Below are 238,324 nucleotides of genomic sequence, written 5' to 3' on the forward strand. Positions count from 1 at the left end.
ATTTTCTGCAGGAATTCCAATAATAAAGATTTTATTAAAGCTATAAGTGTAGAGTCATAAAACATAGACTTCAGAGAACAATTCAGGGTTTGATTACATGGAGCATTTGCTCAGGAGTAATGGCTTTTCTTTTCCTTATCACCAAGAGCTCTATCACTAGCAGAAAGCTTCTTACACATGCTTATCAATTTGTAGCACTTTTATCACCCACTGTTAGGCTTAACAAAGTTTAAAGGCATCCCAACCAAATCGGTATGTTCTTTAAAAAAAAATACAGGTGATAGTGGCTCCTGATTTTGATGGCATTAATACCAACTACTCTTTATAATGTTTCCTAATTACAATAGATTTCCTAATTGATCAAAGACCTTATATCCAGTTTAAATGACTCAGACATGATTGTGAGAGAAATGTTCATACTGAATAAGAATAAACCATTAGCTGAGAGCTGGGAATCCTAGTCATGCAGACATTTTTAACTGACTCTTACAAAGTATCCTATAATATGCTGTAATATTTAATTACCCCACAACATTAAAAGGTATAACTTTTAATTATAAGTGAAACTAGTTAGGGAGAAGAGAGTGAAATAAATTGAATTATAGTACAATTTCTCAATATTTAATTATTTTAAGGAAATGTATTCTATTAAAATGAGAAAGAATTTCTCTAATCACCCATCAGTATCTGTAGAGTCTTGGTTAACTTACCTTCTCTTGACCTCACCTGTCAAATTGAGCAAGATAACTTATGGTTTAAAGAGACAGAAATCGCTCCTAAGTAAAAAAAAAAATTTTTCTCTGTTCTGGGAAAAGATTAGTAAAGATGAAGAAATGAGGGATGCCTGAGATACCTGTGCCTTACCTTAAGAGTGCCTTGATGATGTGGCAAGCCTCAGATAGGAGAGCCATGATGAGTGGCTCAGCAACTCCAACTCTAACAAAGATTTCTGTTTCTCTAGCATAGAGCAGAAGCACCAGAGCCTTCAAACCTGAAGTGAGTTTGCAATCTAGAATAACGTGTGTCTCAGCAGCCTATGCGGATGGTCCTGCCTCCTATCCCCAAGAGCCCAGGGCTACCACATGGATGTTAAATTCATGGCCAGCCCATTTGTCAGGCTAGCAAGATCCCTTTGCCTTGATGCTCTCCCATCTCTGCTTGGGTCATCTTGGATTATCTAGGTGAACAACACCTGCCCTTCCTTTAGCAGCTTTTCCACTAGTTTCAAGAATTTGGAAGAGAGTTGTAAGGCAGTCAATTAAATACCTGCAAAAGCCTGTTCTAAACGGGCCAGAGCTACATATCCTATACTGAAACATCCCTCGACCTCTGTACTAGCCTTCAGTCTCATAGGCAGAACACATTTTTGCAAGGTGTTAAACGCATGTTACACAGTGCCCCTCCAAAATTTGTACATTGAAAGAGGAGATTTGATTCTTAATCACGTTATATAGAGAAAATAAGCCTCTGAGGAGAGTGTTTCTGAGAGAACCACTGGGAGTTTAGAGAAGTGTGAACACGCTCCTCTTTTTTGTTTTGTTTATGGAGAATCTGGGCATTTCCTGATACACTGCGCCTGTGAAGTAACTCCACAGCTAGTGATGCTGAAGTTAAGGCCTCCTAGTCGGAGAATCACATGGATAGGAAGCACATTTCTATTGCAAGAATGCAGATTGGCTAGTTATAGTAGAGATAATAGATGCTATTGATGCCCTGTTCAGATTCCTGGGCTAGTACATCCAACCCCCAGGCTGCTATGGGCGTTGGATGCTAAAGATTCATAGTCACACCCTTGTCAGAGGATACCTCAGAGCTAAAACCGCTTTCCTCTCACACCAACTCACCCACACATTACAACTTTCAGTCAGTGGAGACAAGAGCCTGGCTCCTTTGTCTCAAGATGAATCAGTTCTGTGGCGCCCTTCACATCCCAGAGCTGCCCTGGGCTCAGGTTGAGGCTACACTTCAGCTGAAATATAACTATGCCCTGTTTCTTCCCCTGTGCTATCCTGCTCCCCTCACCTCCATACAGGTTTCATACACTCCCTAAATAAACCACCATCAGAGGAATCCCCAGGTCATGCTCTGCTTCTAGGGAACCCCACTTGTGACATAAGGCTATTAATTTATGTTTCATCTCTACAGCTGTCTGTGTTCTCCGCTTTCCCTTTCTCAGTCCAGCCAATTCTTACTTCTTTGCCTCAGAGAAAGTGTGGCAGGACTTGCCAAGTTTTATTTCCCCAGAACATCAAATCCATTGTGAAGAACAAAGTTCAATTAGTGAGGGATTTCCCTCACACTAAAAAGAAATCCACTTTCCCACTGGAGGGAAAAAAAGAAGAGATCTCTGAGTCTCTTGAGCAGATAAGACCACTACCCTGCTCCCTGACAGCCCCCCCCCCAAAAAAAAGAGTAGGAATTCAAGGTTGCTGTCTATATGATGCACCTAGAAGGCTGAATCCTACCTACCCAGGGCTCCCAGCCTCACCGAATTCCTATGCCATCTATGCCAAGCATGGTACAAAAGCTGCCAAACTGGTCCTTCTGGAAACTGGGATGATGGGCATCACAGCTATAACTAGCATGGAATGACATCACCTCATAAGTCTATGTAGATTTCCTCTACATACAGTTATTTTCTAGAAAGTTGAGCCATCTAATATTTCTTTCCCATCTTAAAGGCCAGCAAAGGGAGATTATTACGTTACTATGAAACAATTTGTTAAAAAACTGTTTATGAAGCATTTTCATCAACTAATAAAAGGCATACTCTGCAATGTAACCTGAAAAAAAAAATTCTAGGATATCATATACAGTATAATTGCAGTGATGTTAAACGCACACACATCCACATTCTTACACAGATAGAAAGACAAGAAATAATTATTGGTGGCTTATTTTTATTTTCTTCCTTACAGTTTTCTGTATTTTCTAAACTTTTTGTAGGCAGGATTAATGTCTTTTGAATCAGCTGGTCTTTTCTTGTTCTGCTCTCCACCACACGTTAATTGGTATATGTAGTACCAGTAGCCAGCCCCGACCACCAGGCCTGCTGCCATCAAGCCCAAATTCTGAGCACGGCCCATGCCGCAGCTGGAGCGAATATCTCAAGGGTCTCTCTCTCTCTCTCTCTCTTTCTCTCTCTCTCTGGCTGTGAGAGCCAGTTGGACTCTGGAGTCTGAAACTGCAGTCAAGCTGGATCTGGGGTGGGAGGGAGGGAAGAGGGAAATGAGGTGCTGAGCTTCTTTTTCTTTTGCATTGCCATCCCAGCACTGATAGATGGACAAGCAGATAGGGACAGACCAAAACCAGAACCAGACAGGAACAAACAGGAGACAATGGGGACTCAGTGCTTTGGTGAATGCAGTGAATGCACCAAACCCCCGCCTTTCCCTGTCGGTCCAGGTGGTCAGCCCTGTCTATCACCTCACAGTACCCCCTCATCGCTCTGCTCCCCGATAGCCGCTTCCTCCCCTTTCCTCTGCCTGCTCATGTCACTGACGCCAAGCCTTTCAGCTACCGTTTACAAGGCACCGCATGAAAAAGAGGCTGGGTTCGGGTGTCTCCGTGGCGAAACAGAAACGTGCCTCCAAACTCGAAAATCGTGCTGCTACCCTCCACCCTTGCTCCAGGACTCTCCAATCAACACCCACCCACACCGAGACCCACAGGAATCAGGACAGGTTTCCTCCTCGTCCTCCTCCTTCCTTACCCACAGTCACGCCACCTCCAAAGAAATCGGGGGCTGGTTACCTGAGCAAGAACCGCTATCTGGACCAAGACTTCAGCATCCTGGTCACGTGAAGCTACGTCACTGGTGAGTTCGGGTCCCAAATTTGCCCTCGTATTATTAGGAAAGCAAACGGTAACCCGCACCCTCCAGCCCCACCACACAGGAAACTGTCGCTCTTTTTAGTCTTTGCGCACCCAACAAACATATTGTTGATTACTGGAAGAAGCAGCACTTTCTCCCGGCTGCTGGTCAATTCTACCGCTTCTCTGGGGAATGGTTCTGTCCTTTTCCCTGCTCCCTTCACCTTTTTCCCTGGGAATCACTAATGTTCTCATCTCTGCAGTCCAGAAAATACCTGGAAATGAGGATTGGGGGAAGGGGTGTCAGGGAAGTAAGCAGAGATTAAGAATGGATTTTGTTATTTTCTTGTTAGCACTATTCTCTTTCCTTTTTTTTTTTTTTAACTCAAATATGCATTATTTTGTTATTGGAGAATATAATTGAACTATTTTCTTTCAAGAGAAAAATATTATTTTTAAAAAAGGCATGTATCATTAACAATCATTCCCACTGCATAATGAGCTTTACACATGCCACTCAAAGCAATCTTAATGTCTTCCACATCTTGTCACAGGACAAGATCCTGATTTAATTAATCATTTATGTGAGAGTTTACAAATCTGCTAATATGGCATAACCAACTAGGCTTTATTTCTAGAGTGAGAGAATTGTTACAAGAGGCATGTTAGAAAGCTATTCCTTTATTTATTCATTTATTGAACATTTACTGAGCACCTACTACATACTGTGCATTGTTCTCAATGCTGTGATTACAGGGGTGAATAAAACAGACTCAATTTTACATTTAGTGAGAGAGATAAACAAGGTAAATAAACAAAATATATAGTATATTTTCAGTGATACATACTGAAAAGAAAAAAATTAAAAGCAGGAAAAGAAGATATGTAAAGTTGAGAGGGGTTAAACTTTCACACAGGGTGGCCAAAGAAGGCATCACTAAAAAGGTGATCTTTGAGTAAAGATCTAAACTTAGTGAGGGCTCTATGTATGGTGATATCTGGGGGAAGAATACCCCAGGCAAGAGGACAAGCAAATGCAAAGTTCTGTGAAGGCAACAAGCCCAGTATGTTCTAGGAACATCAAGGAGGCCAGGATCTCTCATCTAGAGAGAGTAGTAGAAGATGAGGCAGGGAGGTAATAAGGTTGAAGAGAATAGGGCCCTATCAGTTGTAGGAAGGACATTAGCATTTACCCTAAACAAGGGAGGTGAGTGGGGAGTTTGAACTTGGGAGACTTAGAGTCACAGGGAGACTGGTCTATCCACATCATTCATTACAACGGCAAACTGAAGGAGAAAAGAAATCTTACACTCCAAGCATTTGATAAACTGAGTCAGCTAGTCCTAAATTAAAAAAAAAAATAGTAAAATAGGAATAAGTGGAAATTTTGCTTATGCAGTAAAGAATTAAAAATTTATAATTTAATGAATTATTCTTGGTTACATTAAAATAAGTATGAAAGAAAATATCCTTAACCTGATGAAGACTATAACAGAGACTCTTCTGACCTAGCAGATTCCTCACTCCTTGTGGGCTACCAAGACCACAGAACTTATGACTTACCTCTACTTACTGACTTTCTTTTTTGATGGGGGAGAAGGAAGGATTTATTATTCATAGCAAGTAAGGAGAACACCAGGGACCTTTCCCAAAGCAATGTCTCTTGACATTATTTCTTTGCACTGCTTTTTGTGTGATACTGATAAATGTAAGTAAAAGTAACCTTGAAAAAATAATTAAAATCTATTAGAAATAGTAAAAGTTGCACTAAATGATGAAACATAAGAGGTATTCTCATTTTCTTCAAGAACAAGATCAGGAGGCATCACCATTAATCAACATAATCCTGGAGGTTCTGTTCAATATAACACATGCAGAAAAGGAAAACAAAAATGTTATAAATATTGGAAAGGAAGAAATGTAAAAATCATCATTTGGAGATGATTATGTATACATACCTGGAAGAACTAAAGTTATCACTTTGGAAAACTATTGGGATTAATGAGACAGATCACAAAAGTTGGCAGATCCAAAATAAATATGTAATAGTTTAACATTTTCCTTAAGAAAATCACCTATCAGAAATTGTAATTGGAGAAAGGAATAGCATTTCAGCAACACAGACTACTAAATACCTAGGAAAAACCTAACAAGTAATAGGGATTACTTAGCTGAAGAAATTCACAAAATTTGATGAATAAGCATAAAACTAGATCTGAGCAAAATGGAGACATGTCATATTCCTGGAGAGGAAGTCTCAGTTTAAAATGTTAATATTCCTCAAATTAATCTGCAGGTTTACTACAATGACAATACAAATTCTAAATGCTTGTTATTTGTTTATTGTTGCTCAATTCAGAACTTGATTAATAAGCACAAATGCACTTACTAATATGCACATAAAAAGAAAGCTGGAAATCATTAGCAACGACTTCAATTGAAAAGATACCACAGAGCCCTTTCCCTGTATACTTTACATATTTCTTTATTGTTTTGAATATTTTAAACCATATATATATATATATATATAACTTTTATTATCAGAAAAAAAAAGATATTCCTAATCTGAACTATTTTATATAACACAAACTCTCTAGGCTATTGTATTGGTTCTTAATATCTAGGGCAGGAATCTCAGACCCCTTGAGAAACTGATGAGATAAATGACCTCTATTCGCCACTGCCCCCAAATGCAATTAATTACACAAACACTCACAAACAAAACCTTGCGTGCAATTTCACGTAGAACACAGAGGTGGCCAGCTGAGACCGCCTTCTCTAGGTTAATCACATGGTCAGTGGGGAGACTCCCTCGGGCCCAGGCATACAGTTGGCTAGGGGGACACCAAGGTGGATGTGGGCTGTGGGCAGTAACCCTTAAGCAAGGCTAGTTTCTCCCTGGGTGCCCTGAGGTGAGGAGACCAGAGGTGAGAGGCCAGCAGGCTGTACCTCTCAGGCCAGGTGGTAGCAGCAGACAGTGTCAGGAACAAGGTGAACTCAGCCACCGTGAATAAGGGCAGGGCAAGCAGGCCTGGGAGTTTCCCCCAGCAATTTTGTGGAAACCCCGCAGCTGCAAGGGTAAGTGGGAACAGCAATCCCTTCTCTGGACCCCCAAGTTACCTCTGTGGGAGTCGGAGGGAGGGAGGGAGGGAAGGAAGAGGGGTAGAAGCCAAAGGCATTTACTCAGGTTGATCACTTGAGTGAAGGTGGCATTTACCACCTTGGTCACCCATCCATGTATACTTTTGGGGTGAGCAACAGTGTCTGGTGCCCAAATGCAGGGGATGAGAGGTTCTGGAATATAGAAGAGGTGGGAGGGCAGCACCTTCTTCACTCCCCTCTTGACAGGCCTGGAAGGATTTGACCATCTCTGCAACCCTCACATCTGTCATTTCCTTGGCCCGACAGCTCTTCCTTTTGCCCAGAGCTGAATCACAAAACTGGAACCTAATCCAGGGACAGGTGTTCAAAACTGTCATGGTTACAGCCATCAAATTACAAGAGGTTCACACAGCAGTCAGCAATGGTTTGGGAACATTAAATAAATATGTTTCTCTAACAGAACAAGACAGGATCATTTATTTATCCAACTTAAAAGCTGTCCCAGAAGGAGAAAAAGTTGGATATTATTTGTCCATAATAAATAAGATCAGACAACTGAACATCTCTCCATGGATCAATTTACAGATCATATGGAAACACACTTATCTTGTTGAGAAAAAATTCCATTTTAAAATATTCAAATACCTTAGCATGTTTTGAAAACTATTTCTTATGTGGCTAATAGAATTCATTTTCTATGTGTTAAAAATTAACCAAATTAGTGGTGCTTTCCACTATTAATGGGAAATCTTTTTTCTAAAACATGCCTACTCTTTTGTTGTTGTTGTTGCTGCTTCCCACACTGAGCTCTTGTTTTGTTATATTTTCTTACCATAATAATAAAGGGTGGTGATAGCTTTAAAAACAAAGCAGAGAAGTATTACAAAAGACCCCACTACCACTCCTTGTCTCCTTTCTGACATCCTGCCCCTTATCTATACTGGAACAGGGTCCCAACTGCAAGGTAAATGGTGGGCGCTAGGAGATGGGAGATTAGAGGAGAAAGACGGAAGAGTGTCCAGTTGCCCAGGAAACAATGAGATAATTCCCCCAGCAAAAAGGTACAAATTGTCAATACCCTCCAAGAAGATGCATCCCCTCCCCTGTAACCAGAGAAAGGCAAATTCTTACACAGAGAAAAGGTGTTACTTTTGGCCTCTGGGACTACAAAGACAAAAAACTGATTGACAGAACCTGATGTGATGGGGTGAGGTGGGAGTGAGGGTAAAGGAGGGGGCTCGTGCTGTTGGTGGGAGTGGAAATTGGGGACCCAAGCTTACTGGCGATGCAGCCCTCACGTGACCAGGAGCTGACGTGGGCAAAGGTACTTAAAGCCCTGACCGCCGTCCTCCGTCCTCCTCTGGGTACCAACTCTATTGCGCTGCGTACTGCCGTGCATTTAACCCAGGCGAGGAGGCGGAGGAGAAAATTCCCCCAGATCCGGGCAGGTGGGTGTGAGGGTGGGCATGGCCTGGCACCCCTGTTTAGGAGTAGCCCAGAGATGCGGGAGTCTGAGGCCGCGGGTGCCTCCTCCTTGCCAGCCCTTGGCCGGCTCTCCAGACCCCCGCGCTCAGTCGCAGCTCATTTTGGTGGGCGGCGGGAGAGGGGGAGGGGGGAACGTAAAGACGCTGATATACTTGCGGAGAATCCGCTTACTTCCTCTCCCAGCCAATGTTTTTCTGGCTCTGTTTTTGACACTCAGGCCCCGCACCCCACATCCCGTCTGGTTTGAGAGGAGGAGGGAAGAGAAATAAACGTGGCAGCGCATATAAGGCCAGTGGGGAGGTTGGGAAAGGGTGATTGGAGGGGCACGCAATTAGGAAACAATCTGGCCTGTTCACTCCCACTCTCACTTCGCAGATATCTCCCCCGACCATCGCCCCCGCATCCTCCCCTCCCCCCCGGGGGCCCCCAGTCCTTTGGGGGTGCTGGGAAATGGGTGTGCCAGCCTTTGTAGGGGAGGTGGCGGGTCTGGCTCTGTGTGGGCTTCACAGGAGGGGAGATCCTGAGAGAATCTGGTATTAAACCGCGTGCTAAGCCCCAGGCTGCTTTCCAGACACTTCCGGCTCACACAGTGCTTCGCTCCTGTTTTTTCAGCCCTGAAAAAGGAGTTCGGGTACGCAGGCGGGAGAAATGGCGGTTAACAGGGGATTGGGATGGGGGGTGGGAGGCGGAGTCCAAGAGCGGAGGAACAGTGGAAAAACACGACAATCAAACCGAAAGGGCAAACATTGGGGCCCCTGTTCTGCAGGCTGATGCTAGGCCTGAGGCCTGGGGACTGAAGGACGGGTGGTCATAGTAGGGAGACGCTAGATGGTTCGGCTGTAATCCTCAGCCCCGCGTCCCATCCAGCTTTCGCTGCACCCTCGCCCCGCCCCCTCCCGCTTCGGTGCAGGAGAAGGGGTGTGGCCGAGTGTCCCCGAGAAATGGCGGACAGGGAGGCGGGGCAAAGGGAAGGAGGGGTTGAGTGCCTGGGGAGTCTGCGCAGGGGCGGGGGTTGGGGTGGGAGGGGAGGAGGGAGAAGAGTGGAGGGAATTGAGAGGTGGAACCGTTTGTCTTTCTCGTATGTGAATGCTAAAAAGCAATTGGGGACTCTCGTCTTGGGTCCGTGCCATCCACCAGGCTCTGTCTCCAACGTCTACTGTCTGTATTTCTGCCCTTCAGTCTGCCCTTAGGATGAAGCTCTAACTGAACTGAAGGAAGGAGAAACAGCCCTAATCCTTGGAGGTCAGTGCGGGGAGTGGGAATGCTTTGAGAACCCCTGGTATAGGTGTGGCAGAAACCAGAGCAGAAATTGGGACCAGAGGCTCCCCTTCCTCCATCTTCTCCCTCTTAACAAGACACCCTTGCCCTGGGCTTGTCCTTTTTGGTTCTGGGAACGGGGTGTGGAATTTGCCTTCTTAAATGAGAGTTTGAGGAGGAAATGATATGAAGGGAGAGAGGAGCCCTAAGAGGGAGAAACTTGCCCACAGGGGTTCAAATCAGGAAAAGAAGAGAATCCATCTACCAAAGGCCCCCAAAACGCCCTTTCTGGGATCTCTTAACAGGTGTGTCCGCCACTGGGGCCTGCACAGCTACAAACTTTGTGAAGAAGAGCAAATTGTTCCTGCTCCAGCAGGTTGGTATGTGTATGAGCGTCATCTGGGGACCTTTGAGGTGGGGTTGAGGGAATCGAGCAGAACCTTGGATGCTTTCTGGCTCTCCAGCAGCTTTCCTGAAGTCTTTACTGTCTCTCATCTCCCATTTAGGTGCTGGGAAATTAGGTGTGTTGACTCCGGGCAGGGTGTGCTAGGGATGAATGATGTAGAAAATATTAGACAACCAGGGTCCTGAATCAGCAAACACAAGCCTTAACACCTGTAGCCCACTCACCAAGCATTATGTCCCCAAACTCTCCTCTAAGTAGACCTGGTTAGGCATGAAGTGAGCCAGAGCCCTAAGGCTCATATTTACCCTTTACCCCAGGTCCTGCTTGGCTTTCAGCCTCGGCAGAACTTGCAAGCCTGAGCTGAAGTGCCTTGCCTGTACGTGCACGCACCTGACTTGGGCACACCAGCTCCACATCCTGGATCAGAGAATTACTCCAGCTGCACCATGAGCCGTGTTCGGGATGCTGGCTGTGTAGCCGCCGGGATAGTGATCGGGGCCAGTGCCTGGTACTGTGTCTACAAATATGCCAGGGGTAAAAACCAGATGAAGAAGAGACTGGCCAAGCCCAAGACCAGGGCTGTGGCAGGGACTGGAGCCAGGGCTAGAGCTGGACTAAAGGCTGGATTCACAATTGACCTTGGGCCAGGATTTGGTCCTCCAACCCCAGCCCGTACTGGGGCAGAGAATAGGGCCGAGGATGAAGCCTCTGCTCTGGACACGGCTGGAGCTGAAGCAGTGGCCCCAATTGCAAACAGTGCTGAGGTTCAGAGTGGAGCAGGAAGTCAAGCCCAGGAGGCAGAAGGGACCGGGGTTGGGCCTAAAGCTGAATCAGAATCCACAGCGGATTCTGCAGTGGCACCACCTCCCCGGGGGGCAGAGGCTCCCACAGCTGCAAAGGCCCCTGCAATGGCAGGGGCTCCTAAATTGGCAGAAGCCCCTCTCACAGCAGAGGCTCCCAGGGTGCCAGTGGTACCTTCTGGTGTGCCAGCTCCTACTGAGGTGGCAGCACCTACCGAGGTGGTGGAGGCTTCCATACCGGCAGTGCTTACTGGGGTAGCAGCACCTTCTGGGGCGGTAGTGCCTTCTAGGGCTGCAGCGCCTTCTGGGGCAGCAGTGCCTACTGGGGCAGCAGCGCCTTCTGGGCCAGCAGCTCCTTCTGGACCAGCAGCCCCTACTGGGGCTGTAGCGCCTACTGGGGTTGCAGAGGCTCCTGGGACTTCAGGGTTCCCTAGAACGGCAGCTGCCACCAAGAAAGCAACCCCTGGAGCTCATACTGGGGCTATACCTAAGGCTGGGTCAGCTACTGGAGCTGTACCCAAAGGTGGAGCTAAGGGTGGAACCAGATCGCGAACTGGCGGCAAGGGTAAGGGCAAAAAAAATAAGGTTGAAGTAGATGAATTGGGGCTGGGCTTCCGCCCTGGAGATGGTGCTGCAGCTGCTGCTGCAGCCTCCGCTAATGGAGGACAGGCTTTCCTGGCAGAGGTTCCTGATTCTGAGGAAGGAGAATCTGGGTGGACAGACACAGAGTCAGAATCAGACTCTGAGCCTGAGACCCAGCAGAGAGGAAGAGGGAGGAGACCCGCTCCCATGCAGAAGCGCCCCTTTCCTTATGAAATTGATGAGATTCTGGGTGTCCGAGATCTCAGAAAAGTCCTTGCTTTGCTTCAGAAATCAGATGATCCTTTCATCCAGCAAGTGGCTTTGCTTACTCTGAGCAACAATGCCAATTATTCATGTAACCAAGACACAATTCGCAAATTGGGAGGCCTCCCGATTATTGCAAACATGATCAACAAAACAGATCCCCACATTAAGGAGAAGGCCTTAATGGCCATGAATAACCTGAGTGAGAATTATGAAAATCAGGGCCGGCTTCAGATATACATGAATAAAGTGATGGATGACATCATGGCCTCTAACCTGAACTCAGCAGTACAGGTAGTTGGACTAAAATTTTTAACAAACATGACTATTACTAATGACTACCAGCACCTGCTTGTCAATTCCATTGCAAACTTTTTCCGTTTGTTATCTCAGGGAGGTGGAAAAATCAAGGTTGAAATTTTGAAAATACTTTCAAATTTTGCTGAAAATCCAGATATGTTAAAAAAACTGCTCAGTACCCAAGTGCCATCATCATTTAGTTCCCTCTATAATTCTTATGTGGAATCAGAAATTCTTATTAATGCCCTGACTTTATTTGAGATCATCTATGACAATCTCAGAGCAGAAGTATTCAACTACAGAGAATTCAATAAAGGTTCCCTTTTTTACTTATGCACCACATCTGGAGTGTGCGTTAAGAAAATTCGAGCCTTAGCAGATCACCATGACCTCTTGGTGAAAGTGAAAGTTATAAAACTGGTGGACAAATTCTGATTGGCTATGTGCTCTCAAAGATGTAGAAGAAATGTCTGATTTTGCAATCTGGAAGCAATGAAAATTGAAAGTTACTGCTTTTCCACTTGCTTATATAGTAAAGGGATCCTTTCAGCTGCCACTTTTGAATAATGTATCATCCAGAGTGATGTTATCTGTGACAGTCTCCAGCTTTAAGCTGAACCATTTTATGAATACCAAATAAATAGTCCTCTTGTACTGAAAACACATTTGTGACTTTAATCATGCTGCTTGAATGGAAATATTTGTACTGGTTCTTCTATGTGAATTGACAGTGAACCTGTCCATCATGAATAGCCTACACTTCTGTCATTTGTTTTGACTTGAATTTATCCACCAAAGACTTCATTTCTGTGTCATTAATAAAGTTGTATGTTTCAATGGACCAAAAAAAATGTTCTCTTGCTTGAATTTGAAATCTAGCTGGAAAGATAAGGTACAAAAATACAAAAGGATTATTAACAGTACCTGGGCATATGCTCATTGTCAAATATATGCTATCTACTTAAATGAAGCAGAAGTTGCTAGAAAGCTTCAAGGAGAGAAGGCACACTTAAGCTGAGCCCTGAAGGACAGCATGAAAAAACAAGGGCATTCCAGGAGGGGAAATGGCTTAAAGAAAGATGCGGAGGTAGGAAATCTGTTCTAGTGGCAGGAAGGTTCCATTGCCTAGAATGGAAGCTGTGGGAAGACAAGTGATGAGAGATAGAGGTGGAGATGTAGGGTGAGGAAGTTTAGGGAAGATCCTGAACCCCAAGCTGAGATATTGAAATACCATCCTGTCATTTTCTGGAAGTTACTTAACTTTTTTGGCAAAAGGAAAAATAATCTGATGGGCATGTACAAAATGGATTGAAGCTGGGATGATTAGGTGTGGAAACATTTATTAGGAAGTTGTGATAAACCAACCGTGAGATAAAGAGTGAAATAGAGGGGTGACTATAGGAAATGTTAGGGAATGATGGTAGTAACAGATGCTTATGGGAAAAAAAAGTACCAAGATCTGCTGCCTTGGCTGTAAGTCGACAGAGAGGAAAGGTTGTATGATCTGGTGCAGTTTCTGACAGAGAAAGCGATCTTTCTTGGGCAATTCTGGCAACCAAGTAATGCCACAGTTACCATTTCTAATGATGAGAAAAAGCAATGTGACACAAAGAATGACTCTTGGTGCAAAGAGTGATTTTTTTCCCCTCAAGTTAGAGATCTAGGTCTGCCTTTTTTTAGAAGAAGGGCAGTGGTGAGGCCTTTATGGGAACCCTTCCCTCACCCCTAAGTTCACATAAGAGCAGGAAGATAGTCCTTCATCTCTTCCCTGGCCCACTGAAGCACTGAAAGAAGAAAACGAGAGAAGTCCCAGAGATTTTCCAAAGCCTGCCTGCTTCCTGACACCTCTCATGAAATCTGCATTTTGGTGCAAGTATATGGTAGGCTGTGGCAGAGATAGAGATAGGGATTCCTGGGGGGTGGCGGGGGGCACATGGAGAAGGGACAGGTTGGCATAATACATTGGTACAACTTATCCAGGAGCAATTTGGTAACCTGAATAAGAAGCTTTAATAATGTCAAGGATTCCACTTGTAGAACTTTTTCCCTAAGGAATAATCAAATAATTGTACATACAGGATTATACAAGGATGTTCAATTGAGCAGTGTTTCTAAGAGAAAAAGCAGAAGTAACTTAAATGTCTAACATTACAGACTTGGCTAAACAATAGGTGATATGACCACACAGTAAAATATGATTAACTATTAAAAACTGTGATGTACTTTCACATTGGCATGAAAAGGCATTGACTGTATGTAAGAGTCTGTGGTATCAGTCAAAAAAGGCTCCTGCAAGGCAAGAATATACAACAGTGAAAAGCCTCTTCAGCCAGTGGTGTTGGGAAAGCTGGACAGTCACATGTAAATCAATGAAGTTAGAATACTCCCTCACACCATACACAAAAATAAACTCAAAATGCCTTCAAGTCTTAAATATAAGAAAAGACACTATAAACTTTCTAGGAGAAAACAGGCAAAACATTCTCTGACATAAATCTTAGCAATGTTCTCCTAGGGGAGTCTACCAAGACAATAGAAATAAAAGCAAAAATAAACAAATGGGACCTAATTAAACTTATAAGCTTTTGCACAGCAAAGGAAACTATAAAGAAAATGATAAGACAAAGTACATTATGGGGAAAAATATTTGCAAATGATGCAACTAAGGGCTTAATTTCCAGAATATAAAAATAGCTCAAACAACTCAATAACAAAAAACAAATGAACAACCCAATCAAAAAATGGACAGAAGACCTAAACAAACATTTCTCCAATGAAGACATACAAATGACCAATAGGCACGTGAAAAAATGCTCAATATCACTAATTATCAGAGAAATGCAAATCAAAACTACAATGAGTGTCACTTCACACCAATCACAATGGCCATCATTAAAAAGTCCACAAACAATAAATGCTGGGGAGGGTGTGGAGAAAAGGGAACCCTCCTACACTGTTGAAGGGAATGTAGTTTGGTGCAGCCATTATGGAAAAGAGTATGGAGATTCCTCGAAAAACTAAAAATAGAGTTACCATATGACACAGCAATCCTACTCCTGGGCATATATCTGGAGAGAACTCTAATTTGAAAATACACATGCACTCTAATGTTCATAGCAGCACTATTTACAATATCCAAGACATGGAAGCAACCTAAATGTCCATCAACAGATGACTGGTTAAAGAAGCTATAGTGTATGTATATAATGGAATACTACTCAGCCACAAAAACGAATAAAATAATGTCATTCGCAGCAACATGGATGGACCCGGAGATTGTTATACTAAGTGAAGTAAGCCAGAAAGAGAAAGAAAAATACACTATGATATCACTCATATGTGGGATCTTTAAAAAATGACACAAATGAACTTATTTACAAAACATAAACAGACTCACAAACATAGAAAATAAACTTATGGTTACCAGGGGGGAAGGGCTGGGGTGGAGGGATAAATTGGGAGATCGAGATTTACAGATACTAACCACCATACATAAACTAGATAAACAACATGGTCTTACTGTATAGCACAGGCGACTATATTCAGTAACTGTAATAGCCTATAATGAAAAAGAATATGAAAAGAAATATGTATATATGTATAACTGAATCACTATGCTGTACACCAGAAACTAACACAACATTGTAAACCAACTTTACATTGATTTAAATAAATAAATTACAACACACACACACATACACAAAGACTCCTGCAAGTGAAAGTCAGTGAAAATTCTTTCAGATGTTTATTATGTCATTTCAGTGTATTTTTACACAGAGTTGGAATCATATTGTACACCAGTGGTTCCCAACATGTAGTCCACAGACCACTAAAAGTCCCTGAAACTGTAAGGTCAAAATTATTTCAAAACCATACTAACATATTATTTGCTATTTTTAGTAGGTTGATGTTTGCACTAATGGTGCACAAGCAATGGTGGATAAAACTGCTGGGGCCTCAGCATAAATCAAGGCAGTGTCCCCAAACTGTACTAGTAGTGACTGATTTCTTTACAGCCATATACTCAACAAAAATTTTTTAATAATTTCATTTTAAAATGTCCTTAATGCAATCCTTACTTATAATAAAATTATAGTTTGTATTAAGTCTCAATGCTTGAGTGTATATCATCTTTTTTAAATTCTGTGTAATAAAATAGGAAGTGTGTACAAAGTACTTCTGCACAGCTTAATACAATGGCTGCCTCAAAGAAAAACATTTGCACAATCATTTGAGTTGTGCCCTGAATTAGCTGCTTTTTTTCATGGAAAAGCATTTTTACTTTAAAGAATGACTGGCAGAAAAACTATGGTTTTTCAGACTTAAGTATTGGGTAAACATTTTCTTGAAAATGAATGAGATAAGCCTTCAAGGAAAACAACTGATAGTATTTGTCACCAACAATAAAATTTGAGCTTTCAGAAAAATTGAATTTTGAAAAGCTTGTATCCACAGCCATAGGCTTGGTGGCTTGTAATACTTAAGGATTTTTCTGAAGAGATCAGTGGTGGTAATAATGAAGGTGAAAGCCTTTTTTCTTTTTCTCCTTTTAGAAGAGAAGTGATGGCAGAGGCTGGGGCCTAATGTTGATCTTACTCAGTTGTACTGTGACCATTGTTACCCATATGACATCAAACCCGTGGTCATTTAAAAAAGAATATCATTGCTGTGATAACAAGGTGACCCTGGGTGAAGCTAGACCCAAGATTGTTTGAACCCTTAGTAAGGAGAATCTGAAAAGATGTCAATCTTAGAACAATAATGTTTTCTTCTGTGTGAAGTAGAGGTGGTATCTAAGCTCAAATACTGAAGATGGATGCATTAATGTCTCTTGGCTTGATCTCTGATATCAGGATAATCCAACCAGCTTCCTTTGCTCTGATTAGCAGTGAAAAACATCTATCCCCTTCAGATGAAACTTATCCCCATGTAGAGACATGTAGTCTGGTCTTATGAAAGAGCTAAGAATCACACAATAGGGAAATATTTCACTTTAAGGTCTAAACTTTTGTGTCTTAAGTCACATCACATGTGAAAAATCAACAGTCCAAGTGGTGCTGAGATTTAAAAAGGTAGTTCTATGGAAAGATTTAACTTAATAAAATTATAAGAATAGGCACCAGGAACACAAACTATATAGTGTTCTGTTATTCCTAAAGTGTGATTATTGAAACATTCCTTAGACATTCTGAACTGTAGTTTTTACCTTTTACATTGTGTGTCCAGGGCATGGGTGAGGTTCAGGCAGTTCTCACAACCATGTTTGCACTGAATGGTCCTGCCTGCCTTGCTTTAATTTATTGGTATGGGTAAACAATTGGATCAATAAGTGATTGTGGTCTTTTAAAATTATTTTTAAAGACTATGAACTGATTAATGTAAGTATTGAGAATACATGGCTTTCATTTTTGTGATAGAGCACAAGGATGAAGTGGTACAAACTCGTGCTTTTAACATCCCTGAGATACACTTGTTTTCATCCTTTATCAGGCTAGCTATTCAACTTTTCCATTACTTGTAAGATATATCACAACATCTTTCCTTAAATTCCCTTTTTGTGCTTAAGCAAAAGTCTACAGAATAAGAGTAAGACCAGAAATGGGGTAGTAAGCAATAGGGTCTCAAGAAAACATGAAATATTTGGGTTGAAGTGGGCAAAATGCAAATAAGGATTCCTTCCAGAATCTGGGGTTGAAAACTAATAGCCTACAATTAACTGAGACTCCTTTCCTTCTGACAATAGGTTCTAGGTGATAAGTTTGTTACCCCCAGAGAACAGTTTCATGGAGAATAGTATTTGGGTGGGATCAGATATTTGTTTCCAAAGACACTTAGCTAATTCCAGTGAAAACAGTGAGTAGACTAAATTACAGAATACTTGATTCCGTGTAAAAGATAAAATAGAGCAATTATTAAATTCTACTGCAAGAATCTCTTCCCATTTAAAGCTGTCAGACAGAGACAACTTGAAGAATGAGTTTAGAAATTGGTCTTTTCTATCCCTAAATTGTAGTATCAGTTAAATGCACCACTTTACCAGATTTCTTTAGTGAAATGGGAACACTGGTAACTTAAATTAGTGATCGGGGAAACCCTTTCTGGGCCTTTTGAAAATGTTTCCCATTGTGTCCTGCTTATAAGGAAAATAAATAGCAATATCCTCACGCCTTCACTAAGACTCATACTTTGAAATACGAAAACACCTTAGGTCTGAAGGTGATATTGCATTATCAGAACAAAAAAGAAAACTTATAGATTTTGAGTGTGCCTAAAAACATAAGTTTATACCAGTCCAAATTAATCACAGTTGAGACTCTCACTTAATCTTAATATAATTGATTAGCTCTAGACTTAAGCTAGATATGAATGATAAAATTGCAAGAGTGACCACTAAAATAATAGAGAATGTATGAAGTCCAATGCATTAAAGGGAAAAATGCACTAAGAAGAATAATTTAATCCAAAAGAAGGTGATGAGAAAAGTGAGGCCTCAAAAAAAAAGCAAGACAGAGAAAGCACATAGTTCATATGTATGAGTAATCATAATACGTGAAAATAGGCTAAACTTAATAGCTAAAAGATTTTGTCAGATTTTTAAAAATACAGCTACATGATAAAAAATAAGCATGCAGAAACTTTGAAAGTAAACGTTAGAAAAATATACCATGTATACACTAACCAAAAGGAAGTGACATAGCCAAATTAATATGAGACAAAATAGGTTTTAAGACATAAGGCATTATTAAAGATAAAAAATAGGTAAATGGTTAAACAAACCATGGTACATCATCCATACCATGGAATACTACTTGGCTATCAAAAGAAATGAACTATTGATACATACAACTTGAATGGAGCTCAAGGGCATTGTACTAAGAGGGGAAAAAAGCCAGTCTTAAAAAAATCATACATACCTTGTGATTAAATGTGTATAACATTTTTGAAATGAAAAAAAAAAAACAGAGACAGAGAAGAGATCAGTGACTGCCAGGAGTTAAGGATGATGAGGTGGAGAGTGTATGTGACTAGAAAGAGGTAACACAAAGGAGATCTTTGTAGCGATGGAATAGTTCCGAATCTTGGTTGCAATGGTGAGGTAAAATGGCATATAACACATTGTACCAATGTCAATCTCCTAATTTTGATATGTAAGATGTAACCATTGGGGGGAACTGTGTGACAGGTACAGAAGAATTCTCTGTATTATCCTCATAACTTCCTGTAAATCTATAATTATTTCAAAAATAATATTTTAATGATATGTTCAATTCACCAAAATAAATGACAATTCTAAATATATGGGCTTTTAATAAATTAACCTCAAAATATATAAAGAAAAAATAGAAATAAATCAACAATCACATGGGAGAATCCAGCATATTTTTCTAAAGTATTTAAAGGACATGGAGAACAAAATATAGTAAAGTTATAGAATAGTGAATAATGCAATCAACAAGCTGACATAATGAAAATATACAGAATCCTGCAACCAATAATAGGAGAATACAGTTTCTTCTCAAGCATACATAGGACATTTAAAATAATTGATCATGTACTTGGCCATAAAGTAAGTCTCAACAAATTTCTAAGAATCTGTATCATAAAGTTCACCTTCTCGGATCAAAATGCAATTAGAATAGAAATCAATAATAACAAGATAACATTTTAAAAAACCATGTGTTTGGAAATTTTAAAACATGTTTCTAAATAATCAATGAGTTAAAAAGGAAGCATAATGGAATTTTTTAAATACTAAGAAGTTAATAATAATAAAATGCCAAAGATCAGAATGTGTGGGATTCAGTAAAAACAATATTTCAAGGGAAATTTATGGCCTTAAATTTTTATGTTATATAATATGTCCAGAATAGATAAATCTATAAGGACAAAAAGTAGAATCATGGTTGATGAGGGCTGGAGAGACAGTGGAGGAGAGATAGAGTGACAGCTAAAGGGAACAGGGTTTCTTTTAGGTGTGATAAAAATGCTTTAAAATCGATTGTGGTGATGGTTGCAGAACCCTGTGAATATACTAAAAAATATTGAACTGTACACTTTAAATAAGTGAATTTACTATCTCTCAATAAAGTTGTTATTTTTTTAATCTTATGTTATACTAGAAAAATAAAGCTAAACATTTCATGAGCTAAGCACCCAAATTAAGAAGTTAGAAAAAGAATAACAGAATAAACCTAAAGGCAGAAGAATGAAAAAGAGCAGAAACAGATGAAATAGAAAGAGAAATACATTAGACAGTGTTAACGAAGCCAAAAGCTGGTCCTGTGAATAGCAAAATAAAAAAGCAAACCTTTGGTGAGACTAATCAAGGGGAGAAAAGTGTAAATAAACAACATTAGCAATGAACAAGAGGACATAATAATGAGTAAGCAAAGATTTTAAAAGATAAGAGAATACTATAATTAACTTTATGATAATGAATTTGAAAATGTGGATCAAATGGATGAATATCTTGAAAAAACAGAACTTAACCAAAACTGACTCAAAAACCCTATGGGGTTTTTGTATAGCCACTGAGGAATTTAAATCAGTAGTTTAAAAGTCCCTCTGTAACCCAAAATAGGCCCAGATGGAATAGATCATTCCAATCTTATACAGACTACCCCAGAGAACAGAAAGAAGTAATACTATCCAATGCATTTTGTGAGACTAGTACTAACCTTTATTCCAAAGTCGGTATGGAAAGGGAAAATTATAGATGTCTCACCTACAAACATAGATGTGAAAATTTTAAACAAATACCATCAAGTGGAATCCAGAAACATATAAAAATATTTTTCATAATGAATGTTGGAATGCAATACTGGTTTAACATGAAAAAAATCTTTCAAAGTGTGACTGACACATTCTAACATTTATATGAAGCATTAAGACTCAAAAAGAACTATGTCAATTTTGAAAAATAAGGATAAAGAGAGAAGACCTATTCTACCAGATAGTAAGACATGCTACAAAATGATATATATTAGTCAGGATAACAATAGGCTATGCTGCAGTAACAGATGAGCTCCAAAATCTCAGTGAAATAAACAAAACTTTATTTCTTGTTTATAGATAATTTAATGCAGATTGGGCAGCTCTCAGTCTTCCATGAAGTTACTCTTGCATCTGTTGCCTCTTTGATCTTATGGCTCCTCCATCTCAAACGTGGTCTTTCATACAGGATTTTAAACTACTTTGGACCAGAAGTCATTCACATTACTTTTGCTTGTAGTACCTCATCCAGATCAAGTCACATGGCCCCAATATAAATGCAAGGTGGCAGAAAAGTAGGGGAGGACAAAGATCATTTGATGAGTACTAGCCATCCCTGCCATATTATAGTAATATAAGAAATATGTTAAAAAAATGTAAGAGATAATTAGATAAATGTAAAAGCTCAGAGACAGACTTAAGTAAATATAGAAACTTAACATACTATAAAATTGGCATAACAAATCAATGAAAAAAGTATGGACTGTTCAGTTTCTGGTATTGGAAAGACTGGTTCACCATTTGGAGAAAAAATAAAACTGGACCCTGCCTAACACCACATATAAATCTGGACTCCGGAGGATAAAAGACCTAAATATGAAAGTTACAATTATGAAGTTAATAGAAGACATTATAGGAGAGTATCTTCGTGGTGTAGAATTGGATAACAATTTCTTAAACAAAACCTAGAAGTAGTTATCATAAGTCAAAAAGATGAATAGATTTGATTACATAAAATAAGAATTTCTGTTCAATGAAGGACATCATGAACAAAGTTAATAGATGACAGAAAAAAGATATTTGCAATATGTTAAACTAACAAAGGATTAATATCTAGCATATGCAAAGTACTCTTGCAAATCCAAAAGAAAAGGACAGGAACACATCGTGCTAAATTGGCAAAATATATGGAAAGTATACCTGGAGAGGAGGAAAACCAAAATGTTTAAAAATACATGAAGAGAAGTTAAAACTCATTATTAATCAGATAATTGCTAATTAAAATATAATTATAAATACAGGCTTCCCCCGTTATCCAAAAGTAGAGTGTTCCTACAAAAACTTTCATAAACAGAAATGGCCTAAAGTGAAGAAATTTACCTTAGGACACATCTTGCTAACAGATGCACAAAATAAACTGAGATAAAGCACAGATGCTCACAGACATAGTTCAAATCTACAGTGGCTTGATGCTGAGTATAGTTCCAGGAAAAGGAGCTTGGCAGTGCCACTCTTGCTGCTCAGGGTGCAAGGTGTCTCTATAATGGCTTGCTGCAAAACAAATCCTGAACTGCTATTTTCATTTTCTCCATTTTTTGTAAAAGAAAAAAAGTCCTCTTCAGATCTCTTTCTGTTAGCAAAAACAGGTACTAATATAAATCTTTCATAAAAGTGAAGTGGCATAAAGTGAACTTTTGAAAAGCAGGGGATACCTGTACATTTACACCTATTTGGCCAGGAATTCGAAAGCCAATTGTTATTGAGGATACAGGGATCTAGGAACTCTAACACATACAAACAGCTAATTAGATTTTAGATAGGAGGTGCTATTCCAAAAAGCAATCTGACAATATTTAATCAGATTAATTATACATACATCCTATGGCCCAACAATTCCATTTATATGTTCTAAAACACTTCTCACATAGTTCCGTAAAGGGACATATATAAGGATATTCATCATGGTGTTTGAGGTAGTAGGGAGTTGGAAGCAGTCTAGATTCTATTTTTAGGAAAATGAAGTAAATTAGAGTGGATGAACACTTTGGTACATCATGCATCAGTTAGAAACTACAGACTAGATGTACCAAGGTAACATGTAACTTTTTTTAAAGTACTATTGCATGAGAAAAAACAGAATGAGAACCACAGCACCACCACTATCTAAATTAAAAATCCATGCATACAAAATAATGTAGGTTCTAAGAGAACTCAAACAAGAATATACACATCAACTATGTTAGAACAGTTGCCTGTTGGGAGGAAGATGGAAGGGAGGAACAGAGATGGAAGGAAACAAAGTAGTAAATGAATGAATTTTTTTAAAAAAAGGAAAAGGCTTTTATTAGACCAATGCAGATAGTATATGAAGGAAGGAGTATGGATAGCATAATCCTCATCATCTGAGGTCCAAAAAAAGAAAGGAAAGAAGTCCATCAATGTTGTAATAGCATAAAGGCTAAAATTGTTGTAGCAAAAGACTTTAAAATAATATGACTTTAAAAACAAAAATTAATTAATCAATTCTCACTCACAGGATGGGTGTTCTGTTGCACATCCATTCAGCCGGTAGATGGGAAAAGAGAGAGCCCAGATCAAGCATGGAGATGTTTTATGAGGGAAAATCTAGAAGTGACTTACATCACTTTTACCACAATCCATTGGCCCAGAATCAGTCTTATGGCTGCACTCAGTCAAAAAGGACACTTATCACTGTCATCTAGCTTGATACCCAGGAGAAAGCAGACAACATGAATATTAGGGAGCACTAACAGCCTCTGCCACATTAGGCAAGAGCTTTGTGGAAGGAATTATAAAATGTTATTAAAAGACATTAATCATCCAGAATGCTGGTCTCAGTGGCTGCTTTTCCTGACTCTGGGTAACAGTTCTCAAATGTTTTCAGTCCCATTGATATCTTTCACAGGACTAGCCTGATCCTCAGGCCCCCTCCCTCCAGCTTCAATCCCCCAGGCAGTAATGTCTTCATTTCCCCTGCAACCATATCCATCCACCAAAATGCTGGGCATGCAAGGGTGGAGATTGGGGTTAGAGAGTGAGCAGGAGGTCAGTAATAGAGGCAGAGAGTAAACATGAGATTTGTACTTACTTCCTCATATTTTCCAGTACTTTTGCAGCCTTTAAAAATAAGCATCAACATGCAATAATTTTTACCATCAGAATAGAAAAAGGCAATGGAATTATTTTCACTGAAAAGTTAACAAGGAATCAATTCAGGAAAAAATCTACCATAAGAAAAATATTTCCAACTCAAGAGGGAGGCCTCATTTCACGCAAGTGCCTTAGTCCAATGAATTTTTATAATTGTACTGTTTTTCTACATTAGAAATATTATAAGCATGCTTAAGGTATTTGATAAGCTTTTAGACTAAATCCTTCTAAACAATGACATTCAACTCTGGGCAAAGGCAAGAGCTTCAAGGCCAAGGCAGCTGAGAGTGCGTGGGTTACAAAGATGGTCTGATTCCCCCTGTCCTGTCAAGATGAGTATAAGGCACTATCTCCCAACCCCTTCTCATATTCCATGACCTCTCCTTATTTGCATCTGACTCTGTTGCTCACTTCAGAGTTATACATGAACAGGTGACCAAGGTGGTAACCTAAGTAAATGCCTTTGAACCCTTCCATCCTTCTTTCAAATTCCCAGAGATATCTCAGTCCCAGCATAGATAGGAGCACTGTTCCCACCAATAGAAACTAGAATGAGATCCCTCTCTCGTAGACCCCTGCAGTTGAGCATTTCCATGTAGCCTGGAGAAATTATTGCTGGGGGGAGAGCCCCCCAGATACTCCTGTTCTCTGCCTGTGTAGAAGCCTCCCTGGACCATATCTACTACCTCCCACCGAGCCTGAGAAGTGTAGTCTGGCAAGCCTCTTACCCCCAAACTCCAGGGAACCCGGGAGGAACCTAGCCTTGCTGGAAGGTTGCTGCCTGCCAGTCCACCTCCTCCCTGGTGGCCCCTCAGCCAGGCTTAGGCCAGTATCCAAGGAATGCTCACCCACTAACCATACTGATAAACCTAAACCAGATGTTCTCTGGCCAAGTCTATAAATACCTAAAGTATATGTAAAATTATGTGTTAGGAGTAAAGGGAGGGTGTATGTGGATTCTTCAGGAAAGAGAGGCTATAATTACCAACACATTCTTAACAGGAAGTGTGACCTTCAAAGAATCACTGGCCCAGAAGATTTATGTTTATGTTTGTTCTAATTGGATAATTTTTGTTTTCTTTTAATAATGAAATTAATACAAGCATTGTAAAAATATTCAACCAATGCAAAAATTATTCATTTATCCATTTAATAAGTCTTTGTTGAGAGCCTATGCAAGGTACTGAGCATACAATGGTGAGAAAAACAGGCTAAGTCTTTGCATTCATGAAGCTCACAGACTAGTGGGGGATATACATTAATCAAATAATCTCACAAGTGTATGTATAATTACAACTCCATATAAGTACAAAGAAAGAATGGGATACATGTATATAAGAATATATAGCAGAAGATCAAGACACTTTGAGGGAGTAGAAAGGGGACAGGAAAAAATTTTCCCAAGGAAGTGAAATTTAAGCTAAAATAAAGAAAAATGTAGTTAACTAGGCAAAGAAGATAATATAAGTGTCTTGTAATCTTACTGCTACAGAATGTCATGGCTAATACACTGTGGTATATCCTTCCAGCTGGTTTACTATCCATATACAAATAAGTATATGTGTATATATATGTATGCACTTACATGTAATGTGAATAAATCTCAGTCCACAAACTCAAATGTATAAGACATCCAACTTTTATTTTCCATAGCAATACTCATAATTTCCATTTTGTCTTCTCATTCCATGGTGGTGACTGAAATAGTATCAGTTCAAGATCTACTGTTTTCTCCATGGTCATGTCTAAGTTCAAGAATGCTTATAGAGTGCCTTAGAGTTGTTGGAAGAAAGGAGTTTATGTTAGAATAATATTGTCCTACATAATTTACCACTTTTATTTCCTCCTTGTGGCCTCTCCAAACATGATGGCTCTCTATTTGCTTCTGTGTCTTTTTTGAATGATCAAGACCTTCTCTGTTGCTTCCCTGCCATTGCCATGCTGGGATACAGAAAGCTTGGTAAGACCCTATACTATCTGGCTGGAAAAAATATAAAACAGCCTTCCCCCCAGATGTCTCTTAAGAGGGATCACACAAGTCACCTACACAATCCAATCCAACAAAACTATCTGAGGAACTTCCAGTCAATAGCAGACTGAACTGATTCACAACTGACCCCTTCTTCCACTTAAAACTCACGGAAATGATAGAATATGTGCCCCCCTCTAAAAGTAATACAGTCAAGCTCATAATCATGAAATGGAAATCCCCAAGAAACAAAGAAGGAATTAACAACAGTTAGCAGGAGATAAAGACAAATAGATGGATACTGGTTTTAAGGGCTGGAGAACAGGGTTTTAATCCCACATGGCAACAGGAGGCAATGCCTCTAGGTAGTGGAAGATGGGAAGCAGGTACTGAACTCCAGTCTAAATCCAGATCCCACAGAAGTACAATCAGTGCATGAAATGATGACTAGAAAATTTTTTCTCACAGCAAAGATATACAACAAGAAAGCTTGTCTTTTGTGTGAGGTTATGGGTGGACAAAGAGACCCCTGGGAGCAATCAGAACCGAGGCCAGCTCCACCCATAGGTGTGGGATTGAATTCACAGTTCCTACATGTTAGAGAACCCAAAGGACATAAACTAACAGAAAAATTAATTTGGAACTAGTTAAACTTGTATGGCCCTAGCAGAGGTACACTCAAAAGCAAGGAAATAATTCGGACATTCAAATGTAGATCTCAAAAAAATCACCCAGAATGCAGCACAAAAAGACAAGGTGGTGCAAAATATGAATGAGAAGTTAGGAGACATGGCAGAAAGGATGAAAAGTATCAAAATATGATTGGAAGAAATTCCATAAAGAAAGACTAGAGAGAATAGGCAAAAGACAATATTTGAAAACAGTGTGGCATAGAATTTTTAACAACTGAAGCAAGACATGAATCCTCATATTGAACACACTGACTCTTGAGCAGGTTGAATACAAATAAAACCATAACTAGACACACCTTAGTGTAGAGCATCAACTATGCTTAGCATGATACTTTCATGTATTTGGGCTTTGGGAAATTGCAAATTCCTGAAGAAAGGAATGGGGAAAATAAAAAAGTAAGAAATATTCCAGGAAAGAAAAACAGTAATACAAGTTTATATCTAAAACATAGTATTCTATCATATATGCATACATGTAAATATGTATCTATTTATCATCTTCAGTACAATATTAAATCTCTATTTTAAGAATAAATAAACAATCTTCAAGGAAAGGTAAAAATGGCACTCTTTCCAGGATTCCAATGAAAGGGTACATGGAAATGTTAAATAGTTTTTGGTGACTGTCACCTATCCCTTAGTAAATCACTGTATTTTTTTTCTTTCTGACTGTTCAGAAGTTTCCTTCGGAGACATAAGCAGGATGACCCCACTGGGAAATGGTATCAGCTGTTGGTCAAGCATAGTCTCTACACTGTTTATTTGCTTGCACCCTGTTTTCTCTTTGACACTAAATTCTGGGAACCACTCTTTTAAGCTACAACTAAGGTAATTAACATACGATACAATATGATATAATAACGGTAGCTAGACTACTGTGTTAACAAGATACATTACAAATCTGGAAGAGGTGGGGGAAACAGAGTGAGAAAACAAATGAATTATGGGTAAGAGTCTAAAGATACTTTCTTTAAAACTTTACCACTTAGGTAGGCATTACTAGGTATGTCTAAGAAACAACGTTTGAAGAAAATGCACATATAGTGAAGAATAAATGCAGAATCATACAATTTATTTCAATCAAATCCCACTCCTGCCTACAAGGTACATCTCCGAGAAGACCTTCCTTGGAGTTTTCTAGTCTCCAAATTTCTCCAGTCCCTCTTATTACTTCCACAGATGACTATTCATATTCATTGTCTGTGCACTTCAAAACATATTATCTTCCACTGAAACAGAACTACTTAAGGAGTCATATATAATCTTTAGCAAAATGAGTAATAATAGCACTGAAAGGCAAACAATTAAAGCAGAAAAATACTTTTGGGGATTGAAAAACATGATTTTCAAACATTAAAACTCAGATTAAATGAAAGAGGAAATACATTCCAAAAAGGAGAGAATTTATAGGCACATCCTCTTATCTTAATAAAATAAAATAAGAAATCAATAATAAAAGAACATTATTAAATGTAACTGCCTGATAATATAGCACTGCTCTCCAGAATAACCCCTGGGTCAAAGAGGAGATTAAAAATAAAACTGCAAGCTATAAGGTAAGGAAAGAAAAGGAGAATGCATCATATCAAAGCTTATGGGGCATGGCTAAAGCTGTACTCACAGAAAAACAGTCTCAATTACCTTTATTATTCAAGAATACCATAAATAAAAAAATAAGCACTCTTCTTGAAGAATTAGAAAATTACAACAGAACAAATCCAAAGATAGAAGAAATTAGTAAAGTTAAAAATAATAACCAGAAAAAAAATTGCAGAAATGATAAATAAAAGGCTGGTTCTTTGAAACGACCAATAAATTAAACATACCCTCCATGAGTAGAACTAAGTAATAACAGAAGAAAAGCAAAAGTATATAAATTATAAATAATAAAGGGTTTAACTACATAAAAAGCTGTGATTAAAAGAGTTATAATTTTACATATGAATCTATGACATCAAATTTAAAAATCTAAAGGTAATGGATGATTTCCCTGTAGAACAGAAGTTATCAGCATTAACCGAAGAAAGAGAAAATTCAAGTACACAAATTCTAGAGATAAGATTGGAAATGTGATTGTAGATCTACCACTAAAAAAGAAACCAGAGCAAAATGGCTCTGCAATTCAGTTCTATCTAACCATTTTTTTAAATGACATTATTTCAATATTACTGAGCCCCATTCTTAAAGGTATATATGTTTAAGAAAAAAGTAAATTGATCTATCTAACCTTCAAAACAGAGATAATACCGATATTATTTAAACTCTACTAGAAAAGAGGAAAAAAACTGAAAATTAACTAATGAATTTTATAAAGCTAGCAAACCTAAGACCAAAACCTGTTAAAGACAGTACATCAGAGATAACTATAAACAGATATTAATAATAAATATAAAAATCAAAATGAAATATTAGCAAACTACAAAACTTAAATATAACCCAGAATTTTGGCAAGAAAAAGTTATACTATGTAGGGATTAATCTACAAAGGCAAAAATGGTCAAAATCAGGAATTCTATCAATATAATTCATTTAAACTAAAGGGGAAATATTAAAGGAGGAAAATTAAGTTTCTGTCAATAGATATTGAAAAGCCATTAGAAAAACATCAGCAGCTACTCCTAATGGATACCAACAAGAATAGAAGAGAATAACTTAAATACTGAAAATGCTTTTTACCAGTACTCAACAGCAATCTTCATTATAACCATGAAATGTCAAAGTCATTTCCACTAAAACCGGATCATTCATAATCTCCATTTTTATTCAATAATATTTTTGGTGATTAAAGTTATTGCAATAAGAAAGTGTAAAATTGGGGAAAGTTAAAACTAATTTCTATTTACAATCAATATGACTGTATTTGTCTAAAACACAAAGGACTATTTAAAAGTCACAAAGTCAATAGGCAAAATAGAAGAGGTGGTGAGGCATAAGATAAACACAAAAAAAATCAATAGCATTCCTCTATTCTAGGACATTTTTAGAAAGTAGTGCACTGTAGAGACCATGTGCTAACATTATCTTATTTATTTTGCTTAAAAGGATATGTATTACTAGTGAAAGGAGTATCCTCTATCAAACTCATCCATAGAATGTTTTCATCAATTGCTACTTCAATCAACTGCCTCAGTGTCAATGTATCACTGATGTTTGTTTCAGGTTTTTTTTAAATTATATTATTTTCTCTTTTTGTATCCAAGTGTCTTTTATAAATTTAAATCTGTATATTTTCCAGTTTTTTGATAAGAATATTACTTTATCTTGTAATTGTCCACCAAAATGTCTTAACTCATAGTGCTCAATTCCTCTAGATCTGACAGTTCATTCCATGTTTCAAAAAGATCAGTTTCTTATCTTTGGTTCCAAGGCACATGTGACAATGTATAATAACTCTCCTGCTTGGAAGACTAGGTTAGCTGGCAGATTTTCAAACTCTCAAGTACACTGATTAGCTAGATCATTGTCATGTGTTCCAGAACAACATTAAGATTGCTTTGAGTGAAGTGTTGTCACACTCATGTAAGTCACCTGCTAAACTACCTTTTATAAATTGTGGCATTTTCATAGCCCAAAGTGCACTTTATTTATCCTTTTGATGTTTTAAATTTCTTCATAATAGATCCATAAACAATGAGGTACTAGTATCACAACCCAATGCTATTCGTCCCATCTTTAATAAAAAAGTTCTGTGATATAGGACTTCACCAACAGTCCTCAAAGATACCTTACCAACATACCTCAGAGATAGCAAAAAGAGCAATACTGTTTCCATTTTATACAGAAGAATAACATTTTTTAAATAACCTATGAATAATAATGTATAAAAAGTTCTGCCAAAAAGTGGAGAAAAGGATGGTATATCCAATGTCTGGGGCTGGGAAAAAGAAGTAAAATTACATCTCTACTTCACACCACACAAAACATTGTATACCAGAAGGATTAAGCGCAAGCGCGCGCGCGCGCGCACACACACACACACACACACACACACACACTAGAATAGCTACTTTTAAAAGCTTGAAGAAATATTTTAAAATTTTTAAAACCTTGCAGGGGAAGGAAGAGCTTGCCTCAGCATGATCTCAAACCTAGAAGCCTTAAAGGGAAAGGCTGAACGATATGACTACTTAAATATGTACATCATCCACAGAAAACAACATCATGAACAAAGCTAAATGAGATAAGATATGCATGGAAATATGCATGTGATGTATTTTCAGTGAAATACAAGTTGCAGAACAGAACAATGTGTGGACTGTGAGCTCATTTTCTGATAAAAACATGAAGGTATATTTCATTTATGTTTATATATGCATAGAACACATTAATAGTAGGTAACTGTAAACATAGATGAGAAGACGGAAATTTTATATTTTAATTTATGTTACATCTGTTTCGGTTTTTAATAGGCATGAAGAACTTCCAAGGTTTAAGAAAACACAATAAAGGAGATTAAAATAGAGTCATTATGAAAAATAACCTCTCAGAGTGCTGTTAACTCCAAAATCTGTCTCAGAGTGGTAGTCAAATACCCAGCTGGATGCATAATCCAGTCCAATATTGCAGAGGCTGTAATATGGCCTTCTTCCCCAGATACTAATTTGTCCCCTTTCTAAGTTAAAACAAAAATATCTAGGACTTCTATTGCTAGTTTAAAAACAGCCAAAAAGCAATTCCAGGGTATTACTAATATCTTTTCTGATATCAAAAAGGGAATCCACTTAATTCATTTTAAATGATATAAGAAGGTAAAAATTAGAAGTTTTCTTTTATTTATCCATTTAATTATGTCAGGGTTTTCATTACAGCTTATTAAAAGAAAGCCACACAAATTGGCAAAATTGTAGTTAAATCACATTTTAGTGAACAGAAGACTGAAATGGAAATGGAAAAAAAAATAAAGAGGTGATAAATTGTTTCACTTGGGTCACAAAAAATTAATAACAAGTTATTATTACTTATCAAAAAATCAAGAAAAGAGATATAGTAATCAACATGTAGGAAAGAATGCATTGAGAATAGTACAGTTTGTTCCTGCTGTAAAACTATACATATCTCAAACTCTATGAAAGCCAACTGATAATAGATCTTAACAGTCATAAAACTACCATCAACTGATGATCCACCTCTGGCAAAGGGGCATCTAGGCAAAATTTATAACTGTGTCCAAGGAGAAGTATGCTCTAGCTTTTGAATACAAGTATTTGATTTCAGCCACAGATCAATCCCCATACCAGACATGGATGCACCAGTTTCTCCTACTCTGACAGCACTGACATCTAGCTAAGTCAGCTTACCCTGATTGCCTGCCCACTAAATAAACAACCTTCTGATGATAATTTGGTTTCTGATGTACACTGCTTTTAGGGACAGAATGTTCTGAGCAGCCAACACTATGAATCTGGTCTACTGGGTAATTATATTTCTTATAGTAACATAGATTGTCATTCTGTTTTTTGTTTTCAGAAAGAAATTCTACCCCATTTTATAACATGTTATGTCCATGTGCAAACTTAGAAATGCTCAATAAACAGAAGGCTCTGTGCCCAAACAAAGATGCTTGTATTATATACTTCCTTCACTTCTTAAAATGTAAATGGTCAACAAGGGCCAGAAAGTTACACTTAGACCACTGTCTGGTGGATTGAATTACATTTGCATGAACCTGGCAGGATAAAGTTTCCCCTCCAATAACACTTCTTTCCCATTCCCTCCGCTTTCTGTCCCCTCAGGCCTGTCCCCAAACCAACATTGCCCAAGCCCTTAACACAAGGCCTGAGAGGGACCCAGTGGAGAGGGTCAAGCATAGAGGTATACATCCCGGAAAGGAAATAGGTGTTACCCTGCTCGATACTACACCTCAGGGCAGGGCTGACCAGGAGCCATTATCCTAGTCTTCTGCACCCCAGGATGGCAGCACCATAGCTCTGGTGTAAAAGCAAGGAAAAGCCACAGTTTAAACAGAGAAACCAGGAAAAAAAAAAAAACTTCAGCTTGGGATGTGATGTACAACAAATGTAAAAAGATAGCATTGAAAACAGTCACAATCATTCTTAGAAAAGCCATTCTCAAGGGAATTTACCAGAGAAATTAACCAAACAGAGGCATAAACACAAAATTTGCCTCAACCACATCAATTTGCTAAACCTACACTTAGAAGCTCTTTTGAAACAAGGCAAGTAAAATATGAATTTAAAAATAGAAAACCAGTTTTTTGAGCCTTGGAATATTATGCTTTGGGTGACAACTTATAAGAGAACTATATTCCATCTTTGTAAAATCACCTTTGAACACATTTGACTTGGATAGACCTACTCAAATTCCTAAAACCGTTAGATGACAGCAAACCCAAATTAGCAGGATATCTTCTGAGTTTCTAATTTCCTTGGCTTCCCAGATACTGCCATCCTCTCTAAAGAGAGGACATTGCCTCCTCCCTGCCCCCATGAGCTGCCACAATCACAGAACTGTGCCCTTCCCAAAATGACTGAGAGTGGCAACCTCTGATGTGAAAACATCTGGACATCCGCATGTGGCTGGGCCAGTCCAGTGGCCTCCCCGGACCAGGCAGTCACACATTGTCTCACACAGCACTTCCCAAAGTCCGGGTGATTCTGTTCCAAATAATACCAGGTGTGAGACGTCAAAATTTCATGCAGTGCACATCAGGCTGTGCCACGCTAAGACTAGTGCCTACTCAGTCTCTGTTCAACAGAGGTCCAAAAAGTCTTGGCATCCAACCACACCTAGGGTCACCGTATTACCACCATGACAATTATTATTCTGTATTCAGTGCCCATGGGTGCATGACCCAGTGTCATGGGAATTAAATGGTCACCCCCAAAAGACACAGAGGCACAAAGAGAATACTGCCAATGGTCTCCCAGAAGGAGGAAATAAGGGGAGAAGTGCAAGGGAGGGAAAGGGAAGAAGGATGGGAAGGAAGGAGGGGATGAGAAGAGACCTGCAGGAGTAGATGGACACTGGTCAGGTCTGTGCCCCTGCCACACGGTGGCTTTGTATTACCCAAGTTAACCTCATTTTCATCCCATGTAGAAAAGTCACTCAGCAACTTAAGTTCAACATGGCTTGATCCAAATACAGTTTTAGATATTCAAGCTACAGACCTGGGTTAGGGGACGAATTTGTTCTCATTGTCTACTTTCTCAAGTATCTCCAATGAATAATTTTTAGGAGAAAAATTGAAAAAAATTGAAATCAGGCTCTGAAAATTTATCTACAGTATAATCCAATTGATGTATAGAATATATAGATGTAGGGATAGTAAAAGTGTCTGGAAGGGTATACAGTTTCAATTCTATGCTTCTCTCTCGAGCTGCCACAATCCCTTAGCCAGTTCTTTCTGCAGCCCTCCACTCACACTCTGCACATTCTCTCTCGAGTTTACATCTACTCCCATGTCCTCAATTAGCATTCATCTTCTGGTGGCCCCCAAATCTGTATCTACAGCCTAGCCTTCTCCTCTGAGCACAAGATCAACACATTCAGATAATAATACGTGACATCTCCCTCTGGATGTCACGCAGACACCTCAAACTCAATTTATTTTAAATGGATTAGCGGTCCCCTCTGAAATCATTTTCTCCTATCTAATAATAGAGTAAGAAAAATGTTAGTTCTCTTTACCCTTATCCCACCCTTAAAACTAATGTCAACTAAGTCCCCACATATGCATGATTCAATAGGGTCACCATACCCAACAACTTTAAGCCAACCAATCCTTGGTCCTTTTGTCTACTATAGGTAACATTAGAGTAAGTAAATGGAAGCCTGGGGCTGAAAATAGATCATAACTGAACAGAGATTTTACCTTTTCCTGGCCTCATATATAAAGCAGGATAACATCCACAAACTGATTAGGAGCTGTGAGGGCTGGTGAGATCATGTCTGATGAAACACTTTGACTTCTTAGAAATAAGAAGACCCTATTTCTTTGAGAAATTATTGTTAACAGTTGCCTTGCAAGAATGACAGAATTCTACACAGTAGTCACTTAATAAATGCTAACCTTTATTGTTGTTATTATTTATTAAAAGACACTAACACATGGCAGAATGCCCCCAGTAAAACAAAGATCAACCAAAGAAACTATCAACCCTGAATTCTAAGTAATTAAACGTGCTCAGTTTTCTTAATTAACTGCTATATGCCAGAACATTCTGAATATTTTGCATGTGTTACTTCATTTAATCCTCACAAGCCCCACTGTCACCACTCATCTATTATTTCAGAGAGAAAGCTTCAACCCATCTCATTTTTAATCTAAATATTTTTGCACCCAATACATGCTCCAATCACTTGCTTCATTCCCAACACTTTTTCAAAAAGTTTTGAAAGATCAATATTTGTTTTAGATAAATAAGAACACAGAGATGAATAAAAAGTGAAAAAGTAAAGATCACTCTATCCTTCCACCCAAATATAACCACTGTTACTATTTGGGTGTCTGTAATTCTAGAGTTTTTAATGTCTACTTAAACATATTTTATATTCTCAAAGAAAGTGGAATCACACTATTACTACTGCTATCTAACCTACCTTTCTCACCTAACAATGCATGATGAATATCTTTTCCTGGCAATATGGATTCCAATCAACATATTTATCTTATACCATGTGAACATTCCTTAATTTATTCAACCAATCCAGTGTGCAAGACATTTAAATTGTTTCCATTTTTCCTATATTAGACAGTGCTGGGATGAACAGTCTTATATATACAATCTTTAACTAATGATTCAATTATTTCCTTAGGACAAAAGGTTTATATATTTTAAGGCTTGTGATGTATATTACCAAATGGTTGTCCACAAACCTTGTGCCAGCATAAGCTTATTCCTACCACCAGGGTTTGAATGGGTCCATTTTGCCACACCCTCGCGGACAATGCACAGTAAGTTAGAGAGGGAGTTTTATACAAATTCTAATTATTCTTTCTTGTCAAAATTATTTAGTGGCTCTCAGTGTTCAGTGGGATAATATTCAAACAGCTCTCCACAAACTAGCTTCAGTCAGCTTTCCAAATTTATTTACTTTCACTCCTCACACTCTCCCCTCTAAGCAGACTAGTCTCCTCACTGTCATAGGAAGACAGTTCCTACCTCCATGCCTTTCTCACACTGGTCCACCCTCACTCCCATCACATGGAATGCCCTAACTACCTGCCCCATTCAGGACTCATTTTAAATGGACACTTCCTCCATAAATCTGTAGCTGACTACTGTATCCCACAAAAGTCTTTGCTTCTTCTGCACTGAGTGCACATATTTCACAATAAGTATATGCTCAAGATATTCTGTTATCTTTTTGTTCGTATGTTTCTTATCTAACTAGATCATAAACCAAAAGACAAGGATAGTTTCTTTCTTCCTTCTTTCTTTTTTTTCCAGCATTAACACACAATTTTATTGATGATACACAAATGAAGTCAATGCAAATGACAGGAGGGAGCTTATTTATGACGAATTGGTTCACTGTCACTTACGCAGAAGAAATAGTAAAAATATTTCAATCTAGGCAGCGAGATAAAAAGCAACAAACATATTTTCAAAACAGATAGTGATATTCATTCATCCAGCTTATACCTGAAGACCAACTCAGATAAATATCAGCGTTGATGATACAATATGATATTCATTACTCAAAACTGGCAGCTGAAAGGATTCCTTTACCATAAAAACAAGGTGGATAAAAGGAATAGTTTACAATGTGTGTTGCTTCTAAGCTACAAAATCAAGAGGTTATTCCTGGCTCTTCGGGAACATACGCTCAGCCAGTTTGGCTATGAATTTTCCAATTTTTACTTTCACCAGAAAATCATGATGACTTTCTATCCCCAGAATCTTATCAGCACACACTTGAAATTCTTTTAAAAAGAAAAAAAGTGAACCTTCACCGAATTGATTCTGAATAGATTCATTTTCTTCCCATTTAAAATTGTCATTTATGTTCTCAAATATGACCAGAAGTTTAAGAATCACCTCTTTGTTCTCCTTCTTATTAAAGAGGGAACCCAGTGAAGATGGTACTTGGGCCCTGAGCAGTTCTCTAGCCATGGCTGGATTTTCAGCCAAATTCAAAAGGAGTTTCAAAACCTGAAATTTGGTTTCTTCATTTCCTGCTGAAAATAAACGAAAAAAGTCTGAAATGGAATTAGCAAGCATGTGCTGATACTCATTAGTAACAGTCATGTTCGTAAGCAATCTTAGTCCCGCCAGCTGCACAGATGAATTCAAGCGAGAAGTGACTGTGTCATCACACACTTGATTCATGTATATCTTAAGCCTGCGCTGGTTTTCAGCATTCACACTCAAGTTATTTAGGACAATTAAAGCCTTTTCCTTGACTATGGGATCCCGAGTATTGAGAATCTTTGCAACAATTGGGAGACCACCCAGATCACGAATAATATCTCTGTTAAATGCATAGGCAGCATTGTTACCCAGAGCGATTAAAGCTGCTTCAAGAATATAAGGCTTTTCAGACATCTCAACCAAGCAAAGAACTTTTTGCAGCTCTTGAGGGGACAAAATAGTATCATCTGAATTGGGGGAAGCCCGTTTCTGGACAGCTCGACGAGCCCGGGTAGCTCTGGCCCTTGCCCTGGCCCTAGCTCTGGTCCCAGCCTCAGTCCCAATCCGGGCCCAAGGTGGGTACCATACTATACCTTTGTTCTCACTGTTATCATCATCATCGTCAGACCAGTCATTGTACCTGGCCCCAGGACAGTCCCGAACATCATCCACGTCCCCAGACCCTCCCTCAGCCATTTTCTCCTTGTTCTGTTTTCTTCCCCTGGTCAGTTTATAAATGCAATAGCAGGCTCCAGCCCCAATCACCAGTCCCGCAGTCACCCAGCCTACTTTCCTGGCGTAGCCCATGCAATCGTCCCTGACAGTATCAGGGACCAAGGAACAGAGTGGTCACTCAGGCTGGGGGAGGAGGGCTATGGGCCCGGTCTGGGTGCAGGCCGGTGAAGGGTGATTGTCTTCAGCCACTTCAAGGCCACAATAGCTGATACTGGAGGTGGACCTAGGGTGGAGGAAGGAAACGAGGTTTGAGTTTCTCTTCTCTTTGCGTTGTCCATGCAGGGAGTTGCACAGGGACAAGTAAATGAGTACTTGGTGGGAAATGTAGATTGTTAACAAACTCTATTCCCCTTATTTCACCTCCCCCTGCCCTCCCCAGCCCACCACCTCGCCAAGTCTAGATAAAGGCAATGGAGCCAATAGTCTCTGCTGGGGCCTCAGCACCCCAACCTTGGTGTTCCCAGGGAGTGGCACCCTTGCACTAACCTCCTCCAGACAGGCAGCTTGCCCCTTCTTCCCTCCCCTGGAGATGTGCCACGCCCAACAAACCTTGCAATCTGCAGAGAGACCAGAGCCAGGGAGAACTGAAGGCTTGATAGATTGACTGTTCATTCGTTGCTTTCCTGATTCACCATCAGGTTGTCAGATTTTTTTAACCTCTCTATAACATCCAAAACATGCATATGCCTGCCCCTTCCCTAGCCTGAAATGGAAGGGATACTAGGGAAATAAGGTAGGATTAGGTGAGGCTGTCCAACTGCGGGCGATTTCCAAGCCCCTCCCCCATTCCAAGCAGCCCCCACGCCCACACCGACCTCTGCTGATCCGAGGAAACTTCCTCCCTTGCTTCAAGTGGTGCCACCTGCTACAGCCGACCTGCAGGATGACAGATCGAAAACAGGGGGACTAAGTGCTGTTGAGAGAAGAGGATTATGAACAAACTCTCTGATAGGTTTCCCTTCTGTCACTCTCCCCCACCCCACCCCCCGCGACACGCGCGCGCGCGCGCACGCACACACATACATACATACACACACACACACACACACACACACCGCACGCCATTTCGCCACAGTCCTGAGAGTGCAAGAAACACACTCAGACTCAGACATAACCTAGATTTTTGCCATCTCTGGTTTCTCCCCACCCCCACCACCGCCCCGCTTAGGGTCCCCAGATGGTCTTACCCTTAAATCGACCTTCGCGGATCAGGGTTAATTTCCTTCCTCTTCTCTAGCCTGGCGTAGTGCCGCAACCTACGGAAAGACTGGCAACCCGGGAGAGGCTCGGACCCACAAGACACAGAGCCATGGTCAGGAAGACACAGTCCCAGTCAGAAAGACGGGAAACAGCCGCTACCGAGTGCTTAGTGGACGGACCAGTCCCCAGAGCAGAAAACTCTTTCCTAATTCGGAGGCCTGGTTGTCAAAGGTTTCCCACCCCTGTTACCCCTCTCGGGGTTCTACTGACACATCACGTTGCACTCCCCCTCCCCATGTCCAGCCCTGCCCCGCTGGCACTGTCCTGGAGGACTAGGGGACAATACCCAGGCCACAGCTCCCTATCAAGATTATGGCCTCGGTTCCCACCAGATTCCCACCTCCCGATCTCTGGGCTCCTTTCCAAACACTCCCTCTGCTCACCATTTCGCAGCATCGAAATGGGCTGCGGGCGGGACAGATGTCTTGGAAAGCCAGCGGCGAGTTGGAGAAACGACGGAGGCGCCCCAGGACCTGCGACGGTCTCCGCCCTGCGCCCTCGGCCAACCCCCACCTTCTGGAATCTCCCAGGCACTGACCTGCAGGAATCCCGGACAGTTTTCTTCTCCTCCTCCTTCCCTCTGCCGCAGGCCCGCTCGCCCTCAGGGCAATGGGGAGCTGGTACTCAGACGGGAACAACGACCAGAGCAAGAAGGACTTCTGCACACGTCAGCTCTTTGTCACGTGAGAGCTACGTCATCCACCAACTCGGGTCCCCAATTTCCCCTCCCACCAGCAGTGCGGCAGAGGAGGGCCCGCCCCCCTCCATTCCCTCCCCCATACCAGGCCTTCTTACTCTTTCTTCTTTGCTAATCCCATCTCCCTGTAGTTGTGTTTGCCTTCCTCCGATTACCGGAAAGGGACAGCATCTTCCCTTGGGGTTAGTGGCCACTTGTACTTTTTGAAAAATTGCTTCTTCCTTCCCTAGGCTCCTGGGACAGCAACTCTCCTTCCACCTCCTGGCCTCCCAGCTATTAATGTCTACCATTTCCTCTGAAATCTAATCCCAGATCTAAAATGAAAAAGTCATCAGAAAAGGAGTGAGAGAGTGTTTTTTTCTTTCTTAATGCAGAAAGAATTCTTTCTGTTCTGCCCTCTCCCACCCCCAGCCTGCATTCTTTTTTGAGGAAAAAAAATTGCTGTAAAGCTATTTTCATTTGAGCAAAAAATAGAGTGGGAGTTGGAAAGCGTTGGGTGATGGCCTCCAAAAGCCCCACACTTTCTCACTTGTAGGGAGTGTTACACATTTCACGCAAAACAATCTTAGTGTCTTCTGGGGCCTAGCACAAAACACAGTCCTGGATGAGCTAATCAGTGTGTCTGAGAATACATAGATCTTCTGACTAGGCCAGTCTTCTAAACTGGAGAGCTATAGACTTTCACTTGCATCCGACAGCAAGGAAGAGGCACAGAGCCCTCAGAAGCCAATGACACAGAAAAGGTTGAACAGAAATCACAAGTACATAGTGGATATCTGTCAGACACTGACGAAATGAGTGTCATAGAAAGAACATTACAAAATATACTTATGGACAGATAGAGAATATCCTCCTTAAATGAAATAGAGGAGGAACACTGAGACCAAGACAAAATTGGCTAAACTCGGCATCTAGCAACTAGTGTGAAACCTCTTCACTGACTGGTTTGATGAACTCAAAGATTCACCTGTCAGCAATCATCGAACTTTTTTAGAGTGGGAAAATAATAAAATAATGTCAGAATATGGGGTTTACAGTGGGATATTCCTTGTTTGGATATGAGGCCATTATCTGAATATAAATTTTACAATCCACAAACCATATGGGAGTGAATCAAGAGACTGGGAAGCTTGGGAACAGGCAAAACTCCAGGGAAACTCATACCGATGTAACTACTGAAGGACAGTACTGCAATATGACTGAAATTTTTTTTCTTCCAATTTTATTGAGATATAATTGATATACAGGACTGTGTAAGTTTAAGGTGTACAGGGTACAACTGAAATTTAGTAAACAGAAACCAAATCAACTATATGATTCTGTTTTCAGAGAAAGATCATGTGCAGCAAAGGGGCTTATTCAAGCATAGGAATATATGAAAAGGAGAGTCAGAGGGAAGTGCTGGTAGTTCCCACCCAAGCACTGTCTGGAGGAGAAAGAGGCTTGGCTAAGATGAATGGAAAAATTAACTTTCTTTGGCAGAGCAATCCCCATGCTGTGTACTTTAAGTTTCTTAGCTGAAAGCCACTTCTTAAAGTGCACCAGTGCCCTTGCTCTGATTGCAGGCTCAGCAAGCAACCTTCTGAAGATTGTGGCTTCCCAAGTAGTAGCTTGCCTACAAGGAGCGAATGGGCTGGTAAAACTGACAGAAACCTCTAGTACAGTTGTATTTCTCAGGGTATACTTTTCAGATTCAGTTGTCACTCCCTTGTGAGACTTAGCTACCCGTGTGGCCTACTTACAGAGAGAGAATGCAGAGATCCATGGGTTTGGGAATTCAGATCAAGATTTATATATGTCTCTATGAATGGGGGTCTTCCTTTGACAGAGGCATCTGCTCTCAGCATACAGACAAAATCAGGTATTGATCATGAAGCAATGGAGACAAGGCTCTGAGCTGTAGATGCAACCTTGTGGAATCCTGTCAGGGAAGCCAGGTAGCTTTGGCTTAGAAGACAGCCTTCTGCATCACCATGTCAGAACTGGACCTGTCTAATGTTCAGTTAATACGAAAATTACAACTAAGGTATGCTGTGGCAAATAGATCCCCAGTGCCTCAGCCAGAACTGGACAAAGGATTCATATCCAAAGTAGTTAAAGGGTTCTTGCAAATCAACAATAGCATCTGAAACAGTTTGCATTTCTCTCTGGGAAAATAAAGGAAGTGCATTTCACATTTTACATATTCTGTCATTTTCCCCAGCAAAGGGGTGGGCATTGTGCCCAGACAGAACTCAGTGCTCTCTCACTGGAATTTAAACCTTGAACAGAGATAGAAAACTGAAAAATCAGTGGAATTATGGCATCCTGAAGAGATCATCTATCAATCCCTCCTAGCTAGACTCCTTAAAGCTGACTCTGGTCTTCAACATTTCTTCATTGTTTCAGTTAACTGGGTTTGGTTTCCGTTGCTTGCAATCAAACAAAATTAATACACAATACAAAACCAAATAACACAATACAAAAAGTAATATAGCTTTTTAAGATAACAATCTTCCATGATTTATTTTTCTCACCCTCCATAATTCCACTGGTATTATCATCTTCTGATCCTTTTCTGTTTTCAGGTACTTTATAAAATCACACATCACATGTGACCATACACTGATTTATGCCAAAAGGTTCCTTTTGGCAGTGGCTTCGCATAGTCTTTTGAAGGCTTGTCTGAGGAATTGCTTAAGGATTTTCCCTTTTTGCTTTTGAAATGGTATGTCAGGCAAATAGCATGCCCTTAAATACATATTTGTTGGTAGATGTATAATGGAGGGAAAAGTAGATTTTAAATGCTAGTCACCAGATTCTTTGGTAGAAATTATGGATCAAAATTACAAAGTAAGCGAATTGAAAGAGTTCTTATTGCCATGGGGTTTAGGAAATTTTAGAGAGGGAGTGGATCCAAACAGGAAAGGTTTGACAGTCTGGGAGAATGGTGGTCAGGGGGTATACATTGGAATAATTGAAAAGTACACCAAAGGGGAGAGATTTTTTTTTTACTACTGTGGAGAGTTGATGGTGGAGCTTTTGTCCTTGAAGCCTGGCTAAGAGTTGTGAAAATGAGTCCTTACTGGAGAGCCACGTCCATGACACCAAAGCACCTGTCTTTGTTAAGCTTTACATACTCCTTAGTTCTTTCTAACGTATAGATTCAAAATAAATAAAAGCTACTTATATAAGCACTTAGACCCAAAAATTGAATGATGGACAGTTGAATCTGCTAGTTCTGTAAGTAAAGCTTCATAAATAGAATTCATTTGCCTCAGAGAAGTAAACACAGAATGATGAAAAGAACAGTGTAGGGTGATGATGGTGAAATAAGTGAGGTAAGGGTTTAGAAAGATGGGGTGTAATGTTGGTGTATTTAGAATATAAAAGTTTAAGGAAGACCAGAAAGTTGTGATATGTTCTTGACTTGTGAATGTTCACCAGTAAGGCACTCTGGGCTTCCTGGTCCACCTCCCAGAGGGGCCTCCTCGACATTGGGGCCTCTCACACAGGGAGCTTCCTGCTGGGGTGTCATATTTCAACATTCTAAGAAAGAGGCTGCCTGAAGGGTCTATATTTAGAGTATGACTCCCCAGCAGGGACAGCTGGATGTCTGGGGACTAACTTCTGCATACTTTGTCCCTGAGTTCGGGGATTATTCTGAGGGGCTTGTAAGGGCCGTGGACTGAAATTGTAACAGAAGGCAGGGAATGAAAAAACCTCTCTCCTGGTGGCTGTTTGGGAGCCTATATACTGTGCTTTTTGTGAGAGAAAAATGGCATGGATCTCGAGGGTGTTGCAGTGATTCAGTCACACACAGACCCTCCACCACTATCTCTATTGGAAGATGCTGAACACTAGCCTCTGCTAGGGGGACGCACAGTGCAAGAGTGACAGATACCAGAGGTATATCACCAGTGTCATGATCAAATGAAAAGTCCATCTACTGAGTCTCATTTTCATGAATGGGATAGCAGGGAATTCTCTAAGTTCTGGATGATTTATGGGTTTCATTATCAAACTTCAGAACAGATTTTAAATAAAGACCTTTGAATGAAAAAGCAAGCTAATCTGTGAAGTTACTAATTTGTAAGGTTCATCTAAAGATGTAAGATTCATCTGAATTTGGGGTCTGCATAAAGTCTGCCCTTTAAAGCCAGAATGAAAGCCAGCTGCAGTCTTCTGTGACGAGCTCAGTCTTCTGATACCTAACACTACTTGAGTTCAGCCAGGAAGAAGAAAGGGATAGTGCTTCACTTATCTAAACTGGTCATGATTAAAACACTGACCACCTCACTACAGATTCATTTTATCCATCAATTTATAAACCATATTGGAAGTACACTGGTCTTATTTGTAAGGATATGTTTTTTAATTTTAATATGATGTTTGAAAGCTGCTATTTCCTGTGCAGTCAGAAGAAAGTATTTTCAATGTGGTATAAATTAACTTAAATTGATGAGACTTCCCTATTAACTAGGAAATCTTGTTTTTTAGTTATATGTGTGTGTGTGTGTGTGTATATATACATACACACACATACACATACATATACATATACATGTACGGTATTTTCTGATTATAAAATAGTGTAAGCTTGAGCCAATAAAAAAGGAAGGATGGATGAAATAGAACATAAATTTATTAGAATATTCCCCAAAATCTGACTGCTACTTGGACGTTTACTCCTGCTCCTCCCACTTAATTTTGGTGCAGAGACTGGATGTGAGAAGGGGTAGAAATTAAGAAAGGGCGGACAGGAGTTTCAGAGCCAAGGAAAGGATAAGACATTTCCCGAAAAAGAAGTATAAGTGAAGGATAGACCCAGGAAAAGATGCTGCCCCTTCCTGTCATTAGGGAGAAGCAAATTCAAACACCAGAGAGCCACGGCTACTTCTGGTTTCTGGTATTGTTACAGAGGAAAAGAGTGACAGGGCCCAGTGTGATGGGGGGAGATACGGGGCAGACTGGCGCCTGCTGCACTGCTTGTGGGAGTGGAAATTGGGGGCCAGAGCTCACTGGTGACGTGGTCGTCACGTGACCAAGAGCTGCCTGGAGCAGAAGTACTGCTAGTCGCCTCCGTCTGGGTACCAGCCCCCTATTACTCTGCAGGCGCGTGAAGGAAGAAGCAAATTAGCCCGGACCGTGCAGGTCGGTAGAGCCTGGGCTCTCTTTGGAGGGAGATGGGGATGGGAGATAGCCAAGAACGCCAAGGATCTGAGTTGGGCCGATCGGGGCTGTGTCCCCTTCTCGCCTACTTTCTAAATACCGCTGTCCCCCTCCTCGTGCCCATTTTAGTAGAGAGAACTGAGGGACTTCGGGCGGCGGGTGAGGGGACTGAATGGCTAGTACAGAGACTCCGAGGAAAGAAACGGTCCACAATCACGGCACTTGTGTCCTGAGTGCTGCTCCGTCCACCAAGAACTCCGTCCCCTCGGTCCCCCGTCTGTCTGCAGGTTTATAGATTTGTTGGCCCGTAGGTCGCTGGAAAAAGTCGTGGCGAGGGAAGGAGCAAACTGCCTTGGGACGTGCAGGTCGGTGTGAATGTGAGATGAGTCCTGACCCCTGGGTAGGGGTGGCGGTGGGGATGGCGGAGGAGGGGCCTGGGATCGGTGCGGGCCGGGTCCAAGTCGCCCCCTCCCGGCCCCTTCTTTCTCCCATTTCAGTGCAGGGAAAGGGGTGTGGCGGCCTTTGCTGGGGAAATGGCGGACGACGGGGGGAGGCGCGGGAAGCCTGCGTTAAGAAAGTCAGGACGGTGTGAGAAATATTTTAAACTCAAAGGCTGGAAATTCAGAAAAGCGGGTATTGGGACCTGTGTTCTCAGTACTGATACATCCACTACACTTTCAGTTCTGCAAAGCTGGCTATCTTGTCTTTCCATCTGTCCTTCTGCTGGATTGTCCCTCAGTCACTGTGGAAGGAGCATTGACCACAGAAGACAAGGGAAGAAGAAAGAATTTACCTGACTTTGGAAGAGACTGGTGGGAGAGACTAGCTGTGAGTCTTTGGGGGGTGGGGGGTTGGGGGTGGAAGAGGACACTACCTGCAGGTCAACCTCTCCATGTCACCCTCCTGGCTGTCATAGCACAGACCCATCCCCTGCCCTTCTCTGTAGGCCCTGGAAGAGCAATGGTGGATCCTGAGGGTAGACAGACGATAACAGAAAAGAACAAAGAAATAGTTGCCCAATAAGCCACCTCTCTCAACCAGAACTCAAACTCCACTCTGTCTGGTAAAGCACGAATTCAGGCACAACTCAAAGCCCTAATGTTATTTTTCACCACAGATTCATTACAAGAGAGCTACAGGAGCCTGGGATAGGCTGAAGGCATCTACCCTCCACCAATACTCACCCTGGCCATAAGAACCATCTTCAATCAGGTGAAGCAAGGCCCTCTCCTACCCTGCCCCCAGGCTGGCACGGACTTGAGTATGGGCCGGGCTCGGGAAGTGGGTTGGATGGCAGCAGGACTGATGATTGGGGCTGGTGCTTGCTACTGTGTTTACAAACTAACTATAGGAAGAGGTGATAGTGAGAAGTTGGAAGAGGAGGAAGAGGAATGGGACGATGACCAGGACCTGAATGAGGCGGAGCCTGAGATTTGGTTTGATTTCACAACTATGGCTAGGCCCTGGAGTGAGGATGGAGATTGGACTGAACCTGGGGCCCCTGGTGGCACTGAGGACAGGCCTTCAGGTGGGGGCAAGGCCAACCGAACACACCCAATAAAACAGCGCCCATTCCCTTACGAACATAAAAATACTTGGAGTGCACAAAGCTATAAAAATTTCACGTGTGTTCTTGGCCTCTCCAAGAGCCCTTTCATTCAGGGGAAACTGTTGTTAGTTCAACCCAGGGATGCTGGTTTTTCATTTAGCCACGATATCAATAGTCATTTGGCCAGCCTCTCCATTGCTGGAAACACGAACCCTACTCCCAACCCTGCTGTTGAGGGGGAGAAGGCTTTCTGTGCCCCAGGTAACGTGAACGCGAGTGGTGAAAATCAGGGCCAGATTAAGATGTACATCAATGAAGTGTGTCAGGAGACTGTGTTGCTTTGCTGCAACTCATTTCTGCAGCAGGCCGGATTAAATTTGTTAATAAGCATGACAGTTATTAATAACATGCTTGCCAAGTCCGTTTCAGACTTGAAGTTTCCTTTGATATCAGAGGGAAGTGGATATGCTGAGGTGCAGGGTTTGAAACCATTGACGGGTTTGTCTGAAAAGCCAGTGTTGGCAGGGGAGTTGCTGAGTGGCCCACTGCTGCTGTCTTTCTGGTCCCTCCTTATCAGAAATGCAGACAGACAGCTTTTCCCACACATTCTGGCCTCCTAAATGGCCCCCTCCAACAGAATGGGACGGATTCACCCCAAACCAAGACCCGATTGGTGAACACACCCTTGTGTTCTCACCCAAAGACTCTGCAGTGGGTGCTATTGAAGATCTGGCCTTAACCAATCACCACCTCACGGGGTGAGAGTTACACTTGCTAGATCAAGGACCACACTCTGATTGGCCAGGCAGGGGTTCCCACAGAGCCTGGAGTACCCTCTTGGTTTTTGCAGTCTGCAGGCAATGTGCATTGTAAATTACTCCCTTGCAGCCTTCTTCCTGTGGTCAAGGGATCATTTTAGCTGCCAGCTGCGGTTAAAGAACAACATATTCTCGCCTCACAAGGGATGCCTTGCCCGTGGTGGTCTCCCTGTCTAAGCTGGACTGTTTTGTGGAGACCAGATGCGTATGGGAGCTTGTGCCGAAAATGCGTTGGTTGCTGCTTAGGTTGAATTCTTCTTCATTTACTGTCTCTTCCTCACGACCCGATGGATGGTAAACCTGTTCATCCAAAAAAGTACACTCCCCTTCTATGTGCTGTACTGACTTAACTCCCTCCAGCCAAGCCTGCATTTATTTGTATGTATCATCAATAAAGTTGTGTGCTTTGATTGGCAAAAACGAGACATGGTTCTTGTCCTTGAATTTATAGTCTGCACGAAGAGAAAGACAAAACTACACGGTCCACGCTGACTAACTGGGGGGTTTGCTCCCTGACAAATGCACGCTTAGCAGAGCCCACAAGAGGCAGGGGTAGAGATGGGCTGCAGGGCTCCGGATAAGCCTCCAGAAGGGGCTGGGGGTGCAGGGTGGAGCGAGGGGAACGGGGGCAGGGGTGCGGGGGGGTGGAATTAGATGGACTGTTGGGAGGACTAAAAGAGACAACACCTGTGAGGCAGGCAGCACAGTGCCTGGTGCAGAGAATCCCTCCCTCGATGAAGGTGTCTTTCCTTGACTGCTGGCCTCGAGAGGAAGGTCAGTATTCTTGGGGTTTGTCTACACGTCCCTGGGGGCCACTGGGCAACCCATCCCTGCACACTTAATGCACAGTTATAACAGTAGCAGTTGCCACTTGCTGAGTGCTTACTTTGTGCTGTGCTCTCTCTGCTGAGAAGCAGCTGTTAAACTTACTTCCAGGCCCCCTCCCTTCCTTGGGATGCCAAGCCCAGATTCCTGGCTGAGTGAGAAGGCTTGGCCCTTGCTTCCTCTGAGGAACCCCCTTTCTGCCCCATCCCTGGTACCTCAGTGGGATCCAGGAAGGGGACAGTGGAGGCCTCCATGAACTCCCCAAGGGGATCGGGGTTGGGGCAGATGCTGAGGGTGCTTGGCAAGGCCATGGCTGGTCCAGCCATCCGGAGACATCTCCACCCCCTCCATCCAAGCTTCCGGCACCCCTTGGAGGAAAAGCAGAACCCAGCCCTGCACACTGAACCACTCCAGGAATCTGGGCAACTCATTCCACCACCCCTCCCAACATTTCCAGACTCCTCCCAGCAAGCCTTAGCCCCTGCATCACCAAAGCCAGGTCCATGCATGTTTTTGATGTGTCATGAAATGGTCCTCTTCCTCAAAGCCCTGGCCAACACAGTGGACAAGAAGCTTCCCTTGGGCAGTGCTGCTTCGGAGCCTGGTGCCCTCTCCTGGCCTCCCTGGGCATCAGCGCTCTACGAGCGCTCTGCCTCCTGCTCTCCTCCATACAGAGCTTAGTTTTACTTCAATATTTCCTCCCTTCTCCCAGAGTTTGGGGTGCAGGTGGGTTGCCACTCTCTTGCTTGAACACATCCAGCCCACGCTTTGAGCTGACTAGTGGTCACAGGTGCCTGCCAGGTCCCAGGACCATCACTGGGGAATCCTCCAAGCTGGAACAGGGACACTGCTGCCTCTTCCCAGGCTCTGGTGCCTTGGTTGGCCAGCATGTGACTTTGGCACCCCCAGCAAGGTTCACCCCTCTGGGGCTTCCTTTGCTTGCTCTGGGGCCCTGTCTTGTTTTCTAAGAGCTGCTAATGCGGCCCTGCTTTCTCCCGAGCCAGCCTCAGGTGGGCTGAGCAATCTGTTTCCCGTGCAGATTGGCCCTGCACACAGCCCCCACATCTTCTTGTCCCAGTGGAGCCTGCTTGGCCACTGCCATCTTCAGCAACACCTTATTGCTCAGCGTCTTTAATCTCTGGGAAAAGAGCATTTTCTCCTTCCTCCTGGCTCAGGGTCCCAAATTAACATGCGCCTCCCTCCTCCTCTGCACTCTGCGGAATCCCCGTTTGAGTCCTGCCACAGGCAGTGGTCCACCATCTTCGAGGCAGGCAGGCACTCGGCAGCTATCAAGCCAAGATAGCTGACTCTTATCGCAGGGAGGGCCCTGGAGACGTTCTGCCCACATCTCCTGAGCAACTCTGTCACAGGGAAGCCTGCCGGCATCGAAGTTTCTCCACGGTGTGGTCTCAGCCCAAGCCAAGAGCCCCCTCTCCGTTTGCTGGCACCGCCCTCCCGAAAACACTCCCTGTGTTGGGGGAGGCTCAGGCCTCTGGTCAGCCCTTCATCCCTTGGTTGGTTGCTGCGCCAGGACAGGAGCCCAGTTCCCCGTGGATTCTGCCTAGGGATGCAGAGGGGTGGGGGCGGGGGCGGGGGCATGCCTGCCAGTCACAGCCTGAATAAAACATTCAGAGGCTATCAGTACTGGAAAGATGATGGTGCCCCCTCCCATGCTTAATTCAAGAGTGAAACAGCACGGGGCCACCAAGCACAAAACTTACCTACCTGTCTGCTGCAACCAACAGAGATCCTTGCCTGGTTTCCCCATAGCAAACACTAGACAAGGTCATCAAAGCTTGAACTTGTCACGGTCTGTGGAGAGGGGCCCTGCCTTGATGGGGCCGCCCCAGGCGAAGCCGACTCTTGGGAAAATCTGGAACTGCCTCCACAGACTGCCTTCCAACTCCAGAAGGGGCCCAGGTTTCCCTTCGTCATCTCATTATCGTGTCGTCATTTTGTGCCTGTAGGTCCTGGCTTCTGCACCGACTCCCAGTGCCTCCCAGTCTGCTACCTCTCCTGGAAACGTATCCTGCCACCTACCTCGTCCCACCGCCACCCCCCACCCCACTCATAAGTGCAGGCGAGATTGCAGACATCAGCTTCCCGACTGACACATCCAGTCTCAGACCCTGCATCCCCACCTTGGCCCTAAGTGCCACGCTCAGTGCAGCTTCAACCACAATCCTCTCACTCTGAAGTGTCACCAAGGACCCCCACAGCCCTCATCAAGTCACTCTCTGTGCTGGGCCACCACAGCACCTTTTAGCTAAGACTTTGGCAGCTGTGTGCAGCGCTCGCTGCCACCTGCCTTCTAGGGGCCACGGGTTGGTCTAGGATGCTATGGGCACTGCAGCACAGGGCAGCACAGTCCTCGGGGCACCAGCCAGTCCCTTCTCTGCTGCTACTCATGCTGCACAGATCACCTCACACTCTGTCACTTCCCTCTTTGCTCTGCTCATGGCCTCCTGTTCACCCTGAAGGCTGTTTTCCCCTTACTGCCTCTTGCTTTTCTGTGTGGCTTAGGACGAGCCTCCCCACTCCCTGATTACAAAAAGGGTCTCCTATATGGCTTCCTAATTCTTTCATGCCTTTCAGCTTAAAGGGTTGTCTCATGGGTGTACTTGGAATTTCCTTTCGTGCAAGATGAGAGCTCGATCCAAATTTACTCATTTTTCCAAATGGATAACCTATTAACCCAGCACCACTAATCACCCTGTCTCAGGGTATGGCTGGCGTGTTCTGAGACCTTCATGTATCCAGCAGAGAATCCCCTCTGTGGCTTCCTGCTGCTGACGTCCCTCCTGAGACACACCCCTTCCTCCCAGGAGCTCCTCACTGACTCAGGGACCCTCCGCCCACTGGGAGGCCTGTGGCAGGTGGGGTGTGTGTTGGCAGGGAGGCTGTGTTGGTGCTTGTGAGCAGGCCTCTGCCCTGGGCACCTTCTCAGGACGTGTTCTGGCCCACAGGAAACTTAGGAGCCCCCACCTCACCTGCCTGCTTTAGCACCAAGGGAAACGGGACTGGTTTCTTGCCTCACCAAAATTGCTTTATTTGTATGACAGAAAAGCAAGTTTATTTTCTACGTATAGACTTTCTGCACAATTTATTTGGTACCCTTCAGTGTCACTTGATATATGGTTGTTGTTACATATTGAAATCCCAGGTTGCAGTGGTTTCTTTTAACCCTTCCTTTGATTTTTTTTGTGTGTGTGATATTTTTGGTCAATCAGAAATTTATGCTTTTTTGTGTCTTTCAATGTTTTCCTGTTGGATTTCTTTTTTTTTTATTGTATTTAGGACAGCCTTTGACAGTCCAATGTTATTAAAAAAACATTTGACTGTATCTCTTTCTAATACAAATAGTTTCCTTTTCACAGTAAGCTCCTTTGTTAACCTACTAGTGGTGTGTGTGTATGTTTGTGTACATTTGGTTTGAGGTAGGTCTCGTACCTTAATTTTCTCTAAGTGTGTGATTAATTATACTAATGTCATTGATTGCAGAATCTGTGTTTAGTGTTTTGATTGAAATGTGCTAAGTTCATGGTTTAATTGGTAACTTTACAATTTTCCCACCAAAATACATTTATTTAGATTCTTCTTTGTCCCCTGTGAAGTGTTCTTTGTAATGATCTTTCACATTTCTTTGGGTTTCTGTTTCTGTTGCTTTGTGAAAGGTCATGGTCTTTACATCTCCTATGGTTCTACGGTACTTCAACTCTGCTGTCCTTAAACCATAGGCCAGCACACTAGACATATCTGTGTTTTCTGCTGCTATGGAACAGTGGTGAGAAGAGGGGATAGTCATGTGCTTCACCATCATAACTCCGGAAGGAAGGGGACAGGGACAAGGCACTGAGCCCTATTGTTCCACAAATGCTCTTTTCTTAGAACTCTTCCTATAGGCCCTTTAATTTCTTTCATTGTACTTTTATATTTTCTTCCTCCTTCTCCCCTGGCAGTGGGATAATTCAAACTGGTTCTTTTGGTTTATTCAATCATGTTTCTTTAACCCTAGCATGGTCTCCATTAAGTCTAGCCATTAGTATTCTATTGTTCCTTGTTCTTGGATATCTGGATGTGGGATGATTTTGAAGGAAGGAAAGGTAGTTTGATGGCTCAAGTTATTACTACAAATAAGCACTCCAAATAACCATGTCACACACACACCCCCTCTGAATAAATATTTGCATCTTGCAAGGAACAATTGTCAGTGGGTAACTATATATCCGGAATTCTGTATTTTTCACTATCCAGGCCTTTAAATTATGTAGTAGATGGATTTGGTGACTTTCCCAACTAGAGAGGGCATGTGGAGGTAAGGGAAGTGATAGGAGGTGTTACCATCAGCCGTCTCTCTCAGCCTTTTCTATCTTACCAGTTGAGCTGCCCCATGCTGGACCCCATACTTTTCAAAGTTTGTGTCTAGGGAAATGAGAAACTAATCCCAGTGCTCTGAGGTTTTTCCAGTAACTCATCTGGTCATTTCTAATACCCATCCCCCTCTAGGGTTTAGATCTAGGGTTTGATTTGAGCCAGGATAAATGTGGTTGGCTGTTCTCCCTTCTTCTCCCCTCCCTACCTCCACAAAGTTTCTCTCTGATAGACACTTCCTTTAGGTCCCGAGTTCTCTTACCTATAGTTTGCAGCAAAGATCTATGGCCAGAGTCTTCCAGGCCTGCTTTTTGATATGTGATGAGAGCTTTTAGAATTTAGGAAACTCTAAATTTATGGTTATGAGTTTTAAAAAATGAGTTTTGAGAACTGTTTCTTGATCCAAGTACACACAATAGCTTGTATCTCTTTGTGTGAAGTTATAATCCCCAACTATTTAATCTTAATTGTGAATGGGATATATGAGAACATTATTTACAGGGGGAATTAGATGTAGTTTGGTTAAATATTTTTATAACATTGTTCCCGTCACATGTTAATGGGACTGCACCAGAACAGGGTTAAGAATGGGCAGGGACTGACACAACACTGTAAACTGACTATACTACAATAATTTTTTTTAAAAGAAGAAAAAAAAGTATGGGCAGGCATGCAGGGGGCCAGATGAGTAACTGGGACACTGCCCTGATGATTGCCTCAGTCCTCAGGAGTCTAGAATAAAGAGAGATGTATGTGGAGTCAGGAAGCTCTACAAAGCATGTATCAGTCATCTCACATAACATAATATCTACAAGGCTGTGCAAAGACAGTTCAACCAAGTCTTTAAGTTTCATCTTAAATTTAAATTTAATTTATTAAAAAAATAAATAGCATGTTAGTAATTCAAAATTCAAAAGATAACAAAAGGTATACATTGAAAATCTTCCTCTAATATCTCTGTCGCCACTACCCAGTTCTCTTACAACACAGGCAATGTTATCAGTTTCTTGTGCATCATTCCAGAGAGATTTTGTATATAAATAGTGTTTTATTGTGTAAATATGCCATAATTATTTAGTGAGCCCCTTATGTGTGGATATTTAGGGTTTTTCCCCATTTCCCTTGATACTACAAATAATTATTCAATGCTTATACATAATTCTTTTTCTTTTCTTCTCTCTTTACTCTTTTCATCCACCCAATTAAGTTGATTAAATTGTATTTCTTAGTGCTTATCTTTGTACTGCTCAATATACTTAGACCCCTATTGCCAGATTTGTCTACTTTATTTTTTTTTTATTTTACAGTCAATTACAATGTGTCAATCTCTGGTGTATAGCACGATGTCCCAGTCATACATATACACACATATATTCGTTTTCATATTTTTTCCATTAAAGGTTATTACAAGATATTGAATGTAGTTCCTTGTGCTATACAAAAGAAAAATTTTAAATCTATTTTTATATACAGTGGCTAACATTTGTAAATCTCAAACTCCCAAATCTATTCCTTCCCACCCCCTTTCCCTGGTAATCATAAGATTTTTAACTAAGTCTGCGAGTCTGCTTCTGTTTTACACATGAGTTCATAGTGTCTTTTTTTTTTTTTTTAGATTCCACATATGAGTGATATCGTGTGGTATTTTTCTTTCTCTTTCTGGCTTACTTCACTTAGAATGACATTCTCCATGCCCATCCATGTTGCTGTAAATGGCATTATTTTATTCTTTTTTTATGGCAGAGTTCCATTGTGTAAATATACCACAAGTTCTTTATCCAGTCATTTGTCAATGGACATTTAGGTTGATTCCATGTCTTGGCTATTGTATATAGTGCTGCTATGAACATTGGGATGCATGTATCTTTTCACATTAGAGTTCCCTCTGGATATATACCCAGAAGTGGTATTGCGGGATCATAGGGTAAATATTTTGTTTTTTGAGGAGTCTCCATACTGTTTTCCATAATGCACCAAACTACATTCCCACCAGCAGTGTAGGAAGGTTCCCTTTTCTCCACAGCCTCTCCAGCATTTATCATTTGTGGACTTTTGAATGATGGCCATTCTGACTGGTGTGAGGTGATACCTCATTGTAGTTTTGATTTGCATTTCTCTGATAATTAGTGATATTGAGCATTTTTTCATGTGCCTATTAGCCATTTGTATGTCTTCATTGGAGAATTGCTTGTTTAAGTCCGCTGCCCATTTTTGGATTGGGTTGTTTGTTTTTTTTGTTATTAAGTTGTATGAGCTGTTTATATACTCTGGAAATTAAGCATTTGTCAGTTGCATCATTTGCAAATATTTTCTCCCATTCCGTAGGTTGTCATTTTGTTTTGCTTATGGTTTCCTTTGCTGTGCAAAAGCTTCTGAGTTTAATTAGGTCCCATTTGTTTATTTTTGCTCCTATTTCTATTGCCTGGGTAGACTGCTCTAGGAGAACGTTGCTAAGATTTATGTCAGATAAAGTTTTGCCTATGTTTTCTTCTAGGAGATTTATTGTGTCTTATATTTAAGATTTTAAGCCATTTTGAGTTTATTTTTGTGTATGGAGTGAGGGAGTGTTCTAACTTCATTGATCTACATGCTGCTATACAGTTTTCCCAGCACCACTTGCTGAAAAGACTGTCTTTTCTCCATTGTATACTCTTGCTTCCTTTGTCAAAGATTGACCATAGGTATCTGGATTTATTTCTGGGCTCTCTATTCTGTTTCATTGATCTATATGTCTGTTTTTATGCCAATACCATGCTGTTTTGATTATGGTAGCTCTGTAATATTGTCTGAAGTCTAGGAGGATTATTCCTCCAGATTCATTCTTTTTCTTCAGTATTGCTTTGGCAATTCTGGGTCTTTTGTGATTCCATATAAAACTTAGGATCACTTGTTCCATTTCTGTAAAAAAATGTCCTGGGTAATTTGATAGGGATTGCATTAAATCTGTAGATTGCCTTGGGCAGTGTGACCATTTTAACAATATTGATTCCTCCAATCCAAGGGCATGGGATATCTCTCCATTTCTTTAAGTCTTCTTTAATTTCCTTCATCAATGTTTTGTAGTTCTCCATGTATAAGTCTTTCACCTCCTTGATCAGATTTATTTGTAAGTATTTTATTGCTTTGTGTGCAGTTTTAAAAGGGATTGTTTCTTTACTTTCTTTTCTGTTGATTCATTGTTAGTGTAAAGAAATGCAACTGATTTTTGTACATTAATCTTGTATCCTGCTACCTTGCCGAATTCTTTTATTAGCTCTAGAAGTTTTTATGTGGAGCTTTTAGGGCTTTCTATGTATAGTATCATGTCATTTGCATATAGTGACAATTTAACCTCTTCTTTTCCAATTTGGATCCCTTTTATTTCTTTTTCTTGTCTGATTACTGTGGCAGATTTGCCTACATTAGATGTTATCTTTTGACCCCCAGCTACTAAGGATAAGAAAATCAACATATTTACATTGCCTCCCACCTTCTTTTCTTTCCTTTCCCAATTGTTGTTAATTATATAATTTCTACTCCGAGTTTATTATCACCATTACATTTGTTCTGTAACCATAATTACCACATTTGTTTTGGTCTTCCTCCTAAATTTGCATAGATTTGACACTAATTGCTAGACTTTTGCTATAGTTTCTTTCTTCCTCGTGTTTCTGTCACTTTGCCTTCATTTCTTTGATTGTTAAATTTCTTCTTCATTTTCCCTGAGGCTTGACAGCTGATATTTCAGCTCATTCTTGTTTTGCCTCCCCTTCCTTGAGCTCTTGCTTAATTGCTTCACTAAAACTTTCTAATTCATGGTGAAATATTTGGTGACAACTTTTCCTACTTTTTTTCAGATTAGTTTTCTTTATCTGCCATGTATTTCTTAGGTTCATTTTCTCTTTTTTGGTGCACTACCATATCTCTTCACCTCTTGTGAAGTTCCATTTTGATTCCCCATCTTTGGGGAATATCAGGTTTTATTGAACCAGTTATTTGCAGAAGGTTCATCTAGGACTAGGGCCAGGATTGTCTTCACTGATACCAAGATTTTTTTTATGGTGCAAGTCATTAGAGTGAGGTAGCCGTGGGGCTGTTAAAAGTGCAATCTCTTCTCTCTCCTGCTGCTCAGGGCTGGACTCATCGCCAGTGTAACCTTGGGGACAGATTACTTCCTGCAAATATGACCTGTCTCTGTGACTTCTTTTTTGGTCTAATCTCCCTATGCTTCTGTTTACAGATTTTCTGCTCCATGGTGGCTCCAGCTGTCAACTTGTGCACCTTTCTTACCTTTAAGAAATACACAAATTTGTTAAAAGGCTAGAACTCATGTTAAATGTTCTTACTATAAGAAAGGAAGAAAGAAAGAAAGGAAGGAAGGAAGGAAGGAAGGAAGGAAGGAAGAAAAAAACATAGCAAGATACAGTCTCTTCCTCTTCTGGAATTCAGTGTTCTCTAGTGGCTGTCTTGAGAAAGTAGAATCACAGCTAGAGATTTTCTGAAAAATTAACTGAACAGACTGTCAAGCATAAAACTAATTTACAATTCATGGAGATGTTCTCTATGAAGGAGTTAGAGCCCAGCATACTGTGAGGCTTGATTTAGACAGAGCCTGTAGTCAGGCCCAGAAAGGCAAATAACTCCATGTTCTCTGCCAGCCTTCCTGGGCTTTCTTACTACACAACACAGGGGGCAAAGTAACACACAACACAGTTTCTTCATGTCCTGGCAACTGAGCTTGTGCCAATTAAGAGAAAATTGGGTGACACAAAAGATGCTTAAATCACATCCCATTGCATTTTTAGTTGAAGTGGCTTTTCATAATTAATTTTCTTAGCATTCATCACACTCCATTGTATTTTCCATTATCTTTGCCTGTATTCCCCACTAGGTGATAAGCTCTATGAACACAAGAATGGTACCTGTTTTGTTTACTACGGAATCTCCATCTGCTTTGCACATAGTTAGTGCTCAGTGTCTGTTTAATTTGCCTAGTATTCAAGCTGCAATTTTGGCTCTGGACTGGAGTTTGTGCTTATCTAAACATGTTTGAGAAATATCTTCAATAAATGTGCATTATGTCTGCAAAGAGAAATTTGTTTGAAAAGTGTGGTAAACAATACTTATAATATGACCCTAATTAATTTTAAAGATGCAGATGCATGAAAAAGACAAGAATGTTATGTACTCTGTATCTTGAGGTCTTGTTCTTAAGTCTCTTCTCTTTCCAGCAATCTCATCCATTGCATGGCTTCAGTTATCACTTATATGTTAATGATTCAGAAGTCTATATATCCTGAGTTCAAAATTAATTTATTTGATGCCTACAGATTGCATATCCTACAGATATTTCAACGTATTTGAAATTGGAGTTATCATTCCCCAGTCCCAAAACTGTTTTCATTCCTGTGTTACCTGTCTTGGTGAATACAACCACCATCCATCCAGTTGCACTTGCCAGAAACCTAGTCATTACCAACTCCTTCCTTCTCTCTCATCCCATATTGCTAGCCTATCTCAAAATCCCATTGTTTTCACTTCTATAATATTTTTATAAACATTAATATTTATCAGAACAGTACATACACATGATGGCAAAGCAATTAGTACAGAGTTTATGATGAAAACAAGTAATTTTCCCTCTGGCTCTTTCCTAGATTCAGGACCACTCTCTAGAGTCCAGAGGCAACTTTGATTCACTTTTCTCTTTTTTAACATTTTTTATTGATTTATAATCATTTTACAATGTTGTATCAAATTCCAGTGTAGAGCACAATTTTTCAGTTATACATGAACATACATATATTCATTGTCACTTTTTTTTTGCTGTGAGCTACCAAAAGATCTTGTATATATTTCCCTGTGCTATACAGTATAATCTTGTTTATCTATTCTACATATGCCTGTCAGTATCTACAAATTTCAAACTCCCAGTCTGTCCCTTCCCACCTCCTGCTCCCTTGGCAACAACAAGTTTGTATTCTATGTCTATGAGTCTATTTCTGTTTTGTATTTATGCTTTTTTTTTTTTTTTTAGATTCCACATATAAGCAATCTCATATGGTATTTTTCTTTCTCTTTCTGGCTTACTTCACTTAGAATGACATTCTCCAGGAGCATCCATGTTGCTGCAAATGGCATTATGTTGTAGGTTTTTATGGCTCAAGAGTATTCCATTGTATAAATAGACCACATCTTCTTTATCCAGTCATCTGTTGATGGACATTTAGGCTGTTTCCATGTCTTAGCTATTGTAAATAAAGCTGCTATGAACATTGGGGTGCAGGTGTCATCCTGAAGTAGGGTTCCTTCTGGATATATGCCTAGGAGTGGGATTCCTGGGTCATATGGTAAGTCTATTCCTAGTCTTTTGAGGAATCTCCATACTGTTTTCCACAGTGGTTGCACCAAGCTGCATTCCCTCCAGCAGTGAAGGAGGGTTCCCTTTTCTCTGCAGCCTCTCCAGCATTTGTCATTTGTGGATTTTTGAATGATGGCCATTCTGACTGGTGTGGGGTGATACCTCATTGTAGTTTTGATTTGCATTTCTCTGATAATTAGTGATATTGAGCATTTTTTCATGTGTCTATTGATCATTTGTATGTCTTCCTTGGAGAATTGCTTGTTTAGGTCTTTTGCCCATTTTTGGATTGGGTTGTTTGTGTTTTTCTTATTAAGTCATATGGGCTGCTTATATATTCTGGAGATCAAGCCTTTGTCGGTTTCATTTTACTTACTTTTCTGATTTTAGCTTCTTCTGATGCAGTGGATTTCACCCAGGCGTGATTTTGCTTCCAGAGTGTATTTGTGAGTGTCTGGTGACATTTCTGGTTATCACAACTGAGGACAAGTGTGCTACTTGCATCTTGTAGGTAGAAGCCAAGTATCCTTCAGTGCACAGGGCAGTCCCTAGATTAAATAGTAATAGTGCCAAGACAGACTATTCTTATGGTTATCTTTAAAATGCCTAAAATATACTTGTACCCCTAATGACCTTCTAAAATGAAAATATGACACTTTAGCTCATTTATCTTACAGTCCTTCCTCCCTCTCTCTTATTCCCTATTTTTGTAGTGTTATTATTATTTTAGTTTAATCATACAGTCAACAATTATTCATTGAACACCATTGTGTGCTAGGTACTATTTAAAGCATTTAGAATTTGGTAGCAAGCAAGGCAGAGACAGCCTTTATTAAGCTTGCTTTCTTATGGAGGAAATAGGCCATAAAGTCAATTAAACTAAATAAAGTAGCTAATTTAATTTTACATTATATGCATAAACCTCTATTTTCTTTCATAAACTTCCACAAGACTTGTTCATTTCTCACTTTATAAAATGAGGATATCAGCTCTGCTGTATTTTCTTCTGTCTTGTATCATCTTCTTCTATATCTCACATTCTGTCAGCTATATTTTATTAAGACTCATGCCTACTTAAAATCCCATCCCCACAGATGATATATGAATCATTTTCTAAAACTACACAAAGTAGATTCAAGTGTTAGGACAGTATTTGGCCCAGCAATGCACAGCATTTACATAGTCATAATTATCTAAATACTGTTCATGAAACATTAATGAAAGAAATTGAAGATGACATAGAGAAATGGAAATATATTCCATGTTCTTGTATTGGAATAAGTAATATTGTTAAAATGGCCATACCACCCAAAGCAATCTACAGATTTAATGCTACCCCTATAAAAACACCCAGGACATTTTTCACAGAACTAGAACAAATAATACTAAAATTCATATGGAACCACAAAAGACCCCGAATTGTCAAAGCAATCTTGAGAAAAAAAGAACAAAACTTGGTGTATCACCTTTCCAGACTTCAGACTATAGTACAAAGTTACAGTATCAAACAGTATAGTACAAAGTTACAGGCACAAAAACAGACACATAGATCAATGGAACAGAGTAGAGAGCCCAGTAATTAACCCACACACTTATGGGAAATTATATCCTGGAAAGGAAACAAGAATATACAACGGAAAAAAGACAACCTCTTCAATAAGTGGTGCTGGGAAAACTGGACAGCTCCATGTAAAACAATGAGATTGGAACATACTCTCACATCATATACAAAAATAATCTCAAAATGGATTAAAGACTTAAATGTACGATCTGAAAAAATAAAACTCCTAAAAAAGAACATAGGTAGATCACCCTTTGACATAAATTTTAGCAGTATTTTTTTCAGATCTGCCTCCTAAGGCAAATGAAATAAAGCAAAAATAAACTAATAGGACCTCATTAAATGTAAAAGCTCTTGCACAGCAAAGGAAACCATCGACAAAAATGAAAAAACAGTCTACAGAATGGGGAGAAAATACTCACAAATAATATGACAGACAAGGTGTTAATATCCAAAATATGCAAACAGCTCATACAACTCAGTATCAAAAAACTAAACAATCCAACCAAAAAATGAGCAGAACCCTGAATAGACATTTTTCCAAAGACAACATACAGATGGCTGATAGGCACATGAAAAGATGCTCAACATCACTAATTATGAGAGAAATGCAACCAAAACAACAAGATATAACCTCACACCTGTCAGAATGGCTATCAACAAAAAGCCTACAAATAACAAATGTTGGTAAGGATGTGGAGAAAGGGGAACCCTTGTACACTGTTGGTGGAAATATAAATTAGTACAGCTAATATAGAAAACAGTATGGAGGTCCCTAAAAAATTATAAATAGAACTACCATATGATCCAGCAATTCCACTTCTTAGTATATATTTAGAAAAAATTAAAACACTAATTTGAAAAGATATATGCATGCCAGTGTTCATAGCAGCACTATGTACAATAGCCAAGACATGGAAGCAACCCAGGTGTTCGTTCATGAACAGATGAATGAATAAAGAAGATTATATATATATACCCAGCCATTGAAAAAGAATGAAATTCTGCCATTTACAGCAACGTGGATGGACTTAGAAAATATTATGGTCAGCGAAATAAGTCAGACAGAGAAAGATAAATACTGTATGGTATCATGTATGCGTGGAATCTAAAAAATAATCGAATATAGCAGAGCAGAAATAGACTCACAGAAATAGATAACAAACTAGTGGTTATCAAAGGGGAGAGGAAAGGGGGGAGGGGCAAGATAAGGGTAGAGGATTAAGAGATACAAACTATTATGTATAAAATAGCTAAGCAACAAAGATATATTGTATAGCAGTGAGAATTATACTATTACCTTGTAATAACTTTTAATGTGTAAAAATACTGACTCTGTGTGGTGTATACCTGAAACTAATACAATATTGTTAATCAACGATAAAAAATTATGCATTGTTCATGATTTTCAATGTACAGAATTGAAAGCAGAAAGCTTTAATGGGAGACTTGATTGTTGTGGAACATAATGTAAAAGTTAATTGGAACTTATTTTACAGATAGATAGATATAGAGATATAGCTATATAAACAGCAATCCTTGGAGCATTCTCTCCATTAGAAGGGCAAACTCTCTTTGCTTTCAAGACCCCATGAAAGTACATTTTGATGATGATACCACCTGACTCCCTCAGGTGCTTTCACAAATTCAATCTAGGTCTTGAGATGCAGAAGTGTTGCCTTTATATCCATTTGGTCACTCCAAACTGTTCTGGAAGCCATATAGCCATGGTCCATTCATGGATTGTTTAGGTGTAAGTTATAAATCAATTCTATTAGGGTATGGATGCATCTTATCTAGGGAATATTTACTTAGTAACTTCAGAGCTAATTCAAGCCTGCACCATCCTAGGTAACATGGCTAGATCCCAGAGACACCTGGGATCAGCTTTTGAGTCAATATAGCCCACTACAGTTGCTTAGAAATGTTCTGGAATCTGAGGTCAAGGCTCTTGAGTAACTAAAAGGATACAGTTGCAAGATTCAAGAATAAATAGACTATTTTTCCTTACTCTCCTTGAAATGCTGAGCTCACTCTTTATCTCAATTTGCTTCATATTTGAAGCAAGTATTTATTTGTTTTCTTTTGTATATCTGTTGTTGATTGCTGCCTAACAAAGCACTCCAAAACTCAGTAGCTTAAAGCAGCCTTCTTATTTGCTCATTATTTTGCATATCAGGAATTTGCATTGGTTGGTTCTTCTGCTAGTTTTGCCTGAGGACATTTATGTGGCTAGAGTCAGCTGGCAGATCAGCTGGGGGCTAATTATCCTGTAACTAAGGTTGGCAGATACAGCAAATAAAAAAACAGGATGCCCAGTAAATTTGAATTCCAGATGAATAATTAATATTTGTTTTAGTATAAGTATGTCTCATGCCATATTCGGGACATACTTACACTGAAAAATGTTTCATGTTCATCTAAAATTCAAATTTAAGTGGGAGTCCTGCATTTTATCTGGCTGCTCTTCCTAGGGGTCCTCAGTTGGAAGAGTTCACGTCTGTTCTACGTGGTCTCATCCTCCAGCAGGTTAGCCTGGTTGGCACATGGTGGTTTCAGAGCAGGAAGAATATAATGCCCACTGAAAATAAACTGTTCAAGCCTCTTCAGGAATCATGTTTTTTAACGCTCAAACTGGTCAAAGCAAATCACATATTCAGGCCCAGAGTCAATGTAGGAGGGGATTGCACAATGGTATGGTTACCAGGAGGCATGGTTCACTGGGGACTATTACTGTAATATTTTCTTAGAGGTTCTTCTAATTGTTTTTCTTCCCTTAGTTGCCTATATCACACTCTCTAGTTTTCCTAACCTCTCAACTGATTTAACAAGTCCTCTTTTGCTCGTAAGTTCACCCACTACTCCAAATCCTCTTTCATCTTGCTGCACTTTGGTCTGATTAACCAGAGCCTGCTGTCTAGCTGTCATATTAAAACTAACCTTTATTGCTTTCCCAAGTTGTGATCACCTTTTCCTTGATTCCATATTTACTTTTGAGTTGATTACTACCTTCTTTTCTTAGAATCCATGTTCAAATAACTTCCTAAAAGAAGGTCCACAGGAGGTAAAATTTTAGTACTTTCAATCCTGAGAACATTTTTATAGTCACCACATACCTATTTGATACATAGATATGCCTGTTTAGAAATAGAATGCTAAGAAAACCATATTTTCTAAGGATCTAAAGGTATTTATACATTGACATATAACATCCAGTATTATGAAAAAAGATATCTGATGGCAATTTGATTTGTAGATGACTTTCACCCTATCCTCAGAAACCTTTAGGATCTTCTTTTAAACTTTGTTATTCTAAAATTTCTTGAGGATATGTCTAGGTGAGTGTTTTTAATTGATTGTCTTGGACACAAAATGCACTTTATTTTTAATTAAAAAAGAAAAATACAGAGAAAGAATAATGAGGATCTATGTATAAATCACCCACAATTAAGAACAAAGATTAACTTTTGTTGCTTTTGTTTATAATCTTTTTATTAATGGATAAAATTAAACTACACATATTGCTAGGGACACATTTTTCTCCATCCCTTCCCAGAAGCAAGTGACAGTGTAAAATTGTTGTGCATCTTTCAGTACTCATTTTTAATTGTGCTATAAATATACATACCAAAAATAATACATAGTATAGTTTCATAATCTTAAAATTATATAAATAACATTATACCATATCTTTCTACAAATTGCTTATTTTACTCAACATTAGGCTTCTGAGAATTGTCTAGACTGATCTCTAGAGCTCTAGTACACTCATTTTTATTGCTTTATAAATTCTTTTATATAGATATATAACATATTGTATTATTCAAAAACCTACAGGAAACATCAGACTTACTGCTAACACATCAGCCATTAAAATCAGAAACACTGTATCATCAATACTGTTGCTCTTGGAGGTCCTTGACAGTGCAATGAGATAAGAAAAAGAAATGAGCCATAAAATATTGAATAAAAAGAGATAAAACTGTCATAATTTATAAATTATGTTTTTCTATTTAAAAAGTCAGAAAGAAAAAGGAGGCAAAATAATAAGATTAATAACAGAGTTCACCAAAAACTTCAGACAGTAGAAACAATGTTACATTAAGAGCTTTTATACAAACCAGCAACAATTGTTTCCTATTAAAACTACTTTTGAAGGAAAAAATACATAGAAATACAAAATTCAAAAGGCAAAAAAGACAGAAAAATAAAAACGAGTCTCTTGTTGACTTTTTCCCATACAAACCCAGTATATCCACAAGGAGGTAAAAAACGTTCTGCTTTTAATTGTGTAATCACTACAAAAATAATTTTTCCGTAATTAAAAAATTTAAATCATACGTAACAGAATACAATATTATAACATATAATATATTCATAATAATATACACAACATGGTGTGCTCAATCTTGCTTTCACACAAATAAAGCAATTTTGGTGAGGCAAGAAACCAGTCCCGTTTCCCTTGGTGCTAAAGCAGGCAGGTGAGGTGGGGGCTCCTAAGTTTCCTGTGGGCCAGAACACGTCCTGAGAAGGTGCCCAGGGCAGAGGCCTGCTCACAAGCACCAACACAGCCTCCCTGCCAACACACACCCCACCTGCCACAGGCCTCCCAGTGGGCGGAGGGTCCCTGAGTCAGTGAGGAGCTCCTGGGAGGAAGGGGTGTGTCTCAGGAAGGACGTCAGCAGCAGGAAGCCACAGAGGGGATTCTCTGCTGGATACATGAAGGTCTCAGAACACGCCAGCCATACCCTGAGACAGGGTGATTAGTGGTGCTGGGTTAATAGGTTATCCATTTGGAAAAATGAGTAAATTTGGATCGAGCTCTCATCTTGCACGAAAGGAAATTCCAAGTACACCCATGAGACAACCCTTTAAGCTGAAAGGCATGAAAGAATTAGGAAGCCATATAGGAGACCCTTTTTGTAATCAGGGAGTGGGGAGGCTCGTCCTAAGCCACACAGAAAAGCAAGAGGCAGTAAGGGGAAAACAGCCTTCAGGGTGAACAGGAGGCCATGAGCAGAGCAAAGAGGGAAGTGACAGAGTGTGAGGTGATCTGTGCAGCATGAGTAGCAGCAGAGAAGGGACTGGCTGGTGCCCCGAGGACTGTGCTGCCCTGTGCTGCAGTGCCCATAGCATCCTAGACCAACCCGTGGCCCCTAGAAGGCAGGTGGCAGCGAGCGCTGCACACAGCTGCCAAAGTCTTAGCTAAAAGGTGCTGTGGTGGCCCAGCACAGAGAGTGACTTGATGAGGGCTGTGGGGGTCCTTGGTGACACTTCAGAGTGAGAGGATTGTGGTTGAAGCTGCACTGAGCGTGGCACTTAGGGCCAAGGTGGGGATGCAGGGTCTGAGACTGGATGTGTCAGTCGGGAAGCTGATGTCTGCAATCTCGCCTGCACTTATGAGTGGGGTGGGGGGTGGCGGTGGGACGAGGTAGGTGGCAGGATACGTTTCCAGGAGAGGTAGCAGACTGGGAGGCACTGGGAGTCGGTGCAGAAGCCAGGACCTACAGGCACAAAATGACGACACGATAATGAGATGACGAAGGGAAACCTGGGCCCCTTCTGGAGTTGGAAGGCAGTCTGTGGAGGCAGTTCCAGATTTTCCCAAGAGTCGGCTTCGCCTGGGGCGGCCCCATCAAGGCAGGGCCCCTCTCCACAGACCGTGACAAGTTCAAGCTTTGATGACCTTGTCTAGTGTTTGCTATGGGGAAACCAGGCAAGGATCTCTGTTGGTTGCAGCAGACAGGTAGGTAAGTTTTGTGCTTGGTGGCCCCGTGCTGTTTCACTCTTGAATTAAGCATGGGAGGGGGCACCATCATCTTTCCAGTACTGATAGCCTCTGAATGTTTTATTCAGGCTGTGACTGGCAGGCATGCCCCCGCCCCCGCCCCCACCCCTCTGCATCCCTAGGCAGAATCCACGGGGAACTGGGCTCCTGTCCTGGCGCAGCAACCAACCAAGGGATGAAGGGCTGACCAGAGGCCTGAGCCTCCCCCAACACAGGGAGTGTTTTCGGGAGGGCGGTGCCAGCAAACGGAGAGGGGGCTCTTGGCTTGGGCTGAGACCACACCGTGGAGAAACTTCGATGCCGGCAGGCTTCCCTGTGACAGAGTTGCTCAGGAGATGTGGGCAGAACGTCTCCAGGGCCCTCCCTGCGATAAGAGTCAGCTATCTTGGCTTGATAGCTGCCGAGTGCCTGCCTGCCTCGAAGATGGTGGACCACTGCCTGTGGCAGGACTCAAACGGGGATTCCGCAGAGTGCAGAGGAGGAGGGAGGCGCATGTTAATTTGGGACCCTGAGCCAGGAGGAAGGAGAAAATGCTCTTTTCCCAGAGATTAAAGACGCTGAGCAATAAGGTGTTGCTGAAGATGGCAGTGGCCAAGCAGGCTCCACTGGGACAAGAAGATGTGGGGGCTGTATGCAGGGCCAATCTGCACGGGAAACAGATTGCTCAGCCCACCTGAGGCTGGCTCGGGAGAAAGCAGGGCCGCATTAGCAGCTCTTAGAAAACAAGACAGGGCCCCAGAGCAAGCAAAGGAAGCCCCAGAGGGGTGAACCTTGCTGGGGGTGCCAAAGTCACATGCTGGCCAACCAAGGCACCAGAGCCTGGGAAGAGGCAGCAGTGTCCCTGTTCCAGCTTGGAGGATTCCCCAGTGATGGTCCTGGGACCTGGCAGGCACCTGTGACCACTAGTCAGCTCAAAGCGTGGGCTGGATGTGTTCAAGCAAGAGAGTGGCAACCCACCTGCACCCCAAACTCTGGGAGAAGGGAGGAAATATTGAAGTAAAACTAAGCTCTGTATGGAGGAGAGCAGGAGGCAGAGCGCTCGTAGAGCGCTGATGCCCAGGGAGGCCAGGAGAGGGCACCAGGCTCCGAAGCAGCACTGCCCAAGGGAAGCTTCTTGTCCACTGTGTTGGCCAGGGCTTTGAGGAAGAGGACCATTTCATGACACATCAAAAACATGCATGGACCTGGCTTTGGTGATGCAGGGGCTAAGGCTTGCTGGGAGGAGTCTGGAAATGTTGGGAGGGGTGGTGGAATGAGTTGCCCAGATTCCTGGAGTGGTTCAGTGTGCAGGGCTGGGTTCTGCTTTTCCTCCAAGGGGTGCCGGAAGCTTGGATGGAGGGGGTGGAGATGTCTCCGGATGGCTGGACCAGCATGGCCTTGCCAAGCACCCTCAGCATCTGCCCCAACCCCGATCCCCTTGGGGAGTTCATGGAGGCCTCCACTGTCCCCTTCCTGGATCCCACTGAGGTACCAGGGATGGGGCAGAAAGGGGGTTCCTCAGAGGAAGCAAGGGCCAAGCCTTCTCACTCAGCCAGGAATCTGGGCTTGGCATCCCAAGGAAGGGAGGGGGCCTGGAAGTAAGTTTAACAGCTGCTTCTCAGCAGAGAGAGCACAGCACAAAGTAAGCACTCAGCAAGTGGCAACTGCTACTGTTATAACTGTGCATTAAGTGTGCAGGGATGGGTTGCCCAGTGGCCCCCAGGGACGTGTAGACAAACCCCAAGAATACTGACCTTCCTCTCGAGGCCAGCAGTCAAGGAAAGACACCTTCATCGAGGGAGGGATTCTCTGCACCAGGCACTGTGCTGCCTGCCTCACAGGTGTTGTCTCTTTTAGTCCTCCCAACAGTCCATCTAATTCCACCCCCCCGCACCCCTGCCCCCGTTCCCCTCGCTCCACCCTGCACCCCCAGCCCCTTCTGGAGGCTTATCCGGAGCCCTGCAGCCCATCTCTACCCCTGCCTCTTGTGGGCTCTGCTAAGCGTGCATTTGTCAGGGAGCAAACCCCCCAGTTAGTCAGCGTGGACCGTGTAGTTTTGTCTTTCTCTTCGTGCAGACTATAAATTCAAGGACAAGAACCATGTCTCGTTTTTGCCAATCAAAGCACACAACTTTATTGATGATACATACAAATAAATGCAGGCTTGGCTGGAGGGAGTTAAGTCAGTACAGCACATAGAAGGGGAGTGTACTTTTTTGGATGAACAGGTTTACCATCCATCGGGTCGTGAGGAAGAGACAGTAAATGAAGAAGAATTCAACCTAAGCAGCAACCAACGCATTTTCGGCACAAGCTCCCATACGCATCTGGTCTCCACAAAACAGTCCAGCTTAGACAGGGAGACCACCACGGGCAAGGCATCCCTTGTGAGGCGAGAATATGTTGTTCTTTAACCGCAGCTGGCAGCTAAAATGATCCCTTGACCACAGGAAGAAGACTGCAAGGGAGTAATTTACAATGCACATTGCCTGCAGACTGCAAAAACCAAGAGGGTACTCCAGGCTCTGTGGGAACCCCTGCCTGGCCAATCAGAGTGTGGTCCTTGATCTGGCAAGTGTAACTCTCACCCCGTGAGGTGGTGATTGGTTAAGGCCAGATCTTCAATAGCACCCACTGCAGAGTCTTTGGGTGAGAACACAAGGGTGTGTTCACCAATCGGGTCTTGGTTTGGGGTGAATCCGTCCCATTCTGTTGGAGGGGGCCATTTAGGAGGCCAGAATGTGTGGGAAAAGCTGTCTGTCTGCATTTCTGATAAGGAGGGACCAGAAAGACAGCAGCAGTGGGCCACTCAGCAACTCCCCTGCCAACACTGGCTTTTCAGACAAACCCGTCAATGGTTTCAAACCCTGCACCTCAGCATATCCACTTCCCTCTGATATCAAAGGAAACTTCAAGTCTGAAACGGACTTGGCAAGCATGTTATTAATAACTGTCATGCTTATTAACAAATTTAATCCGGCCTGCTGCAGAAATGAGTTGCAGCAAAGCAACACAGTCTCCTGACACACTTCATTGATGTACATCTTAATCTGGCCCTGATTTTCACCACTCGCGTTCACGTTACCTGGGGCACAGAAAGCCTTCTCCCCCTCAACAGCAGGGTTGGGAGTAGGGTTCGTGTTTCCAGCAATGGAGAGGCTGGCCAAATGACTATTGATATCGTGGCTAAATGAAAAACCAGCATCCCTGGGTTGAACTAACAACAGTTTCCCCTGAATGAAAGGGCTCTTGGAGAGGCCAAGAACACACGTGAAATTTTTATCTTAATCATCACCAAAAGTCATCATTTTCATTAGAGAAAAGGTGATTATTTTTCATTCAGACTGTTTCCTCTTTTGAGAGGCCCTAGCTTCTTATTGTCCATGGCTCATGTCAGCCTCATCCCTAGGACTTGGCTTTTCTGGTATCTTGAGTACAGACCAGCGTCCTTACTTGTCTTTACCCATGTAAAATTCCTTACAATCCTGTTCCTTTCTTACTGTCGTTGCATCCTCCTCTGATTAGTGCTTGAACACTGTAGCAAGTTCTAACAATGACTTCCAGAACTCCTTTCACTAAATCACCAATTTGAACACATCCTATATCTGTGACAAGTCATGGGACATTCTCACTCTTTAAAAAGCCATCTTATTGTGGTGTTCTAGGTAGATTGTTGGATGTTCTTTTCCTGGACACAAACTGCACTAACAGCCATCTAATACGGTACTAGAGGCAATGAGTTAGTACACAGAGTTTTAATACAAGTATCCATAGATATCCATGTCAACACTCAGGATATAATGGTATCAGTATGTCTCTTTCCTGATTTAGGGTCTTAATTTTCAAATATTTCTCCTCTGGCATTTCCCTCCCTTAAGCTCATTCCCACTGTTTCTTCAGAATACAGTATTTTTTTTTCCAGCACCCAAGTAAGAGGAGATGAGAACAAAGTCTCAGAGAGGGAACTGAGTTGCTTCTAGACCCTGCATTCTGACTTCAACATCCCTATCCCCACCCCTATCTCCAGCTTATCACATTGTCTGGAGCAATTTCCTTCCTCCTTTGCCTAGATTTATGTCTACAGGCAGACACACAAGAGAGAATGGAGGCTGGTAGATACTGACACATAAATGCCCTCTCTCCAGAGTGAGAAATCTGGCTTTCAAATGTTTCCCATTTAGGTCTTCTGCACACCACCCACCCTGCCCTCCGGACCCTTTCATCACGCCATCCCTCCCCCAAAGGTGTGCACCTTTTCCACTCCCTTGCCCCTCAGCCACTCTCTTGATTTAGCTTTCTCCCTTCAGATGCCCACTTTTCTATTCTACCCCTCATTTCTGCTCCATAGACACTACTTCCCCAGAGCCGAAAAAGAATGGAATTAAGTAGCTTTTCTGAAGACAGGATAGTAGTGGAAGATTCGGTTTAGGTTTCCGTCTTGCCTCTACCGCCACCTTGTGACTGGTTCAGGTCCCACATCTCCTTGAAGGAAGGCTCACTTCAGTTTCTACTAAGTATTCTGTAGGTGATGGACGTCCTCTTCCTTTCCTATGGGTTGTGCTGCCCTCTACAGACAGACCTGCAAACCAACAGATAAGGGTCAGTGAACATTTAGTGCTAGGTGACAGTTCCTATCTTTTACTGATTCAGGACTCTGTCAAACGATTCCCACCTCTCACTCCCGGATCCCACATCAGCTCTCCCCATGCACCATTTAGAGAATTAAAGTAAGCTGGTGGATAGCCTGAAGGTGTAGGGAAAGATGACTCTGCCCCTTCAGATCTCTGCCTCCTAACCCCACAGTAACCTGAAGCCTCCCCAGTCAATGCTCACTTTCACACCAACCTGCACACGGTCAGAGCAGTTTCTTCCTTCTTAAGTTGGTTACAAATGCATCTTCCTAAGACCAACAGGAGGCTGATGGCTGGGCCAAAAATACTATCTCTCCACAATTCTTGGTCACCTGAGTTACACTGTCACCAATGAGCCCTGGTTCCCAAGTTTCCCTCCCAGCAGCAGTGGTGCAAGAGTGTGCCAGCCTCTCTCCCTTTCCCCCAGCACAGCCGACCTGTCACTCATTTTTTTCTTTGCCAATCCTAGAGACCAAAAGATATTGCATTTCCATTTTGTCAAAATTTGCCTTTCTCTAATTTCTAAGGAAAGAACCTATCTTCTCTGGGAGCAACTATTTTTATTTATATTTCTTCGTCTTCTCCTAGAGTATAGGGCAATAGCCCATCTCTTCACTTCCCCTCCACTCAGCCGTTTATATCCATCATCTTTCTTGGACCCATGAGAAAGCAGATTTCATGAGATAAGGCATGGAGAGAGAGATAGTAAATATTTATTTAATGTTCCTGCTCATTTTCTTGGAAATATTGGCTTTTTAAAAAAGATTTATACATGTTTTATATGTATAAGGAGTTTTCTGGAGTGATGTTTGCCAAAATGTCACCACTGGTTATTTCTGAGGCATATATTTAAGGCATAATCCATTCTAGATTCAGTGCCAACTGTTAAGGTCATTGGACATGGAGAGGAACAGATTTGTCTCTTGGGAAAGACCACCTGGTTTCTCAGACAGGCCCCCACAGTGCAGCATTTACCTTGCTGAATTCACACACTCTAGTGTCCAAATGTTAATTTTGTCTTCAGACTAAAAATACACACTGATAACCTTATGCAAAAGACAAGAATAAGAATGTTCATAGTAGCACTGTTCATATTAGCCCCAAACTGGAAACACCCCCAAGTATCCATTAATAGCAAATGGATAAATAAAATACAGTATATTCATAAATGGGATTTATATTCATAAATGGTAATGAATATTGTATATGCAACAGTATGAATTCATCTCACAGACAATGTTAGCTAAGAAAAGATAGGAAAGAATATAAACTGTGCGACTTTGTTTACATAAAGCTAAAAAACAGACACACAAAACTAATCCATGCTGTTAGAAGTCAGAATAGTGGTTACCCTCAGGATGCATTCTTGATGAGATGGGGACAAGGGGGAAGCTTCCAATGTGCTGCTCATGTTTTGTTCCTTGCTCACTTTGTGAAAATTTGTTGAGCTGAACACTTAAGATTTGTGCACTTTTATGTATATGTGGTATACTTCTACAAAAATTTACCAGAAGTCCTCAGTAGTGAATTAGGGAAATGGAGATGAGTAAATAAAACCAATCCTCCTGCTGATCTGGAGAAGCTGGACAAGACATAACTTTTCATTTCTCTGAAGGCACTAGAGGGCTAACAAGATGGTGAAGAATACCTGGTTCAAAATAGGAGTAGGGGAAGTTGAGCTTAATGTTAGAACCACTTTTCCCAATGGAGCATATACAGTTATGAGGGGACTGCTGAGAGGCTATGTAGAATTTTGGATAGCCTCTGGGAGCTAGGGAGACAGATATTGAAATCCAAACCTGGTAAACACCAAAATCTTTGGATTGTGATGCTGAAAGAACTGCATCTCAGTCAGAGTGAAGCAGACATGGACAGGCTTTCACAAGGACTTCAGTTTAACTGTGAGGAATCTCAATCACCGGAAATTGGATTAAGGTAATTCCAGAGTACTAATGCCCCTAGGTGCCTGGCAGAGACAAATACAAATTCTCTTTGAAAAGAAATAATATCAGCCTCAAATTATTTCTGAAATTTTATAAAATACAACATCTAGTACACAATAGAAAAACAACTAAGTACAAAAGAAAACAAGACAAAATTAACAAAAGCCATCAGAAATGACAGACGATAGAAAAAGACTCACTGGGGCCTCAGCGTTATCAGACACAGATTTAAAATAAATACGCTTGCTATGCTTAAAGAGATAAAGGACAATATAGAGAATTTCTTCAGATAAATGGAAACTATAAAAAAGTATAAAACAGAAATCCTAGAACTGAAAAATAGAATAATCTCAATTAAAAATTGAATGGAGGGATTTAACAGCAGAGTACATATAAATGAAGAGAAAACTATTGAAAAGGAAAGTAGGTTGGAAGAAAGTATCCAGAAAAAATTGCCAGTCAGAAAAAGATGAAACAATTAAGAGTGGATAAGAGACAGAGAATACAGAGAGAAGGTGTAACATATGTGTACCTGAAATTCAGGGAGAGTGAAGAGAATGAATGAGGCAGAAGTGATATCTGAAAAAATAACATGACAAGTTTCTGAAACTCTTCAAAACATTAAGCTACATATTCAAGAAGCCCTTCAAATCTCAAGCAGGATAAAATATAGGGTTAGAAGATGGGGGGGGGTGTATATAAAATGGCATTTTAGTCATAAAAAAGAATGAAATTCTGCCATTTGCAGTAACATGGATGGACCTAGAGAATATAATGTTTAGTGAAATAAGTCAGAGAAGGACAAATACTGTATGACATCTCTTAAATGTGAAATCTAAAAAAATTATGTAAATACATGTATATGCAAAGCAGAAACAGGGTCACAGATATAGAAAATAAACTAGTGGTTATCAAAGGAGAGAAGGAACAACAACAAGGATATATAGTACAGCACAAGGAATTACAGCCATTATCTTGTAATAACTTTTAATAGAGTATCATTGGTAAAAATACTGAATAACTATGCTGTACACCTTAAACTAATATAATATTGTAAATCAACTATACTTCAGTTTTTAAAATTTTTTAAAGAAAATCACAGCTGTGCACATTATAGTAAAGCTGTTGAAAATATCTTAAAATCAGCCATAAAACAAAAACCCCAGATTTCTTTCAAAGGAGTAAAAATTAAACCGATAGCCAACTTCTTAACAGGAGAAAATGGAAGCCAGACAATAGAAGAATATCTTTAAAGGGCTGAAAGAAAATTACTGCCAACTTAGATTTATATGCCATAGACAATATTTTTCACCTATATATGTGAAGTAAAGGCATTCTCAGACCAAAATAAAAAAAAAATCACTGGCAAATTCACGCTAGAAGAAATACTGAAAGTTGTTCTTCAGGCAGAATGAAAACTTATCTTCTTAAATCAGGAAGAAAAGAAGCACAAGGGAAAGAGTAAATATGTGAGTATATCTAAACAATTATTGACTATATAAAACAATGATAAGAATGTCTTGAAATATTGAAATATATGGAGGGGTAGATTGAAAACATACAGAAAATTGGAATACATGACAACAATGGCTTGTAAATTAAGGTAAGGCTAAGTGGAGTTAGCATTTTAAGTTCTGTGAGTCATCTGGGAAGAAGGTAAAAGAACCAATTCAGAGAGAGGGTACAGCTCAGTGGTAGAGCAAATGCTCAGCATGCGTGAGGCCTTGGTTCAATCCCCAGTACCTACATTAAAAATAAATAAATAAACAAATAGACTATACTTCAATAAAAATAATAAAAGAACCAATTCATAATAGACTTAGAAAATCAAGAATGTATGCTGTAACAATAGTACATTAGTATAACTTTCAGGCTAATAGAGGAAAAAAGAACAGTTTAAACATTCAATAAATCCAAAAGAAGAGAGAAAAGAAATTGGAACATAGAGTAGACAAGTCAAATAGAAAGCACTGAATAAGATAAGAGATTAAACTTCAAATGTATCAGAAATTACATTAAATGAAACAGATTAAATGTTCACTTCAAACATAAATATTGCAAGATTGTGCGCCCAGATTGAATAAAAGTAACAAAACCTAGCTAAAGAGGCATGTAAAACTTGAACCTACAGAAAGTTTGAAAGTGTAAAAATGGAACACATACATCTTAAAAACACTAGCCAAAACAAAGAGCATTACTAGACATAAAGAGGGATACTCTATGAGGAAAAACTATAATTCACGAGAAAGATGTAACAATTCCAAATTTGTACACGTCTAACAACAGAGCTTCAAAATACATAGAGCAAAAATGAACAGATCTATAAGAAATAACAGAGGTGCCTAATCATAGTGGGAGATTTAAGAATGTCTTTATTTTGACAGAATAAGCAGATAAAAATAGCAGAGATGTAGAAGATTTGAACTTGATTAGCAAACATGACTCAATTAGTTCAATCCATGATTGGTATAACACTACACTCAACAACCACAAAAGATACATTCAAAAAACATATGGGATCATATGCAAAGGATATGTCATTTTATTGCACTTCACCTTATTGTACTTTGCAGATACTGCATTTTTCACAAATTGAAGGTTTGTGACAACCCTACTTCAAGAAAGTCTATTGGTGCCATTTTTCCAACAGCATTTGCTCACTTCATGTCTCTGTGTCACAGTTTGGTAATTCTCACAACATTTCAAACTTTTTCATTATTATTATATTTGATACAGTGATCTGAAGTCAGTGATCTTTGATGTTACTTTTGCAAAAAGATTATGACTCACTGAAGGCTCCAATGATGGTTAGCATTTTTTTAGCAATAAAGCATTTTAAATTAAGGTATGTACATTATTCTTTAAACATAATTATATTGCATACTTAAATAGACTACAATATAGTGTAAACATAACTTTTATATGCACCAGGAAACCACAAAATTCATGTGACTCACTTTATTGTGATATTAGCTTTGTTGTGGTATCTGGAACTGAACCCACAATATCTCTGAGGAATGTTTTTTTTTTAATTTCTTTTTTTTTAACATTTTTTATTGATTTATAATCATTTTACAATGTTGTGTCAAATTCCAGTGTAGAGTACAATTTTTCAGTTATACATGAACATATATATATATATATTCATTGTCACATTTTTTTCTCTGTGCGCTACCATAAGATCTTGTATATATTTCCTTGTGCTATACAGTATAATCTTGTTTATCTATTCTACAATTTTGAAATCCCAGTCTATCTCTTCTCACCCCCCACCCCCTTGGCAACCACAAGTTTATATTCTACATCTGTGAGTCTATTTCTGTTTTGTATTTATGCTTTGTTTGTTTTTGTTTTTGTTTTTGTTTTTGTTTTTGTTTTTAGATTCCACATATGAGCGATCTCTGAGGAATGTTTTGATCATATACTGGGCCATAAAACATAAAGCAAGTTTTAACAAATTTCAAAAGGTTAAAATCATACAGGGTATGTTCCCTAACCATGGTGCAATTAACTAGAAATCAGTAATTAGAATATATCTACATTTTTTGAATTAGGAAATAAGTTACTAAATAACCCATGAGTCAGAGAAGAAATCATAATTAAAATTAGAAAATATTTTGCATGAGACTGTAATGAAAATATTACATTCAACGTTACAGAGGATAGTCTGCTTCTAACTATGATGACCTACCAATAGACCACTCCTTCCACTTAGAAGGGCAAGAAAAGGTGAAAAAATTAATTGTTATTATATTTTTAAAAATTAAATTGTTTAAAGACATTGGAGAGCTACAAAAACAGCCAGGATTTGAAGTACCAAAATCGTGGAGAGAAGGGAAACTTAAAGAGGTGAAACCCATTTGACACCAAGTTTCCTCTTTGAAGCACTTGTCAATTCATTATCAGCATGGGTGGAGAGACTGAAATAAGCTGCTAACAGGCAAAAAAAAAAACAAAACAAAAACAAAAACAAAAAAAAAATACCTGAGTAGAACTTTTAGCAGTCACACAGAGCTAAGGATTCAAAATCTAGAACTTAGGGCTACCTACACATCCAGGATTTGATGGGCTAAGATCCTGGAGAGAAGGAAATTACAAAGAAATGAAACAAGAAGTCTGAGCTGATTTTCTCCTTCAGGCATTCACCATTCTTAGTAAGTGTAGGGCTAGAAGCAAAGAAGCCAACTAGAAAGAGGCAATTAAGAAGCTAGGAAGATAAACTGAGCTATTGGCAGCTTCATACTGCAGGAAAGATAAAAATCAAAGTTTGTAGATTTCCCAGACTAAATGAACTAATAAATTTCCCAGGCTGTCATTTAGAACCCCTGAAGGATTAGACCCTAGGAATAAGGGCGAAGTGAAAATAGAATAGGTCTGACAAAGATTAAAATCCAACCTCAAGTTAAATTCTTGATTGGCTTAAAGTAATTTACTCTCACACTGTCTTCCCAAAGCTAAAGTAAACCTACAAATCAAGAAACGTCACCTAAATTTTCTAGAATTTTTCATTCATAATGTTTAGCATTCAAACAAAATCACACCAAGAGATATGACAAACAGAATTTTGTAAAGGAGAAAAGAAACCAAGAGAAAAATAAATAGACGGTAGAAATGGACCTATAGATGATTAAGCTATTAGAGGTATCAGGCAGAGACTTTAAAAGGATTGTGTTTAATACATTCAAGAAAACAGAGAACAAGGTAGACAATTTCACTGGGGGTGAATTTCAAGTGAGGGTGAGGGGGAGAATCAAATGGAAATTCTCAAACTAAAAAAAAATGTAATAGTGACTTTCAGTTTCAACTCCAACATGTAAAGAGCTTCAAAGTGCTCATTACCCTCCTCACAATAAGTAAAATGCTGAACAAATAGAAAGTAACAACTTTTATAAGATCTATCAAAGAATTGAGGTCCCCCAGCAACTCCAAAGTCTAGAGATTCAGAAGTAATCACAGCTAAGATAAGCTTACTAAAGCAGAAAGCTCGGGAGCCAGTAACTGGTCAAAACACTTAAATGGTCATTTTGAATTGCTAGAGGCTGGGTGCTGACTGGCTTAAAAGTTAAAAATCTATGGGCGGGTACACTTTTGGGGGCATTATCACATTTTCATCATTTTTACCTGAAAAAACTCAACAGGTTCTCATAATGAAGCTGAGAAACTTTCCCTTATGTTTCTATCAGGCAGAAGGGAAAATAACCACTTTAAATTATGCCCAAGGGAAAAATAACCATTTTGAAATACTCCAGAGTGTTTTCCATAACAAAGGCTATCCTGAAAGGGAAACTACTTTACCAGGGCCTTATCTGACCTGGGGGAAGGACAACTGGCCAGCTCCAGCTCCATCTAGACTTCCTGTCTTATGTAAAGGGAGAAAAAAAAAACACCATTAATCAACTGGATCTAGTTAACATTTGTAGAATATTTAATCCAACAACAGCAAAAAATACACATACTTCTTAGTCTCACATAAAATATTAACTAAGATAGTTCACATTTTAGGCCATAAAACACAACAAGTTTAAAAGAGTAGAAAGCATACAAAGTATTCTCTCAGACCACATGGAATTAAACTAGGAATCAATAACAGAAAGATAGCTGTAAAATCTCTAAATATGTGAAGATTAAACAACATACTCCTAAATAAAACATGGGTCAAAGAAAAAGTCTCAAAAGAAAATTTTAAATATTTTAAAATAAATGAAAATACAACTTATCAAAAATTATGGTATCCAGTGCTTAGAGGAAATTTATGGAATTTAATGCATTTACAGATTTCCTCTGCTTTTTGAAAGCTTGCTTAATGCCACTTCTTTTTTCATAAAAGACCTACATTAGTATCTGTTTTTGCTAACTGAAAGAAATCCAAAGATAGTTTTTACTTTTATGAAAAAGGGCAAAAAGCAAAAACGGTGTTCAGCATTTGTTTTGCAGCCAGCTGTTATAGAGGCAGTGCACCTGAGCAGGGAGAGTGGCCCCACCAAGCTCCTTCCCTGTGAACTACACTCAGCATCTCAGCATCAAGCTGCCATAGGTTTGAATTGTGTCCGTGAGCATCTGTGATTTATCTCAATTTATTTTGTGCATCCATTAATAATATTTGTCCTAAGGTAATTGCTTCTTCACTTTAAGCCATTCGGCTTATAAAACGTTTCACAGGAAAAGTCTACTCTTGGACAGCAGGTGAAACCTGTATTAAAAAATAAGAAAAAGGGGAAGTGTGGCCAAGATGGTGGAGTAGGAAGCCCCTGAATTCACCTCCTCCCACGGGCACATCAAAATTACAACTATTTACAGAGCAACTGTCAATGAGAATGACCTGAAGACTAGCAGGAAACATTTTCCACAATTGAAGATATAAAGAAGAAACCACAATGAGAGCAGTAGGAGTGGCAGACACACAGTATAGCCAAGACACAAGACACCCCTGGGTAGGTGACCTACAAATGGGAGGATAAACACAATCACAGAGATTCTCCCCAAGGAGCAAAGGATCTGAGCCCCATATTGGGCTCCCCAGCCTGGGGTTCTGCATCAGGAAGATGAGCCTCCAGAATGTCTGACTTTGAAGGCCAGTGGGGCTTACAAACAGAAGAGCCTGAGAGTTACAGGAAACAAAGACTCTGCTCTTAAAACTGATGGCAGCTATTTTGGGGAGCTCATTCTACTACAAGGACACCGGTGCCAAGTGCCATTCTGGAGTCCTCCCTCTAGTCTATTAATGCCAGGGGCTTATCCATCCTCCAGTAAGCAGGCACTAGTCCTAGGAGGACAACACAGGCTGAGTAGCCATCTATATAGAGACCTGGCCCCACCTACCAGTTGGCCAGTACTAGCCCCAGGACCCTCCCATGCAACCAGCTGCACTAGGACCCAGTTTCACCTACCAGTAGGCTAGCAGCCACCACAAGAAGCAAGGCATTGAAGCTAACCAGGCCAGGGGCCAGACCCACCTATGAGCATGCCCATAACAGTCAACTCTATCACAACAGAAGGGCTCATGTAGTCCACGTACAATGCACCACTAGAGCATATAGCTCTGTTGGCCAGAAGGGAGTTCACTGCTGTGCACCATCTCCTACACAAGGCCACTTATCCAAGATTGGGAAACATAACTGACCTGCAAATTACATGGAAATAAACAGAGAATTAGGCAAAATGATGAGACAGAGGAATATGTTTTAAACAAAGGAATAAAACAAAACCCCAGAAGAAGAACTAAGTGAAGTGAAGATAAGCAATCTACTTGATAAAGCATTCAAGGTAATGATCATACATATACTTACTGAACTTGGGAGAAGAATAGATGAACACAGTAAGAATTTTAACAAAGAGGTGGAAAATATAAAGAAGGATCAGACAGAGCTGAAGAATATGATGACTGAAATAAGAAATACACTAGAAGGAATCAACAGTAGATTAGATGATACAGAGAAATGGATCAGTGAACTGGAAGACACAGTAGTGGAAATTATCCAAGCCGAACAGAAAAAAAGAAAAAAAAAGAATTTTTTAAAATGAGGATAGTTTAAGAAACCTCTGGAACAACATCAAGCTAACATTTGCATTAGAGGGATTCCAGGAAAAGAGAGAGAGAAAGGGGCAGAAAACTTATTTGAAGAAGTAATAGCTGAAATCTTCCCTAATGCAGGGAAGGAAACAAACATTTCCTCTAAGACCAGGAATAAGACAAGAATGCCCACTCTCACCACTTTTATTCAGCACAGTACTGGAAGTCCTAGCCACAGCAATCAGACAAGAAAAAGAAATAAAAGGCATCCAAATTGTAAAGGAAGAAGTAAAACTTTCACTGTTTGCAGATGACACGGAATTATGCATAGAAAATCTTAAAGATGCCACAAAAAGACTATTAGAACTAAGAAGTAAAGCCAGTAAGGCTTCAGGATACAAAATTAATATTCAGAAATCTGTAGCATTTCTAAACACTAACAACAAACTATCAGACAGAGAAATTATGAAAACATTTACAATTACATAAAAAAGAATTTTAAAACCTAGGAATAAATCTAACCAAGGAGATAAAAGACCAGTACTCAGAAAACTATAAAACGTTGATAAAAGAAACTGAAGACAACACAAAGGGAAATATATATCATGCTAATGGATTGGAAGAATTTAATATTGTTAAAATTACCATACTACCCAAACAATCTACAAATTCAAATGCAATCCCTATCAAAATATCAATAGCATTTTTCAAACAACTAGAACAAGTAATTCTAAAATTTGTATAGAAATACAAAAGACCCAAAGTAGCCAAAGCAATCTTGATTAAAAAGAACAAAGCTGGGGGTACCACATTTCCTGATTTCAAATTATACTACAAAACTACAGTAATCAAAACAGTATAGTACTGACACAAAACCAGAAACATAGGTCAATGGAACAGAATAGAGAGCCCAGAAATAAACCCACATTTATAAGGACAATTAATCTATGACAAAGGAGGCAAAAATATACAATGGGGAAAAGATAGTCTCCTCAATAAATGATGTTGGGAAGACTAGACAACTACATATAAAAGAATCAAACTGTACAACTTTCTCACACCATATACAAAAATAAACTCAAAATGGATTAAGACTTAAGTGTAAGACCTGAAACTATACAACTCCTAGGAAAAAACATAAACAGTGTGTTCTTTCAATCAATCTTAGCAATATTTTCTTGGATATGTCTCCTTAGGCAAGGGAGAAAAAAGCAAAAATAAACAAATGGTACTACATGAAATTAAAAAGCTTTTTCACAGTGAAGGAAAATATCAACAAAACAAAAAGGCAGTCTACTGAATGGGAGAAGACATTCGCCAATGATATAACCAATAAGGGGTTAAAGTCTAAAATATGCAAACAATTCATACAATCAATTTTGAAAAAAACAAAAACTCAAAAAATGGGCAGAGGACCGGAAAAAACAGTTTTTCCAAAGACATACACATGGTCAACAAACACATGAAAAAATACTCACATCTCTAATCACCAGGGAAATGCAAGTTAAAATCAAAATGAGCTCTCACCTCACACCTGTCAGAATGGCCATTATTTTAAAAAAAATAATAACAACAACAAGTATTGGTGAGGATGTAGAGAAAAGGGAACCCTCATGCCTGTTGGCAGGAATATAAACTGGCGCAGCCACTATCAGTAAGGAGATTCCTCAAAACATTAAAAATAGAACTACTATAATCCATCAATTTCACTTCTGGGTATTTTTCCATAGAAAAAACACTAATTCAAAAAGATATATGCCCTGCTATGTTTACTGCAGCAATTATTTACAGTAACCAATATATGGAAGCAACCTAAATGTCCACCAAAGGATGACTGGATAAAGAAATTTTGATACACATATACACACAATGAAATACTACACAGCCATAAGATGAATAAAATCTTGCCATTGTGACAGCGTGGATGGACCTTGAGGGTATTATGCTAAGTAAAGTAAGTCAGACAGAAAAATACAAATATTATATGATATCACTTATATGTGGAACCTAAAAAATAGTAAAAATGAAGTTATTTACAAAACAGAAACAGACTCACAGACATAGAAAAAAAACTTATGGTTATCAAAGGGGAAGGGAGGAGGGATAAATTTGGAGTTCGAGATTTGCAGATACTAATTACCATATATAAAATAGATTAAAAAACAAGGTCCAACTATATAGCACAGGGAACTATATTCAATATCTTGTAATAACCTATAATGAAAAATAATCAAAAAAGAATATATATAATATATATTTGAATCACTTTGCTGTACACCTGAAGCTAACACAATATTGTAAATCAACTATACTTAAACAAAAAAAATTTTAAAAACTTTTAGCCATCCAAAAATAAAAAGAAACTTCTATAATTTGATTAAAAACTATCCACAGAAACAAACAAACATCATAGTTAACGTTGAAATATTCAGAGCTTCCAACTGAGATAAATAACAAGAAGAGGACGGTCAAACCCAAATTAGCAGGATATCTTCTGAGTTTCTAATTTCCTTGGCTTCCCAGATGCTGCCATCCTCTCTAAAGAGAGGACATTGCCTCCTCCCTGCCCCCATGAGCTGCCACAATCACAGAACTGTGCCCTTCCCAAAATGACTGAGAGTGGCAACCTCTGATGTGAAAACATCTGGACATCCGCATGTGGCTGGGCCAGTCCAGTGGCCTCCCCGGACCAGGCAGTCACACATTGTCTCACACAGCACTTCCCAAAGTCCGGGTGATTCTGTTCCAAATAATACCAGGTGTGAGACGTCAAAATTTCATGCAGTGCACATCAGGCTGTGCCACGCTAAGACTAGTGCCTACTCAGTCTCTGTTCAACAGAGGTCCAAAAAGTCTTGGCATCCAACCACACCTAGGGTCACCGTATTACCACCATGACAATTATTATTCTGTATTCAGTGCCCATGGGTGCATGACCCAGTGTCATGGGAATTAAATGGTCACCCCCAAAAGACACAGAGGCACAAAGAGAATACTGCCAATGGTCTCCCAGAAGGAGGAAATAAGGGGAGAAGTGCAAGGGAGGGAAAGGGAAGAAGGATGGGAAGGAAGGAGGGGATGAGAAGAGACCTGCAGGAGTAGATGGACACTGGTCAGGTCTGTGCCCCTGCCACACGGTGGCTTTGTATTACCCAAGTTAACCTCATTTTCATCCCATGTAGAAAAGTCACTCAGCAACCTAAGTTTAAGATATAAACACAGAAGTTTTTATTATTTGCTGCATTCCCAAAGAGCTCATCCTACCTGACACATAGGAGCAGGACAAATAATCAGTTTCTCTGTTTCTTGCCCAAGCCTCACCTATTGGCAACTCCTAAGACTTGACTCTTTCTTCTACACCTTGCTGTGTAGGTATCTACAAAGTTATGGAATCAACATACAGAATTTCATCTCCATCTTTGTCTTCATCAAGGGAAGTTTTGTGTTGAGTATCTATGGAGGCATTATACAGATGTTTGGCTCCATACCAGGCAATTTTAAAGCAACCAATTGCTCATGTTTGGAAGACCAATGCATCTGCCTCTTATTAAGTAATGGAGTGTTCTGGGAAATTTTACCCAACTTACTCAAGTCCCATTTCTTCTTCAGTAAAGATATAATAATACTTACTTGACAGGATTGTTGAGATTAAGTGGAGGAGGGGGAATGGGAGAATACATAAAATGTCAAACAATGTCTGACAAATATTAGGTACCACCCACCGCTTTTCTTCTATAATATACATGTCTTTGACATAAATACTTTGCTTATCAAATTGAGTAAGATAATTCTGAAAAAGAGAAAACTCAAGGGCTTCTAGTATTGTTTGAAATTAGCATTATTATAATCTTATTTAAATATTTACATACCTAAAACTAGGCATAAATGCCTTTACTTGTAGCTCTTGTAGAAGAGAAAAACATCTTTTCTCTATCCATCTTTGGTTCTGGGGTGGGACTCTGTGACAAAAGACAGATTAAAAAAAAGAAAAGCACACACATTTATTTAACATAAGTTTTATGACACAGGAGACTTCATAAGGAAATGGAGACCTCAATGAATGGCAAAACCTAAATGCTTATATATTATATTAAAGGAATACAGGCAATTGTGTAAAAGTAAGTAAAATATGTGGAGACTGAAAAGGAATATATGTATGTGTATGTGTGACTGAAACATTACGCTATACACCAGAAATTGACACAACATTGTAAACTGACTATACTTCAATTTTAAAAGTTTAAAGAGCATAAAATATGTGGAGACTACAGGAAGATAAAAGTTATTTTAACAAGGTATGTTTTACAGAATTCTCTCAACTCCCATCTCTGGTGATAATAATGCGTTTCCTCCTGGTATAGGAAGGGCATCTCTCACATTGGATTTTAATCTCCTGTTTTCAGGAGAAAAGGAGGTCACACTACTCTTCTTGTACCTGCTATTTTTCAAGTGCTTTTAGCACAAAATAATCCTTATGCCAAAGTGACATACTTTGGGGTGGCATATTCTGCCACCCTTCACTCTCATACAAAGTATAAAACAAACTCATAAATTAAGAATAAATCAAGCTAACAAAACTAAACAAATTAAAATTAATACTAATTCCATGAGATGGATAATATTGCTTTGGTGGCTCTAAATTGCAATCTGCAACATTAAATACGATACCCAAGGCAACAACACAGATTCTCTTGATTTAAACATTCCTTCAGTAGGGTGAGCCTGATGACCCCTCCTCAACCCTCTGCCAGTTCCCTGCTATTTTAACAACTTCAGTGAAAATTGAGGGCTATTATGCTAAGTGAAATAAGTCAGACAGAGAAAGATAAGTACTGTATATCACTTATATGTGGAATCTAAGAAGACAAACTTGGAGAAACAGAGAGTGGAATGGTAGTTACCAGGGACAGGGGGGTGGGGGAAATGGGGAGATATTGGTCAGATGGTACAAACCTCCAGTTATAAGATTAAGAAGTTCTGGGGATCTAATGTACAGCATGGTGATTATAGCTAGCAATACTGTATTGTAAATTTGAACGTTGCTAAGAGAATAGATTTTTAAATATTATCACCCAAAAAAGAAATGGTAATTATGTGACAAGATGGAGGTGGTAGCTAATCATCTTGAGATATATATATATATATATCTGAATCACTATGCTGTACACCAGAAACTAAGACAACATCATGAATCAACTATATTTTAATAAAAAATAGATAAAATAGATAAATGTATCAATCAACAAGTGTTACACCTTAAACTTATACAATGCTATATATCAATTATATTTCAATAAAGCCAGGGAAAGAAATAACACTAGTGTATGGCAGAACGACACCTTGGAAAAAAGGTGAGCCAAAAATGATCCACCCTGTCTTTTAGCTAATTCAGGGTGTTCATTTTTATCAATCAACTGCTATGTTCCAGCACTACTTTAGCATTTTACTCATAGTACCTCATCTAATCCTATGATATAAGGACTCTTATTATCCACATCCTGACAACTCATTTTAACACATCTCCCTTTTTGGTCTAAATATTTTCTCACTCAATATGTGCTCCAAACATATCCATATAAACCCTGCCCATTCTCCCATTCTATCATCTTCATTTCTAACCTAGCCTATATCCAACATTTTTCTTTCCCAACAATTACACAAAAAAATCAACATACATTACAGATAAGAAAATATAGATAAGGAAAAAGATTTAAATATTAAATTCATGCATTATCTTATTACTCATAGCTATTCTTATTTTGGTATCTAGTCTTTCAATATTTTGTATTTCTCAAAAATGGGATATAGTATGCATATAGTCATGTAATTAGCTTTTCCACTTAATATTGTATGCTGAACTTTTTCCATGTAAATAAGTGCAGTTGCCCATCAACATTTTCAAGAGTCAAATAATGTTTTAATGTGTAGACATACCTTAATTTCTTAGCCAAGTACCTATTTCAAGACACTTGGGACATTCACAGTTTTTCACTCTTCAAAGCGGTGCAAAGATGCACAGCCTTGTACAAGCCAATTATTTCTCCTAAGGACACATTTCTACAAGTGGAATTACTGGGTCAAAGAGCACTCCACAAAGACCCTGCCCCAACCAACCTTATAAAAGAAATATGATAGAAGCGTGAAAATTTATTCTTTCTTCTATTACGTTTTCCTATTATTTCAAAATAATAACTAATGTATTCACTCACATACATACCAGAGCTGGACAAGAAAGAGGATGTTTTCCTATCAAATGTCCTCAGGATCCTAAAATAAAACTGTCCCTCTCTGTATGTCCCCAGGATAGGTTCCAGCACTTCTTTGGTCAAAGCGTCTCTCACTTCCTTCCTCCCCTTACCACTCCCATGGCCAGCAGTGAAACTTCACGCCCTTAGCATCTATGCCTGAACTGTGGCGGTAACTTCCTAACTGGTGTTCCACTCTCCAGGGGCCACTCCAGTCCCCACCCCAACTCTGACCCATTCTGCACACAAGTCAGCCACATCATTTTCCTTTCATTCTGTTATTCCTCTGGTCACAAAAGGCTTTGGTGTCTCCCAGGGGTGGGTGGAGTAATACACAGACATCTATTTATAAATTGGGGATCTTCCATGAATGGGATTCACCCCAACTGCTGGACTGTATTTCCCATCACTTCCTCTCTGCACACTATATACTCCAGGCAAGCCAGCCTCCTCTCTCTGGGGTAGGATTCCCACCTCCATGCCTTTCTTCCCATTACTCCTCCCTCTTCCAATGCCCTTTTATCCCATTTTTAGTCTGTCATTTAAGCCCAGCTTAAAGTGTCCCTTCCTTTGAGGGGAGCATTGTTGCCTGCAGAAGTTTCTGCTGCTTCTAAGAACTAATAGGAAACAGCTGGCCATGATTAGAGATTCTCAGTTTTGTCAGTATCTTTTTGTTTCCTTACATCTTGCCTTTCCAAATACATCATAAATTCAAGAACATAACTTTTTTCTTTGCTTGTTAAAACATACAAGTTTATTGATGAAACACAAGTCTAAGATTAACAAATGTAAACCAATACAAAAGTGTAGCTTATTCGTGATTAGTTTGCTGTTAGTTTAAGTAGAGGAAAGAGTAAAAATATCTCAATCTAGGTAGCAACATGAAATCAATAAATGTTTTCTTTGTACAACCCCTAGTATTCACTTGACGTCCTTAAAATGGTCCAGCCTAAAACCCATCATCATAGCCAGCATCACTGTTGATACGTGATATTCATTATCCCAAAATAGCAGCTGAAAGGATCTCTTTGCCATACAAGCACAGTGAAAAAGAAAGAATTTACAAAATTGTTCCCAAGTGCAAACTAAAAAAAAAAAAAAATCTCAATATTGTTTGGGACAGACCCCAGTTAGAGTTTGGTCAATACTTTTAGGACTTTTACTTTCACCACCAGATCACTGTGATTTGCTAATGCTTTGATTTTTTTAACACACACTCCAGATTCCTTGAATAAGAAAAAAAGTGAACTTCTGCTGAATTCTTTCCTGGATGAGGCAAGCCCTTCATTTTTTATGTTGTCATTTATATTCTCAAATAGGGTAAGGATATTAAGAAGAATCTCTCTGTCCCATTCTTTATTAAAAAGGGAAATCAATTCTGATGGTACTTTACAACTGACCAGCTCTCTTGTCATGGCTGGATTTTCAGTAAAGTTTATGATTAGTTTCATAATCTGAACCTTGGTGAAGTAATTTCCCAGGAATAACAAAGCAAAAAGGTCTGGAAAAGAATAGGAAAGTAAATGTTGGTAATGATTAGTCACAGTCATGTTGGTTAACAGCCTTAGTCCAGCCATCTGCACAGCTGAGTCCAAACGACAGATCATGGTGTCATCACACACTTGTATGATATAAGTCTTAATCTTGCCCTGATTTTCCGCATTCACACTCAGGTTATTAAGGGCATTGTATGCCTTTTCCCTAATAATGGGATCTTTCGTTTTTATCAGTTTTGCAATAATTGGCAGACCACCCAATTCACGAATGGCATTTTGGTTAAATGAATATGCTGCATTGTTACCCAGAGTGACCAAGGCTACTTCTTGAGTAAAAGGATCATTAGATCTTTCAAGGATGTTAAGGACCTTTTGAAGGTCATTAGTACCCAGAACATCATCAATTTTATAGGGAAAGTTGAACTTGCCCCTTCGAACAGACCATGATGTAGTTGTAGTTGGAGTCCTGGTGCTCTTACCTCGGGTCCTTCCCTTAGACTTGCTACTTGCCCTGCCCCCAGCCCTAGCCCCATTCCTCACAGGGTGGCAGCCTCCACCCCTGATTCCTGGACAGGGTAAACCAGGTGCAAGCATTCTGGTCCCAGAGATGGTACTCAGCCTGGCCCCTCTGCCCGCTCTTGCACTTGCCTGTTCCTTCAGGATGCTGAAAAGAGCCTTGGCCTTGGCCTCTAGGCCACCTCCGCTCTGGGCCTTCAAGTGGGCCTCTGCCTTTACATCAGGTCCACTCTTGAGTTCCACGCCCACCTCAGCCTTGGCCTTTGAGTCACCCTGAACTCTAGCTCCAGCTCCAGCCCCAGCATTAGCCTTAGCTCCTTTCCCAGTCTCTGCAATATCACTAGATTCCTCCTCCTCATCGTCATTGTCATCATTCCAGATTTTCCCGCTCTCATCTCTTCCCCAGGTCAGTCTGTATACGCAGTAGCAGGCACCAGCCCCAATCACCACACCAGCGGCCACGCAGCCAGCTTCCCGAGTACGACCCATACTGGGGTGAATGTCTGAATTCTTAACCCGGGCACAGAGGGCTTGCTCTGGCCCAGAGGAGTGCTCCCACGTTGAGGGCGGAGTCTTCAGCTACAGCTTGCAGGCTCTGCTACAGCTGCAGATACTGCAGGACCTAAGAATGAAAGAAAGATTTGAGACTTCAGCCTCCTCCTTTTGTGCCTTTGTATGCAGACAGACTGAACTTCAGGCTAACAAACAGACCAAACATACAGGAACACGGCAGGGACTCAAGGCTAGATCACTGATTCCTTTCTTCAATTGGGAAGGTAATTTTGAAAATTTTCCCCACCTCCAGATTCTCCAACCTCATGTTCAACCACCCCGGTATATTAAATTTAAGATATCTAATCAGTTCCCTACCTCCCCTGCCCCTCCAGATGTCCTGGGGGCAGTGGCACCCCCACATAGACCCACACGGGTCCCAGCAGTTTCTTCCTTCTACTTCTTGCCTGGAAGTGCACTGCGTTCTGCAAACCTGAATACAAAGGGATGAGGAGGGTGGTGCTGAGCGCTCAGGACATATAGACCTCACCAGGGACGGGACACACGTCACTCTCCAGAATCACTAACCCTAGTCCCACATAGCCCAATATTTCCCACCTTTGGTTATCCCCCTCTTCTCATTAAGCTGCGGCTTTTAAGTTCATTATGACCCTCCCCCTTTTCCTTCAATTACCTTCAAGCCTCCATCCCACCCTCACCCTTGAAAGTCACTTCCTTCCAAGGTGATGACATAACTCCTTTCCTGTGAAAAAATGGGTGGTGGTGGAGCAAGGGTGTCTAGAAGTCAGACAGGCGATACACAAAGGTCTCCAACTCCGCCCATGCCTCTGCCACCCCCACCGTCTCAGAGGTAGCAGGATACTCCCACCCCCACCCATTATACTGACTTCCACTGCTCGGGAGGAATTTCCTTCCTCCCTCATCTCAGTTTCCGCCTCCACCAAACCTAAGGACTGACAACTCTGGAACCGAGTGCTTGGTAGACAGACCAACACCAAGGACACTGTATCCCAAAGAGTAATCTGCAGCAAGGTCCTCCCCACCCCCGGACTCTCGTGACACCCTCGTCCTCCTAGCCACTTGCTTCCTGGTCTCATACCTGCAGAGCACTTTTGCAAGCTCCGCAATCGTATGAAGAGGAAGGAAGGAGGGGTATGCAGAGGAGGTCCATGGCTCCCTGGAGTTTGCAGTCTCCACCATTCTCCACCCCAGGGATCCCTAAATATGCCGCCACCCTCACTCTGACCTACTTGTTTCTGGACAATTTTCCTCTTCTTCCTGCTCTTAGGGTTGGATTGGCCTTCAGGCGCAAGATCCACAGACACAGACAGGCGACACGGCAGAGACGGATGGCTAGGCGGACAGAACAGCACTTCAGACAGTCCCAATACCAGCTTTTCCAAATGTAAGGTTCTGCTTGTCAAACGGATTTCACCTTTTGGTCTCTCACCCTACTCCCACTTATCAGGAGTCCCCTCACAGCAGCCCTCTTCCTGCAAGGACGTCCATCCACCCCTCCCCCTCCCCCATCCCCACCACCCAGCCTCAGCCCCAGCCCCAGCGGTCAGCCATTTTCCCAGCAAAAACCACACCCCTTTCGAACAACTGGAAAGAGGGGAAGCGGGGAGAAGGAGTGCGGAAAACCGGAGGAGAAAAAGAAAACCCAAAGGTCTCATTGATCCCCCTCCCGGGCGCATTCCCAGCCCCAACGACAACCATTTTTCCTTCACGCGTTGTCATAGCCAAGTTGGTGCATAAAATAGCAGGGAGATTGCTAGAGAGTTAGTAATGCGCCCAAGTAAAGGCGAGGACCTCCGTCATCCCCGCCCTTCTGGGGGCCATGGGGCAATCCCACCTCTGCACGGACCTGCAGGGTTTCGGGGCGGATTGTTTATTCCTTTCTCTGAGTGGTACAGGGCCCTACTGAAATACTTGGGGAATGACAAGACAGACGCACAGTTCCAAGATTCTGGCTTGCTAGATGTGCCAGCACACAGAACAAGAATCTTAATATCTGCCCTTCCCGATTCAAGACCCTAGAAGCCAAAGGTTTCAGGTTTCCCCCTCCTGGTTTGGGGTCTTCCCTGGAATCCAGCCCCTCCTCCCCAGTGTCCATCATTTTCGTTCTTGGAAGGGCTGAGGGTAGTGCAAGGATGTGGCGAAAATGGGCCTTGTCCCTCTTCGGTCTCCGCCCTCCTCCGCCACCCGCACTGCAGGGATCCCCGGGGCAGCGCCCATCCACACACAGACCTGCTGGGATCAAAGCAGTTATCTCCTCTTTCTCTCCTGGCCACAGGCCCGCCCGCCCTCCGGGCAATAAGGAGATGGCAACCGGACCAAAGGAAGACCGGGATTAGAAAAACGTCTGCACACGTCGGCTCCTGCTCACGTGAGGGCTACGTCACTCCTGAGCTCAGGACCCCAATTACCACTCCCACCAGCAGTGCGGCAGGAGCTGGCCCACCCCTCTCCTTCCCTTCCGCGGCAGGTCCTGCCACTCATTTTCCTCTGCCAACCCGAGACCAGAAATACTTCTCTTGTGGTTGCAATTTACCTTTCTTTGGTTAACGGAGACCGCATCTGCTCCCATATCCATTGGTCTTTTCTTCCTCTTTGAGGAATAATTTTTCTCTCTACTCCCTGTCCACCCACCTCTCCTCCACTCCCTCCAACCTAGCCTCAAAGGTCCAGCATTTCCCCTGCACCTCCATACAAAATGAGAGTCAAGATCTCAAAAAAGATGGGTAGTGGGAATGCCTTACTTTCTTAAACTTTTCTGTTTACTTTTTAAAAAATCAGCGATGCATTATTCTTACACTGAGAAAATAAAATGATGCTATTTTCATTTGTGTGGAGTAGAATTTAAGTGGGAGGGGAAAACCCAAAGGCCTCATTAATTTTATTATATTTGTTTATAACACAAGGAAAATGTTTTCACGGGTTACAGTTAAAAAGCAGCTTTCAAAACATAGTAAACTGTTTTAAAATTATTTCACTTATTTCAAATGTACAATTTGATGAATTTTGATAGATGAATGTATACATCAATGAAACCAGCACCACAATCAAGATAGCTAACATTTCCATCACTCCCCAAGAGATGCAAATTTTAATTTCCCAATTTATCCTTTCCCACCCGCTTTACACCGGGTAACCACAAGTTTGTTCTCTATGTCAGTGAGTCTGTTTCTGTTTTGTAGATAAGTTCATTTGTGTCCTTTTTTTTTAAGTTTCCACATATAAGCAATATCATATGGTATTTTTCTTTCTCTTTTTGACTTACTTCACTTGGAATGACAATCTCCAGGTCCATCCATGTTGCTGCAAATGGCATTATTTTATTCTTTCTTTATGGCTGAGTACTTTTCCACTATACACACACACACACACACACACACACACACACATACACACACATACATACACATATACATACATACATACAACATCTTCTTTATCCAGTCATTTGTTGATGGACATTTGGGTTGTTTCCATGTCTTGGCTATTATAAATAGTGCTGCTATGAACACTGGGGTACATGTGCCTTTTCAAATTATATTTTCCTGCAGATACATGCCCAGGAGTAGAATTGTTGGATCATATGGTAAGTCTATTTGTAGTTTTTTGAGGAATCTCCATACTGTTTTCCATAACGGCTGTACAAAACTACATTCCCACCAACAGTGTAGGAGGATTCCTTTTTCTCCACACCCTCTCCAGCATTTATCATTTGTGAACTTTTTAATGATGGCCATTCTGACTGGTGTGAGGTAATATCTCATTGTAGTTTTTATTTGCATTTCTCTGACAATTAGTGATGTTGAGCATCTGTCATGTGCTTGTTGGCCATCTGGATGTCTTCTTTGGAGAGATGTCTGTTTAGGTCTTCTGCCCATTTTTTGATTGGGTTGCTTTTTTTTATATTAAGCTGTATGAGCTGTTTGTATATTTTGGAAATTAGTCCCTTGTTGGTCACATCATTTGCAAATATTTCTCCCATTCTGTAGGTTGTCTTTTCGCTTCGTTGATGGTATCCTTAGCTGTGCAAAAGCTTTTAATTTTAATTGGATCCTATTTGTTTGTTTTTTGCTTTTATTTCCATTACTTTCTTGTGATTCAATGGCTGTTCTGAACACCTGCCCCAGATTAGCTTTTAGTCTACTAAGGCTGAGGCAGTTGAGGGTGTAAGGATGCAGAAATAGTCTGATCCTCCTCACCTTGTCAAAAGGGGAAGGAAGGAGGTGCCGCCCTCCTCCCTCTCTTATTTTCCAGAGTCTCTCATCTGCTGCATTCTGGCACCTGACTCTCTTGCTCACTCCAAAAATATACATGGACAGGTGACCAAGGTGGTAAATGCCACCTTTACTCAGATGACCAACCTGAGTAAATGCCTTTGGCTTCTACCCCTCTTCCTTCCCTCCCTCCCTCCCTCCGACTCCCACAGAGGTAACTTGGGGGTCCAGAGAAGGGATTGCTGTTCCCACTTACCCTTGCAGCTGCGGGGTTTCCACAAAGATTGCTGGGGGAAACTCCCAGGCCTGCTCGCCCTGCCCTTATTCATGGTGGCTGAGTTCACCTTGTTCCTGACACTGTCTGCTGCTACCACCTGGCCTGAGAGGTACAGCCTGCTGGCCTCTCACCTCTGGTCTCCTCACCTCAGGGCACCCAGGGAGAAACTAGCCTTGCTTCAGGGTTACTGCCCACAGCCCACATCCACCTTGGTGTCCCCCTAGCCAACTGTATGCCTGGGCCCGAGGGAGTCTCCCCACTGACCATGTGATTAACCTAGAGAAGGCGGTCTCAGCTGGCCACCTCTGTGTTCTACCTAAAATTATATCAAAGTCATGTGCATGCATATGTTCATTTTAGTGGGAAGAAGGGTCATAGCTCTGTTCAGATTCTCACAGGTATCTATGACTTAAAGTTACTAAGAACTACTCACCTAGAAAAAAAGATACACCCCTTCAGTAGAAATCAATATCTGCCACTGTTTCTCGCTCACGTATTATACACATTGTTTATTTTTCCAAATGTGCAAACAACACAGAAATGTATAAATTACAACGTGAAAGTTCCCTGAAATGCCTGTTCCCCCACCAACCACTTTTAACAGTTTCCCCCTTTCTTCATGCAAATACGAAGTGTTGTATGCATATGTATCAAGTTTTAAGTTAACAACAATACAGAACAAAAAGGTTGACACTAAGTGATATAAAGTGCAGTGATTCTGCACTTTAATTTGAGACCTGACATCTTTAAAAATTGGGTCTTTCTCTTTATGTCAACTTTTATGATCTTCAATAAATTTTATGTTTCTTTAGATAGAACATACTCATTACTTGTTAAGTTTATTCCTAGGTATTTTATTGTTTTGTTGCTTTGGGGGATGATACTCCTTTTATGATTATATTTTCTACCAGGTTATTGCCTGTCTAAAGAAAGAATTAATTATGATATACTTACTTTTAGTGACATTTTGCAGACATACCTCATTATATTGCACTTCACTTTATTGCACTTTGCAGATATTGCTTTTTTTCTTTTTTACAAATTGAAGGTCTGTGACAACCCTTCATCAAAAAAGTCTACTGATGCCATTTTTCCAACAGCATTTTGCTCACTTGGTGTCTTTGTGTCACAGTTTGGTAAATCTTACAATATTTCAAACTTTTCATTATTATTATATTTTTATGGTGATCTGTGATCAGTGATCTTTGATGTTACTTTTGCAAAAAGATTACGACTTGCTGAAGGCTCAAATGATAGTTACCATTTTTTAGCAATAAAATATTTTTAATTAAGGGATGCATTATTTTTAGACATAATGCTATTGCACACTTAATAGACTACAGTATAGTGTAAACATAACTTTTATAATCACTGGGGAACCACAAAATTCGTGTTACTAACTTTATTGTGACATTCACTTTATTGTGGTGCTCTGGAACCGAACACACAATATCACTGAGGTATGCCTATAGTTTTTCAGTTATAGCTTTGGTTTTTCTAGGTATGCATGCATAATCATCTGAAAATGATGATTTTTAAATTTTGTCTTTTCGAATATTTATATCTTTTATTCTTTCATTTTTTGGATGTACTGCATCAACCTCCAGAACTATGTTGAATAATAGTGATAACTGAGAGCCTCCTGATCTTGTTCTTGAAGTAAATGAGAATGCCTTTAATATTCATCACATAATATGATGTTTGCTGTTTGTTTCTGTTGTGTTTTTCTTTATCTGTGTTTGTGTGTCTTCAGAGTGAGTGAATGGTTAAAAAGCCACACTTATAATAATCCTTTATGTAAGACAGAAAAATTTAATTGTCCACATTATAATATTGGGAGAGGGAAAGAACAAGGGAGAGTTGCCAAAGTGCTGTGCTTACTGGGAATATGTTGATGAGCAAAAACAGATACTAACTCTATTCTCATACTGGAAACAAGACCTTAATGGAAAAATCAGATATACATACAAAGTGAGAAAAACACTTTAAAGGAAAGGACACTGTTAATACAGTAAAAGAAATGGCAGAGTCTGGATCAGCAAAGGCTTTCTTGAGGGAGAAAAGGAATGAAATTTTGAGCTGAGATTAAGAAAAGCAGGTGTTAACTAGGAAAAGAGGGAAACAGAAAACAAAAATGTCTCAACTTCTCCACCATTCTGATAACCACTATGATAAGCCATCTACCTCAATCCTAGGTTAAATCCTGTGAAAACCACTGGTAACTTTTCAATTGACTCTTTCAGGTTTTGTTGCTGTTTTATATATCCCAAACCAAAAATAATGTAGATACATCATAGATAAGTGTGTGTATATATATATCTTTTTAAAGTAATTTGAGATCATACAATGCAAACTATTCTGCAAACTATTTTTTCACCTAATATGCCATGTACATCATTGTATCAGCTACAATACTATTCTGTAGTGTGGATTTAACAAAATTTAACCAATCTCTTACTAATTGATATTTAGCCTCTTCCCAATCTTTGTCTATTACAAAAATGCTACAATGGAGACCTTTGTACATATATATTTTGATAATTGTGGCATTATTTCTTAGGATAAATTCCTAGAAATGAAATCATGAAATCACTGGGTCAAAGTGGATGTTCATTTTAAATTTTATCCATGTTGCCAATTTTCATCTCAAGTTTATATATATATATATATTCCAAAATTTTTCAATTTTTTTACTCTTATTTTATTGAGTTGTAATCAGTTTACAATGTTGTGTCAATTTCCAGTGTACAGCACAATTTTTCAGTTATACATGAACATACATATATTCATTGTCACATACGTTTTCACCGTGAGCTACCACAAGATCTTGTATACGTTTCTCTGTGCTATACAGTATAATCTTGTTTATCTATTCTATATATACCTGTCAGTATCTACAAATTTCGAGCTCCCAGTCTGTCCCTTCCCGCCCCCCTCCCCTTTGGCAACCACAAGTTTGTATTTTATGTCTATGAGTCTATTTCTGTTTTGTATTTATGTTCATTTATTTTAGATTCCACATATGAGTGATCTCATATGGTATTCTTCTTTCTCTTTCTGGCTTACTTCAGTTAGAATGACATTCTCCAGGAGCATCCATGTTGCTGCAAATGGCATTATGTTGTCGGTTTTTATGGCTGAGTAGTATTCCATTGTATAAATATACCACTTCTTCTTTATCCATCATCTGTCGATGGACATTTAGGCTGTTTCCATGTCTTGGCTATTGTAAATAGTGCTGCTATGAACATTGGGGTGCAGGTGTCATCCTGAAGTAGGGTTCCTTCTGGATAGATGCCCAGGAGCGGGATTACTGGGTCATATGGTAAGTCTATTCCTAGTCTTTTGAGGAATCTCCATACTGTTTTCCATAATGGCTGCACCAAACTGCATTCCCACCAGCAGTGTAGGAGGATTCCCTTTTCTCCACAGCCTCCTCAGCTTTTGTCATTTGTGGACTTTTGAACGATGGCCATTCTGACTGGTATGAGGTGATACCTCATTGTAGTTTTGATTTGCATTTCTCTAACAATTAGTAATATTGAGCATTTTTTCATGTGCCTATTGATCATTTGCATGTCTTCCTTGGAGAATTGCTTGTTTAGGTCTTCTGCCCATTTTTGGATTGGGTTGTTTGTTTTTTTCTTATTAAGTCATACGAGCTGCTCATATATTCTGGAGATCAAGCCTTTGTTGGTTTCATCTTTTGCAAAAATTTTCTCCCATTTCATAGGTTGTCGTTTTGTTTTGCTTATGGTTGCCTTTGCTGTGCAGAAGCTTGTAAGTTTAATTAGGTCCCATTTGTTTATTCTTGCTTTTATTTCTATTGCTTGGGTAGACTGCCCTAGGAGAGCGTGGCTGAGATGTATGTGAGATAATGTTTTGCCTATGTTTTCTTCCAGGAGGTTTATTGTATCTTGTCTTATGTTTAAGTCTTTGATCCATTTTGAGTTTATTTTCATGTATGGTGTAAGGGAGTGTTTTAGCTTCATTGCTTTACATGCTGCTGTCCAGTTTTCCCAACACCATTTGCTGAAGAGACTGTCTGTTCCATCGTATGTTCTTGCATCCTTTGTCAAAGATTAATTGACCAAAAGTTTGTGGGTTCATTTCTGGGCTCTCTGTTCTGTACCATTGGTCCATATGCCTGTTTTTGTACCAATACTATGCTGTTTTGATTACTGTAGCTCTGCAGTATTGTCTGAAGTCTGGGAGGGTTATTCCTCCAGCCTCTTTCTTTTTCTTCAGTAATGCTTTGGCAATTCTGGGTCTTTTGTGATTCCATATAAATTTTATTATGATTTGTTCTAGTTCTGTGAAATATGTCCTGAGTAATTTGATAGGGATTGCATTAAATCTGTAGATTGCCTTGGGCAGTATGACCATTTTAACAATATTGATTCTTCCAATCCAGGAGCATGGGATATCTTTCCATTTTTTAAAGTCTTCTTTAATTTCTTTAATCAGTGTTGTATAGTTCTCCATGTATAAGTGTTTCACCTCCTTGGTTAGTCAATTTTTTTTAATTATAAATGAGATTAAACATCTTCCCATAGGTTTAACCATTCATATTTCTCTTTCTATGATCTGCTTTTCCCCATTTTCCCATTAGGCTTTTCATCTTTTTCTTATTAATACATAAAAACTTTCTATAAGTAAATGAGCTCTTTGATTGTCATAAGTGTTATAAATATTTTCCCAGTTTATAATTTTCTTTGGACTTCTGCTATATAGAATTTTTAAATCTTTATGATACAAAATTTATCAATTATTTCTTTACATTTTGGGGATTTGTGTCCTGCTTAGGAAGGCCTGTATTTTCTTCTAATTTTTATGTGTATGTTTTTAATATTTAAACTTTGGTCCATATAGAATTTTTTTTTTGGTGGCATTGCCTTTGTTATCAGTAAGCCAGAAGTCTGATCCACCATTGCTTTTACACCATTTGTATAAATGTCAACATAGTGAAAAAAGCAAATAACATCTCAGTGTTACTATGAATATATTTTTCCAGCTTTATTGAGTATACGGATTCTTTTTTCCAAACAGTTAGCAAATTGTCCTAATGTTAATTATCAAATAATCTCTCTCTAGCTCACTGAATTTAAGTGCCACCTTTATCATAAACAAAATATCCATATATATTTGGATCTGTTTTTTGATTCTCTATTATATTCCTTTAATCTGTTATTTTTTCTTTTTTATGTACCGAACTGTTTTAATTATATTATCTTTATAATATGTTTTAATATCTGGAAGAGTAAGGCCTCTCTAATTACTCTTCTTTTTTCATAATGTCTTCCCATGTGTTTATTTAGAGATAAAATGTATTATTTTGTTAAATGCCCTTAAAAAAATCCTATTTTTATTTCAATTTGGATTACAGTTAATTCTTAGGTCAACTGAGGGATAATTGGCATCTTTATAAGAATATGTTAGCACTTCACACCAGTTAGAATGGCTATTACCAAAAAGACAATAGAGGAAAGGTGCTGGAGAGGATGTGGAGGAAAAGAACCCTTGTACACTCTTGGTGGGAATGTAAATTGGTGCAGCCACTATGGAAAACAATATGGAGGTTTCTTTAAAAATGGAACTACTATATGACCTAGCAATTCCACTCCTGGGTATATACCCAAAGAAAATGTAATCACTATCTCTAAGAGATATCTGTACCCCCATGTTCTTTGCAACATTAATCACAATAGTGAAGACATGGAAACAACCAAAGTGTCCACTGTTGAATGAATGGATTAAAAGCAAGTGCCATGTATATATGGCACCCTGTAGGTTATCAATAAAAACCTGTTGAATAAATAAATATCTCTTGAAGATTATTTGTTAAGTTTATTCTTAAGTAGCTTACCTTTGATATATATAATGAATATTATTCAGCCATAAAAAGAAGAAAATCTTGCCATTCATGGCAACATAGATGGATCTTGAAGGCATTATGTTAACTAAAATAAGTTAGAGAAAGACACATACTGTATGATATCACTTATATGTGGAATCTGAAAAAGCAAACTTATAGAAACAAAGAATAGAATGGTGCTTGCCAAGGCCTGGCAGAGGGGGAAATGTTGGTCAAGGTGTACAAACTTCCATTTATAAGATGTATAAGTTCTGGGACTCTAATGAAGACCATGGTGACTATAGGTAACAGCACTGTTGTGTATACTTGAAAGGTGCTAAGAGAGTAGATCTTAAATGTTCTCAGCACAACTACAAAAAATGGTAATTATGATGTATGTGTTAACAAATCTTACTGAGATATATAGATGTATCAAATCATCATATTGCACACCCTAAACTTACACAATATTATATGCCAGCTATATCTCAATAAAGCTGGGGAAAAAAGAATATTTTTTCTACCCAAGAAACCAGTTTTTCTAGTTATTTGTCTTCATTTATTTTTCCAGCAGAATTTCTAAGTTAAAATATATAACTCCTAAAACATTGCTTGGCACACTGTAGGTTATCAATAAATACTTGTTGAATGAATCAATATATCTTGCAGATTTTTAAAGTTTATTTGTAAGTCACTTACCTTTTCTCACGATTATTAGAAATTGACTCTTTACCTTATACTTTCAGATTATTATTTTTATATATGAAAGTGATTGGGCTTTGCATATTGAGCCTTTTTATGGAGTTCCTAAAGTTTGAAATAGTTTTTAGTTGATTCTCTCAGATTTGTTTCATTTGCAGTAATGATAATCTTACCTCCTTTCCAATAGTAATATCACATTTCTTTCTCTTAGATGATTGTATTAACTAGTATTTACAGAACAATGTTAAATAGTTGTGTAAAAATTAACATCCTTGTCTTCTTCCTGATTTTTATGAGAATACTTTCATGTTTATTCCTCAAGCATGAAGGACCTCTTGTTAGAAATTTGTATATTTTTAATCATATTAAAGAAGTATCTACCTATCCTTACTTCAATAAGTTGTATCCAGAAGATATCTGGCTTCAAGTACAATTTGATTAAGACTCTCTGCCACGCCCTTTGTTACATATAAGCTTCATCCTTGGGCTGGCCAATCTGGTGGAACCAAAATAACTGCAACAGACCTAAGCTTTACATCAGCACATCTTTATCAGCACATAGTCCCAGCAGGAAAAAGAATCAAGCCCAGCTGGTTCAAGAGACTTGAATGTAGGGACTACTCAAAGAGGTGTACACAGGTTAAGAGAACAAATAAGGGACTCTAAGGTACCCAGAGACTAGCAATAGCAGGAAGTGGCTATCCTATTCCTAAAAAGGCAAGAGCCTTGAAAAAAAAAAAAAACAGGATCCTAGAGAGAGCTAAAGATATAGAGGAGGCACCTTCTGGCAGGAGATGAAGCCTTGGCCTATGACAACCAATAAATTTATTGGCAGTCATTGTTAATAAAACACAGCCCAGATCAGGGATGGAGCAAGGAAGAAATACCTTGTCTTTTCTCTCTCTTCACATGCCCTCCAAAGTTCTGTCAGTGCACTTCATTGGCCAAACCCAAAGAGACTCCAACCAGAAAGAGAGACTGAGGGATACAATCTATAAGGATCACCCTCCTAAGGCATAGAATAGGATCAAAGAGGGCAGGAAATGGATCAGGAGGTGGAGCACAATATTTTTGTTCTCTCAAGGTTAAAATTCTGCAAAGCGTATTTTATCAAACTAGCTTTCTCTAACTGCATATGTAAAAAGAACCAGTTTGGGAATTTCAAAAGAGTTTCATCTTAACCAATTTTCTCCAGAGTCTAAAGAATATTGTGGCCACACAGTGTAAAAAAAAATCATTTTTTCCTTAGTCCTAGTTCATAGCTATAATCAGACAATTTTTCCAAAATGTGCCCCAGAAGGCTTTCCTTAGGAATAGATAAAATGTTTCCTATCCCTTAAAAACAGAGAGACAAAACAAAAATGGCACCCCCAAAACCAAACACTGGCACCCAAAGAAACAACAAACTGGTTCACAAATCAGATAAAAATACAACAACTATTCCCCTCTCCAACAGGGTACCCTACACAAATAAAAAAACAAATGGGCTTATTCCAGAGAGGAAGAGAGTTTTCAGTTGTACACACCAGTGAGACTCACCCCATTGCATCCAGCTCATCAACTCCCAAATACCTCCCGATTGCAGAACAAGGTTTATTGATCAAGAGGGCATATCAGCAGAAACAGACCAACAGATCAATAAGAGCCTTGTTTCCTTCACCACAGAACTGAAAGCACCATGGGCCAGCAACACCTGGTCAGTGGCAAGCACTCAGGACTGTCCCTGAGACAAAGGTAGTCAAGCAGCTGCTGGACAGGATCCAAGAGCCACCACTGGCCAGGGGCCAATGTGCCCTGGGCAAGACGCTCACTTTGGAATTCCATCCCATCTGGATCTCCAAAAAATCAAACTTGGGTCCACTTGTCCTCATGTGGTAAAGCCAATCTACTGACACTGGGTTGTGGTGAAGGAAACTGCAGCATTTATTATTGCAGGGCACCAAGCAAGGAGTATGAGTGGCTAATGCTAAAAAGACCACAAACTCCCCAGTGGCTTCCAGGGAAAAGTTTTTAAACACAAGGTGAAGGAAATGGTTGTAGGGTATATGATCAGCTCATGGATATTCCTCTTATTGGCTTGTGGTGAGGTACTTGGGAGTCAATATCATCAACCTTCTGGTTCTAACTAGTCTGGGGTCTATGTGCATATGGTCAGCATACAGTTAACCTCTTCCACCTGGGGAAGGGGGGTTCAGTATCTGCAAAACAGCTCAAAGGATATGGCTCAGAATATTATCTATAGCCCTTTAGGAGGAGCTAAAGGTCCTTGACTTTGTCTAATGGCTAAACTATTATTATTTTGTCTTGCTTGACTATTTTCCTTTGTTTCTGTGTTTTCTCACTTCTCTGATTAAATTTATTCTTTGGAACTCGAGAAAGGTCTAGGAGACTAAATGTTTTCTGCAAACAAGAAACAGGCAGAAGACACGGGATGGGGGCTCTGTCCCAGGAAAGCCCCACAGGGCTATACTTGGTTGTACTCTTACCACTCAGCATCCATTCTTGTCTTTATTTCAATGAAGAAACTCTCATCTCCAACAAGGAAGCAGGGACAAAAAGTCCCATCAGCCACTGTACTGTCATAGAGTAATACTAATTCATACTCTCTACGTGAAACCTAATTTACTACAACCATCTCCAGTATTTTTTATATATTAGAGAAACGAAGAGAAAAATAATAAATTATCAACAAAGATACATCTAGCTACCACAATTTCCCTCTGTAGCTGGTCATGAGGCCAAAATCAATAATCATAACTTCATTCTTCCACCACTCATTTCATATTCCCTTTAGCTGGTCAAAGTTCTTTCCCTGATGTAGTGATCCTAACTCAATACTGTCTTTATGGGATTTCTGCACTTTCCCATTGACCATGAGTATTGAGGTGTCTCAGTGACTATCCTTGGGCTCCAAGCATCCTTCTCCTTGTTCTCATTGTATAGCAGTAACCCTGTTTCCCCTTGATAATAGAATTCAATTACTCTAGCCAGTACAATAACCCCTGTCTCTACCTATCAGTTCAATAGCATGAGGAGACCAAAATTGTCAGGGGCAGTTTCATTTTCAATTTAATGGAAACATGGCTTTATTCCTTGGTAGAAGCATTTATTCCTTTAAAAAATAAACCTCCAAACCTGCTGAGCCCAAGGTTGTGGAGAGAGAAAAAACAAGTCTTTATTGGGCTAATTGGTGTAATACTGAGAGGGACCACTCCTTCTTCCACCCTTTCATTCCCAGACTATGTATTCTCACCATGAAAGAAATAGCACCATATATTGATCACTGGTTTGAAATTAGCTGTTGTAGTTTTGTAGTACAACACTGACAACTTGCAACAGCTCATCTTATAACTAAGCCTTAAGTAAGCCATTCACTTTTCTATCAGGCAAGCTGTTTCTGCATGATGGAGTAAGTGATAAAGACTAGTGAATTTGGGGATATGACTCCATTATTGTAATTCATCTATCATTAAGTGAGTTCCTTGGTCACAGACAATGTTGTTTGGGTACCCTGATGATAATTAAGACATTCTGGAAGTCCATGGATGGTGGCACTGGCAGAATTATTATGAGCAAAGAGAGCAAATGTGTCTTGAATGTATATTTATTTCCATGAAGAAAATTTTCTTTTTTCACCATAATGAAAGGTGTCCCATATAATAACCCTACCACCATGAGGCTGACTGGTACCCCAGGAAATAATACCTTATTGCATTGGAATTGTTCATCCTCATTTTGTTGTCAGGTTGGGCATTCAGCAGTGTTAGTACAAGATCAGCCTTGATGAGTGGAAGTCCATATTGCTGAGCACATGCAAAGCCTCCGTAACATTGATGCTGATCTAACAAAAGGAAAGAGAGAGGCAGAAGAGTCAAAGAAGATGCTATGATAGAATCAGAGGTCAGAGTGATGTGAGGTGATGGGCCAAGGAAGGCAAGCAGCCTCTAGAAACTAGAAAAGTCAATGAAACAGATATTCCTCTAGAGCATCCAGAGGGAACACAGCTCTGTCGACCTATTTTAGACTTCTGACCTCTAGAACTATAAGATAATAAATTTGTCTTGTTTTAAGCCATTGAGTTTGTGGTAATATTCCACAACAGCAATAGGGAACCAATACAATGTTGTTGTTTAAAGAACAGAAGAGAATGTCTTCTATATTTACCCAAATATTTACCATTTCTATTGCTTCTCCTTCATTCCTGAATTCCACATTTCCCTTTGGTGCCATTTAACATTTCTTGTAAAGCATATCTGCTGGCAAAAATTCTCTTGGTGTTCCTTCATCTAAGAACATCTTTATTTCATTTCCATTCCTGACGGATATTTTTGCTGGATATGGAATTGTGGGTTGGCAAATCTTTTGTTTCAACACTTTAAAGATATTGTTCCACTGTCTTTTGGCCTTCATTGTTTGTGATAAGAAAACTGTGATCTTTCAAATTGTTGTTCCCCTACAGATGATGTGTTATTTTCCTCTATTTCAAGGTGGTTTTCTTTACTTTTGGTCTTCATCAGATTGATAAAAAAAAAAGTGTCTAGGCATGATTTTCTTTGAATTCATCCTGCTTGGGATTAATTAAGCTTCTTCAATCTGTAAATTTATGATGTTCAACAAATCTGGGAAATTTTAAACAATTATTTCCTCAAATATTTTTTCTATCCCAGGAGGGGCAAGCCAAGAAGATCAGGAGCTGCCACCCTTGCCTAGCACCATCTCACAAGGCAGGAATATCGCTCAGGTAAAAGCAGGTCCCTGTCTTCAGCTCTGGTGCAGTGGTCCAGGCTCTTTCCAGGAGAAAAGGCAGGACATAAGGATGAAGAACTCCGCAGCTCTGCCTGAAGGAACTGACTTAATCTGGAAAAGGTAGTAGAAAATTCCATGCCTACAGGCATTGTCAAAAACAATGCAGATCTTGCTCGAGAATAATTAAGATGAGGCTGGTAGCACTAACACAAGAAAAATGCCAGAATAGTCACAAGTTTACTGAAGAGAACCAGGGAAAGAGACAACCAATAAGAGCCCTCCTGGGATCATATACAATTGTGAGGGTCAGGAAGACCGTGTGCATATGCTAGGCTGAATCCACTTAGGAGAATCAGAGAAAGGCATGAAACAGACTTGAAGGGTGTAAAACAAAAAAATGCTCTTCATCATCTGTTTCTACAAGGATTAAGTCATAAGCCAGTGCAGTGGCTGACCGGCAGTATACCCTGAAAGGAATTCAGGATGGAAAACAGGATGAGGCACCCTGTGCTTTGGAAAAACAGCCCCTTTGATAGCTAGGTACATCTCGGGAAAATTTTTAATGAATCCAGATTCTTGCATCTTCCCATACACAAAAAAGTACTAAAATCACTACGTGAGATTCTGTTCTTCATGATTAGCAGTAACATTTACTGAGATGTATGCTTAACTACATATATTACCTAGGCAAAATCATATATATAATGGCTTCTCCCCTACCCCTTTGGAGCACTCCCCTCAGAGGTACTGAGATGCTGTTTCCTGGGATACATTCCTCAGTAAAATCCTGAATGAAACTTAACTCACAGCTCTTATATTGTGTGTGTGTTTTTTCCCCTTGAAAAGGAATTCCCCAAGCCACAATCAGACCCATAAACATAGGGCAAAAGCCTTACTGGAACAAGGAGCTTAAATACAACCTCTAACCAAGCACTGGCTGACCCACATCTTACTCTGACCCAGGGACGAATCCTAGAAAGCCAAGATTAAAAATAAAATCACAGTCATCCTTGGCAGTCTGAAAGAATGTGTGAATGCCCAAGGCTATACTCTTTCAGGGGCAATCAGAAAAGGAACCTCCAAGCTAATGGTCCCTGGCTGAATGGCGGAGAGGCAAAATATGTAAACTCACTGAAATGTGAGAGCAGCCTCCAAGCTACACACATATCCAATGATAAAGGGTAAATATCTAATCAGGTTTAAGCACAACCTTTGACCAATAAGTAACTTATGCTAACCCAGGGTCAAAACCTAAGAAGACAGGCTAAAAAATAAAAATAAGGGGAAAAAATCTGAGCTGGGACATCAGAGGTGTGCACTATTTGGGGGTGGGGGCAATAGACTCCACAGAATTAATCCCACCAACTCAACAAATAGTAAACAAATGACAGAAAACAACAACAATCATTGGGTGGAGGATGAGTATCCAGGGTTGCTATAACATATTATCTAAAATGTCCAACTCAACAAAAAGTTAAAATACATATAACAGCTACATAGGTGAACATGAAAGACGGTATAAATGTATTTTGTTGTAACTCTACTTTTTTTCTATCTGATTTAAAAGACAACTTCATAAAACAATATGAATAAATCCATGTTGATGTACATATAATGTATAAAGATGTGATTTGTATAATAATAGAAATGCAAAGGAGTGGGAAAGGAATAAAGATATTAGGAGCAATGATTTGAAATTAAGCTGATATTGATCTGAACTCGATTTTTATAAGTTATTAATTGTAATCCCCAGGGTAACCACTAAAAAAAAAAAAACCACTTTTAAATATAGTAAAAGAAATAACAAGGGAATGAAAATGGTACACTAGTAAATACCTATTTAACATAAAAAAGGCAAAATGGAGGAATAGAAGAACAAAAAAGACATAAGACAAACAGAAAACAAATAGCAAAGTGGCAGATATAAATTCTACCTTATCAGTGATTGCATTAAATATAAATGGATGAAACACTTCAATTTAAAGGCAGAGATGGGCAGAATCAATTTTTAAAATATGATCCACAAAAATATACTGTCTACAAAAGATATTCAGAATCGGTGATACAAATAGGTTGTAAACAAAAAGGTGGAAAAAGATATACCATGCAAATAGTAACAAAAGGACTTGGAATGGTTGTACTAGTACCAGAAAAATTAGGCCTTAAGACAAGCATTGTTATTAGAAACAAAGAAGGGCCATTTATAATGATGAGAGGGTCAATCCATCAAGAAGATATAACAATTATAAACAGATTTGCACCTAATTCTAAAGCTCCAAAATACATAAAGCAAAAACAGAATTGAAGGAAAAACAAAAATGTATACAAGGCATAAAAACAATACATAATAAGTGCCACATACTACTGTGAGTGCTTAATCTTTTAATCATCACAGCAATACAATAAAATAGGTGTTATTTTCATTCTCATTCTAAAATGGGAAAAGTGAAGCAGAAAGAAGTGAAGAGATCTGCCCAACATCACATAGTTATTAAGTGACAAAACCAAGATTTGAAGCCAAGCTGTCTAGTGGCAGAGTCTATGTTCTCAACTACTCTTTCTCACAGCTCAGCTGTGAATAATATTTACATAGCCATAATATAAACATAGAATATTTATTTAATACAATATAGTGATATAACAACAATATATTGGGAGACTGTGGGAGAAGTGTGGTTGTATATGGGATGGGCAATTTAAGGTAACTGAATGCTTCCACTGTAGAAAGTCATAACTGATGTGTAAAAATTAAGAGTCAAGAAATAAAAGTATACACAGATTATTTAGAAATATGGAGGTGATACCAGAAGAAATAGTTAAAAGATTTGAAAGTGATTGTCTCTGAGGAGCAGAAATCTGGGGTGGGGAAGGATGAAGCAAAGTTCTGGTGGATTTTTGTCATTGCTGTTATAAGCCTTATGGTATTCTATAACTACAAAAATTATATTTTTAAAAACCAGGTTCTGAAACTGAACATAGACTAGGATTCCAATTCTGTACATATAACTTGGGGTCTATTATGGACTGAATGTACGTGTCCCCCCAACATTCATATCTTGAAGGCCTTACCCCCTGTATGGTTGTATTTGGAGATGGGTCCTCTAAGGAAGTAATTAAGACTAAATGAGTCTTTAAGGGTGGATCCTTATCCCTGATCCTATAAGATTAGTGTCTTTATAAGAAGAGAAATCAGAAAACTTACTCCCTCTCTCCACATAAATGCACCAAGAAAAGGCCATGTGAGGTCATAGTGAGAAGACAGCTGTCTACAAGCTAGGAGGAAAACTCACAGAAACTAAATTTACCAGCACCTAATCTTGGACTTCCCAGGCTCCAGAACTGTCAGAAAATAAATTTCTGTTTTTTAAGCCACCCAGTCTGTAGTATTTTGTTCTAGCTGCCCAAGCAGATTAATACAAGGACATTATGGTAAGTGAAATAAGCCAGTCATAAAAGGACAAATGCTGTATGGTTCCACTTAAATGAGGTACCTCAAGAGGTCAAATTCATAGAGACAGAAAGTAGAATGGTGGTTGCCAGGAGGAGGAAATAATGGAGAGTTATTGCTTAATGGGTACAGAATTTCAGTTTGGGAAGATGGAAAGAATTCTAGAGATGGATAGTGGTGATGGCTATGCAAAAAAGGTGTATTACTTAATGTCATTGAACTGTGTACTTTAAAATGGTGAAGATGGTAAATGTTTTGTGTACTTTACCACGATTTTTGAGGGAAAAAAAGAACATATAGCGATATGCATTGTAACATAGATGAAAGACTGTACCCTTGGTTTCAGTTCTGCATTCCTCCTTGCCAAACTCTCACGCATATTGAGTTTTCTCAGCATTCTGTTTTCAGTTTTTCAATCTGTATCCCTCGCTGGGGCTACCTGATTCACTTCCTGGCTTCAGTTATCATCTATAATACATATCTTTAGTCAGACCTTTCTTTGGTGTTCTATATCCATACTTTTCAAATGAACACTGAGCATCTCCACTGGAAAGTCCCAGAAGGATCTCAAATTCAAAGAGTTTAAATCAGATTCATCCCCTTCCTCTCCCAATTCTGCTCCTTCATGTATGAAAAACAGAAAGGGAAAAGAAATGTTAATACTTTCCTCCATTCCCTACTCCAGATTGTACTCTTTCTCCCACACCACACTCCCTTCAGGGCCAAGTAGTTCATGTGTTTCCCAGAAATGGGCCTTTTTCCCCAAGAAGAAGGACTGTATTTTTATCTTCAAAAAGTGATGTTAAATTATACTTCATATGTGCATGACCCAGCAAGGCCACTGTACCCAAACCCTTAAACCAACCCCTGGGCCATGAGTATGCTGTAACAACACTAGAGTAAGAATCTGGGGACCTGGGACCACAGTCAGACCGAGAATTAGCTATAAGACCACTTTCCACATGGAAATGTTATGTACTGCTATCCTAGACTCAGTGCTGCCCCTAGAACTGGGCACAAGGGCCCCCTAAACCCCATTCTTTGAAAGGTCCTGCATGTCACACACACACACACACACACACACACACACACACACACACAAACACACACAAACACACACACACACACACACTTATTAAAGAATACATGGGTACCTGTGTCACATGGGATCTGGTGCTCATTGTCAGCACAGTGCAACTTATAATCCTAAACATCTGCATTTTGACTAACACTGTTTAGGCTCCAGGAAAATGCTTCTCCATATTTGTTTCCCTGTCCCCTCTAAGCAAAAGGTGACTATGTCCAAATGCCATAAAGATTTGTGGGTTGTGTCACTGCTGACATAAAAGACAGACATTATTTCAGACTGCAGGTAAGATTCTAGCAGTGAACCACTTAGGGAAGAGAAAAAACAAGCTAAATTGTCAGAGCCTTCTTCTCAGATACATGAATGCAATAGGTTTTTGCTTAACAAACTTTCATTTCCCAGTAGTGTACATTTTCTCGCTTGTATTTATTTTTTAGTGTGTGGTTACAAAAAATTTTTAAAAATTAATGCAGTATTTGTACCAGTGCCACATTGGAAGCTAGAGAACATTTCACAATATTAAACAATTCATATTACTCTTGATTTTGGGACGTTTGGAGAGAGAGAGAGGTATAAAGCATTGTCACAGATTAAGTCCCCAGGAAACAGATTCTGAGACAAAGATTGGAGTATAGAAGGTTTATTAGGGCATGCTTCTGGGATAAACACCTATGGAAGAAAAGGGAGGAAAGAAGCAGGAGTGAAAAGAGAGAAATCAAATTCCAGTCAAGACTATCAATAGAATGCCTCGACATACCCTGTAGGGAATTCTGAAGATAGAGTGAAACATCAAAGCTATCTGAAGTAGGGGCAAGAGGGCCAGGCCTTTATACACAGCATCAATGAGGCATTGTATGTAGGACCCTGAGAATGGAGTGTGATCTTAAACAAGACAATTTTCAGCTGGTGCAATGCCTGAAGAGGGCTGGCAGCTAAGGGCTTTCTGATGGCAATATTTCTAACAACTGAAGTAATAAGGCCCTTATTGCTAAAGGGAATTCTGAGCAGGGCAATGCAGCATCCACCACAGTCCACCCCTTGTATCTCCCAGATTCACTTTATGTAAATTCTGGGATCAGTTCTTCCAGGGGCCTGTTGGGTCTCTCTTCCTGGGGGAAACTTAGGACAAACTATAGCTCCCAACACTGCGGCTGGTCTCAAAGTTGCAAATGATAATATCCCTCTTCCACTAACAATTATAGATCCCCATCACTCTTAGGGTCTTGGTGGTTTGCCTAATGGTATGACCCAGACCCTCATTCTTGGTCACTGTGGCTTTCTCAGGCTGGAGTTACTGTACTTGCTGATACTCACATATCAAGCCCACCAATCTGTAAATAATGCTTGGGTCTTTCCTTCTCAGTCAGCTTGTCAAAAAAGATTCCCCCATGAAGTCACAGTTGTAAGGTAAGTAAAAGGTGTTAGCACAACAGTGGTATCATGGAGGGTCAGTTCTAGTTGATTGTGCAGTTGCTTACACCCTCCAGTCCTCACTGTGCTTGAAACTCCCATCTTGCTGCTGAGCTTGCCAACTGTTATACCTCGGTGGATCTGACAGAACTCGGCTCATTATGGGCAGTTCTGGCTGCCTGGTCACTTGCATGTTCACTTCATGTCCTATGGCCAGGCATTTCATCTCTATCAGTAGCTTATCAGGAGCTGTTTTTAAAAGGTATGTAATTCTCCACTGCATGTGGCATGGCTTTGTTCCAGAACTTAAGTTCTGGACTAAGTTGTGACCTTCCCATTGAGGCTTACCAAAAACTCCACATGGCATCTTCTGCAAACACAGATACCTCTAATAACTTAGGGTCTATTTATTGCATGGACCAAGTGGCAGGACTGCTTGTAATCACAGCCTAGATCTGCTACAGGGCCTTCTTTGGCTCTAGGTCCCAGTCAAAGCTGGCAGCTTTTTGTGTCATCCAATATATGGGTCAAAACAGTAATTCCATATGTAAAAATGTGCTGCTTCCAGAATCCGCCCCAAAAACCTATGAGACATTGAGCTTCCTTCTTTGTGGGGAAGGACAAATACAGTAATTTGTCTTTTACTTTAGAGGGAATCTCCTGGTATGCCCCAGATCATTCAACCCCTAAAAACTGCACTTAATGTAGCCAGCCCCTGGATCTTTGTAGGATTTATCTCCCATCCTCAGGAGTACATGTCTTAACAAGGCCTCCAGTATGCTATCTACTTCTTAGTCATTTGGTCCAATTCGCATGATGTCATCAACATAGTGGACTAGTATTATATTTAGATGGTCCAGCTCTTGTCAGACTATATTATGACAGAGGACAGAAGAGTTAGTAGAAACCTGAGGAAAAACTATAAACGTATATTGTTATTCTATGGGAATGTGAACATTTAATGATGGTCCATTCTGATAGGAATAGGAAAAAAACTTTTCCAAATCAATAACTGATTACTAGGTACCTAAGGTCATGTCATTCTGCTCTAGCAAAGATATTGTATCTGACATGGCAACTCACTGTGTCACTAACTGGTTGAGTTTGCAGTAGTCTACTGTCATCTACCATACTCTGTCTATGTTTTGCAGGGGCCCAAACTGGTGGATTAAATGGAGATATGATGGAGACCACATCCCAGCAAGCTTTACGTCTTTAAAGATGGCACTAACCTCTGCCATCCCCTCCAAGATATTATCTATATGTTTTCATTTATTATCTTCGCCGAGGAAGAGGAGGACAACTTTGAAGCTTCCACCTGGCCTCATCTACAAATAGCTCTGACTCCACATGACAGGGAACCAATATGGGGCTTAAACCAAATGTCATGATATCTATTTCAATTATACATTCAGAAACCAGGAAAATAACCATTGGGTGGGTCTGTGGACCCAGTGGAGTCACTGTAAACCCAACATAGACCAGAAGCCCATTTAATTCCAGGCTCCCATCTGCCCCTATTCTAATGGAGAGGGTGGGGCATGATGATACTTTAGGTCTCTGGGTATGGGTATCAAGTCACAACCAGGGTCATCAGTCCTCAAGATGCTTGCACATTCCTCTTTCCCCAGCACACAGTTATCTTAGTAAATGGAAGGACTGGAGGAATCATTACTACACTAGTGTTCTATGGTCCTGCTTCTTGCATGTCCCACTCCTTCAAATGGTGTGCTCTGGATCAAAAACTGACTTAAGGCCAGAAGCTGAGCAAGGGAGTGTGACTTCTCATTGAGGTGCCTTTCCTCAGACTCCTGAGCATCTTTGAATTTTTTTATTGTATAGATTGAATACAAATTGTTGGATGCCTATTCTCCTTAAGGCAATATCGACCACCCACATTCCATTAACTACCTCTTAACCATCTATCCACCAGGAGCACTGTCTTCTATTAACCCTCTCCACAACTCTCTGCAGATCAGGCCTCCCTGCCTATTATTCTGACACTGTGGTGCATTGTGGTATTTGCATCCACCTAACTTTTGAGAATTAAGTACAGTCATCCTGTCTCTATTGTTTCAGCGGCATCACCATTTCAATCAGTGATCCTTAGCCTATAACACTCTTTCCTACTTTAAGCCCTGGTCTGCAGAGGCAAGCCACCACTGAACTTCTTAGTGATGCTGGTGCTCCTCTAACCAGTGCCTTCCTTATAGCTTTAGTGAATGGTGTGCTCTTCGGATCTTCCTGCAGAACATAGCCCTCTGAAGGGTTTTGTGGCCTTATAATAGATTTATTCTATCATCCTCACTTTCCTGAGCCTTTAATCCCTTCTCCCACAATCTGCTATGGCATTTCTGGCATTTATACCTCACTTTATGTGGGCCATTGTTTTTTTCCATACTTTGAAGGTGTTAAATTCTGTGCATGGTGTGGTATATATATATATATATATATATATATATATATATATATATATATATATATATATATATATATATATATGATGGAATACTACTCAGTTATTAAAAAGAATAAAATTTTGCCACTTGCAGCAACATGGATGGACTTGGAGGGCATTATGCTTAGTGAAATAAGTCAGATAGAGAAAGACAAATACTGTATGATATTACTTATATGTAGAATCTAAAAAATACAACAAACTAGTGACTATAACAAAAAACAAGCAGACTCACAGATATAGAGAACAAAGTAGTGGTTACCACTAGGGATTAGGAGGGGCAATTTAGGGGTAAGGGAATGGAAGGTACAAACTATTGGGTGTAAGATAGGCTACAAGGATGTATCGTACATCACAGGGAATATAGCCAACAATTTGTAAGAACTGTAAATGGTATGCAACTTTAAAAATTGTACAAAAAGTTTTAAATTTTTTTAAAACTCCTGTATCTAGGAAAGAACTCTCAAATCAATTAATTCTCCCTTATTCAATTATATTTTAAAGCTCCTCTGATCAAGGCCTTCAGAATTCAGTCCCATGCTTACTCCCTCAGCACCTGCTAGAACATGCTGGCTAGGTCTTGCAGCTCCTTCTTTGGGTAGTCCTTTTCCTTTATTATGAGGTCCAGCACATCACTAATGAAGTTATGCTTTGACTTAACCCTAGACATAGGCCCAGTGGTCGGTATGGGAAGTGGAGGCAGATTCTGCAGGAAACACACATTATCTTACAGAGGAAAGGATTCTGCATGTTCAAGTGAGGTGAAGCACTATCCCATAATAGGAAGGAGTGGGATAATTCTGAATGCTCAAGAGGTTCAGGGAAATCTGAGGATTTAAGATTATAAGGGACATCAATCCAGATGTCCCCATTCCAGGTGTCAGGGTCACATTTCTTGCTAACCAGAGCACTGATCAAGCAGACTTGTCTTGGTTGGGATTTTAACTTTCTTTGAAGCTTGATTTCAATATCAGCTTTTCATTATTTTTTCTAGAGGTCAGTCAAGCTTAGCAAGAGCCACCCAATATTCTGGCCTTCCTTATATTTAATAGTCCTCACATATTTCTCAAAGGTCTACCACAAGCCACCAGTGCTATTCCAGTTCACCACCAGTGAAAGCGCTAACAACTCCTCTGCCACCTATTCCATGTGCTTATCTATTCCACCTACCACGAATGATGGGGTCCTCATTGCCAGCTGGGCAGCAGGGGAATCCATCTCCAAAATTTCATCACAGTGTATGCTTTTCTGAATCTCTTCTTGTACCAACTGTTGTGGGTTGGCTTCCTGGAGAGAAGACTCAGAGTTCAGCATGAAGGGCTTTTATTAGGGAATGCTCTTGGGATCAAAACCTGTGGAAAGGAAAAAAATGAAGCAGGATTGGACAAAAGGAGAAGTTAGTCTGCCCCATATGGGGCAAGAAGCCCATGTAGACCAGTCACCGAATGTGAAGTACCTCAGGAAGTAGGTATGACCTTGGGAGAGGTGGCTCTCTGGCTCAGTCAATACCTGAAGTGGGCTGACAGCTGAGGGCTGTCTGCTGGCAGCACTCCTAGCAACTGAAATAACAAACTCTTTATTCCTAAAGGAGGATTAGGGCAGTAGATTGCAGAATTCAGAAGTGTGACATCATTTTTTCCACTGGAAAGTTAGTCACCATCAAATGCTAGAACTGAGAAAAGTTTTATGTCAAAACGATTAATAAGACTTAAATTTTCAAACAGTTATGCTTTATTAATGGTTTTATTTAAATAATATTTATTTTAAAATTTTAACTTATGCCTTCCAAATATTCAGACATAAATATGTGAATCGCCATTTATACTTTCGCTCTAGTCCCCTGAAATGTTATTGACAGGGCTGCTTAGCCTGAATTCATCCATTTCCTTTTGGCAAATTATGCAGAAATCCCTGGTTTATTATATAAATATCAGAAAATATAGCTGAGCAAAAAAACAGATAAAATTACCCATTAATCTAACATCCACAGAGAATTATTCACATTCTCAGAGTATACACATCAAAGTTCATATATAGAGATCATTTAAATATATATATTTTCTTCATAAAAAGTATAACATGTGCTTTTGCAGCCTATTTTCCCCATTTAAGATTATATGCTGAATTTTTTCCATGCAAATAAGTGCAGTTGCCCATCAACATTTTCAAGAGGCGAATAATCTTTAATCTGTAGACATACCTTAATTTCTTAGCCAAGTGCCTATTTCAAGGCACGCGGGTCATTTACGATTTTTCACTCTTCAAAACAGTGCAAAGATGCACAGCCTTGTACAAGCCAATTATATCTCCTAAGGACACATTTCTACAAGTGGAATTACTGGGTCAAAGAGCACTCCACAAAGGCCCTGCCCCAACCAACTTTATAAAAGAAATATGATAGAAGCGTGAAAATTTATTCTTTCTTCTACTACGTTTTCCTATTATTTCAAAATAATAACTAATGTATTCACTCACATACATACCAGAGCTGGACAAGAAAGAGGATGTTTTCCTATCAAATGTCCTCAGGATCCTAAAATAAAACTGTCCCTCTCTGTATGTCCCCAGGATAGGTTCCAGCACTTCTTTGGTCAAAGCGTCTCTCACTTCCTTCCTCCCCTTACCACTCCCATGGCCAGCAGTGAAACTTCACGCCCTTAGCATCTATGCCTGAACTGTGGCGGTAACTTCCTAACTGGTGTTCCACTCTCCAGGGGCCACTCCAGTCCCCACCCCAACTCTGACCCATTCTGCACACAAGTCAGCCACATCATTTTCCTTTCATTCTGTTATTCCTCTGGTCACAAAAGGCTTTGGTGTCTCTCAGGGGTGGGTGGAGTAATACACAGACACCTCAGTATATAAACTGAAGATCTTCCGTGAATCGGACTCAACCCAACTGCTGGACTGCATTTCCCATCACTTCCTCTCAGGACACTACTAGGCAGGCCAGCCTCCTCTCTCTGGGGTAGGAGTCCCACCTCCATGCCTTTCTTCCCATCATTCCTCCTTCCTCCAGTACCCTCCTGCCCTGTATTTACCCTATCCTTCATGCCCAACTTACTTAAGTGTCCCCTCCTCTGTAAAATTTTCCCTGAACGCTGTTGCCTGCAGAAGTTCCTGCTGCGTCTAAGAACTAATAGGAAACAGCTGGCCATGATTAGAGATTCTCAGTTTTGTCAGTATCCTTTTGTGTACACACATCTTGCCTTTCCAAATACATCATAAATTTATAGACAAAGACATGTCTTTTTTCTGCTTAAAACACACAACTTTATTGATGACATAAAAATAAAGTCTCAAATGTATAAACATAAGTCCACACAAAGGACCAAAGATTACCTTACTTATGAAGAATCAGTTCAGTTTCTGCTCATGAAGCATACCAAAAATATCTCAATCCAGACAAGGAAAGAATCAACACATGTATTTTTAGTACAAGTTTGAATTCATTTGGTGTTCATAAAATGGCCCAGCTATAGGCCATCATAAGCAACATCAGTTTAGAAGTTATAATGCAATTTACAATGTGCATTACTTCCAGGCTGCAAAATCAAAATATTACTCAAATTTGTTTGGAAAATTACAACTAATCAGAGTTTACTTAATAATAGCTCAACTCTTTCTTTCACCTCAGGGTCATTGTATTCTGCTGCTAAGACTCGAAGTTTCTTAGCACACGCTTTAGGTCGTTGGAATACGAAATAGAGAGAATTTTTACTGAACTTGTCCTGGGTAAATACTTTTGCTCTTCTTTTAAAATGGTAATTTATATTTTCAAATAGTGAAAGAGCATTAAGAATATTCTCTTTTGTTTCTTTCTTGCTAAAGATATTAATCAATGATGTTGGTGCATTGGCAATGAGCAAGTCTTTTGTCATAGATGGATTTTTAGAGAAATTTAAAAGCATTCCCAAAATATGATCTTTAGTTTCTCCACTTCCCACAGTTAACAAACGAAGAAATTCTGAAATATAGTTTGTAACCATATGCTGATATTCACTAATAATAGTCAGGTGCTTTATCAATCTTAGTCCAGCCAGCTGCACATTTGAATTCAAGGGATAGGTGACGGTGTCTTCACATACTTGATTTAAGTATGTTTTAACCTTCCTATGATTTTCAGCAGCCACTGAGATGTTATTCAGTGCATTTAAAGCTTTCTGCCTAACACTGGGGTAGGGATTATTGAGCAAGCTTTCAATAATTGAGATTCTACCTGCATTACGAATGACTTCATGGGAAAGTGGGCAATCAGGACTGTTATAGAGAGCATTATTGGCTATTTCATGAATAGAAGGATCTTCAGTCATCTCAATCATGCAGATGAGTTTTTCAAGCTCTTGAGGATCCATATTAGTTTCACGTTTACAGCGGCAGGCCCAGGCCTGAGTTTTTTCCCCAGACCTGATCTGCTTTCTGAGCTCATCTGCAGGTGGGAAGGAGGACTCATTTTGGTATGGAAATTTCATTTCTGTCCAGATCATGGCTCCCGCCCATGACCCCATTCCTGCCCCAGGGACCACGGATGTGACTCTTGACTCAGCTGACTTTTTGCCTTTAGTCTTGGGTGCAGATTTGTCCTCACTTCTATTTTTATTACCATCTGAGAACCCAGACTTTACATCAACTCCATCAGCAGTCTGAAGCTTATCCTTGGTGCTCGACTTATCTCCAGCCCCACACTCAAAATTAACAACTTTCTCACGCTTGGATCTGGATTTATTACTGTTCTCACTCTCAGCCCAAAATAAGGACCTTAAACTGATCTCCTCAATATCAGGGCTGGAAGTTCTACTTAGCTCATCCTCATCTACGTCCTCAGCCAAAGTCCAGGACCCCATGCCAGCCTCTTCCCCAGCCCCAAGCCTAGACCCTGTAGTGGCTGCATCTCTATCCCAGAGCCAAGACTCCTGCCTGGCCTCAACCCCAACCCCAGCCTCAGCCCCCACACAGGAATCCATACAGGCGGCCTCATCAGATCTGATCCAGGACCCAACAATGGCCTTCTCCTCAGCCCCAAATCTGGAACTAATGATAGCCTCTTCTCCAACCCCTGATCTGGATTCATTACTGGCCTCATTTTTACCTCCAGGACTAGACACAATAGCAGCCTCTTCCCCCCTCCAGAACCAGGACCCTGTACTAGCCTCACTCCCAGCCCCAAACCAGGATCCTTCATTGGCCTCTGTCTTGGCACTCACCTGAGACCTTCCACTGGGCTGGTCTCCAGCCCTAGCCCAAGACCCTCCACTTGCCTGCTCCTCAGGCCCCAGGCTAGACCCTCCACTGGCCTCATTTCCAGTCCTAGACCCAGCCCAGGATTTTCCACCAGCCTGATCCCCAGTGCCAACCCATGAGCCTCCTCCACTGGCATGATCCTCAAATCCAGGTTTGGAACAGCTACCAGGCTGATCCCCAGCCCCAGCCCAAGACCCTCCACTGGCCGGACTCCCAGTGCCAGCCCAGGACCCACCACTGGACTGGCCTGCAGGCCCTGGACTAGACCCTCCAATGGCCTGGTGCTCAGCACCAGACCAGAACCCTCCTCCACTAGCCTGATCCTCAAATCCAGGTTTGGGACAGCTACCAGCCTGATCCCCAACCCCAGCCCAAGACCCTCCACTGACCTGGCTCCCAGTGCCAGCCCAGGACCCTCCACTTGACTGGTTCATGTGCCCAAGCCCAGGCCCTGCAATGGCCTGGCCACCAGCCCCACTCCAGCACCCTCCTGCATTGACCTGACTCCCACTGCAAACATAGTACCATCCAGTGGACTGATTCTCGGGCACTGGCCTAGATCCTCCACTGGCCTGGTCTCCAATGGCAGCCCAGGAATCTCCAACAGACTGGTCCCTGGGCCCTGCACTAGCCTGGCTCCCATTGTCAGCCCAAGACACTCTCCCAGATTTGGCCTGATCCTCAAATCTAGGCTTTGCCTCACCACCAGCCTGATGCCCAGGTACAGCCCAGGACCCTTCACTGGCCTGTTCCACAGCCCCAACCAAGAACCCTCCACTGGCTTGGTCCCCAGAGTCAGCCCAGGACCCTCCACTGGACTGGTCCTCAGGTCCTGACCTAGACTCTCCACCAGCCTGGCCACCAGCCCCAGCCAAAGACCCTTCTTCACTAACCTGGTCCTCAAATCTAGGCTTGGACCCACCACCAGACTGATCACTAGTCGCAGTCCAGGAACCTCCAGTGGCCTGGTCCACAGCCCCAATCAAGAATCCTTCACTGGCCTGGTTTCCAGTGCCAGTCCAGGACCCAACACAGGACTGGTCTGCAAACCCTGCCCTAGACCCTTCATTGCCCTGTTCTCCAGTCCTAACCCAGGACCCACCAGTGGTCTGATCCACAGCCCCCAGCCCAGACCCTCCACTGGCTTGGTCCACAGTGTTAGCCCAGGACCTTCCACTGGACTGATCCTCAGGCCCCAATCCAGCCCCAGCCCAGGACACATTCCCATTAGTCTGATCCTCAAGTCTAGGCTTGGATCCACCACCAGACAGATCACCAGTCCCAAGCCAGGATGCACCACCAGACAGGTCACTAGTCAGAATCCAGGACCCTCCAGTAGCCTGGTCCACAGCCACAGCCCAGTACCCAATATTAACCACATTCCCAGGTGTAGCAGCAGCCCAGGACCCTGCATTAGGCTGAATCCCAGCCCCATCCTGGGGCCTTCCACTAGTCTGTCCCTCAGTCCCAGCCCAGGATGCTCCATTGGCCTGGTTCTCAACCACAGCCCAGGATACTCCAATGGTGTCTCCCCCAGTCCAGGACAACCCACTGGCTTGGCCTCCAGCCCAGGAACTATCACTGGCCTGACCTCCAGTCCAGGGCACTGCAATAGCCTGGGTCCCAGTGCCAGCCCAAGAACCCCCACTGGCCTGGCTCTCAGCCACAGTCCAGGACCCTCCAACGGCCTTGTCCCCAGCCTCTACCCAGTAACCCCCACTGGCCTGGCCCCCAGCCCAAGACTGGTCGCTGGTGTGACTCCCAGCCCACAGCCCCCCACTGGCCTGGTCCCCAGCTGCAGTCCAGGACTGAATCCCAACCTCATTCTCACTCCTAGCCCCATTCCAGGACTCAACATTGGCTTCATTCTCATCATCAGCCCAGGACATGCTATTCTCCCAGTAGCCATCCCTAGCTTGAAACCTAAATTTGATCCATCGCTCAGAAGCAATCCAGTCCTCAATACCAATCCCATTCCAGTAATAGTCATGGACCCTAGGCTGAGATTTTCTGCAGGCCTGAGTACCTGCCCCACCCTCACTCTTAGAAGTCAGCGTGGCCTTAGCCTTGGGCTTTACAGAGACATCTGTGGCTTCTGCCTCAGACTTAGGTATAGCTTTGTCCTTTGCCCCAGACAAGGTCTTACTCTGGGAATGGGACACAGATTGATGCTGCCCAGAGCCCATCATACATGCTCCAGCCTCTACCTTTGACTTAGCAATGGAATTGCCCCTGACCTTACTCCTGGCACCAAGTGAGGCCTCACCCTGGGAATTGGTCACAGCCTGGGGTGCAGCAGAGCCTGTTGTATTTGGTCCAGTCCCTGCTTTAGACACAGCATTGGGATTGCCCCTGACCTTACTCCTAGCACCAAGCAAGACCTCACTTTGGGAAATGGCCACAGCCTGGGGCTGGGCAGAATCTGCTGTATCTGGCCCAGCCCCTGCCTTAGACACAGCATTGGGATTGCCCCGGACCTTATTCTTGGTACCACACAAGGCTTCACCCTGGGAACCGGCCACAGCCTGCAACTGGGCAGAACCCTTTGTATCTGGCCCAGTCCTTGCCTTAGACACAGCATTGGGATTGCCCCGGATCTTATTCTTGGTACCACACATGGCTTCACCCTGGGAACTGGCCACAGCCTGGGGCTGAGCAGAACCTGCTGTATCTGTTTGAGGCTGTGCAGATCCCTTTGTGTCTGCTCCAGTCTCAGTCTTAGACACAGCATTGGAATTGCCTCGGACTTTATTCTTGACACCAGGCAAGCCTTCACCCCAAGAACTGGCCACTGCTTGGGGCTGAGCAGTGTTTGCTGTATCTGTTTGAGGCTGGGCAGAAAACATTGTATCTGGCCCAGACCTTGCCTTAGACACAGCATTGGAATTGTCCCGGACCTTATTCTTAGTAGCAGGTGAAGCTTCACCCCAGGAATTGGCCACAGCCTGGGGCTGAGCAGAGCCCGTTGTATCTGTTTGAGGCTGGGCAGAGCTCTTTGTATCTGCTCCAGTCTCGGTCTTAGACAGAGCATTGGGATTGCCCCGGACTTTATTCTTGACTCCAGGCAAAGTCTCACCCTGGGAACTGGCCACAGCCTGGAGCTGGGCAGAGTTCTTTGTATCTGGCCCAGTCCCTGCTTTAGACACAGCACTGGGATTGCCCCGGACCTTATTCTTAGTACCACACAAGGCCTCATCCTGGGCATCGGCCACAGCCTGGGGCTGAGTAGAACCCGTTGTATCTGTTTGAGGCTGGGCAGAGACTTTTGTGCCTGGCTCAGTTCCTGCTTCAGACACAGCATTGGGTGTGCCTCGGGCCTTATTCTTGACACCAAGCAAGGCTTCACCCTGGGTATTGGCCATAGCCTGAGGCTGGTTAGAGCTCTTTGTATGTGGCCCAGACCCTGACTTAGATATAGCATTGGGATTGTTCTGGACCTTATTCTTGGCACCAGGCAAGGTGTCGCCCAGGGAATTGGCCATATCCTGAGGCAGACCACAGGCCCACAGTTCTACCTTAGCCTCTGCCTTAGAATTGGCATTAGTATCACCCCTGCCGTCAACCCTGGAATCAGGCAAAACATCAACTTGGGTCTTGGCCCCAGCTGGAGGCTGCGCACAGTTTTTCATGTCTGTTCCGACCCCTGTTTTACTCTTGCCTTTGGCTTTGCCCCTAGATTTACCTCTAGTGCTAGGTAAGGCCTCAACCTGGCTCTTGGTGGAAATCTGAGACTGTGCCTTTGTGTCTGTCTCAGCCCCTTCTGTAGACTTGGTGTTGGCATTGCCCTGAGCCTTCATCCTGTCATCAGGCAAGGCATCAGTCTGGACATTGGCCATAGGTTGAGGCTGTGTATAGGATTCAACGTCTGTTCCAGCCTCCACCTTAGATGTGGCACTGGGATTGCCTCTACCCTCAATCCTGACATCAGGCATAACATCAGCCTGAGCCCTGGTTACAGCTTGAGGCTGAGCAGCAGACTTCATGTCAGCTCCAGTCATCACCCTAGATGTGACATTGGTATTTCTCCTGTCATCAACCCTGGCACCGGACATTGCCTCAAGCTGTTTCTTGGTCACAGTCTGAGATTGTGTAGAATCACTCATATCTGCCCCCACCCCTGCCTTACATATGGCATTGACATTACCCCCAGCATCAACTGTTGCTCCAGGCATGACTTCGGTCTGGGCGTTGGCTACAATCTGAGGCTGAACAGAAGCCCTCATGACTACCACAGACCCTGCCTGAGACACAGTTTTCCAATTCCCCTTTGCCTCAACCTCAGTACCAGGCCCGTCATCAACCTGGATCTTGGCCACAGCCTGAAACAGTGCACAGGACCCCATGTCTGCTCCAGCTTCTGCCTTGGATGTGGTATTAAAATTTCCCTTAGCATCAACTCTGGTACCAGGCCTGGCCTCAGACTGGGTTTTGGCCACACTCACAGTCTCTTCCACAGCTCTTGCCTTTGTCTCATCCACAATTCCACTCTTGTTTATGGCACTCATCTTGGCCACTTCCCTGGTTACTGCCAAGGCCTCATTTTGTATCACCATCACTCTGTTCATCTCTGTCTCTTTTTCAGCCAACATATGACTTTCTGCTTTGGTCTGGGTCTTTGCTTCTTTCTTGTCCTCTGCCCTAGCAACAAGTGACCAAGCTTTAGCCTTGGTCTGGGTCACTGCCTCTCTCCTGACTACTCTCCCAGTCTCAGAGTCAGTTTGGGTCACTGCCTCTTTCATGGCCACTTCACTGGTTTTGGCCTCAGTCAGAGTCACGGCCTCTATCATGATCACTGTTCCAGCCACTCTTTTGGCCTCAGATTGGGTCTTTGTCTCTGCCCCAGCCGTTGCCTTGACTTGAGAATTGGCTCTGGTTCTGGCTCTAGCAGTGGCCTTAGTCTCTACTTCAGCCCCAGCCCCACTTCCTGCTCCAGTTTCTGCTCCAGTCTTGGCCTTGGGTCTAGTCTCAATCTCTGTCCCAGCCATGGCTTCATTCATGGCCAAGGTCTGGTTCTGTATCCCAACCACAGTCTCCATCTTGACTCTGGACCCATTTCTGGCGAGTCTCCTCACACTCTGGGCTCTTCCCTTGGTTAATCTATAAATGTAGTAGCAGGTACCAACCCAGATCATCAGTCCTGCAGTCACCCAGCCCACCTCCACACGACCCATGTAATCACCCCTGCTGAAGGCACGAACAAGGTACAGAGGGGCTCAATCAGGCTGGGAAAAGAGGGTAGTAGGTCTGGGTGTAGGCCTGTGAGGGCGCTGGTCTTCAGCCACTCAAAGGCCACTACAGCTGCCACTGGAGGTGGACCTGGAAGTGGAGGAAGGAAATGGACTAAAATTTCTCTTCTAATTCTGTGCATCATACAGATAGATACACAGAAAGACAGGAAAGTGTAGAAATGATGTCTTGGTGAGAGAAGAGGATGATCAGCAAGTTGTCTCTCCATCCCTCTTATTTTATCTCCTCCCCATCTTCCCCTAACAATTTTCCCCAAGGTACTCCCATACATGTTTCCTTACACCAAATGAACAGTGGGAAGGATGATGGTAGTGCTGACTATGAATGGTAGAGAGTGAGAAGCCCTCAGATCTTGATTTTTACTGGACCTACTCTAGTCACCACTCCCACAGGTCCCCACCCTCATACCAACCTGTAGTGATCAAGGCAGTTTCCGCCTCTTTCCTTCTCTTGATCGGAGATATACCCTAAAGTAGATCTATAAACTCATGAGCTCTGTGGACCTAGAGACAGACAGACAGATGGAGGGACAGACCGGAGTGGAGGTTTTGTTCTTGGTGTGACAGATAAATTATTAGCGAACTATCTCTCTATCCCCTTCAGTTTACCCCACTCCCTCTACCAAAATAAAGGTGAAGGTCTAGGGTAAGTGACAAGGATGGTGGGAAAGGTGGCTGGAGAAGGGAAAGGCTGAGGATCCTCCAGTATGGACACTAGCCCTACTAGATGGACACTGATCTCCACCAACCCACCCAAGACATCTGCCCAGGCAGTCCCCATCCTCTTACCAGTCTGTACTGATCAGGGATACTTTCCTCCTTGCTTCTTTCCTTCCAGTGGTCTCAAGTCTTTCAGCAGGCCTGCCAACAGACCTATGGACAAGTAAACAAACAGGTCATAGAGACTGAGCCCTTTACAGAACAGACAGGCATCTTGTTCCCTGACCCCTGAGCCCATGTCCAGTTTGCTAACATGTCCCATCTCATGGTCCCTTCTCTCAAGTCTTCTCTCAGTCACACTCCAGCCTCCCAATATTCCTCCTATTTCCTGCACTGAAATCAGTTGGAGAGGGGGAGGTGAGGCAACACTGTGGAAATCTAGTAGGAGAGGCGGAAATACCCTCCACTGAGACCCTCTCAATTCTCAGCCACCTTATGTGCCCACCCTCTCTTGTTATCCCCAGGCACTGCCCAGCTTCACACCAACCTCCACAGTTTCAGGCCAGTTTCCCACTTTCCCTTGCTTTCAGTGGTAAACAGCCCTACTGTCAGCCTATGGGAAGACCTAAGAACAAACAGAGAAAAGGCAGAAGGTGAATGTTGAGTGTTTGTGACATCCCAGCACCTAAAATGTGAGTCCCAGAACCTGCCTTACTGGATTTAGAGACCCATTCTCTGGCAAGGAAAACCTAGGGCTTCTCCATCACTGAAATGGGCAGGGTGGGAAAGGGAGGCAGGGAAAAGCGGAGGAACAGATGCAAATTATTTTCAAACCACCCGTAGGACTCTAGGGCTTCTCCCCAAAGTCCATCATTTCCTTCACCAAGATGTATAGACAGGTGAGGAAGCACGGAAAACTGGAAAACCTCAGGCAAGATGGAGGCCCCCAGATCCCATGTTCTAGAATCACAGCCTACTGCCATCTACTTCCCTTTAAACCCATCTCTAGGAGTCACCAGCAGAAAAGACAAGGTGTGAGAGGGAAGGCTTTTGCTTCTGCAAAATCACCACCCCACCCCTGCAAAGCTTAGCTCCAGGAAAAAAAAAAAGGAATTCTTTGATACACCAATTTGTATTTTCCCAATATTATCTGAAGTGCAAATAAAAGAATCCATTGAAAAATTTCTATCTTTACTGGTCTTCAATATACAATTAAAGTTAAAAATCCTAAGCTTGGGAACACAGTTTAGAGAAAGTCCCCTAGGCAGCCCCACCACATATCCCAACCAGATAGCGGCGCCTAAGTTCCTGTCATAGAGAATTCACACAGAACTTCAGCGGTTCACAGAGAGTGCCCGTGCCCACACTAACCTCCGCAGATCCTGCGCGGTTTTCTCCTCTCCTTCCCTCGCCTCTCCACAAACAGTGCCACACCGAACTACTGTCCGTCAGACAGAAGAGAGTAAAGGCGCTGAGTATTTGGACCAGCACACCAGGACACAGATCCGCAAACTCGCTTTTCTGGATTCAGGAACCCAGTTATCAAACGTCCCTCCCCACATTGAGAGACAGACGCCACCCGCACCAACCCCACCGTCCAGTCACTAAGGCCCACCATTTTTTCTGCAAACGCCACCGTGGCGTGTCCCTTCCACGGAAGCGAGCAGGAAGAGGAGCGGACGTGTGTGGTCAGTGATTAGAGTCAGAAAGGATGGGGTATCTCAATCTCTGCATTTCCCTCTTGAGACACTCCCCCCACCATCCGCCCTGTCAAAGGCCACGGTTCCCCCGCACAGACGTACGTAGGCAAGGAGGAGGAGGGCTCGGGAGAATGAGAGCGAAGGCTCCAGGAACTTGAGCCCGCTTGGTCCCCCACCCCCGGACCCGCTCCCGGGGTCGCAATCCCCTGCCGTTCTGGCCTCGGCGCGCGGGCCCCGGGGGCCTTACCTGCTCCGCTTTCCCTGGGCCCGATGCCAGCCCGCCGCGCGCAGGGCCTGGGGGAGCTGGTACCCAGACAGGAGTGACGACTGCACCGAAGGCTGCGTCGCTCTGCAGCTCCCGGTCACGTGAGGGCCTCGCGTCACCGCCGAGCTCGCCCTCCGACCCCCCTCCCCCGAGCCGGCGGGGAGTTCAACGGGACCCTCCCCTCCACCTCCGCACGCGTGATCTCCCCCTCCACCCAGCTGTGCGCGAGGCCCCGTCACTCATTTCGCTCCTCTCCAATCTGAGGGCCCACAAGTGGCATCACCTCCCTGCGGTTGGAGTTTGCCCTTCTCTGGTTACCAGGGAGGGTCTGCATCCCCCATCCACCCCCAAGCCTTGGCTCCGGCCTTTCCTGCTGCTTCTTTGAGGGCTCTTATACTATATGACTAATGTTCCCACTGGGTACGTTGCTGCACCAAAATGGGCTAGGGAGGGGAAGCAGAGTGAAAGGAGCGGCTTAACTTTCTTTTTTTTTTTTAATTTTTGTTCCTTTTTGTTCCTTTTAACGTCACATTCATTGTTTTTGTAATGTCGTCAAGCCATTTTCGTTCAACATTTAAAAATTAGGTCCTAAAAATAACAGAAGACTCATTCGTTTACATTATCTTGTACCACATTAAAATGTTTTCGAGTTGCTATAAACTATCTCACAACTTTCTAAACAGACTAATAATTATTAGCATTTTACTTTTTTTGAAGTTTATTGAGTCTTTTGTTTTGGGGAAGGGGAGGTAATTAGGTTTATTTATTTATTTTTATTTATTTTTTTAACGAAAGTACTGGGGGTTGAACCCAGGACCTCATGCATGCTAATAGCACACTCTACCACTGAGCTATACCCCCTTCTTATTAACATTTTAAATACAAAATTTCCCTAAACAAAACCAGTAGGTTTTCAATGTGACCTATAAATTAATCATTGGAAAGACATTCAGTTGTCCAATCTTGGCAATTTTACACAAGTGATTTACAACTTTTTGAAGTTCTGGCTGAACTTATTGATGATCTTGTGTCAGATGTCTGAGAACGTCTTCATAGATGACCCCTGGATGATGGAATGAAGACCCAACTTCTGATGAACCCAGTGCCTGAAAACTAGTGGCTTCCCAGGTTAACCTGTTTCCCATTCAAGGTGTTTTTATTGGGATTTTACATAAACATGTAATCAAATCAGTCTCATCACACCCAGGGAGGGACCAACTGCTATCCCACTGATGGAAATGAGGCTTAACAGGTGGCAGTTTCATTTGATCACAACACTAGTGAGATATCTCCAATATCTGTCACTCTTGCACTGTGTGTCCCCCCAGCAGCGGCTAGTGTCCAGCCTCTTCCAGTAGAGGTAGTGGTGGAGGGTCTGTGGGTGACTGAATCACTGCAACACCCTTGAGATCCATGTCATTTTTCTGTCGCTAAAAGCACAGTTTACAGGATCCCAAGCAGCCTCCAGGAGAAAGAGGTCTTTTCATTCCCTGCCTTCTGTTACCATTTCAGTGCACAGCCCTTACAAGCCCCTCAGAATAATCCCAGAACTCAGGGACAAAGTATGCAGAAGTTAGTCCCCAGACATCCAGCTGTCCCTGCTAGGGAGTCATACTCTAAATATAGATCCTTCAGGCAGCCTCTTTCTAGAATGTTGAAATATGACACCCCAGCAGGAAGCTCCCTGTGTGAGGGGCCTCAGTGTCGAGGAGGCCCCTCTGGGAGGTGGACCAGGAAGCCCAGAGTTTCATAGACCCTTACTAATGGCTTTTCAGAACTCAATTGACGGTGACCAATTTACGTTCTCCACCAAAGGGAAATATTTAGACATTTGAAACTTTAGTAAAATTTTTAAAAATCCATAAGCATAGGATGTCAAACAGCCAATTTGTAATAATCTAAAAATTTTACAAATCATTGATGAAATGATAAACAACCCAATAGAAAATGCGTCAAAGAGGCAAATGGATTTGTTTGCAGAAAAGAAATACAAAAGATGGATAAACATAAAACATGAAAAAAAAAGCCCAACTTCAAAGAAATGCAAATAGAAACAACTGTGTGTTACCATATTTCAGCTAGGAGTGTCAAAATTTAGAAATTTGATAATGTTGTTGACTGGTTTCTGGGGAAATGGGCACTCTCACACTCTGTTGGAGGCAAATATACTGTGATGCAACCTTGATACAATCTTTTTACAGGGAGCTATTTGGCAAAATCTATTATATGATAAGTATAATATCCCACAAATTCTTTGACCAAGTAATTCTATTCCTAGGGGCCTGATACCTACACAGTTTCATAAAGGTATACATACTAGGATATCTATTGCAGTGCTTGCAAAGGTTAAAAAACTAAAGCAACATAAAATGCCCATCAATAGGGAAGACATTAAATAAATTAGACTAAATTTATCCAATATGACTGATAAAAGATTTAGGTCTATGTATCTTGATGGAAAGATACTTAGAGATTTTACTATTTGCTGTTTACTCACATGCAAATTCCACAAGAGTACATTCTAGTATGTGAGTCAAACCCAGAAAAAACACTAGTACCACTGTACCTCCACTATCCTCATTAAAGCATAGTTACCTCCCCTTTTTATAAACTTTCTGTGCTAAATGCTTTTCTATACTTTACACAAACATGTCTTACTAAAATATATAAGTGGTTGATAATACTGTGCCCATGTTGGTTCATCAATTGTACCAAATATGGCACACTGATGAGGGATATTGAGGGTAGGGGAGTATATATGTGTGGGGGGGTGTCCTATGTGTGAACTCTCTGTATTTTATGCTCAATTATGTTGTGAACCTGAAACTGCTCTAAAAGAATAAAGTCTATTGTTTATGTATGTGTGTATATACATATATATATATATATATATATATGTATACACACACACACACACACATATATATAGGATCATATTTAACATACTGTTTTGCAAACTTTGTTCCACTTAAAATTATATCTCAGAGATCTTTACATGCCAGAACATATAACACCGCTTCATTCTTTTTAACTGTTGCATACTATTCCACAGCTTGGTTACACTGTTGTTTATTTAATTCTAGCCCCACCTCCCACTCCCATTGATAAACATGAAATTGTTCTGAGTCTGGAGCTAATAAAAATGAGGCTATAATTAACATCCTGGTACATACAGCTTTGGCCACAGGTGGAAGAATTGCTTTAGGACATTCTAATATAAAAAGAATTGTTCAGCTAAGGGTATGAGATTTTATACATTTGATACTGCCAAAAGAAGAATGTGAGATTTTATATATTTAGTGGATATACCATCAAACTGCCCTCCAGAAAGGCTGGGCAGTTTACACTCCCATCAAGCACATAACAGGACCACTTTCCCCACATTCTCATGCACACTATAAACTAGTAATTAGCGCCAATATAAGAGGCAAAAAAAAGTAAGAGATTGGCCTTTTAACTCACATTTTCCTAAGTATCTATAAGATTGAGCATCATTTTATATGCTTATTTGTCATTTGCTTTCTTCTTTGAAAATTATTTGCTAATATCCTTGAGTATTTTTCCGTTCATCTGTAATTTTCTCAGTGATCTGTAGTTCCTTATGCATATCTATATATTGGTTATTTTCTGTTATATCAGTTGCACATATATTCCCCCATTCTATCATTGACACCTTAATTTTATAGTATCTTTTTGAAACTCAGAATTTTTACATTTTGATGAAGTTAAACTTCATTACATTAACTTTTTCCTGTATAGCTTCTGGGTTATGTAAAACATATATATTATATTCATATATATATATGTATATATGTTTATGATATGTATGTATGTGTGTATATACACTTATGTATGTGTATATATACCTATTCAAATATATGGCCAAATTCCAGTACCATTCATATAACAGTCCATTACTCCCCAACAAATTTTAAAAACTGACTTATCTGTTAAATTCTCATTTATATTCAGATATGTATCATGGATTGACTTTTCTGTTCTACTGATATATGTATATATTACTGCCTCAATAGCATATTTTTTCCTTTGAATTCCTTCTTTTACTTTACCTTTCATTTCTGTCCCTCTTTACATGCCACTGCCTTTGCTGGAAACAAGTCACAGTCTGGACTCTTTGCCCAGGGTCCACTTTAGTTCACCCTGCACCCCCCTCTGTGGTTTGCTCTTTCCAAAATTCATTTTCATCAAGACTTTTAAATAGCACATTTTTAGTTGATATAGTTTTGTAGCAAGTTTGGTGTCTGCGAGGACAAATCCTTCATTGCTCTGCTTTTTCAAACTATTTTTGGATGTGCTTGGGCATTTGAAGCAAAGTTCCATGTTTCTTTTTTTTTAATTCATTTTGACTTTCATTAAGATTGCACTGAATTAATAGATTAACTTGAGGAATAGTTAAAATAATAGTAACAAATAATTATTTTCATCCAGGGTCATGTAGTATGTTAAAAATTTATTCATATCTTCTTTGCCCTTCAGTAAAACTATATAGTTTTCTTCATGTAGATTTTATATACTCCTTATTAGCTGTATTCCCAGATACTTCATAGTTTTTGTTAACATTGTGGATGGTGGCTTTTTGCACATGGTATTCTTTCCTCATTCTTTAGGAAAATAATTTTAACTTTAATAAAAATCATGCATGCTCATTATAATGAAGCAATGCAATACAGTAAAGTACAAAGAAGAAAGATAAAATATTAGTCAGATTCCAGCACCGTGAAATAACTATCAAAATTTTAAAGAACAACCAAACTTCCTGAAATATTATATTCTTTAGATCTGAACACTTCATTCTGTCTTAAAGAAGATATATTATTAATATGTGTATGCACATATCTCCCTTTTTCCTTTCATTTCTTTTGTCTTTTTTGTCTCCAATTTGATTATCTGAAGCCCTTCCTCTGTCTGTAATTCAACTTTTAGCCACAATGTTCTATTTCAGTTGTTTATAATTTATTACTTCTATGACAATGTTACTTATGCCTAAATGGTTCCATAGTTTGCAATCTTCCTTTTTATCTTATTCTGCTGTTTATGATCTCATCTTTGAGCTCTTGTTTAATTAAGTCTATATTCTTACTAAGTTGCTTTACAGCTTAAAGTACTTGTTGAAATGTTCTTCTGTCCTTTGGGTATGTTTTCTTTTTGTTTAGGTACTTTGTCTTTGGCATGCTAGATCTTATATGGCTTCTGAGGGGCAAGACAAGGTTAAGAACCTGACTGCATTTCACCACTATGCTCAAATCTGGAATCTGTTTCTGTTACTTGCCTGTGACTTTTTGAAGTTTATATAATTGGGATGTACCCCATTCCTTGTCTGGTTGCTACTGCTGACCCCTACTCCACTCCCACTGGTTTTTCACCCCTTTTCTTTCTTTTCTTTTCTTTTATTTTTTGCATTCTGTTAAGTATTAGAGATTCTGTGAGGCAATGTCTTTTGCTCTATTCTAACATAGAAGCTTCTTCTAATCCATTTTCTAATTATTCATTGCTGGTGCAAGATAAGGCTACCGTCTTTATACGTTTCTTTTATATCAGGCCAACCTAATGAATCTTTATTATTAGTTCTAAAATTTTGTCAGTTGATTCTCTGTGATTTTCTAGAGAGACAATTACATTGCCTGTAAATGATAGGTTAATATTTTTCCTTTCTGATGTTTTATACTGCCCGTTTCATCTTTCTAGTTTATGCACAGAACAAGAATTTCAAAATGTTGAATGGTAAAGGTGAAAACAGACATCATTATAGTTAGACTATAATGAGAATGCTTAGTATTTCGTATTAAGCACAATGTTTTTCTACATCTCTGGCACAAACCCTTTGTCAAGTTAAGGGAAACTTCATCTATTCCTAGAATGCTAAGAATTGTTATCAGGAATAGATGTTTCATTTCAACAAATGAATTCATGGTACCTATTAGGATGATCATATTTTTAATATAATTTTAATACTATTTTAATATAGTGGATTACAATAAAACTGTTCAAATATTGAACCACACTTGAAGACGTGGGATAAACTTCACATGTTAATGAAGATTTTAAATCCACTACTGGATTTCAATTTGCTAATATTTGATTTCCCAATTTGCACATGTTCATTGATGAGATCAGTTCATAGTTTTCTTTTTTGTGTACTATCCTTTTTCAATGTTTGGTGTTAGTATTATACTAGTCCTGTAAAGTGAATTGTGAAGTTTTCCATGTTCTGGAAGTAGTTTATATAACAAGAGAATTTTCTGCTCCTTGAAGGTTAGAGGAACTTTGCTAGAAAACAGTCTGAGAATTGTCTTTTTCCCTCCTTTTGTTTGTTTTTAAGCAGTGGATCTTTATCCTTTGACATCCTTCATTGGCTATTGGTCTTTTCAAGTTTTCTACTTCTTCTTGAGCCAATTTTGATGACTTATATGATCCATTTTATCTGAAATTTCAAATTTAGTGGCCAAAAATTGTGACATATTTTTCTATATTTTTCCAAATACCTTCTATGTTTGTAATTATGATCCTTAATGTTTATTTTCTCTTCTTTTTTCTTAATCAGATTTGTAAAATTTTTTCTCAAAGAACGAATTCAGGTTTTATCAATCAATGGTATTGTGAGTTTTTGTCTCATCTTGTTTTCAATTATTTTTTATTTTTATCTATCTTTTCCTTCCTTCTATTTTCTTTAGGTTTGGTTTATTATTCCTTTTCTATATTCTTGAGTTCATTTATCGTAAATATTTTTTGTTTCCTAATATGTACTTAAGTCTATAAATTACCTTCTTGAAATTACTCTAACCACATTCCACAGGTTTTACATCTGGTGTTCTCATTTTCATTCTCAGCTACATAATTTGAAGTAATGATTCTCTATTTCTTCTTTAACTCAACAGTCATTTAGAAAAGTCATTTTTCATTTTGGATTAGGTGGGAGTTCTTTGTATTAATGTCTAATTTTATTTCCTTATATCGTGCCACCTCTTCCTCAAGGCTTTCCTTAATTATGCAATTTAAAATATCTACCCAGCCTTTATAACATCATTAGTTTAATTTTCATTAAAGGATGTATCGCCTGTTTGTTTATGTATTATTTGATTCTTTTCTCTAGGATGTAAGCTTCTGGGAAATAGGGACATTGTCTCTCATTCACCATCACGTTTTCAGTACTTAAAACAGGCCTAGGATTCAGGGACACACAATAAATATTTCTGAATAAATAAATTGTGAACCCTATGATTATTATTTCTACTTTTTTAAAGAAATTGGTGGGATTTAACTGTTGAGTGAGCATTCTCTAATGCACGGGAGAACTTTATGAATCAAGTGTGTTTGAAAAGAATGTTATATTCTGTGTGTGCAAAGTTTTTTGTTTGAGAGATTAGTTAAAGCTTGTTGATTGTGTAATCCAAATCCTTTATATACTTGCTAATCCGTGGATTACTGAAAGAAATATGGTAAGCCTTTCACTATGATTGTGGATGTAGTAATTTTCCGTATATTTATATCATATTTTGCATTGCATATTTTCAATCAATATCATTAATTATACAAAAGATTTTAACTGCTATGTTTTCTAACTAATATAACCATACTTAATAATATTAAATATCCCTCTTTGTTCCTTTTAATCCTTTCTGTCTGAAAATTTACTCTGCCTTGTATTGACAATGCTACATTTGCTTTCTTTTTATTGGTTTTTGCCTGGTTTACCTTTTTATTTAATACAATATAGTGGTGGATTTTTATCTTTTTGTTTAACACAATCTAAGAATCTGTCTATTTTTAAGTGAGTTTAATCAGTTCACATTGTGATCATATGTGTGGACTTGTTTCTGTCACTTCTTTTTACATTTTCTATTCACCATGCTATTTGCTCCTTTTTCCCCCCAAGCTTTATATTAGATCAATTTCTTTTACCTATAGTAGTATGGAGGTTATCACAGTCTATTTTTATTCCAACACTTTTATCATCTCTGATAACTTTTCCTTTTGCAGATACTCACGAAAAAGCCTTGATTTCCACTATTCGTTCTCTCTAAATCTTATAACTTGTTCCATATCATCTCTTTCAGAGGGACCATTGCCTCTTTCCAAGTTCCTAGCTAAAAGTAAAAGCTTTACTTTCTAAACTTTTCCACTAAAAATAAAAGCAAAATCATAAAGTTTCCAACATAAAACATGTAGGAATATCTTCATTACCTTGGAGTAAGCAATACATATTGGACAGGATACAAAAAAAAACATTAATAATAAAAGAGGAAATTAGACTTTATTAAATTTGAATTTTCTGTTTATCCATAGACATTATTAACAAAATGAATAGGCAAGCCATGACTTGGAAATATATATGTATATTTAATATATATACATATATATGTAAATATATATACATATATCTACATGTGTGTATATATACACATGGGGTACATATATCTGATGAAGGACTTTTATCCAGCATATGTAAAGATATACAAATCAACAATCAAAAGAAAACCTAGTGTAAAATTGGGCACAAACTTGAATGGACACGTTACGAAGGAAGATATTCAATCCTCAACATCATTAGTAATCAGGGAAATGTAAATTGAAACCACAATGAGATGTCACCACACACCCACTAGAATGGCTAAAACCAAAGACTAACAACACCAAATGCTGATGAGAATGGAAAAACCAGAGCTCTAATATATTGCCATTAGGGGTATAAAATGGTACAAGCACTTTGGAAAACTTTTCTGCTGTTTCTTATAGAGTTTAACATTCACTCACCATGCGAATGAGCAGTTTCACTTCTGGGTATTTAGTCAAAAAAAAAACGAAAAAAAATATGTCCACACAATGACTTGTACTTGTGAATGTTAATATCAGCTAAGTTTATAATAGCTTAAAACAGGGAACAACAGGAGAAAAGGTAAAAAAATTGTTGTGTGTATATACAATAGAATACCACTCAGTAATAAAAAGTAATGAAATACCAATACATGCAACAATATTGATAAATCTCAAAAACAATATGCAGAATGAAAGAAGCCAGACACAAAGGAGTACTGTAGGATTCCATTTATGTGAAATCCAAGAACAAATAAAACTAATCTGTGACGATAAAAATGAGAAAGTGATTGTCTGGGAAATAGAGGGGAATTAACTGGAAAGAGAGGTATAAGGGACCTTTCTGGAATGATGGAAATATTCTCTATCTTGTTTTGTGTGGTAGTTACATGGTTATACACAATTGTTAAAATTGAACATTTAAGATATGTGTGATATATTGCATATAAATTATACCTCAATACGCACCAGTTTCTTCCCCAGATAGAGTTGCTTTATTAGTTTGATACAGCACACCAGACCTTTTCCTATGAATTTAATACACATATATGTATGTACAGAAATACTGTTAGGGGGCATCATATTGTACATATATCTCACAACTTGATGGTTTTTACTTATCAACGTATCTTGGAGCTCTTCTCTTGTCAGTAAATGTGGATCTTTCTAATTGTTGTATTATATTCCATACTGTGGGTTATAGTATGGTTTATTTAGCTATTCCTCTACTGTTGGACATTTGCGTTTTCTTTCATTTTTAGTAATAACAAACAATACTACAAAAATTATCTTTGAAAAATTTGCCAATCAGAAGACTGAGAAGTGGTATAGCAATGTTGTAGATTCCATTTTGCTATTAAGTAGTGAGGTTGTGCATCGATTCACATGTTTATTGGTCATTTGTAGCTTTGAAAATTGTCTGCTCACATCTTTTTCCTATTTTTATGTTATATTATCTTTATCTTATTGTCTTTGCAGAAGAGCTGTATTTACTGTGAATAGGACTTGTTTCTCTGTTTTTTCATGTTGCAAATAATTTCTCCCAGTCTGTAGCTTGTTTTGATATTGCTTGTGTCGTCTTTTCATGTACTGAAGCTTTTCAATTTTGATGTGATCAAATGCATCAGTCTTTTCATTTATGGATTTTTTAAACTTAAAAAAGAAAAATTACATAATTATTGACTATTCCCCACACTTTACATTTTATACCTGTGACTCATTTATTTTGCAACTGGAAGTTTGTACCTATTAATCCCTCTGACCTATTTCTTTCCTCCCCCTAACCCCTTTTCCTCTGGCAACCACCTGTTTGCTCTCTGTACCTATAACTCTGTTTCTGTTTTGTTATGTTGGTTCATTTGCTTTGTTTTTCATATTTTACATATAAGTGAAATCATACAGTATTTGTCTTTCTCTATCTGACTTATTTCACTTAGCATAATACCTTCTAAGTCCACCCATGTTGTCACAAATGGCAAGATTTCATTCTTTTTTATGGCTGAGTAACAAATATATATCTATCAGGTCTTCTTTATCCATTCATCTATTAATGGGCACTTAGGTTGCTTTCATACCTTGGCTATTGTAAATAATGCTGCAATGAACATAAGGGTGCATATATCTTTTCAAATTAGTGTTTTTCTTTTGCTCAAATACCCAGGAGTGGAATTGCCGTATCACATATATAGTAGTTCTATTTTTAATTTTTTGAGGAATCTCCATACTATTTTCTATAGTGGCTACACCACTTTACACTCCCACTAACAGTGCATGAGGGTCTCCTTTTCTTCACATCTTCATCAACATTTGTTATTTCTTCTCTTTTTGATAATAACCATCCTAATGGCTGTAAGATGATATCTCATCGTAATTTTAATTTGTATTTCCCTTATGATTAGTGATGGTTAGCATCATTTCTTGTGCCTGTTGGCCATCTGTATGTCTTCTTTGGGGAAAAAAATCATATTCAGGTCTTCTGCCCATTTTTTAATCAGGTTGTATTTTTGATGTTGAGCTATATGTATTCTTTGTGTATTTTGGATACTAACCACTTGTTGCATATATCATTTGCAAATATCTTCTCCAATTCAGTAGATGGCCTTTTCATATTGTTGCTAGTTTCCTTCACTCTGCCTCTGCAAAAAAATTTTAGTTTGATCCCATTTGTTATTTTCGCTTTTGTTTCCCTTGCCTGAGGAGCTATATCCATAAAAATATTACTAAGGCTGTTGTCAAAGAGCTTACTGCCTATGTTTTCTTATAGAAGTTTTATGGTTTCAGATCTTACATTTAAGTCTTTAATTCATTTTGAATTTATTTTTGTGTGGTGTGAGAGAGTCATTTATGGATTTTTTTCCTCCCCAACTGAAGGTTATGAAAAATATTTTCCTATATTTTATAATACTATAAGTTTTAAGATCTGTTTAGACTTTAATAAGCAGCATGAGATAGTTATCTCATATTATTTTTTCCAAATGGTTGTCCAATTTCCCAAAAGCATGTAATTGAAGAGTCCATCCTTTCTCCTACTGATTTGAAGTAGAACCTTTATCATATATTTAATACCCATATATACTTGGATCTATATGAGAATATATAGGTAAAACACAAGAATCATATTGTACATACTATTGTGTACCATGTTTTTCCTCAAATTAATTTATAAATTTAGCACTATCCAGTCAAACCAATTTTTTTAAAATAACACCTGAAACAAGAGTTTGACCTGAAACAGAATTTCTTAAATTTTCTAAAACTGTTGGACTGATCAAAACTAAAACTGAGCAAAACTAAGGCCGAGCATTGTTGGGAGCAATCAGCCTCATTAAGGGAAAAGAATTAGGCATTTGCCTACCTTTATAGTAGTGTGAAGGAGAAGCCGGGTTGGTCTAACAAGGTAACTCACAAGTCTAGGAATGTGAAGGAGAGGCTGGGCTGGGCTAACAAGATAACTCACAAATCTAAGTATCAGAATACTGATCTGAGTTCTGCTGGACTAACTTGTAAATGTAAGTTAATTAGTGTTGATTTGCTGTTCATGTTTTTTGCTAGCCAGCTGGGTTTTCAAAGATACATATCTGGCTTTGGAATGTTGATTTGCTGCCTCCCTGCCTCCACTTTTGTGACAATGATGCTGCTAAAACTGTTCCATACCTATTGGACAAATACCCCAAGCTTGTACTTTACCCTATAAAACTTCATGCGCACGTCTTGGAGGTGCTCAGAGCTTCGGAGCAGAAGCCCCTCTGAGCCCGCCAGCATAATACATCTGAGTACTCCAACCCTCCGAGTGGTGCTTGTTTCTTGGCTGGCCTGTCGTTTCCGTAACAGTAGAAACTATATTTCAAGTAACCAAGCATCCCAGTTAATGAAGGAAAACACTTTCAGATTAGAAGAATGTTAATTAGTTAACATATAAGAATGATAGGATTCATGGAAAAGAATTGAAAAAAGAATATATATGTGTGTGTGTGTGTGTGTGTGTGTGTGTGTGTGTGTATATATATATATATATATATATATATATATATATATATAACTGAATCACTTTGCTGTACACCTGAAACTAACACAACATTGTAAATTAACTACAATAAAAAAAATTTTTAATGATAGGATTCAAAAATTATCATTTTGTGATCCCCAGTGAAATAATTGATTTATGTAAGGATTAATGATAAATACTTGAATCATCAGATGCTAGTCATGGGGAAAAAACATAACTTTACAAAAGAGGAATTATATCATCACCAACTTAACTCAGTTTAATTTAATTGGGTTTTCCCTCTAGCTTCTTGAGACAGATGTTTTGATGGTTCATTTCCGGCCATTCTTAGTTTCACAGGTCTTTTGTTTGTTTCTTGGGTCAGGCTTATCAAAGTAAAATTTACACACAGTACAATTCACTTTTTTTAGATGTAAAGTTTTATGAGATTTGACAAAGGTATGCAGTCATGTAATTACCACCACAATCAAAATATAGAATATTTTCATCATCCTAAAAAGTTCCTTTGTGCCCTTTATAGTCAATCCTCTCTCCCAACCTCAGACTCTGGAAACCACTGATCTGATTTCTGTCCCTCTGGTTTTGCTTTCTTCAGGATGCCATAAAAATGAAATAAGCCTTTTGCATCTGAGTTTCTTTTAAGATAGTGTCTTTGAGCTTTATCCATATTGTTACTTGTATTAATAGCTCAATCCATTCTATTGCTTAGCATTGCACTGTATATATGTAGCACAATCTTTTTATCCAGTCACCAATTGATGAGTATTTGGGTTGATTCCAAGTCGGGCCCATTATCAAGGAAGCTGCTATAAACATTTTCGTACAAGTCTTTGTTTACTCCTCCTTGGGTAAATACTTAGGAGTGGGATTGTTGGATTGTCTATTAAAAAACTATTTTTCCAAAGTGGCTGTACTATTTTACATTCCCCCCAGAATTATGTGAAAGTTCCAGTTGCTCCAATCGTCATCTGTACTTGATTTTATCATCTTGTTACTGAACCAAACTTGGGTCTACTTGCCTTCGAAGTAAAGCCAGTCTACTGACACCAGGTTGTGGTGAAGGAAAGTTCAGCATTTATTGCAGGCACCAAACAAAGAATCCAGACAGCTAATACTCAAAAGACCCAAACTCCGCAATGGTTTTCAGGGAAAGGTTCTTAAAGACAGGGTGAGGGAGAGGCTGGGGTGTGTGATCAGCTCATGGACATTCTTCTGATTGGTTGGTGGTGAGGTAATCAGAAGTCAAGATCGTCAACCTTCCAGTTTCCACACATCTGGAGTCTATGTGCTTGTGGTCAGCATATAGTTAACTTCTTCCACCTGGTGGGGGTTTTAGTACCTGCAAAACAGCTCAAAAGATATGGCTTGGAATATTATCTGTAGCCTTTGAGAAGGAACTAGAGGTCCTTGACTTTGATGGTTAAACTATTATTATTTTGTCTTGTTTGACTGTTTTCCTTTGTTTCTGCATTTTCTCACTTTTCTGATTAAATTTTTGTTTAGAACTTGGGCCTAGGAGACTAATGTTTTCTGCAAACGACAGGCAGGTAGTGGACATGGCAGGGGTGGGGGTTCTGTCCTGGGAGGGCCCCATAGGCTCCTGCTTGGTTTCAATTTTTTTAATCTATTTTAGTAGGGTGGCTATTCTAATCTTTTGCCCATATTTTAAAATTGGGTTGTTTATTTTCTTTTTATGGACTTGTAAGAGTTCTTTATATATTCAGGATACAAGCCAGAATTATATTAGCTATGCTGATTTGCAAATATTCTATCCTAGTCTATGGTTTGGCTTTTCATTTTCTTAACAGCATCTTACAGACAGCAGTAGTTTTTAATTTTGATAAATCCAATCTATCTATTTATTCCTTATGGTCTATACTGTTTGTTTCCTATCATAAAAAATTTCACCTGACACAAGATAACAGAAATTTTCTATTATGTTTTATTTTAGACACTTTATATTTTTAGCCCTTACATTTAGGTAGATAATACATTCTGGGTTAATTTTTGTGTAAGGTGTGAGGTTTATTTTTTTTTCCATATGAGTGTCCAATTGTTCCAGCATCATTTGTTGAGAAGACTACTATTTTTCCACTAAATTACTTTGGCACCTTTGCTGAAAATCAACTGACCATGTGTGGGGGGCTGTTTCTGGACTCTTTATTCAGCTTTGTTGATCTATATAACTATTCTTTTACCAGAACCACAGTCTTTTAATAACTGTGCTTTATAGAAAATCTCAAAACCAGGTAGTGTGAAACCTCCAATTTTGTTCTTTTCCTAAGTTGTTTTAGCTATCCTAGGTCCTTTGTTTTCCCATATACATTTTTAAATCAGCTTCTCAATTTCTAATCCAAGAAAAGGTCTCCTAGGATTTTGTACCCGACAAATTCTATGTCATAATTTCATTTAATACTCAGTTCAAAATATTTTCTAATTTCCATTTTTATTTCTTCTTTGACACGTAGGTTATTTATAAATGTATTTCTTAATTTCACAACATATAGCAATTCCTGCTTTACTTTTTTAAATTAATTCCTAGCTTAATTTCACAATGGTCAGAGAACATACTCTGTTATTTCAATCTTTACAGTTTGTCAAGACTTGCTTTATGTCCTTCATGTAGTCAAATTTTGTATGTTTTGTTTGTACCTAAAAGGAAAGTGTATTCTGCAGTCTGAGAGTGCAGGGTTCTATATTTGTTGATTATGTTAAACTTATTAATTGTGCTATTCAAATACTTTATAGTCTTTACTGATTTTTTGTCTTTATTATTTTATCAGTACTGAGAGAAGTCTGTTAAAACTCTCCTACTATATTTTTTGCCATGGAACTATGCAACAATGATAATGAACAAACTGAAACCTTATGCGATCACATGGATGAATCTCACAAATGTAATATTGAGTGAAAGAAGGCAGACACAAAATAGCAAGTAGTGAATGATTCTATTTAGATAAAATTCAAAAACAGGCAAAGCTAATCTATGTTTTTAAAAGTCTGAATAATGGTTACTCTCGGTAGGGAGAGAGGGTTTAGTGACTAGAGATGGATACTAGTGGGGCCTCAGGAGTGCTAGTAATGTTCTCTTTCCTGATCTGGGTTCTAGCCACACAAATATGTTCATTTTGTGAAAATTTATCAAGATGCACATTTATGGTTTGTGCACTTTTCGGTCTGTTATACTTCCAAAGCCTTGCTTAAAAAAAACCTCACAAGTGATCAATCAATTTTCTTTAAAGGACAGTCTTACATTAATCAAGTTCCAGAATGAGGGCACACTGCTTTGAAAAGCACCACCTTGGCATAAGATGCCAGGGTGTGTGTAAAAGAATGTTTCTAGAAAAAAACAAAGGCACCAAGCATAACCCCACCTTCGCCTTCTGCTTCCCCCTGACGCCACTCCATATCCTGGGCAGGGAGGCTACTTCATCCAGCTGACTTTGGGGATGTATAGTGCTCCATGAGTGTGTCCAGGTGTCTGTTGAAGTCCTCGACTCTCTGCTTGTGGGTTTTGGATGCTTTCTTCAGGATCCGTTCTATTTGCCACTTCTCCTGCATCTTTTCGAAGGCCACCTGGGCTGGGGTCCTGCAAATTCAAACAACAGTGAAATATTATATTTTCTCACTGGAATTATAATTATCAGTATTTGTGTAGAGGTAAACAAAAGGATACTTCTTTGCATGATTGTCAGGAGTGTAAACTAATATAATTTTTTGAATGGCAGTATGAAAATGTGTACTAGAAAGTTTTAAAAATATGTAAGCCTTTGAACTCAAGAACTTAATTTCTGGAAAAGCACCCAAAGGAAATGATAAAGCAGATGCACAAACATGTATTCATACAGATGTTCATTGTAGTGTTATTTACAATTCTATAATGCTAAACTACTTGAATATCCAACAGGTGATAGATTAAAGAAATCATGATACTTTCACACAATAGAATACAGTGTAGCCTTTGAAAATTATAGGAGAACCAAATTTTTTACATGAAAATATAATAAAAATATAAATAAATACAATAAAATTATATATGTATATTATTTTAAGTAAAAATAAGTAACAAGACCATATTATAGTATGGTTTATTTTTTATTCCAATACATAGGTATATACACATATATACAAATACACAGGAAAACTCAGATACTTTAGCACAGTATCTGACATAAAGTGCTCCTAAGTAAGTATTAGATCCCTTGCCTGCATTCCCCACTCTCATCTGTGATTCCAAAACCTGTGCTTTTTCTTCTACATATCACTGCCTTGGAAACCCAGGAATGGCAGTCCTACACCTTGGCCCTTTAACACAAGGAAGGGATTTTTATCTCCCTTTCCTCACCTCATCAAGAGAAGTTGATGAACTGGTACCCATATGTATGTGTCATTTAATAATATATGTGCACCATTCCAAGTAACTATAACACAGTCAGACCTTAATCCCTAGAATTCCAACATTTAAAAATGGAAACAATGTGGTAAAATTGGGAAGTTATGTATATCAAGCCAGGGTAGACTCCAGACTGGATTCTGGAAACGTGGAAATGTTTCTGCCCCTTCTTGACCGATCATCGTTTATAGGTCACGTGATATTCTTGGTTCTACCACTAGATGTCAGCAAATCCTAAAAAGGGACGGGCTGTTCAGTGTGGGACTGGGGGTGTTTATTCCTATTCTCTTTCTGTAATGTATTCTCCAAATGTTCTACAAAAAAAATCATTTAAATTCTAGGAAAAATTAAATTAATATTACCCATAACAGGCACTTAATAGTGGTGAACACCATATCCATTCCTCTTCGTTACAGAGCAAAATAATATCGTTCATTATTGCTATCAAGCTATCAGTGGGTATTTTAACTTCTGTAAACTCAGGATCTTTCCCAAAGACAAGGCTGATTCTCACCTTCCCTGAGACTCAGTTTCCACATCTTTAAATTGAGGATAACAATTCCCCCTCAAAGGGATGATCTAAGTGTGTAACTCCACCATGTAGGTGCAAAGCCAAGCTCTGTGCACTGTTCTCCATCCAGCTAAAGAGGTACACAGCGAACACAGACATCCTTTAGGGAGTATCCCACAGTGCAGGTTGTCCAGAACACAGAGCACCTGGGAGACAAAACTGTAGTCTGGCTCCATGGGGTGGAGAATTCAAGGAGGGGCAAGAAAGAGGTTGATAGATCAATGAATAATGTATGTATGAAACTGAATAGATATCCTTTTAGCCTTTTTATATTAAAAATCTTTTTTCAAGCACAATTTTAAGCACATATACAATAAGCATATGTACTGCTTAATAAGGAAATATAAAATAATTTGTTTCTTCTTTAAAAAATGCCTTCTCATTAAAAAAGAGAGAAATATGAAGACAGATGCCACCTGGTGATCAGAATCAGAGTTGCAGTTCTGAAGATAGCACAGGAGGCTTTGCAAGGGAGAGAATGGAGGCGGGACTTGGACTTGGCTTCATCCAGGTGTTTCCGGAATTTACCACCCGATGGCAGCAGTTTCTCTAAATATAAGACCGTCAATGATCTCTAAGCCCTAAAACTAGACATCAATCGCCTGCCAGAGCTGAAGAAAAAGCTGCACGTTTGAGTGTGTAATTATCTGGGGTGGAGAAGTTTGAGGCATAGAAACAAATCATACACAGGTAACACTGTCAGATCAGTTGTTTTCATCTACTCTTTTCCCAACAAACCAGTGTATTGTGAGCACATTTCCAAAACACAACATATGTGTACATAAGTTTTGTCAATTGGGTAACATTTTTATCTTAATAAAGTTTCCCGATTACAGAATTTCAAACAACACAAAAACATGTATGTGTAAATCGAAATTATCCTATAATCCCATCTGCCTGACCCTAACTCCTTGACCCAAAGGTAGTCACTGAAAATAGATGTCTATCCTTCAGGAGTGTTTTTCTGTATGTAATTTACTAACGTATAGTTACATGTAATCAAAGCTATTCAGACTGCGCAGACTCAGAGTCCGCCATTACCCACCTGATGGGCCTGAAATACTACGCTTCCCCGCCCCACAGCGTTGCACACGCCTCACCACGTTGACCCGGACCAGGAGGCTTTGAAGGACTTTGCCCCATGCTTTCCTGTCCTGTCTGCTTGAGAAGAGGTAAGGGCCCCAGAGTACCATGAAACTGCCCAAAGCGGCGGAGCCAAATACTCCTTCAAGACTCTAAGACGGCCTTCCTGGGACAGGTGAGGGCCAGGCCTCTGACGGAAAACTGCGGCTCCTGTGACTCCTGAGACCCAGAGCCGTGAGCAGGCCCGTCAGGGAGGCCCGGCCTTGGCCGAGCGAGGGGCCTGACTCTCCCCTGGTCGGAAGAGGTACCCAGGCTCCGGCCACTCCGGCCCCTGTGGCTGTGCCACCGTCCAGGCCAGTCGCCCACCGCGTTTCCTCCTCCCATTTATTTGCACCCTTCCATTCAAGAGTAACTGATACCCACGTCCCCCATGACAATGACCAGGAATTGAACGTGTGCAGAGACCCAGGCTGGACCTGGGACTGGAGGCCCACTGGGGACGGATCTGAGGATATGAGGATCTGAGAGGCAGACCAGGCTCGAGGCAGCCGAGGCTTTCAGGTGAGGTCTGGAGTTAGAGGTCAACCCCGGGCGGAGGCAGGGGCTTTGGGAGAAAGCATCCCAAAGTTCTGGCACAGATGAGTCTTTGCTGGTTAGACGGAGGGATGGGGAACCTGCTACCTTTGTCCCAGTTTTCAGAATCCTTCTTGTGGCCTTTTAGAACAGTGCTCCTCAAAGTGTGGTCCAGGACTTCTTCACACAACTAAAAATGACTGAGGAGCCCAAAGAGCTTCTGTTCACAGCGATTTTATTGGTTAATATTTACTGTCAGAAATTAAAACAGGGAAATTTTTATTTCAATTTATTTAAAACTCACAATAATGAACCCCTTACATGTTAACATGTTTGTAAAGAATAACTGTCTACAAAACAAAAAAAAGAGTTGCATTGTTTTACATTTTTGCAAATCTCTTTAATGTATTCTGTCTCTTTCAACATTCAATCTGTTGTGCTATCACATGCCATATAGTCTCTGGAAAACTTCACTGCATACCCCAGAGAGAATGAGACTGGAAAAGATAAATAACATCCTGGTATTGTTATGAAAATAGTTTTTGCCTTGCAGGCTGCCTGAAAGGGTCTTGGGAACCCCAGGGTCCCCACTTTGAGAACCTCTGGAATACAGAATGGGTGGGGGTGCCATTTGACCTCCACAGTGAAATAGATCAGGGTGCTTGAATTCGGCTGCCACCTGTAGCACACAGCTAGAGATTAGGGTTCTTTGACAAATCACCCTTTTGATAATATTGTTATAGGAAAACTAATTGTATCAAGAATTATGTTTCCTTGAGATACATACTCCCTAAATTTTCATCCAGTGCAAGAATTTAGGATAAGATGAGAGGCTTTGGTTTCATAATTTTCTGCTAAAGGAGGAGTCATTTATTCCACACAAATCACTATTTTCCTGTCAGCTCTTTTAATTTGGGGTATTATTATAGATTCTGCGAAATGAAATTCTCATGGTTTCGCTCAACCTGCTTAATTGCTCTTTGTCTCCTTTGCCAGCTCCTTCTTTACCTAAATGTGCAGAGAGGAGTGGAAAAGAGGGAATCCCACCCACGGTAGTTTGAATGGACTGAGCAAATTCTCAAAGTACAGGCAGGCATCTTTCCATCTGTACCATGGTCAGCTTTTTGGTTGCAGTGAGGAACATTGATAAGGCTTCTCAGTACAGGAGAACTTGCAGTGTTCTGAATCTTCTTTTGTTATGCTCTCCCTCCCTCGATAATTTCATCCAATCCCACAGCTTTGAGGGGTTTTATCTTCAAAACACATTATGTACCACATTGCTTCTAATCTGAGTTCTTGGCTCAAATTTTTGCTGTACATACCGTATCCCCACTTTTTTGGCTTGAGGACAACTCCAGTTTAACAAAGCTGAAACTGACCTTCCCATCTTTCTCCTCGATGTACATACACTCAGGTCTGACACTTCTTCGGGTTTCCCATCTTGGAAATTGGCATCATAGTCTTCTAAGTTGTTTAGAATATAAATCTGGAAGTCCTTCTTGAGCTCTACTCATTTGGACTCCTTATATACCAATCTGTCACCTAGTCTCGTTCATTTTAATTCCAAATTTTATCTCCACTACATTAGCTTTTTCACTGCTACTACCCTAGTACAAGTTTACCATCTTTTTTTTTTTTTTTTTTGCCTAGGCTACCCAACAGCTTTCTTCCCATCTATTCTCCTTACATCCACATATACTACTTCCCCCACTCCAGTCTGTCACCAAATAATCTTTTAAAATCAGAAATATAAATGCATTGCTTTTCTTGTCTACAGTTTTTCCATGGCTTCTCAATTAAGATAAAGCTCAAAGTCCTTAAGGAAGACTCTCAGATACCATTGATCTGCCTCTGCCCATTTCTCCAGCCTATTCTCACACTCCTCTGTCCAGTACTCTATATGCTCCACCTATAGTGGGTTCCATTTATTCTGGTCAGCATTTATGATTAAGCATGTACCTTGTGCCAAATACTGTTCAGGTACCAAGGATACAATGGTGAACAAAGTAAGGTATCGTATTCTTATGGAAAGTATATTCTAGAGTAGGAAATTAGGCTCCAAGCAGCCATACCAATAAGCGTCAGAGATAATTTCAGATGGTAAAAATGCGACAAAGAAAATAAAATATAATATGAGAGAAAGAAAATGATGACTAGCTACTTATAGCTGTGTGGTCAAGGAAGACCACTGTTTGAAGTCAAGCTCAAAATGACAACAGGGAGCCAGGTAAGCTATGTTAACTATATGGGAACAGAGCATTCCAGGTACTGATGACCATAAAAATAAAAGCTTTGAGGCAGAAACAAGTTTGTTCATGAAATAGGCCAGCGTGTCTGGTCCATAGTGAGGCAGTATATTAGTTTTCTATTACTGTGTAAAAATTGCCACAAATTTAGTGGCTTAAAACAAAACAAATTTACTTTCTTTACAGTTCTGGAAGTCAGAAGTCTGAAATGGGTCTCACTGGGTTAAAATCAAGGTATCGGTAGCACTGTGATTTTTTTCTAGAGGCTTTAAGGAAGGATGCATTTCTTTGCCTTTTCTACCTTCTAGAGGCTGCCCCTACCCTTTGGCTCATGGCCCACTGCCTCCATCTTCAAAGCAACATGGATTGAGTCTTTCCCACATTGCATTATGTTGATGACCTTGCTTCTATGGTCATATCTCATTCTCTGACTGAGTCTTCTGCCTCTCTAGTCTACTTTTAAGAACGTTTCTGATTACACTGGACCACCCAGATAATCCAGGATAATATTCCCATTTCAAGGTCAATTGATTAGCAACCTTAATGTCATCTGCAACCCTAACTCCTTGTAGTCATATAAGGTAACAGATTAATAGGCTCCAGGGGTTAGGATGTGGATATCTTAGGGAGAGAGGCATTATTATGCCTACCACAGCGTGGAAGAAAGATGAAAAGTGTGGAAGGAGATGAAGTTAAAGAGGTGAGCTTGGACCAGATTATGAAAGGCTTGTAGCTAGATTAAGGAGTTTGAATTTTAGTCCAGGGGAAAGGGAAAGCCCTTGGAGGATTTCAAGAAGGGCAGTGAAGTGATCTGAATTGCATTTTAAAAGGAGTGTTCTGTTTGCCATGTGGAGTTGTATTTAAAGAAGGAAGGAAATAATTTTAAAAAAAAAAAAAGGAAAAAATAAAGAAGGAAGGAATGGCAGTGGGGAGACTAGTTAGGGAATATGTGAACTTGTCTGGACTTGGTTAGTTAGACTAGGGTGATGGTAATAAAGCTGGAGAGAAGTGAATGATTATAGGATGTATTTTGGAGTAGAAACTGAATATATTTATGTGGGGGTAGAGTAAGAGGAAGAGATAAATGAGGAATGAGTCCCTCACTTACTAAGATGGAGAAGACTAGAAGATGAGCAGCTTTGAGGGAAAGGGAATCCACTTTTTCCCCATAACTTCTGTTCCCACCCACTGACCCCTACCCTGCTCCTTGGCTATGAATTTGTCCATGTTGTATTCAGACCTGAGCTCAGTTATAATCTTAGGTCTCTTTACTCCTATTATAATAGCTCCTGAGTAAAATCTGTTTTTAACACTTTAACTAGTACACAGCTCTGGTTTTCTTTAACAACAGTAGTCAAAAGATGGAAACAACCCAGATATCCACCAATGAATGACTATCATATAGTGGAATATTATTCAGCCTTAAAAAGAAATGGAATTCTGATACATGCCAAATGAAAGAAGCCAGACACAAAAGAACAAGTACTCTATGATTCCACTTATATGAGGCACCTAGAGTAGTCAAATTCATAGAGACAGAAAGTAGAATAGTGGTTTCCAGGGGCTGATGAAAACAGGAAATTATTGCTTAATGAACATGAAACAAGATGAAAAGAGTTCTAGAGATAAATGGTGCTGATGGTTGTACAATATGAATGCACTGAATACCACTGAATTGTACACTTTTTAAAGATTATAATGGTAAATATGCATATTTTATAAATAAATAATACAGTCCATTGTATAGAAATTGAGCAATACCCTGGGGAGCATCAAGTGCCAGCCCCCAGGGATATTTGAGCACTCAGAGCCCTGGCAGCTTCAGGACACAAAGGACAAAGTTTTAGAGTAATTCTTGGCTGCACTATTTATCTCTGTAAAGCCAGTCTGCACTCAAGGATAGGGATGACGCATGCACGTGTGTGAGAACTAGAAGGCGTGGCTCATATATTTGATGTTAATTATAACTCAGTTAAAAAATACAGGTTCCCTTTTTGAAAAATAACCTAGACTGAAAGAAATAATCATATCAAGTCCACAGAAAGAGATGAAACAAAGTCAAAGTGATGATCTTTTTATAGTTGCTCTCATCTTAGGGCTCATTTTTAAATAGGAACCAATTTATATTTTTTAATTAGAATTCACAGTCTGCTAAATAAAGGCAGTAATAAGATATTTCATAAACGATTGTGTACTTTAAATCTTATGAAATTAATTTCATTAAAAATAGGTGCATATTCACACTGGCTAACCTAAAAATGCTATGTTTTATCTATGGTCTAAAATAATTTATAAGAGATTTAGTTCCAGCAGTAAAAATAATCCCATCACTACATTTTTTTACATGTTTTCCAACAAAATATTTGTGCTCTTAATCAAAAAGATCCACAGCCTAATTCAGTATATAAAAAATAATTTTACAAAACACCCAAGACAACTTTTCAAATCCACTTTTATTTTCTTTTTTCTTCCTCACAGAACTTCTCCATACACTACATTTCTTGCAGCTATAAAGTCAATTGATGTTGGTCAGGTACCATTTTATGCCTAAACTTTGCTTAGGAGGTGAAATCATGTTTATTCTTCTGTAAGGCCATAAATTAGTGAGATATTGAATTAAAGGAAGCTTTGACTGCATTGTGTGCCAACTTAGCATTCCACAGATTAGAGGGGGGATGGTATAGCTCAGGGGTAGAGCGCATGCCTAGCATGCACAAGGTACCTCCATTAAAATAAATTAATTAATTAAACACCTAATTCCCCCCAAAAAAAGCAAAACAAAATATAGACTGGAGGCGAGGGTAGTTTTTATATCCTATTATGTGAAGCATGACTAAATGGTAATTTAAATTCACAATCATGCAGTTAGCATGTCATAAATATTTCAAATTATTTGTTCATGTTGTTTTATTAATTATCATATCAAAAAGCAAGAAAGCTACCAAAGACAATTGAGGTGATGTCAAAAGCATTCAGGAACCAAATTGAAAAGGGCTATAATGCCAATTTGAATATCATTAAGAATAATAACTGCAATGAACTGATGAATTGAAACACATCAAAAATGTTAAAACTCTATGAGCTCATGATGGCAGGCACTCAAAATATTAAGAAGATAAAGGTAATAATACAGCTTTTCAGATAATCTTGGAACTTTATTTGATTGGAGACTTACCAGTTGCACCTGCTAAGAGAATGATGACAATGAGTTAGTTCTTCTAAAAAAAACCAGAACTTTCATCATCTGCAGTCTCTACCATCACTCCCAGCCTCCTCCTCTGCCTTTCTTCTCTTTCTCACTAAAAGCTGCCATCATCTCATCCAACCAGTTGTACAAGCTAAAACCTGGGAATCATTGGCACATCCTTCTCCCTCATTCTCCACATTAAATTTTTACCAAGAACTGTTAATTTGCAAATAATTCTGAAATACTTCTACTTCTCTCCATCTCTACCACTTCATCTTCACCATAATTTCTCATCCGTACTACTGCAGTAGCCTCTCAACTCTTTATTCATGACTCCATTTTTTGGCCCCTCCAATCAGTTCTCAGCATTGCAGCTAGAATGTTTTCAAAATGTAATACTGTTGGGTTCATATCCTTGCTTAAATCCCTTCTATGTCTTCCTATGGATCTTGCAATAAATACCAGAATCCTAAACATAGTATCTAAGTTCCTGCATAGTCTGATCCCTGCTACCTCTCCAGCCTCATCTCTTGCACTGTGCCTCTCACTCTCTGCAGTCCAGTCACACTGACCTTATGTTCTTCAACTGCATCACACTCCCTCTGTCTCAAGGTCTTCATACATGTGGTTACCTGGAACTCTTCCTCACACCCTGCTTCATTTTTTTCATTGAAGTATAGTTGATTTATAATGTGTTAGTTTCTGGTATACAGCATAGTGATTCAGTGATTTATTTATATTTATATATATATATATATTTATATATATATAAATTCTTTTTCATATTATTTTTATTATAAGTTCTTGACTCCATTCTTCTCAATAACTCCTGTTTATCTTTCAGATAACAAAATCTCTCTCAAGAAGTCCTCTGACCCTAACTCCTCCACTTCCAGATAAGGTAAAGTGCCCTTCCTATGTGTTGACAGAGTGCTTCTCCCAGCATAGCCCTTATCACACTGCATTATAATTATTTGTTTAATATACTTTTCTCCCATTAGACTCTTAAGCCCTATTAGATAAATAATCATTTACGACTTGTTCACTATTTTATTTCCAGCATTTAGTGCATTGCATAGCACAATGTAAGTACTCAAAAAATAGTTGTTAAAATGAAAGACAAATAATCCCCTTGTTGTTTTGAGGGGTTCCCTGTTCTGAAAGTGATACAACTGTTTTATTAAGGAAGAGACTGGGGATACTAGTTTAAAAAACATCAGAAGAGTCTAAATGTTATAATATTTTCATATCCTGTTACTCCACTTATCCACAGACTATGAGACATTCTATCAATAAAGCCCGTGCCAAAGAGTGAGTTTACACATTATGAGTGCCTGCTGTTTAAGGTCAATTCTCCACTACTCTACATCCATTCCTGTCCAGTGTCTTCAGAGACTTTGCCTACGTCCTTAATCTCTCCCTCTCTGCTAGATCATTCTCATACATCATAGTAGCAGCTAAGCATGCTCTATACGCTCATCCTTCAAAAGCCCTCCCTTGATCCATATTCTCCACCTACCACTCAATTTCTCAGCAGCTTTTGAGAGCAGAATTTTTCTTAAAAGTTGTCTATTGTCATTGACTCCACTTCCTAATCTCCCATTCACTTTTCAGTGCACTCTGAAATAGCTTCCATCTCAATCACATCACTGATACTACTCTTGTCAAGGACACTGAAGACCTCCAAGTTGCCAAATCCAGTGGACACATCTCTGTTGTCTTCTTACTTGATGCCCTAATAGTTGATAATTCTTTTTTGAAACAGTTATCTCTCTTGAATCCTGGGATACCACTGTCTACTAATTTTCCTCCTACTGCACTAACCACTACTTCTCAGTCTCCTTTGCTGAATTCTTCCATATGTTGAGGTTCCTCAGGGCTCCTATTCTCATTTCCCACTCTATACCCTTTCCCTAAGAGGCACAATTACAGCCTATGTACTGGTAACCCCCAAACCTATAACTCTAGCCCAGTCCTCTCTGCTGAGCTTCAGATTCATATACCTGACTGCCTCCACTTGATGTTCTTCAGGTACTTCAAATTTAAACATGTCTGATACTAGGGTCATCATCTTCTTTCCAAATGCGCTCTTCTTCCAGTGTTACCTATCTCATGGGCACTACCATCTAATCAGTTCCAGAAGCTAGAAAACTGGAATAATTCTTGATTTATCTCTCTCCTTTATCCCTAATCAGCCATGAAATTCTACTATTTCTACAGCATTAATATCTTTTCACTCTCTCCAAATATCTTCCCCATCCCCAGAACCAGAAGCCCTAAGAATTAAAAAGATTCTGATACTCTCACTTCTACTATAATTCAATAGTACTAAACTCACATGCATGTTAAAATTAAAATAGCTTCTGACAAAGACTCCTTCCTTGACCAAACTTTAGTTAGGCTCCTCTGAGCCCCCTTCCTGACTAAGCCTCAACCTTGGCCTACCTTTAGCAAAGAATCCTACTAAGACAGTTTAGTAAGAATATCCTTTCCTTTGATGTCTCTTCTTAGTAATTTTCTGTCCACTGACCTCTTCACTCCGCTTGTGGGCTATAAATCCCCAGCTTTCATTGCTTTATTTGGAGTTGAGTCCAGTTTCTCTCCCCTGTTGCAGTAGTCTCTCCCCTATTGAAATAATCTTGAATAAAGTCTTCCTTACTGCTTTCATAAGTGTCATAATAATTTCTCTTTGGCAATTCTTCCAATTTACTGATTATAAACTTATTAATAATTTTATCAAAGCTAATTTTTTTCTTTTCCTTGGTTCCTCCACCCTACTGGCCCTAAATATGTGATTAGTCTGCCTACTAGGAAATTTAACACTATTCACTCCCACACTTTAATTCAGACTATCAGCACTCACTGCCAAAGCAACATGTTTACTGTGACCTGGAGTCATTTGTATCTGCTGTTCCTTCTACCTGAAATTCCCTTGTCTGTCCTCCACATTTGATGGACCTTCAGCTTTTCTTCAAATCTCTTCTTAGACATAATTTACTTTGGGAAGCCTTCTCTACTCCAGTGGTATACTAGAAATAACTTACCCTGACTTTCAAGAGACTATTACCCACAACTCCATGTCCAGTGACGTCAATTTGGTAGCTTGAAACTAGCCATGATGGAAGCATATAAACCATGAAGCTCAAGAAACACTAACAATCAGGGCTTTTTTTCTTTTCAGAGAACTGCTTGTTAAACATTTAACAGCATACCACAGTCTTGCCTTTTCCGGATCCATCCCAAATTTGGGTTATATTTCTCTGATTTGGGCTCTGATAATTCCCTAACATCCATCAATATGTGCTTTAGGTTACTTGTCTGTGTTTCCCTTCAGGCTTAAATTTTCTTGAGATTAGAGATACTGTATCTCCAGAATCTTACCCAGCCTCTGGCTCACAGAAGGTACTACTTAGTACTAGTTTTCTTTGACAGTTTATCTGAATAAATGACTAGAATGCATGCTTGTTAAATACTTGCCAATCCTGGAAGACACATTAGCAGAGAAGATAGATCCTGGCTGCCATCTTCAGTGATCACTTATTTCCCTGAAAAACACAGAATCAGAGCAAGGGGAGTGAGTTGGATACTTTCCATGGCCTGTGCCATCAAGCTGTGACTTGATGCAGATATTTCATCTACACCACACATATCTGTCTGCCCTACAGAGTGGACCATGCTAGCCGTGGTCTGAGGCTCCCTCTCTTTCCTCCCTATCAAGCAGCAGAAAAGACTGTAGTGTTCGCCTGTCTGATTCATCCTCTTCTTGGTTGCCATTGCTCATCAGCCACCACTTGTGGTTAACATCAAGGGACTGCAGTAGCATGCAGAACCAGTAATATCTGGCATAGCAGATTTCCAAATCCAGCCACATGCAGGAGACAGAAATGGTACCATAGGCAGAGTTCTGGTGTAGAGGAGAACCTCTCTAAAATAGCTATGATCAGAAGCTTCAGTTCTCAGTTAGCCATCCTTGATCTGTGACTACAAATTCCTAGGTAGCTAGAAGCACCCTTGGGGATTCCAAAAATATTTATGGAGGAATACTCCATGGTCTTGCTACTCAAAAGATGATATGAGACCAAACAGCATTAGTATCACCTTGTTAGAGAAGCTTGTTAGAAGTGCAGAATCTTAAACCCCACTCCAGACTTTTGGATTACAGTCCATTTTAAACAGATCCCCCAGGTGATCTGTATACATATTTAAGTTTGAGAAGCACTGATCTATAGAACATTGAATTTTCTGTAACCAAACAGTTAGGTCCTTAGAGCCATGGAGTTTAGAATATTAATGCTAATGGCACTCCATATTAATAAATACTATTTATGCACCATGAAAATATTTGCATTCATTCTGTCATTGATTCAAAAATAACTCTACTACTTAGCCAATTAAAATCAATCTGATGTAGAAGCTTGAAAGCTCACCATCTGAAAAAGAATCACCCTAAGAAACACCATAGGCTTAGGAATTAAACAAAAACTGGATTGGAGTCCTGCTTATTTCACTTACTGGTTGAATGATCCTGAAAGAATTACTTAGCTTTTCTAAATATCCATTTCTTCATCCATAAAATGATAATAATAATAATTGTACTTTATTTTCAGAGTGGTGGTGAGAATTAAATGAGAAATCCTATACAAAGTGTCTCGTGTATGGTGGTTGCTCATTAAATGTAAGTTCCTTCCCTAGCTGCTACCTCTTTTCTGAAAAGAAATCAATTCAGAATAAAATAAACAGCCCAATCATGCATGGAGAGCCTTTAGAAATTTAACAGCAAAAAGGAAAATAAGCTCTATGTGGTACATGCTGTGATAAATTCAATACCATTTCTGTGTGGTGCAATGAATTGGTCTGATAGAACTAGAGTTGAAAGAAAAACCATTACATTCTTTTCAAGTGAATTGCTGGAATTTCCTTTCAGTTTTGGGATTTTGTAGAGATGTATATTGTATTCATCCATGCTCTCTGGCAATCATATTTCGGCATGGTGTCTACATTTCAAAACACAGACACAAGCACAGACAGACAGGAGGGAGTAAATACTGAGTACTGGGTTGGCAGCCCAGGTCCCACACAGCCTTTCCCAATCCAGGGCCACCACCATTAAAGCTTCTTCTCTTTACATTTGTTCCACTATCTGATTGCTCTTTGATCCCCTTGTTCCCACCTCCCACCTTGCTCTATAAATACCAGAAGCAAGTTTTTCAAGGTTTTGTTGTTGTTACTTCTGCTGTAAGGAAACAACACGATGATGACAGCAGCAGCTTCCCCTCCCCTTAAGTGTGGGCTGGACTCACTTCCAACTAAAAGAATATGGCATGAGTGGCAGTAGGTGTCTAGGTCAAAAAAGGCTTCACTGCTTCTTGCTTGATCTCTCTCAGGTCATTCATTCTGGAGGAAATCAGTAGCAATGCCATAAGGACACTCAACCAACCCTAGAAGTTATCTACATGGTGAGGAACTGAGACATCTTGCAAGTTCCATGAACCAACCTGGAAGTGGATCCTTCAACTCCAGTCAAACCTTTGAATGGCTGCAGTCCTGGCTGACATCTTAACTGCAACCTCATGAGAGACCTGGAGCCAACTTAGCTATTCCCAGATTCCTGATCCTCAGAAATATGTGAGATAATAAATGTTTGTTGTTTTAAGCTGCTACATTTGGGGTAAATAGATACGCAGCAATATATAATTAGTAAGGGACTTTTCGAATAATTTGCTCCCCTCAAAAGGCAGACTTACACATGCTACTTGAGCAATATATGAAGTTGCCATTCTCTGTCCCCTGGTTTTGTTTAACAATTCTCCCTATAGGAGAGAATATCGCATATCTGCTTTCCTTCATGTATTACTCAATCAGCTTTTGTGGAAGCCATAGCATTTGTTCAAGGGTAAAACTGAATGAGCAAAATGAGGACACCTGAAACTATAACAGACTAACCAAGGAGGTCTTAAAATCTGCTGAAAAAGAACGAAGAGACAAGAAATCAGAGTGGCTGGAGAAGTAAAAAAGTAATTTCAAACAGGAGGTAAAACATTTTCAGTATATTCTACAGATAATAAAATTGTTTTTCTAACCAAAAAAAGTAAACTAATATCAATTGATAGATACTAAATAGGGAACAAATAGAAGAGCCAACACTATATGTAGCAAATTTTCTTATCCAGCTCAAATACATTTCTGTAAATTTGAAGACAATGCTGTAACAGTTTGTGAACTATTTGTCCTTGATCTAGTTAGCAATGGGAGCTTCTAAAACAGCAGGAAAGTGTGTCATCACAATCCATAAACATTAAAGCCAACCATCAACTGGAAGTAAACATACTGAGTACCTACTGTGTGCTGGGCAAGGGACTCTACATGGGGAAATGTGACTTACCTTCACCACCCCTGCTTGGGAGCTGCAACCCAAGTACTGACTTCTCCCCAGAGTTGGCACCCCAAGACCACCCCCTCCTCTTCTCCCTCTCTTCCTCCACAAAATAGATGAGTAGGGACAAGGAATCTGGAAATAGAGCTAGAAGGGGAGGGGCAAATTCTTGTCACTGCCTCTAATGAAACTTCATAATAAACACCATTTATGTAATATGAATATAAACCAAAGATATTTATTCATTTTGTCATTTAATCTAAAAACAACTTCATTTCCTTACTCCTTTCTAATTTCCAGCAACCTGTTTCTTTACCAAGGCTTGTTCCCCCCTCTCCTTGAGACTCGGTTTCTTCTCTAAAGTGACAGTAACAATGCTCCCTCACGGGGTTGATCTGAGGGTGTAATGACATTTGTGTGTGTGTGTGTGAGGGCCAAGCCCTGTGAAAACTGAACTCTAGCATGTTAAAGAGGTGTGGAAAATGCAGAAGTCTCCTGACAGAACAGACAATGGTGCAGTTTGCCAAGAGCACAGAGGGCTTGGGAGAGAGGACTGGAAAATGCAGTTTGGATCCATGGAGTGGGGAACATTAAATGCCAGCTCAGGATTCTACAAATAATCAGAAAATCCAGTTCAGATAATGTGCTGTTGGCTAGGGCAGGGGTGGGGATACTTTGGCATAAGGATGTCAACAAAAATAATATTATTTCAAGAGACAGTTATATAGAAATATTATCTTTTGTCTCCTTCCACTTATTTCAAGATGTTATTTATTGTGGTTAATGTGCATCATGTCTTATTTTCTAGAATCCTGACTCCTAAATTTCATCTCAAATGAAGCTGTATACATATATAACATTTGCATTTTACCCACAACTTTGTGACAGCAATGTTATTCCAAGACCTTGGGAGCTGGAGGGAGGTGACAGGCAGGGTAAGCAGTGTCCTTCCGTTGATAGTGGGATGCCTTCTGAGAGTGTCTGGGTGATGAGATCACAGCCAGCTTCAGGAATCCTCTTGGGGGTTAATGAGCTTCCCAGGATCCCATGGCAATTACACAACCCATGCTCAGTAAATATGACTTTTCTTCCTTCTGAGACTATATCCCCACTTTTTACCCTAATCCCAAAGCTGCTCACTCCTAACACAGGACCCTATAGGGGTCATGCTTCATTTGTAGAAAGTAAATTGTTCCATTTGGGAGTTAACAGTCACACCTCACATAAGGCTTAGCACATATCAGTGCTCAATGATATTTTTTGAATAAATGAACAATGGATGGATAGGTAGATGAATGTTTGGCCACACTGCTCTCCCACTGCCTCTTGCCTCCAGTCCTGCTAGCCTTTTTGTCAGTCCCTTTTACACACCATACTATCTCTCATAGCCTTAAGCCTGCTCCCTGACCCCAAGCTCCAACCTAACTAGTCTCTACTTTTCTTTTACCTCTCAACTCCATAATCACATCCTCAGAGCAACATTCCTTACCACCTTGACTAGTCAAATCTCCCTATTTTATAGGCCCTTGTTGCATCATGGACCAGTTCTTCCTAGTACTTGTCCTTACCGCAAGTGAGCACTTGTATGGATATTTGCATGCTTCTTAGCTCCCCTATTAGACTCTGAGCTCCATGAAGACAGAGACCTTATAGATGATCTTTGCTCACATCTGTTTCCTCAGTACCCAGCACAGTGCCTGGCAATAAGTAGCCCCTCAGTAAGTATTTTTTGAATGAATGAGTAGGCATTTTAGGTGGTCTTTTTTTAAATTGCCCTCCTCAAGCAGGCCAGACTGCTACATACTACTAGTCACACTGTCTGAGAATCCCTTCTGTCAAAAAGAAGCAGAGCCAAACACCAGATAAAAGCAGTAAAGACAGATTCTATTCAGTACTTTGCAACAGGGGAGAAGAGACTTCAGTAGAAAACTAGGCTCAATTCTGAATACAACAAGGACAAGTGGGGATTTGTAGCCAAGAAACAGAATGTGAGAGTCAGGTGGAAAAATTACTAAGAGGAGACATCAAAGGGAGGGAGATGCTTGTGAAACGGACTTAATGGAATTCTTGCTAAAGGCAGGCCAAGATGATCAGATATCGAGGGCAGGGAAATGACTACACAGAATTCTTGCTAAAACTGGGCTAGACATGCAGAGGGCATGACCACAGGACAGGGCCCCGGAACGAGGCCTAAGTTGCAAAGGGGGCTTGGAAGAGCCTGTCTAAAGTTTGGTCAAAGACAGAGTCCTTGTCAATTCCTCAAGCCATTGTATTTTTATCATTATGACCTACTTTTTCTGTTAGTCTCCCAACAAAATATATCATACCTCACTATTCTTTACTTATTACTCCATAGGCATTTTAAGTGTTTCTTTGAGATATAATTTATACTCATAAAATTCACCCATTTTAAGTTTACAATTCAATGGTTTTTAGTAAATTTACAGAGTTGTGCAAACCTTCACCACAATCTAAGTTTAAGACATTTATCTCTAAAAGACCCTTCATGCCCATTGCAGTCACTTTCCTGTCCTCACCCCACAGGCACTCAACTAAAAATAAACATATATTAAGCACCTACTATGTCCCAGGCAAGGGGCTCTGTGTAGAGAAAAGCCCCCTCCTGCAGCCCACCAGAGGCCCCCTCACACCTGCTCCCTGGGCTGCTCTGGGATGGGAGAGCACTGGACATGAGAAGTGCAACTCCCCAGGGAACCAGCCCAAGCTGACTCATGGAGGGGGCACCCAGGGAGGCTCCAGGGCCATTCTGTCCCTGTCCTGTAGGCTGGTTTGGCTTTGGTCCTCCTGATCCCAGTGCCCAGCTGGACTGAAAGGAGCAAGAGGAGCTTGGGAGGGCAAGCAAGATTCCCAGGTGATGAAATAAAAATTCACATTTTAAGACAAGACAAGAAAAAATTAAACATAGAACTTTTTCTCTGCCCTTTGGCTTCCTCCCTTCCCTTTGGTGTGCACCTACTTTATGTGTTAACCAAACATCCTGAGTGGCAGAAATACCTGCTCAACCATAGAGGTCAGTTTTTCTTCTTCTGGTGCCGGCCATGTAACTCCTTAGAAGATAATATTCCTTTCTCAATCTCATAAGGGATCATGATGATTCACCACTTACTCTGTATGTACAGACATTTTTGGTGAACTTTATGTACAATGCAAATATATCATATCCCTTAAAGACAGCACAGAACAGACTGGTCATACACCCTGGGGAGATACTGGGCCATGTCTAATGGAAGTTCTTAGCTAAAATACTTATGACCTTATTAATGTTACTGGCTATATTACTTGTATTCTACCTATTTTACAAGACTATTGCCCCATCCATTACCAAATGTATGACTGAGCCTCCGATAAAAATAATGACTAGGTGACTTGAAAAAATGACCAAACATAGTTCTATAAAACCAATGACTGTAATAGTGTAACTCTAGACATGTGAAGAAGCAACAAGGGGGAATCTTTCCCTGGACCATAATGGACTAGTAAGACAAGTGGTCCAGAGACTTTTGGCTACTGTTAAGGGGGCTTAGTCCAATAATAGCACATTAAGTGGCCTATCAATGAAATCCTGGCCTGACCTAGGAATGAGCATTCCTTGCACTGGTCATGAAATGCCTCCCAAACCTTGGTCAAAATTAAGACCAAAAGGGAGGGGATCATAAAATAAAGAATAAAGGTCCACTATTCAATTCTACAAAAATCAAGTTATTAGTCACTGCAGTCAGTGACCTACAGTACACCCTGAAAGGAATTCAGGACGGAGATCAGGATGAGGCACTTTGTGCTCTGAAAAAACTGGCAAAACTGGCCCTCAGATAGTTAAATATTTTCAGGAGAAAATTTTATGAAGAAATTTCTTGCACCTTCCCATGCTTAGAAAAGCACAAAAAACCATTAACTAAGACATCTATTCCTCACAAACAGCAGTAACCTTCTACTAAGATGTGGGCTTGATTGCATCTACCCTTTGTCAACTAAAGAATGTCACTAGCCATCTGGCTCTACAAGGATTGAGTCATTAACCACCGCAGTCACTGACCTTTAACACACCCTGAAAGGAGTGCAGGGTACAGATCAGGAATGAGAAACTCTGTGCTCTGGGAAAACTGGCAGAACAGGCCTTCACATAGGTATTTTCAGGAGAAACTGCTTATGAACTTGGGTTCTTGCATCCTCCCCTGCTTAGAAAAGCACTATAACCATTAACTAAGATATCCATTCCTCATGACTAGCAGCAACTTTCTGCCGAGACGTGTGCATGGTTGCACATGCCCCCTTTGCCAAATCATCTATATGCTGACCTCCTCTCTTAACCTCTTCAGAGCAGTTCCTCCAAGCTCTCTGATAGGTTGTCTTCCAGGTTATAGTCTCAGTAAGTCCCCACATAAAACTGAAACCCACAGCTCTCACGTCATGTGTTTTTAGTTCAGCTGACAGTTCTGGCAACCATGAAGATACCCAGAGCAGACTTCTCTTCTTAGCCTGAACTCTACAAGGATCTGGAACCCTGGTACTAGAAGGAACCCTTGTGCCTGTCCACCTTCTCGGTGAGTCCAGATGAATTTGAGTAACCCTCTCCTGATAATTGGTTGATGATTCTGAGTTTTATGTGGCAGTGTATAACAGGTACCTTGGCTCCTAAGTTGAAATATATTAGTGGAGCCTGGTTGAAAGACACTGGGAAAAAAAGTGTCCCCCAGTTAAAAGATACTGGGGGAACCTGGTTGAAAGGCACTGGGATTTGCTCAGTTGAAAGGCACTGAGCAGTCTGGACTGTGTGATTAAGTGGGAGGCCCTCCTAACATCTTTCCTAAATGAAGTGCATCAAAAGGCCGATCTCCAACTAACACTCCATTCAAGTTAATGTACATACAAAACTTAGACACACAAGTACTTACTTAATTGGGAATGAAAGGAAATCTCACTCTGAAAATGGTAAAAAAAAAAAAAATGGGGCTCTTTTATTGTGTTTTCAGTTAAGTTAGAGAAAGCTGAATTGGTAAAACATCTTTTCAGAATTCTGACCCTGAGAGAACAAGTCTTCCTAGGAAAATTTGTTTTTCTCTCCCTGTGCCTTGAGAACTAAGTGTCCCACCAGGGCTCTCAGGAACACTTATCTAGACCATCTCTAAGAAAAGAGATCTTTTTAAACTCAAGTGAGTAAAAAACTTATTACAACTGTTATTTATAAACTAGTGAGTTTTATATCGCAATACCCGATTCATGACCAAGTTTAAAAAAAATAAAACAGTGAGATCCCTGTCTGGATGTATGTCTATGTGTTTACACTATAAATATGATATGTCTCTACCTGTGGACAGTATTACCAAAGTTAATTTGTAATGAGTTCTATTTATTGACTTAAAAGAAATTAAGAACTTATATAAATTCTCAGAAATATAAATGAAATTAACCAAATGAATTTGAGGTTCATGTGACCTGGGAAATATTAAGTATTAAATTAATATATGGTATTAAAGTTAGTTTAAGCTTGTTGGTTTAATTAATACAGACATTTCTTGAGATTCAGCAACATTAAATGTAATACTTTTATTGCACCTAGGTTTACTAGAAGTCAAGTAATATATCTGTTGCAAAATTTCTCAGCAAGAAAAATAACTTGGTATGATGAAATTTATTATAAGTGAATTAAATGTAAATGAGATAGAAGCTTTAAGTAAACTCTTCAGGAATAATTATGTTTTAGGACTATCTAGTTAAAAATAGTCTGGCCAGATTTTGATAACTTGAAAGTCGAGTTTTACTAAATTAAGTTAAATGATGGAAATTTATTAACTATATAGGTCATTTCCAAACAAAATAAGATACTGGAACATTAATTACTGAACACGGGCTTCCTTTTACAGAGAAAATAAAGATATTTAAGACTATTAATAAATATGTTTGGTGCTACGCCGAGACATTTTCTATAAGAAAGCACATGTTGGAGGGGAGGGTATAGCTCAGTGGTAGAGCACTGTACTTAGCATGCACAAGGTCCTGGGTTCAATCCCCAGTATCTCCATTAAAAAAATAAATAAACCTAATCACCTCCCTTCACCCCCCCCAAATAATAATAAAAAATAAATTTTTAAAAAATTTTTAAAAAGCACATATACTTTAGAAATTATAATGGTGTTCATAAGTTTTCCAATCTACAGAATGCTAATGTCAAAGACATTGCATTATTGCTTACGTCTTAGTTTTCACTAGAAATTAAGGTTTTTAAGAGTTGAAAATTCTAATTAATATATGTAACTAAAACTACTAAAAATTAATAAGGAAAATATCTTTGTATGCAAGAAAAGACAAGATGTAAGAAATAGAAATGCATTCTGTTAAAGGAAAAGAATAATTTTGTCTTAAAGCTGGTTATTTCCTTTTTTAATTTTCCTTGTCTTTTTAACATATTTTTATTTTATGTATTATTATTTTTAAAAAATTTCCCCCTAACAGAGGCACTGGCGACTGAACCCAGGACCTTGTGCATTGCAAGCACACACTCTACCACTGAGCTATACTCCCCACCCGCTAAAGCTGGTTATTTCTAAATGGGAAAGAAAAAAGGGGACAACTAAATATGAAAACAGAAAGTTATAAAAGGAAGATATGCAAAAAAAATGAATAATCTTTAGAAAAAATATCTGTGTGGTCAGGACTAAGATTAGAATAAATTTAATTTAGTGAATGAATTTTAATATTAAAGGTAAGATGGTACAAAACCTGAATTTGGTTTCTCTCTCTGTTAAGAAAACAAAGGTTTCTTGAAATTTGAGCTGCTTTTCATAACTAATTGTAAGTTTCTTTACCTTTTGAGTAATCTGTTGTAACTTTCTGTATTTGCCTTTGAAATCTTTTATTGTTACTTGGTTAGATGAATAAGTATTATTTCACAGTGACCTATGGTCCTATTTGACCAAAAGTTTTAAAGCCTTTTTGATATTTTAAAAAACTTCCCAAAGATAAAATTATTTTTTTTCCAAAGATAAAATTCTAATTGAAGATCTTTTGACCTCTAGCTAGCTTTGGGATACTTCAGAGGGCCCCTGAGAGATTAAAATAAGGCTTATTTGGTATGTTAAATTACATAAGAAGCATTGTCAAATGAGTGATAAACCTTCCTAGGTAATATTATATGGGTAAATGTTATTAATATAGATATTGTAGAAATTATGTGGAATTCCTAAAAATCTGGTATGTCCTGGTAAAATATTATCAGTCATAATTCTAGTTATTATCTTAAAATGTATGTCAAAATAGTAACCAAATTTCTTTGTCAATTGCATTATAATTAGATCTTTGTGCCTTTTTTTAAAGCCTGCATGATCAGTTACACATATGTAAATAATCAGGCCAAGTTTGTTGAAACCAGACTTATTTTGCAAACAAATTAGTCTCAATTTGGCTGTATTTGACAGAGAGAAAAAAATATATTTTAATAATTTACCTTTGTAGATATTAAATTCCAGTGCTGACGTTTGGTATTTACTACCGAAGACTCACTTCCCAGATGGCTCCTTGTTGCAATGTTTCACTATTGTAAAGTGCAATTAAATTATTAAAAGGGCATTCTAAGTTTGTTTCTAAAGCTTATCACAGTAATCTACCTTGGAGTGAAGATCAGATGCCTTGTGGCCTGCAACTAGGAGATTATACATACTGGAAAAGACATCATTTAAAGAACTATCTCCAACCCAGGTGGAAGGACCCACATCAGGTACTCTTAACTAGCTCACGCACAGCAAAACTGAAGGGAATTGACTCTTGGATTCATATTTCCCACTTAGAAAGTGCTCCTGTATTGGACTGGTCTATAGAGAGGACTGCTGACCTCAAAATCACCTTAAAACAACACTCAGAGGAGAAACTACACCCACACCAGGATGAGAAGATGACATTAGAAGTAGATAGCTATCCCAAGATGCTGGACCTGACCCATGTGATTATTTATAGTACTTTCTTAATTTCTTGGACTTCTGCATAAATCAATGCTTTTCTGTCATGGGCACAAATCCTATGCAGAATTTTTAAATTAATCCAATTTGGGGGTTTATGTAATTACCTACATCAAGTACTTCTGGGTTACCTTGGTGGATTTCTCCTCTCTAAGGCTCTAATTTGATGGCCCGTAGGAAATTTATTCTAGAAGAAAGAAGTTATAGTTCCGCTCAGGCCACTATTGATATTACTAGATGGGACCCCCTCACTGGGCCAATGAATCATACTTGCTTTGACCATGACCATAAGTATGACTTTTCTTTTAAAGTTACTCAAGCTCAATCAAAGCAATGAGCTAAATTTCAAAGAATATAACCTCCCTCAGTTATGGGATGGATTTATATGGTTAACACCAGGCTATAGTCATCTAACTTTAAAGCCCCCTAATGTTGGGAATAATTGAACCATGCTAAAGATAATCAGCCTAATAACAGTAAGTAATTGAGCTTGAAAAATGCCAGTATATCATTACCTTAAAGATAGAAATCGGTATGGAACAGACTAGGTCAGATGACCTGGAGATATACTGTGCCGTACCTAATGGAAGTTCTTGGCTTAAATATTTACTTATAACACTATTAATGTTATTAGCTATGTTACTTATGTTCTGCCAGTTTTACAGGATTGTTGTTTCTTGCATTACCAAATGCGTGTCTGAGCCTCTGATAACAATAATGGTGGCTAGGAGACTTGAAACAATTGACCGAATATAGTTCTATAAGACCAATGATTGTAATAGTGTAACTCTAGACATGGGAAGAAGCAACAGGAGGGGATCATTTCCTGGACCATAACAGACTAGTATGACATGTGGTCCAGAGGCTTTTGGTTACCAGTAATAGCACATTGAGTGTGGCCTATCAACGAAATCCTAGTCTGACCTGGGAATAAGCATTCCTAACACTGTGAGACAAAATGGTCATGAAATGCCTCCCAAATCTTGGTTGAATTGATGATCATGGTGGGAGGGGAGGAAGAGTGAGAACTAAAGAAGGTCACTTACCACCAACTTCTACAAAGATTGAGTTACTAGCCACTGCAGTCACTGACATTTAACACACCCTGAAAGGAATTCAGGGTAGACATCAGGAATGAGAAACTCTGCTCTGACAAAACTGGCATAGTTAGATATTTTCATAGATACTTAGATAGTTCACATAATTAGATAGTTTCAGGAGAAACTGCTTTTGAACCTGGATTCTTGCATCTCCCCTACTTAGAAAAGCATTGCAACTATTAACTAAGATATCCTGTTCCTCGTGACTAGCAGCAACCGTCTGCCAAGGTGTGTGCATGGTTGCACATGCCCCCTTTGCCAAATCATCTATATGCTGACCTCCTCTCTTAACCTCTTCAGAGCAGTTCCTCAGAGTTCTCTGAGAGGTTATCTCCAGAGCTATGGTTCTCAATAAGTCCCCGCATAAAACTGAAACTCACAGCTCTCACTTTTCCTTTCTCTAAAATCTCCCTCTTTACCTCTTTGAAACAGTGCTCAGAACTATCTGAGAAATGGTCCCCCAGGTTCTAATCCTCAGGTTAACTCAAATAAAATTTTCTATTTCTTTCTTAGATTGAGTATTAACTTTTTCATCTGCAAGAGCCAGCCTTAACATGACCCGGACAGTTAGCAAAATAATCGTCTCCCCTCTCAGAGCTGGGCGGACACCGGCTTCCTCTTCCTCCCCTTCCTCCTCTTCCTCCCCGCTGCCTGGGCACTCGGTCAACACGCTGACCACGCCGCCTCGGCAGCGGCCAACCCGGGTACCGCAGCCGCCATTGCCTGGCCTCTTCCCCGTCCCACTCGGGAGAGAAAATACACTGGGAGGGCCGGGAGGAGGGATGGAGGGTCTCTGGAAGGCAGGAGGGGATAAGGAAGAATGCATTCTTACCAGATTCTCCCTTTGCCCTCCGGAGACGCCCCTACCCGACCCTTTCCCCGCCCCCTTGGCTGACTGCGGAGGGAGGGGCGCGGAAAAGGGGACTGCTGGCTGGGGAACGATAGAAGAGGAGCTGAACCCAGCGCTGGTCACCGCCACCCTCCCCACTCAGGTCCAGGACACAGCTACTCTTCCACCATCCCCTGCGGATCTGAGCCATTTCCTTCTCCTTCCCTGCCAGGCGTCATTTCCTCCTCCCCTCCAGCATACTGCTTCTTTCCCAAATACAAGGTTGATGCTTACCCTCCCTGAAATTCAGTTTCCTCGTCTCTAAAGTGGGCACGGCATTGACACGTAATGACATTGCGCGTAAGAGAAGCGTATGAGAAACAAGCCCTGTGCAAAGGAGAGGGGGCAGGAAGGAGAGGGGGAGAGAGAGAGACAGTGAGAAAAAGGACCCTTGGAAAAGGTCCTTCCACAGACAGACTCCAGGCACAACCTAACCGTCCCTCATCCCCCGAATGGGGTCCTGCATCGCGCTAACCTCGTGACCCCAAAGACATGCGTGTTTTCCATTCATAAGACTGAATTTCGGTCAATGTGGGAGCAGGTTGTGAAATGGCCCTCGTGACAGTCCAAGCCTGGTATCAGAGCGAGTGGAATTTCATTCCATCAGCAGCTATCTGTTTTGCAACAGCCCTCGAGGCTCATCTTGAAGAAACCTTTACTTTTTGCTGACAGATTAGGAATTTTCCTTGAAGGAAAAGGACCTTGATTAGTAAAAGAATTGCAGTGTATTTTCGTATCAATTTGCAGGATGGGAGGTTGTTGAGGTACAGATGATAAGACATGCTTACAGATAGGATTGTCTCTGGTTTAGTGACCTCCTTTATGGTTGGATGAATGAATGTAGGAATAAATGAACGGGGGAATAAGGAAATCCATACATAAGCCAGTGGTTCTGAGCATCAGAATCGCCTGTAACGCTTGTTAAAACACAAATTTTGGGTCCCGCCCGCAGAATTTCTGGGTCAGTCAGTCTGCGATGGAGCCTGAGAATTTGCATTTCTACCAAGTTCCTAGGTCTGCTGATGCTACTGGCAGGAACGGCACTTGGGGAAACACTGGCATAAGCCATCAGTGCAGACTCCCTTATGCCATGATTGTTGTGGCTGCAAACTTTCGGGCTGATTTTGCCAAGCAGACTCCCGGTGCAGACTAAAATGAATCCGAACTTGGTGGTTGCGGGGTATATGTGGGTTGCCCACTTTACCTCCCAGGAAACTCTCCTGAGTAGTGTTAGATTTGAGAATTAAAGGTGGTTTTGTGTGTGTGTGCACACAAGCATCTGTGCTGCTGTCTCCACAAGAACTGCTGTCACTTTCCACACCTCTAATGCGGACCATTGACCTCCAGGGTCTCCCTCTTTTAACTGCTTCCCTTAGCCTTTCTGAGTTTTCTTATCCAGCAAAGAGGAAGCTAACACCATTAACTGCAGGGCTCAGCCAATCCTTTCTTGCGATTTAGTGACATCTAGTGGCTAACTGGAGAATGTTTGCTCATACTTAACAGAACTTTCTGGAAAATTAACTGAGCAGCCTGGAAAGCAAAAACATCCACTTGTGAACCCTCTGAGAAAGGCTTCCTGAAGGACTTAGGAGAGCAAGGTAAATGGCTCAGTATGAGTCAAAATGGGTTTCTTGCTCTCTTGGAAGCTGTGACAGAAATTAGACGTCACCGAAGAATCTCAAATCACCTCCCACTGTATTCTCAGCATGAATGGTTTTCAATTAAAAAGTGTCCTTTAAATAAAATGGTGTCAGGTAATACCAATTTGGTATTTGCTTCCTATCTCAGAGCATTTCTCTGGGCCTCAAGCTCTAAACAGACCAAGGATAGCAATCCACTTGCAGGCTAGTCAGGAGATCTACAAAAAAACTCTATATTAGTTCAGGTGCAGCTGGTACTAACCTGAGGGTGTCCAGGTCTGAAGGTCATTGGGAGGTGTAATTGTTAATGGCCACTATGATATGAGCAGAAGTCTAAGATACCCCAGATGTCACAGGCTTTCAAAGTCCTCCAGGGAGGCGCAAGCTATTGTCAATAATCATATGCAATTTGTACTTTAATACAAAGTTTAAACTACTTGTTACAGGAAAATAGGGCAATCAGGGATCAGGAAGGAAGCAGCTTTTTAAAGTTTCCATTTTAGTGTTTATAGGCCATTGGCCTAGAGGACTATGATAGGTCACAAAACATAGTCATGAGAACAGCAGCATCAGCAGAATCTCAAGCACCAGCCCTGAACTACCGAATTTCAGAAACTCTAGGAGTGAGGCCCAGTAACCAATGTTTTAACAAGCCCTGAAGATTATTCCGGTGTGCGCTGAAGTTTGAAAACCATTGGTTTAAAACAAGCTTTAAATGCCCTGGGAAAACCTTAAAGGCTGTTTGGAGACTCTATTACTGAATCCACGGAAGAGATCGAATTATTCCTATAACACAGGCCTATTTTTTTAAACATATAAAAGTGTCTTTTATCTTCTAATCTATGGTTAAATGAAAGGGAGAGAATTATTTATGTGCTTTTAGTTCTTTGGATTTTGGAAAATGCTGTCTTGATAAAGCATGTCTCCAGAGTAGCTCAAGAGTCCTATGGATGTGGTGATGATAAACGTAGAAACAGAAACATGCTCCACCTCAATATTAATCTAAGACATACAAATTAAAATAATAATGGGACACCATTTTTCAACTAACATACTTGGCAAGATCAAACAGAATAATGTGCATCATTGAGGCGGCTCTGGAGGAAAATAAAAAAAAAAACATACACTCCTAGTGGAAAGAGTACCATGATCTTTCTGGTAATATAAATCAAAAGCCTTAAAAATGTATGAACTTTTGAGACATAGCAATTCCACTTCCAGGAATCTTAGAAATAATTAATGATATATGCAATGATGTGTGTATAAAGACACTAAGGTATGTTTCTAATAATTAAAAGTTTAAAAACAATTTAAATTTCAGCAGCAGAGGACTGTACAAAAGAAATAGCTCATACAATAGAACATAGTAAAAATCAAGCTGTACAAGATATTTCCAGTTTTTAAAAGGAAGATTTATTTAACAAGTTTCACTTAGTACAATACATCTAATGGAAATCACAATACAAGGAAAGATTTAAATCAAAGCCTCAGAATTTCATACAAACAACATGACCAAACTCCTAAAGTATTGGTATTACATCTCAAAATTGTCTTGGAGCTTTTTTAAAAAAAGTAAATGTGTACACTCACGTGCCTTACAGGATATTAAACCAAAAAGCTAGGATTAACAAACATGCCAAATGTTTTCACTTTATTATCGTAGACACAGCTCCTATATTTGAGTTTTACAGAAAAGCATGTTTCTCAACATGCATCCAAAGTTTTCAATGGATTGTGGTATAAGAGCAACATTTAACATAAGTGAAATTGCTTTAACCTAAATATGCTTACTGCTTAGGTACACTCCTACAACATAACTAACTTGAGGAAAGCTGGAAGTTGTTTTAACAGTTATGGTCAATACTGAACTTTGTTATTACATCCTAGATGAATGTTTCAGTGTTCAAAATTACTGAGCTTGAAGTTTTAAAACAATCTTGACTTCCACTTTACAGTAAGCATGAATCACAAGCCTGTAATGCAAAACTGTTAAACATAATTTTTGCTTGTTTTCTTTAAAAAAAAAGAGAAAGAAAGAAAGAAGGAAAGTAAGAAAGAAAGAAAGAAAGAAAGAAGCTAGCTGACCAAGAGTGATCAGAATCAATGATATTTCCCGTTTACCAATCACACTGGATATGCCTGACATCTCTCCCACTCCATTCAACTCCCATAAATGCACAGCTTTTGTTTCTGTTGCAGTTGTTTATTGCTCTTTCTCTCTTAAGCGAGGTTAGACTGATAGTCACTGGAGTTCTCCTGCAGAACTTGGTCATATCCACTCATGCTGCTCTGACCACCGTAACCACCTCCGTAGCCACCACTCAGCTGCTGGCTAGCAGGACCCCCGTAACTAGACTGGTTGGATATGCCCATCCCTCCCATCATTTGGCTACCATAAGCACCACCACTTGCCCCTGCTGTAGAATTCAAAAAGAGCTCTACATAGCTGTGATCATAAGCTCCCCCGCTTGTGCCTGCGGTAGAATTCAAGAAGAGCTCCACGTATCTGTGCTGCATGTTAGCTTTGTCTTTTGCCATAGCTGCCACGGCATCTTCATGAGTAGCAAATTCAACATCTGCCTCACCAGTAACTCTGCCATCAGGCCCAATTTCAATGTGTACTCTCATGGGGTTAAGAGGCGAGAAAAAATTATAAATATCATTCTCGGTGGCTCTGTAAGGTAATCCCCTCATGTGCACACAGTGCCCTGTGGTGCTCTGAAAACTGGACCCACCATCTCCATATCTATGATCAGACATTCCTGAAAAACAGTAATTGAGGTCTCTTCCAAATCGATCAGATCCAAAGCCATACCCATCATTATAGCCACCATAATCATCATAGCCTCCATACCCTCCACCATAGGCACCGCGCCTCATCCTTTCAAACCCAGCCCCTCTGCCAATGCTATTATACCCTCTGCCAGCCCCCGGCCTATCATAGGGACCTGGCCGCTGCATAGCCATGAGCTTTCGAGGTGGGTCGTAGTGGGTTCGGACTTCAGCTCGGCTACTCTTGAAGATCTCAATGTACCTGTGCCCTATTCTTTCCTTGTGTTTCTTTAAGGCCTTTTCAGCTATCTCCTGGGAAGCAAACTGCACAAAGGCCTCCCCTGTGCTCCGCCCCTGAAAGTCCACCGGCAGTGTCATCCCATTTGGCACAATTTCCAACCCTGAAAAGAACTGAACAATCTCTTCCTTGCTACAGCCAAATGGGAGTCCTCTAAGCCGGACGAAGCCATCATTGGCAGTATCAGGACTATTCGGACCTGTATGCTTCAACACCCAATCCATTTCAACACTGTTGGACTTGAATACTTCAACATATCTGTGTCCCATGGTTTCTCTGTCCTTCTTCAAAGCCAGCTTCACTTCATCTTCGGATTCAAGTTCGACAAATGCTTCGCCACTTGGTCTGCCTTCTCTGGTGTAGATGAAACGAATACCTGATGTACCATTTTGGATTTTGCAATCGGAGAAGAAGCGCATCACTTCATCGGCCGAGCAGGACCAGGGTAGGCCCCTGACCTTCACCACGAACCCCTCCCTGCCTTCTGTGCCTAGCATCATGGTGACTGTTGGGCTCTTGGTGGCAAGATCGGCTCAATGTAATTTCGGTGTAGCTGAAAAAAGATAAAGACTATTGTCATGGAAAAATGTTCATGATACAGTAAAAGAAAGCAAACTATTAATAGAAAACTCAATTACACTGATAGCTTTTTTGTAAGACATTTGTATAAACAAAAAGACTTCACCAAATTTTCAAGTCATTCATTCAACAACTATTTACTCAATACCTATTATGTGTTGGATACCATTAATGGTGGCTATTTCTGGGGGATAGGATTATGGGAGCTTTCTGTCTCAAAGAATGTTTTCTTTGGACATTTCTGTATGTTCTAAGTTTTCCACATTGACCACACATAAACATCATAGTCAGAAAATGAAAAGATATACAAATTAATGGCAACAAAATCAGTGGAAGATTATCAACAAAAGATAGCTATGTCTGATTACATAAAAATGAAAAACTTCATTACATCAAAAGTAAGATTAAACAGAAAAGACAAACAATACACTTGTGATATCTACAACAAGTACATCACTATCCTTAATATACAAAAAATAACCTCAGAGAAATTAATAAAATCAGGGAAATATAAAGGCCTAAGAGAGAAATGGGGAAAAGACATTATGGGGAAGTCACGCCTTCATTTTACATTTTTCAGTTGCCAGGTCCAGAAAGTTAGCTCTGGCACACAAGGATCAATAAGCCCTGAAAGAGCTCATGGTCCTACAGGGGCACAGTACATCTTTACTAAAGACAAAAGGACAAATAAACATTATCCCTGCTATGACAGGATTCTGTGCAGGGTGAAAAGGCGGTATAAAGCAGGGACTGGCTGATCAATTCTATCGGTTGGCATAGAATGGCTAAATGAAAAGGACTAACCGGCTCAGGGATCCACAAATTTCAAAAATTATGATGGAGCATAAAATAGAAGGCGGCAAGGCAGGAGAGAAGGCTGGCTAGGTGGAGATCAGATCCCGAAGGTCTTAACTGGTAGACAAGGGGCTACGGGCCTTCTGGGAGGTTTTAAATAGGGGACTGAGGGGAGGAGAGAGAGGAAAGGGAGGTGAGGGGAGGGAAGTGAGGGGAGGGAAGTGAGGGGAGGGAAGTGAGGGGCGGAGAGTGAGGGGCGGAGAGTGAGGGGCGGAGAGTGAAGTAATCAGAACCTTTCAGAAAGATCGCCATGGCAACAGTGTAGCTCTCAAACGAGGGCCCCCCCCCCCCGCGGGGGCGGGGTGACGCTAGCAAGATCAGTTAGAACCCTGCCTCTTAAGAGATAGGTTACGGGATTCACCTAAGACAACAGCAGTTTTTAAAAACGGGAAGAAAGGTGTGATCAATGTATTCAAAGCAGTGGACCCTGTGGGACTTCGTAACAGATTAAATACACAGGCAGTACAGATGTAAGGCTACAGGAGAGGAGTCTGGGAAATGTTCAAACCTCATCAATCATCAGAAATGCAAGCTAAAACCAGAATTAATTGCCATTTTTCACCCATTAAGACAGTGAAAATTAAACAGGGAGGATAAATCAATGCTGATATTCAGGGTCACAAACTAATACACTCCCAGAGGAGTGAAAGCTGAGATAGTATTTCTGGAAAACAATTGGAAATATTTATCACGCCTTTTGATACAGTAAATCCACCTCCAGTTATGTGCCGTAAAGAGATGATCTGAAATTCAGATGGAGATTTATAGAACTATATATTCTTTGAAAGGTATTTTATTAAGAAAGATAAAATATTACACACTTTAAAAATCATAAAAATATCTAATAGCATGAGAAATTACTTATGCTATAATCTTAAGTGACCCAAGATCATAGCTATTTTATAGTCTCAACAATAAAAAAGACGTATGTTCACATATCCTTTGACCCTGCTAGAATTCCTTCCAGGAACCTGGTCAACAGAAATACTCATAATGTTCACTTCAACACTGTTAGTAATGGCAGAAAATTAGGAACCTAATTACCCATCAACAGGGGGAAGGCTGAATGAATTATACTTTATCCTTAAAATGGAATGCCATGCAGCTGTTTGAAAAATAAAGATCTGCCCTGACCTAGATTTCCAAAATATATTAAGTGAAGGACTATGCATAGTATGATCATACTTATTTTAAAATATAAGCAGGCATGCATATATGTATGCAGATGCATAGAAGTTCTGGAAACATATAAGTTGTTTTTGAGAAAATAACAACTGGAGGGTAGAAGAGTGAGGTGGATTTTCACTTTTTAACCTATACGAGTCTATATAGTTTTAATTTTTAAAAACCACTGTAACTGGAATAAAAAGAAACTATGTTAGAAAAAGTATGTGCGTGGGGAATTTGTCACGTGTTAATAAATAGTGGTTAATTAATGAGTGGTAGTTTTACGGCTTTCTCAATTTGTTTTTCAATTTTTTGTGCATTCTTAATTTTCTATTGAGAGTAATTACTTTTATTTCAGCAAAAAATAATACATAAAACAAAATGTTTACTTTTCGGGGATTTGGTTTAGCAAATTTTATAAAATTTTCTAATTTTGTATGTGGATGGCTTATCTGACATGGTCTGGGAACACTGGGCTTCTGCGAGAGAAAGTACAAAGTGTAATAACTGCCCTAAAACTACACTGAGGATTCAAGTCAACTTTTACTAGTTGCCTATTATGTGCCTGGAGCGCTGCATCTGCAGCGATAACTGTCTCCCTATAGACCATCTTTAGGTCTGAGTGACAGATACACGCTCTGCTTTTTGCCTGCCTTATCTCTTGGATCACCCATCCCATTCAATGTCCCGGCTGCACGCTAGGCCTCCACGTCCCCTCTGTAGTGGCAGGGAGGTTCTGCTTCATGACTGTGTCTCCTGGGAAGGCCACGAGGACTCCGCTGCCTGAAGGAGGAACCAGGATTCCATTTGTGAATTAAGAATTTGTGTATTTATGTGTGTCTTATGTACAGACTTTTTACAGACCAAAATGCTGAGTAGTTATCTCCGGGTGAGGAATTACATGTATTTTTTTTAATTTATAGTATACTGTTTTTTGCGAATGTCCAAAATTGAACATGTAGATTGTTACGAGCAGAGAAATAAACATTATTAAATATTTAATTCAGTAAAAACATTCATTGGGCGCCTCTGTCAGGCACGCAGCATTTGCCTAGATGTGACTCTACAGATCAAATTCGCTTGGTGCCTCCCCCTACAAACAGACAGACAATTAGGCACTGGAGACTGAGTGCCTGAATGGATGGTCCTGCATTCAGACCACTGGTCTCAAGATCTGTTTTTCCTAATCCGGGGACGTGGTTTTCAAACGTTTTTCTGCTTACGGATTCTCTTAAGGGTCCTTTGAGACCCGCCCAGACAGACAGATATACAAAAACACAGACACAGTCACGAACGTCCACCATTTCCCCACCAGGCGCAGCAAAGGCGGCTTCCCGGCACTGAGATGGGGGGAGGAGGGAGCGGGGGAGGGGAAAGCAGGGAACGAAAAAGGCGGAGGCGGCCCGCGGACCCCGCTTTGGTCTTCATCATCACCACCCCCGGGTCCCCGGTTCCCACCCACACACCAACCTCTAACGATACCGGATAATTTTCCTCTTTCTTCCCTCAAACGGCTATAGCGAGACGGTAGACGACGACCAGAACTACTTCTGCTCACGTAAGCGATTGATCACGTGAGGATCTACGTCATGTGAGATCTCGGTCACGTGAGCGCCGCTCAGCTTTAACTGGGGATCATTAAAGTGCAGCACTTCCTTCTGGTAGGAAAATAGGGCGGGTCGATATCCAGAAAGGGAGCGCGTGATTGGTGGCGGTGCGTCTTCTGTGACTGGTCATTGGTCCGCCTCTGGGGATAACCGTCCCAGTTGCCGGAGAAACAGTCGCGTCATTGCTTAATAACTCACCGGTGATTGGTGATGAGGCTGAAATCGGATTCCGCGGGTCGCCTCCGCCTTTTTAGCCCTTAAGGTTAAACTTAAAAGCTCAGGTGACTCGGAGAAACCTGTGTCGCACAGGTGACAGCGACGATGAACCTGATGAGCAGAGTCACACGGCTGGGCTGCGCGCTGGCCTTTTGCTGCCTGGCCTTGGTTCTCTGGGGCGTCCCTGGGACCCGGGCTCTGAACAACGGCTTAGCGATGACCCCTACCATGGGCTGGCTGCACTGGGAGCGCTTCATGTGCAACGTGAACTGCCAAGAAGAGCCAGATTCCTGTATCAGGTATTGAAGACATTGGGTACTCGCTTCCCTTCGCTATCCGGGTATCTGTCTAGCTGTGTTTGGAGGGATGGAGGGGCTCAGTGAGAACATTTGAGCCGGGGGAGAACTCCACTATTGCTGCTGCTTCTTTTTCACCCACAGCAAACTGCCCCAAATGGAGACTAGCCCTACATTTTCTCCATTTGACCCCTCCTGGGGTGGGAGTCCCGCCAGCCGCCCCTGCTTCTCCGTCTCTCTCTGCTTGATCACCCACCTAAGGACTTTCTCCGTTTACCATCCAATTCCATTCACACCCTTATTGAGAGCTGCTGTCCCTGCCAGGTACTCGCAGTAAGGACAGCTGTGGTGAGTAGGAGAGGCAGAGGACTAAGACGCGTGCCATTTCTTCTCCTTTTGGGGTCACGGGTTCCTTGGCTGTAACTTGAGGGAATTTAGAGAGAATTTAGTCTCTGAGATCTCCCCACCCAATAGCCCTTGAGTATGGCGTCTCCTTGGAAGGTTGACGTGGAGAAACTCTTATCTGTCAAAGGTGAGGGTTGAGGCTGGCTGAAACAGGTGCTGATCCTATCTGATCCATACATTCCTTATCTGTAAATCTAGATAACAACTCCTACCTAAGAGAGTCAACTCAGAGGATCTGTAAAGTAGTTCACACAGGTGGACTTTCAATGAGATAACCCATTTGAAGTACATAGCACAGTGTGGTACCAGACCCCTCAATGAGGCATAGAGAAGAAATGTTCTTAACCTGGAATTGATGGAAAAAGTAATGCATAGCTGCAAATATGAGTATGTGTGTTTTTAGGGAGGGAGGATCTTGAGTTTTGTTCAGATTCTCAAAGGGATTTGTGATCTAGAAAGGTTAGGAATCACCGATAGATGTTGTTAAAAAAACAATAAAGATACCCTTGGTGCAGAGGCCCCTCCATAAGCCTCGGTCATGTTACATCCCAGTGGCCATAAGTTATTCCTATTAGTGTCTTTACAGGTGAAGTCAGAGAGTTGGTCAAACATGACAATTAATTGGCCTTCTAAGTTTCAGACTAAATCCATCGTGACCCTAGGGTAAATTGTGCCCATCACATATTTCTTTTTTTGTCTTTTCCTTTTTTTCTAAGTGGTGGTTATCTTATTTTTGTATCTGATTATTAAAAATGCATGATCATGGCAAAAAATATAGATAGTAAAGAAGAGTATAATGAAAATAAAGATTTACAACCTTGCCAATTTTTCTGTGTAAATACAAACACAAATTTCTTTTAAAAATTATTCTCAATAAAAATGAGATCATGTTTATGTCATGAGCAGTTAACCACAAGACTCTGTAGTCTGCCCAGGTTCAAATTCTAGTGAAGCATGACTTAGCCAGGTGACCTTGAGCAAATTAATTACCCTTTCTAAATGTAAAAAGAGTGATTGCCTGGCACAGAATAAGAGCTTCATAAATGCTAATTGTATGTATATACCATAATTTATTTAAGCAATCTCCTGTTGATAGCTGTTCAGGCTCTTCAATTTTTCATTATTATGACCAAAGCTCCACTCACCCCACTTGTACATCATCCGATTCTTTCCTTAGAAGTCTAATTACTAGATCCAAATGTATGCTCATTCTGTTTCTTCTCAAACTATCCTCCCCAAAAGTATTATAAATGCACCTTCCCAACAACAGTGTATGAAGAATTTCTGTTTCCCCACAGCCTGGCCGACACTGCTTTTTTGTCATTCTTTTAAATTTTGCCAGTCTGGTAGGTGTTTTTATTGTCATGTGTTTGATTCCTGATACACTTGAACATCTTTTTGTATGTTAAATTGGCTCTTTGCATGGTTTCTGTTATGGACTGCTTGTTTGTTAGTTCCCTGTTTTTCAACTGGAATGTGGGCTGGGGGTTGTTTTACTTGTTTTTATTTTATTGTATGTTGTGAATACAGTGGTTCTTTGGGGATTTGTTCAGGGTCTTATTAAACGTATAAAGGTGTATAGGGAGAATTAGCTGCTTTTTAATATTGAGTTTTCCTAATCGAGGGCAAAATAATGTCTGTCCACTTAAATAATTTGGAAACAGCATCGTTTTATTCATATGAACCCTGCACATATCTTAAAGTTGTTTCCAGGTATTCTAGGTTTTGTCTGTTACTTTTTTGGTTGCTCTTGTGAATGGTCTTTTTCTCTGAATAGGTTACTGTGGATATCTAAGGAAGCTGTTGATTGTGTTAACTTGGTAGCTTTTTACTTTACTGTACTTTCTTCTTAATTCTAATAGCCTTTTCCATTTCATGTATTTCTCATTCCTATTTTAATTGTTTGGGGCCCGTAGGGTGGTAGTATTAAGAGGGGAGAGGAGGGAGAAGAAACATGGCCCAATCCGTTTTACCTTGCATTGGTTGTGGTTACTACCAAACTATTACTGGGTTAAGAAATAAATTGTAAAACCCCAAGATGTCTAACAAATAGGAGTACTCAAGTATTTGTTTAACGAATTGTAACGATTCTTGGGATTTCTCTTTCAGCGAGAAGCTCTTCCTGCAGATGGCTGACCTCATGGTCTCAGATGGCTGGAAGGATGCGGGTTATCAGTACCTCTGCATTGATGACTGTTGGATGGCTCCTCAGAGAGATTCAAAAGGCAGACTTCAGGCAGACTCTAACCGCTTTCCTAATGGGATCCGCCATCTAGCTGATTTTGTGAGTTTATAGATAGTTCTCTTTTTCTTTCAGGAAACTGTAAGCACTTCTGTACCTAAGCTTGCTCAAAAACATTTAGAAACTAAAATAGCTGCTGTTACCTGAGTATTGAATTGTAAGGCTTATCAGATAGAATGTTTATCCCATCAGCACATCTATATTTTGCAATAGTTCTTGAGGCCCATCTTGGAGAAGTTCTCCTTTTGCTGAAACCACTAAATTCTCTAGGAGGAAAAAGGAACTTGGTTCTTGACATATGTGCATATATTTTTATATAAGCTTTGAGCAATTATTGTAATTGTACTAAACGCCTTCTTAGCGCAGTGGGCAGCGCGTCAGTCTCATATTGTAATTGTACTATAAACTAGAATTTTAGAAGGTAAGAGGAATATATTCTGGGGATTATTAAACAGTAATAGAGCTGGACAGTAGTTAAAGGCAGTGAAGACAGAAACTGAATAAAATTCAGTGCTATTGTATTAGGGGAAAGAGCCAAGCACAATTCCAAATTCACCAAAGACAAGTGGGGTTTTATAGCCAATGGGTGGATTGTGAGGATCAACGGATGGAAAATTACTAGGAGGGACTAAGAGGAGGCATATTCTTGCTAAGGGCAGGCCCTGGGGTTAGACATCAAGGGTGGGTCATAAGGAGTTTGATCAGATTTTGAGGGTAGGGGGATAACTTAGCAGGATTCTTGCTAAAACTAGACAAGGAAGGCCAAAGTAGAGGCCTACTTGAGAAGAGGGCTCAGAGGGACCTAAGGTTTAGTTAAGGAGAGCATCTTTGTCCAGATATATCTAATCTATCATTGCCCTGAAAAGGTAACTCTAAGGATCCCATCAGAAGAAGATTAGAGCCATGGACAGGGAACTTCAGTTCTGTGCTGTAATTACGTGTATAGTTTGAACTCAGCAGAATTGGAGGCTTTGCTCTTTATCTCCCAACAAAGTCATCTGGACAATTTTCGGAACTTGGCGGGGGGGGGGGATGTACTGGTGAAGTGTACTGGTCTCTGCCTCCAGCCTGGAGTGGTTCTCTCTTTCTACTTCATGATTGCCCTTCTATTGAGGTAACTCTTTTTTTCTCATTTCAGGTCCATAGCAAAGGACTGAAGCTAGGGATTTATGCAGATGCCGGAAATAAAACCTGCGCAGGCTACCCTGGGAGTTATGGATACTATGACATTGATGCCAAGACCTTTGCTGACTGGGGAGTAGATCTGCTAAAATTTGATGGTTGTTACTGTGACAGTGTAAAACATTTGGCAGATGGTAGGTTTCATTCAAAAGACTTAGCCATGAGCAAAGGGCAGAACTTTTGAGGGCAAGGTAGCTGAGCATCCGAAGAACTAATCCTCACATTTGAAATACCCAGTCACAATACTGGAAATAATAATTACTCTCAATGTGCCAGAGCTCCTGCCTCTTCTCTTTTTTTTCAGTTTCTCGATGCATTTATTCATTCAGGCATGTAAAATCCGTGTATGCCTAACCAAAACTAATACTGTGGACTTTCAATTCAAGAGGGCTCTGAGTTACTTACAGATAGTAATTGTAACTCTCCATACATCACTTGGAAAAGCCTCCGGAATGTCAGTCACAGAGAAAAGAGCATCTTCATTCCTACCTTTCCTCAATATGTGCGCTATCCCGCACTGTCCTCAGAACAATCCCACAGTCTGGGCGGTACTAGATACAACATAAGCACAGAGCAGTCACTTGTCTCTGCTGCTGGTTTAAAATATAAACATGTCCCTTCCACGTAGCCTATTTTTAAAATATACAGCCCCAGCTGGAAATTCCCTTCTTTTCATTATTTTACACGTTGTTTTCTCATACAGGTTATAAGCAAATGTCCTTGGCCCTGAACAGGACTGGCAGAAGCATTGTGTACTCCTGTGAGTGGCCTCTTTATGCATGGCCCTTTGTTAAGGTGAGCTAGTGAGCCCAGAATCCACCAGAGCCTTGCCGATAGATTTTCAGAACTTGAGAACAAAGGAGACAAAGGTCCCTGTCAAAGTTAAACCCTAGTTAACAGTCTCATCCTAACATCTCTCCTGGGATCCACCTACTTCTCACAACCCCACTGCTGTAATTGAAGTCTAAGCTGCCATCAACTGGGAAGCCAGGCATCTTTGATCCTTTCTTTTGTCTCATGGTTCACAACCTATCCATCAGCAGTCCTCTCAGTACAAAATATATCCTGAATCAGCCTACTTCATTCTTTATCGTGTTAACCTGTTCAGTTTCCTTCTAAGAGCTTAGCACTATGTGCAATTATTTGTTGACTTGCTTACTGTCTGTCTCCTCCATTAGAATGTAAGCTCCAGGAGGGCAGGGACCTTGTCTGACTTTATCACTGTATCCCTTCAATGTGGTAAGTGTTGAGTAATTGTTTATAGAATGAATCCCTGTTGTTACCTTCTAATCTGCAAAATTCTCTCACCTCTTTCTCAACATCTTAAACGTCAGATATCCCACCTGCCTATGTACAAGCTTTTATTCATTCCTTTAACAGATTGTATGCCTAGGGTTCAAATTGCTTAATATGCTTGCCAAGTCCTGTGTCATTTGCAGCTTTTGCTTTTACTTATTAAAATCATCTTAGTTATTTCTTTTTCCACTGAAGTGTAGTTGATTTACAATATTACATTAGGAGATCATTCTGTTTATTTCTAATTATCAAAGTAATACATGTTCCTTTTGGAAAAGTTTGAAATATAGTGAAGTGTGGAAAAACTAAAATCTTCCATAATCCCAATACAGTAGTCGCCCCAATCCACGGCACTACTTTCCACAGCTTCAGTTACCCCTGGTCAACTGCAGTCCAAAAATATTAAATGGAAAATTCCAGAAATAAACAATTTATAAGTTTTTATATTGCACCCTCTTCTAAGTAACATGATAAAATCTCATGCCATCCACTCCATCCTGCCCAGGACATGAATCATCTTTTTGTCCAGCTGTGGATGCTACCGACCCGTTAGTACCGGTATAAGAAAAAACATAGTATAGATAGAGTTTGGTACTGTTAGTGGTTTCAGGCATCCACTGGGAGTCTTGGAATGTATTCCCTGTGATAAGGGGGGACTACTGTACCTAGTTACCATTTGGTAAATTTCCAGCCAAAACAGTGTTAAAGCCATTTTAAGTTATATGGCTACTTCTGAAGCAAACTTCTTACAATGAAATTCCAGTCTAGAAAGTAATTAGCTCTCTTCGTGGAGACCTTTCATCTGTAAACTAAATTGAGAAGGCTACGAGTGCCTTCTTTAAACTTCACTGTTTTCATCTCACAAGAATGTTACTTGAAAGTAAACAGAAGCATTCTCTCTGTTTTTATAGCCCAATTACACAGAAATCCGTCAGTACTGCAATCACTGGAGAAATTCTGCTGACATTTATGATTCTTGGCAAAGTGTAAGGAGCATCTTAGACTGGACATCTTCTAACCAGGAGTCAGTTGTTCCTGCCGCAGGACCAGGGGGTTGGAATGACCCTGATATGGTAAGAATCTGAGCCCTCCTGTTCAGGCTCCTGCAGTGGACCTGTTTCTCCCTTGACACTCAAGGTAAATTAGAAAGGAGAAGTTCCTGAGGGCAGGCTCTTTGTGAAAGTACTCAGAGCAGGGTGCCCAGGAATGTGACTTTTCTCTGTGACTGGGCAATTTTAACAATATTTTGTCTTACCTCACTTGAATTCTTACTTCATTCTTTGTCCCAGTTGGTGATTGGCAACTTTGGTCTCAGCCAGGATCAGCAAGTAACTCAGATGGCCCTCTGGGCTATCATGGCTGCTCCATTATTCATGTCCAATGACCTCCGACACATCAGCCCTGAAGCCAAAGGCCTTCTTCAGAATAAGGATGTAATTGCCATCAACCAGGACCCCTTGGGCAAGCAGGGGTACCGGCTTAGAAAGGTATAGTAAATAACATTCTATGGGAGAAAATAGGAATTGGCTAGGAACATATTCTCCTGCCTTCTAGCTTACAGTTCATCCGGATGTATGTTTGGGGTATGTGTCTTAAGATGGCTTAATACCCAAGTACCAATTTTGTCTTGGGCCTAAATCTGTTACATTGGAGGAAATGCACTGATCTTTTGAGCATATATTTTTTAATCTTGATATCATAATCAATACTGAGGCTCTTTTTTTTTTTTTTTGCTAATTTTTCCTAGAAGTTCTCCATGGTTCTGATTATAAATAAGACTGAATTCCACAACTAGCAAGGCAGCTTATTGCCAGTTACCAAGCTATCACACCTATTTTCTTGGCTTACTTTTCAGAATGACAACTTTGAGGTGTGGGAACGCCCTCTCTCGAACTTAGCCTGGGCTGTGGCTGTGGTAAACCTGCAGGATATTGGTGGACCTCGTTCTTATACCATCCCTATTGCTTCCCTGGGTAAAGGACTGGCCTGTAATCCTGCGTGCCTGATCACACAGCTCCTCCCTGTGAAGACAAAGCTTGGGTTTTATGAATGGACTAAAAGTTTAAAAACTCAGATAAATCCCACAGGTACTGTTTTGCTTCGGCTAGAAAGTGCAAGCAAGATTGCATCAAAAAGCTCCCTTTAAAATGTGTATTTTGTTGCTGAAGTGAGTATTCCACTTTTGTCCACCTTCATCTGTTCTCTGATATCCTTGAGTAATATTTTCCATACAAGTAAAATAATAATTTACTTTCATTGCATTTCATAAGTACTGCACTTTAAAAAAGAAAATTGAAGGTTTGTGGCAACCCTACATCTATCGCAGGTCTGTTGGCCCTATTTTTCCAACAGCATTTGCTCACTTCATGTCTCTATGTCACATCTTGGTGACTCCTGTAATAGTTCAGATTTTTTCATTATCATTATATTTATCATGGTTCTCTGTGATCTTTGATGTTACTATTGCAAATAAAAATTTTTGACTCACTGATGGCTTAAGATGATGGTTAGCATTTTTAGAAATAAGGTATTTTTAAATTAAGGTGTGTATATTTTTAGATATATTTTAATAGATTATATTATCGTGTAAACTGTAAATATATATAGTGTAAATAGATTTAGACTCACTTTAATAGATTATAGTGTAAACATAAGTTTTACATGCACTGGAAAACTGCAGAATTTGTGGGAGTACCTTTATTGCAATGGCCTGGAATTAAACCTGCAGCATCTCTGACGTATGCCTGTATTGGAACTGTGTGCCAGGCCCTATTCCAGATGCATAAAGTGTAGTGACTCAATTTTATCCTCCCAACAACCCTGACACAGGTACTTACTGTTAATTGCAGCCAGGATTTAAACTCAGGTTTTTAACCCTTATACTGTCACCTACTGAGGTGCTTAGATGGCACTAATTATAATTTTAGCCCAAAGGGAATATAAAAAAAACTACTTCCTCACTTGAAGGGAAAAAAAAAAACCCAGCAGTAATAACCTTCATAAATGAAAGATTTAGAGGCAACCGAATTTTTATGGAAGAATCTTGTCAAGAAACACCCCACCACCTAGGTTCCCAAATCCGATGTTTGCAGTCTAGATCCAACAAATGCAAATAGCTTACTTTCACCAACAATAGTTGGTACATTATGACCTAAAATACCAAACCTCGGGCCAGAAGACTCCTTCCACTTTAAGAACTGCCTTCTCTCTTGAGGTCCTGTGATGCAATGAACTTCAAACTGGAGGTTATGGAGACTCATTTTAAGGGAATTTCCGGATATTCCAATTCCTCCCTTTTCCTCCAGTCGGTGTACCTGAGGACCAACCTGCAGTCAGTGCTTCAGGCCTGCTCCTTTACCACCTCCCCTTTGACTATCACCCTTCCCCCACACAAACAAAAAAGGGTATTCATCTCACCCATCCGGGATGCACTACAGTACAAAAATGGACACAAAAAGCCCGCTCAAAATACAAAGTGCGAGTTGTAACAATTCCTTTGCCTGTCAGGTGATTACCAATTATTTTCAATAAAATCGGAGGACTAATCATTCAGTTAATAAAAAATGGAATTGGTAAACCCAGACTTAATTCATCCACAGAAACTAACTTGAAAGAAAACTATCTCACTATCTCGTTGAGTTGTGCTTCTAGTTACCAAAATGTGTAGCATTATCTGCTTCACCTCGAGTTTTGCTGCACAACTATAAAGAGCTCAACATCAATAAAAATGAAGCATACAATAGTATACAAAGAGGAACAGGATGTAAAAATTTGCAACTGTTAGGCATTTTAAAATTGGACAGAAATCCCTCAGATTTCATTGGGGAGTTTAATTCATTAGAAATTCTATCCTTTGCAGTTATTTGAACATGATGAAAGTCAGTCAGTTTAAAATTTGAGGGAATATATAAAAATGTTAGTGAATATCAGAATAAGTATATATATATATATATATATAATATATATATATATATATGCAATATAAGCATAAGGACATATAAGTTCTATGCTGTGCCTAGAATTGGGTCACAATTCCTCATTCAATGATTTTAGTAAAGGGATCTGAGACTATTTCACTCCTGGTAAACCTCATATTCACTGATCTCATCCCATTAGCCCTGAATTTCAGGTCTCTATGTCCCATGGTAACCAATAACTTCTGCTTTTTAACAGCAAAAGTAATCCCAAGAAGCCCCAAGTGTTTAAAGTGCCAAATTAGACCATTAGAACATCTGATGTGAGTTCAACCAGTAGTCCACCCCTAATGAATCAAGTACCCTGAACCATCACGCATAAATTTCCCCACAAGGAGAATTTTATTGATGGCCCTAGTTTATTTCCCTCCCCAAAAAACAACTGAAACCAAATGAAGTAAACATGATTTCAAGTTTTTATTGTCTTCATAATAAAACACAAAATTTGAAGCTTAGAACTGGATCACTTGGCCCTGCAATAAAACAAACAAAAAAGGTAAGTTTTGTATTTTGCAAAGAACTGTTTGTTATTCCATCAAGAACAGTGTCTACTCCTGAAGGGATCACCATCCTTCTCCTCCCCTTCCTAATCATGTCAAAACCAACACCAAAAACCCCATACTTTGAGCTATGGATTTAGCTGTTTTGAGGACTCCCCCTGATCTTTGTTCCCCTCCCATCTTGATGCCACAAAAATGAGCAGGCAGAAATATTCACCTCTCTAGGCATAATAAAGCCATACAGGAAAAAACTGCACCTTCCACCCATAATTATATACCTTTCTCTTCTTATCTCCTCCCAGCTCAAAATGTTTGCATCTCTTAATAGCCAGCATTCTCTTAGATCTGCAGTTGGGCTCAACGCATTCAAGCCTCAGCACAATCTTCTTTGTAGTTTTAGCCTGGGGAAAAGAATTAAGTCAAAGCCTTCATAAATCACTACAGAAAATCCTTCAAAAATATGGCTATGGTTGGGTTAAGTACTATTCAAAGCAAAGCTCTGCAAATGATTGTGAAAATTTGTCTTTAGCTATAGGGAGCAAGTGGGAATATGAAGAAAATTGTGATTTAAGGAATAATGTACCAGCAAAGGTGGCAGGTTATCTCATTGGCATCAAGTTCTCCAACCACAGAAAACATCCTAAAGGGTTTACCAAATAGGCACTCATCATACCACCTTGACAGTGTGAGCTTTCAGCAGTTCTACAGTTAAGTATTCCAGACAACCAAAAATGGGGCAACTAGTCCATGCAACTATGAAATAAATACAACTTTTGCAATTCATTAAATAGGGTTAATAATTGTTACTTAAGATCTATTCTCTGGAGACTACCAACAATTACATCTAGATCTTACGTGCATTCAACTGTATTATTTAAGTCAGAGTACGCTCCCCACAAATAAACAATTTTTAAAGCTTGCTCCTGGTAGTCAAAATTCCATTACTGCTAGTTTGCAGTTCTCAAAAGAGCAAAAACCTAGGTACAACAATCTCCCCGGTGTCCTAAACAAGTTAGCTGAATGTGAAAAGACAATCAAGTGTTTCATTTACCACCTTGAGATCAAACCATTTATTGCATCTAAATGAACATTAAAATCATTTCTTAATACTTTCTGGAACCAAGCTGAATGAGGAACTAAGTGCCAAAAGTAATGCTGTGTTCGTGGGAATGCTATGCTCCAAAGACTGTGTACTTTCAGGAGCAGACACCTGGGGTACAACAAATTCAGCCTGAGAAAGGGGATTCAGGAGGCCAGTGGAAGATCTACAAGGCCATTTTAAAGAGCTTTAAGGCTTCATGAGATAGGTAGCAGACTGACTGCAGGCTTCTGAACTGACACGCAAAATACCGTACTACAAACATGAGCTGAGGATTCACTTGGACATGACACCAGGTAAGGAACAGGGCAAAGGAAAGGATTTACTGGCGTACTTAAACTTCAGTCCTTACAACGACAAGGCACGTTCCTTAATGTTCGCCTCTTCAAAAAAGACAAAAATATATATAAAATAATAAGAGGCAGAACTGTAGACGAGAGTCAGACATGGCTTGCACTCCCCGCTGCACTATCTACTAGATATGTCACTGCAGGTAATTGAAAACACCTTCCTAGAACTATGGGAACACGTACCTATACTGTAGAGATGTGTGGGCTAAAAATAAATGCAAACTCTCTGCCACAGTAAGTGGGAAGCATATCAAAGAGTGATCACTACGAACCTTCTTCCGGAAAATCGGCTTAGTCTGCCCACCATAGCCACTCTGCTTCCTGTCATAACGCCGCTTTCCTGGGGGAATGAAAGTCACTTGTCAGGGTATATCAAACATAATAAATCACAACAGCCACATGGAAGTCTTCTCACGGTTTTATCTTGGGCTTTCCAAAAGAAACATCAATGAAATGCCCAAATCGGGGAGGGAAGGGGGACAGGGCTCGTGCATTCCGCTTACTACACAAATGCCGCATTAAAACCAACCCCATACAGATCGTCTTACCCTGGGCATACAGAGAATCCTTGCCCTTCTTGTACTGCGTCACTTTGTGGGGTTGGTGCTTGCCACACTTCTTACAGAAAGTCCGACGGGTTTTAGGAACGTTAACCTAGGAAATAAATCGTTCAGAACGTGCGGTGTTATCGGACCATTGGCACAACGCCCCACCCGACCCAGCTGAAGCTAAGGCATCCCACGAGGACTCGACTCTCAAACTTCTCGCTAACACAAAACACTGACTAGAAGGTGGTCCAGCCCCATGTGCTTCAAATACTGTGGCCTCCATCGAGCCGCTAAGTGGAACGATAACATTCACTCCACCCCCAACTAAGTCTACGTTTGATCCTATCACTTCAATTCCTGGCCCCGAATCCCGGTCCCTCTGGGCTCGATCCCGGCAATACTGAGTTTCTTTGGAACAACGAGTCCACGCAGGTGCCCGGACCCGTCCCGGACAGCATCATCAAAGGGAAGAGAAAGATTAAACTGGATGTTACCGGCCCCTTCCCCAAAGTCCTACCATGTTTGCTAGAGCGCTATCGGAACGGAAAGAGGAAGGCCGGGCCGGACACGGAAGTATATAGGAGGTTTCTGGTCGCGCTTCCTCATGGGAGTCGGTGGGAGCGACCATAGAGTCTAAGGCTCTGTGCGCAGCGCCCTCTGGCGGCCAAGAGGACTCGATTCGGAGCCGCGAGCGCGAGCTTAAGGAAGGGAGCTGCCTGAGGCTGATCCACTCTCGTCAACTCCCTCCCGCCCCAACCCCCTAGCTCTGCAAATTTTTCACACCTCATCACTTTTGGCAGACACTGCTACGTAGCAGCGTTAAGTGCAGGAAGCAGTGCTCCTTCCAGACCCTCTGGCTTCCCTGTCCATATCCTTAAGGGAAGCCGGGACTAGGGTCAAGTGAAGGAGCCCTCCACCTCCATGTCCCATTCCTGTTCCACCTCAAGGACACTGGGAACAACATCTTTCACAGTGAACTGCTGGTTCACCGAAGGCTTGGAGGGGACCAGTGCTCTAGTTCATCTACCACGTGGCCAGTTGGTCATGGTAAATTCAATAAATGTTCATTGAATGCCTATCTTGTGTTCGGCACAGTTCTAGGGGAAGGGCACAGTAATCAAATAATCACGGTCATAAATACATAATTACAAAATACTTTGTAAAAATGAACAATGATCAGCATTAAACAGCCTCCTTAAGTTGAGGGAGCAAGTTGACTGCCCTAGGTTCTGAAAAGTGAGGATGAAATTGTTCAGCTCCAGAAATAGCAATAATCAAGCCAAGAGCCAGAAAGTATCCAGCAGCTCTTCCCTTCACTGCATACCTGGCAGAAGGCACATGATAGGTTTCAAGAGTGTCCAGCAGAGAAAGAAAGACTGCAGGATACTGAGCATTTTAAATGGATTGTCTCATAAAATTCTCACAGTAATTCTAGGAGGTAGGTGATACTATTATTCCCACTTTACAGATGAGGTAAATTGAGACTGTAAGATATTAGATGATTTGCCCAATGTTGATAGTATTTGGAGGAACCAAGATACAAACACAGGTGATCTGCCACCAGAGCTTGGATTCCTTTACCATTATTCAATATGGCTGTTGTGGCCTGGTAATTATTACAGCTAACAATTATTGAACACTTATTATGTGCCAGGTATTTTCTGAACTACCTTACATACTATCTCTTTCAATTCTAACAACCCAGGTGGTATGTACTATTAGTGATGTTTAACAGATAAGAAAACTGAGACACGAGAGACATGAAATTCACTTACCCAAAGTCACACCAGTGGCTATTTTGTGGAGCTGTAATTTGATCCCAGGTAGTCTAACACCACAGCCCTGCACTTAACCACAACATCACACAGTGGAAGCAGGAGTGTCTGCAGGGCAGAAAATAATGAGGAGAGAGAGTTGAGCAAGGACGCAGGAAGAAATGTCAGTGGATTAGGGGCTAAGGAACTCTGAGAGCCTGGGGTCTCCTGCTTGCATAACTCTCCAGGAACACCCATGGGTTCAGAGCTGACTCTCTCATCATCCTCATTTTGTCTGATAGTCTCCTGGAATGAGATAATAAAAACATGACCACCGCCTGCTACATTTCCTAAAAGTTTCTTTGCCAAACAGCCTGCCTGTAGACTCACAGCATTTCCTTCTTCTTTCTAGGCTCTTATGCAGTCTCACTGGCCTTTGAGGAGTTTCTAGAGGTTTTTGATGTTAGTAACATGGAAATATGAAGACAATGAAGATGGTACTTCTACGTCTAATCAACCGTATTTCTTTCTGTCACACCTCGGGTGGCCTGGCTTTGGTTTAGTTTCCTTTCACCTATCCTCGTCTCTGTTTTGGACACACTCCTGCTCATTGATCTCCCCTAAGATGAGGCACTCATAACTGAACACAGGACTCCATTGCAGCCTGATCTTGCAGAGTGCGTGATCTGTTCACTTTCCTCTGTCGAGATATTGGCACTATTTGGGTACAGTCCTTCTGTCATCCAGACAAGCATGTTAGAGGTGTGCGCATGGGCAGAGGGTGAAGAAGTGCCTAGTTTTATCCCCCTCATCCTGCTCTCCCTTGTCGAGATCCCCATATCAATGCCCAGTCTCCACCACAAGAAGGACTTTGAGAAGGGACAGGGCATGTGACAACACATAGCATCTGACTGAAGAAAAGGGGAGGGAAGGCCAATGTCTGTGACCAACTTTCAGGCAGGCAACTGGAGTGGCTCTTCAGGGGTGACTAGTGAAAAGATATAAATTGTCAATAAAATAGGGAAATCATGTAACACTTGCTTCTCCTTTATCTTGTGCAGATGTGCTGGTTAACTATTCTACTATCCTACAAATACTTTTTTTTTTAAGTCCTGTTCCCTTAAAAATTCTGAAGGACTCCTGCTAGTGGGATTTATGATGTTTCTACATTAGGGCACAGTGCCTGGGGCAAGTCAATAAGGCAGTGCTTGAGGTGTCAAGATCAACATGCAGCTCAGTCACCAGAGGCTTTGCCACCATCCCAGTCTACTCCAGTATTGCCTGCATTTCCTAGGAGAATCCTCCAGAAGTTTGTTGCTAGAACATAGGCTAGGAGGTGGCTGAGGAAACATTCAGCCTTCAAGTAAGACATCTAGCCTGATTTATTGCTTTACAGGATTAAAGAGAAAAGTGTAAACTAAGAGTTAATCCCTGAGGCTGAATCTAAAATGGAGAAAATCAACATCCACAGAAAATAGGAAGGGCACAAGGCGGTGTGTGGGCTTACATTCGGACATTTTTATCTGCAGCAAAAAAGTGCTTTCTTAGAAAATGACTCAGCAGGGGGAAGTCTTGTCTCTACCTCTATCAGGATCTGTACTTTGGGGTCCCTTTGCGAGCATGAGCCATCCTTCACCATCAAGTTTAACTGTGTGGCCTTGAGTCTCTGCCTTAAAGGACATGAGAAGCTAAAGACGCCCTTCCTCCTCAGTCCCTTTGTTTTGTCTCCACAGGTCTGCATTTCTCCTCTTTTCTGTCTGTCTCCACTCCCTATGCTGACCACCCCCACAGTCCTTTAGCGAAGTCATCCCTTCACCTCAGGGAGGTCGGCCTGAGGACCTGTCGGCTCAATCCAGCCCTGCCTAGAGTCTCAGTGGCCCCAGTAATGTTGAGAAGGGTTCTTTCAGAGCAGACTCAAGATAGCAGTGTCAGAGGTCCCAAGCAAATGAAGGGCGGGGACAGCTGGGGGGCGGGGGGCAGAATAGGGACAGCAGCAGGGAACCAGATACCATGCTGCAGAGAAGAAGAAAAAAAAAAGACATTGGTTTAAGTCAGGAAACAAAAAAAGGGAACTGAGTGGCTGTGAAAGGGTGGGGTTTGCTCAGACTGTCCTTCCTCTCTGGACTGTAAGAATATGTCTCCAGGGCCAGTGTCTTCTGAGATCGAGTCCCACCTTCAAAGTCCTGGCATCTCAATGCATCTGGGAAGCTACCTGCATTAAAGTCAGGACTGAGGTGGGTCTGGGGCACGGCAAGGGCTGGGCAGCAGCTGCTAGTACCTTCAGTGGTACCCTTGAAGGCCAGAGAGACAGCATGGCTGGTGCCATATAGTCTTGCTGGCGTAGGAGGCTGGCGGAGGGTGGGAGTGTCATCAGCGCAAGGCCCTGGCAGTCCCTTCCGATGATCAGAGGGGGCTGTAAGGGTCCTTTCTCAGGAGTGTTGTGGGGGGCAATAAGAAAAGAAAAAAAGTGACATGAGGTGACCATCTAAACAAGTAGCAAATGTTGAAAAGAGGCACCTTGGAAAAACTTGGCAGAAAGGTAACATTACCAGCAGCAAAAAAAGCCAGGATAAAAATAAGCTGTTTGATCAAATATTGCTGGAAGCCCCCAAATGGGTGCTTGTGTCAATGAGACCCTTAGAAGAAGAAATTTTAAGAGGTAGATTGTCTGAAAAAGTGGTGAAAGGTCACATGCCACAATAGGCCTTTGACCTATGTAAGCTGAGGAAAGGCACTGGCTAAACTAGGGTGTAAAGCCACCTGCCTCCGGCCGCATTGGGCCACTGGTGCCGGGATCAGAGCTGGCTTGTTGGAAGGACTGTGTGCACCAACCTCGTGGTAACAGTGGGTAAGAGACTGGGCCAGAGGAGAGCAGCCTCAGCCTCAGCCCAGATGGTGTGGCCAACCCCTGAGGTCGCGGGGAAGCTTTTTCCTATCACCAATGCCTGCCATGTGCACAGCTCTCTTTTCTCTGCTCTTCATCATTTTCTGCTCTCCTTTCCTCTCCTCTTCTCCATCCTCCTCCCCTTCTCCTTCCCGTCCTCCTCCTTTCTCTACCTGTATCCCCTCTTCTTTATCCCTTCCTTTATTTTGTTCATTACCACTCCTGGAAAAGAGTCAGCACTTAATAAATATTTGTGGAACTGCACTGAATTCTTGCCCCTCTCTTACCCTGCTGTTTTCCCTTTTCCCTTTCCCCTACTTGCCTGATGCCTTCCCCATAGAATTGTGAGCTTTAAGCGTGTTAAGCTATGTAAAGTAGGTAAAATAGGGCCCAGCAATAGTACGTGCTCCTATCTCAGTGTTTGCTCTTCTTTTTCTTCGGCCTGAGACCTGCCAGTGTCCCCAGATGGCCTGCCTAGAACAAACAGTGTAGCATTTAGAATAAAAGGGATTGCTGGCCCTGACCAAGACTTCCTTGGATGAGCTGCTGAACCTCCAAATGTAATTCCACTCCAGTTTCCCGACCACCCAGCTCTCCAAGCTCAAAGTCTCTATCCTGTGCTGTTTCATTTCCAGAGGCAGGGAAGCAGCAAAGCCCAGAGGCAGGGGTGTGTACAGGTCAGGGGCTGTCCTCTGTGCTGTTAGCCATGTGCTAGTTCTGCTCCTTCCCTCATTTTGCCTGCCAAGCCCCCTAAACCTAGGGTGCTACAGCCTCTTGGAACCTCAGTTATTTGATAAAGTGTCACCTTCCAAATAAGCCACAAGATGCATATACCCTAAATAATCTAAAGCGTTCTACTGAAACATGATCCCTTAGGGTTAGCCCTACCTATTCTGACCCCTTTTATATTCAGACTATTTAAACTATCTGCTTGTGTTAAAGTCCAAATTTCTGTTGCTTCTGGCTAGTGATGTGTTTGTTTAGAATCCTTTGTAAACTCCTTATAGTGAGAACTGGTGCAACTTTCCATCTGCTTCTAGGGTCTTGGTGCAATTTTAAATTATCATCACTATGATTTACTATTTCCATTCGAGCAAATTTCCTATAGAGAGTTTCCTTTCGGGGGACTAGACCTATACCAGGAAGTGATTTAGGTATAAAGGGAAGATATGGCTTTTGAAAACCAGTTTGGGTGTTCTCCAAAGAGTCATCAGCTATCTGCTGCTTTTTGCCCAATGATAGCATGCAGATATCTGATGGCTAGCTCCTGGGAATAAGGGAGAGCCACAATTTTCAGTGAGGCGGTGCTCAACAAGCTAGAGACAGACCTTGACCTAATTCACTCCAAAGCTGCTTGGTTATGCAAATAGAGCCATCAGGGGAGGGGGAGAGAGAACTCCTCTGAGGACCCTGAAACAAATGGGCCACGTGTGACTTTCAGTTTCTATGGAGGCTCAGGTGCTGGGCCTGAGGGTGTTGGGAGAATATTTGAAACACAAAAGCCTTAATCTCAGGCTTTCCTCCTCACTCTCGGAGAGCCATCGCCATATGCCCTTCGGGTTAACCTCAGCTGAACTACAAGGAGAAGCTCATCTCACTGTCTTGGCTCCCGGAAATCAAAATGAACTAGAGTCTATTAGCTCACCCCTACAGATTCTCCTGCAATTAAAACAGAGTAAAAAAAGCTGATTAGAAATGGAGCAGAAAAGAGACAAAGGTGTGGGGAAAGCAGGCTCTCAAAAACTGCCATTTGGAGTGAAAACTGGTTACAGTGTTTCTGGAAACTATTTTGTCACTATTTTTCAAAATGCAAAATGTACATACTTTTTGAGTTGGCAAAGTGTTTATATAGAGATCCTAATATCATGGGAAAATAATCAGGAATAAACAAGAACTTTAGATATTTGGGGGGAAATGTATGCTGGGTGGATGGATAAATGGATACTTAGATTGATAATGTTAAGAAAAATAAACTACAAATAGTATGTGCAATATGATCTCAAATATGATAAGAAAAAATGCAGAGAAAAATAATGGAAGGAAATATGCCTAAATATTAATGCCTCTGGATAATGAGCTTATAATTGATGTTTTCTTTTTAACACCCCTGTGCCTAAAATATTTTCTATAATGAACATGTGTTATGGTGATATTGAAGGAAAAGTAAATAAAATGTTTAAACCAGGGAAAACAAAAACTAAACTGAAAAAGGCCAAAGGGGCACACAAGTCCAGAGTGAAAGACACCCCAGCAGTCACCCTCAGGGCCAGAGGGACAATGCTGAAAGTATCACCACCAGTCTGATGCTGAGTGTAAACTTGCAGATTGGCTATTTGGCTCTCCTTCCACCATTACTTGATGAGAATCTGTTGTCTCTAGTGCAGGGCAGAAGAGATAACGAATCACAGGTTCAGAAGTTTCTAAAACCACAGAAGAAAACTGTAAAATGTTAACAATATAAAATGATGAAGATGAACCAGAGTGCTGAGACTCCTTAGAAATGACTAGAGCAGATGAGAATTTCTCTGGTTAGCTAGCAACCAGACAACTGATTTTGGCTGGAAATCTTCACAAATGTGATCACCTATAGCACTGACCATGAAGCTTATCATCAAATAATTAGGTTTCATAAGGGCCTCAACAGAGCTTCTTGGGAACTTAACAAGAGTAATTATAGCTCTTTGTTGCTATGGTTATTATATTTTAAAGAAGACTTCTCTTCTGGTTCCAAGACTGGAGAATTTTCAATCAGAGTCTCAGTCAAAATCTGAGAGATGATTCTTGGGACTGGGAAGAGAATTTATCCTATCAGTTATACTCTAGTCTAATTAGAGACCATTGATAATGCTGCCAGATTTCATAGTAAAGCCTCAGGAAGATAAGGCTAAAAAGGGAACAAGGGGTAACATGAAGTGCATCATCCAACACAAAAGCTGGACCTGGGTTTGCCACTTTGTCTAAGTAGCTGAGAATTCATTCTGAGAGTGGAAAACTATGATCACATGATACAAATGTTCATGGTTGTCTTATTTATAATTGAAAACAAACAACCTAAATATCCATCAGCAGGAGAATGGATAAAAAATTGTGATGCATTCATCATATAGAATACTTGATGCATATAAAAATGAATGAAATGTATGAACTAGAGCTACCAAGATAAATAAATCATAAAACATTACATTGAGAAAAAAATCAAGTTGCTGAAGAGTATGTACCACTTATATTAAAAAGTGAGACATGCAAACCAATACTAAATATATTTTTGTACTTACATATGTAGTAATGTAAAAACATGCCTAGGAATGATAAATGCCAAATTCCAGATATTGGTAACCTCTATGGATGGAGGGGATAAAATTGTAGAGGAGTACACAAGGGAGTTTTGACTGTATTTATTTAAAAAAAAAAAAAACTAGCAGAAACAATATGGCACAATATTAGGATTCTATGGAGCTAAATGGTGAGTACATGAGAGTAATGTTATTCTCTGCACTTTCTGCCTATTTGCAGTATTTCATAATGTAAAAGAAAGTACATTCAACCAAAGTTTTATATACACAGTAAGCAATAACAACACTAGAATAGAGAGTGGGTGTTTCACCTAAAACCTATGCTTTTATCCATTAATAATGAAAAATCCTGAGAAGAAAAATAGCCAGTGACTCTAGGCATCCACCAGCTAAACAAGATCTCCTTGTAGAGGATTTGAAGGAAAATGTAAGAAAACCTGGTGGGACTGAGAAGAGTCCTCCTGTGGGAAAAAGTAAAATTGTCAGTTGACAAGGACAGATCATCCTTTCCAGCCTAGAGGAATATTGCAGAGAAAACTGCCCCTGGAACATGAATTCTCTCTTACTTATCCTGTACTTACCACTGTTTCCTCCTTTGCCGAATGTTCTTAGTAGATGGAGAGGGGTCTGTCCCAACTGCTCTTTGATGATAGCCATGGGGAATGACGGCGTGCTGAGGTGGATGGCATCACACTTCACTAAAGGCAAAAAAATAATAAATCCCTCTGGGAGGCAATGAGGTACAACAGAAACAGCGAGGGCTGTGGAGTCACAGATGGATGAGGTTGGGCAAGTCACATAACCTCCATGAATCTCACTTTCCTCATCTGCTTTTTGGGGGGAATAAATGAAATAATGCATGTAAAATGCCTGATGGATGGAGTGCACTGAGATAAACAAGAATGCCCTCCCATTCCCCTGGGGAGAAAAGGGAACAGCCAGAATCTTCCTGGGCAATTAAATAATGCTTTAGAGGAGAAATGAACAGAGATCCCTGCTTATTGGATATTTAAGCTAAGTAGTTATTTGAACTATGACTGAGTATTTCTAACTAGCATCTCCTGGACCCTTCCCAGTTATAGATAGGCTGTGTCATTTTCTGATTTTTGCTCTGTTGTCATCCCTAATAGTGTTCCATCTTAGCATGAGCAAAGATAGGAACCAAAGGTGGTTTAGTTCACTGATTTTGCAAGTGCTATTTATATTAGTTCTTTGGCATAGTGCAGTTTGTAAAATGACTGAACTCATACTAATAAACATTCTCTTTTGGAATTCTACTGCACCACAGGGAGCTGGGAGGCTGCAGAGGTGGCCGTGTGAAAATCTTTGCATTTGTAGTTTAAAATTAGAGAACATTATAACACTGGAACTCTATATTGTAAATGAAGAGCTTTGTGAGTGTTTCTACTCTTTTTTTTCTCCTCCTCTTTCCTTATATGAAGTGTGTGTGTGTGTTTAACATTCATGTCACTTCCGTTTCCACCCCCACCCCCACCACTTGAGTGAGGTGCAGGGTCAGCCCTCCCCATGCATCTTTTGTGGTTGAATTGACTCTCTGGGCTGCTGAAATTGTTAGAAAAAAAATTAGGACCTTCCACAACAAGTACCCAAAGAAACTGCAACTACCCTCTACCCAACTTTCAGGAAGACATACAGACAGATGTCTCTCCTTTCACATTAGTGGTGGATGGACCAGTGGTGACCAAGAAGAACTACCACATTTTCAGGCTGTGTGTCTGGAATGGATCACAAGGAATAGAGGCAAAGCAATCAAAGAGGGAGCAACCAGACCATGGAACTCCCAGTAGTCCTCCAGCTCCAAGATCTAGAGGTAGAGGATATTTCACCCCTTGCTCAGAGGGGCGATGGCTAGTGAGAGGCTTACTTACTTCCTCATAATTAGACCAGCACTAAACCTTACCCCCCACAGACACTTGAAAGAGAGGAAGGCTTCCTCTTGACAAACTGGATTTGTTCTAAAAAAGAAAAAGAACAGAGGCAGCTTCCAGAAGGACCTGTCTCATAGGAAATAAGAGCAGAAGCCAAGCCTGAAGCAGATGCTGGATCTGAGTGGGGAGTGTATCCGCCAAGAGTTTGCAACAAAAGTAAAGGTAAAATGATGGCTGCGCTTTACTTATCTAAAAAAGCACAACTGGACATGGATTGTTGGGATGCTTCTGATCCAATTTACTGGTCATGCTACTCAACTTCTTTAGGGTTTTATTTTGTCTTCTGTAAGTTGAGTCTTTGATTGTGAAGGTGCTTAATTGGAACTCACCTTAGGAACAAATGGGATATTAGTACAGGGATCTTGATGAGTTGGCAGTTCCTGAGAATAGACTATTATTACTTGGTTACCGCTACTTCTGAGTAAATGAAAAATCTTCATGTTAAAAGAAATCTCTTTGGGGTTTGAGCTGAATCTGAATGTTAGATAGGACTCTAGTTGGTTGTAGACTCTTACCAATTTGTCACTCCTGTGAGAGACCATTTAAACAGGGGAGTCAGGGAAGAGAGCCGTGTGGCAGAGTGTGGTGAAAGGTTTGCTCCTTTGCCCAATTTTTCTCAAAAGATCATTTACAAAACATTAAACTAATCCACCACCAGAAAACAGTAGCATCCACATGGTGGATATGTAGCAAAGCAATCATTCTGAACATCCCTGGTGTTCCTTTAACCTATTTTTGTCTCCCCAGTATGATAATAGAATCTTCTACACCACAGGAAAGAGCAAAATAACCTCAGGCTTCAATAAAAACCATTCCCTTGCTTTCCTGGTGTGAGCAATAACCTATGCTTGACAAGTAGAAAAAACTGCAGAGCTATTTATTCTGCTTTGATGGTGCCACCAAAAACATAAGGAGTTTAGTTAATAATAATAATAAAAACCCTACTCCACTTCAGGAAAAAAAAACCCGCCTCTAGCAAAACTTGAGGGGGAAGGGACTGGTGATTTTTTTTTTTTTTTAGTATTCTTTTAGTTTTCCATTTTTGTGGGCAGTATTTATATTTTCACTTTATCTTTCTAATGAAGGTTTGGGATTAGTAATATAAGATTGTGCATTTAAGTGAATAACTGATATGAGGTGTGTTTTGTATGAATAAAAAAACAGTGGTGACTTTTTGTAAATTTCTTTGCCTTTCTGTATTTCCGTTACCTAAACTGAATCTTTCTGGAGTACTGTAAGTTTGGAGAGGCTAAACAAGTTACTTTTCATAAATGATCAGAGATGGCATCTGTAAGAGTAAGACAGTTGCATCACTTTTGCGTGATGCTGTCCAAAAAAACTAATCTAAGCAAAAAGGAAAGGAAAAGCCATAAAACAAAAATGGCTGCCTCTCAAAAAATTGTGTTTCAATTTTAGAACAAGCTTCTATCCTTTGTAGCTCAGCCAGAGGGTGATGGGCAAAATCAGTTGGGTGGCAGTTAGTAGATGTCCATAACTGCAGGTGCAGCCTCCGTATCCTTATTAGACCCCTTGGTTATAGACCCCAGTGAGACAATGTATGAAAAATTACACTTACTGTCTAGGACACTGGGAACTGAAAGTCCAATATCTGCCTCAGTGGAGTTCTGGCACCTGCATTATCCCTTCTGGGGATATCAGGGTCAACAGCAGCACAGAGACTTTTGCCGTTCACAGATTCTGCCTGTATCATAAAAAGATGGTTAGTGTAAAGCTGCCTCTAGACATTACCAAGCACAAGAGTCAGTATTACTTGATATCCATAGCATTCCATTGCCTTATACAAGAATCCAATTTATGTGAACTCACAATGTAGAACTAACCACCCCCCAATTCAATGTGCATCTATTATACCTGAAAACTGGCAGAGATAGGGGCTGTGGAAGGGGGGCATCAAGGTAAGAAGAAGGTTCTTTTTTTAGCTTTGAACGTTTCTATTCCATCTGAAACTAGGTGGCTAGGCTGAGGGGGAACCAGGAGGGATGGGGATCAACCCAGGAGTGCTGGGTCCTCGAGAACTTTCATTATCAACAGCACACAGTGAGCTCCAGAAAGAAGTTATGGCTGCAGTGATACTGGAGAGCATCTTTCTGAAGCGATCCCAGCAGAAAAAGAAAACCTCACCTTTAAACTTCAAGAAGCGCCTCTTTCTCTTGACCGTGCAAAAACTTTCCTACTATGAGTATGACTTTGAACGTGGGGTAAGTTTCTTTGTGGTGAAACCTGCGTTTTAAAGACCTGGCCTCAGATCTGCCTTGGGGAGGAGGTAGACCCTTTCTGGCTGGAAGAAGGAGGTAGAAGGGACCCAAGTACACTTCAAACTCACCAAAATATTTCCTAGTCTAGAACTAGCTAGTCATACAGGAGCAAAAATTCAAAGGTGCTAGGAAGCCATGGAGGAAATCTTACTATGGATTATTGCAGTTGGTGAGTACTCATTAAATGACGGTTAAGCATGAAATCCAAGACTTGGAAATTGCTTCCTTATTTTTTATGATAAAAAACACACAATCATTCACTCTTCTGTAGTATTTGCCCTCCATCTGGTAGTCAAAAATGGTTAGATCGATAGATCTGGAAGTTGTTTGGGTTTTTGTTGTTTGTTTGTTTCAAAACGATAGGTCCTGCTATAGAGCATGGGTGTCATCTCACAAAGTTAGATAACGAAATCTAATCATCTGGTTGCTTAATAGCTCTTAATCTTTCTCCATTTTCTTCCTCATTGTCTTTCTCAGAGAAGAGGCAGTAAGAAGGGTTCAATAGATGTTGAGAAGATCACCTGCGTGGAAACTGTGGTTCCTGAAAAAAATCCTCCCCCTGAAAGACAGATTCCGGTAAGAATAGCTGTTGTCAGAGCCAGGGCTGGGTGGGGGCAGTTAAGAAACTTGGAACACTTCAATTCTCTGTAAATAAACGGTGATGCTGTGCAGTGCGGAACACAGTAAAGCTCCCTTATAGATTCTTCATTCTGCCACATATTGGTAATACTGAGTCTCAGCATTTTTTGTCCAAATGCAGAACAAGTCACTTAACCTGGAAAACTTGTAACACCAATTTTCAGATTATATCATATCAAGTTTTTAGATTGATCAGATCTAAATTGATCGGTTTAACTCCCTCAGTCACCAGGATCAGATTTACAGGCCTGAGTTAGTCTGAAATCTAGAACCCTGGGGTTCTGAGTCATGAGATTCTTTAATAGTTCACTGTTTCTTCTCTCATTTCCAAGAGCCTCTCCAGGGCATAACATCTACTGACTTCATAGCTGATTTTTTTTAATGTCATTTTTCCCTGATGACAAGAGTAATGCGTATTTATTATAGAAACTGTGGAAAATACAAAAAAACCCAAAAAAGAAGATGAAATCATGCATAATCCCATTATCCAGCAAAAACAACTATTAATATGTTAGTGTATGGACTTAACAGATTTTTTTCTCCATTAACGACACATACACTCACACTAATATATATATTACATATTTAAAACAGTGAATCATACTCCACATCTTGCTTTGCCACCTATGTTTTCAATTTAACAATATATGAAAAAATTTCCCCATGACAATAGATACTCTTTAATAATATGATTTTGATGACTGTATAGTATTCCCTATCATGGATATATTGTAATTTGTTTAACCAATCTCCTATTAACACATCTGTCTGCAGTGATTTGATATCATAAACTATGTTGATAGGAACATCTTTGCATACATCTTTATTCTTTTCCTTATAATAACTTCCTAGGAGTAATTTTTGTTGTTTTCTTTATAAAATCTGTGTGCTTAGTTATTTTTCTATTTTTATTCTGTTTTATTTTGTAGTAGAATTTGAATATCATCCACTCCTACAAGCTGTGTATGAGAGTATTTCTCTACATTCTTTCCAACACCAGATATTTTAAATACTTATTAATTTAAAAGTGAAGAAAAATGTATTTTATTGCCGACTTATTTTGCAAATTTTTTGCTATTCATAAGGTTGAACAGTTATACATCTGCAGCTCATTTATATTTTTCCATTTGTGAATTAATTGTTAATTTTTTGGCCTATTTTTCTATTGAAATTTTTACATTATTCCTAGAACTTTTAAAGAGATCTAGATATATTTACTTTATAATATATGTTAAAATATTTTCACAGTTTTTCATTTATCTTTGAATTTTGTTTATGGTGTTTTTTTTAACCATACTAGGTTTTAAAGCGTATGTCGTCAAATTAGTTCATCGTTTTCTTAATGGTTCTAGGGTCTTGGAAAGACTTTGTCTGTCACAAAATTATATAATCACTTACAGTTTTTTTCTATTATTCATAGCTTCATTTTTCTTTAAAATATAAAGGTCTTGAATCCGTCCAGAATTTATTTGGGTGTGTGACGTGAAATAGCTACCCTAACTACCCACCCACTCCCACCCTTGACAATATTAGTGGTTAGATGTTTATTTCAGCACCATTTATTGAGTAACCTCCCTTTCCTCAGTAATTTGCGATGTCTGAGGGGTTTTTTGAATAAGTATGTGTAAGATGCTATGGATGTGTGTCCCTACTGGGATGTAGGAAGCAATATCTAAAGATTAGCATTGTCTGTGCAGGAGAACCTTCTGGAGCCACTGCAAATGATTCCCAGCACCCAGGGAAATCCAGAAAAGAGAATCGCATCAACCAATAACTATGATTTCTTCTTTCATTGCAGAGAAGGGGTGAAGAGTCTGGTGAAATGGAGCAGATTTCAATTATTGAAAGGTTCCCTTATCCCTTCCAGGTGAGGTGTTTTCTCAGTAGTACTCAAAGTTATCTATAAAATAATTGTTAGGGCTGGCATGGGTTGAGAGTGTTTGCTTTTCTATTTTCCAATCAAACATAGTTTCTTTTAGCCTCTACACCTCAAAGAGAATCCATAATGGCACTAATTCTATTATGGTGTGTCTTGTCTATGGTAAATGCATTGAGAAAGATGCTCTGTTTGTTGAGTGAACATTTCACTTCCTTCTTGTTCTGCCTATCTGTCTAACGGTGGTCATGTGGGGTGAAAAGACAGAAAAGGGGAGGGAAGGAGTAGTATTAGGAAGTTCAGTATGGGGAAGACTTATTAGACTTACACATAAACTTAAATTCTATTCTAGTCTGGAATAATTGAAGAGCCACACAGACATCTGTTTGGTAGATGCAACGTAAGCCATAAGGGAGAGCAAGAGCTTCAGATTTGAACTTCAATTTGGTTTGCTTATGTCCTGAGAACTCTGTAGGCCACATTTCGTGAATATAGCAGCCTCTGCAACAGTGAAAGCCAGAAAAGGAAGTGGAAAGTCTCAGGGGAGGGGGCTTTCTGTCATGGATTTATGAGCACAGTAAGACTAACAAGCAAAAAGAAAAATGTAAAAGGATCCTGTTCATGTCCCTAACTGTATCAAAGTTTATAAAACCTGTGAAGGAGGGGTGTTTTAGACATAGTTTTTACCACCATTGTCTTTCAACAAGTTGATGTTGTTTGGCTGGGCTACTGCATAATGCTAAACAGCAGATAATTCAAAATTAATTTACATTTGATTTTACAATCCATTATGTGATGTTTATTAAGCCTGTGAGGGTTGGAACCACATCTTATATGTTTTGTACATCTCCATCACACCTAGTACAATGCATTGTACACATGTGGTGTTCAAAAAATACTGATTGATTTGATGATAATGCTTAATATATACTTCACTCTTTTTGAAGTGGTTCCAAACTTGGTTTATTTCGGCTAATGTTGGCAAAGGGAGGCCACTAGACAGTGTGAGGGTGAAATGATCCATGAGTTAAAATTTTGCTCCATATTGATGAAGTGTATAATCCACGTGTCCTATTCAAGACTTGTTACATAAATCATTATTTCAATTATCCTCTATACAAACTCAAGGTTTAATAACATCATAAAATATCCTTCACTGAATAAACACAAAACTGTCTCCACCAAAGACTGAAGATTACGAACTAAGTTTACACACGAATTGAAACACAAGTCAAGAGGACCTAGAGTATTTTAAAAATCTAAGAGTTTCTAAGTCCTACATCCCTGGTTATAAATTCTTTAGGAATTCTTCAGATGGTTCACATGACCCCAGCCCCACTGCTCACTGAAGATCATTCCTCTTTGTTTGTTTGTTTGTTTTCTGCTATCAATATACAAAGTTGTAGCTTAAGGTTAGTTCCTTCAAGGTCTTTATACTTTTCTCTGACTCCTAACTGCTGAAGTCTGTGTGTCCATTGCCTCAGGTTGTATATGATGAAGGGCCTCTCTATGTCTTCTCCCCAACTGAAGAACTGAGGAAGCGTTGGATTCACCAGCTCAAAAATGGTGAGAATTATTTGGAAAATAAACTAGTTTCCAAAGAAAGAAGGAAAGGAAGAAAGGGAGGAAGGAAAGAGAGAAATTGGCAGAGAGGGAGGAAAGAGAGAGAAAAAAATGAGAAAGAAAGAAAAGAAATGAAAGAAAGAAAGGGAAAGAGAGAAGGGTAGGGAGGGAAGGAGAAAGGGAAAGAGGGAGGAAGAAAGGGAGAGAGGAACAAAGAATGGATGGAAGGAGGGAGGTGAAAGAAAGAAGAAAGGGAGAAGGGAAGGAGGGAGAGAGGAAGGAGGAGAGAGAACTGGGAGGGGCAAGAAATATTCCATTTTCTTCCATATTAGTAATACAATTGAGTTTAATATTCCATACTATGAATAAAAGATCATGTGCCAGACTAAGAGTTTGAACCCAGTTCTACCACTATCTCTACAGTGCAATTTTGCAATTGTAGGCCCCTCCAGTTCCCTATTTATTAAAAAAAAAAAAAGTCCCATTCTTTACACCAATTACAAGGTTGGAGTGGTATAGTATTCAATGGTTATTTCAATATTTTGAATCCTAGGTATGAAATATCTAGTTCCCCTAAATTAAATAAATCATTATGAGAGTGCTTGGGATCAGAGTAAAGAACTGGTTCCAAGCCCTCTTCTACCACTAATAAGCTGGGTGACCTCTGGTAAGTAGGCCAACAAGCTTCTTTGAGGCTCAGGTTCTTCTTCTGAAAGAATAATAATGATGCCTACAGTACATACATCCAGGGTTGTCCTACGGATCAAATGAGGTAATGTATGTGAAAGCACATGGAAAACTGTAAAGCATTGTACAAGAAAGCACTGTACATCTCTTCATTGTGGATAAATATTATCCAAGGAACTATTTCATGTTCCTTGCTTTGTGAGGACCTCAACTTGAACATAGTTCAGCATTTCACATAGACCATACAGTGTCCGTAGATAAACTCAACTGTAAATGTTGCAGCACAGGATGCATGCACACATATTTGTGTGTATATATAGCCATATGTCAAATGACTGAGAGATTAACTGGTTGAGTTGACATCAGGAAAGGCTGCCTAGAGAAACAGGAAGGATGGCAGACTGATAACGGCATGGTTGGGTTATTGCATGACAGCTCTTTGTCTTAATAAACATTTATATTCTGATATTCGGTGGCTGACTATACCAGCTTTATTCACTCCCTGAATGCAAGTCTGACTGGCCAAAATAAAAATCTTCGAATCTTTCAAGCTGAAAGAGGAGAGGAGAAAGGAAGAGAAGAATCATTTATCAAATTCTTGCTATGTGACAGATATTGAGCTAGATACCTTATATTTATTACCTCATTTAATTCTCAGCAATCTTGGGCTAAAAACAGTAATAACACTTAATGAGCACTTACTCTGTACCAGGCTCTGTTCTGAGTGCTTCAAATGTACTAGCTCATTTAAACCTCACAATAAGTTTATGAAGTATGTATTTAGAGATGAGGGAACTGAGGCTCAAAGAGATTAAGTAAGTTGCTCAAGGGCACACAGCTAGTGAGTGGTGGAGCCTGGGTTCTTAGCACATCCATAGATCTGTTAGGCTCCAAAGTCTAAGGTTATTACATAGTTTTATGTTGCTTGGTTCTTAAGACCAGAAAGTGAACCTGTACCTTGTTGCAAGATATTCTAGAGAAAGTCCACGTTGAGATTACAAATAGGTGATATCTTGCACCACACATTCCAGTACTTGCCATGTTTTGAAGTAAGAGGTCTGCTTTAGCCCTGAGGTTACAAAACAAGCAAACACTTCACTAGTGCTTATTATGATCCAAAATCTCCTCTAAGTTCTTTACATATATTAACTCATTTCTTCTTCATATCAACCATGTCAGGCAGTAATTTTCATCATCCCCATTTTACAAATGAGAAAACTGAGGTGTAGAGAGGCTAAGTAACTGGCCCAAAGGTACTCAGTAAGTAGCAGGGTCAAGCTTTGAACTCAGGCTCCATAGTCTCTGCTCTGGACCAAGATGCTACTTCCAAGGCAAAGAAATATATGCAGAGGCTGAGCTGGAGCTCCAGGGGGCATATATATTTGTACTTATTTAGTTCTCTCCACAGTGCCTCATACAGTGTCTTGCACACAGAAAGGGCCAATAAGTGGTTGTTCATTGATTTTTTCCACAAGAGTAAACCACCACTATCAACTTGTGCTCCACATTGATGGAGAGCTAGGATTTAGTTTGGAGACAGGGAAAGGTGGTACATACCAGCTGAGGGGAAATAAAAGGAGTGAAAAGTGGCATGTACAAGTTAGTAACTCCGTTAACACTTCAAATGCTAATTTCAAAACCAGTTTGTAAATTAGCCCAACAAATATTTATTGGGTGTCCACTATCTTCAAGGTTTGAGTAATGACCAAGGATAAGAATATCCAGCTTGTAAACTTGGTTTATTGACTCAGATGTTAACCGTACTATATTGATTATGCACTGCTATAAAAGTGTATTAGGTAAGTAAAGTTACAATAGTAAAAATAAAGCCAAAACAACAAACAGAAACTACCACCACTTCAGTTGGGTCTTTAGTGCGAGTAAGTTGCAATTTTGCCTTCTCTCCCTTTCTGTTTTATGGAAGGCACTCCCTCCCTCATAGTTATTCCAGACTTGGGTGTATGTCTTGTGGAATCTGCTTGGGCTGACAAGCTCAGAATTAGGCATTTTGCAACAAATATCACAGTTGCTGGGAGATTTAGGTGCAAATCCTAATGATCCTATAACAGCCCAGATGCTGGCAATACCAACAGTGAGATACTCTAAAGCCATAAAAATCCCACTCTAGTGATAAGTTATCCCACTCTGGGGTAAAATGCACCAACTGGAAATCACTCACATGAGAAGGGGACCTCACTGGAATACTGGCTATCTCTGCAGTGGTATTGGCTGTGAAGGGGCATGAGGGAGCCTTCTGAAGTGCTGGATCTGAGTGGTGGTTAAATGGTTATAGACAAATGTGGCTAGCTGGCTACCTTAGATTGCACACTTTATTATACGTAAGTTATACCCCAATTTAAAAAGTAGGGCCTGGGGTACCTCATATCAAACTTCCATTTTTTTCAGTGGTACTTTCCATGCAAAGGTTGTATACCTGAGGGCTTAGCCACAGGCTCTCTCCTTCTATTTCCTTGAATGTGGCAGTGGGCACTTTAATGTTACAGCACCCCAGATATTTGTCTGCATCCATTCAAGAATCTTTGTTTGCTCAGGCCCAACAGAGCCTATCTTAACTGCAACTTCAAAAATAAGCAAATGACCTTACTTCACCAAAATGAATAAAAGTGTCACTGGTTAAACTCCAATGACATATGTGGGGAGGAATAATTCATTCATGCCTGAAATAGAATTTTAGTCATTACCCTAGTAAATATGAACATGAGAGACCAGTCTATCAAGTACTTGGAATGTGCACCAACCATTAATGCCTCCCAGACAGGGCTGGCCCCACACATTGCTGAAGTAAGCAGTCTTCCTCTAGCCCCCCCACTTGGACACTGTCATAATCAGTTTGGGCTGCCTAACAAAATATCACAGACCAGGTGGCTTAAACAACAAACATTTATTTCTGGTGATTCTGGAAGGTCCAAGATGAAGATGTTGGCCAATTTAGTTCCTGGTGAGAACTCTACCTGGCTTGCAGACCTGTCACTTTCTCACTGTTCTCACATGGCAGTCTCTTCTTATAAGGGCACTAATCCCATTATGAGGGCTTCACTCTCATGACCCAGTTACCTCCCTAATGCCCCATCTCCTAATATCATTACTCTGGGGGGCTTCATCCTGAATTTGGTGGGGGGAGGGACACATTCAGTCCATAACAGACACTCTGCTTTTGCAATTCTCTCCTAAGTAGCTGAAAATACCAGCTCTGCATTAACCAACTAAAGAAGGGGTGTCATCTTTGAGAGACCTCTTAAGAAGCACACATTATTTGGGAACGTAGGGTGGGTTCTTAATGAATGTGCTGGAGGTGGGGAGGACAGGAAGGCCTATGTCCTCTCATAGCATATTAGCATAGCTTATCAGAGCAGCTAGTTGTTGATTAAGAATTCTAAGAATTCTTGACATGTTTACTGGTGCTCAGGCCTGCACCTGATGATCTTCAAATCCTTGGGTGAAGAGTAATGGCATGGGGGTGGGGGAAGGGCAGATTGTGGGGGCAATCAGTCCTGGCTGGGAGGAGTATCTGGAGCACTGCTCAGAATTGCCATTGCCTGGTAATAACAAAAGTCAGACAGACTTTTGGTTGGTTTTTCTATTGTTTCTATTCTATCCTGGGAGATCTTTTTGCAACCCTGTGAGGGAAATGGAACTGCTGTGTTTATCTCCTGCAATGAGCTTAACCCACCTCAGGGCCCTCGGAAGACTAGAACCAAGTTTATTCTAGAGGCAGAATCACCTTCATTTGATCCTGAGCTCTGCTCTGTTGACTATTCTATGAACACAAAAAGCCTGAAGCAAAGGTTCTCACTAAGGCAAACAACTCTAAGAGATCACTCAAAGAGCTGGGACATTGGTATATTGAGAGCTGAAATGAGAGTCTCTGGCTTGGGCACATTGTTTCCCTTATCTGGAAAAGACCAGTATAATTGACACCTGCCTTATAGGAAGATTGCAATTGCTACCAGGAAACCATAGATAACATATTTTTGTGCTGGGGCTCTGGAGACAACAGATATTCTTATCACGCTGGTCGTTCGTTGAGAGATAGTCATCATGACAGACCGCTGAAGAGAACTGCACAGGAACGTTGGGGCCAAGCATGTGAGCCAAATGGTCCTGTGTCTGTCTGCTTCCCTTCAGGGTGGCTGAGGAAGGGGCAGTTGTTTGAAGCTCACCACTTAACTCAAAGAGGAAAACATGCCTATGGTGGATTCTTCCACATGTCAGATATGATCTCTCTCTCTCTCTCTTCTCTCCTGTTACAGTAATCCGGTACAACAATGATCTGGTACAGAAATACCACCCTTGCTTCTGGATTGATGGGCAGTATCTCTGCTGCTCTCAGACAGCCAAAAATGCTATGGGTTGTCAAATTTTGGAGAACAGGAATGGAAGTAAGAGATCTGATTAATATAATTTGTCCCTTCTTTGACTCTATTCATCACTTTCTCAGAGGTCTGTCAAACCCAGGTTTGTACATTTTGGTCAGTGCACAAAGGGGCCTGGGAGAGGGGATTAGTGGGAGCCAAAATCCAGCTGTTGTTCTGCTCTCCTAGCTGGGCGACCTGGCAGCGGGCTGTATCTATGCAGACTTTTCCTAACTTACCTAAAGTCACTGTGTACAAGAGCAAAGTTCCTGACCAAACCCATCCCTGGACCCTTTCTGAAGATGCATTCTGTATCATCACTGGTTTCTTACTTTGCAGGCTTAAAACCTGGGAGTTCACACCGAAAGACTAAAAAGCCTCTTCCTCCCACACCTGAAGAGGACCAGGTATACATGGAAACTGGGTGCTGCTACTGCTTAAATAGAAACTTATAGTCACACCCTGAAAACAGACCACAGTCTTAGAATTCCTCTGGAATTTGGCAGTGTAAATTGGTATTCTTGCTGAGACAGGGGATTTTTCCTTCTAATTAGGACTTCCTCTTTAGGGGAAAGATAGAGGGTATTAAGAAGCTCTTGGCAAATGTGTAATCCAATTACCTGTTTAAAACAAAGTCTGATTTTTTTAATGAAAAATATTTTCAAACATGAAGTTGAAAAACCTTAACAGCGAATACCCATATACCCAATATCTTGATTTTACCTCTAATATATAACTTTACACCTTGATTTTGGGGGGTTACTTTTTGAGATCTAGAAAGCCCTTTCTCATATATTGTAAATAAACAGGGCAGGAATTATTATGCTCATTGCATAAACAAAGAAAACAAGGTTCAGAGACATTTAGTAGATCCATGTACTCATTTAGTGCCAAGAAGCTTTCCTAATTATGGCCATACATGCTTTTTGGCCCGGAAGGTTTAAAAATACTGACGCCTGGGTCCGACCCCCAGAGATTTTTGACATAGTCTTCAAAACTGCCTGTTTGTCAGGATTGTTAGCTGCCCTCTAGATGGTTCTGATGTGCATTCCAGGCTGAGAGCACCTGGATGGATGTTTAAAAGTGGTTGTTGAATGAATGCTGAATAAACATTTTATTTTGCCTGATTTGGGTTAGAATGGTGTCTCTAGTAAGCCAGAAAGTTGGGGGAGAATAGGAGACTGCTTGATACCTAGCCAAATCTCCCTACTTTTTCTCTTAACTACACAGATCTTAAAAAAGCCACTGCCCCCTGAGCCAACAGCAGCATCCGCCTCAACAAGTGAGCTGAAAAAGGTTGTAGCGCTTTATGATTACACGCCAATGAATGCAAATGATCTACAGCTTCGGAAGGGCGATGAGTATTTTATTCTGGAGGAGAGCAACTTACCATGGTGGCGAGCCCGGGATAAAAATGGGTGAGTCCACACCTGCCCTTCCTGAGCCTGTACGCCCCGCCACTCTATACACATGCAAAATGCTGCAGCCTAATTCCCCTACTCTGTATCCTGATCAGAAATTGTTCTTCCACACCAAGGTGAATATAGTCTCCCTCCGAGTACTTCCCGGAGTGCAGCCCTACGGGTGATCACCTCTCTGAGCCTGTAGAGTCTGGCTCACATGTTGTCGTGTACATATTATCAATGCCATATGTGCAGTGTGAAGAAGCTACACACTTCACTGGCCTAGCCATGCATCAGCGACATGATCCTCTTTGAGGGAGGGGCATGGTTTATATACTTCCATTTGAGATTGATTCTGAGCCCAGGGATACAGGGTATCCAAATCTCTCTCTGCCCCAGGATGGGGAGTGCTGGATGATCTGCCACGTTGTCTCCTCTACAGGCAGGAAGGCTACATCCCTAGTAACTATGTAACTGAAGCAGAAGACTCCATAGAAATGTATGAGTGAGTATGCTTACGTGCCCAGCACACAATCTTCCCAGAGGAACTAAACATAGTATAAAGTTTTTTATACCTTCAACAAATTTTTTTATTTCAAGATACTTACTAAAATCAGTGTCATATTGGTCAAATGATGCCACCATCCCAAGTTAGTGCCTATGTCTTGCCTTCACTCAAACACCCTCTGTTTGTGAGAGCTGGAGAGGTCACTACGCCCCCCAAATCCAGAAGAACCACAATCAGAAAGAATAGGCAATCTGATGGGAAACATCTGAAAGTGTGAAAATATCAAACTTACGCAGTTGTCCTTTCTACCTAATCATGGAATTAGGTTGTCCTTGAAGGCCCTGTCTCTGATCCTTTCCCTGCAAACTTCTGCCACCTGTCTTTGCCCTCTACTCTCCATCCCCATGAATCTTCAGTGCTAAGCGGGCTTTAGGAAAGGGATGCAGTGTGCTATGCACCCGATAGGCACTCAGTAAATAGGGATTGGGTGAATTGACTGACTCACTGACATGAATGAGCTGCAGAGGGCACTCTAGACTCTGAGCTGCTTATACTATGGCCTAGGAGCCATGCAAGCCCTCTCTCTTCACAGGTGGTATTCCAAACACATGACTCGGAGTCAAGCTGAGCAACTGCTAAAGCAAGAGGTAAGTGTGCAACCACAAGCAAATGGCATTTTCCTTCCACAACAAGCAAGGATCCTGAATTGAGGGCTTGCTGCTGTCCTCCACCTCCAGGCAAGGCAGTGTCAGGGCCATCATATTATAGCGTCCCAATTATAATTTTCAGTGTCAAAAGTAGTGAGGCTGCAACTCAAACATGGAACTTGACAGTGAAATCAGGGCTTCTATTTTCTCTCTGGTTTGAGCAGGTGGGATGCAGGTGTGAGCACCACTTCCTCCTGACAGTCAGCTTCTTTTTCATTGTTTCAGGGGAAAGAAGGAGGCTTCATTGTCAGAGACTCCAGCAAAGCTGGAAAGTATACTGTTTCTGTGTTTGCCAAATCTGCAGGGTGAGTGCTACTGTTTCAAGGCCTTGGTACAAAGGACAGGGGTGCACACACAACAGCTCCTTAATGGAGTGCTCCTCCCACTTCCTCTGTCCTTTAAACTCAAAACTTGTCCCACTTCACTCCATGGGCCCTTTGGACCCTTGTTCCCAAGTTGCTGACTCAGCATCTATTTCTTCAGGGAACCTCAAGGGGTGATACGCCATTATGTTGTGTGTTCTACACCTCAGAGCCAGTATTACCTGGCTGAGAAGCACCTTTTCAGCACCATCCCTGAGCTCATTAACTACCATCAGCATAACTCTGCTGGTAAGTACCAGGGCACCAGGGAAGAAGGGTTTGACAAGTACCTGGAGAAGCAATTCAGGACAAAGTGGTGACATGAAGAATATGCCTCACAGGGTAGTGGGAATTAGCTGTGAAATAAACCCATGCGATGCTGGGTAGCGATCAAGTAAAGAGGTGGTCAAAGGCAGACCTTACACCCAGTAGGGACTGACTTATTTGGTGATTGATGCTCAGTTCTAAGGAAATACATAGAAGAGACCAGTAATTAATCAATCAGCAGTATCCGCTGAGTTCCTGGTGTGTAATAAGCAATTTCTTTGGTACTAGAGGAGTAGCATGGGAAAATTATTAGTTGAGGTCCTCGTCCTCAAAGAATATACAGGTTCAAAAACATAAGAAGAGAGTTTCTAAGCAGTGTAGACATTCTAAAAACTAGGAGACTGGTGAGAGCATGAATACATGGGAAAAGCTTCATCAAGAAGGCTTGCTGCTGTCCACTGTCTCCAGGCAAGGCAGTGTCAAGGCTGTTATTTTATGGAGTCCCAATTACACTTTTCAGTATCAAAAGCAGAAGCAGGATGTGAGCTAAGCCTGGGCTGGGACTTGGGGATACATTTAGTTGGGGAGTATATTTCAGTTAGCATTCTTTTTTGTCCCTAACAAATGTTTGTGAGAGGAGAAACTTCCAGAAAAACTTGGGTTTGTGGAGATCTTCTGGGATACACAATGTACTGGAAAGATCAACATTGGAAGTGTGAGGATGTAAGTAAGGGTGTGTGAGGCATCTCACTCCCCTGTGCTGCACTAGCATCATGACCCTCTTTGTATGTTTCAGGACTCATCTCTAGGCTCAAATATCCAGTGTCCCAACAAAACAAGAACGCGCCTTCCACTGCAGGCCTGGGCTACGGTAACTGCTTATTTCTCTAGGGTAGGGTAGGCTGGCCAGCTTCAAGGACTATGTTTGGCAAACCCAATCAGACCTTGCCTCTCAGTGTCCTTACAGTATACTCTTCTGCCCCAGCTGCCCCAAGGAAAGTTAAGACAGCCAAAGAAACCAGGGGGGTGGAGGGTGGGAAGGGATAGACTGGGATTTCAAAATTGTGGAATAGACTACACTGTATAGCACAGGGTAATATACACAAAATGTTATGATAACTCACAGAGAAAAAAATGTGACAATGAGTGTGTATATGTCCATGAATAACTGAAAAATTGTAAAAAAAAAAAAAAAGAATCTTAAGTAGAGAAAAAAAAATAAAATAAAATAAAAATAAAAGACATATTATCCAAATGCAAAAAAAAAAAAAAAAAAAAGACAGCCAAAGAAGTTATTCAGTGATTTTTTTCTCCCTCTGGTGGCTCCTACTGGGACTGCAATATAGGTTCACAAAGGGATTTTTTTTTTTTTTAAGTGTGGTTAAAATAATATAATCATCATAAAGGGATTTTAAAAGGCTTTCTAGTTTATCTTCTTGCTCTATGGCTGACTTCCACCTAAAATTCTCAGACTCCTCCAACCAGTAACCCCGGCCCTAAGATTTACCTGAGTAAAGACGGATTAGTATTCCTGAGAATTTCCATTTTACTGCTTGCCTATTTCTACCTGCAGCAGGGATTCTTATCTATTGTAGGAATTATACATACATGACTCCCAAAGAATCACATCAAATCTTTGTTGTTATAGGATCATGGGAAATTGATCCAAAGGACCTGACCTTCTTGAAGGAGCTGGGGACTGGACAATTTGGCGTAGTGAAGTATGGAAAATGGAGGGGCCAGTATGATGTGGCCATCAAGATGATCAAAGAAGGCTCCATGTCCGAGGATGAGTTCATTGAAGAAGCCAAAGTCATGATGTGAGTTACAGTCCAAACTCAACTCTCAATCCAGTTGCTGGAGTCTAGGAATTATCAGGATGTTTCCCACTGTGGTTTAAGGTGATTTGCAATAAGAGAGATTTGGGACCAGGGCCTGAGGTCAACCTTTGACTGGTGGGAGTCCAAACTGCTAAGGTAATCATTTCTGTGTCTTAGATATTGGTTGAGAATAGTATTGATCATGGGTGAGTACTGCCTCAGTAGCATTTGGGGGTAAATGTAGAAAGTGAGACTTTCAAAAGGAAGAGTGATTCTGATGTAGCTGTCATGTTCATTCAGTCCTAGGCTTGCTTACTGTTTTATTGATGGGCTTCAAATCCCGGATTGCCCTCACATATTAGGCACTTTTGGAGTTTAGGGTGGGAAGGAGGAAAGTCAACTTGTTATGATTGTACCTTATCTGACACTCTACTCCCAGGCCAACTCCTTTCCTCCCCAGCCTCTTTCTGACTAGCATGCAGAGCCAGAAAGGGAGGACTGGTTCATTGCCTCTCCTATAGGAATCTTTCCCATGAGAAGCTGGTTCAGTTGTACGGCGTCTGCACCAAACAGCGCCCCATCTTCATCATCACTGAATACATGGCCAATGGCTGCCTCCTGAACTACCTGAGGGAGATGCGCCACCGCTTCCAGACTCAGCAGCTGCTGGAGATGTGCAAGGATGTCTGTGAAGCCATGGAATACCTGGAGTCAAAGCAGTTCCTCCACCGAGACCTGGTAGGACCTCAGAAGGATTGGCCTGGGTCCAAGGGCTGAGGGGATAGAAGTTGCAGAAGACATATCACGCATGGATGAGGAGGGTTGCTGGAGCCATCATTTCAGCTTTATCTAGAAAACACTCCAAGTTTGGTAAGCCTCTGCCCCAGTGGACAGCCAGTCAAGGATCTCCAGCCTCAACACCACAAGTTCTGCCATGGTGGGAGCCAGAGCACTCATCCCCAGACCCCCACCATGACAAGGAAATGCTGGGGTCCTTCAGGAGCAGAAGGGCAGTCCTGGTTGCCAATGGGACTGCTCCTGGCACAGAACCATCATTTGGTTACATCAGAGTCACAAACTGGGGGCCTGTTGGTGCATTTGGGTTTTTTTTTTAATGTTATTTAGCAAACACTTAAAAAGAAACATTTCACATTTTTAAAAAATGAATTTATAGCTTCTCTTGAAAATCTAGACCATCTTGTAACATCAGGCCCACATTCTCACTGGCCATGCTAACAGTCAGCTGGAGATGAGGAGTAGCTGCCTCCTTTAGACCAGTCACATGCTCTCCACTTTCCTGCCATTTCCACCCACCCACTTCACTCTATCACTCTCCCTGCCTGGCCTCTGGAGGTGGCCGAGTTTGTGCCCCTGTTTATTTCTGCCTGGCCAAGGCTCAAATCACCTTAAAACCACTGGCAGACAAGCAGAAAACAAAACACACTTGCCTTCTGTTCTCCCTTAATTCTCTCAGCATTTCAATACAGGAAAGATGTAGTGGAATTGCCAATGTGAGTGAAACCATTCTGCAATTCCTCAGTGCTTTACTTATGACTACATAGCAGATGACTCTACATGTGGTGGAAATGCAACAAATTTCTCAGTGGTATCAACTGACTCCTGTTAGGTGGGAAGGTGTCTCTGGTTGAAGGAGATGAGGCTTTCCTGGCTTAACTCCCTTGGTGGGCAGAAGCTTTGTGCCTTTAACCTTTGTGCCAAGGACCGAGTCTCACTGGTATCTGTTGCACTACAGGCAGCTCGAAACTGTTTGGTAAATGATCGAGGAGTTGTTAAAGTATCTGACTTTGGCCTGTCCAGGTAAGTGTGCCTTTTCCATCTTTCCTTCTAAAAATAAAAATAGCATGGTACAAATGAGGAGACACTGTAATTTTTAATCCTCTCCCCTTCTTTTCCCTAATTCTAGTCTTTTCCACCATCATGATCTTTTCTTTCTCTGAATGATTTAAGTCACTTCTTTCATCCTTCTGTTTTATTGTTATAGCCCTCTCTTCTCCTTTCTCCCTCCCTCTTTTTTAAAAGCTAATTTCCCCAATACTTTATCTTGACCTGTTAATTCTGTTGACTTTACTCCATCTCTTCTTTCCTAATCAGTCTAATTCCCACTGACAAGTGCAGAATAGAAGGAAGGGAAGGAAAAGGAAAGAGAAAGGAAAGAGGGATAGAGAAGAGGAAGGGAGTACTTATTAGATCTTATTTCACTTCATCTTTGTGTCATAACCATACTGTCAACCAGGGAAGCTAAATCAGGTATCAAAACAGGGATATGTTAAAAATAACATTTGTAAAAGACACTGGTTGGCCTGTAGCTGTGTTTGTGTAACTCTTATGATGGAGCCAAGAAAATTTAAGCAAATATCAAGCTCTCTCCAAAACCTAACAGTAACAAATCCTGAATCCTTTGCAGGTATGTTCTGGATGATGAATACACAAGCTCAGTAGGCTCTAAATTTCCAGTCCGGTGGTCTCCACCGGAAGTCCTTATGTATAGCAAGTTCAGCAGCAAATCTGACATTTGGGCTTTCGGTAAGTGAATGAGTATATGGATTATACAACTCGAAGGAAAAAGAATGCAGTGGGGAAATTCACACTTTGCAACCTGCACAGAGAGACTGTTATTTTTCTTACTTTTATTCACCTAATCCTTAGGGATTGCTCACTATGTCAGGCACCACAAGGGTTTCTGGGGATAAAAACAGTAAACTAGACATGATCCCTGACTTCTCAGAACTTACAATATATTGAGGGAAACAAACAATTCATTCAGTATTCCACAGCTTCTGAATATTGATTATGTCCCAGGGACTCTGCCAGACCCTATCGCTACAAAGACAAATAAGATGCTGTCTCTCTCCTAAAGGAGCTAATAGTCCAGGGCAACCCTGTTGCCCTCCAGTGTAGTCAGTACATTAGAAGTCTGAAGAAAATGAAAAAAAGCAGAGGGGGGAACCAGTTGAAGGTAATGTTTGAAGTTGATCTAGGAAGACTAGGATCCCTGCTACCTGAAAACAACTTAACACATTGTTTTCATCTTCTAGGGGTGTTGATGTGGGAAATTTACTCTCTGGGGAAAATGCCATATGAGAGATTTACTAACAGTGAAATGGCTGAACACATTGCCCAAGGCCTACGTCTCTACAGGCCTCATCTAGCTTCAGAGAGGGTGTATACCATCATGTACAGCTGCTGGCATGAGGTAAGTGTTTTATTAGGATCTCTTTCCTCGAACCTACTTTCCCTACCCTCCCTGGCCACACAGCAGCTAGGCACAGACCCATAGCTGTGCATATGCTCTCAGGCCCTGGCCTGCATCCCAATCTTTTCATGGCCAGAGGTGGAATTTCCCAGGCCCACTACAATTCTCACTAGAGTATCATTAGCAGACCTTAATACCAACTTGGCTTTAGGGAGAGGGGGTGTTGTGGGGCCATGTCACCTAGCATAAACAGGCAACCAAAGGCACTCAGACAAGTATACATACATTGAAAAAGAAAAGTCACTAAAATTTGTGTTCATTCCTTTGGGAGTCAATGGTCCTTTCTTCTACCTTACTAACTGTGGACCTTTTCAGGCTGTGGTCCTCAATGAAATTTTTTAAACCCTAAAGCCTGAAAGGGAACTAAAATAGGTAGTGCTTGTGGGTTTTTTCTTCTTCTAATACAGTGCATTATGGGATATGTGGGTAGATGTGGTATTTTGAAAATAAAGAGCCTGTCCCACTATTGTTAAAATGTTTTGCTGCTCTCACGTTGGGTTCTTCCAGGGGTGCCTTCTCCACTTTCAGTAGATCCTTGGCAACCTTAATTTGGCAACCTAATCTCTAGTAGGAAACAAGTACTCAGCTCTAAGTTCTGCCCCACTAGAAACAGGGAAGGACAGACAGTGTCCAATAAGCACATATAAGAATCTGGAGTCCTCTTGGTGAGGTGAAAAGGGGGCATCTGGATCAGAGCATGGCTCTTCTTCCGACAAACGACTGAGGTCACAAAGAAAGCGTGGAGAGAGGGAGAATCGCTAGGAGCCATTTCCCTTCTCTCTCCTGTGCCGTCCAGGATTAAGGGTGATTGGCTCTGCTCCCTCCCAACTAGGACATCCTCCCTCTGCTAGTTAAGTATTACAGACAGGCACTTTCTCCACAGCCTGTTTAAAGTAGTAGTCACCAAACTGGAGTCACATCAGAATCCCTGGGGAGCGCTTAAAACTACAGATAACTGAGCCTTACCTCCAGAGATTCTGATTAGGTATGTCTGGAGTGGAACTCAGAAATCTTTTTAAATTTCCCAGGAAATTCTGATACTCAGCTAGGTTTGAGAACCACTAATTTAAAGGAACAAGAAACTGATGCCTTTTTGGTTCTGATGGACTGAAACATTTCTTGCCTGAATATGTATACCCTGAATCACTAAATACCCCAGGAGCTTATTGAGCGTGGCTGTCACAAAGGTCCTTAGTCTAGAGGCCAGATGGTGGTAATAAGAGGTCCTAGGTTCTTAGGATCCCTGCCCACTGATGTAGCTTGTGGTCTCAAAATGTTCATTCCTTTGTTAACTTTGGCTACAGGATGATAGAAGTAAATGTTTGAAACTAAACTAAAAATTATCACAGCTTACAGAATTTTAGTTCTGTCAACCACTTAAACTTGTTTGGTAGTCATTTTTCCTACTTGAGGATCCAAAATAAGAATGCATTGATTGTATAATTATGTAATGAATTTGCCCTGAGTTTTAGTCAATGTTTGTCAGTGGAGTTTTCAAATTGTCCTCACCACATTAATAACCTGAGTTACTAAAGATTTAAAGTACACGAGGACTTTAACAAGCATTTCTATGTTTTCCCTTTTTTTTGTAATCCACAGGGTATGCTATTAGGCATATAGTAAAAATTTCATAAACATTTGCTGTTTACTCATTACATTTCCCTTGAATTCCAGATTTTAGCCACTATAACACTGTATTTTTTTCCTTGGTTTTAGAAAGCAGATGAACGTCCCACTTTCAAAAGTCTTCTGAGCAACATTCTAGATGTCATGGATGAAGAATCCTGAGCTCACCAATAAGCTTCTTGGTTCTACTCCTCTCCTCTACAAGCCCCAATTTCACTTTCTCTGAGGAAATCCCAGGCTTACAGGCCGTGGAGCCTTTGTCCTCTCACTGAATACACAAAGGCCCCTCTCTATATCTAGCAATGCCTGTCTGTCTCTTCCCTGGGATAGTACCTTCTGAGTAAAGGGCAAGGAACTATTGTGAAATATCCCAAGAGTATCAAGACAGACTCAATTTGGGATGGAAACATTTTGGGGGAGGGAGGGATGTAAATAGCCTCACAAAGGATCCCACAGCTCTTTGGGTAAGCAACAGAGCTTGGGGGGAAGGAAGCAGAATTTGGCAAGTATAAAACAGTGCCCTAAAACTGGGAAGGGGGGTTGTTTTGATAAAATAAAATTACTAGAAAGCATGACATTTTCTTGCTATTTTGATTAATCATGCAGCCTTCCTGAAGCGCCCTCAGTGTTCCAGAACACTGCTGTGTAGCATTGGTTTGGCATATTACTACTTTGAGAACTCGACAGGATCCTTTGCATTTAACCCCTCTGGCTCTTGGAAAGTTCTGCTTCTGAATGAGAGACAGTGATCACAAACCAAAGCACAGTGCCTGGCACACAGCAGGCATGCGATATTACCGGAATGAATCTGACAGTTAGGGACAAATTCTGCCGGAGCCCGTTTTCCCCCACGTCAGGCGGGATAAACTCCACCGACGAACTGGAACCAGGGGCCCAGGACCGCTAACTGACCGACCGAGCAGCCTGGCCAACCACTATCTCGGCAGCTGGGAAAGCGCGGGCCAATTTGGAAACAGGGAGGGGCGGGGCTGTTGGGCAGGCCAGGAACGGGCCATGTGGTCTGAAGTAACTTCCTTTTTTAATTTTACCTTATTTTTTTTTTCTTTTCTCTTTGAAATAACTTCTTGACAGCACCAGGGCGTTAGGCCGCGAGTTCTGAGACCTCAGGGTGCAGCTGGGGCGCCGCCGCGGGGTCGCGCGTGGGCGGGAGCGAGGCGCGTGGACTGCTGGGAGGTGCGCCCGGCGCGGGGGGTGAGGCGCGAGGGGCGGGCCCGCGCGTAGGGCCGCGCGCCGGCGCCGTGCGCTCACCGGACTGTCCCGGAGGCAGCGGGTTGTGGTTCCGGTTCCGCCGCGGAGACACGTGAAGGTCGGTGAGTTGGTCCGGAGTTCGTCTCGGCACGCGTGGCCGCGCTGGGATGGATTCCTCCTCCTCTTCCTCCGCGACGGGTTTGGGCTCGGTCGACCCGCAGTTGCAGCATTTCATAGAAGTGGAGACTCAGAAGCAGCGCTTCCAGCAGCTGGTGCACCAGATGACGGAACTTTGTTGGGTGAGGAGCCTGGGGCTGGGACTTGGCCACTGTACCTACTTTCCCCCGTCCTTGCCCCGCGCGACTCGCCAAGACGTCTGGGATTCGGGGAAGGGGTGAGACCCAGCAGCACTGCTTGGTTTCCTTAGGCTCCTCAGACCCAGCCGGAAGGGAGAAAGGGTGACTCCGCTTCTCAGCGGTCTGTCACGCCGGACTTCGGCTTTGTTAGTCCAGAGGACCCAGGGTCACAGAAGACTTAGGCACCTTAGGCACCTAAGGTTGAAGCTGCCTAGTGCTGTACACCAAAACTAAGAGACCCACTACTGAGATTTTATTTTTGGCACCCTGAATCCCAAGGGAGTCAGTGAATTTGCTGACCCTGTACCCCTCAGGGTTTACCTTGATCATCCTGTTGCTCTAACCGTCTCTTGTGAGAAGTGAGTGGCTCTAGTCCTTTAACTATAAAGTGGTGTAATTTCTACCAACATACACACTTTTGCCTTCTTGTTGGATTGTTGTGTAATACCAAACTGTTTCAGGTCTGAAGGTTGAAGAATTGAGTATGCCCTGTGAAGGGACTTTGGCAAAAGTGTAGAAGGCATTTATTTGCAGCTTGGAATCAAAGTTTTCTCTGGCTGCCAAGGACAGCATAACTGCCCTGCCTTGACATACAAAATTCACAGAATTCAGAAGCAAGGATAATATTCCTTGGAAGTGGAGAGTCTAAGGCTTCTGTGCACGAATAGAGAATAATGAACAAAATTCATTCAAACCATAAGTATTGTCGGACTCTGACCCTTAACAAATGCTTACTTAACTCCTGTCTGCCCTGAACCAGAGTCCTTTGATTCTTTTTAAAAATCTGATTCATTACAGAGGGAGGGTATAGCTCAGTGGTAGAGCGCATGCCTAGGATGCACGAGGTCTTGGGTTCAATACCGCAGCACTTCATTAAACAAAATAAACCTAATTACTCTCCCCCCAATTTTTTTTTTAAAAATCTGATTCATTACATTTGGGCCAGGATGGGATGTGGTTAAGGACTGCTTTAAGAATCTGAAAGCTGTGGGCCCTTTAGGTAAATTCATATAATTTTCCATTCATTTTGAGAGGATTCAAGAGCCTCTGGCTTAAGTAGACAAGGTTACAGAATCTTGGGTCATAGATTTTTTTTTTCCTTTGGTAAGTTTTAGGGTGTCTTGCTGCAGTGATTTATCCTTTCAACCTTTTATTCTGCAGCTAATTTAAAGGCATTTAATGCAAGCAGCATTGTAGAGTTCTAACCAAATTCAGCAAAGGGTTAACTTCACTTGTATTTCTTTTTATTTCTTTCTTTTTTTACACTTTTTTTCATTTTTATAATCTCACTTGTATTTTGCCGTTTATCTTGCTTTGAATATCTCAGCTCCACCATTTTTCTGGCCCTGTGACTTAGGACAAAGTTATCTCTGTGTCACAGCTTCCCTCTTTGTAAAATGAAGATTAATAATATCTATTCTGTAGGGTTGTTGTGAGAATTTAATGTAAGGCTTATAGAAAATTGCCTCAGAGTAAGCTGCCAAATGTGAACTCAAATGTGAACTATTAACATATCAGATACTGTTTTTAAGTGAAGTTTTTCCTCTGAGCAACAAGAAGTCCTCCCCCACCTTTTTTTTTTTTTTTTGTCAAGTTCCCTTTGTGATTCTGTATCTTGTCCTGAGCAGGAAAAGTGCATGGACAAGCCTGGGCCAAAGTTGGACAGTCGGGCTGAGGCCTGTTTTGTGAACTGCGTTGAGCGCTTCATTGATACAAGCCAGTTCATCTTGAATCGACTGGAACAGACCCAGAAATCCAAGCCAGTCTTCTCAGAAAGCCTTTCTGACTGATCTCAGCATTACCTTTTTGGAAAAGGAAGGTAGTTCAAGAAATGAAGAGCCGTTGATGTGATGGTTGAAGAAAAGTCTTTGGGGAAATTGGCTCCCACCTTTGTCACTCTTGGGACATCCTGTCATCTGAGAATGAACAAAGACCAATTTTTGTGTGTGTGGGATTTGAGGGTCAAATATGTTTTGGGTTGTGTTTTTTAATGCTAATCATGTGAAAACAATTGACAGATGAATGGAAAACTCTACTAAATGCATATATCACTGTATGTGGGATGATGCTTTTCTCAAAGTCCCACTAATTGCTTCCTATAATTTTAATAGTGGAACTGCTCTATAGTTTGATAGCGGGACCACATAGGTAAAAATCTATGATTTGCGTGGGTTCCTTTCAGATTTCTGGGGAGATTGATATACATCTTTAGGTCTCAGAAAGGGCGGTAGTGGGGGAAGAGTAATTTGGTACATAACTGTAGGCCTCCTTATCTAGTGTTTGACTATCAGTGCTGGAAAAAGATGTATGGAATATTCATACAGTACATTTCAGCTTTCTAGATTATCTCCCTCCCTTATACTGTGATTTACTTGAATATCTATATCAAGTATGGTCTTGAGGTAGTACAGGTAGCCTGAGAGTCTAGAGGCCTTTAGTTAAAGGAATCTAGCCAGTGAACGTAATTCTCATACTAAACTGCCACAAGGAAGAAGTTAACTTACCCTGTATATCAGGGTCCATCCAAAATAATTCAAAGATGTGCCTAAATGAATAAATAAGTTATAAAGATTTAGGCCTGTCAAAAACTAACAGCAATTTCAGGTAGAGGTGCATGCCTAATGTACATCAGTATAGATTCCATTTACTGCATTCTTTTAATCACTGAAATAAATGCTTCTACAAGATTGAAATCTGTGATTGAGAAGGCTTTCTGTTTTGGTTATCACCTGCACCCAGAAGAGATCTGGTGTGGGCTAGCTCCAAGGCTGAAATGTAGTCAGCCTGGGTGCCTGTTCTGTGCAAGTTATGGCCCTGTATTCCAAGGATCCCAGATCCCTGGGGTCCTTTTTGTGAGAAAAGAACCTTGAGATGAGATGGGGGAGGAAAGGAATTCAGTGCTGACAGTCAATTCCCTGAGTGTAGCAGAAGAGATTATAGTGACTGGATCCCCCTCCTCATCAGATCCTACTAGACTGGATTGTAGACCTAAAGTGAAAGGAACTACTTGTTGGGAGCCTCTAGTGCACATTCATGAAAGTTGGGAAATAAACATTTTAGAAGCCTCAAGTCCCTGTTGAACTTCCCACCAGATAGCCACTACAAGGAAATTCTGTAAACTCTTGAAAACAGTTCAACAAACATTTAAGTACTTCCTCAGCCAGACACCGTTTTTGGTGCCAGGATTTCAGCAGGGCACAGGAACAGTCCCATGTGGAGGTTATGTTTTAGTGAGGGGAAGGAGGCAGCACACCGGTGTGTCAGTATAATGAGTGCTGTGGAGAACAGAGTGAGGGTGTCAGGGAATGTTTGCGGGGCACTGTTATTCTAGATAAAGATGGTTGGAGAAGGCCTCCTTGGGAAGGTGGCATTTCAGCAGAGACATGAAAGAACTAAGTGATCAAGCCACATGATCTAAGAGGAGAACATTTCAGGGAGGGGTGACAAGGGTAAGTCCAAAGGCCCCAAGGTGGGAACCACATGCTATGATGCCAATGTAGAAGAAGGGTCAAAAGTCAGTATGGCTGGAGTAAAATGAGTAGGGAGAATGGTAAGAAATAGAGTCAGAGACAGAACAGGGGCAGGGAGGGTATAGTTCAAGTTGTAGAGCGCTTGGTTAGCATGCACAAGGTCCCAAGGACCTCCTCCAAAAAAATAAATAAGTAAACCTAATTACCACCACCCCCCCAAAAAAAAAACAGACAGAACAGGATTAGGGGTGGGTGGGAACATGTACTGGTTGTGTAGGGCATTTTAAGCCATTGTGAGGACTTGGCTTTTATCAAGCAAGATGGGGAGCTACTTGAGGGGTTTTAGCAGACGAGTGATGTGATACGATGAATTTAGGAGTGCCTGGCTGCTGTTTGGATAACGTGTACATGGTAAAGAAGTCGTACTAGTAGTAGCAGCAGCAGCAGGGTAGTAAGAATACTGGCATTTTGAAGTCCAGGAGAAACCAGGCTTTTAGCATGGGCATCTGGCATATGCCTTGGATCTATATGCCCCCGTTGATTTTTTTCCCTTTAAAATTGAGTGTGTTCATGTAAAACCTCGAGTCATAAAGGAAGGATCCTTTAGTCTTTTCCTTCTATTCTTCACTCTTTTTATTATATATTATTTTATATATTTTTACTATATCATTATCCCATATTCTTCATTACCTGTTGAAGTATTCTCATTATATTTAGACACAAATTTATATTGTCTTTGTTTTATAAAGCATTATGCTTGCTCAGCTACTGTACATAGTGAGAAAGAGGGTCTGTCAGATTCATGCAATATGCCCGAACACCCAGTATGTGTTTGACACTACTAGACACAAGATAAGGGGAAAGAAAAGGTAGACCATTTGCCCACATCCTCTAAGAGGTTAAGTACCAGAGCAACAATTTGAGTTCTTGTTTGTTTTTTAATCCGTCTCAGAAATTTATTTCCAGAACCTTGATAGAAAGGGTACTATCAGCCCTCATGACATTCAAAGTCCCTGTTTCAATATTCAGGGTAGAAAATTCAAGACAACTGTAAAACAAAAGGATTGGGTTAGCAGACTTCTCCTGAAGTGAAAAGAAGCCTAAGACATAAAATAATAGAAAAGCAAAGCTGCTCTGGTGGCGGGGGTTATCTGGACCAGGCCTGCTTGCTGTAGTCTCCTCCCCCTCCCCCTGCACCCTCCCTGGTCCCTAAGGCACTGTCTCAGGACCTCTAGGGTTTATTCAGGCATACTGTGAAAACTGGAACCAGACTAATCCTAAGGCCCCCTGCCCGTGAGTCCACGAATGAACATCCGGGATAACAGATACAAGGAAATCAAGCAGGAATTTGACATTCATTTATGCTAACAAATCTCCAGGAGAAGTTTGAATCAAACATAACAAATCAATAAACCCAATGTAAAATAGCCTTTACATGGAAAGCACTTGATGGTCCTTTTTAAACCAATTTTCCCTGTATCAATACCTTAGTCCAAAATTTTGGCCTATGGGAGATTTTAACCCAAAATCTTCCCAATAGTGCTTCTTTTAAGACTCTTCATAGTCTCTTTCAGCCTCACTTTTGTTGGCATCTTCTGGACTCAAAAGAGGTTGATGGAGAAAAGTCAGGTAACCCTCATTTTCATTCCATGGAGGAGTAAGGGTATTGTGTAGATTTATTGATCTCAAGTCAAAGGGCAACAGGTACAGACCAAAAGGGACATCTCAAAATGTATGGAGCTAAAAAGGCCAACTATGGAAAGGAAACCACAGGTGGTAACTTAAGTTAGTGAGGGCCATATGCTGCCATTCCTTGAAAAGAATGGCATAGTAGGCCATGACAGCAGTAGGGAAAAAGAAATACTACATGGGAATGACTGCATAGGTACTGAAAATATCCAAGGCCCTGTTCAGATAGTTATGTTATGCTTATACAGTAAATCACAAGAGTATCCAGCCCTGGGCTGGTTTTGTGATTGGCTTTTCTAAAACAGTAGTTTCAAGGCAATGTCCAAACTTGATACCTGACACAAAATGAACCAACAGAAGAGCAGATAAGAATATATACCAGGAGGTTACTCTGGCCATCTCCAGGTCCCACTTTGAAGACAAGCAAGTGGAACTGATCACTACACAGAGGGCAAGAACAATGAATCCTGCTATAAAATAACTGAATTGCTATTTTTAGCACTTACATAAGAAATGCTAAAGCAATTTGACAATCAAGTCATTACCTTCTGTAACACCTTAAGTGAGCAGCAGTTGAGCAATTAGCCATTTAATGTATGAACTAATAACATTTGTGTTGTGCAGCCAAAGCTCTATCTTGGAAAAATCACTCTCAAGAAGGCAAAGCCTATACAATATAATTATGGTACTTTTCTGCTATGCAGAAATGCATAGAAGGGACATTTAGAATATGGCAAACCAGGATTCAGATGTACTGATCAGGAACTCCAGATGAACGAAAGATCCAACAGAATTTTGAGATGTATCTCTAATATAATAGTAGCTATGCTTTATTGAGGATATACATACCATTTGTCACACATTGTACTAAGTATTTTGCAGTGGATCATCTTTTTAAGAATTAAAACTCTGTGCAAGAGGAACTATTTTTAACATATTCATTTTACAGATGGAGAAGATGAAACTTGGAGAAATTAACTTACTCAAGGTTACACAGCTAATAAGTTTTAGGGTTGGAATTTGAACCCAGGCAGTTTGACTCCAGAGCTCATGGCCTGAATGACTCTACTAACCTGCCTTCTAATGTATTTAAAGATAAGAAGTAATGTTTCTCTAAAAGGTGGGGCCAGAGTGACTGAAACATTTCATTCTGGATATAGCATGGTATAATGGAAAGAGCCTGTTTTTATGTTTTGTTTTGTTTTTTGGTTGTTTTTGTTTCTCGTTTTTTGTTTTTTTGGTTAGACTATATGACTTATTTTTTTATTTTTGTTTTTTTATACCTGACCTATTTATTTATTTATTTAGATTTACAATGTTGTATTAATTTCCAGTGTACAGCATAGTGATTCAGTTATACATACATATATATTTATTCTTTTTCATATTCTTTTTCATTACAGGTTACTACAAGCCATTGACTATAGTTCCTTGTACTATACAGTAGGATCTTATTTATCTATTCTGTACATAGTAATTTGTATCAGCCAATTGCAAACTCCCAATTTATCCCACCCTTCCCCCTTACCCCTCTGATAACCATAACCTCGTTTTCTATGTCTCTGAGTCTGGAAAGAGCCTAAGTTTTAGAGTTAGGCAGAACTGTGTTCAAATACTGACTCTGCCAGTAACTGTGACATTAGGGAAGTCACCTAACTTCTGATCCTCAGTTTCTTTAAAAAAAAATTTACATGGTAGTGCCTTTTAGGGTTGAAAAATGAGATTACATGCAAAGCACTTGGCACACTGCAGATGCTTTAGGTAGCTAATATTTGTTACTATTATTCAGAACTGAGCATCTTTGATAACCCTGACAGAGTTGTCTGGGAGAACAAGAGAAAGGCAAGAAGTCACTTCATGAAGCTAACTGATGAAGCAGCAAAGCTAAAACAGCATGCAATATTAAGAAGTTTGAGTTTTATCTTGCAATCAGTGGAAAGCTGTTAGAGGATTTTAAACAGTGGAGTAATATCTGTTCTTGTTTCATGACTAAAATACTACATTCATGTTTTTAAACTTTCAAAAAATATAGAATTGCTTTAAATAAATGAAGCTCTTCCCCTTACCCTCATATATGCATTTAGAAAGATCATTTTAGCAGCTGTATGGTAGTTGGGTTAAGACAGAGAATAATAATAAAGGTATTTTGCTAGTTCACGAAAGAGACTGTGGAGGATTGAATTCTGATAGTGGAAGTGAGGGATGGACAGGAGGAGACACGTTGGGAAGATGAGAGAGCTGTGAGAGAGAAATCTGGGGTAAAGTGGAGAGGTAGTAAAACAGATGATGGGAAAAGAGGGAGGGTATTCAATGTGTCAATAAGAGGATGCCTTGGGATTCAAGGGCAGCAACAGTGACTGGGAAGAGTGGAAGATAACTGATCACATTGAAACAGTTGCAGAGAGGAAGTTACACAAATAACCATCCGCAGTGTCTGGGTAACCCCTGGAATTTATTGCTGCCCTACAATTTAAGGAATCCTTAAAGTTACAAGATGACTCACAGATAACGATGTTCTGTAAATGTTTCACAGGAAAATTGAGAAACAAGCTAAAAAAAAAATATTTGAGTTTTGACACTGTATTCTGATCAGGTAAGAAGGAAGGATTAGAAAGACAAAAAGGAAAAGAAGCAGTGGGGAGTCAGGACTCAGCAGTACAGTCATCCTTCCAGGAGGACTGGTTCTAGGACACCCCCACCCCACCCCCCATAGATACCCAAATCTGCAGATGCTTAAGTCCCTTATATAAAATGTAGTATTTGCATATAACCTACAGACATCCTCCTGTATACCTAATACAACGTAAACACTACATAAATTGTTGCCATAGTGCAAGAAATGAAAGTTCTGTTTTTTGGAACTTTCTGGAATTTTTTTAATATTTTTGATCCACAGTTGGTTAAATCCACAGAAGCGGAACCTGCAGATACTGAGGGCCAAAGGTATTTGTTAAACTATATTTCAGACCTAAAGTTATTTCCTTAAAGCTTAAACCTTTTGCTACATAACGTGACTGACCTGTGTACTAAACCACTGTTATTCAAATTTGAAATTTCACATAGTCATGATATTGCTAGATGAACATTATCTGCATGGCCTGGTTCTTTTTCTGAACAGCTATGCTTCAACACCATTTTGTGGCAGGATACACCACCAGGTCAAAACAGCTGATCCTCACTTTTCAAGCGCTTTCTTCTTTTTCTTTCCCAAAGGCAGGTCCCAGGGATGCTTCATTTTCTTTCTTTTCTTAGAGCTGCCAACCCTCAGGTTCTTCTTCCCATCCGATTAACTATTATTCCTAATTCATCCCATTCTCTGTAAGACAAGCATATAGGCTCTTAGTATTAAGAGTTTTGCTTTGAATCACCATGAGGAAATAGACATGGGACAACACACAGAATAAATGTGGGGAAACTGAAAGGTTATTGAATTTTACAAATTTCTGACAATCAACTCTGATTTTCCTCCTTACTGATGCAGTGATTACCAAGATCCCTTTCGGTCTTTATTTTTCAGTGAGCTTTCATCAAACTTCTCCACTTCACACAAAACTCAGAAGCCAAAAGAGAAAAAGTTATTGATTTTGTCTACATAAAAAATTCTGAACAGCAAAAACTTCCATAGGCAAAGTTAAAAGAAAAATTAAATGGGGAACAAATATTTGAAACTTTTCTACAAAGGACTAATTTCCTTATTCCATAAAGGGCACCTACAAGTTAATAATAAAATACTAATCATTCAAAAGATATGTGGGAAAAGGATATAAAGAGACAACTCAAAGAAATGGGAATACAAATGGCTCTTGAACGTGTGAAAAGATGCTTAAGAGAAATTTTTAAAACCTATACAGAGATACCATCTCTGGGTGCAAGGAAACAGGTACTTTTTGCATTACTGGTGGGACTGTAAACATTGGTACCACCTTCATGGAAAGCAGTTTAGCAATACCTACCAAATTATAGATGTATAAACCTATTCCAGAAATCTGACTTCTAGGAATTCATCCTACAGATATACTCACATGTGCAAAATGAGGAACCTCTTTATTTTATTTATGTATTTATTAGGAACCTCTTTAAATACTGATATGGAGTGAGCTCAAATGCATATGTTAAATTAAAACAGCAAGATTCAAGACAATATGCTGCCATTTGTGTAAAAGGGAGGGAGTGAAATATTTGTACACATTTGCTTGAATAAGAATACACTGTCTCTTGAAGGATATTGTTAACATTGGTTGGCTCTGGGCAGTGGAACTAGGTGGTTAGGGGTTGCGAGTGAGAAGGAGACTTTTTCCTATATATCTTTTCTCTATGCCTTTTGAATTTTGAATCGTGACTATATTACCTATTCAAAAAATAAATATTATTTTTAAAATAAAATAAAATTTGTCCCCACTTCAGAACTCTGAACTCTACACTAAGAAGTAGAGAGGTGGTGGAAACCACTTCCAGAAATAAAAGCCCTATATCTCAACTACAATATTTTCAGATGCCCACTAGTTGCAAATAGATAATTAACGTATTTAAGGACCTCAAATAGGGATGGAATAAGGGTGGGGTGAGTAAGGTATTCACCTTGTGTGCAAAATTTAAGAGGATGCCAAAAAACTCAGTAATCATTATAAATATTTTAATGCAATTGTTTTAAAAATAAAAATTAGTGCAAAAATCCATGATGAACAAAATATCAAAATTTTAAATAAAGACAATGCCATACCGAACCATACTGGCGTGTGAGGCAAAAGGAAAAATGTAGGCCCCATATACATGTTTTTGTGTATTCTTGAATGGTTCATGTTTCTCCAGAACATTAAAGCAGTTGAAAACACTGAAAAGTAGATACATTAAAAGTCACATCATTAAGTTGAAATATTTTATCTACAAAAAAAGCAGAATTAAATTTTACTTTCCTAGCTTTAATGGAAGCAAACTTATCAATCATAGTTTCATTAAAACCAATAATATTGTCATTAAATATTTTCTTAGGTCTAATATGTAGAATTTGGGGGAAGTGCTAGTAATCTGGTGCAACTTAAATACAAGGTAAATACTGGAGAATCTCTGAAAATGAGAATCATAGGTTGGATCTGGACTATTTAGTTATGCCATGCTAAGGAGTTTGGATTTTATTTTAAATGTGACAGGGAACCTCTAAAGTATTTTAAACATATGTTTTGGGAAGATTACAATCACACCAGTGCCAAGGACTGAAAAAGGACAAGACTGGAATTAGAGACCTGATAGATTTGTAAGGTAGAAGTGTAATTCTGAGGTAGATAGGATAGGTTTTGATGACTAAATAAGAGGAGCAAATGGGGAAAAATGAAGATGACCCACCATTCAAGATTCACCCATTTACAACCTGTTCTGTATCCATATTAAATGTTTGTTCTAGAAATGTGTGAGAAAAATAAATTACTCTCCTTTTAAAGAAGCATGCCAAGCACCTTTTATTTTTGTAGCAAAGCTTACCAAAAAACTTGAGAATCATTAATCTGATTAATTTTTTCTTATAAAAGTGACTCATCCACAATATAATCTTGTATATATCTATATTATATTATATTATATTATATATTTTATATATATCCTTTTCCTCACCCTCACTATAATCCTTTTCAAGAAACTGGCATGAAATCTGATATTCTGCCAAATGTCCCATAATTAGGATTAAAAAAATAAAGAGGCAGAAGTCCTCGGGTAACTGGTAGGTTGACAGTTTTGTTTTCTTTTTTAGGTAAGCAAAAATATTTAAAGATGGTGAAATAGAGCAGAAAAAATCCATTTACATTCTATGAAAGAAAGGAGGATGGCCTTCTGAATAAGACTTTTTTATTGAAGTATAATTGATTTACAATATTATGTTAGTATTGATTTACAATATTATGTTAGTTTCAGATGTACAGCATAGTGATTAAGTATCTTTATAAATTATAATCCTTTGAAAGTTCTTACAAGATAACAACAAATTATAATAATTACAATAACAATTCCCTGTGCTATACAATATATCCCTATTACTTACCTATTTTATGCATAGTAATTTGTATCTAACATCTAACACAATGCTGTCTGCCATCCTAAAATTATTTTCCTTTAATTTAGATTTTTTTTCTAGTGTGTCAACAGGAATAAAAAAAAAAGCTGATTAGTTTAATTCTACTGGGAAGTTCCCAGGAACAAAGTAAGAGGCAGCAAGGGACATGTAAGACAGATAAATTAAAGAAAAATTATTGCAGAAGTAACAATTTACGCAATGTTATAGTTAATGGACTTTATATGTGGGCAGATATTCATTGAAATATACAGTATCTTCTAAACAGTCTACACATTAAAATTTCTCCCAAATAAAGGAAGAAATAAATGAAATAAAAGACCATCTTCGAAAAAAAAAAGACCATCTTTAGTAGAAGTAAAACACTATCAGTTAGAAGTAATTTGAGAGTATAAGAATTAAAAAAAAATAAGAAAGAGTAAAAATTATGAAGATACAAACAGAAGTCCCAGGTAAAGCATCTTAATTCTGCCTACCTGACTAATACCCTCAGTGCATCCAAGCGTTGCTAGGGAAAAGACACAAGCTATAAGATTGGCAGCTTCTTCAATTCCCACTTCAAAGGAGACACAAAGTTCATGGTTACATGAGGGAACATGACTATAAACAAAACTTGGCATACCTGTACTATTTTTTACATATACTACACTTCTTAAAGTTAATCCAGCCCACTTAAAGAATCAAAAGCTCTTATACAGCCACTCATGCTGTATAAACTCTGCACTACCAAATACCAGTTGAGCCCTACCTTTTTTTTCTTGGTTAAATAAATCCCACGGCAGCTATAAAACAGGACAGTTCTTACTAATGCCCTAGTAATTTTTATCATTATTCCAGTGAGCCAAGATTGATCGTTTTTTAAAAAGTTGATAATTTCTAATATGTTATGACCCCCTAATCAAAGTATCAGTAAATGTGCACAAATGACTGGTAAATAAGGAGCAAATGCATTGTGTTTCCAGAGAAATGAGAAGCACTTCCATTTTGCTGTGATTAAGAAAGCTCTGCTTCTGCCAGAACAGAAGACCAAAAAGGCAGGATTTTACTGAAAGGCTCACAGCAGCCTCAGTGTCTAGAGTCTGACATCAACTATATCCTTATCTCTTTCTGTTACTTGTCCCCAGGATGCCTCCCTCATTTGGATAATTTTTCTAGCAAAGTTGCTTCTTTATAGTGCAGGCCTTGAGAAGCGAGACTCAACTGTAACTCTAGGCCAAGGCAACAGGAGCTGAAGTTAAATTTGCTTTTGCTTAGCCACACAGAAACAGATCTGAAAGTAGGGCAGCGACAGAAATATACTCTTTTTTTATTGAAGTACAGTCAGTTACAACGTGTCAATTTCTGGTGTACAGCATAATGTTTCAGTCATACATATATGTACATATATTCATTTTCATATTCTTTTTCAGAAATATACCCTTGAGATAATTTTTATTATATTAAAGTAAGTAAATATGTATCTATGCTTATGTGACTACGTCCGTGTATGTGAGTGTTCATGTAATTATGGGAGGAAATGAGGCTTTACAGAAAATATCTGGGAAAAAGAGCAAAGAAATGCTTGTTGGCTTACTCTAAACCTGACTGTGATACATGAAGAAAACTGCTTTTTATATGAGCATTGGGTTAAATATAATTCTAATAGGCTGTAAATTAAAGAGTGCTTACTGAATATTAGTCCAACCCACCAGGACCATTCCTTCAGGTATGTATGGCCACCATGACCTAAATAAAGGTGGAAAAATTATTAATCTATCAATTCTAAAACATTGTAATATAATAAACTTACACTGCAACTATTTACATGTTTTTCAGGTGAAAAGACAATTGAAAAATGTAACTGTTCTTTATAAGCTTTAGTAAGGAGCTTGGATTTTTTTCTTATTACATTGGTGAAATTTCTTTTATTCCATTGGTGAAACAAGAAATTTACCTGTTTTTGAAAAGCTCAATTTTTTTCTGATTATAAAATTAACATGCATGTTAACTGCAAGAAAAATCAGAAAATACAGAAAAGTACAAGGAAGAAAATGTGCTAATGGAAAAGAAGCAAGAGTAAGAGAAAAATTAAACAATCAATCTTTTTTTTAAAATGTTGTGATTGCTCTAATAAAACTGGTGCTGGTCATTTTAATAAGACCTATCTTCTCTAAGATAATGTTCCTCCAATGAAAATGCTGAAGCTGAGAGCCAAGACTAGGTCCATGTAGAAGTCAGAGTGGCCAGACATTGTCTCCTTCCAGCAATGATTCTCTGGTAGGATAAAGTACTGAGATGGACAATTTGTACAGATTAAAAAAATTCCTGTGTTTGAATTACATCAGTGAAAATGGCAGATTAGGAAACACCAAAAGTCCTTCCCTTCACAAAAGAAGAAAATAAACTGGCAAACACTGTCAAAATCGACTTCTGGAATAAGAATTCTGGAAACAAATCAATAGTTTGAATGACACCACCAAGAATAGCAGAGTAGGGAACTCTAGGGTTCTGTCTCTCCACAAAAACAACTAATAAGTGGGCAAAAAGTGTCCATTTTTGCAGACTTCTAGAATCTAATAAAAAATTCACTAGCAGGTTAAAGCTTAATGAAGAAAAAGGTGTCTACATTGCAGTAAAAGTGTGTTGTGGTATTTTTAATCATCTGCCTACCAACTCCTCACTCTCCAGGTCAGTGGCAGCCATGAAGATGACATCCTGCACTCTTGGCACAAGTTGATATTGCCAGAGTGAGCAAAACAGTCTTTGCATGTTTCCACCTGACTAGTGGCCCCCTCAAGGATGGGTATAAGGGTCTGCCTTTATTTCACCTGAACTGGAGCATTCTCAAGACTTCCTGGGCAGCTTTTGTCAAAAGCATTTAAAGGCAAAAGTATTGTCTGGAGCAGCCTGGGGAATGGGGTAACAGTAGGAACAAGTAATAGACTGAAAAGCCCAAGAAAAAAGAAGTTGGGGAAGGAAACCTTCCAACAGCACTCAAGTATGCTGGGGAATTGAGAAAACCACATGCATGCCAAGAGCTGGATGCATGTTCAGAAAATGCCTGTAAAGATCTAAGCTTTCACCTCTGGCTGACCTTCAGGATTTGTACAAGCAGGAACTGAAGGCTAAGGCAGAGTTTTAAGTGGACTGGCTAAATATTTACAGAGTCCTCCAACACAGAGCCAATCTGCAAACATTGAGAGAGTACTTTTTTCTTTCTCTTTTTTCCTTTCTGTATTTCTTTTCTTGGCTCCAGGTACTCAAGAAAATTCTGTCAAAATACTAACTAAGCTAATGGAATACAAAGCTTACTAGCCACATTACACAACACAGTAGTCCCTCCTTATCTGCAGGGGATGTATTCCAAGACACCCAGTGGATACCTGAAACTGCAGATAGTACCAAATCTTTTATATATACTATGTTTTTTTTCTATACATACACACTTACGATAAAGTTTAATTTATAAATTAGACACAGTGAGAGATTAAAAATAACTAAAAATAAAATTGAACAATTATAGCAGCATACTGTAATAAAAGTTATGTGAATGTGATCTCTTCCTCTCAAAATATCATATTACATAAATTTAATGCTTTTTCCATCTTAACTAAACACTTATGCACTGTGGCCATAACTTTTATAGTTTAAGGTGCAACAACAAAACTCATGAATTTATTTTGCCTTCTTCATGATTTCATAGAAAGAAGATTCAATCTTTCTGCAGATCTTAGCAACTTCAGCAAACAATTTCTTTCCTTATTAAGTCAATAACTTTCACCTTTTCACTTAAAGGAAGCACTTTACAGCTTCTCTTTAGCATATCCGAATTGCCAGCATCACTTCTCTAAGGCTTTGGAGCCATTATTAAGTAAAATGAGGATTACTTGAACACAAGCACTGCAATATCATGACAGTTGATCTGATAATCAAGATGGCTACTAAGTGACTAACAGGTAGGAGATGCTGGACAATGGGATGATTCATGTCTCAAGTGGGATGGAGTGGGAAAATGAGATTTCATCATGCTACTCAGAACAGTGCACAAATTAAAACTTATGAATTGTTTATTTCTGGAATTTTCCACTTAATATTTTCAGACAATGGTTGACTGTTGGTAATAGAAAATATGGAAACTGAAACTGCGGGTAAGGAGGGGGCTACTGTAGAGACTTCACAAAAATAGTTTAGAAAATTCATCAAACAAACAAACACAAGCCACAGTAGGAAGCAAAAACACTCCCTGGGGAGGGAGAAGAGTCATAATTCAAAAGTTTCCATATTATAATATTCAAAATATACAGATTTCAATAAAAATTACAAGGCATGCAAAGGAAGAAGAAAGAATGGCCCATTCACAGGAAAAAAATAAATTAATAGAAACTATCCCAAAGAAACTGAAGCATTGAATTTATTAGACTTTAAATTAACTGTCTGCAATATGCCCAAATTGCTAAAGGAAACCAAGAACAAAGAACTAAAGGAAACAATAGAACAATGTCACACCAAGCAGAGAATATCAATAAACAGATATAAATTACAAAAAGGAATGAAAAAGAAATTCTGGAGTTGAAAAGTACAATAACTGAAATAAAAAATTCACTAGAGAAAGTTTTGAGCAAGATTTGAGCAAAGAAAAGAAAAAAAAATCAATGAAACTGAAGATAGATTAATCTAGCTTATCCAGCCTGAGGAGCAGGAAGAAAAAAGAATGAAGAAAAATTAATAGCACCTAAGAGATGGATGAGACACTATCAATCATACTAACATATGCATAGTGGGATTCCTGGAGGGAGGGAAGGGAGAGAAAGAGGAATAAAAAAAATTTGATGACGTAATAACTGATAACTTCCCAAATTTGATGAAAGACATGAATCTATACATGCACCAAGAAGCTAACAACCTCCAAGCAGGATAAATTGAAGAGATCTGCACTGAGACACATTATCGTCAAAAGCCAAAGCCAAAGAGAGAATTTTGAAATAAAAAAGAAAGAAGTGACTCATGATGTACATGAGAGACTGAATAAGATTAATAGCCTATTTCTCTTCAGAAACCATGGAGTCCAGAAGACAGTGGGGTCACACATTCAAAGTGCTGAAAGAAAAAAATATCAAGCAAGAATTCTATATCTGGTCAAACTACCCTTCAAAAATGAAGTAGGAATTAAGATATTCCAAGATAAACAAAAACTGAGGGAGTTTGTTACAAGTAGGCCTGTCTTACAAGAAATGCTAAAACTGGTCCTTCAGGCTGAAATGAAAGGACACTAGACCATAACTCAATGCCATATGAGAAATAATGAACAACACAAAGGTAGCTGCAGAGGTAAATTTACAGGTCAGTATTATTCCATTTTTATTTTGTGATTCCTCTTTTTTTTAACAGCATTTAAAAGACACACACCTAAAATAATCATAAATCTATATTATTGGACACACAATGTATAAAGATGTAATTTATGACATTAATAATAAAGAGTGGAGGACAGGGCCACATAGGAGTAGAGTTTTTGTGTGGCATTGAAGTTAAGAAATATCAATTTAATTTAGATTGTTATAACTTTAGAATTCTAAATGTCTTCCCCATGGTAACCACTGAGAAAATATCTATAGAATGTACACAAAAGGAAATGAGAAAAGAACCTAAATGTGTCACTACAAAATGTCAACTAAACACAAAGGTAAATGAGGGACAAAAAACTATAAGACATGTAGAAAAAAATAGCAAAATGGCAGAAATAATTTATTTTTCTTGAGGAGTAAGTGATTTAGAACTCCACATCAGGCACCCCAACCCTTAGATCCTACACAAGAGAGACAAGACTCCCAAATACCTGGCTTTGAAAACCAATGGGTATTACATCTGGAAAAACTGTAGGACTATAGGGAACAGAAGACCTACTCTTGAAAGGCTCACATGCAGCCATGGCCCTGCCACAACAGGAAGGTGCAAGCAACCCACATAGGGCATACCCCTTGCATGCCTGGCTCTGGTGGCCAGGTGGGATTACATTTCTGAGCCCTACATAAGGCCATTCCTTCAAGACTGGGAGAGCTAGCTAATTTACCTAATACTTAGAAACAAACACAGAGAATTAGGCAAAATGAGGAAACAGATATTTCTCTAATCAAAAGAACAAGACAAAACCCAAGAAAAAGCACTAAACAAAGTGGAGACAAGCAAGCTACCTGATAAAGAGTTCAAAGTTATGGACATAAAGATGCTCACCAAACTCGGGAAAAGAATGGACAAACACAGTGAGAACCTCAACAAAGAGATAGAAAATATAAGAAAATACCAACAGAACTGCCATATGACCCAGCTATTCTGCTTCTGGGTATTTCTGAGGAGCACAAAAATACTAATTCAAAAAGATATATGCACCCCCATGTTCATTGCAGCATTATTTACAATAGCCAAGATATAGAAACAACCTAAGTGTCTATCAATGGATGAATGTATAAAGATGATATTGTATGTATGTATATACAATGGAATACTACTCAGCCATAAAAAGATTGAAATCCTGTCATTTGTGACAACATGGATGGATCTTGAGGGTATAATGCTAAGTGAAATAAGTCAGACAGAGAAAGGCAAATACCATATGATTTCACCCATGTGGCATACAAAAACAAAACCAACCA

General features: G+C 40.3%; 11 protein-coding genes and 1 long non-coding RNA gene across 27 annotated transcripts; 6 read left to right on the forward strand and 6 right to left on the reverse strand.

Moving 5' to 3' along the window:
• The first annotated feature begins 8,260 nt into the window (after nt 1–8,260).
• On the forward strand, nt 8,261–12,873 carry ARMCX2 (armadillo repeat containing X-linked 2). 4 transcript variants are annotated; one of them, XM_064482953.1, is made up of 6 exons: nt 8,261–8,363; nt 8,618–8,688; nt 9,013–9,031; nt 9,580–9,642; nt 9,963–10,037; nt 10,381–12,873. In XM_064482953.1, exon 6 carries the CDS (start codon nt 10,510–10,512, stop codon nt 12,442–12,444), a length of 1,935 nt encoding a protein of 644 aa, XP_064339023.1. In that variant the 5' UTR covers nt 8,261–8,363; nt 8,618–8,688; nt 9,013–9,031; nt 9,580–9,642; nt 9,963–10,037; nt 10,381–10,509; the 3' UTR covers nt 12,445–12,873. The 4 variants fall into 4 exon arrangements, with proteins under 4 accessions (XP_064339023.1, XP_064339022.1, XP_031302552.1 ...); XM_064482952.1 differs by having other exon boundaries at nt 9,963–10,033; XM_031446692.2 differs by lacking the exon at nt 8,618–8,688 and having other exon boundaries at nt 8,972–9,031; nt 9,963–10,033.
• A 21,690-nt stretch (nt 12,874–34,563) lies between these two features.
• On the reverse strand, nt 34,564–39,339 carry ARMCX3 (armadillo repeat containing X-linked 3). 4 transcript variants are annotated; one of them, XM_010975741.3, is made up of 5 exons: nt 39,181–39,339; nt 38,570–38,649; nt 38,198–38,258; nt 37,869–37,939; nt 34,564–37,605 (listed from the first exon to the last, which is right to left on the reverse strand). In XM_010975741.3, the coding sequence occupies exon 5, from the start codon at nt 37,452–37,454 to the stop codon at nt 36,315–36,317; it is 1,140 nt and encodes a 379-aa protein (XP_010974043.2). In that variant the 5' UTR covers nt 37,455–37,605; nt 37,869–37,939; nt 38,198–38,258; nt 38,570–38,649; nt 39,181–39,339; the 3' UTR covers nt 34,564–36,314. The 4 variants fall into 4 exon arrangements, with proteins under 4 accessions (XP_010974043.2, XP_010974045.2, XP_010974046.2 ...); XM_010975743.3 differs by having other exon boundaries at nt 37,869–38,085; XM_010975744.3 differs by having other exon boundaries at nt 37,932–38,102.
• A 4,887-nt stretch (nt 39,340–44,226) lies between these two features.
• Nucleotides 44,227–47,280, forward strand: ARMCX6 (armadillo repeat containing X-linked 6). 2 transcript variants are annotated; one of them, XM_010975745.3, is made up of 4 exons: nt 44,227–44,472; nt 44,778–44,855; nt 45,172–45,318; nt 45,608–47,280. In XM_010975745.3, exon 4 carries the CDS (start codon nt 45,754–45,756, stop codon nt 46,657–46,659), a length of 906 nt encoding a protein of 301 aa, XP_010974047.3. In that variant the 5' UTR covers nt 44,227–44,472; nt 44,778–44,855; nt 45,172–45,318; nt 45,608–45,753; the 3' UTR covers nt 46,660–47,280. The 2 variants fall into 2 exon arrangements, with proteins under 2 accessions (XP_010974047.3, XP_010974048.3); XM_010975746.3 differs by having other exon boundaries at nt 44,802–44,855.
• Nucleotides 47,281–67,829: 20,549 nt separating this feature from the next.
• Nucleotides 67,830–70,203, reverse strand: LOC116147132 (protein ARMCX6). The gene is made up of 2 exons (XM_031446704.2): nt 70,173–70,203; nt 67,830–69,007 (listed from the first exon to the last, which is right to left on the reverse strand). The coding sequence occupies exons 1-2, from the start codon at nt 70,201–70,203 to the stop codon at nt 68,451–68,453; spliced, it is 588 nt and encodes a 195-aa protein (XP_031302564.2). The 3' UTR covers nt 67,830–68,450.
• On the reverse strand, nt 68,929–90,981 carry ARMCX1 (armadillo repeat containing X-linked 1). Of its 4 annotated transcripts, XM_064482958.1 has the most exons (5): nt 90,829–90,978; nt 89,829–89,931; nt 88,198–88,687; nt 83,678–83,767; nt 68,929–70,303 (listed from the first exon to the last, which is right to left on the reverse strand). In XM_064482958.1, the coding sequence occupies exons 3-4, from the start codon at nt 88,552–88,554 to the stop codon at nt 83,684–83,686; spliced, it is 441 nt and encodes a 146-aa protein (XP_064339028.1). In that variant the 5' UTR covers nt 88,555–88,687; nt 89,829–89,931; nt 90,829–90,978; the 3' UTR covers nt 68,929–70,303; nt 83,678–83,683. The 4 variants fall into 4 exon arrangements, with proteins under 4 accessions (XP_064339028.1, XP_031302553.1, XP_010974052.2 ...); XM_031446693.2 differs by lacking the exons at nt 68,929–70,303; nt 83,678–83,767 and adding an exon at nt 88,936–89,050 and having other exon boundaries at nt 86,785–88,687; nt 90,829–90,981; XM_010975750.3 differs by lacking the exons at nt 68,929–70,303; nt 83,678–83,767 and having other exon boundaries at nt 86,785–88,687; nt 90,829–90,981.
• A 15,825-nt stretch (nt 90,982–106,806) lies between these two features.
• ARMCX4 (armadillo repeat containing X-linked 4) lies at nt 106,807–124,524 on the reverse strand. Of its 4 annotated transcripts, none has more exons than XR_004134837.2 (6): nt 124,487–124,524; nt 124,069–124,152; nt 123,693–123,783; nt 123,213–123,349; nt 113,963–114,144; nt 106,807–108,458 (listed from the first exon to the last, which is right to left on the reverse strand). XR_004134837.2 is itself a non-coding variant. In XM_031446681.2 (4 exons), the coding sequence occupies exon 4, from the start codon at nt 123,202–123,204 to the stop codon at nt 116,386–116,388; it is 6,819 nt and encodes a 2,272-aa protein (XP_031302541.1). In that variant the 5' UTR covers nt 123,205–123,349; nt 123,693–123,783; nt 124,069–124,152; nt 124,487–124,512; the 3' UTR covers nt 116,042–116,385. The 4 variants fall into 4 exon arrangements, 1 of the variants encoding a protein (XP_031302541.1); XR_004134838.2 differs by lacking the exon at nt 106,807–108,458 and adding an exon at nt 109,380–109,593 and having other exon boundaries at nt 124,487–124,522; XR_010379446.1 differs by lacking the exons at nt 106,807–108,458; nt 123,213–123,349 and adding an exon at nt 109,380–109,593 and having other exon boundaries at nt 124,487–124,522.
• Nucleotides 124,525–151,133: 26,609 nt separating this feature from the next.
• Nucleotides 151,134–156,867, forward strand: LOC135320207 (uncharacterized). Its single transcript, XR_010379447.1, has 3 exons — nt 151,134–151,195; nt 154,902–154,969; nt 155,679–156,867. It is a non-coding gene; the product is annotated as an uncharacterized LOC135320207 (long non-coding RNA).
• Nucleotides 156,868–169,656: 12,789 nt separating this feature from the next.
• HNRNPH2 (heterogeneous nuclear ribonucleoprotein H2) lies at nt 169,657–175,543 on the reverse strand. 2 transcript variants are annotated; one of them, XM_010975752.3, is made up of 2 exons: nt 175,408–175,543; nt 169,657–171,889 (listed from the first exon to the last, which is right to left on the reverse strand). In XM_010975752.3, exon 2 carries the CDS (start codon nt 171,834–171,836, stop codon nt 170,487–170,489), a length of 1,350 nt encoding a protein of 449 aa, XP_010974054.3. In that variant the 5' UTR covers nt 171,837–171,889; nt 175,408–175,543; the 3' UTR covers nt 169,657–170,486. The 2 variants fall into 2 exon arrangements, with proteins under 2 accessions (XP_010974054.3, XP_031301475.2); XM_031445615.2 differs by having other exon boundaries at nt 175,420–175,539.
• Nucleotides 175,544–175,553: 10 nt separating this feature from the next.
• GLA (galactosidase alpha) lies at nt 175,554–183,669 on the forward strand. The gene is made up of 7 exons (XM_010975754.2): nt 175,554–176,059; nt 178,571–178,745; nt 179,842–180,019; nt 180,589–180,680; nt 182,093–182,254; nt 182,471–182,668; nt 183,037–183,669. Exons 1-7 carry the CDS (start codon nt 175,866–175,868, stop codon nt 183,325–183,327), a joined length of 1,290 nt encoding a protein of 429 aa, XP_010974056.2. The 5' UTR covers nt 175,554–175,865; the 3' UTR covers nt 183,328–183,669.
• Nucleotides 183,670–185,548: 1,879 nt separating this feature from the next.
• Nucleotides 185,549–188,280, reverse strand: RPL36A (ribosomal protein L36a). Its single transcript, XM_010975755.2, has 5 exons — nt 188,170–188,280; nt 187,653–187,758; nt 187,377–187,444; nt 185,934–186,056; nt 185,549–185,628 (listed from the first exon to the last, which is right to left on the reverse strand). Exons 1-5 carry the CDS (start codon nt 188,278–188,280, stop codon nt 185,608–185,610), a joined length of 429 nt encoding a protein of 142 aa, XP_010974057.1. The 3' UTR covers nt 185,549–185,607.
• Nucleotides 188,281–191,481: 3,201 nt separating this feature from the next.
• BTK (Bruton tyrosine kinase) lies at nt 191,482–219,485 on the forward strand. 2 transcript variants are annotated; one of them, XM_031446124.2, is made up of 20 exons: nt 191,509–191,640; nt 197,514–197,694; nt 199,585–199,751; nt 200,286–200,384; nt 202,246–202,314; nt 203,808–203,889; nt 208,845–208,973; nt 209,286–209,353; nt 210,177–210,364; nt 210,792–210,854; nt 211,450–211,504; nt 211,790–211,869; nt 212,048–212,175; nt 212,990–213,064; nt 213,842–214,013; nt 214,535–214,751; nt 215,767–215,831; nt 216,439–216,557; nt 217,070–217,227; nt 219,004–219,485. In XM_031446124.2, the coding sequence occupies exons 3-20, from the start codon at nt 199,611–199,613 to the stop codon at nt 219,073–219,075; spliced, it is 1,980 nt and encodes a 659-aa protein (XP_031301984.1). In that variant the 5' UTR covers nt 191,509–191,640; nt 197,514–197,694; nt 199,585–199,610; the 3' UTR covers nt 219,076–219,485. The 2 variants fall into 2 exon arrangements, with proteins under 2 accessions (XP_010974058.1, XP_031301984.1); XM_010975756.3 differs by lacking the exon at nt 197,514–197,694 and having other exon boundaries at nt 191,482–191,640.
• Nucleotides 219,486–220,191: 706 nt separating this feature from the next.
• Nucleotides 220,192–223,171, forward strand: TIMM8A (translocase of inner mitochondrial membrane 8A). The gene is made up of 2 exons (XM_010975758.3): nt 220,192–220,421; nt 222,107–223,171. Exons 1-2 carry the CDS (start codon nt 220,290–220,292, stop codon nt 222,266–222,268), a joined length of 294 nt encoding a protein of 97 aa, XP_010974060.1. The 5' UTR covers nt 220,192–220,289; the 3' UTR covers nt 222,269–223,171.
• Nucleotides 223,172–238,324: the final 15,153 nt, after the last annotated feature.

Source organism: Camelus dromedarius, chromosome X (assembly GCF_036321535.1).
Source record: "Camelus dromedarius isolate mCamDro1 chromosome X, mCamDro1.pat, whole genome shotgun sequence".
Taxonomy (NCBI): domain Eukaryota; kingdom Metazoa; phylum Chordata; class Mammalia; order Artiodactyla; family Camelidae; genus Camelus; species Camelus dromedarius.

Coding starts and splice junctions, on each gene's coding strand:
- GLA (XM_010975754.2), top strand. CDS start 175,866: ATGAACCTGATGAGCAGAGTCACACGGCTGGGCTGCGCGCTGGCCTTT. Junction 180,681..182,092: donor ATGCATGGCCCTTTGTTAAG/GTGAGCTAGTGA, acceptor CTGTTTTTATAG/CCCAATTACACAGAAATCCG. Junction 182,669..183,036: donor AGGGGTACCGGCTTAGAAAG/GTATAGTAAATA, acceptor CTTACTTTTCAG/AATGACAACTTTGAGGTGTG.
- BTK (XM_010975756.3), top strand. CDS start 199,611: ATGGCTGCAGTGATACTGGAGAGCATCTTTCTGAAGCGATCCCAGCAG. Junction 208,974..209,285: donor TTTGGAGAACAGGAATGGAA/GTAAGAGATCTG, acceptor CTTACTTTGCAG/GCTTAAAACCTGGGAGTTCA. Junction 214,014..214,534: donor GAAGAAGCCAAAGTCATGAT/GTGAGTTACAGT, acceptor CCTCTCCTATAG/GAATCTTTCCCATGAGAAGC.
- ARMCX6 (XM_010975745.3), top strand. CDS start 45,754: ATGGGCCGGGCTCGGGAAGTGGGTTGGATGGCAGCAGGACTGATGATT.
- ARMCX3 (XM_010975741.3), bottom strand. CDS start 37,454: ATGGGCTACGCCAGGAAAGTAGGCTGGGTGACTGCGGGACTGGTGATT.
- ARMCX1 (XM_010975750.3), bottom strand. CDS start 88,554: ATGGGTCGTACTCGGGAAGCTGGCTGCGTGGCCGCTGGTGTGGTGATT.
- ARMCX2 (XM_064482953.1), top strand. CDS start 10,510: ATGAGCCGTGTTCGGGATGCTGGCTGTGTAGCCGCCGGGATAGTGATC.
- HNRNPH2 (XM_010975752.3), bottom strand. CDS start 171,836: ATGATGCTAGGCACAGAAGGCAGGGAGGGGTTCGTGGTGAAGGTCAGG.
- LOC116147132 (XM_031446704.2), bottom strand. CDS start 70,203: ATGTGGGACCTGAACCAGTCACAAGGTGGCG. Junction 69,008..70,172: donor GAACCAGTCACAAGGTGGCG/GTAGAGGCAAGA, acceptor GTGATGATTAAG/ATAAAAATTTCACGTGTGTT.
- ARMCX4 (XM_031446681.2), bottom strand. CDS start 123,204: ATGGGTCGTGTGGAGGTGGGCTGGGTGACTGCAGGACTGATGATCTGG.
- RPL36A (XM_010975755.2), bottom strand. CDS start 188,280: ATGGTCGCTCCCACCGACTCCCATGAGGAAGCGCGACCAGAAACCTCC. Junction 187,759..188,169: donor ATAGCGCTCTAGCAAACATG/GTAGGACTTTGG, acceptor TTTATTTCCTAG/GTTAACGTTCCTAAAACCCG. Junction 186,057..187,376: donor AGCCGATTTTCCGGAAGAAG/GTTCGTAGTGAT, acceptor TCTTTTCCCCAG/GCTAAAACTACAAAGAAGAT.
- TIMM8A (XM_010975758.3), top strand. CDS start 220,290: ATGGATTCCTCCTCCTCTTCCTCCGCGACGGGTTTGGGCTCGGTCGAC. Junction 220,422..222,106: donor AGATGACGGAACTTTGTTGG/GTGAGGAGCCTG, acceptor TGTCCTGAGCAG/GAAAAGTGCATGGACAAGCC.